Source organism: Melospiza melodia, chromosome 2 (genome assembly GCF_035770615.1).
Source record: "Melospiza melodia melodia isolate bMelMel2 chromosome 2, bMelMel2.pri, whole genome shotgun sequence".
In the NCBI taxonomy this organism is placed as follows: domain Eukaryota; kingdom Metazoa; phylum Chordata; class Aves; order Passeriformes; family Passerellidae; genus Melospiza; species Melospiza melodia.
Window position 1 is genome coordinate 81,159,234 of NC_086195.1, and position 246,598 is coordinate 81,405,831.

General features: G+C 37.6%; 2 protein-coding genes across 6 annotated transcripts; one reads left to right on the forward strand and one right to left on the reverse strand.

The window, feature by feature from the left end:
- Positions 1 to 41,146: 41,146 nt before the first annotated feature.
- SGCG (sarcoglycan gamma) lies at positions 41,147 to 147,188 on the forward strand. Of its 4 annotated transcripts, none has more exons than XM_063149035.1 (9): positions 41,147 to 41,296; positions 71,612 to 71,703; positions 92,921 to 93,118; positions 105,357 to 105,458; positions 109,080 to 109,167; positions 119,404 to 119,523; positions 124,858 to 124,930; positions 141,996 to 142,119; positions 143,639 to 147,188. In XM_063149035.1, the coding sequence occupies exons 3-9, from the start codon at positions 92,924 to 92,926 to the stop codon at positions 143,810 to 143,812; spliced, it is 876 nt and encodes a 291-aa protein (XP_063005105.1). In that variant the 5' UTR covers positions 41,147 to 41,296; positions 71,612 to 71,703; positions 92,921 to 92,923; the 3' UTR covers positions 143,813 to 147,188. The 4 variants fall into 4 exon arrangements, with proteins under 4 accessions (XP_063005105.1, XP_063005106.1, XP_063005104.1 ...); XM_063149036.1 differs by having other exon boundaries at positions 92,924 to 93,118; XM_063149034.1 differs by lacking the exons at positions 41,147 to 41,296; positions 71,612 to 71,703 and adding an exon at positions 73,503 to 73,650.
- On the reverse strand, positions 146,855 to 204,769 carry SACS (sacsin molecular chaperone). 2 transcript variants are annotated; one of them, XM_063149032.1, is made up of 10 exons: positions 204,557 to 204,769; positions 188,376 to 188,914; positions 181,766 to 181,916; positions 178,980 to 179,067; positions 175,951 to 176,036; positions 173,525 to 173,636; positions 172,291 to 172,437; positions 169,542 to 171,024; positions 166,529 to 166,620; positions 146,855 to 162,596 (listed from the first exon to the last, which is right to left on the reverse strand). In XM_063149032.1, the coding sequence occupies exons 2-10, from the start codon at positions 188,396 to 188,398 to the stop codon at positions 151,036 to 151,038; spliced, it is 13,743 nt and encodes a 4,580-aa protein (XP_063005102.1). In that variant the 5' UTR covers positions 188,399 to 188,914; positions 204,557 to 204,769; the 3' UTR covers positions 146,855 to 151,035. The 2 variants fall into 2 exon arrangements, with proteins under 2 accessions (XP_063005102.1, XP_063005103.1); XM_063149033.1 differs by lacking the exon at positions 204,557 to 204,769 and adding an exon at positions 197,237 to 197,314.
- Between the last annotated feature and the right edge of the window lie 41,829 nt (positions 204,770 to 246,598).

The following is a 246,598-nucleotide window of genomic DNA, read 5'->3' on the forward strand; positions in this document are numbered from 1 at the left end:
CCCCGATTTTGGAACCTTAGGCTGATACTTACCTTCAAAGTAGGCTGATGCTGCCACTGAGTGACATAATCAAGCATTCCATAATTATTTTCTCTTAACGTGTTTACAGGCTTCACTACCCCTTTTTTATCCTTTTAGCTGATGTTTCTTAGCACAAAGAAGACTCAAGTGGCATGAAATATTTCCAGAAATTCAGGCTGGCTAAAAAGAACAACACTTCAGGTATTCTGGTCTGAATAGCAAAAAGTGTAATTTTCTCCACATATCAACTTCATATGGAGCAAAACAACATACCTGGGCAGCAGGGGATGAGGCATCATTAGGAAATAATTTCACTACAAGAAGCACAAGACAGTTGCTTTTTTAAACATTGTAATGTACACAGGGTAACTTTGACATTCATCTTTACCAAAGTAGGTCAGGACTAAGAAGAGCACAGGACTATGTTTTTAGTCCTAAATACTTACTAGTATTTTTAAAGAGTATTTCAGAGTGCATCCTAAAAGTGCATTAGACATGTTAAACTGGCCAGCAGAATAACGTGCCTGTGATCACCACAGAAGAAAACACTGTCCAGTAATCCACCTGAAAGAATTGTGTTTGCTTTTGTGTAGTATTCACCTGAGAACTAGATCCATTTATGTGGAGGTCATTCAATGTTGTTACATTTCCCTTCAGTGGTTGGTAGTTATATGGACATTTCTAGTAATTTCTTACAGGCAGAGGCTGCCTTTATTAAGCAGAACAGTAGTCAGCAAGATGCTGGGCTGCAGCCTCAGGAAAAGCAATGTCTCAATGTGTGACCTTGGAGGGTTACTCAATTGCCACCCACTCAGCATCAATCAGTCCCCTTGGAAAATTGATTGAACAGTCTCAGGAAAAATCACATTCTGTAAGCACTGAATTTTCATGGACAAAATTACAGTATTTTTAGGAAGTAGAAAAATATGTAATTTCAATTTTGTTGATTGTCCCTGTGTACAATCAGTATTTTATTTTTGTACATATATAAATATATATAAGTGATGGCTGCTCCCAGAAGAGAGGAATTTAGCTCTAATACCCAGGGTATATCTATGCTAGTACCTAATTTTGCACTTAAGGGGTGGATTAATGAACCACAGGAGGTAGTGCTGAGCCCCCTAATCCCACACAACTCATGGCTCATGGACATTCCCTGGTTAGATACAGTCTAGTCTCCTGGATTGACTATGGTTATGAAACATGCAGCTTGAAGCTGTTTGAAGAGTTTGAAACTTCTTGGTTTCATATGCCTGCATGCATTTGTGATTGCAGTGCATGTGATGTGCCCTGGATAGGAGATTCCTACTGAGGAGATTCCACCAAAAGACATCCAGTTCTCACTCCCAGAACTTCTTTGTAAGTTCTGAGCTGTGGAAAATGAGGATATTCAGGACTTCCCTACAAGCTCACACTGTAGTTCCAACCTGAAGCCCTAATGAAGCCACATCATCTGAGTGGGATGAAGGCCACGGGAAGTATCTCCCTTAGGTTTGAAAATAACAGAGAGACACTTTATTGGGTCATTACTCAGTGTGACAATACTATGTTTTGCATAACTGTAAATCTTGAAAGTGTGAAAGATGCCATAGTCAATAAATATGCTAGCACTACCAGTGAGTCAAAGGTGAAAGGGAAGAGTTAATCCAACCACCAAGAAATATTTCACAGAATGCAATATTTTTGCTGAAGGGCTTTCCAATTTCTTGCATACAGACAGCTACAGAGGAGGAAAGCTGGGCTCTATGGGCAGGGAAGCAAGTTTGGTAAGAAAACATTTCACAGTTAACTCCTACAGTCCTGTTTCTTTCTTGTGACAGCAGACAAGCACATACATGGACCCTTCCAGCCATCCTCTGGTCCTCCATCCTTCCTTCCACCTCTTCTCAGCAAACACAGGAAGGAGCCTAAGGCTGACTTTCTGCTGGGAGAGATATTCAGACCTTCAATTACCACCATAGCTATTCCTCACGCATGGCTTAAAACATGAGAGACAATATTTAAGACTACTCCTTTTGAACTGAGACTGAAAGGTTTGGTAAAAGGAATCAATTATTTTCTGCTTTTTAAGATTGATTTTAAGAGTTATATTCATGTTTACCACTGTTACAGCTCCCACATAAGACTGCCAGGACAGTCATTATAACAAACAGTATGATATAATCTTAATGAAAATAGAGTTGCCAAAGGAAAAGGAGATTGGAGTTGAAGCTTCAGGGGCAGTTTTCTTCATGTGTTTACAGAGCAGGATTGACTGCTTACCTTATTTTTTTTTCCAAAAGTCTACTATGCTTGAGGGAAATTACATATATTTGCATTCTAAATTACTGTTCAGTTAGGTGAGACAGTGTAGCATTTTCCAGTGCTTCATAGTAGTTTTTCAGAGAAAACTACCTGAAGGAATTAAATACTTACTCTATTGCTGGTTTTCGGTCTTTCCATGGTTATTTCACTAAAAAAAGAAGTGATTCTTAAAGAGTAAAAAAAGAAGTGATTCTTAGAGAGTAAAAAAATTAGTCTAGAATTTATATCACAAAATAAAGAATAAGACCAAGTTAAACTGGTACCAAACTTCTTGTTCCTGTGCAGACATAGGAAAAAGAGGGACACTACTTGAATTTAATGGTGTACATGAGGCTACTTCTAGGCGTTGGAATTTAAATTTTCAACCAGGATAAATCATCAGATCTCACTTATTTAGTAATGTTATTTAGAGATAATCTCAAATTTGTCCCTCTAAGTGTTTGAGTATCTTCTTTACAGAGCTTTCTCTTGAACTTAAAAACAGAGGTATTAATTACCATTAAGTACTGCTTTGTTGGCAGAAGAAGATCAGTTACCTCTGAGGAGATTTTTATTCAATCCTGAAGTTCCCCAATGAACTTGTACCATCTTTCTGTACTGTCAGTAGCCGAATGTGATTCAGTGACTGGACAGGAATACTTGCCCAGGTTTGTTGAGCATCCCAGCTACAAGGCCACTGAGACACACGACATCACACCCCACGTGCCTAAGGCAAAGGATCAGGCCACAGAAATAACTTTCCATTTAAAACTGCTTTGCTATCAAGTTTCCCTGTCTAGGTATGCTGTGTCATTTGGAACTGCTGAGTCTAGAATTGTGCTTATTTGTGCAGATGACAAGTTACCAAACTTACCCTGTCTGTCAGACATTGGTGGCTTGGCATGTCTGGGCATTTGAAGGTCGGATGAGCCCAGAGCTGACCTCTCCAATACAGAAGATTTATTGGTCAGTGCTGTATTTTTCTTGCCATCTCCCCTTCCCTGCAATAGTTGCTACAGACTACTGAACTCAGCATAACACTACAATTAGTTTTAAGAGAGAGTTTCGGGTTTGTACTTTGGTTATATTCAAGCAAATGAGAGTTTCCTCATCTTAATAAGAGGAAGTGAACCAATGAGAGTGGCTGTGCAGTGCTGCACCATAGTGGCCTTCCTGACGAAGAAGTGGGGCCTCAGAAGTTTTGATGCTGTTGGGCAGTTGCTGAATATTTGCAGGGATCTGGGAACGGGGCTTCCTTACAGTGAAGAAGGTAAATTTTAATAAGAGGATATGTCCAGTTGCCCTATACCTATGGAACAGTCCCTTGCAACCTTCTGCCAAAGCTTCACATCTGTGTGGGTAAAATGGAGTAGGAACACAGCCATGGCCTTGACTGACATCTGGGACTTTGGGGAGGGTGAAGAGGAGCACACAGGTGGGAGCCCCACACCTTACCTCTGTGAGCAGGATGAGATCCCTGACTCTGGCTTGGGGCAGAAGCACAGTGCCTAGCTCTCCCACTTGCTGTGAGATGCAGAAGGTCCAAACAGCCCTGATCCAAGCAAAGCCAGACCCCAGGACTGCACCTTCAGGTGCAGCTGCAGGCAGAAGGACATCAGTGAGGGATGAGGGACTGATTGTGTCAGGCTCACTCAGCCATGGATGGAGCGTGCCAGTGCCACCACAGAGTGTGACACAGCCCCTCAGGGGAGGGTCTGTCAAAAGGAATCAGAGTTGTCATGGCACGAGCACTACAGGACAGACAAAGCAGAGACACCCACTCCTGTCATGTGTCACAGAAGCAGGCTGTACCTTCACCAAGCAGACTGAGGGTGTCAGAAGTGTACACAGAGAACACACCCAATGGCTTGTGAGTGACAGGGCATCTCCCAAAGGCCGCACAGGGCAGTTTTCCCAAATGTCGTATTTACATAATGCCAAAAAAACACAGAACTACACGTGAAACTTATATCTCTGCTTATGCATAAATTATTTGCTTTTAATAAAATAACCATTTCAGTCCTGAGTTTGAATCCCAGACAAGATGGAAGTTGTTGAGCTAATGTCTTCTTTTCTGTGTTACTCTTATTCTATGCCAGTGGATGGAGGATCAGTAACACAAACTGCAGAGATTTGCTCCTGCCATAAGGGCAATACTTTAGCATCTCCTACATGTGTGTAGGTACTGGCAGAACAGTAATCTGTGCTCTTCATCCCAATGTATGCAGAGACAGTATGTCTTCCCTTTATGTATACGGTCTTGGTAGTTAATCACTTTGTCTTATATAACCTTGAGAGTATGTCAGATTCTCATTTTCTAATTTCTATACAGTTATTGCATTGCAGGAAAAATCTATTTAGTGTTTATCCAGCTGTCAGAACCATCAAGGTATATAACCTCGATGAGAAATACTGAGAAACTTCTTAAAAAGCATTTTAAATATTCAGTTTACTGGCAGTGTTTATATATGAAAAAGAAGTCAAAATATTGCCAGCATTATAAGAGACAGGACATTTGCAGCTGCTTCCCCAGGAATAATCCAGAATGTAGAATCATGAAGCAGTATCTCATTTTACAAGATGCCTCAAAATAGTTTGATGGAATAGTCTTAAAATTGTTAGTACAAACCCCCAAAAGATTAGGTAGACAGCTTTGATCTTTTCATTTCTTGATCCTAAAATATGACCATTTTTACTAATTTTTAATAAAAAAATTAACTAATTTTAGACAAACCAGCATGTGAAAAGGTTACAAGCTGATACATTGTAATTTTTGTATTAACACAAAACAAAAGTGTGAAAATGGTAAATAAGGAACATGTGCAGTGAACTTACACTGATCATAAGTACATATGAAAAGCTGCTTCTGAAAAAAATTGACTTTTCTACACTTGAAAATGCAGAAGGTATAAATTAGTAGTTCTTCATTGTATACAAAATGAGCCAACTACAAAAGATTTGTATTACGTGACTGACACTTTTTATACCCTTGAAAAGAATTTCAAAAATATCTAAATTACTTACATGAAGTCACTGGTAATTAACCTTCATCATTTCTTGCATGCTTTTGAAAATACTTAAGGATTCAGGCTAGAATTTTTATGAGTTTAGAACTCATTCCTGGAGCTAGATTTTCTGAAGAGGTCAACATTCAACTCCCACTGAAATGCTAGAATAAACAACCATATATCAAGAGTTCAAGAGGACAGCAAGTCAAGCTCTGCTAGAGCTTTCAAAGGTTATTTGAAACAGTGGCAAATATTTCTCAAACATTTTAATTAAAATAAAGCAAGGAAAAAGAAATTTGTTGAGAAGGTCAAGATTAAAGATAATCTTGAAAGGTCCGCAAAACTAAATGAACACTTGCTTCACTTGTCAACGCAATTAATTATGTTGAATTTGGGGGCAAAGTAGGACCATAATGGGAATGGAAATTATCTGAATCTAAGTGGAAACAAAACTCCAAGATACAAGTGAATTTTGTCCAAAGATTTGTTAGAGCTGCCATATCAACTTGTAGATTCTGCAGTCAGGCTTTTCTAACATTGTATTGCTCACCTTGTTTAACAAATGTTTACTATGTTTAAAAAAAAAGGAAAACCCAGAAAATTCATAGTTTCATCTGATTTGTTTTGTTGCACTTGAAAAACACTAACTTTTTGCCTTTACTGCAGATCTTAACATTGTTATAGAGAATCCTTCTGAGGAAGGGTGGTACAGATGGCATGGTCACAAATGGACCAACTGTTCTTCACGTCCTTCTGAAATGTGTCCCATGCTACTAACCAAAATTAGAAGTACTGATAGTGTAAACCATGTAGCCCAGTGTTTCATATCCATTGTCTGGAGAGTGATGTCCCAGATGTCTGGAGGGCAGTAAAGGTACTATGTTGCAGTGTGATGCAATGTGATCATATTCCAATAGCACTACCCATACCTAAGACAGAATTGCTTTCTAAACATGCTCCTCCCTGTCTCCTTTTATTGTCTCTGGGCAACAGACTTCCTCGGTAACTGAAGAAAGGTGCCTGAGCTGAAAGTGATAAATACAGATCTGTGTACATGGCACTCAGTTCATTCCCTGTGATCCTTATCACAGTATCACAGAATCAATCAGGTTGGAAAAGATCTCTGAGGTCATTGAATCCAACATGTGGGTGAGCACTGCCCTGTCAACCAGACCATGGCACTGAATGCTACATCCAGCCCTCCCTTAAACACTTCCAGGGATGATGACTTCACCACCTCCCTTGGAAGTCATTCCAGTGTCTAATGACCCTTTGTGTGAAGAAATTCTTCCTGATGTCAAACCTAAACCTCCCCTGGTGCAGCATGAGACTGTGTCCTCTCATCCTGTCGCTTTTTACCTGGCAGAAGAGGCCAACCCCCACCTGGCTACTCTCTCCTTTTAGGCAGCTGGAGAGAGCAGTGAAGTCCTTCCTGAGCCTCCTTTTTTCCAGGATAAATAGTTTGGAGAAACTCTCTCAAGAGGAACTTATGCTATTAGTTAGAAGGTAATTAATGCAAATTATCATGAGGGGATGTAAAAATAGTTATTTTTTATTTGTGAAACAACAAAATACAAGTCTAGAAAGCATTAGCTTCCTAGTACAGGTAGTGAAGCATCATTCCTGTTGTAGAAAGTGCTCATGACACTTCGTCTTTAATACGACACAAAACTTATCACCAATGCTCAATAAGAGTGACTTTTACTTGAAAAAAGTAAAGAGTAGCATCATCCATAGCATGAAAGCCTTTGCTTGCTTGGTTTGACAAAATACAGGCTAATAAAATATATGGCTGCGAATAATACATACTGGGTTAAACGCTAAGAGAAAATAAAACTGCTTATGTTAAAGAATAACACTTGAACGAGAACCACTGGGACATAAAAACTGAACACAAGTATCTTTTAACTCTGACTCTACAGAAATAAACCTACCCACTGACCTGTCTGGAATAACTTTCCAGAAATGGTAACATGGACAAAATATTTTTTCATGTTTAGAATTGAATTAAAGAACTTTATGAAGGCAATTTGTGCATCCTGTTTGCCTGCAAGGGCAGAGAACTTTCTACAATGACTAAGGAGATCATACCTTCGGTGCTAAGCTCTTCTGAATGTCAGTGAACATGGGAAAGAGGGTCGCTGGTTGCTGAAATATCTAGGAAATCTATTCCAGCTGAGTTGCTGAGCTGATTTTAAAAGTCAGCCTGCAATTTAAAAATGAAAGCCTGTATGTCCTTTGATACTGAACTAAGATCAGACAAAAATGACAGTAAAAAGCATAAAACCTCCTGTGCACAAGGCTCAGGATTTCTGTCTGGATTTGCCATTCTAAAGATTGCTTCTCATTCAAACTTGGGAACAGAAACAGTTTATCATGCCATTGGTGCAATGTCACTATCAGATGGTTAACCTGTGATCTGCTTTTGCAGAAGTGCACATCAGGAGAAAACTTCCAATTCTTAGGTCTCTGGGAAATGAATCATATCATCTAGGGATAACAAAAATCTCCATCATTATAGGCAGCCCCTCTCTGCTTCCCATACCTATTGCCCTCCCAAAAATACATGTGTCCTTCATGGCATATGGCTACTGCATGAAGAAATGAGATTAATTTGAATTATTCGATGATAAAATATTTTCCATGTTCAGATTAAAAATTTGTGTTATGGTCTCTCTCTGATGGCCTTTTCTGGTTTTGCTTTTTTTTTTATTCAAAAGCCAGGACAATTTAGGGAAGATAGAATTTAAGGGAGTTGTAAAGCTGGGGATACATCTTGGGGAATAAGTCTGTGCTAGAAGTAGAGAGGTGCAGTCATAAAAAGCCAGAAAAAACTGGGAATGAGTCATAGCGTTAATCACACAGAAATCTGCGTGCTTTAATCCTCTTTGTAGTGTTCTGCCTTTCAGACCATAAACTCTTCAGGGCAGGACTTTGTCTTTCTAGTGCTGCAGTCAGATTTTTTCAGAGTAATTGAATGTATACAAAATGGGGAAAAATAGCAGGAAACTTCATACTTGTCAAATAAATAGCACAGACAACAGTTCTTTTATCATGACTTCATGATGTATGAGATCTCTCAACTATTGGGGGATATACACTAATAACATGTTTCTTCTAACATAACATTGTGTTCTATGAGTTTGACAACAAATTTTATTCCAACATCGATTTCATCTAGTAACTACAGCATCAGACAATTGAGAGCCTTTTTTGCATGAGTGAACAATTTAAAAAGAGTAAACAAAATAATGTCCTGAGATTTCTTTGAAATAAAAGAAAATAAATATCTGTAATTTCTAAATTTGTTAACTTTATAGCTAAAGTTTTGGCATTGAAGACTTTGTATTTATATTATGTTGCTATTTCATATTAGCATCAAAACAAAAGCTCCTGTACTTATCTGGCCTTATGAGAAAACTTTGTGTTCTGCATGTTGATGTTTTTCTGCATGAAATCCTGCCTAGGTCTGGTAGCTGAAGTGCTAAGCTAATCTCCCTTTTTCTGCAGAGATAATAACACGCTAATAGAAACTCCTGACAAGTGACTTGTATTATTTAGCAATTAGCAACTGCCACTGTAATAGAATTGAAACATCAGCAAGGACAAAATGTGAAAACCAGTACTTTTTTTTCTCCCTGGAACCATTGTTTGGTTGGAGTGTTGTGTTCTTGTGAAGTAAAACCTTTGCAGGGTTGATTTAATGAAGACATTTTGAAATATACAAATCCATTCATTTTATCTTTCCTCATCAGTAGCTTCAGATAGTCCAGGGACATGACTGAATTTCTCCAAATTCTGTGCTGGTTAGGAAATAAAACAAAGAAGATCATAAATATAACTTCGTGGCATAGAAAGCACTGTTTAGCTGCAAACTGTCTTTGTTTTGCTCAGCTTGTAAATTCAGCATTTTTCTCCCTTTTGCAGGTATGTTATTTTAAATTAACCAGTACAAATGAATGGAGGAACAAGCACAGCACAAGAACACAATCCAAATAATTAATTTCCCTCAAGTTCATCTCATTTTCCAGAGCATTTTTTTTTTTTGTGCTGAAAGAAACATGGCACACCAGCAGGGACTTGACAAGAAGAACAAGAGACATCGTGGAGAAGGTTTCTACTTTAGCCAGTCACACAGAGAGGAGAAGCTGCTGCCTCCCAGCAGCTTTGTGCTGCTCTGGGACTGGGTGTGAAGCACCAGATGCAAATGGCACAGAGCAGCACCACTGCACCAGAGTGCACCAAGCCCAGCAGGAGCACTAGGTCAGCTCAACATAATGTGATAGAAGCCTTTCATCTCTTCTTTTTAAATTGTCCAGTTAAATACATATGCCTTTTCTCAATTAACAATGCAGAATTTGGTCTCTGTTGCTCATGTCAGCAGGTGGACCAGAACAAATGGGATCTTAGTCCCTATGGTAACTTGAATAATGACAGGTCAGTTCAACACTTCCCTTCAAAAAGATTTAGCCTTCTGATAAAGAAAAGAAAAAATCCTGTTAAACTCTCAATGAGCTTTTACCCTGACCCATCCGATCTACACGTTTTTGCAAACTCTGCCACTATTTATGTATCTATGTATCTTAGACCTTATTTTAAATATTTCATAGTACCAGCAGATTAGTCTTTTGCTGATCAATGTGTTTTAAACTGGCTGCAGACTTTTGCAAATTGAACATCTTTCTTTCTCCTGCCTGGAAGGAGCTCCAGGTGAAAAGCCACAAAATCACCTCCTTGTTCTCCAACCAATCCTCCCTTCAGTGCAATGTTTACACACTGAAAATGCCAGACATGGGTTAGACTGCCAATGCATTTGATCCCTGCTAAGGAATGACTAAGGTCTATGATGAAGCAAGAGAGCCTCAATGTTTCTGAACTATTCTTTTCATTGCACTCATCTGCTGCCTTTCCTTCTATTCTCATAGAAATCTAGGGGTGGAGAAAAGTTGCTTTATTTTAAATTTGTGTTTGTGGAGGGCCTAATATATGCAGGTGTCTGCTTATGGATACAGATACTAAGTGGTACAGAAATTGAAATAATTTATGGGATTAAAAAGAATACTTTATATCAAACCAATTTTTATCATTACTGAAAAATTTCTATCCATAATTGCCAGTTTCACAAGGTAAAAAGGGAGCTCTGCTGTGAGGAAAGTTGATCCTCTGTTCTCTACTACATAATCTAAATGTATTGTCTTCAGAGGCACAGGTTTCCTGGTGCTTTCTGCACTGCCCTGGTTGGGAGCAAACACAGTGGTAACTGCTGAAATGAAGCAGGGCTTGAGTCACAGTGTCTCAAAGGATAGGGCTCATATGTATATATATTTATACACACATAAATAACCCCAAGAAGAGGCATTCTATCAGGTTTCACTAGCACCAGCTGGAATGAGCCTCTCCAAATAAAGCTTGTAAAAAGGAAAGATGATGACAAGACCTACGTGCACTGAGACATCACTGCTGCTTATGGGAATACTTATAAAGAAAACTTCCAAGCAAATGGACACTGGGGAAAACAAATTAAGGCTCTTCTCCTTTTCTTGTCCAAGCAGAGACTTTAAGAAAGGAATCCCTGTGTTCTAGTTTATGAGAAAGATTTTCCTAGTTACCAATAATTTAGTGCTGCCAGAGTAATCGCATAAATGGATATAAATCATGTTATATAAACTGACTCAATATTAAAAACAGTCGATTATAAGTAGGCAAAAAAAAAGGGACTAAAGCGATCTTAAAACAAATAAATGTAATAGTTTGCAAACGGATATAAAAGAGAAACAAATTTAACAGGTTTATTATGTTGGCTCTTTGATTTTAAAAACAGTAAAAATACTTCAATAACTATACCACATTTTGCTGTCGCTCCCTAATAATTTTAATATCAGTGATTTTTCCCAGTGATTGAAATTTTATGATGGTAGGGACATTAAAAATTTTCTTTACTAATAAGATATAAAAAGATAATTGGAAAGGCAACAAGAAAGGGAAATATGTTATGTACAGTGGTATATTTGGAATTTAAATTGCTCAGAATTAACTATGCCATAGACTACTCACTCATAAATATAAAATAAATTTGCTAAGAGGTACAAAACTTCTTCTGGCTTGCAGATAACCAAGGGGGAAATCTCAATTGTTTCTTGAAATATTACATATCTATATGATTTCTATATTAGAAAACTATCAAATTCACAATGAAGCTGCATCTAGAGGATTTGTAGAAGTGACCAAGAAGGAGACAAAACTGTATTGTATATAGAAGTTCTTGGAGAAAAATATGGAGAATCTGTTAATTAGAAAATGCTTAATCTTTCCCAATGAACATAGACTATTTTGATGACTAAGTTGTTTCAAGGGAGAAGGCTGTTAATTCCCATATGACAACTACAAAAAGGGAAGGATTCTGAGGGACTGTGCTGTCATAGTCAGCTCAGAAAGCCTCAGATGTCCAAGTTTGTGGTGAGCAGGCTGGAATTTAATGTAGGTGGGACAGAATGAATGACATTCACATTGCTCAACTTCAAACTAGTAAAACATACACACTTACTTCTGAACTACTTGCTTTCAGATAATTTAAAGTCATGAGGAAGAACTAAGGGCATTTAAATCACCCAGATGAGCCAGGTCCGTGTTTCTTCTTTGACAGTGAAGAAGAAGCTGACCTCTGTGGCCAGCTCAGCTAGAGCCATCTGCATTTTATCACAGGAATCTGTCCTGCTCCGTGTCACTTTTACTTTGTTTTAAATCCATTTAAAACTCTGAGTCGCATCTAAAAGTTCGAGTCACATCCTTTGGCAAGTAAACTTTCTTCAGTTTTGAGAATTCAGCGTAGTGCTCCATAGTTCCTAGGAAATCCATGCAGATGCTGGTGTTAAGATTGCTAGGTCTACAACCAAGAAGAAGAGTCCAAAGTTTTTGTCAGGTCAGATGGATTTATGGATTTCTGCATCAACTGAAAGGGGTCCACTCAAGGGCTAGAAAGAATCTGGAGAAGCCAACTCCCTGTTAGGAGAACAGCTGACTTATACAGCAGGAAAAGATGGAACAGATATCTCCTGGTGTATGAGTTTCCCTGCTAACAAAATTTCTGCCTTCCTCCTAAATGTCCAGTGAGTCAAGCAGAGCCACTGGGATGAATTGACAGTTTAGCTGCTGGTACAGACAGCAACTGCATAACTTTCAAGCAGAGATGTGAAAACAAGCACCAAATTGTGGCATGAAGTCAGAATTCCTTATTTAGAACTCTGAGGCTGCCCCCCATGCAATGAGGTTAAAACCAGCCCTTTTTCTCTGTATCCCATTTTAATATTTCATTATTATGTTTGTATTTGCTTTTTTATTGTGTACATTAGTGTCTTATGAGTAGCATGACACATTGTTATCCTCTGAAAATTTGTTTCTAGATTTCAGTCGTTTTTTGTTATTTTTGAACAGAAATACTGAACAGTCCAGTAAATAAAGGAGATGATTTGTCACTGATCCAATTTCCAGGAGCAGGCAGCAGCCTGCTCACAACTCTTGAGCAACCAGATTAATCATCAAAGCAAATTAATGCAGAGATCACTCCACAGACCATTCCCCCACCCTATGCTGTCCCTGAAAAACTGAATATCAGGGGGAAAACCCACAAAGAAACATCCTTTAGAAGTAGCATCTTGTCCACCAAATAGATCTCAAAACATAAAACTGTCCTCTGCCACAGAGGAAACAGCAAGCCTGGCAGAGTCCCTCTGCTCCTGACTGTAATGTAACGTCCTTTGAAGCTGCAGAGGCATTTTCACAGAATAGACCAGGAAATTAAAATATTGCCTAGGGCTATTCACATTTAACACCTCACTATCTTATTTCCGTACTATAAATAAAGGATGGCAAACACACACCGCAGCAGGTTATCATGTGAACACACTCTCATATGTTTATAAAAATTTTAAACTCTATAAAGATCCTAATTATCTGTTTCAAATTCCAGTCAGTGTCACAGAAAGAGCCCTGAGTCACAGGGCAGAGGACTCTGACACTCAGGTCACTTTCCTCCTCTCAAGAAAATTTACATTGGCTGGCGCAGGGTCTTCATCTCAGTGAGACCAGAAAGAAACCAAGCAATACAAGAGCAGTAGGGACAAATCTCCCCTTGTAGAGGTAGAAATAATGCTGTGTTTACTAGACATTTTGCTTAAATCTTTTCCCTATCAGTGTGAGAATATTATTTAGCAGACATGAGCAATCCATGTTGAATATAATCAGTCCAGCTTGCACAGGTGGTTCTTCTTTTTTGGTCAACTTCTCTGATTCATTTTAGCCCCTCTTTACTCATCTTTGACAATTGCATTGATACTTTTTCCTTTGATTTTCCATTAAAACGGAAATCTGCTTCACTTTTGGACCCCGTTGTAAGACTACAGAAGACACGAGAAACTTTGTGACATGGTAATAAAATAAGATGTTGTTCATTCACTTCAACATCAGAGTCTTTGAAAATAGCAATGATATCAAAGCAGCATAGTGTGGAATTATAATTGGGAACAATTGATGACAATTCCAAACTTTCTTTCTTCTTTCTAGAGGAAGGAGATTAATACAGAGACATTGATACCTTAAAATAGTTCATTGTAAGAAATTTCATTCATAGAAGAATGATTGTGATGATAAGATAGATAAAGTATCTATATTTTGCCATTAAAAAAATATGCAGTTCTTAATTTTATTTCTGATACCTGTAAATTTTTGTTTACTTGCCAATTTTTCTACTTGTAATGGAAAATAATTTTCAGGTCTTCAGCTTTTCTTAATCTCTACATGAAAAAAGAGGGCTTATAATTGAGCTTTTGTGGTGGTTGCTGTTGCCAGTTAAACTGCCTGATAAACTAATTTAGAGACCCATCCTACAATTACTAATGTGTGAACAGACTGGTGCACCCTTACAGAGCTCCACAGATGTCCGCAGGACTTCTTGATGCTTTATCATTCTGCAGCATGCTGTTAGATCAAGACCTTGAAAGGTTAAGCTGGAGCACTACCCATGTTATTTTGATAACATGGACTACTTTAAAAACTGTGTTCAAAACCTGAAAAAGGCTGAGTTTGGGTCAGCTGCTATATTTAATTGTCATTTGAAAGGGATAGCATATCATTTTTGATTTCTTGGGGATTTGGTTTGGTTTAGTTTAATTTGGTTTGGTTTGGTTTGGTTTGGTTTGGTTGGTTTAGTTTGGTGGAGGGGCTGTTGTTCTTGTTTTTTGTTTACTTTAAACATTAGAAGGGGGGAAAAAGCGTAGTATGAATAACACCTTGAATATGAAAAAGACTAAACTAGGAACATAGAATGCTAAATGTTCATACATTCACAAGAAGCTTCCAAAAATGGAAAGGCTGCTACCAGAGCATTACTGTACTGCAAGAGGTAAGGCTAACAGATCATTGAAGGTTACCAAGATTCCCTGGGTTTTGAAGTGGTGGGAAAAGCAACACTGTATGAAAAAAGGAACAGATTTTATTGTTTCACTGAAGTTATTAGTCATTACTGCATTTGAAATCAGCAGCAAACTAGGTTTTTTTGCTAGCAAAATTGACATATCTTTGATTTGTCTATGGTACAGATCTGGAAACTTATTTGATTCTTGTAAAGAGCTGTTAAACTTTCAGTTTTCTTCTGTTTAATTATGACAGTAAGTTTGGTCTCATGCCTGTTGCAAAAGTTAGAAGATGACAGATTTTCTTTAGCGAAGGAAGCAAATTTAAAATTTATGATTAAAGAAATGTGAAGGAAAGGGAGATGAGTCTAGCACTTTCTATTAGTGTATCTTTTATAATTAATTAATCCTATTCTGTTTACAAATATTTTATATTGCTGGCAGTATTTTCCTTGTCCAACTGGCATTCTTCTCTTTATTACTGGGCAACCCACCAGCTCTTTAAAACAACACTTTGTCACTTCATGAAACTCTCATCTGCTAACTGTAAATATAAATTCACATTATATGTAGCTATAATATTACAAGCTGGCATTATTCTCTGGAGACCATTTTCCCATATCTTGAACTTTAGAACACATTTCCAATATCTGTAATCCTACAGAAAGTCAAAATTACCTGAAGTGCAGAGAAAAAAATATAGTTTTGACTTCCTTTGGGTTTTGTTCATCACACATGACCAAAGCTTCAAATACTGACTGCAGACTTGCTTCCTATGTTATCAAACCTGAAGATAATTATCAAGTCTGAATAAGTGTTTTCAGGGGTGGATCTCTGTTACTTGAATTTTGGAGATTGAGGCTGATGATTTCTCTGGAAGGGATCTGTTTCCAAGGAGAAGTTACCGGTTTGAAGCAGAACTTCAGGTACAGCTTCAGAACTGCGGGATGTGGGTTGGGCAGTCAGATGAGTGGAAAACATTGTCTCATTTGCCATTGGAATCTGTGGGGGAAACTCCAGACTTAATTAAAAAACATTCAGAGTTGTACACTATCTACTTAGTTTACTAAATCAGACAATTTAAAACATTTGAAAGTTATCTAATAAACTATTCTTAGATTTCTTACTATTTGCACATCTCTTAATAATATATAAGTTGCTCTGCTTTCAGTATGTGGTATTATCAATATGAGAATGTTTTGTCTGAATGACAAACTTAGACACACTGTTTTGTTGTGCAATGGTACAGAATTAGCATTTTCAGAACTGGTTCTGTGGAAGTCAGTTCTGGCTCAGGTTATTTCATACATCAAGAAATTTAAATCACAACTTCCTGCAAAAAGAATTATCACTTTCTCCTTGAGAACAAGGACATGCAGTGTTTGATTTCTCCTGTCTTTATTCACGCTCTATTTCTTAAGGAGTAGCAAAAGCTATTCATTCTTCTAACCTCTATGTAAGCATCATGATGATTCAAGTGTGGCTTCAGCTCAAGAAAACCAGGGAGAAAGGGAGGTGACAGGCCAGGTTCAGGGAAATATGTTGTTCTCTTGTATTTGTATTCTACTGATCCATCAGCAGACAACAATACCACATCTCTTTGTGTGGACTTGGGACAGTATAGCTGGCATCAATAAATGCTGTACTTCTAATATCAAACAGAGCAGGAGATAAGTTTAGGTGAGAAAACACATTTCATCTGCACAAGCAGAGCCAGAGACCCTCGGGAGATGCTACAGAACACTATTTAAATTTTGGGGATTCAAATAGCTTCATACAACTTTCTCATGCTAAACCTGCAGTTTCTGTTCTGTTCTATTCTGAGCAAGATTCCTGGTCTTGCTCTTGGTACATAGGAAGATACAGGCAGTACAAGGGCCAATCCTTATATTCTAGCCATGACAGCTGCCTTTCTGCTCTACAGAAAGAGGCAGGACAACAATATTAGGGTATAATTGAGGGGCTAAAAAACTGGTCTCAGAACTCCCTGCTCCTAAGCACAGCAACATCTCGGAACGTAACTCTCCAGCTATGATTAATATAAACCTCACAGATGAAACAATAAAGAATCAGTAAGAACTGCAGTGAGAATAATTTAGCTATTTGAAAGCTTTGAAACAGTTTCACTTCATCTTTGAAGTCTAAGGAAGCAAGACTGTGTGAAGTCCAGCTTTTTAATTTAATTTTCCTTTTGTTCAATGAGTCATCTTTTCATAAGCCTTTACCATCATTCTGTAGCAAAAATAATGTATCAGACATCAACATATGAGGTCAAAGATGAGCTCTGATGACATTTGAAATTTGAAAGCAGTCTTCAGTAATTACAGTTTCCATTTGGATTAGCAGTTTATTATATAATGCTTCATATTTCAGAAAAAAAACTACACTTGATCATTATTTATCATATTTAGTGACAGCATATTTCAGAGAACTTTTAGCAAATTTTTCAAGCACATTTGTAACTTTCAAGTTTAAATCCCACAGAATATTTATAGCTCTTATGCTACTAAATTAGAGATACTTAGTTTGAATTCCTCATCTTTATTCCAATAGAAATTGAAAAACTCAGCTGGTTTTTGGTGACCACAGATTTATTCATGTATAGGGTATTTTGGTAATTTATTGTTGGGTTAGATACCCTTTCGAAATGCAAAGGTGTTTTCTGTTGAAGGCCAGCTAAGACCTATGCACCATGTTAAAAAACTCAAATTAGGATTGCTTTGGTAAAAGTATGACTTTCACCCAGAAATATTTTAACATTTATTAGTTAGGATTTGAAATGAATGCAAGCAGCATACAAAAATGCAGTAGGTCTAATCAAAAAGGAAAAAACAATTCCAATTATAATCTATTATTTCTCTACAGTCACATACATTAGGCGGTGTACAGACATAAAGCATGAAAGCAAAAGGCCAGTTCTGTCAGAAATGTGTTGGTAATTTGATAAATTAGACCATAAATGGGAGTAAAAGCAACTTCACTGGGATTATGCTAGAGGTAGCTTTTTTAGGGGATGAAATTTTCATTAGCTAGAACAAAAATCAACACTTAAGCTGCTGAATAGGCTCCTCTAAATAAGTTTTCTAAGTAGACGTGTCAAGGATGATTGTTGGAATAAGACTGGACTGGTTCAGTGACCCACTGACTCAGTTCAGTGGGTCACTCCCACTCAGCAATGTACTACCAAAGATTCTTCCCGTTTTTTCTGTCAGGTCCTCAGAGTATTCCTACTGGCAACACAGCAGATTTTTTAAAATGATACTGTGAAATACTTCTCCTTTGCTGCTTGAGACTACTGCTCAGGCACTCAAACTACCTTTTCTGACATGCCCAGAGGAAAATGCACAATTTTTACATCTGTTTAGTTACACAGTGATATCACAATTACCTTTTCTCCCCCTTAGACCATTGTACCTAAAGCCTCCAAGCAATAGACCTGTTAGAATGAATCAGTTTCTTTTTCATGTGTAGCTAGCACACATATGTAGACATAACATAGAAGTTGTTCTTAAAATTGGACTCAAAATGGAACCAAAGCTGCATAATTGAGTTGATTTTCTCTTCAGAGAGTATTTTCACACAAAGGTCTTCTTTTTCATTTTAAATTATACAGACTACAGTGAAGTCATTATGTACAATTTCAGTGCACTGCACTAAGAAAAATAGTCTTTTTCAGGAAAGAAGAAAAGCCACGACATTGTTTTGATGATTTTGAATATTGCAGAATTTATTTGAATAAAGGCTTTATTTGAATAAAGCCTTTGTATAAAGCTACAGTCAAATAGTTGGAAAATGATTGAATAAAATAATAATAAAACACAAAAACTAATTGGAGTATTTTAAGAAAGTTACTGAGTAGCATATTTACAGGATTATCTTGTTATTTGGAAATATTAGGCGCCTGAAGAACCTGACCAGCACATGTAGACAAGGTCAACAAGAAAAAAGCAGTATTTTTTCCTCATTCAGCTCTTTGTACAGACTTGGGAACTGCTCCTCTGAGAGAAAGAGAATTGCTTACCAATAGTGCTAAAGAGATTTGGATGACTGCCCTATCTGACCTCCTGGCAGTAGAACCATGATTATGGTGGGTATCATCAACAAAGGCAGAAATCATCCCCTGAATTCCCACCACACCTCTGCTCCCATGACACTCAGGAACTACAACAGCCTCTATTTCTATGTGTTTCTTTTCCATTGCCAAATTAGCACTTTGTACTCAAATATTTACATAATATTATGATTACACAATCATTTCTGAAGGGAAAAAGGATTTCTTTTTCTTACCAACTTTTATGGTTTGGACTCTACAGAAAATCTTATTATAAACGAAAAAGCTGTGACTGCTTTCCTTGTGGAATGCTGGCCATTTAATGGCAGTGAACTAAGTTTTAAACAAGATCTACCTTAGCCTTTTCATCTATTAGATAAAAGGGTCATATCCAAAGTCAGTTTCAACACTTTCTTAAAACTGATGACAAACTACACAGTTGTATTGGGTTTGCATGGCCAAGCTTTAATAGTGAGGGTGGGCTTCAAGGGAAGTTTCTGTGAGAAGCTGCCCAAACCTTCCCCCATGTCCAGAAGAGCCAATCCCTGTTAGTTCCAAAGGCAGATCCATTGCTGGTCAAGGCTGGGCTGATTAGAAATCGTGGCAATGCCTCTGAGATAACATATTTAGGAAGAAGAAGAATAATAAAAGTTCCTGCATAGATGTAACAGCAGCCAAAGAAGAGCGCAGTGAGAACGCGTGAGAGCAGCAGCCCTGCAGACACCAGGGCAGAAGGAGGGGCAGGAGGGGCTCCAGGCACTGGAGCTGAGATTCCCCTGCAGCCCTTGGTGCAGAGTGTGGTGAGGCAGCTGCCCCTGCAGCCCATGGAGATCCCCAGGGATGCAGAGATCCACCTGGAGCCCCTGGAGGAGCCCATGCTGGGGCAGGTGATGCCTGAGAGGAGGCTGTGGCCCCGTGGGAGGCCCCTGGGGAGAGGAGCCCATGCTGGAGCAGCCTGGCCTGGAAAGGGCTGCACCCTGGGGAAATGACCCACCCTGCAGCAGTTTGAGGGGAACTGTTGCTTGTGAGATGGACTCACACTGGACAAGTTCATGGAGAACTGTCTCCCATGGGAGGGACCCCATAGTGCAGCAGGGGAACAACAACTCTCCCTGAGCAATGGCAGAAACAACATGTGATGAACTGGCAATAACCCCATTCACTGAGCCACTGGGGGAAGAGACAGGGCTCAGGAAGGATGAAGGGTTTGGGGGAAGGTGTTTTGAAGGCTTTATTTTTCATCTCGTTATACTGCTCTGCTTTTGTTGGCAATAAATTAAATTAATATCTCTAATTCAAGCCTGTTTTGCCCATGACAGAATTTGGTGAGTTACTTCTCCTGATCCTTAGTTCATGAACCCTTTGTTATATCTTCTCCCCACTGTCCAGCTGTGGACAGGAGCGTTAGAAAGGCTTTGGGGGTCAGCCATGGTCAAGCCACTGCAGTAGTTTATAGTTTCCTGTTACATATTCCTAGGACACTTATTACATTGCTTGTGTTTGGACTTCTTACAAAGTTTGAAAATCCCTTCCTCCAAAATGGGCATTCTATATGTTTTTAAAATATTCATTTACCTTTTCACTCTATTTGCCTCTTCCCAGAACCACACCTTTTGTTCTCTTTCAAAATCCAGATGACATACAACCTAAGTTTCATAGAAAGTCTTGCAGGTTTTCCAAGGATATCAAAAAGAAAATTCTTAGCAATAAGATTAAATTTGAATTATCCAAGAAACTTCTGTACTACAATACTTAAATAGTCTATTTAATCCTACTTAGAAGCACATTAATAAAATAAAAACTTATTTGCAAATAGCTTTCCTGAAAAATATTAACCATTTTATATATGTGTCTATATACATACATATATTATCTAAAAAGGCCATGAATTTTTGAAGGGTTTTTTTCTGAACTTTCTGAGTTTTAAATGGAAAACTGTACATTCTATAAGCATGTATTTTGAAGTATGAGGCACTTTTTTTTTCTTCTTGCTAAAAAAATTAAAATTTGAAGCCTTCCTTAAAAAAAATCAAAAGAACAATATTCTAAACAGTCAAGGTATGAATGCAAAGTTTAGGAAAATATTATAAGCTAGTTTATATTTTTCTACCCTGTTCAGATCTGACCTCTTGCAAGAATAATATGAAACTGCATTTTTCACCCAGGGGTGGTCTTCTATGTCTGAACTAATCAGAAGGTTGAAAACCAGGTCATCACACTGATTTCTAACACTTTGATTTCAGACAAAAGGGCACTGTCTATAGGCCATAAATATCATCCTATTTGGAAACAAAGTTTTCCATGACAGATACATACATTCCTAGCTTGTGTACCAGTCAAGTGTGAGTCCATCTGTCAAAAACATAGGCCAAGGCCAAACAGCCGCAGGTAGCTCAGAAACTATATGGAAAACACCATTATAATAATAAAAGAAAGGGTTTTCCAAGTTCATACCTTCTTACCAGTGATTGGCTTTAATTAATTTTCTCCTTTACCTAGATAAAAACTGATGAAGAAAAAATTGTTTCTTTGATTGGAGAGACTAAACAAAATCCATCAGAGACCTTTATTCTGAATTTCAGATTTGAACAAATTATATTTCACCTTCTTTTATACTAAGACAAGAGATTATTATAATTTATGGTTAAAGAAAAGAAGAAAAATAGGAAAATAATTTATTTTCTCTTCCTTAGCCTGCACCACTGATCTCACCCTGAATTGTGTTTCTTAGCCCTCCTCTCAGGTACCTGCAGGGTGGACAGGAGGATAACTAGACAATGCACACCAGCTCTGATGTGGGCAAAACTGACCATGTCGGCATACAAGGAGTATCACACATATTCAGAAAACTGCTGCTTTTTGTATTTGCTTTGCTTTTATGACTCTTCAGCAGTAGTCAAGCTTCATCACTGGGTTGTAAATTACTTTATTACAATATTAACAAAGGCACTAGCATGTGGCAAATCCAGAGGTTTGTTTTCATTGTATGCTGTAATCAAATGAGAACTGCTTGCATACAGTTAACAAAGCAGACAAGAAAATTCTGAGACCTTGAACAACTATGTTAGGTGATTTTTATAATGCAGGTAGCAAACAATTTAAAACTCTTTGACTACAGTAAGGACTTAGGGATGGTTATTATTTCATTGTCTCAAATTGTAAAGATTTAACATCTTATTCTAGAGCAAGATAATGGGAGAGAAAACACTGAAAGGCAAAAAGCTATTTTTATCAATTACTTCTTCTCCTCTGAGTATGTAATCCTCATTTGAAAGAAACTCATAAGTGGAAAATAAATCCTTCAAAACAATTTTTATAGCTACTCTCACTAGAATAATTTAGACTAAATACCTCATTATATTAATGCAAATTAGTTTTTACCATACAATGGATACCTTTAAATAAATCCTTGTCATTTAAATAAATTCAGGAACTATCAGAACACTTCAGGAATGTACAAGTACCCTACACACAGGAAAGGAAAAATGAGCTTCATAAATCATTGGAACTGAGCAAAAATATATACATAAATGTAGTTTAAATTTTGAATGTAGGTTGTGCACAGGTATCAATGCAGATAACAGGGCAATGGCTTTGGAACTTCTGAGATTTTCCTCAGCTCATGATTTAACATGGATGTTTAATATTAATTGCCAGTCTTATTTTTAATTTCTATTTGACCATTAAAATATTCAAGGTCCAGTGTAACCTTAAATATATGTACAGCCCTGTTCTGAAGACTTGCTGTAGAAGAGGTCTTGTTTGTCACACAAGCCTTTTACCTCTAAATGAAATGCATTTGAAATGTTGATTTTTGTTCCAAGGGGTTCTCATTTTTCTTCTGTTAAGGACTGATATCCATAAGAAACAAAATGACCTTCTATGTCTTCCTTGAACCCCTCAGGAATTTTCTTCTTGTATTGCACATGAGGATAATAGGAATAGCTTTAAGCCACGGCAATTATAATGTTTAATTCCAACACCATATCTATTCCCCTAGTTTATTACTTTTTTCAGTATTCCTGCTATATGATATAATCTCAAGTCTTTAATGAATTGCCAAACTACAATATAAGTACTAAGTATACCGTATTTTCTGTCTTCAAGAATAGACATCTAATACAGTTAACATTCTTCCAGTACTTTAAAAATAATTACAGCATAATTGAACTTTAGGAGCCATATAATACTGTTCTGTAAAAACAGACAAATAGGCAACGGAACTTTTTTATTATTGCTTTAAGAGAGAGGATTCCTCCTTAGAAGAGGAAAATAGACAATTTAAAGACCACAGTCCTGGACTTCAGATGAGCAGATTTTAATCTGTTCAAGAATTTGCCTAGAAGGATTCCCATGTGAGACCATCCTGAAGACATGAGGAGTCCTGAAGAGCTGATTGAATTTCAAGAATCACCTCTTCCATGCTCAGAAGTGGTCTATCCACATGCACAAAAACTCACACAACTGTGGCAGGAGCAACTTGATCTCTTTGAAGAAGTTCCTGCTCACAGCAGGGGCATTGGGCTACATGACCTTGAAAGGTTCCTTCCAACCCAAACCATTCTATGGTTCTATGGTTCTATAGTTCTTTGATTGCAAAGCCACTAGTGAGCTTTGAATGGTGCTTAGAGGAGGCTCATGAGGTCTGTAGAAAAGTCTTTCCTGCCATTCCTCCTCTCAAATCCCTAGAAAAGTGATATAATCAAATACTCCTGGCAGCCAGTTCCTGACATATGAGAGTCAAGATCACAACTGGGAGTAGTCAGCAGGGATTTGTGAAGGAAAAAACCTGGCTAACCAATGTAAGAGTATTCTATCATAAAATTCTATCATAAAACATATTGAATGTTTTATACCTTGGCTGTAGCAAGTATTTTGTTGCTGTATGTTATAACATCCTCATGGAAAATGAAGTACAGGATAGGGAAGTAGACCTGAGGTAGACTGAAACCTGGCTCAACTGCCACTCTAAAAGCCTTGTGATCAGTGACAGAAAATCCATCTGGGTGCCAGCCACTTACAGAGTACCCCAGGGGTCAGTGCTGAGCCAATGTTGTTTAAAAATTTCATTAATGAGCTGGAGAACCAGACAGAGTGCACCCTCAGGTATAAAACTGGAAGAAAATATCGATACTCCAAATGGCTGTGCTGTTATTCAGAGGGACCAGAACAGGCAGGAGAAATGGGCCATTGACGCTTCCTTCCATCTGAGCAGATAAGAAGCGTCCTGGCTGCCATTAGGGAGAATGCTGCAAGCAAGGTGATCACTGATGAGGCCACCTCTGGAGTGCTGTGTCCTCCTCTGGGTTCTCCAGTGCAAGGAAGGCATGACCATACTGGAGTGAGTCCCTTGATTCACCATGAAGACAGTTGAAGGGAGTTTTAGAGATTGAAGCATCTAACACACAAGTGACTGAGAAAGGATGCTCAACTTCTAGAAGAGGATGTTCATTGAGAATCTTATCCATGTTTATAAGGACTTGATGGAGAGTAATAAAAAAGGCAGAGCCAGATTCTACTCAATGATAGGACAAGAATCAATGGGTGTAAATGAAATTCAACAAAGTCCATTTGCATTTATGAAGAAGCTTTTTAATTATGAAAGTGGTCAAGTACTGGCACAGGTTGTCCAGAAAGGTTTTGGAGTCTACATCCTTGGAGATACTAAAAACCTGACTGGAGATGGCCTTGCTCTTGCTGACCCCTGTTGGACTAGATGTTCTCCAGAGGTCCCTTGCAACCTCAGCTGTTCTGTGATTTGGTTAAATGTTAATTTACAAACACTGAACCTCCTTTCAAAATCAATCATAAGTGTGAAAGAAAGAGAAACTACATGGTCTATCTGAATATTTCAACAACTAAAACAGAGGGGAGTGAGTATTCTCCTTTGTGAAAAGGAATGAAGTTCATCTGAAGTAAACTTGCAGACAAAAGTTCACAATTTGTTCTATTCTTCTTAGCCTTGTTCTACCATTAAAAGGCAACAAAGCTGCCTGTTCAGATTTAAAAGGTGATGTTCCTTTCGAAGGCTATTAAAGAGCAGCCGTTGGTAAGGATGGTTCAGGGCTCAGTGGACATCAGGCAATATATATCACAGCTGTGAACCCTATTTGATTCAGTAGCCTCTTCTAATTGTTAATGGAGGTATGGATACCCTAACTGACATGACACTAAAGCTAATAGCTCCAGGCACCTGTAGAAACCTCAGAGATTTCCACTTTAACTGTACACTCAAAAATTTTATTACAAGCATGGGAGCAAACCAAATCTGTCATAAAAGTATTTAAAAACAGAAAGTGGCACTTGATTAACATACATATTATTATTTGTGGGACCTGCAGGTGCCTTTGAGAACCCAGAGAGTGCTCTTCTTCAATAACACTTTACACTTTTCCATAATACTTTACAATCATAGACAATGGGGATATTTATGGCTTAAAGAAAAATCAATTAGAAGCTCAGTGCTTGGTTCTCCAGCTTTCCTCCCAAGGTCTCCATGCTACAATGGTTACTATGAGGATTAAAGATCAAGATTTCAAACTAATTTGGTTTGGGTTTCTTTTTGATAGATGATTGATGGAAAACACTAAAATCTGGAGAGTTAATATATTGAGTCAACACTGTAAAGTACCCATGTTAATTGGAATACTAAACCACGATTTTCTCAAAAGAGATTAAAGCCAGATTTGCAAATACATTTAGATAAAGACAGAGGCAGCCATAAGAGATTCATACATCAAATAATAAAGTAGTATTAAATCCTCATATACCATCCATAAATATTTTAGGTAATTATACAACTATTAAAAATATGTTCCTCAGACATTTCGAAACACAGATTTGGTATGATATCCAGTCACATGCAAAGGATTCAAGAGCCTGAACTCCAACAGCAGTCTCCAGGACTATGATTTTAAATCACTAAGTCACCTTGTAAAAATGGGACAGGCTTCAAAGTTACTTACATGCTTTTGAAAAGGCCACCCTTTTAGAAAATGAGTTAACATTTACCCAGCCTGGTCACAATAGCCTGAAGAACATTAGATTTCAGAACCACAAGGGATAGTAGGATCTTATCTTAAAAATCTATTTAGATATAAAAATTAATGATTTTATGTGGGGCTCAATCTGAACTCAATTATGTAATTTAAAAGCAATGCTGAAAAAAATTAAAATATTAAGTCTGCAAAATTAACTATTCGGAGATTAGAAAATGTTAGATTTAAGATTTTGCTGTGTAACTTTATATTTGCTTTCAGGTGCTTGGGTGCCTTATTTAACTGTATGGTCATAAAATACTTTTCTCTGAGGATCTACTTCATTCAGGGAATGACAGTGCCCACAAAACTAATCAAAGTTCTGTACTTAATGAGTCCATAACATGATTGCATGCAAATTTATATGCAAATGGCCAGTTGTGCATCTAAGTGGCTACTTGTATATGTCATTATCTGATTTGCATGCATAATCACTGTAATTAGACACAGATTTAAAATGTGAAACCACAGTGTGTGCTGCTGAAAAATATGACTTAATTCATGTATTAGTCATGTCTATTAATCAATCATTTACTTACAACATGTTTACATTAATCAACTGCTCTTTGCATAACTTTGCCTCCTTGCCTACAAGATTTATCCTGCTCCTTTTACCTAATCACTGTGTCTGTCATTCAGGAGGCAGACACTACAGGCGCCTCTGCCAAATAGCAACCTGCCTCTCTTATGGCTGCAGTCTGTGATCTATGGAATCCTTACTCAGTTACCCCATATTAACTGAGGACAGTTACCCCATATTAAACTAGGACAGATCTATGCATCACAATTAGGTAATATCCCCCTTTCCAATAGTATGAGGTTTTATTACTCCCACTGACATCTAAAGAAATTTTCAAAAACTCTATATCTGTTCTGAATTTTTACTCCTAACTGGCCCTTCCCCAGTGCAATCCAAGATTGAAACCACAAATTCTATAGGCCAGAAGCAGAAGAGTATAAGGAAAGCATGAAGACATGTTACTCTTTATCAAGCAAACATGTTGCATTCAATTTGGATGACCTGCTAACCTCATCTTGTATTTTCCATTCCCTACATACTAAATTCTCAATATAGGCTAATCTATCTTCACTTTTATGTGAAGTATTAATAGGAGGACCGGATGACCTCTATATTCTGCAGGGAACAGGCTGCTACTCTTTTGTGATCCATATGGCAGTCTGTTCTGCTATATTATGCCTGTATAAACCATTACCTGTAAAAACACCCATGGATGAAGGAGAAGCTATCAGAAAAACATACCATGCACGTGATGTTCCTTAAGTCTAGGGAAGAAGATAAAGTCTGTTACATGGAGATCTTTGCCATAAGATAATTATTGCACATGCATTAATCAGAGAAAAACCGAAATGGAATAAAGATGTCAGCAGCAATTGGCACAATTTAAAATCTCTGAAGGCACGGTGAAACAGAAATGTGTTCAGGGCTCCATTAGGAGTCTTACAAAAGAAGAGCTGTGCATTAAAAGGGTTCCCTGAGGCCATGAAGCTCAGTAATCAGTCAGGTACTAGTTTTCATAATAAATTAAAGTTAATTTTTAAATTAATCTAGTCTCATATCAACAGCCAGGTGGCAGCATGCTTCTTTGATGACCTTTGGTGAGACGCATCAGTGATACCACCGGGCTGAAACTAACGCTAAGGGAAAGACAAGGTGGTCTGGGAAAACAGGAGGCAACTGCACTGAGCACCACTGCCGCACAGTTCTCATAATTAAGCTGAGCCAACTCCAAAAAGAAACTATGGAGATGAGAGAGTTACTTTGAGACCATTTGACTGTGACTATGCTTTTAGTGCATGTGTTTAATTAGATTGTTACAATTAATGGCATGCAGCATCTGTCAGCATAATCCTCATGACAAACCTTCTTCAGGATAACTGTATGAAGCTGAAAAAGAGTACTCTCCCTGTTCTTTTTAACCATTGCTCAGAATGCCCAAATTAATGACAATGCACATGAGGAAAAAAATCATCTGACTGAGAGCTTTCCTGTTCAATCATGGGAAAAGAAAATTAGTGGGGTTGCAATGGGTCCCTTGAGCTAATACTGTTATTACTCCTAACATGATAATGCTAGCAATCCTAATCCCCACAAACTTTGTCTTGGTGGAACAAAGTGGGCATGACAGAACAGCACAAAATACTGTAATTTTTTTACATTTTTATGAGATCTATGGAGGCCTCACAACACCAATGTCTCACTGGCAGGAGTGCTGCAAGTAAACATACTGAGGATTTGTCATGGATGTCTTATGGAGCCATATGTAACATACATGCAAACTTCAGCCAGCATAAAAAGGTCTTGCTTTTTCAAATATTACCAGTATAAACATTTTCTAAGAAAGCTTGACATGTTGCTTAAAATCCACATTTCCTTGTTTTATTCCCATTGATTAATCTATCCTTACTAAAAACCTTTATATAATCCAGGTCCTCTCTCTAATCAATGGAGAGAGATATTAATTTACAAAGCAGCAACTAATTCTGCCAGTTTAAGAAAAATTAAATATTTTGTATAATTCTACTTGTGCTGAGTCATAGAAAAATTTCAAACTGAAACCACCGTTAAAACCTGTTATTTCTGAATGATGGCTGTTTACTACTCACCCTGAAATTACTGACTACAATATACACATCTACAGATTCTCTTGTATGCTGCTTTCACCCTTTTTATTGTCATTTCCTTTCATCTAAGTCATAAAGGAAACACAAACATTGCCTTTCTTCTCCACTCAAATTAATTTCCATTATTCTATCAGGAACCTGATAAAAACACTCCTTTAACTTGTGAAAAGATCTATGCAAAGCAGGAAGAAATAATAAATCTATTCAAAATTTAAAGACAAACTGAAATATGCACATGGAAGCCTCCAGGGCTGATTCACAAGCAACTGATGGAGGGACTGTCTCGCTCTTAACATCTATTATGTGAAACTAAATTCATTTTTTTATTCTTTACAAAGATATTCACAAATCCTGTAATGCAGAGAAGCATCATGAACATACAGGTGAGCTGGGAGGCAGACAGATCAAGAATAGCTGTGTGTGTGTGTGTGTGAGATACAGGCCTGCTGCCACCATTGAAAGGAGATGGGAAGCAAGGGGCAAGCATTGAAAGCAAGGTGTCTTTGCCTGTCTGAACACTAAGAAGAAGTGTATTCTTCTAACCATTTTTTCTGTAATCATCTATATTTGGATAAAGGCTTTTAAAAAATTTTTTGCTAAACGTTTCTTGAAAATGAGCATTTCTTTTCCAAATATTACAAATTTCCCAAGGAATTTTGAAAACAAAGTTCTAAAATGATACTGAATCCTGTCTTATATATCTTCCAAAAACAGCCTTCCCCAAAATTATTAATAAATCTAGCTGTTTTATTTTGCAAAGATGTTCTATTAAGTTCGTTATTTTTTTTATCTTGTGAATACCGTGAGGTACCACTTGTATGTTTTACTTCTCCTCCAAACCAGGCACCCTAAGCAGACCCTTCTACAAGAAAGTTTGCATCTTCTATTTGATTATTCTCCTAAAATATTGATCATAAAGCAAAATTAAAGAACCTTTTTCACTCTTTTAGAACATCTTTAAGTATGGTTTGATTCTTGAATATCCTAGTCTTATTGAACACATCGCCAGCTGAATGTTTTTCACTGAATGTTTTATAATTGTATGAATGTTTCCTCATGACAGTAAAAACTGTATTCCTAATTATGAAGACTGAGGTGTGGCAGATTCAACTCCTTGCTGAAATGAGGAAATAAACCTGTAAATGTTATCCACAGGCAATCAAGTTACAGTCAATCAACTAATGAACACTTTTCCTGCGAGCCTATTAAGTGCATCCCTGCATGAATGAGTATGAATAATACTGTATCTGAAGCAGATGACAGGGAGAAAAGTGAAGACAATTTCCCAAAAAAAGTATTTTCAGCTTCACAGTGCATGCTTTTAAAAGAAACCAAGTGTGGTAGACAAACCTTGTTGAATTAAAACACAAGGTTCTTTACTTTTCCACAAATCATGCAACAATGGTAAGAATTTCACTTGGAGACCTTAAAGTGTGTTATGCCAGCTGAAGATTTTTTATTTCAAATGAAGAATCATTGAAGTGCTTGATAGGCATACACGAAAGGAAAGGTTTTCCCTTCTGGTTTAAGGTTCTATGTCTAAAGTCTATGGCTCACATTCTGAGCAGTGTCACCTTCAATAAGAGGAAAAGATCCACGCCAGTTTATGCCAAGTGATGATCCACTTTCTGCTCCTCCTCCCAAAATGGTATTGGATATTCAGAAACACTCACTCCATTTGCTTCTCAAAATAAATGCATTGCACACAATTTCTATGCAATTGTAATGGTTTTAAATATTTCTATGTATATATTTTAAAAAAATTGGTGGAGGTCCAACAAGGAATGTATTAGGTTACACCCCCTTACCTCATTGAAATACTATAAATTTATCTATTACTGTACTGCCTGAAGATTCAGCTTACCTTCCTTTAATAGTTAATATAAGTAACTATATCCTAGAACTCTATGTTCAGTTTGCTAAAATTAATTTTTTCTGTCACCAGGCTTTGATAAGATACTATACTTGCTGTTGTTCACATCACTCTTAGAGGTTTGCACTCTCCCCCCCACAAACAGACCCCAATGAGAGCTGCATAAAATCTTAACGCTCAATTAATAAGTTGTTGCTAGTTGTAAACCACATTCTCAGATCAGGGAAGGGTCAAGAAGAGAGGCCTGCTTGCAGGACAAGCAAGAGACAAATTAAATTAGGCAGCACAAACTACAAGTAGGTAAGATAATCCAAGCTCAACCTTTCAGAAAGAATTAGGTGCCTCTAAGTCAGCTGAAGGAGACTGGATGGGAAACAGCTTCAGACCAGCTCCTCTCTGATTTAAGTCACATATTTTATCCTCGTTCTACCACTAAAGAAAACACCTTATTTATAGTTAAATTATAGGTTAGGATCAAGAGCCATTAATTCTTTGACTAAAAATGCCAGAATTTTTATGTTCTCCTGCCATATGAGATACAGAATTTTTCAGAAACCCTGTGTTGATAACAGCCACAGAAACTACAAAAATTTTAGCTGCCCTTGGGAAATGGAAAACAGGAAGGTTCAATCAAAAATGAAATCCCAATAATGAGCTTAATACAAGATCCCAACCTAGGGAGTAAACCCCATGCAGACAGTACTTGTTTTACTTGTATTCCTCTTCTGCAATTATTCCCTTGCAAATTACTACATTTTGTGTGAAACCTCACATGCTCATTAGCACAGAAGCTGACAGGGAACACCACCAAACTCCAGGCAGTTGTGTGCATGCTGGAAGCACGCTGTGTTCAGACTTCAGCTGGGGCTTTCGCTGCAAACTCAGACAGCGGTGGAGGAAAAAGGATTCTGTTAACACCACTTTTCCCCAAGTGCTTAAGACAGGACTAAGGGCCTTCTTATATATATAGCTTTTGCCTTTGTGGTTTTAACACTGGAAATGCAGATTCAGTAATGGCTGCATTCTCTTGTTCAGCACAGTGGCTGTTTTTCTCACATCACTGAAGGTTGGGTGTGGAGTGCTTGAAGTAAGCAAGCTTAATGTCCCTTCTGCCAACATTTTTTAAAATCCTCTGTATTGTGGTTATTACACACTACATGCAAGTATGTATTGCTGCAAGCAAGTAGTTAGTTTTCATTGTCTCTTACTATGTTTTTATTGTTCATAATTGTCTTGCTAATTCATGATGCTGTCTAATTGTTTTTGTATAACTGGAATGGTTATGTAAAATGTTCCAACATGCATGAAATTTCAGTGTAATAAAAATCTCACATAAAAAGCAAAACCCAGATGTTAATTCAAAACTCAGTGGAGATTTCAGACATTTGCATTGTTTTTCTCCCTAAGCATATGGCCAAAACTTATTTTGATATACTCTGTTTCTCATACAAATTTTAGAAATTGAAAAACAGCTATGATTAATAAAAACTATTTTGAGTGAAATTACGATGCCTGCTGAATGTCTTCTTGGGCATGTAGGCAATGACAAATCAATTTCTAGTATGCTGACAGCTGAAAGTAGCTGTGCAACCCTTAAGCTGAAGCAGTTTAATTAAACCTTGGCATTTTAACAGAATAAAAGAAAATTAGCTATCCTACTTCATTTCCCTATAGTGTAAACAGAATGTATGACAGGCATCTGTGTGATATATAATTAATCCCACCAGTCAAAAAATTCTTTCAAGGATAGTTATGAAGCCTTCAGCTCATGTATACAATAAAGTTTATATCCCAAAGTTGCTCATTATGTATTCCTCCAATTACTTAATGAGATGATTTATTGTTGTACACACTGTGAAAGAGAAAACTATGGTTATATAAAAAAGTAGATGCATTATACATTCATATTTGTAACTCCAAAGAAAGATAAGTAGAAGCAACTGCACCTAACAAAGCCAGAGAAAAAGGTCTGCAAAGTACATTTCATTGCTACAACAACTGTGTATAAGGAAGAAGTACTTTCCATTACTTTTTAATAAAATATTTATTCATTGGTTTGAAATAAGCATCAATGAAGTATGAAAAAAGCATAGCATCTTTACTAATAGCATTGAATGACATCAAAGTATATTGTTGAATAGCAATTTATGTTTAAATTGATTTTAATAAGCATGCAATTCATAATCAAGCCAATTTTCAATTAAGTGATAATTGAACAGTGACAGCAGGGTGACATGCTGCTGCACAGTGGAGCAGAAGCAGCAGAAAGGGTAAAAAATTTTCCACCTATATCCTAACGGGATGAAAGAAATAAGCACATAACAAGTTCTCAGCTAACTAGAAAAGGTTTACTGCAATTTCAGATCCAGCAGGGTGTTTAACTCGATTCCAGCTGCTGCCCCAGGACAGCTGTCTCCAACAAATCCCACCTCACACCGTTTTGATCCCATGGCTGCCTAGGATATGCCAGAGTACAGCATGCCCAGTTGGCTGTGTAAGCAGGTGAGTCAAGTCCCAGGACTCCCCTGACAATAATGGTAGTGTAAACCTTTAGTTTACAGTTACATATAGATGGGCAGTTGTGTGAAGGTTTCTAAATCTCAAACTGAGTCCTATCCTTAGAGCAGGAGCCAAAAAGCACACAATGGGGATAAGCATATATCCACATACAAGTGTCTAACGTCGTTTGAGTTGTCTTACATTGTCCAAGAAACTCATATAGGACAAAGGACAAGGAGGGAAGGTGCACACTGCAGGATGCTGAGTAGGATACCCCAGGGCATATCAAAGAGCACTGGACCCTACAGATGACCAATTGACATGTTTTATAACATTTACATTGCTGTAAGACAAAACTGTGGCTCAGTGGTGCACCTAATCTTACAGGGTTCCTGATTTGATGTAATGCCCTCTATTCACAAGCAGTCCTGCGCCTACACATACTCAGAGCAACTTGGCTTCCACAGCTCAGTGCCACGATCCTACCTGACCTGGAGTGAGACAGATCAAACAGCCCCAAGGACCCAACATGCAAGTTCTGCACAGAGAACTACAAGCGCTTCAATTAGAGACACACAGCAAAAGTGGCAGCTCTGTTTCTCCCAGTAGCCTGTAGAAATAATGGACTTCTGTCTCCCTCATCACTTTGGAATATATCCACTAATGTGGATACATTATAGTGTTCATGCAAGTCAAGTTGAATTCACCAGTAGATATCATAAAGAGGGAGACATGCTTTTCTTGGAGGTGAACTGGGGTGGGAGGAGAGGAAACAGACACAGACTGGAACACAGAAAATTCTGAGCAGATATTAAGGGGATAAAATTACCCTGAGGGTTATCCAAATTTTGAACAGAGAGGTTGTCTACAGACTCTGAGATGTTTAAGGCTCAGCTTGACATGACCCCACACTGACCTGACCTAATTAGACCTGCTTTGAGCAAGGAATTAATGAAGATGACATTCAGAACTCCTGTTAGAACAGAACTACTCTACGAAGTAATAATTAATTAATTTAATTACTTCATTAAAAAATAATGAATGAAGTAATTACTCTGTGAAGGTAATTTTAAGAATATGGCTTCAGATATACACATACTTCATTGGCACTAGAATGCATCAGATTTCATAGCTAAAAGAGACTATATCTTGGTCTGAAATACAGGAACTTGCTTTAGGTTCCACAAGGCACAAGCAATGTGCAATCAAAGATAGGATTCTCATAATGAAATCCAAAATTACACAGAGGTTAAGCAGAGAGCTAAGAAACACTGCCCACAAAAGGATATCTAGCCTTTCATTCCTTCACTCTTCAGAACTTCTATAGAATTAAACCACCATGCTCACAAACTCAGCAGTAGGAATGCTGATCCTAGAAATAAGAAGTTATTCAGGAACTACATTTATGCCTATAATAACACTGAGGACTGAAAAACTGAACCAGAATTGGGAGTAGTGAGAGTTTATAGGAGATTTTAAAACACTTTCCCTACATTATGTCTGTATAAGCAACTCTCACCTCTATTACATTTATCCTAAATGAATTTACATTTTGCAAAGAAAATTTATATCCTGCACTAGTTCCACAGAATCAGGATCTACTAGGTCATCTTTTTCAAAGCCATAACTGTATTTTGTTTGAGAAAAAAAAATATGTTTAATACTAAAATAAAGCACTAAATACTAAAATGATATATTTTTTTCTTTTTTTAACTGAGAAAATACACTAGAGAGTTCTATGACTTCATAGTGCCTTTCTTCATGGCTATTTCATCTCAATTACTGTTCCTGAAATTTTTTGTATTTTCATGGAACTGGGCTTCAATTTTGCAAAGGTAGCCACAACTCTAAAGTAGCTATTTTATTCTGGTTGCCATTTACTATAATTCCTTCATTTTCAATGGGAAATTATCTGTGCCTCTTCATCATGTTTCAGAATGACAGAAACAGAGGACTGAGGGCTCTCAGAAAATCCTTTATTCCTTTAGAAGTCCTATGTGACCTGCTACACTGGAATCTAACTTCAGAATTTTTCTGAACTTCTGTAAGAACATAGATTAGCAATTCTTCTATAAGTAGATAGGGGACAATTTAGGGTGCACTCTGTCACTAACATCTCATAGAAGAATAGAGTTCCAAACAGCATTATAGCCTCAAGACTGAAGGGTGAAAGTTACTTTAAATGGGAACAAGCAATTTTGAAATAATCTAAATTGTTTGGGGATTTCATAACAGTCCAAATTTTTCTTTTTTGAGTTGGGACAGAAGTAGTGGCACAGCAAAAAGGGAACATTACTATTCGATGCATGAGATTGTGGAATAAGACCTGAGCAGTGATTCTCATGGACTATTCTAAACGGTTTTATCTATAGGTACTATTAAAGGACTTCCCAATGCATTACTGTGCACAAAGTAACTGTGCACGTTGTAAATATTTAGCCACATATAAAACTGAATATATCCAGTACAGCAGCTGAAGAGAGTAGTATACATTTCTAACAGCCTACAAATAGGATAGAATTCATGGCCTGTTCATGATAGCACTATTACGTATTCATTTGTCTCTATATGGATGGTTGTAATTAGCAATATTTTAATTCTTTATTGTTATTTACTTTCCTTGTGCTCCCTATTGGGACATGTGTTATCCATATGTTTTAAAGCAAAAAGTGAAATAAAGTTACACATACTAATATAAACTAAACTTAAAATTTTATGATAGATATAAGACATGATGGCTGAGGTAATTCCAGCACAACTACTGCACAGTAAAAGAATGATGTAAAATAACATTTCAGTGTAGTAACACAGCTGAAGCACCAGATTTATTACTACCATTACTTGGTGTGCTTAAAAGACGTACAGTGAGCATGAATTCATCTAGATGAGACAAGAACTAGTGGCTCAACAAAATTTTTCCTCTTCAGGGCCGTATGACATTCTTGCTAGAGTCTGAATAACAGCACAAAAGAAATTTCAAAAGTACTGATTACTATTACAAAGCCTCCAAGGAATTCACATTTCCATAGTGTCATGAAAGGACATTATTCAGCTGACAGTAAAGATTTGAAAATAAAATTGTTATGCCTTATGCATGTTGATAGCAATTTGGCAAGAGATATAGTATAATTTAGATAGAAGAAATAAAATCAGAACCAAAGCAAAACAGAAAACCCCAGTTAACAATATTCTAAACCCTGCTTTTCAGGAGGATATTAAAGAGCTTGTTTATAACCACTGCTAGAATATCTACAACAGAGATCCATCTTCTTTGTATGACTACAGAAAGAGATTCCAATAATTTCAGGAAATAGTCCTACTTAAAAAAAAAAAAAAAAAAAAAAAAAAAAAAGCCTTAGTTGTCATATTTGACCAGCTAAAATATAATACACTATTTTACCATACATCATTGTGAGACAATTATGCTTATGAAACAAAGCTTCATGCTTATGAACCACCTTTACCATGACACTGCCAAAACACTTATCCAGGTACATTGCATCACGGACTGATTTGGTTTAAGCTGGTAGAATTAAAAAATAAATTTTAAAAAATTGTTAAAAGATTTACTTAGGGACAATGCATGGCCGACAAGACATTTTGTGACAAAATGGGTCCTAATAAAAGGTTATTTTTAATGAGTAACACCTTATTTAGAACTGCAATATGGCATTTAAAATCTAATTAGTTTATCCCTTTCTCCACAGACAGAGGGAAAAAAAGATATTAACTAGCAACTGAGAAGAAAATAATACAATATAAATTGGTACAAAACTGGTAGAAATGAGAACTGTGTTCATTCTGCTAACAGTGCATTCATATTGGTCATATCTAAAGGGTACAAAAAGACAAGCAAAATTCTTAGTCTGAACTAATTACAGTAAAATTGCATTGAAGCAAGAAATCTTTGGAAGTGTACATTCAAATATAAGAGGAAAAAAATCTTAACAGGGGTAAGGGGGAAAAAAAGGAGGCACAGAAGGCATGCAAAAAACTGTCTGCCAGGAATGACCAAGGAAGCTATCCTGTCTGTGTTTCCTCTTGGTTGGATCTAGAAGGTTTGCATTGAAAGGAGCCAATACCAACACTCTGGGGCCCTGCAATGAAGAAGGTGCCAGAAAAGGCTTCAGATCCCAGTTTACAAATGAATCCTGATATTATTGCCTAAGTGGCTGTTGAGTTATTAGGAGTAGCCAGAAATCTTCAAAAACAGTCTTCAGAATGTTCAGGATGCTTTTTGTTGACTACACAAAGAGCACCAACAACTCTGAGACACAATCATGGATTCCAGAAGCAGTATAAGGAATAAAATGGGCAACAGAAAAGCTGAAGAGGAACAGGTATGAATTTCTCAGGAGCTCAGGGTTATAAGAGGCACAGCCTTCACAAATGAAGGTTTCCCATGGGCTCCAATCCTCTGGAGCTTATACCCAGGCTGGGCTCTTTTCATGGACACTGAGCCTGAATGTGAAGAAATGCCTTGTCATTCTGTCCTTGGATTTCAAGGAAAGCTGTTACCAATACCTGACCACGGAACTCAGAAAAAGCCCTGGATTTCTTGAAGGGGCTAATATGCTATCAAGGGCTTGCTTTATGTTTTTTATAGGTGCTCACAGAAAAAGCAGGTCATACAACACATATCCACACAAAAGCTGTTGGATCCTTTAGCCCTGAGATAGACCACCTTCTATTTTTCAGACTTGAATTTACACAGTTGGATGGTGTCCAGGGAGATGGCCTCATAAAACAACTTAAGATTTTTCTTCTCAGAAGGAAGCTGATCACTCAGCCATAATCCCTGAAAATATTAGGAACTCTAGGGGTATTTTTTTATTTTGTTGTTAGGGTTTCTTTTTGTTTGGTTTGTGATCTTTTTGGAGCAGAGAAGGATGTCATTGCTCTTTTTTTAAGTGCTTAAACAATGGTATCAGACTTGCAGCACGAGCCACAGAGATTTCCCAGAGACAACTGGGCTATTTCACGGTCCAGTATACAATTTTTGAAGGGTAGGGCTATGCTGGTGGGTTAACATTGACATGGCACATGACTGCACAGTGAGAAGTCACAGTGCAACCCAAAGGCTGCATCTTTGCAGAACAATGGCTAAGCTGCTATGAGCCAGCTGAGTACAGACGGATCCATGCCATCAGTATGAGCTATTCCCAACTCCGACCTTGAGTTTCTTTATTGGGAAAGTTATTTAGCTTCTGTCACAGCTGAGTAGGAATCCAAAAAAAGACATAAGCAACATGGCCAGTGAAGGGTGGATGGGGGTGGGTACAGGTGAGGGAGGAGAAGGTGAACTCAACTGTTTACATGATGGTATAGATGCCACAAACCTGAACTTATCAACATGTTTGCCAGTTTGTTACAAACCCAAATATCTTTACATTTATATCTCACTCACTGCTTATTCTGTACAAGCAATCTGCCTTCAAAAAGAAAATAGACAGTCACTCAAAATAAATGTGTTTTCTTCAGGGAGTTTATAGCTGGTATCCATAATACAATATTTCCTTTTCTACGGAACAGATTTTTATGCAGAAGTTATTAATACCATTTAATCTAGGTGATCAACATATCCAATTCTAATTCTGTCCCAGTGATTAAAGAATCACTGTTAGAATGTTACCCATACCAATAATTTTTAAACAATACTTTGGATTTACAAATCCATGTACATTATGTATTATGTTAGCAAGTATAGAATTTGTTAACAAGTACACACTTTTACGAAAATGACTGAATTTTCCACTGATTTTGATTAAACTTGCTAGTGTATCCAGGACAATAATTTGCAGTACATTATCTCAAATTGAGACACAACTTCTAGTTCAAGGAACTAGAAGAAATTTGTTACACACAATACAAGCTGGTAGCAAACAGCTACCAGTGGTCTTTCACAAAAGATTTCCTGATTAGCTACAGATTTTCATAATGACTACCCAAAAAAAAAAAAAAAAATTAAAAAGCTCAGAAATAACTTGAAAATGCTGATCACCTTGTTTCATATATACTAGATTTTTACCAGTCCTGAGCAGCAGTTCCACAGGTAACTTCCAGAGGACTTTCAACTCTATTGAAAAATCAGCTAAACATTTATTTTTAACCATCGTTATTTTCTCCAATACTACAACAGCACCTGGAAGTCCAGACTGGCATACCATTTTTATGCAAGAGATGGCTACCAAAGTATCATTTGGTAGATCTCTGTTAACCAAACTCCCATAAAAATTTCTACATACACAAAACATGTACAATTAGTTTTAGACATTACTACAGTGGTTGGATTGATAAGCCACAAGAAGAATGAAGATTCTGCACAATAAAGGGCAGGAAGCAAAATGAATACAGAAAACCAAAGGGAAAGATACAGATTACATAGTCCTACACAAAGCAGGCTAGGATACTTTTTTTTTTTTTAAATCCAATCTATACCCTGACTAGCCTGTGCTTACAATATTCTGCTTATAATCATCATACAACACAAGCCTTGTGCCGGACATAAATTTACTGCAGTTCACTACAGTTATCTCACAATAGCTGAGATTCAAGGTGTTAAAATGGACCAGAATAAAATTCGGATTGAAAAAAAAAAACCCAAAGAACTACTTCAGAGTGTTGTACAAAAAGGAAGGAGGTCAATGAAAGAAGGTGTTATTCCAACAATAAATTACCCTCTGAATGAAGAGATTAATTTGATGTTCAACATTTTTTCCTCTCATTTCCAAAGTAAATACTTCAATGATACATTTCAGTGTACACTTAGTAATTTCTACTCCAGTTTCATGTACCCCAGTTTGTATCCCATCATATCTCAAGTCATTTTCAACACAAGAGGCAGTAGACATTCCAGACACTAAAAGCAATGAATTGGCATGCCCATACATTCTTCAGACTGGGCTGGGTAAAAACTAAAGCTCAATTCAGTTCTCCAAGGACTAGAATGATATCAAGTCTGTAGGGAATATTGCTTTTACTGCTAGTCCTGGCTGGTCAGGGTCCACTTTGCTACACTGGTTGTAAAGGTGAGTTTAGTTTGGAGAGTTTGAATCCAACACTCCACTACCCATGTGGGATGGCACGATTTGCCAGAAAATGGTGAGATATACTGCACAATTCTTACAGAAGAAGTTTCTGGACAGGGTGATTTCTATTCCATATAGAAGCAATGCTACCACTCATTTCAAACAAGAACTTCGTGCCTTCTGCTCAGATGCACAAGCTATTTCAGGCTGGGAATTGTTCTTTTGATCTCAGAGTTCCTTCTTACCCTGCAATTCCTGCAGTGCTCATTTCCTACTTTTCCAATGCTTCCACTTGAGAATATTTCCCCTAATTAAAATCCCTTCTAAGGTAAAATCCCTTCCTCAGTGACCTCAGTGACTCATTTTTCTAACCTAGGATAAGGTCACTAACTTCTCTGTACCCATCATCTAAGTTTCACACGTATTTCCTGCCAAGCCAAGTAAAATTCTGGCTTCCTCCAAATCCTTATCTCCTTAGTTTCTTCGCCTTCCCAAAACCTGCCTTTGACGACTTACATTACACATTTTCTCCTTAGTTGCCCGACAATCCTTTGCTACTGCTTTTTACTCTTCTGTTATCCTATTGATATTCACTCCTCCCTGCCTTTCTGAACACCCTTCCTGCAAAATTTATCAGGAAAAGGTGCATTTATCATTCATCTTCCCAATACGCACGCCACCTTTCTTCTCTGTCTCGTTCAGTTTCCCTCCTTTCTTCCCCGATTCCTTTTTCTTCTCCTGAACTGTGCAGACCTTATTCTCACGATCTCCTCCGGCATTCGCCTCCCAGCTCTTTTTGCGCTCTCCACCACATCTGTCCTGCCCCGGCTCCTGCCACACATCCCGAACCCTCCCTAGCCCGTCCGTCCGTCCCACCCTGAGGCCGGCCCCGACCTCCATCGCCGGCAGCGGACGAGGCGCGACGATGCCAGGCCCGGCCCGGCCCGGCCCGGCCCGGCCACCGATCCTGGAGCCGGCTCGCTCCGATAAAGCGCAGAGCTTTGGGGTCGGGGCGCCCTCCAGAGGCACCACCGAGCCCTGCCCTGCCCGCCAGAGCCGGGGACGCCCGGCAGGGACGCGGCGCAGTGAGGGCGAGGGGAGCTCGGGTGCTTCCCGCAGCCGGGGAGCGCGGCCCGTCCGCGGCTGCTCTACCTCCGCTGGTTGGCAGCCGGGGCGGAGAGAGGGAGGGCACAGCTCGTCTCCCGCCCCTGCTCGCCTTCTCCTTCTCCTCCTCCTCCTCCTGGCGCCCGCCCTCTGTTCCTCCTTCCCTCCCTGCAGCGCCGGCGAGACCGCGAGAGCGGCGCCCGCCCCGCCCGGGCAAGGGAAGGAGGCGCAGCCCGCGGGCAGGAAGCTGGATGAGGACGTGTGCGCGGGCGAGGCAGCCCCTCGGGCATGAAGGGGACCGCGGGGACGCTGCCCTGCCCTGCAGCCGAGCGGGGACATCAGGTAAGCCCTGCCGGCCCGGCCCGAGCCGAGACACTTCCAGTGCCGGGAAAGGGCAAGCGTCCCCTGGAAAGTTGTCCTGCCGGCGTCGGCCGGGGGGCGGAGGGCAGGGAGGCGGGGTAGGGTGGCACATCGGGGTGTCCGCAGGACCCGCTGGGTGCTCCGGTAGCCGGCGCGGTGCCCGAGGCTGTGCCGCCCCGCCGGGGCGAGGCGCGCAGCGCTGGCAGGGCGGCCCCGGCGGCTCGGCACCCGTGTCAGCGGCCGTGCCGCGCCCCGCGGAAAGTTTCCAGCGGAGTGAGGGCAGGGAGAAGCGGGAGAGCATCACCGCGGGACGGAGCGAGGCGAGGGAGAAGCAGCCTGTCTGCTTGCCGCGGGCAGTGGGTGCCGCAGCTTTCCCCGGGTGGCAGGAGCCGTGCTGCCAGCAGTTCGCTCAACTTGTTCCGTTGTTTTCACTCTGGTTTGTTGCAGAGTAGGATCAAGTATCCCTGCAAGTGTAATGTCGACATCTTTGATGGCTGCGTCTTACTCTTCTGTGAAATTTACCTACTTGCTTGTGTCAGTTTAGGTATGTTTAGGAGAAACAAACTGCCAAGTCTTGCCGGAAAGGGACGCACAGCAGTACGCCTGAGACTTCAGTAGGTTTGTTATGTTGTGTGACGTAACAGTAAATGCAACTGCTGCTCTTTTTGATTCACATTTCATTGGGGCTTTTTAACTGAACATTTGTGGATTAAGCAGAAACTTTGAGTAAAATGTGTGAATCATCATAACGCTGTTGGAGATCAATTCCCAATTTAAATGTTTTGCAATTATTTTCTTCCCCCTTTGCTCATAATTCAGATAAAGGACAGACTAAAGTAGTTTGCTTGGTTCTTCTGAAGTAACTTGAAGAATCAAAAGTGAGCAGCGTTCCGCACAGAGGTTGTAGGTACCTTTGCTACAAAGCAAAAAATACAACATTGAACCACTTTAAGGAAAAATAACTAATCAAAAAATCTGTACTTTGGGAAGCCTCCTACAAAGATGTGTGCATTGCAAAATGCACTGGGAGTGGAAGGATTCAAGCCATTTCAAATGAGGCAGTTTCCCCTTACAGAGAATTTTCTGCACTGACTCACTTGGTTAATCGGAGACAGTCTGCCTTAACTATGAGCTGCAGTTCTGTGTTTCACTTACACGTTGTAAAATACTGAGGTAATTCCACAATAATTGTTGCAAAATCTAAAAGAAAAACTTAAGTGCAATGAACCTAATTTCATTAGATCAAAGTACAAGTAGCTTTTTGGTTTGGAGGTTTATTTTCTTGGTTTTGAGGGTTTTGTTGGTTGGTTTTTAATAGAACAAGTTTGAAGCCAGATTTAGGGGAGCATTCAAATCTAGCCTAGATTTTACAATGTACATCTGTTGCTGCAGGTAATGCCTGAACATTGATAAGGCACCATACTTAAGGTGATTTTCAGGTTAGGACTTTTCTTAATAGGCTCATGGATATATCTCTTAAGAAGGTCTATCACAGTTAATGACCCAATGCGGCTCTAAGACTTCTTTACATGTGCTCAGGCTTTTATTAATGGACTTTTATATAGCATTAAGCTGAGAGAGGGGTGAGGAAATAGAAGAATAGACATGTAAAAACTTGAAATACTTCCCACTTTTCTGCATTTTGTTCACTGGTTGTGTTTTTTTATTTTTTCTTTTTCATTTGGCAACTTCAAATACAACAACTCTGGGCTTTCATGCAAGCGGCAGGTTTTATTAAAACCTATGATACAGTTTTCTATTGTAGAATGTTCTGTAGTTCTTACTTCCTTGGAAAGATAAGATATGACTAGGGAATTATCATTTTTCTTGACAGCATGACAGTTAAAACTTGGTTTGCATTGGAGTGAGCATGTGTAGTGTATTAAAGGAGATGTCATTCTGAACTGTCTGACAAACTTTTCAATGTTTCTTTTTTTTATATGGAGGTGAATATATTGCTTGTAAAATCACTGCTAGGATGTAACTAAGCTGTAAGGATGAATTGATGTAGTGACATTGGGTCAAACTTAGGATTTTTAGCATAGTTTTAATATTTAGAAGCCTATGGATTTAGTGCTCAGTTCTGTAACCAGATATTTGAATTCATTTTATTCATATCAGCATCTTAGTTAAATTGACTCAGAAGTACTGGTACTTAAGCTGTGCAGAGGTAGAATATGGATGGAATATACCAAAGCAAAATGCTTTGTTTGCTAATAAGATATCTGTTCTGATAACATGTCCAGATTTTATACATACAGGAATTGCTATCAGGAATTGATAGCAATATAGGAATTGCTATCAAAACCTGAGCTCATGTTCTAAGTCAGAAGTTTAAATGTGGCTGGGTGTCCAACAAATGTTCTTTTACAGTGTGCAAAATCTTAAGCAGTGAAAATGGCCAGGTGAAGCAAGGGGGGGGCATAAAAATGCCATTAAGGTATGGAAGTGTGGGAAGCTAGGTAAAGAGGAAAAAAAAGGAATTGAGGGTTTGGGGTTTTATTTGCTGTGATGGTTTTTTGTTTGGTAGAGGGCTTGTCTGTTTGGTTTTTTAGTACTAACATTTGCTCTAAAAAACAAAGTTACCTCTTCTGAAGGTAATACACACCTTGAGGATTTTGGGTAAAGGTATACATGAAGAAACAGGTGAGGTATTTGCTTTTACATGAAAACTGTGGTTGCATATACAGCTTTCTTCCTTATAGTTGTTTGCAGTCCTTGTACTGCTATATATAAAGGCATCTCTTGAGCCATAATAGAAAACTTTTTACTTGGTTGTTAAACCCATCTGGTATGCTTGGAGTAGATAATACCATTGTAAAACTAGTTAACTGTGTTTAATGTTTTTACAGAAGCAAGAAACTGATAAAAAGTGGAAAATACTGGCTAAAGAAAATTGTGTCTTAGTTACAAGTTGAATTCCCAGGTGCTGAGAAGTACATATGATAAACCTGTAAAAAGACAGGACTAGATTTAGGAAAAGGATTTCTTCTGGTCACTACAAACAAGTAATATTCCTGCAGAATGAGCTTTCACTTTGCATGCACATTCTGGGTGTTGGTTTCCTCTCAACTGAAAGACTCCTGATTATTTAATTTTTGCTTTCTTTGCCACCTTTTTTAGACCTCTGGTAGTTAATATTTTCTGTATTTTCTGCTGAATTCCTCTAATTTCTTCCTTTATTCAAAAGGTAGAGAATGTTCTGTACGGAAATTACAGCTGCGGCCTTGCCAACAAATAAACTGTAAAGATTAGCTTCAGTTCAAGGTAGCATGTTGTCTTTTCTGCAGGAATATGGTATTTCTGATCATTTTTACTAATGGTAACTCTAACCATCAAAATACCAGAGTAGCTACACACTGTGGGTCCTCATCCAGTATTTTCTCACTTTGTTATTTTTAGTTAACTATTTACATTCTTTAATTGCATCTTAATTTTCTCCTGGATCATGTCTGCAGTTTAACATCATTATTCTGAGTTTTAGTCCTGTATACCAAGATTTCTAGTCCTGGCTTCTAGATCTCCTTGTCCTAATGTCATGCTCAGATGTAAAAACTATACTTTGTTGCTTCTCTTATTAATAAAGTGATTAATATGTATCAGGAAAGATAGGGGAGCCTTCTCTTAATATGGTAATGTAAACTGTTTCTTAATTAACTAATATAATGGGTTTCAGTCCACAGGTATTGCAACAGTGTATAAATATGGGTATTATTGTCTTTTAGAAACTATTATGAAGTCCAAAGCAGGAGTAGTGTGTATTTGTTTAAGAAAGGTTTTGTTGCAAAACATCACAGCTTTAAAGGAAAGGAAGTGCCTTTTAATTTAGAAATTCTTTTTAATACAATTGTTTTACTGAGCGACCAAATACCTTATCCTGAATGTCAGCTCAGAATACTCCTGGGCAGTGTCCCTTGCAATTGTATCGTGTATCCCATTTGTAATTAAAATGCCATACACAAACCTCATGAAAATTAACAAGGTAACATAAGCGCTAGTTTTACTTTTTAGTTTTTGACAATTATATGTACTAAATAACTTTAGTTACCAAGAAATGGGCAATAATATGTCAAATTATTGAGCTGTTTGATTGACTACTATGCTTTAGATAATTTCTAAGGGTCATTCAAGTTTCACATTTGTATATATTTATGAAAACATTAGAGGAAAACTAAAATAGTGTTATGAAAACTTATTTTCTTTTAGAGGCATATGGCATTGAAAACCTTAACAGTCTTTCATGAAATTGCCATAGTATGAAATTTGTTGTTATATTTTCCTGTTTTCTGCAAATATGTAGAGTCTTAGCTTTAACAGAGTGATTCTGAACATCTAATTATTTTTTTTCTACTTCACTGAATTGACTCACTGTGATGTTCCAAATTAATATATTTATCAATATTGCTGTCAAGTCACATTACATGTATCACCCTCTGAAATTGAAGAATTACTTTTGGAAACTTCAGTATATGTGAGTCATACAGAAGTACCTAAATAAATTCTTGCTTGTGGTTGTGCATTAAGCATTCTGTACTTCTGAGAATGTATTTATTATAAATAATTCTGAAAATTTCATAATATCCTGTCTGTATAAACCTGGAGAGGTAACTTCTATTTGTTTTCTAAGAGTAGCACTCTGGAATTTGGATTTTGTATATTGAACACCCTTGCTGTTATCAAAGATACTGTAAAAACATGGTTTTTTATGTTGCAGAAAAAGTAGATTGCTTTTTGAGTTTTGAGGAAAACTCAAGATTGAAGAAATTACACAATATACACTGAAAACCCTGTTCATTAATCTAAAAATGACATAATAACATATATATATTGATTCTAAGCCAGCAATTTATTTGATTTCTGAAACAAGGAATTTTTGTCTGTAACTATCTGTCAATTTTCACAAATTATTTTTTTGCTAATGAGAAATTGTAAACTAATGTACAACATTATTTGAGAAAAATGTTGTATGTGAAAAATGATTACGTGATACTGGTTCCCTGACTTGATTTTCTTGGATGCAGCACTTTCTCAGGCTGTGAAGATTTTTGCTCAGAAATTTGAAGACAGTAATATTTTTTACATATAGAGGTGCATATGCACATAAATAAAAAGGACTCAGATTTTTTTCTGGTGCTGACTTCAAAACTTGGAAGCACTTAAACAACCAAGGAAGGAGAAACAAAATGGAAAGGTCTGGCTGATTAAATAAATTTCACTGGAATCTCTCCATCCATTCTCAAAAACAAACTTCCCCAGATAATTTGAGAAAAAAAATTGTAACTTGTCTTAAAAAGACTGCAATAGCAGCCATTGTGGAAGTCCAGAGACATCCTGCCTCCTCCTTGTTATCGAAACCAACACTGGGTTCTGAAGCCTTCTGTTATTTAGGAAGAAGGTTCAGCTTTTAGTAAACCATTTACTGTGTCTTGGCAATGGTCAGAGTTACTTTTATGTCTGAAGTGCGAGGTCAAATCACTTCTCTCAGGACGTTTAGTTGTTGGATGAGCTGTGTTCTTCATGGGTCTAGAAGGAAGTCAAGAGGTCTTCTCAGCATCTTTTAAGGAACTTGATGAGCTACCAAGCCTTTAGGCACTGGGATCTTCTTCTTCCCTTAGTTTACTTGCTGGCTAATACAAGATCCCCCAGAAGTAATAGAATTGTAGAATGGCTTGGGTTGGAAGGGACCTTAAAGATAATCCAGTTCCAAATCCCCTGCCACGTGCGGGAACATCTCTTACTCTACCAGATAGTAAAAAGCCCCATCCAAGTGGGTGCTAGAACGTCCCAGAAAACGTTAGGGATCATATAGAAATCTCTGTTATTGGAGGTAATCATACTCGTAGTTAGGGATTGGGATCTGTGTAGAGAAATGTGCAGATTTATGCAGGAATCTGTGTTCCAGCAACTAATGTGGAAATGGCTGTGACTGTGCTGCCAATATAATTACTAGATGCAGCAAGCACAGTGCTGTGGGAAGATGTGTGCACTCTATCTACTTATTGTTGCTGACATAGTTTTAGTGAGTGACACCAGGACAGAGCCTTCAGAGAGCCTTTTACTGTAGTCTAATTAAATCATCTTGTCAATTATGGTGTTTTATTTCCAGAATGTTTAATGCTTTCTTCTTGTTCAGTCTTGTAGAGAAAGTAACAGTATCGCCTGAATCACTTATTACACCTTTGAACTTAAGCCATGTTAAGTTCTGATAGTACTTGGTCTAAATACCACTTTAAAAAGGGAAAAAAAAAATTGTGCTTTGGAGGATAAGTACCCTCACTCAACCTGGCTTTTTCAAGGGTGATATGACTATGAATTTTCAGTCAAGTTTTGCAACAATGGACCCAAGGTATCACTAAGGACTTTCTCTGTTCCAAAGGATTATTTCAGGTTAAGCATTGCAGACAAGTTGTAATTCTTGATGCACCTGGACATAGCTTTGAAAGCTACAGCAATATTACAGTGTTGCACAGGTCTTTATCAATTCTATTGCAAGGGAATACATCAAGAAATTGCAAATGCAACTAAAAATACTGCATTTTAAGGAGTACAGTTGGTTTCATGTTACATCTGAGCATTGCATTTTTAGGATACACTAGACCTGAAGAGGCTGAAACTTTGAATTCTAACTTCTCACTGGAAAGGCAAAGTCAGCTTTACTTAGATCAGCAGAGAAAATGTGTGCCTGTCCTCCAACCAAATTAACAGGGCTTCAAGAAACCTATATGCATTTATGGGAAAAGGTATTTTTTATCTTCTTTAATAAAACCCTTTTGTTAGCATATGCTGTCTTCCTAACATCATATTTGATTGATAGCTTGGAACAATATAGCAGTCTCATCAGGCCTGCCTTTTTAGGGGAACTCATTATGCTACTTCTGAACTGTGTGCAGTAACCCATCAACATGGGCTATTGGGTTCTTAATACTGCATAATTAGGATGTATGTATGATTCTGCTCCTTGGTCCAGCTTGTTGCTTGCCTTCCTAATCCTATTTAGAGATTTGCCAAGAATAGGGATTGCTTGTCTTTTTTTTAAGCACTAGGGTTTGAATAGTAAAGGAAGTAAGGAAGATCGTGAGGAAATTTTCGCTGTCATTGCTTTCTTATTCCCATAAGTGAAGGTTCATCTTAAATCTGAGACAAATATCTGTGCTTTTTAAAGTATGGTGCTGTGTGTCTCTTATCTACTAGTTAAACTTAATGATTGCCAAACTCTTCTCAGTTTTGGGAGTGCTTTATGGTAATCTCTCTGACATGTCTTAATGCTTTTTCTTGGGATTTTTGCTGTCATACAATGTCTCAGACACTACGCATACTGAATTTCTTGTAATATTTAGAAATTACGTGTTAATTATGGGAATTTTTGTCAGGGGCTGTATTCAGAAATTTTTGGGGTTTTTTTGGATTGTTTTATTTTTTTGTTTATTTTTTTGTTTATTTGGTTAGTTTTTTGTTTTGATTTTTTGTTTGTTTGTTTGTTTTGTGTTTAAATGATAGGTTAACTTGAAGCCAGTTGAATCAGTAACCCAAATTAAGCATCCATTGTTTTTGTTTGCTCAGCTGAGTCCAAAAATATGCTAATAACAAATACATTCAGTCCTCCATTCCAACAAAAAATGCAAGTGCACCTAGGCATGCCAGTGAATTCTTGTCTCAGGTTGCTTGTACAGTTGGCACCCGTGTCTGCACATTTGTCTTTGAGCATGGCAGACCTTTATCTGTGGTGAATGCAACACTGATTGAAGACAGTACACTGGCAGATAATAAATTTTGGACATTCATGCTGATTCATATAGTTTCTTTAGTCCTATCATCAAGCTGGTGAGCAAGTGCAAAAACTTTTGCCATTTTTCCAGCCGATACTTGCTGCATCCACTCTTGGCTGACAGGCTTACCTCAAGGTCCATGCCTATCCAGAAATCAGCCCCTCATGCAAATATCCAAGAGTTGAGGCCATCTGTAAAATCTGCTTCTCATCTATGTATCATTAGGGTTTATTGATTGTACTGTCATTTTCAGGTATAATCTCTGATCAGGGTCAGTCTCTTTCCCATGACTACTGCAACTGTCAGCCCACTGTGTAAATGATGAGCATGGAGTCAAGGAGTCTTTTTGCAGAGTGTGCAGAAAATCATAATTAGCAGCAGAAGTGACTAGACTAAAATAATTTTTATGGCTGCATGTAAAATCCTGCTTTTATTTTAATTTCAGCTCCATAAGGTTTTGGAAAATTTAGTTGAGCTATGGGAATACACTTTTGGTTGAGTTCACTGCACACTTACCTAACAGCAATGTCTACAATTCACTTATTTTTCCAGGCAATTTTTCTCCTTTTTCATGTGGCAAAATATTCTTAAGAAGTTAGTATAGATTTACTAGTTAGCACCAAGATTACTTCTTGGCACTTGAATTTGTCTTGGCAGTTTGAACTACTATGTGATTTTTTCCATCTCTTACTGAGTTGTGGCAGCATTCTGCAAATACAATGCCTTCATGAAAGTAGTAAGTTTAAAACCATCCACAATCATACTTTTTCTGCTTTATTGGGAATTGTGAAGAAAGAAGCAAATGCATACCTGACAATAAATAGCTTGACTAAAGTTGGTTGTAGTAACAAACTGTCTCTTCAGTCAGCTGCAACAGACATCATCTAGAAGTAGCCCAATGCTGGTACAAATCTTCTGATAGTTGACTTTGGAAAAGTCTGGAAAGTCTGGAAAGTCTTTCTGTTCATCCTTTTGAATAGCTTATAATTACAGACATTATTCTAAAGGAGATGCTAGTATTTCTTTTCTTCTTGTTAATTTTAGATGTAAACTCATTTGGTATCAAGTACATGAATTACACTTTTTCACAATCTAGGTCTTTGATGGGAAAAAAAAAAGTCATGAGATAAAACTGTCATGCTCCAGGCTTTTGTCGCAAGAAACCAGTTGCTCCTGCATGAGGAACAGGGACAACTGGTGATATCTTCAATTGTCATAATAGACTCTTGAAACAGAGTGATTTGAATGGGAAGAAAATATTATCTCTTTTTTTTCCCCCTGTAAAACAGCCTTACACCAGATCATTATTCTTTAGGGTCAGTTGACAGGAACAAATGAGAATCTTTAACTGAAACTCTATGTTAATGATAGCATGAAAACAAATGTAAAGGTGTCTGAAAGGTACTCAAAGCAAATTCATTTATCTACTTATAATGGGTATTAAAATCATAACAATTTTCTGGTAACAGTTCTGGGAAATGGCATACTCTTGCAGTATGTGAAGTAAGTCTCATGCAACATGGGAGGAGGTCTTTATATCACAGAACGGAATCATGAAATTGTTTGAGTTGGAAGAGATCTTAAAGATCATCCAGTTCCAACCCCCTGCCGCAGGCAGGGACTCCTTCCACTACACTATGCTTCTCAAAGTCCCATCCAGCCTGGCTTTGGACACCAGTACATCCCAAAAAGAGTTAGATCATACAGTAGCCAGTTGGAGATGATCATATTGGTAAGTAGGGATTGCTGTCTCCCTAGGAACATGCAGATATATTCCTGCAGATGCAGGAATCTGAGTTCCAGCATCTAATGTGGAAATGGCTGTGACTGTGCTGCCAATGATTGTTAGATGCAGCAAGCACAGCACTGTGGGAAGATGTGTGCACCCTCTTTCTTTATTGTTACTGAAAGTTTTAGTGGATGACACCAGGGCACTAATACACATGATTTTATTTGAAGAGAAATCTTCAAAGAGTTTATGAAATCACAAGAACTAATTAAACAACTAAGCATATGTATTTGCCAATATAGTTCAAACTTTCATCTGATATGTTCTCTATTCTGATAATTTATATTCAAGAACTTCCTTGGGCTGAGAAATGCATGCATTGTTGTGAGAAGTTTAGTAAGAGGTTCTAAAACTAGATTTTAAATTGTTAATAGAGCAGCTAAAAATGGAAAAGTTTAACTTTCTTTTTCCTGCACTATTTAGTATTTCATTAGAAATAATGTTTAAAAATAATCTATGAGGATCAAGTGTTAATTGAGTTATTATGGTTCTGTATGAAAATTGCATGTACGATACTTATGAACATTACAAAGTTTTTAGATGCTTGTCCAGCAGAAAATGTTGAAATGCTTTTGTGTCCAGGGAATAGCAGGATTCCATTTCCTGTAGGTGGACACAAGTGAATTTGTAGTTTACTGCTACAAACTTAACAAAATAATAACTTTTGTTTCACAGTAGTTGAGTCTTATAATATGCACTGTTTGGTTGAGAAATTAAATAGTTTTGGTGATACTTCTGGTTAATACTTAAGTGCTATCTCTGATTTGTTATAAGCAAGACAGTTTTTACTTACAAGTAATGACTTACAAAGTCATTACTTTCCAGTTTTGAGGTAGCTCTATTAAGTTTTTCTAACCCGTGTTGAAATTTCAGCAATTGTTTCTACTCATTATAGAGTTGTGTAAATGAACTAGCTTCTGTTCCAAACTCCTTCAGTTCTTAAGGAAACTGGAAAATTTCTCTAAGCTTACAACAATTGGTACATTCCATCTATCCAATGAAATAGTGAACACGAGGCTATTTTTTGATGGGACACTCCTGTTGCTCTCTGTTCTATTCTTTACTGCTGCAGATTTTTTGTTGTCTCCACCCTTTCTCAGTCACTTTTATTTGGTTTGCTTCTCTTGTCATATTTCTTGATTTCTTTTTTGCATGTCGTCCCTATGTCTTTATGTCTCTTACCTCCTATAAAGCCATTTTATCACTTCTCTTTAGTACAGATGACTCTTCCTTTCTTCCTGAGCATAAAGCAACTGAATTTTGAAAGTCCAGTGAAAAGCTGTCTGGCCTCATTGCATAGCAAAATTCCAGAGTGAGCTCTGGGAAATGGAAGGAAAAAGAAAAGAGAAAGTTTTGATTAACCTAGTGGAAGATTTGTCTATAAGCAGTTCCAGGAGATCATGACAGATTAGTTTAAAGTGAAATACAGGGGAAATATTATCAATATGAGTTTTCTTGAGCTTCAGCTTCCTGAGGAGTCACTAGTGTTGTTAGTGTACATCGTCTTTCTCATCACTTTTGTCAGATGAAACTAGATTTGTTTTCTCGAGTTTGATAGTTCTAGTTTTATGTGTTCTCCATCATCATTTTTGAATGATTATTTGTCCTTCTAAGACATCTTTGGACTTTTGCCAGTACAGAAGTGTCTGAACAGACAAAGAGAACATTTTACTCACTTGTGCTTCGTCACAGAATTAAACAAATATAATTAAAGCTATGGTACTGGTGACTTACTGTTCTCGAATAGCTCAGTTTTGTCTCTGGAAGTAACAACAGCATTTTGTGCCATTAGGAGTGCCTCAGGATATTTGCCTTACATTTTAAAAGCAAATTTAATACATATTTTATGTAGCTAGAGTAATGTGTTAGTGAGAAGTGGTACTCCACTTATTTGTCTAATTTTATAATAAAATCATAATGTTCTAACTTCTGCAAATAACAGACTAAATAGGGCCCAACTTTCCGAATGAATAAATCTCATCGCTTACTTAGTGACAGGCGACACATCCCATGCCAGGTAACCTTTTGTTCAGTGGCAGAAGGTATAGTCTTACTTAGAGGTGTCAGACTCTAATGCAATCATGTAAGAATCCAATTATCTTTTTTTTAACTATTCCTACTTTTTTTTTATGACCGGCCATGCTGAAATTTTAATGAGAATTCTCAGGCTAACCTTAGCAGATAGATGGCAGAATGAACATTTTTATAACTCAAATAAAAGCTGTTATATTTTATCATGAGGCGCTCCTATTGTCTTGTTTCCATTTTGTAAGATAAGTAAGCATTACCTCAGAAGAAACTTTAAGGAACACCCCTAATTTTGTTACGTGTATACATAAAAATCTATACACATACACTTTTTCAGTATTACATCTGCATATTTACTTCTCAGCTAGACTTGCAGTTACATTCTGATTATGTATATTATGTAATATTCCTGGCTACACAAATCACTTTTTCACATTTTCATTAAGCCTGAGTTTATAGTAACATTGAGGTCATTGTGTTTTTGTAACACAACCATGGGAGCACCTTATCAAATTTCCTTGTTGCTAAAGCAGCTTGACCTTGCATTTAATTTACTAATCAAAAGCAATCCTAGCAGGCAGTTCAAACAAAAATACCATATCTTTGTTTTCCTTTGTAAGTAACAAACAAGGTCACAGTAACTGGACAAGAGGAGAGCATTTACCAAACTTCTTGGGCCTTAATTTCCCCCTTACATTGCTGAGAATAAAATCTTAAAAGTAATATTTAAAAATCCTTTTTTCCCCAAGCTGAAAATATTTGGCTTACTCTATATTCACTGTAGACTTTCTGTGTGCCACTCCAGGTAGTTTGGAGTGAGCTGCTGCTCTCAAAAATAAGTGATTAGCCCTACTCCTGAACTCTTCCCAAAGTTCTTTGTGGGCCCATAGGAAAAGGCTGTCGATCATTCTGTTATGGCTGTCCAGTGCCAGTCAGTATTTTTTTCTGAAGATTTATAGATTCTGCTTTGGCATGAGATTGCATTTGCCACTGTGACGGGAAGTAGGCAGTTTGGTCCTTTGGAAATCCGCTCACGGGAAATGTGCCACCATCAGAAGGGCTTCTCCAGTATAGTCCTCGTTCCTCGGTTTTTGTCCCCAGGATCCTGAAAAATAAAGTACCAGTAGTGGATTATCCTGCTATTGCTGATGAAGTTACTTAATCCAATAGCCTGGTGCTGAAAGTTCTCTGTAAAAGAGGGTAGCTGAGAAGAGGCTAAATCTGAAGTGAATTGTTGTCCTGTGCTGCTAATGCACTCTACAAGAAATTGTAAAAACCGATACGTAACATATGTTGCATAGGCAGAAAGACAAATTTTGTTTTGGGGTTCATTGAAAGTCAGTCTTACCATAAGTCCTATGAATTTGTAAGTATTGGATGTTTGGAACATTGCTATTTTTAAATGTATCCCACCTGTTTAAAGTATGAGTACAGGATACATACATAGGTAATAATGGAGATCATAAATATTAGCAGATGCCAAGCACAAGTTAAATGCTAAATCCGAAGAGGGGAATTTGTGATCTTTTTAAATACCTCACACGCCCAGGATGTCATCCTGAAAAATTACAGGTCACAACCAAATGAATGTAAGTTTCTTCATACTGATGTATTTTGACAGATTGTGTTCAGGATTTTATGTTAAGAGTTTACATTGTATATGTGGGCTGTGTTTCTTAAAGTTCTTGAAAGATTTAAAAAGAATTGCAATTTACCTGCTGCACGCTGAGTAAAAACAAGCTAAATATAATCTAATTCTTGTTAGATTATAAAAAAGGAAATACTGTTTGTAATACTGAGCTTTTTGTATACAAACTTATAAAATGCACAAGACCAAATATAGTCTCATAAAGATGGCTTACCTTTTCACAACAACTAGCAAGGGTACTTCTTGCTGGGAATATTTTGGGAGGCATTTGCATATACTAAATATGACCTACTATGCAATAGGTCTTTAAAATAATTTATGATTTGGTGTATAGTGCCCATACAGTTAATGTAAAATAGTGCAGTGGCTATAAATTTTACAAGTCCAAAATTCTATCTCTGGAGCAGAAGTAAAGGAGTTGTTTTACACAGGACAGTCCTGAATTTTATTTAATGTAACTTAGAAAAAGCTATAGATGACCTAGCCACATTTTTGATTATAGACTAAAAAAATGGACAGGGAAGTGGGAAACCAAATTCAGGAAGTTACTAGCTATGGAAGCATACTACGTCACCTTACAAGAGAATGCCTTAACAGCCAGACTGTAGATTAATATTATATAGGTTCAGTGTCAAGCCAGTCTGTTTCATGTTGGATCATTGTGAAGCAAAGAATAATAGATTTAGATGTAAGAAAGAATAATAACAGGGAATGTTGTAGTAAAATCAGAAAAAGACTTCAGAGAAAAATGTGTCCACGGACTACATCTGTACCATGAGATGATTAGTGGGTACTTGCTCATGTCCATTCTCCCCAAGCCTGAGATTCTTCAGAAAGATAAGTTGCATCCCTGCTGCATGTAAGCAGGAGTGTAGATGGTGTAAGCAGCTACTTCAGAAGGCTTGGGATTTTCACAGCATAGGGTTCCTTGTTCTTGAGCTGCTTTAGCTCTTGAATGTGTTGTGCTATTTATACAAGCCATTGGTAATTGCCTAGATGTGGTGTAGCTGTACCATTGGTGAAGCTGTGATCCCAGGTTATATAGGGTTATCCTGGTTTATGGAATACATCTTGAATGAGTTAACATGAAATGTTGTAATTTGGCATCTGTGATCCTATTATACTACGAAGTTTGAAAGAAACTGCTGTCTTGTGAAGGATAATTCTTTGTGTGTTTGCATTCATCAAGAGTTAGTCCTCACTATACAGAATGTTAGTTGAAAAAATTGAACTCAGTTGTCTTGAGCTGAGATCAGGATTAGGTCTCAAATTTTGCTGTCTAGAGCCTGGAATATCTGACATCTGCTCTTTTGTTTTCTGGGCACTTGTCCTTATTGAGTAGGAGAATGATACTTTTCTTTAAAGTGAGCCAATCCCCAGCTCATACCTGAGGAATGACTTCAGCCTAAGTAAAATCTGAGTCTTTTAATGGTCAGTTGTAGAAAATATAACTGCAAATCATCCATATTGAGAACAACCAGGTTTACAGGGGATATGTTCAAGAGGAGTTCCCATTTATCTTGGGTAGTCGATGGGGTCTGTTTATGTGACTTTGTCTACATAATGTTTATAACTAGCAATTGCCTCACATGGGTGTCTACAGAGATTTGTAGATAACCAGGGAAGATTTGTGGATTCCTTGACTTGTTCTAACAGCTAAATGTACTTTGTGTAGGTCAGATAACACATCATTGTTCTAATGATGTGTATAGCATTCTTAAACTCTCCCAAGATATCCTCTGTATCAGTCTCAGAGTATTGGTCTACATTGTGATGGTGCCACTCAAGCCATGCTCCCCACTCCAAGTGACAACTATTCTTTGAAAATGGAAGCCAGTACAGAGACAACAGCTCAGTCTTGAGCTCTTGCAAGTAGAAATGAATTATGCCTTTGCTCCCCTTAACATAAAAAAGAAGAACTTGAGAGGTGTTTGAGGTGCTGGTATCTCCAGTGCTGTATTTATGATAAATTTTGGAAATACCTCAGCTCCATCTTACCGAAAAGTCTGTCTTTGACAGTAGCTCACAAAAATGCCTCGGAAAGAATATAAGGACAGGAAACATCATCTTTTAGTGATATTTGCCAAAATATTCTCCTACTTTCTTTGAGTATTTCAAGATTTATCAGAGCCTGCTGTCACGCCTTTGTATATGAGTTTTAGACAGATTTCCAGGAATGTATCTACCTTACCTTTTCATTCTGGCAAAGTTCTGAGCATGTGAGCTGTCTAGAGGCGTCATTGCATTTGATCTGTTTATACTTTGCCCTGAAATAATTCTGTACTGTAACATGTTTTCAGTAGTTTCGTATTCTAGGAAGTTCTTATGAAAACTGGGAAGGAAGTCATGCCCAGTCCTTTTCTCCTTCCTTGCTCTGGACCTGGTGTTCAGTCAAAGAATCCTTCTTAGGCCCAGTAAATTTCCTACCATCCCCTGGAAATCAAAGTGTGACTCAGTCTGAAGTCATTGGCCAAATATCTTCCCATTGGATGGACAAGCATATGGACATTGGACACTGGCCAGCCATTGTCTGAAATGTGATTGGAGTCAGTTGAGGCAATAATATAAAGCATTTTGGTAGCTGGACTCTCTTTCCCAGGCTTGACATCTTGAAACACACATAGTGAAAGAAAAATGCTGCAGTTTTCCTTGTGGATATTTAGGCTGGAGTAATTCCATCTCAGATCACACATGTCAGTAAGATAACCTGCATACCAGCTGGTGGTAAATGACAGTCTATATTCCTGATACTGATGGCAGGAGCCATATTTTGGTGGTTATGAGGAGAGGGTTTTTGTTTTCATTGGGGTTTTTTGTTGTTTTTTTTTCTGAAACTCTGCATGTGAAGGAGGAAATGAGACACAAAGAACTGATTTCTGTCTTCTGCCCAAGAGGTACTGGTCTAACAGCTGCCTGTGCTTTTTTAGTTTACTTTGAGTAAATCAAAAAATTGTGTTGCTGTGGATCTAGAAGGTACCTAAAAGAAAGAAATGGAAAGAGCTCCTCTATATGCATGTATTCACTAGACTTTACCTCTCCTGAAGAATTTCTTCATATAGAAGATATGGGTTTAGAAGGAATTGAGAATACAATGAAAATCACTGCCCCTTCCCCCCCCCCCTTTTTTTATTGTGCCTAGATCACTATGATTAGGTTGCGAGAGCAGATTTCAGAATTCCTTGCACTAGTTCATTAAGTAGGTAAATTAACCCTACCTGACTTAAGTAGAATGTTTATTTACATTATAATTCTAATTGCATGGCTTTTTAATTTATGGAATTTTGTTTGTGATGACAGGCTCTTCCTCTCTGTAAGATGCAAGCTGCTTTTTCTTAAGAACTTTTCTCTTTGTAATTTAGTGTGCATCTACCCATGTAAACGTGAACATTTAAGCTGTTAATGTGCTCTTATTTGACTTAAAAATATCTGACTAGTTTCTAACACTTTAAAAGTAATCTTTCTATCAAAAATTGACAGTTTTCAACCTTCATTTTAATACTGCTACCCCTTTGATAGTTGCACTTTAATTTTCAGGAAATTGAATCCTAACTAAAAGCTTCTTTCCATTCTGTCAGTCTTCAGCATTGTCGCTTGTAATTTTGGTTCTTTGATGCATCTGAAAGCTTTAGATACAGTTTTTTGACATTGATTTTGTTGTTCTTGTATCCTGAGAAGTTAAAAAAATTAGATGAATTTTTAAGCTTCTGAAGTATGTGTCATGAAGGCAAAGCAGCTATGAAAAGAACCAGGTAAAGCAGATTACTTTGACTTGGGATGTGGCTAGATATTTTTGCTTTCAAATTTTAGATCAGCCTTTTGAACAATTCCAGTATTAAATTTCATTCTAGCCGTATGACATCATGTGTCCCTGCACATGTAGAATAACATCAGTAAAAATTCTCTTGTTGATTCCTCAGATTTCCTCAGGAAACTTTCAAGATATTCCCTAACCAGAAATTTAGGAAGCTAAGCAGCTGTGGCACAAGTAATAGGGTTATGGAAGGATAAACAGATGGCTAAATCTTGGGAAGCAGGGAGTAAAAATGCATGCTGAATTTTTGCGGCAGAGAAACATTGTCTTTGTAGATATGCAATAGTTTGTGCTGAGACTTGTCCACCTAACACAGATCTTGCACAATGCACGTGACACATCTTCTCTATGATAGCACATATCAGAAGGGTGTGTTGGGGTTTGGAGCTCTGATGTTTGGAAAGAAGTTAGAAATAGGATCAATTGAAAAGCTCCAGAAGAACCTTCTGATTCTGAGTGATGAGACAGGAGAATGGCAAATCCAGGTATGCTAGAATAGACTAGAACAGAATACTTCAGTCAGATGGGACCTTCCATTGGTCATTTATTCCAACTGTCAGGTTGTCCTTTGGAAAGACAGAAAATCCCTCAGTATGCTTCCTTGATGCTTTCCTTGCTGAAAGCATCAAAATACTATTAGTCTGGGGAGAGTCACCCCTTGGTGTTCTTTGTTGGGCTTAAGCTTCTGAAGCTAGCTCTGTATTACATGTTCAAGATATAAAAAAAGGATGTTCTTTCTTTACTTTTGCATGTGTAAGCCTTGCAGAAAGTGTCCCTTACTCTTCATTTTTGCAGTGGGAAGTGGGTTCTGTTGTTTCAGTGTAGGAATTTGTCCTCACATACGTGGTGATGTGTTTGGAACCAGCATATGGTACCAGCCCATGGTGGGATCTAGATGATCTTTAAGATCTTTCCAACCCAAACCAGCCCATTGTAGGATTTTAATGGTACTCAGTACCTGTGTTCTTTAACATCTCACCACAGGCATCTTACTGTAAATCCACTTACCAAGCACAGCACCATTTTCAAAGCCTACAGTTGTGTTTTCAATTCACCATTGTCTAATTAGAGGTTGGGTAGTGCCATGCCATCAGCTGTTGTTACAAAACTTGTGTGAGCCCATCAAAGAAAGTGGGTAGAAAAGGCAAGTTTTTCTGTGTATTCCCTGCATCTCAAGGAACTGATTGAAGTGGTACAAAAATGGCAGTGGGGATGTTCTGTCTTGTGCAATGTTAGTGGAGCAGGGATTAGAGCATTCCTCCCATGGACACTGCAAGGGGAAACTTCATTTTTTGTGATTAGGATAAATTTGCCCTTTGTTAATATGCACTTGAGAATTATCCAAGGAAGGAGCACTGTTACTGGTCAGGATAATTTCCCCTCTTGGGTTTGAAAGCTGCATTCATGAGAAGGGGCTTCAAAATGCAAGAATAACCAAGAATATCAGGATAAGAAGGGGATTGGACCTAACAGCCCTTTCAGTTGAGAAGCTTTGGGAGGTGTTGGATGGCATTAACAAAAGCATCAGAGGCTTTGTTTCTCTTCCTAGCTATGTGTGGTGTTTATGAATGCTGATAGGAGAATTCCCCTATGTAATGCGGAACTAGAGTTTCACAGACAGGAGCTTGATGAAAAGAGAGTTTATTTTTGTGGCTTGAATTAAGTCCTGTGGTAAAAAGCTGTACAGTCATCCACTTTAGTGACAGGTGCAGGGTAGATAGTGAATATTTTGGTTTTTATGCTACAGCTTTTCCATTTTTTTCCCTAAATTAATTGAAGCAGCTGGAAAGTAAATATGATATGAGAAAATTTTATCTCAAATTGAGTTCAATAGCTATTCACAAAATCAAATTCTAACATGGAAAGTAAAGTATTTATAGACAGTGGAAGAAAATTTCTTATTTACAATTAGAGAAATTTCAATAAACTCACTTTTTAAAAAAAGCTTTTCTAGGAAGTTAAATACCTTTCCAAATGGACTGTTTGTTTTCCTGTTGTTAAAAAATTAATGTTATATTGTAACTATGTATGGTCCTGCTGTTTCTTTAATTGTTCTTGTATTGGGACTTAGATTCCAGCCTCATGCTGAGTGGCTATTAAGTCAGTAAGAGAACTGGCAGGGAGATTGATGTGGTACATCAGGATGCCGTTTTTCCCCCCATAAGCTTCTCTATAGATACCTTTTTCTGCTTTATAGGCTGGCTGCAGTTTTTGTCCTGGCACATTCACCGTTTTCTCTCTTTGGGCCCTCTTTAAGTCTGTTGGTGTGAGATTCTGTGATTGTCTTACAGCCATAAAATCCTTTTCTGCTTTCACTTTGATTTCATATTGCTAATAGAGAAAATGGGAAATGCAGCAAATGTTCTATAGCTGCTGAATTCTCTGCATTGTTACAGTTTGAGTAATTTACAAAAAATTTTAGTTTGTGAAAATATTTCAAAGCATCTAATTTGTAAAACTTTCTTTTGGAGATTGTTCTAGTGTACATTTTCAGTGCCTCCATAAACATCCCTCTTTATAAAATCAATAGCCTCCTTTTAACGATTTACTTTATTAGGTGAGATTTTAATGTAGTTTATTCAAAAAAAGGCTATTATTCCTGATCATTAGCCCAGATTAACATAAATGCACCAGGCAGACATTTGTTAATTTCATTCTCAAAATTATACTTTACATTTTCATTACTATTCTTGATAAGAAGTATCTCAACAGTTCTGTAGAAGTCAGGATTTTCTAATGACTGCAAGCATTGTTCTTTAAATTCTGACTTTCCTCTTAAGATTGAATCTTTGTTTCACAGTGCCTAAAAAGATGACAAAAGCAAGATGACAAAAGCATCCATCTTTAATAAAAGTTACAGATACCTCCAAAGGCACATCACTGGGTCTAGCTGAAGTGGACTCAACTCCCCAAAAAAGTTACACTATTCATACTCAGGAAACTGTTAATTTGTGGAATTGTATGTTCTCTCACAAGGATGCTATTTATGGTTCCTTCCTAAAGCAGGTGAAACCAAGAACTGTAATGAATTGCATGGGATTGGCTTAGGAATGAAGAGTGAGAGTTGTTAGTGCTTGACATTTTTAGAGATGCTGCATTGCAATCTACAGGAAATTGGGAAGCATCCTTCAGAGATAGCCAGTTATCAGTAGTGCTCTTTCTGCACCAAGCACATTAAATATGTATCTCAAAGTTTAAAATTGTTGGTGATTCTGAGAAAGTGACACAGAAGCTTCTCTGCATTGCTAATTATAATTACTCTTTCAATAGGACAAAAAATAATAAAACCCCAAAGCTCATTTATCCTTAGTTACCTTTTGGGAATGCAAAATAAGTGTAAGGTCACTTTAGTTCAGAAGAGCTTGACACACTATTAGTTACCATGTGTCCATCTGTTTGTCTTGCTATTTTTTACCTCATCTTGCTAATCAGGGCCTTTGCCCTCCGCTGGGTCTGTTCCCTGGGCTTACACAGAACAAGTTGTTGATTTTATGTGGCATTTGCAGTAAAAAATTTGAAAAAAAGTATTTTAAGGTAGTTATATTTTTCACAGAGGAGTATAAGTAAGCATGTAAATTTTACTGTTTACTAAGCACAGAAGTTGGACTATGAATCTCTTTTCATGTCATATTTAATTCCACAGTTTCTGAATGTGCCATTTAAAATTTTATATAGCCCAAAATATTTTCTGTTATTTATGTTGGTTTTTTTAATTATAAATGAGTGTATATCACTCATATAAATATAAATTAGGTTGATATATTTTCTCAATTTTTTAATCATACCACCATTAACAAATGCAAATTATCTGATTATCTCTACTGCTATAAGAAAAAGATTTTAAGTGGAGCTATTTGACAGTGTATAGACCATGTACAAATCATTGTTTCAAATGTTGATTGCTTGGAAAAAAAGCAAGCTACCTAAGGTATAGACTTACCATAAGAATATGCTGCATTTAGAAATAATGGTATAAAACAAAGCCCAGTCTATTCTTTTGCAGTGAAAGACAAGTGAAGACTTTGCTTGCAGCGAAGACAAGATCCTCGCAATATATGAGGATATAAAATACTACTTGAGCAAAGAGATGCAATTTAACGTAGAAGAAACTCTTTGTCTTTTGACCTCCTTCTGTAGAGGTTACATTGTATGATTCAAAGGGCATACTAATTTCCTGTGTCATCTTGTGGAAGCGGCTGCTGGAGAATGTTCGGTGGGTACAGTTTTTTTGCTCACAGAGGTAGTCTTTGACGTCTTAAAGGCTGTTCTCCTTAACCTGTAACTTGCACATTAAGCATCAAGAGGTGGTATCTTTCTGTTGCAGATTTGGTACTAAACCAGCACCCTCAAAGTGCTCCTTCTTTATTCAGGTTCTGTCTTCTGTGGGATTTCCTCCATTAGTTTCTCTCAGAGTAAGGTCAAACTTTCCTATAGTACTTTACCAGCTGCTCATCCTGGTCTCTCAATGCGTGGCCTTTACATGAAGCATTGTTACAATCTGCTCCAAGGATTAAACAACTTCCCTAGCAACAGTGCAAACACATTTTCATTCAACTCCTTCCAGTTCCTGAATGTGTAACCTGAATGTGAGTCATTGTCTTCACTTTTTCTCAGTCACTTGGGTATCCATATCACTGCAGTAAGATTATTCCTGTGTGCTGTTGGATGCTAAATAACACAAATGCAACACTCAGTGTTTGTCTTCCCTGGCTTTCCAGTCTTCAGCTAACAACATGCCCAGGAAAGCTGTCATGAAAATCAGTATGGCTGGAGGCAACTTCTCTTCTAGCCTCAGGTGTCAGAGTGCCAATCCCTCCTTGATTCAGTCTTAAAAATGCAAGGAGAACACAAATATCCAAAAATATTGCTGCTCTTCTTGTGCCATTCTCAGGAGAAAATCTGAATATAGTTGACCAGACCTTTTTTCTCCAAACTATTTCAGTAGCAAACAAAACTGCTATCCTTTCCATTTGCTCAGTCCTGTGGCAAGCAGTAGAGAATTGTGGGGAAATTTTGAGAGATACTTGAAAGTATTTTCACATGCACCTGTCAATGTATTAGGCTATATATCTGTTTTTAAAATGCATCTTCATTAATTTTTTTATTCTTTTGGGAATATTATATAGAAGGCAGACAAGGAGCAGTAAATTCTATAGAAATAAGAACTGCTAGGTATTGATAGTAAAGCAGGATGCCCTTGACTTGAGGACAAGCTTAAAATCTAAGCACGTCAAGCCAAGTTAATGAGGAAAGAGAAGTACATCAAGTGTCTACTAGAACTTCCTTGAGAATATAAAAATGAAGTGCTCTGGTATTGATGGTTTTGCCAAGCCCAGAATCAGATTCTAAGATTCCTATGAGGCAAGTAAAATCAATTAACTATAAAGTCTAACAATGGCAATTAAAGAGAAAGAGCCCAAATATATGTACACATTCTGAAAATCTGAAAGGCTTCGCACTGATTACTTGTATGTTGCTGGTTATCCTCTAAGACCTCTTCCTATCAGTATTCTAAGAAATATCAAGGTTAGTTTCTTGGAAAGTGCTAGAAAAAGTAGAGATGGTTCTAAGACGTGGTTAGACTGGGTATGCAGCTAGTTATACTGTGCATAATGGGGTCCATTCAGTTTTGTACAAGAGCTGACTAGAACAATGCACTTTCAGACTGGTCTTGGTGCTTATCTGCTGGATTAATACACCATAACAGTAGGTGTGACAGCTCACTCTTAAGGGTGAGCTGTCACACCTACTGTTGTCAGTCATCACAGTAGGTTAGAGATGGTCAGACACTTTATCTTAGGAAATGGACAGGGAATTTCTAGAAGTTGTTTTCTGCTGGAGGGCTGATCTGTGCCTTGGCTTTGTGTTTAGCCATGCAACCGTTTTCTAACAGTGGATGGATTGTGTATTTGACTGCACAGCTGAAAATGAAGCAGGCTGTTTGTGTGGTTATGCAGACAGTAAATGAGATGATCATACCAACTAGGATACAGCTGTTGTCACTTCAGCTGATGCAAAGCCACTGAAGTGTGAGAAGTAAAGATGTGACATTAAATGTTTTGAGTAAATCACAGGGGAAAACCATCCATTCTGATTATGGTTAAAATGAATGTATTCTCTACTAGTCAATTACATTGACTAGTAATTGTGAAACTGTTGTGAACCACAGGTTCACTAGAGGAGAAACTTGGGCATTTGGTAATAATGTTTCTTACGAAAATCAAACAAATTGTCTCCTATTTTGCACAACTAGAGCAGCCGAGTAGAGCCTACTTCATTTTGTTGTCTATTTCCATACTAGTTTGTTCTTTATTATTTATTATTTTTCAAAATAGCCTGTTAGAATGGAATGCCATATTGTAATGAACATTGCTCCAGATAGTACTAATATATTTCTAATTTAAACTGATGCAACACTTTATTTTGCAAGTATATTGAAACTCTGCTCAATAAGTTGGGATGTCATATTCTTAAAGACTGCCAAAATTTATCAGTTTAAATCTGTCAATTTTAAGTCAACATTTCCACTATGGTTACTCTCCTTGCTGTGGTTGCCTACAGCTCAGCCTCAAGGATAACCCTTCAAAATACTAGATAATTACACTATTCCCATAGTTAATTTAAGCATTTCAATCAAACAGGAAATAGCTTATAGTCTGTTCCCTGGTTGATTATAGTTTCTTCATATTAAAAGGGCGCCACTTAACATTTGCTTGCTTATGCCAGATGGCAAGTTCCTAATTAAATTCACTTCTCATGTGCCTAATTTTTCTGCTTGCATTTTGGCAAAGCTAAAATCTCAGTAGGGCAAACAGATAGTTGGGGTATACTAACAACATTATTATTGTTATTTTTACGGTCTTTCTTATGAATGGTAGCTCAAAAAAGATCTTATGGATCAAGAGCTGCAACTTAACCTTTGGTAGTAAGGCTCTACTTCAGTACAAGTTCAGAATGTCAAACCAGAGTCTTAAAAATTATTTTGTCTTCCCTTCTCCTGTTGCTCTTTAAGAGCTGTTCAATTTTTTTTTCCACAGAAAGCAGGAGCAGAAGAAGAATTGATAAGAAGCATTTTCTGCTTCTTTTGCATAGGCTTTCTTTTTGTCTTATCAGAAACATTAGAAGAGGTAAAAATTCCGGAGCTAAGTGCTGAGCTTCCTTTGTCTGCCTGATGAGGACAATTATCTTGATCCAGAAAAGTGACTCTGAATTAAGTACTTTGGTCTTGCATTCTTAAATATGGTTCATTACAGATTCTTCATGAAGTGATCTTGGGAAATCATCAATTAAGTTTTATTTTATAATTTGTAATGGGTTCACTCTGGCTGGATGCCCTGTGCCCAACAAAGCTCCTCTAACTCTTCTCTTCCCAGCTGGATGGGGGGGAGAAAATATAATGAAGGTTTCATGGCTTGAGATAAGGACCAGGAAAGATCAGTCACCAAATACTGTCATGGGGAAAACAGACTTGATTTGGGAATATTACTGAATTTATTACTAATAAAATCAGAGCAGGATAATGAGAAGTAAAAACAAATTTTAAAAACACCTTCCCCTACCTCTCTCCCTCTGTCTCATCTCTACCTCCTCCTTCCTGGCAGTACAGGGAGATAAGGAATGGAGGTTTCAGTTATTTCATCACATGTTGTTCCTGCCACTGCTCAGGGAGAAGAGTCTCCCTTGCTCCAGTGTGGGGTCCCTCCCACCACAGACGACAGTTCTCCCTGAACTTCTCCAACAGGAGTCCATCCCATGGGCAACAGTTCTTCACAGACTGTTGCAGTGTGGGTTACTCTTCCACGGGGTGCAGTCCTTCCAGTCCAGCCTGCTCCAACACGGGTCACAAGTCCTACCAGGAAGCCTTGCTCCAGCATGGACGCCTCTACATGGGTCTGCAGCTCCCTGCCAGGAGCCTGCTCCAACATGGGCTTCGGGCAGCTGCCTCACCACACTCTGCACCAAGGGCTGCAGGGGAATCTCAGCTCCAGTGCCTGGAGCCCCTCCTGCCCCTCCTTCTGCCCTGGTGTCTGCAGGGCTGCTGCTCTCACGTGTTCTCACTACACTACTCTTTGGCCACAGTTACATCTGCCCAATAATTGGTTTTTCCTTCTTAAATATGTTGTGCCGGAGGCATTAGTGTCATTCCTGATTGGCCCAGCCTTGGCCAGCAGCACATCTGTTTTGGAGCCAGCTGGCATTGGCTCTGTCGGACATGGGAGGAGCTTCTGGCAGCTTCTCACAGGAGCCACCCCTGTAGCCCCCCATGCTATCAAAACCTGTCAATGCAAACCCAATGTGTAACTGTGTTTTGTTAACCAGAGATTGCCCAGGCCTTCAAGGTGCGAACTGTTTTGCTGGGTTGACTCTGCATCTCCACAGTGCAGGTGTTAACTATTTCTTGGGATTTTAAAAGTGAGAGACTCAGTTTTGCAATCAAAAATGGAAATGCTATAAAATACTGTATAATTCTAGTTTTCAGATTAATAGAATAACTTCTAGTTTCCAGAATAATAGCCCGAATATATCTGGGGTTAGGATGTTTTACTCTGTAGCACAAAAAATGCTTTTTATTGTGCCTTTTCTCACCCTCTACCCCATTTTTGGCATTTTAGAAGGCTAGGGCTTTTTTTCCCTGGCATTCTTTTAGTGAGTCATAGGGTGTAGCATGATTTTGATTGCAAAATTAATAGTAATCTACTTCAGAACAGCTTTACAATGGGAACTTGTAAAGGAAAAATCATTAATCATTCAGCATTTTATAGCATAGTTTTAAAGGAAAAGTAAAATGCTTTGGGAACATTACTTTTTCTTGGCTACCAAAAAAAAACCACAGGAGATAATCAGTATTGGATAAAAGCTTTTCCTACACTGACTGCAAGACATTAATTCTTGGGTTGTTTTTTTTTTTTTGCTATTACTTTTGATATTTTGTGAGCTGAACTTGTGCAACAAAAGAATGTAAAGACATTCTCTTCAGGTCTCATAACAAATTGTTACGAATGTGTTAATTTATTTATACTAAACAGCCAGTCTTACTTATTCTCTTTCTTTGAGCCTACACACTGGTCTGTAGTATGACCATCCTAAAATAACTTTTCCCTCTTGTTTAACAAGGCAGAAGTGCTGTTTTGATACTGTATTTTTACAGTATTAAATAGATTTCAATCTTTTTATCACTTTTATTGAAGACTGAAGTTTTAAGAAAATTAAACTAATGCAGATTCCTTCCATAATTTAATAGTCAGTTGCTCCAAATATAAAATTAGAATCCGCTAAATTCTGAGCATTGGGTCTGTCAGGGCACGAGTTCTGGGACAATGGTTCCTATTATAGGGTTTCTGGCCAGAGCACTGTAATTTCCATGGTTTCACTTCTCTTCTTCTAAATCTTTTGAAACTGGAGTAATTTTTCTTGTGTGCCTTAACTTTGTTTTTTTTTTTCTTTCTGGGAGGATGCATAGTGGTACTGAATGGGAATACTATTCTAACTAATAAGTAGACACTGAATAACTGTATTTAAACAAAGTTTTACGTCCTTTATATGCTTTTGTTTCAAATGCAAAATAGATAAAAGCTTGCTTTCTCAGAGTTAAATATATGCTATGTTACTGAAATATAACATTTAATAATAAAATGGCAGACTTTATATCTCTTGATTACCAGTACTTCTGCTCTGTCAGTGAGTAGGGAAGGAAGCAAGAAAAATTACAGATAAAAGAAATAGGAAGAAAGCAAAAGAGAGTGTTAAAATCATTCTGTTCTTTAGGGTTTGTATCTGTACAAGCCATTATGTGATATGAGAATATGGGTACAGAGGCAGGGCTTCAAAGGCCTAAAAAACTTGTTCTGCCATGGAGGGACAGTCATTCCATTTTCTGTTTCATCCAGCCAGCTGTACTGAGTGACAGCCATGTGTGCTTCACTTGAATGCCTCAGAATTCAGATATCCCAAGACCATCCTGCTCTGGACATTTAGAGCATTTGGGGTTTTGGTTTTGTTTTTAGTAAAGACCAGGTGATGTAAGAGGAAATGTTATGACCAGAGAACATGAAATGGGGTTCTCTTTTGCTTGTCAGTGCTGTTGACATCTGTTGTAGAAGTGATTTGACATACTGTATGGAACAGAATTGTAAATACACTATTCTGTCTGTCACAGAGTGCTTGCTGATGGTGCTGTGAGTAGGTGCACAATGAATCATATCCTAAAATAAAAAGCCCAGTGCACAAAATAGCACACCTAGTAAAAAGTTCTTTGCTCCACCCTCCTGTCCAGAATATTTGTGAGTTTCATATGAACCAAAGTATATGTTTCTGTATGCTTTGGTAAGTATACCAAAGCAAAAACATTTCTGGTTTCCTTCCTGAGAAAAAACTAACAATTAACTTCCTCAAGCTAACAGTATTTGCACTTCATGCTTAGGAGAATACTTGAATTATACCAAAAACTCACCAGGACAAAATCCCTACAAACCTGCTTGGACATGTAGTGTTTGGTGGGGGTTTTTCCTCCTTGATACTTAGGCTTTCTGCTTTTAAAGTAGTGCTATAGCAAGGTCACTCCATTGTGTCTTCCAGTCTGCATAAGCTGTAGACTCCAAATTAATATTTTCATCTGGCTCTTTGGAAGGGTCTACAAATGTGTGCTTTCTTGTTTGCTCTTAAAAGATAAATTTTTCCCTACTTACCTATATTCCAGGGCAGCTGTCAGGCTCATCTTTGCACATATTACAGTGGTGAGCACAGAGTACGCATACAGCTTTTCACCTGTTGCTTCACTAAGTAAGCTCTTTAAAGGTTCGTAAAGAATTATACTCACAGAAATGAAATCTTTTTTAATCCGAGTAGAAGATACCACTTAACACATCCTTCCCCCAAAAAAAAACATTATCTATCCCTCTGTGACAGTTTGAAAGAGTTCTGTATAAATTAATTTTGTGTCTATGTGAATTTGAAAAGAGATGGCATAGAGCTGGTGAACAATAAGCAAAAAAGCTTCTTCTTCTGGACCCACTGAGTGTACAGGGGAGGAAAGGTGACAGAACACATCAAAAAATGGGATAGAGAAAAGCTGTGTGGCAGCAAGGAACAGAAACCTAATAGCTGAAGCAGCGATTGAGGCACTGTTGGGGTGATCAGGCAATAGACCCACAGCCAGCTGTTCGTGCTCACAGATGAAAAAAACTTCCTAGAAACCAGACCTGCCGTGCACTGACACACGAGGCAGTTGGATACTTACAAGTTCTTTAATTTTTGTATTGTCTTGCATACTACTTTTCAGATTTATCTCTTTTAGTTTATTGTTGTTCATTCTCTAATGAAACATAGATATTCCACGTTTCAAAGCTGTTTTGAGCCTTCTTATAGATATCATGTAATGGAATAGTCTAAGCAGATCTCCCTTAAAGCCTTATATTTTTGGGTTGTATATTTATATTCTAAAAGGTTCCTTTTGGACTGTTTCCACTTTGGAACTCCTTAAAACAATTGCATTTTTGTAGATCTAATTGATGTAAGAATAACTTCCAAGTGTTTCTCTTTGTTTATATGGGAAAAATATAAGGGTCTTTTAGCTCACTCTTTTGCTCAGGTTTAGAAGATTGCATCCCATTTTAAACATTCACCATAGTCCTGTCCTTAGGAGGAGGCAAGGTCTCAATCTATCAGTAAATGAACAGCTGTCTTATCCCTTAAAATTTTAAAAAGCACATTAAACATAGCCAATTCAAAATGCTTTGGAGGGAAACACTAGAAAAATTCTTTCCAACACTTCTTACTTGGTATTACAGTGGAGTCTCTAACGTAGTGGGAAGTCAGGAGAACAGGAAAACATCGTTTTTGAAAAGGTGCTTTTTCTATGAAATCAGTATTCAAGCTCATCAGTAACGAAAATGCCCAAGAACAAGAATAGAGAATACTTGGGCATCTCTCCTCTGTTATTGTCGTCCAGAGATTTCTGGAAAGTAATTACTTTTTAATATTTTCTGGCCATTATTACAGTTATCCCCCACTTTAGTTGTTTTAGAATTTGGTTAATTTTTGGTTTTACATTCATACTTTTTCTCACCAAGGTTTCTGCCATTTTATCTTTAAATTTGCTTTTGCTGTACTACTTGACCTCTCTGAACCTTTACCAAAGTATCTTTTAATATTTCATATCTCAAAACTCCTGTTTCATAGAACCTTTTAGGTTTAAAAAGATCTCTGCTATCATCTGGAGTTAAACATCTGTACAACCTAATTTTAGTCATTTTTGTGTTTTCCACATAATCACAGTATTTCAGATAAATTCCATTTCCTATACAGGCTGGAATAGCTTTGTTTCTTGAATACCCTTTGCTTACCACATCCTTATCACCACTTAAATACCCTTTGCTTTCCACTCCTTATCACAGCCTTTAAACATCTCACAGACTTGAAAAATATCTGGCAGGACCAAATGTCTTCTATGTCCTTTCTAGTTGGATGAATTACTTAAACTGATACCTGATAGTGTCTTCTCCACCACTGTGTTGTTTTGTACTTTGAGAAATAAGCAGATGTTCTTGAAATCTTACAGGCATACATCAAACATTTGTTAAAAAAAAAAAAAAAAAAAAAAAAAGAGGGGAAAAAACGTAGAATCAGTTAAAGTACAATCAGTTAAAGAATATTGAGACCATCATTTCTGTTTGGTTGTTTTCCTGAGATGAGTTTGCAAGTGCTTCTAGTTAGTCAGGTGCTGGTATGGGTGGACTCTGACAATGTGGAAGATAAATATGTTAGTTACCTTTCCAGGACTAAGTCATCAGCCATTGACTTTCAAAATCCAATTGAAAAGGAAGTTTTCAGTTTTGGGGTGAGGAATGGAATATCAGCATTCTTGAGCTGTGCAGAAAATTAGGGGGGAAGAGGAGAAAGGTTTGCATTTGTACAGAAGCAATGTAACCCCAGAACTGAATTTGTTGTTCATTATACTAATGGATTCCAGTTTTATAATTGCAACAAAAATAATTTTTATTATTTTGCACATAGATTTTTGAATAATGTTTATTTTGCATTTACTCTGCTGTCATGAACATTTGTAGTCCAAACAGCTCTTGGGTGTGCAGTGTTTCATTTGTTTGTGTCACATTGTAAGCTGAGTGAATTTTGGCCTATCACTTGTAACATGTTGTCAGTTGAAATAGTGAGAAGGGCAGCTCATGAATATATCTTATTTTTTCTCTATACTCAAGCAAAATTTTGCTTTCTCTTTCCCTTCTGTGCATTTAAATAGGAGGACAGCTGCCTTCAGATGGTACAGAACTCACTGACAGTTGCTCTTGCTTCAGTCCTACTTCATGAGAACTTCAGAAGTTACTAACTGAGGTATTTATTTGTTCTTTTCATTTTTTCAAGTTTTAACTTTGCAGAAATTAGTTATGTGGAAGAGCAGGACAAGGGAGACATATAGACTAATGAAGAGAAATCGTATATGGAAAATAGCACAAAGTTCTGTCATAAAGAGAGCTACTGGGCAATAGGATCTAATCTTTCAATAGCTAGGCTCTGTGTTAGCCAATCTTTTTTATATGTTTAGAAATCAAGTAATTAATCATATGTCAAAAGAAAACATGCTATAAATGCAGTTAAAAGCATTGGGGTTTTGATGGTCATGTACTCACTTCTATCTGATCCTCTGATTTTCTCCAAGAATGGACAAAAGATTTTGCAGAAAATCCCTAGACATGAATACCCAATTACTTAAATAATGAACCTTTCAAAACTCTCCCATCATTTATAGGTTTCTTCCTCTACTACTTAAAAGAAATTTCAATTAAAGAAAAGCTTTGGTATTAACACAACATACAAATGCTTTCCTCACACTTTCTTTCATACCTGCGATTAAATACAAAATCTGAGATTAAATACAAAATCTGTTTTAAAAATATTGATAAATATTTTTATTGGAAATATTTGTCATTTTTGGCAGATACCAATGAATTAATTTCTTTGCAGAGAAAAGAACACCATTTGTATATGTAAGCAGAGTCTGATAAAGGATTTATGGCCACAGAACTCATGAAGGGAAAAAAAGTTTCTTGTAAGCCTGTGGTCAGCTGGATTTGTGTCAGTCCTAAATTTATGATCTGCAGCTGTTAAATGTGTGATAGGAGCTTTGTCTTTTAAAGCATGTTGACAGTGTGAGCACAAGACTGAGAAAAAGAAAACATAGTGCTTTGAGAAGTGAGACTGTCCAAACGTGGGTGAGGATTGCAATGCTTCTCATAGCACAAACCTTTTATTCTGTAAATCTTACATATGTAAATTTTAATGCTTTTTAAGTTGTGGAATGCTACTGGCACAGATTCTAACATATCTGAGATTGAACAAAAAGTCTGCTGGTCAGTGTTTGTGTAGGTAGTGTAATGTAAGCAGTGCCAGACTGGAATTCTTTTTCTGCATTTAAGAGCTCAAAGCTTTAATGATACTGGAAAAAAAAAAGAAAAAAAAAAAAGAAAAAAAGGACTTATAACTCCTACAATGTCTGAAATCTGAAAATATGTAATATAAGCAACTTTTTTTATATAGCTCCTAGTATTTAGGTGTGTGTATATGCATATATATGCATCTGTGTTTTAGATACCAAGATAGGTTTAACTTCTTGGAAAGATTGGTAATTGTTAGTATGGTTCTTGTATAAAATTTATATGTGCTATTATAGCTATATTACAATACCTGTATTTCCTTTTTTAAAGAGACTTTTTATATGCCAGACAGTATATATTATAGCTAGAATAATGTCAACCTTAAAATGAAAAGTTTTCAGAAAATGAACTCTTAAAATTCAGTTGGGATGTTACATACAGTTTCATAAAAGAAAGCAGAAGTCTTTTTTGTTTCTAATTTTGCATTTAGTGCTGTTAGCAGCCGGCACTGATAATGGTTTTTACGTGCAGGTTCTATGGAGTGCTCGCATTCTCAGATTTTAATAAAGTTGGCATTACGTTACAGGTTGAAAGATTTCACTGCACGTTATAGATTGGTTATGTCTTACCATGAGTTCATTTCTGGAGTCAGTACACAACTGTTTTAGCAGGAGAATTAACCGCTTATGTCACAGATTATAATTAGCTATGTCTGTGTGCCAGAGCAACAGGATGGAATGCAAAACGTAGCCAAACATGTGAACGAATTTTCTTCCAGTGATATTTGGCCAGACCTAAAATATCTTCCACTCCAAATCTGAAAGTAGTGGATAAGTTAGACAATTCTCTCTTGGAAAGAGACCGGTTGTAGTTTTTTCACAAGTCCACATTGTTTCAAATCTCCAAGGTAAGTAACAATTTTTAAAAATTATTTTTATATCTGTATTAAAACATTAGAATGTTAAAAAGGAGGGGTTTTGTTAGTTCTTTACTTGTTACATGGTTATAGTGAGCTTCTCCCCTTTCTACGTTTCTGTGCAACATTTCAGACTGATTTTGTCCTTATTTAAGGATCATTTTGATGCTTATGTGATTTATTTTAGGGCCTAAATTATGTGTTAATTTTTAGCTACAGTTATTATTTTTGATTCAGATAGTTTAGTTATACTTGTTCTTGCAATTAAAAGTTACATACTTTAAACCTGCACTTCTGTAATACTAAGAAGCTTAATTAGAAATTTTGAGTTTAGTAACTTCTAAGTCTTTTACAGTATCATGTTACTGTACTTACGTAAATATCTGATTTGCAGTAGTAAACCTCTGACGCTTGTAGCTGTAGATTTCTCTCAGTTTATTTATCACATACCAAAAGTTAAATTTAGTCAAGAATGGATCCATGGTTCTGCTGAACACTTCTTCTTGGCTCGATTGTGTGATAAAAACCTCCCACCTGAGGAATTGTTACCAAAATTATTTCTAACTTCTGTGAAACATACTTAAATTAATATAGGACATATAATTATCCATGTACAGAACTTCTTTTGCAAGTTTGTAATTTCTTTGAATTCAAATACATTTTCCTGTGGATAATTTCTCTTACTGAAAGAAAATTACCAACTGGTTATCAGTGGCTTGCTGACTCATTATCAAATGATTTATTGGATGATACTTGGTGTCTTGCCATCAACAGTTGCTTGCACTGCTTACTTAATCCCGAATCTGATTGAGCACAGAAGTTCCTAAAACGGGATATTGCCCAAGTATAGGAATGTGATTTTAGTGCATCAACACCAGTCAGCTAGGCTTCTTTTACTGAGGTATGAGTGTTTTTACTGAATCTGTCTAAAATCTCCTCTTACTTGAGGAAGACGTGACTCATGTCCTAGAAGTGTCTATCTTATCTCCATTTTCTGTGGAGGGGGCCTATGTAAGTGTGGCTGATCTTGTCTGTGTTTGGGGAGATAAATTTTGGTCTGCATAGCCACTTCCAAGTGAGTAGTCCATTTAAGTGAACTATAGGAACTATGTACCATGAAGTTCTGGAACTTTGCCGTGAGTTAAGATTTTGGAAGTTTTGTTTGTGATAGTCACAAATTATGCCACTTTGGCTGAGATGGATTTCTGTTTATCTTCTAAACAAATGTTCTGTTAGATACACCCCTCCCTTCTACTATGTAATGAAGAAGAACTGCTCCTAGAATACCACCAAAGGATAACAACAAGTGCATGGGGTTAAATTAAAAATAAAAGAGTCTAAATTAAGCCCAGCATAAGAGGGAACCACTTAAAATCTCTTTTCCAAACCTTCGTGCTTTTGCTAACAGCATGCAGCCCTTTCCTGGTTGAAAACTCGGTGGTTTAAAGCATGTTATATTTTGAGTTTTATTCATAATCGTAAGGCAGACAACGTTACGTGTACAAAGATCTTCTTGCTTGAATAGCCTCATGAGATTTTTTTCCTTCCTTTAGAAAGTAATGCCTTCTATATGAAATACAAATCCCAGGTCCTAACCTCTTACTGTTTTTAATTATTTTCATGACTTAGAATTAAGTAAGATGGATTTCCTGTGGACTTATTTCTCAGAGTTGATTGTCTTACATGTTTAAAAAGCAGTGACTGAAGGTTTTTTGTAACAGAGACATTTACAAGGTCTTTTTCTCACATCAGTTTTCTGATATTTTATAAGGTCTTCATGCCCATACCTCAGTAAAGACATAAATGGGGGTTCTTATTTTCTCTGTATCTCATTTTCAGACAGTTTTCAGGAATATAGTTTTTGAGGCATCTGCGTGTCTGTTGAAATTCGTTGAAATTGGCCAAGAAACTCAAAAGCTATTGAAGGAGGTAGGGGAAATGAATGGGAGACAGATGGTTTAGACATTGACATAGGGTTTGGTTGGTTTTTTATTTATTAAACCAGGCTAAAAGAATCATGGCAGTTTGGATAACAGGTTAATTCAATATCCTGGTCAAATTTGCAGCTTGGGTAATAATATTCTCACTATTTAATTCATCTTAGCTTTGGCTACCTGGGCCAGTCTTCTCATTAAACCTTTCTGTATATCTGCCAAAAGCTGTTAAACAGTTGCTGCATTTCATGCCATGGTTGGTTATGTTTCTGTGGTGGATGAAGTCTGTATAAGACTGTGAAGAGAAATATAAACTAAAATACACAAATATTCTTTTAATGGAGTGTGGTATGTACTGAAGTGTTAGATAATCCTGGTGGCAGCCATAAAACACATGCTTTTCAATAAGGTGTATGTTCCTTTGTGGGTATGTATATCCTGAAGGTTGCCTGTAAGAATCAGGTATATAGTATATCTGTATTTTCAATAAAAGGATGTAGGGATGGAAACATCTTGTAGTAATGACTGTTAAAACTCTTCAGTTCCTCCCCGTTTATTTGCTGTGCTGTCTGTGCTCCGAGGAACAGAAATTTTGGTACCTTTGCTTCACATTACCTTTTCCCAGTATTCCAAGTGCCAGATACTAGATTTTATACAGACCTTTTGCATCCTTGCCTTATTAGTTGTGGATACTAGTGGCTTTCAGAAAAGGCTGACTGTGTAAAGTACAACAGCCTGTTTCATGTTAAAGTTTCACATAGGTCCTACCTTGAATTTCCAAGCTGTTAGACCTTTCTGAGAGAAGCATGCCGGCTCCTGATGGAAGTAGACGTGTCTGCAAAGTTCCTCTGCACCCAATTTCCTCAGTTTTGAGGAAAAGGATTTTAAGTGAGAGGCAGTAATAATTAAATAAAAACCATGTTCTGGTGACTCCAGACTGCTGAAAACAGAATAAAATGGAAGAGTTTCTTAAAAAATAAATGCTCTGAAGTGAAGCTTAGTCAGTAGAGCAAAGCTGTGGTAATGAACCCTAACCACAGATCAGGCTATATTAGCAATGCTGTAGATATCAAGCTCCTTCCAAAGGCCTCTTCCAGTCCAGCTTTGAACTGGAATAGATAATCTCCAGAGGTCCATTGCAGCCCAGTTTTTTCTAGGATTCTCAGAATTTGTTCTGATTTTCATGACTATTCACTTTATTGTTGTTATTAATTACCTACTGGTTTTGTTTAGTCACCTGGCTGTATTGCTAGGTGGTCCAATCGACAGTGCTTCAGAGTTCATGGAAGAGGGCATTTAATTTTAATTTAAACAATTTAATAAATATGTGAGATTGGTAGCTAGCAGTATTCTCAGGCCACATAAAGTTGCTGTATGTCAATGAGAATTAACTGTAGTATTTGACTTGTACTTGGAAATACAAGGAAGGAAATAGATGGATTCAGAACTTAAAGCCAAAAATCTAACAGTGAGTATTACTTTAATATAAGCATTCCCTATGAGATGAAAAGCCATGGGAGGATATTTGTACGCCTGGAAGAAAAGGTTGCTGTATTGATTTCCTGAGTGAAAGTTTTCACTGTAGGGATAATAAAAAGATAGGACAGATTTCAGTATGTGCAGGAAGAAGAGGTTGATTTGAGTTTGGCCTGAGTGCTAAACAAGGAAGTGAACATGGTGAACAATCCCAAAAGCCAGTACAGTTGAGGCTGAGAAGGCAGTGTCAGGTTTGTTCCCTCCACTTTCACCTGACAGTGTCCTAATATGCAGTGTGCATTTGCAGTATACTCCAAGATTTCCAGCATATATTCTGGTGCTACAAAAAGTCATATTTGAGGGCTGAAGTGGTCCAAGTTTACCCAGAGGATACTCAGAGCAAAGTGTATGTAGTATGAATGGGTGTGGCATAGAATTTTATGGAGTGGAGCCAAACCCTTTGTCAGGTGGGCAGCATGACCAAGAAAAGACCTGATAGTCCTATGATGCCCATGCTACTTTTCAGGCAATTTTTCTAGTCTCAAATGGTCATACAGACCTGATGTAGCTTGTACACCAAAAAACTTGCCTTATTTTAAGCCCTTCTGTTTAGTATAAGAAAAGATTTTTTTTTTCTAGCCCCAAAACTTTTCTTCCCTGTAACATTCTACTTCTAGTTTCGTTCTGTTATGGTAGGTATTTCCCACTTAATAAGAATACTGATGACGTCTGCTGAAAACTGTTATCTTGCTTAAACATGGAACTGCATTACAAAATAGTTTATTTCATTTTGAATGATTCCATGAGTCATTTGTTAATTGTGTTCAATGCATGTGTGAAGGTACTGCTTCCAAAAACAGAAATGCAGTTCTTATATTGACAAAGTTGTGTAAGACTGTTAATGTATTGTCATGACAGAGAAAAAAGCATTTCTAAGCTATATTTGATAAAAACTGTATTTATTTAAGTACCCTCCATTCTTTCTGAATTGAATATTTTGTTGAAATTCTGTTAGTAACAACTTTCACAATCTGTGAGAGTACTTTTTAAATATATATTCTAATTTTATTGATTTTGCTTTTAGTTAAACTTCCATTGAACTGATAGTATTGTGATTCACACTTGGTGATTTATTTTAACTGATTTTAGTCACATTTCTGGAAGATAAAGCTGTATCCCTTTAGTCATATTGAAAACATCTAAAATACTATTTAAATTGAGAACATTAATATGACTGTCTTCCTGTATCAGAAATCCTAAAGCACCTAATAACAAATGGCTTTAACTCAAGAAAAATTCAAAGCTAGCATTCAAAAAATTATGTAGAAATAAGCTTTGATTTAGGATTGTTTGGTAAGCAAAGCGAATAAATGGCTAGAGTGCAAAATTAGGTAAAGGCAGCGGAAAGCAAAATTAATCTATATTCTTTTACATTGCCAAAAGATTCCATATTTTGGTATCTTTTTCTTCTTTTCTTTTTTTTTTACTTTCTTCAGCATCCCTAGGTACTTCCTTGTTCTCCCCATATTTTACAGTCTCCACTTACGCATCTCATGTTCGTTTCCTGACTGTACTCACTACTTAACCTTTTTCTCTTATCTTCAAGTATCTACTCACAGTGTTTATTTTACTGTAATTAAAATGTGGAGACTTTTTTACATATCTGATCACATATTTTGTTAATTCACAGCTAAAAAGAAATAAAAACATTTGTAAGACAATTTTCCCCCACCAAAAGAGATCTCCACCTTGTGGTAGAATATTTTAAATTTCAACTGAAATTATCCAGCATTTTCTTTAAATTGAAATAATAGATTCTAAAGCTTTGAGGGCACTCTGCTTATGTACACCAGGGCCTGACAAAAATCTCTCAGTTGTCCTTATGTTGAACTAAAGCTTTTCTGAAAAGTGATTACCTTCCAGAAATGTACATGACATTGTTCTCCAGCTGCCAAGTAGGAAATCAAGATCTATCCTAGGCAGAGTTTAGTTACCCAGTTGGTAGAGAACAGTCCAAATCACTGCAAACCTGGACTAGGTGAACCTGAGGCACTAAGATAAAGCATAGTTTATCTTTATCTTGCCATCAGAATCTTGCATATTTTTCCAGAATTTGAGTTTAGGGAAGCCTGATCTGCAGCTCTTGGTTCTCTGATAATATCTCAGGCTACAAAAACTGATGGATGTCCAAATCTGAGGAACAAACAATGTCTAACTGAAGTTTAAAAAGACAAGGTATACTTGTGCTCCGTGGATGTCTTTTCCTATGTATGCCTAAAGAGTAACTTTAGAAACTTCAGACATACTTTCTGGAGAAGGTAATGTGCTTGTTATTTGATCCAAATGGGAATTGTTTTTCAATTACTCAAATTAGAATCTTTAAAATGAAGAAATCTTCAAAATTAAGAAAAATAAATCCTACATTTCAGATTATACTACTTTATTTACATCAGTAAATGTTCTCTCAACTAAAGGATTTTAGTAATGCCTGCTGATTTCTATTTTGGAGTAAATACTTTGTATGGAAAATTCTGCTTTGAAATACAAGGAGTGTATATGTTATGTCAAATAAGAGATCTTTTAGTTTTATCTTGGAATGCCTACATGCTTAACAGGCACTTTGGGTTTTGCTGATGCTTCATTTGTTTTTACAGTTAACTGAAAGATCAGCTATGTCTTTCTTATAGGTTTTAATCCAAGAACTGGTATACTGATCAAAACCAGTATTTATACACTTCTCCATGTTCTTAATTTTCTGTTTCTTGCATTGCATTGTTGCTTTGTCACGGTTGCTTAGAAAGAAACTTGGAGATGGTTGCTGCCTAAACAGTTGGAGTCAACATCACCAAAAAAGGATTCTGCAATACAAGTCTGATGATGTCCTTATGTGTCTAGTACACGTTTAATGGGTTTTCCCCTGTGTAAGTAAAAAGAAGTAATAAAGTTGTTATAAGCAGGACTGCAAAGCAATGGGAACACATCATTTTGTAGTCATTGACATTTAAAATTTCTCAGAAAAGGGCAGAGGTTTAAAGTATGTAATGAGACACGGTATACATAGGAAGGCATTTTGCTTCCCTTGCTACTGAAAAATGAATTTTGAATCTTTAGTTTAGCTACATGTGACTTATCAAAAAAGGTACAGTTGTTATTTTCCAGATGCGGGGACAAATTATTCTATTGTATTTTTAAAATATGTATGCAATGAATCACTTGAACTTGGGAGGGAAGACTTGAGGATTAATTTTCATCTCTAGCCTCTACATCTAGTTTACATCTAGTTCTATTCCTCCTTTTGTCTATTTTTATTTCAATTTTCAAAAAAAAAAAAAAAAAAAAAAAAGCTTCACAGACTCTATTTACTACCTGAAATCATTTACCAAGATTTACCAAAGCTAAATAAACTGCTTTTCTGCTTTTCGAGCTCCACAGCCAACACAGGAAAGCATCACAAAAGGGAGTTATTTTGTAATTGTGTTGAAGTCTATTAAATGAACTGGAAGTATACTTCTCAAGAGGTAACAGCATTCTACTACAGTAGTGCTTTCATAAAAGCAGCAGCAAGACAAGGAAAAAGGAAAAAGTTATGTCAATATGTATGTCTTTATGTACTTAAATGGAGCTATTTGCTTTCACTCTCACCTCTTCCCAGCTCTGACAACATGAAATACTTTTCCTGCAAACAACATTGAGGATAGTGTTAAAGAGCTTTTGCTAAAAGCTCTCTAAAACAGGACTTGCTTTAGGAACATTATTTCTAGAAAATACATTTTGGCCTTGCTGCTGGTAATCATTGTGGTATGATAGGAAAGCTCTTCTATCACACACATTGAAAATAAAACAAAAAATTTTAAACAGAAAAATGCGCAACTGCTTGATTTAAAAGTATCTAAATTTATTCTTTGTCTGGTAAATATGCATACAATATTATGACACCAGAAATTCTTTCATTATTTGCCTCCATCACGGGGATTACTTTAATTTTCTTCACATTTACTTGGAATTTCAGGTCTTTTGATGCGTTTTCAATGACCCCAACAAAGATTATTTTCCCATTACTTCCCAAGTTAGCTTTGCAATTCTGGTCACTGTGTCACACTTCTAAATGCAACAAAAAGCATGACAAATGACAACAATTTTTTTTAAAAAAATTATGCCTACAAGTGTTTTGAGATTTCTGGTGTTGTCTCCAGTGAAGAAAAAATTGAAGGACACAAAACAATTCTTATTTGCATTTAATGGTGCTTAAGAAATGAAATTTTGTACACAGATTTTCCTGGTTTTTGCTGCAACTCAAACTGACTAGCTGCCAGATCCTGTCTGCAAAGTTTAACTTCAGTGTGTGTGAAAGTAAAACTTTGTAGTTCTGTCTTTTCTTATGAGACTGTACACTGATGATAAAGGAGGAATTAAATGTAATTTAGAGCATCCAAGTCTTACGGTAACAATACAGAGCAAACAAACATGATTTAGAGTAACAATTTAAATGGCAATACAAAGAGTATGGGATGTATCCATTTTGTCAGATACTCAAATAAACTTCTCTTAATGTCCATGACACCCAGAAGCATGAAAACCAATCTAAAGTAGCTGGAATTCTGTTTAATCACCTCGGTTAAGAGTAGTACTGTTGACCCGTTATAATACAAGTTTGAATTGATGACTTGAGTTCTTAGATGTTATTTCCAAATAAGTAATATGCCAGATAAATACTCCTATTTATCAAATGTTTCACCCTTGCAAGAAAAGAAATTTTATTTTTAAGTGTAATCTGTTTGTAAAAGCTGTATAAAGTGTTAGTCTACAAATGGTTGCTGTCTATTGATACTTCGTTCTGGTTGAATTTTCTTCTTTGGTTTTTTTGGTTTCTTGTTGTTGTTGTTTAAAACAGAAAGAATTCAATTTACTGTTGGCTGTTGTTTACCTCAAAGATGCTGCCCACCCCACTCCCCCCGCTATCTTCTTTGACTGTGCAGTCAAATTTGAGTATGATAAAATAAAAGCATATAGTTTTTCAAGGTAATTAAGTATTTTTTCAAGTTTACTGAAAGTGTCTTGTGAGATAATAGCCTCATTAGAGGAAAACTCTGCTGTGGTACATTCTGTTGGCATGTGGATAATATCTACTGGGTCAGAATACACAATTGAAGCTACCTAGTACTGATGTGTGTTATGTTTGGCTCAGGAAATTTTTATAAAGCACATGGATAGAGCAAGGATAACAAGATTACTGTGTTGATGTGGGTGCTTGACCAAACATACACATCTGTACAGAATTAGGCCTCATCACTACTTCTGGTTACAGTACAAAGTGTTAATTAAGCTTTCACTCTTTCTTTGCTGCTTTTAAAGGATTTTTTGACACAATTGAAAGCAATAGCAAACACACACAAGTCCTGTACCCTAGTCTCTTTTTATTCCCTCTGTACTTTGCTACTAACTTTAGTTTCATGTTTGTTGCTGATTTAAGTGATGAGCACAAACTGGGCTTTGAGTTTGCCCTTTCTCAGCACTCTCCCAGATGAAACAGTTACCTCCCAACACAAATCCTGAACTTGTTTCAGAATATTATTGCTGTGTTCATAAAAGATGTCCTATATGTTCAAGTACCACGTGTGACCTGCTTCATGATCAGAGATAGTGAAGACCAGTCCCTCATGTCTTGTGTCTTTTTGTAACGTCTAAGAATTCCTGTGTTGGGATGCTCTGAGGTATCACAAGTCAACTTTGGTAGGTGTTAAATTAGTATTTAGACTGTGGAGACAGAAACTCTGCTCTGTGGTACTTCCTGAATGACTTTGTATGTACCTAGACAAACGTGAATCACTGTACTGATAGTGATTTTTTTTTTTCCTCCATGGATTTTAGCAAAACAGCCAGAGAGGTAGACTTGAATATCTTCCTACACAGAAGATGTGCAGAGTTGGATAACTTTTAACAATGATTTACCATTGGTATTAAAAATTATTAAATACAGTAAATAAAATTTTTGGTGATTGATTCTGGATCTGTCTAACCTCATACTTTACAAAGACTGTGTTTGTGCAGTCAGAAGTCTTCATTCAATTCCTTTGTGGGCCAGGGGTTTTTTTTAATTGACTTGTATTTGGTTTTGAATATCAATACTATGTATTTGAGTACTGGGTATACACTGAAGATTTGTATTTTGAGTGGCTGAATAAAGATACCAAAAGAAAATCCTCAAGGAGTTAACATCAATGTTCCCCACTGAGGAGGTCTGGGAAATGTCTCTGTACACCTTTTTATTCTGGACTGGAAGATGGCTCTGAAGAAATGTCCCAGATGATAAAAAAATCATTAGGAGATATTTTGGGACAGATCAATACAATTTCTGTCATCAGGTCCGGATGTTATTCATATTCAGAAGGCAAAAAGTTTTACCTGTCTGGTAAAAGAAGCAAGATAGCACCAGACATGGCTTCATCTTAATTTTCAGCCCCAATAACTTCCAATATATTTAGGTATTGCTAACTGCATGGTTTTAGCCTTACTACTACAATATATCCCCACTGTCCATTTTTCCAAGAGCTTGAGTACAGAGTAGCATTGTGATGAGAAACACACGTAAATCTTCAAATATTATGCAGTTCCTATTAATTTTTATATTTATACAGGAAGAATTTTGTCATTGTCAGAGAATACTCCCAGGCAGATTATCCCTATCTTCGTCGTTTGAATAAACAAAAGAGCAATAATATCAGTTTAAGCCAAAATGCAACCTTTGTTGTGTTTAGAAATGATTATAAAGGGATTGTAAAGGAAGAGTCTCTTATGAATAAGTAAATGAAAAAGTAAGCAAACAGAAACTATCAGATGTTTGCAATCAGTTGGGGAAGAATGTTTTAAGGTGTAGCGATTGAATAGAATCATTTCCAATAAGCTTAGAATTTCCAAAGGTGTTGTGAACATCTCCATAGCCCATTGTAATGCAATGTGAGAAAGAGTTTTTCTTAAAGAACAAAGGCAATGTCTTAAAAACCATGTATTTTCTGTAGCTGTCTCTCGAGTGCTGTGATTTCCTGGACTTTCCAATGATATTGTAAATCTAAGTGAAAGAGTTTTTCTCTGGAGGACAGTAGAGAGTTTAATATACAATTGAGAATACAATTGCATTCTCAATTGTATATTAAACAGAGCAGCCTTGGAAATGAACAGCAGATTCACATGTTATTTTCTGTCCAGCACTTTCTACAGGTCTGAATGTATTGCTTTTGCAGGGACAAGAGCTTGTGGTATAAAAATAGGGTATGAAGAGTAAAAATATGGATTTCATTAAGTGTCTTCATTTGCCAGTCTTCAAATTTCTAATACAAAACAGAAATATATTTCTTACAAGCACAATAGGTTTTATCTTTGCTAGAAATTTCAAATAATTTACCATTTGTAGTTGTTGATGAAAAGGCTATAGCAGGGAATTAAGAAAAATTAATCTGTAACTATCAGTGCACAATCTGGGGGTTTTTTTTCAGTTATAATGACATCTTTTGTGCCCTACATGCAAATCTAAGTTAAAACATACATTTTTTTTATATGGCCGTGTAGAGCAACTTCGTGATGTAAAACAGTTCACTTCCCCTGTACAAGCTGATAAAATATTTTATATTTCAAATGAGGAATTATCCCCTTTTATAAAAGCAATAAGATTTCTCTAAGAAGATGATTTGAAATTGTATAACACATGGCATTCTTGTTATCCACAGAGGGATTTTATAATCATAGTAATTTCCTTAAATATGATTGACTTCCTTGGGTAGGCAGATATACAGCAAAATGTTGCTAAGTCTTGGTCTGAGTGAATATGTGGTTTTAATTGGGATGTTTTAACTTCCTATGTCAACTGATTTTTGTCTTGCCTGACTTCATTTTTTTAGTAATAGTAAAGTATTGGAAATCTGGGATAGATCACGTAAGATAACTTATATACTGTAGTCTGTAGCCATCATGTCCTTGTTTGGTATTAGATTTTGTGTATTTGAAATTTTAAAAAATTCTGTAATTTGATGTTTTATTCAAAATTTTGGTCACCAAGTTACTTGCTAATCACCTTCAGAATTCAATGCCAGACTTTTACAGTAATTAGCTATAACGAGGACTGAATGGAAAAGCTTTATCTGCGTACAGTGTAATGTGCACATCGCTTCTGAATAAGGAAATAATTTAGCTGTCACTGAATGAAAGAACTAAAATGCTAGTGAAGAAAAACTACCTGTGGTAGATTATAGCAAAAGTTCTGTAAATTTGACAGCCACCTTCTCTTCATTTCTCTCCTTGAAGTGTCAGATTATGCGTGGATTGCTTTGTAAACCTTTATTACTTGCAAGGAATGACAACTCTAAGGGAAACCTTCCACTTTCACCTGAAGAAAGGCCCTTTGACACCTGGAAGGATCAAATGATCAGAATAAGAGAGGATGCAGTTTTAAGTAATTTTATAATTCTTTGAAACTATCATTTTATAAATTAGGAAAATTCATTAAATCCCCAAGATGTCCCTATGTGTTTATTTTGTCCTTCTTAGTGAGAAAGCCCTTTATAAGGAGATTAAATGCTCATGGTTCTTATTTTTCATAAAGACAGGATTTTTATTAAACCATAAGGAGACAAAGAAGACTGATTCTCCTAGCCTTTCCATAAGATGGTTCTCAGCATTCCTTGCACATTAATATTTTCCTTTCTTCTACCTGAGCTGGTGCTACAGAGCTCATGGTACTTGTTTAAAGACTGGCCCATACAAACACAGGCAGGTAAAGTTCATACCTAGCCTAGTTAGAAACACTTTCTTAAATGCACAATTAAAGAAAAAGAGGGATCTAGGGGAATTAATCAACTCTGGCTTGTGCTTCAGAAAGAGAAACCTCACAGCCAGAAGACTGCAATGATTTCTGTTCTGATATTCATGGCAGTACATTATGTATCTGGTGTACTTGCAGTCCTTCAAGGAAAAAATAAATTGTGTTGAAGAGCAGCTGCTACAGGGGAAAAGTGTATTGGACTGTAGAGGGCAAAATTTATTTCACAATTAGGTTAATTAAAGCAAATTGTTCACTATCACTTTTTTATCCACTACTCAAGGCCTGTGAGATATCGTCTTCTCAAAGGGGTTGGACAATAAAAACTGTACTAGTAAGAACAGATTAGTTACCTGTTACAAGTTTGATGTTTTAAAATGTCTTTGTGGTAATAAACTCTATTGAAAAACACAGAATGACATTCAAAGGACAAAACAGGGTTTTACACACTGAAACTATGAAAGTTCATTTCACAAAGAATAGTAAGTAAGGAAACAAATGATCTTAACACCATTAATGATTCTCAGTCTTTAATTGTTAAGTGAAAACAATGGCTGTACAGACTGCTCTTTTCTCTCTTCTTCTCTGTGGGTTTTTAATTCTGGTGGGAGTAACATGATTTTATTTTTTTTCTTATTTGAATAATATTTTTTGAATTTTTAAAGGAGGAAAATAAATATAATTGAAAGATAGAAAACAAGGTTTTAAAAAAATTACTGTAAATGAGATTCAACAGTACACATATTAGACAAAATATTTTATATAGCATATTATATTAATATTAATAATATGTTCTAATGGCAATATGCTTATATTTACATAATATTAATGATTATGTCATTAATATTTATATAATCTTGTGCTGTCAGGGACTGCCTTTCAGCTCTACTTTAAAATGTGCAAAGCTGTTAATTGTGACCATGTCATGGTTATTATGCTAATGTGCATTGCAGGGTATGCAACAGTTAACTAGGCCATAGAAGTTTCATCACTGGTTTCCACAAATCACACTGCAGGGATCCAGCTCTTTTCAGCTGATGACACTAGTTTACAATTCAAATTGAAATATGCTAGATAACACAAAAATTTCAACAAAGCAAGATTGGGCAAGATTAAATACAATGTGATGGAAGGGCTGAAAGTAATTATAAAATTTTCACCTAATCATGAGAGTTTGATTTTTCCCTGTATTTCTGTTTTTTTTTTTTTTTTGAAAGCTTTTCTGTATAGATTCCAAAGGTTTCTCATTTTTTTCTCTGAACGACAGGATTGCCTAAACAGTCTTTCATCTTTCAGGAAGATACTCCAACAGCATCTCTTTGCTGTTGGTTAATCATTGGTCTGCTTCTGTGTTCACAAGGACAAAATGTGTATGCCTGAATGCACTAAAGTGTGAAACCTTGGTGTACTTCTGATGTTCATACTATAATAATACCCACTTAGCCCAAAACAACACACACAAAAAATGAGCGTAATATTCCATGAAGATACCATATGCTGATTGTAAAAGTAGTTTTCACTTGCCTTTGCTGACAGGTTGTTTAATTTCAGTTTTCAGTTTGTATACAATGGCACAAGAATTTAAAGATATTGAAATGGTCTTTTCACTGTACTGTTTTTGTTTAGCACTATCATCTTTTTCATGCCCACACCCTTTGTGAATTTTCTTGCATGTGAATGAATATACTTTATGTAAAGTGGTGTCATGGTTTAGGGATGATGGGTGTCCTCCAATTCAGTATTCCTATTAAAACCATGCCGCCATTTGCTCCCCCTTCCCTCCAACTGGAAGCACAAAAGGCAAGGATCATGGGATGAGATAAGAACTGTTTGCTGGAAACAGCAATAAGATAAGAAAAGGAACAGTAAAAGCAACAACATTAACAAGAGAAAATATAGCACAAAGAAATTACTTGCATGGAAAGCCTGCAACAATAAAAAAATACCAATCAGTTCTTCCCAAACATGTGTTTTTCCACTGAAAGGAATGCACTTTTCCTCAGAAGCCAGTCCCTTCTCCCCCACCCCTGGCAATGACCTGCTGGGGTATAGAAAAACATCAGGGTCCTGGACACACCACTTCAATAATATCTCCTTCCAGCTGCTGCAAAAAATTAACCTTGTGCTGGCCAAAACCAGAACAAGAGGAAAGAGTAGATGTACTGATGACTGTTTGTGAAGAAGAACGTGCATAGTACAAGCACCAGTGGTGCAAATTTCATGATGAAACCTCGCCAGTTCTTCTGAACTCCAGTTTGAAAAGAGTTTATTGAATGTTAAGCTTTTTGCTGAAAATATAAATGCTAATAATTACATAACGGTTAATGGAATGACCACTGGTTATGAGTATTTACCAGCTAAGTAGTTCTGAATTTAAATTATTTTCTAATTGCATGTTCTTATCAGTTGCTTTATGACAACATGACAAAGTACTTGAGTAACACAGTCCAGAGCTATATGTAAAGGGGAGTTTTATTTAAATGAAAATAACAGCCATTTTTGAACAAAAACAATGAAAATATGTTTTTACATTTGGAATATACTGAGATTACTTATTTTAATTGAATTTTTTCAATACTGTCTTCAGTATTTCCTACAGATAAGTCATTTCTGAAAATAGTAAAAATATCATGCTTTTATTCCGGCTTGCTTTCCTAAGCAGGCTAAAGGATAAGTTTTCAAATTACTTTTTAAAAACATAGGTGTCTTAAGTGAATATTTCAGAGCTGTCAGAAGAGGTTTTGAACTTGGTGCCCAAACTAACCTCAGTCCAACAGTAACATTTGTGATAGACAGTTTTTCAACGTCTTTCATAATTAATATTAATATAAAAATCTCCTGAACTTCAGAATCACTCAAATGACTGAGAACAGTTTCTAAGTTTTATATCAAAGAAGGTGCATTATAGCCAGGGAAATGTTCTGTCATTATTATATATTTTTAGGGGACACTTAAAAGTGTGAAGAGCATACAGGTCTTTCATGGGCATCTTATATGTATTATTGCAGGCATGAATTTCATGCCTTACATGCAACACATACGATGTCTGAACACATGGGAAATCTCATGAGGTCAAAAATCTGCAGTGTTACTGGTTGTTTACAAGTTTGACCTATCATTAAAAATCTGTGAAAAATCTTTTGGCAGCTAATTAGCATTCAGTATCTGGTTTAAATCAGCGAATAGCCAAGAAGTAATTGGATTTTAATGGAACCCTGTAAAATAGATGTTGACAATTAGAAAATACTTCTAAATAACAAACTATCGTGATAGAACTCAGTCCCATGAATTATGGCCAAATCTACAAAAATCCATAGGGAATGTGCTGATTGTGTTGGTCACTGAATAGAAACACCAAGAAATTCCACTTCCAATTAAGTAGTTTATTTGTAGTAGCTTTTTTATTGTGGTACTGCTGATCTGATGCAAATAAGACATTTTCATGGCCCATTTGAAAGATGTAAGAATTTTCATTCTGAAACTCAATTGCCATTTTATCTGCACTATGGCTTGCCAGTATTTCTTACTCTTACTCAGTGTGTGCTGCTTCCTTGTAAAATAGTTAACAGAGAAAAGATAATATTTACCAAAGTCGTGCATTCTGCAGGTTTCTTGCTTCTCCCTGCACAACTAACTTGTGTACATCCGGTGTCTAAGTCACCACTTCCTTCTTGCTGCCTGTTTAGAATGCTCCTACACGACCAGTTTCATGGTTATTCCACTTACAAATCAAATTTCTCATCATAGAACTAAATACCTGTTGTTCTATGAATCTATCTTGGATCTTGGCTGACTTCACAACACAACTATCAGGTCTGCCTATCTAAGGCTTTCCTTTCAGCCCACTTTTCTAAAACATCCCAGACTTACAAAAAGATTTCTTTCTGACTTCTCCAGACAGGTCGGAGATTATTTTCCTATGTGCATTTAGCTCGTGAACATACAAGTTAGTAATATGGAAAGTTGATTCTCCCAAAATAAACAGTCCAACAGGATCAGTTCTGAAAGAATTTCCACTGTAATTATGTAATAGTAGGACACTAAATCTCTTAAAAATCATGAAAAATTATGTAAGGGAGAAAAACTTAATCCTTCTCAAAGCCTTCAGTTGTCTAGGCAAGCACTGCCTATTTACTATGACCAAAGCAATTTTTGGCAGTATTAATAATGCTCAGAAACAACAGAACTGTTTTCTGTCAGGATAAACTAATCCATGCAGGGAACAATGCTGTGCTGGGAGATGTCCCCTGTGGAATTTCTGAAGGGCTGAAAACAATCACAAAACTCATAGGCTTTTTGCTGAAATACATAATGGATTTTGACCTCACCTCATTAAACAGCAGTACATAATACATTATGTATAAAACACTAAACTCACTAAGTAAACATTTTACAAAAGAGTAAAAATGGAACAGAGAAGAACAGGAATCAGAAAAATCCTATCTTGTTGTGAAATTACATGCTTTGGAAATCATTCTGGTAGAAATGTCTACAACATATAGGCATACACATATGAGAAAGTCATCACAGGCTCTCTTTCTTTCTCTTTTGAAGGAGAGAAGTTAAGCAGTCCATTCAATATCTAAAATTCACATCTAACAGGAGTCAGATAACTAATTCCCAGCAGGGAGACCTATCTCCATTGACCATAAAGGGAGTCCAGGTTGACTGGCTCAGATATTCAGGGCTAAATTGTTCATATCTAACGTTGTGAGATGAATTCCAAGCTCAGAGACCACTGTAATGATGCTGCATAAGACCGTGAAAATGTTACAGTTAATTAACTCTTCTGCAAATCGTCTCTACTGCAAAATTTACCTTGCAGGCGTAGGAACAGCAGCACAAGGAACAGGCAAAGCAGTCTGCCTAGTGAAGGGGGCGTAGAAGAGATGCAAACAAATTCACGTGTGAATGCTCACCACACAGAAACCAGCAGCACCCCAGCCACTCACCCACGCCCAGCAGGACCAGGAGGGATCCCTTCTCCCCTTTCCTTCTTCCCCACCACCCCCTGCACATGGCAGGAAGCTGTGCAGGATAACCTCAGAGTCCTAGCCATGCCTATCCTGCCTACTGCAAATGTTAACCATGTCCCAGCCAGAACAAGGACATAGGTGTACTCCTCATGGGCAAGAACTGCACAGCTTATTTCTCAAAGTTTGTCTCTGGTTGTTACCAGATAAGAGTTACTGCATCCTGTTCTGTAAGTTATGTGTTGAGAAGAAATTTGTGTGGAAGTAAGGGTGAAGGTTTGTCTAATCATCTTATGAAACCCGTTGTATGTATAAATGTCCCAATATCTTATGGCAGCACATGGTAACAGAGATTTCAGATAAGGGGCAACCTCTGTATGATTTACTATACAATAATTAGGTAGAAAACAGAAAAGACATAGTATTAACTTACATTTAAACAGCATTCTATAATGAGTACTATGTGCTTGAGTAATATACAGAACTAAAATACACAATCTGATATTTTTAAACATAGTTCATCTGTTAAATATTAAGAAACATCTTGTAAATCTTGTAAATGTTTTGCACTAAGATTAAGCCAATTTATTTCAGAACCTATAATTCCTCAGTAATAAATTGCTATACTGTTTTCAGCAATGAAAATATTTATATACACAGTGTATGAGCAACTGACACTGATAGCAGAAAAAAAAATATTTTACCATAATGTCTGTAAGCAAAATTACATTATGAACTGCCAGTTATTTGGTCTCATTTTCGAATATAAATAAACAAGAAATTAATTTCTTTTGGTGGAAGTGCAGAAATAAGATGACTGCTGCATATATGCTAGGGGCTAATGCATAGGCTTCTGTTCAATTGTAAACTTATATGGCATTCTCTGTCTTGCTAGGAAGCTAAAGGAACAAAAGATGACATCTTTCTAAAGACAAGGGTTAGAACTGAGAGCCACAAGCATGTTACAGACACAGGGTGGCTCTGCAGGAAACTTAACAGAGGCAGGGGTGTCTTTTGATCATGTTTTGAAAGCTATGTGAGCAGAGCATGGTGATCTCATTGATGGGAGGAAATTCAAAATTGAGAGTAGACCTTGTGTGAAACCTTTCTGAAGGCACTCTCATTTGTGAGCATTATGTTATAGGAAAGTGGAGCAGTTTTTGGATGTAAGATGCCTGTGGACATATCTGGCTCATGGGAAGGGCTTGACTTTGCAATACCTATTTTGTTTCTGACATCCATGATAGGGTTAGAGCTTTTTTGCTTTTTTTGCTCAGTGTAAATGAGACACATATCGCCTACTGTTGTTCTTGATAAGCAGCTTCAGCTGCTGAGTTTTCATTCTTTTGGCCAAAATTGTAAGCTTTAATGAATGGTTCAAATTGTTGCTGGTCTCTGTGCTGTAAATGTGGAAGTTAGTGAATATTCTCATCTTTTAAGGAAATGCAACCTTGTAAGATTCCTTTAAATTCAAACAATGCTTCTTTAAGAACTATAGTATAAAGTGAAACAATGCTTCTTTAAGAGCTATAGTATAAAGTCAAGTTGTTTAAACCCTGTAGGCAGTGTTTTTGATGTTGATATATCTTTAAATATGAGTATCTGATTAATTGAGAAATCATTATTTCCTGTACATCATAAAGAATAATTTAATTTCTTTACATACATACTCTGAAGCCTAATATGTATTGGCATTCCAACTGATACATACTTGTGAGCTGTAGATTATGATATGATGCCATGAAATATTTTATGATGGGAGAATTAGAATATTATGACAAATGGGAGGAAAGTTTTGCCATTCTTTATAGGATGAAATAAATTTAAGACTCCTGAAAATAGCAGTTAATGCAGTTCATATATTAAAACATCACGTTGAGTGTATCAAAAACTAAGATGTAAGTTGAAAAGAGCAGAATAAAAATGCTTTCCAGGTAAAACTTCATAAAGTTTCTAGTTCCTAGCTATTACAATTATATCTTTATATTTTCCTTGGAGTTTTATATAAATATTGTCACTTAAATTAAGCAACTAAGCAGTTCCCTTTCTTTTTTTTTTTCTTTACATAGCAGATGGTACGTGAACAGTACATGACAACGACACCAGGCACAAGCCTAGAGAGGCCGAAGAATGAATATGTCTACAAAATTGGAATTTACGGCTGGAGAAAGCGTTGTCTCTACCTGTTTGTTCTCCTCCTGCTTATCATCCTAGTTGTGAATTTTTCTTTGACAATTTGGATTCTTAAAGTGATGTGGTTTTCCCCAGTAAGTGTCCTCTTTAATTTTCCATTCCTGACTGCTCTTCCCTGCCTCACCCTTCACTTATTTTGTATGTAAACCAGCTTCTCTGTAGGTAATGGATAGTTCTTTTTTCTTTCTTCTCAATTGTGATTTGTACTTTGGCTGAAAGTATGTTAGAAAAATCTATCTTTATACTTCCCCATATATAATTTCTGTATTAGTAATAATTTTTGAAATACTGAGGTTGTTGATGCTTTAGATTGCAGTGAATTCTAACCATTCTATGAGAATGTATTTTGCTTTTGTCTCATAATCTCTGTTTAGTTGATAGTTTATAAATGTGTTTGCTGTAATTTTATCTCATACAGAATTCCTTAGTTAAAATATTGCTGACAGCGGCTGTGGTTTTTTAGCTTATTTCTCCTATTTATCAGCATCTAAAATTTAACAATTTATTTGCCCAATTAATTACAGCTTGGAGGCAATTATCAGTACTTCATGCTTGAGGCCCAGCAGCTACATAATTCAGAAATAAATTTAATAACTTTCCACTGTCATATATATATTTTAATATTTATAATGGAATTTTGCATGTAGTAGATTAAAGGGTATGTTTCAGAAGTCTGCAAGATACGACTTTAGTCAGGATGTAATAAAATGCATCAGTGAATATTGAAGCTAAGCTAATTTGCTCCTAACATGCAGTTGTGATACACAGATGATTTGAATAGACTTGTTACGAGAAAAACCATAATAATAAATTTCTGCAGCTCTGCCCTGGCTACTGAAGAAAGTTTCTGTTATCTATTGTTACTGAACCTCTGTCACTAAGGGAAGACTGCTTTATCTTAACATAAATATTTCTATGCTCACTAAAAAGAAAGTATTTTAGTTTTCAGTACTACTTACTAATACGGTTTTTAGTACTTGGATTCCTGTGAAGGGTCTTCCCCTACATGAATTCTTTACAGCACTGTTACTGCCATACAGATTAGAGTGCAAAACATCTTAGATCACAGATAATTTTTCTCTTACGCAGCTCACATGGAAGATATGCTTTTAGTGCCTGCCTGTCATAAATCACAGAGAACATCAAAAACTTTTGTTTTCTGTGTGGCTCAGGGTTCTATTTTTACAGAGTTTTAAAAAATATTTTTTGTTGATTTGGTTTCTACATATTAGCTTGGGTATTTCTTCTCTGATACCAGTGAGGATTTAAAAAAAATAGAAAGTCTACTTATAGGAATGCCCATCTCCTTGTAGTTCCTGTGTGGAAGATACCAAATGCCTTGATCTGCTGAGGGACAGTGTCCTTATGCTTTTGCAGCAAGAGCAGTGGAGTAACAGCTCTAGCAGTGCAGGTTTACATCCTTCCACAGAGTGAAAGGGCTGTGAATGCCACAATTACAAGGAATTTCCTAATTCTGTGTTAAAGAATCTGTATGCCTGATGTGCCCAATTGGATAGTGACTTAACTGTAATGCCTTCATTAATTCGGGATAATTTTAGGGAAATACTGAAATTCAGATAAATATCAACTGTAAATAAATTCGTGCAAAGTGCACAGGTATGTCACAATCCTCAGCAAAAGTGAATGTGATGTTGTTAAGAAGAGAGAACTTCTTTTACTGGGTGTTGTATTAATAGACTGCATCTCTCAAGACAAGAAGTAACTCTGAGGATACCAGAAATCTCACCCAGAGAATCACAGAGAAGCACTGCTAGCCACTGAGTCTAACAAGGATGTTTAGTGCACGTTCAAAGTCTGGAAGCATATAATTGAAGCATCACAGTTCTTTCCTGTGTCAAAGGAAACACCAATTATGAAGAATTAGTGTAATAGTTATAAGAAATTACCAATACTATCATAAAACCCTTTTCATGATGGAATTAAGTATTTATTTCTCCAAGTGTTTTGTTGCTGTTTGAAAAGAGAAATATCAGTATAGTGTCAGAATTAGATTTTTATGATTCGTGAGTTCCAAGCTTGACAAGTATTTGCTGTTTAGGAAATGAGTTGATTGATGTATATCACACTTACCCAATTAAGAATTCCCATGACTGGGAAGAGTTTAAAAATAATTGCAAAATATTATCCTATATGCAGTCATCAGTTATTTAGCAAATATTAATCTGTCAACTGTGATAACACTTACATTTATTAAATGTATTCTAGGTATACTGTGTAGTATACCTAGAATACATTTAGAGATTATAGGACTATGTTTAATATTCATAGTAGATATTGTATTTATTCAAGAAACAATTTGTATTGTCACTAAGGCTGATAAACGTAATTAGAAAAAATGTTGCCAACATTTTAAAATATATTTTTATAGTAGAGTCTTGAAGAGAGTGTATGCTGAAGGAAAAATTCAAGCATAATATGACTGCAGTATATAATTTTATAAGGAAAACAGATTTTCAATAATAGAGGTATTGGTGCTTTAGCAATTGATTGATGTGATTCTATAGCACAGCCCTTTCACAAGCCCACTCAGAGCTGACAAACTGATTATTTAGACATCAAAGTTTCTTTAGTTGTATAAAAAGCTTTTTCTATAAAGCATCCTTGACTCTTTCATTAAGTAATAACTTGCAGTATACAAAAATCACATGCTATGTCTATTCAGAGATCCAGATTAAGATAATAATGAAATTATGAACAGAGCTTGAAGCATTGAATTAATCCACGCACACATGTCCTGCCTTAACCCCCATAAAACCAGACAGTGTGATAAATACCAGCAAAGAAGCTAAGCTGATAAAGGAGAACATGAACCAGACAGAGATATGCTGCAAGATGAATAGAGTTTGATCTCCTTTTACAAATTTGGAATGATGAAAGGCAGAAACTTTTCTAAGCTCTATTGTTTGAGAAGCCTTTGGCATAAAATGTAGATGACTAAATGGAACAGAATTTCATTGTTTCATTTCATTTCAGTTCATTGCATTTCATAAAAGCTAGACTAAAAGAGAACAACCTGAACAGAGAATATATCCCTTTTCTCATGCTGCCCAATTAAAAAACATATGGGCATCTCCAAATTGTGCACATTAATTCAAAGGTATCCGCTGTGCCTCATTCTTTTTTTTTCCTTTTCTCTCTTGCAGTTCAGAGGGATAGTGTCTCAAGGTTTTTTGTGGGAATAAGCAAAGAAACCTGTGAATTCATTATATTCGGCTGTTTCAGAGAAGACATTCAAATAATTATGCCTTGAGTTTGGTGAATATGGTGAAATAGAGTAATTTAAAAAATACTATTATTTTTGCATGAAAATCAGTTTAAAAAAGGGTTGAGTTTTTTCCCCTGGACAATGTATCACATTTCTCATGTAATGGAAATTTCAGATTCTGTTTTTAACATAATGAGGCTTTCTGAACACTAAAAGGGACTACTAGTTTTAAGAGTTTAGAAAATGAAGAACCTTAAGGGGTTTAAGGCTGCAAGGATGTCAGAAGTCCTGTGGACAATTCTGAAGGATCCATTAGGTCTGAAAGAGAGGACCTTCCATGTCTCTGATATCTGCTGTAAGACAAGTGCGGCAGGATGGAACCAGTGAAGATTTCTAGAGGGTGTCAGCAACAGCTTCTGAAGAGGACAATTAAAGGTGGCACACAGCTGGATCTGCTACTCACAGGATCCCATGGGAGCCAGATCTGAAGGGTAAAGTTACCCAGAAAAGCTTGATCAAGTTTAAGGACTGTATCCTCCAAATGTAGGATGGATCAGTCCTGATAGTTAGATAAATTTCCTGGCTTAGCTGGGCAGTTTACTTGTGATGGAGCTTCAGTGAAAAAGTAGTATAGAAGAGTTGGAAGTAGATAAAGGCTACAAAGAAGAAATTTCTAAACAATGTGTGGGCCAGGAAATGTGTCAGGCTTTCTGTGTCAGAAATGCCAAAGCTCAGCTTCAGTTAAGAATGACAAAGGGCAAATGGCAACAGAGTCTCTTGCAGAGTCACCCTCTACAGTGTTTGAAAGATATTGGAGACTGGGGAGATCCTGGGTGGCTGGAGGAATGCAAGTGTTGCGCTGGTCTTTAGAAAAAGGGGACCATGGGTTTACCAAAAGTGAATGATGCCTGACCAATCTGATTGCCATTTTATGATAAAATGTCCGGGATTGCCATTTTATGATAAAATGTCCGGAATTATAGATGATGGGAGGACACAAAATATTATTTACCTTGACTTCAGCAAGGCTTCTGACTTTTTCCCACAATATTCCTTACCCTAGTTAGGGTATTACAGCCATGAGGAGTGGACAAACAGATACGTATAAAAAGTAAACTGCCTGGGTAGTTGGGTTCTGAAGGTAGGTGCTGATGTGTTGTGGTCTGTATGGAGGGCAGCAATAAGCATTGTAATTGTCTTGTCCTGGCTCTTCTCCTTTGCAAAACCTTAATCAATGACTTGGAGGAGATGACAGAATGCTTGCTCACTGAATTAGCAGGTTATATCAGTGTGGGGGTACCATTCAAAACTTCCAAGGCTTAGGCTGGAGGTCACACTAGCTCCAGGCCAGGATTGTCATGCTAGGTCATGTGTGTTAAAAATGCGCCTGATCAGGTGATTACCATTCCTAATGCTCTAGCAAATCTTTTTTAGATACCCCTCATTAATTCAGTTATTGCATTATTTAGGTTTAGCCACATTATCATAACACCAGGAACAGCTGTATGCCAAAGATTATTTCTGAATTTTTTTGGCCTCTGATGGAGACACCCATGTTTTCCATGGATTTTAGTGGATACTCCAGCTATCGTGGTCTCCTGGAATAAGAAAGGAAATTGCATTGTATTTCATTTTGATAAGGACAGATAGTAATGCAACTACAGTGTTTACCACGATAACTAGTTGCCTTTCTTCAGTGTGGAGGTTTTTTTTAACTCTGACAAAAATTTTAAGCACAGTGTAAGAGAAGTAGACAGGTCTTTATAGCTTTAGATGCACTGCTAATCAAACATAGTTCAAATCTGTGCTCAATCTCAAGTTCTCCTGCCATCCATATCAAACCTTACTTGGGTTTAAGTCTAACAAGAAGAGTCAAGTCCTAATACTAAGCCTTAGAATAACTCCCAGGTCACCTTATCATGACAGGGAGTGACTTGGTCTGTGGAGGGCCAAGTCAATCAGTGTCCAATGTCCAGTCCAACAATGCATATCCTAAGCATGGTACTTCCTAAGAACAGGATAAATGTTTGGCCTGCCCTTGTACCTGCACGTCATCTGGACATAGAGACAAAGGAAATGAGAACTGTGAGGGTTTCTGCACATTTCAGATAGATTGCAGGCTTTTACTTTCTCCGTTACGCACTTAAATTTCTGGCACTGGAATAAATAGGGAAATTGCCACAGTTGCACAAAAACATACAGGGTTTTCTAGATAATGGCAGGTGTCTTCTTCTTTTGGCCTGCTTTTAATTAGGGAGTACTCTATCCGTGTAGCCATTCACAGAAACTTTTATCACAGACATAGCACCCTTCTAAATTTCTGGGGTTCCCATTAAAAATGAATATAGGCAAATCATTAAAAATTCTTTTTTTCCCCCTTATTTTTAAAAGTTTTCTGTAAGGCAATAGTAATTTTTTGATAGTTCATTTAATAAGACATGTTGAAAAGCAAGCTATATATAATCTTACTATATATATATATATATATATATATATATATATATATATATATCTTAGTTGGTGGATAATGGTACTGCTCTAAATCTATAAATAGGATATGTACTTTGAAATAAAAAGTGTTTTTTTAATAAAATACTTCTGTGAACAACTATTCAAGCACTTGATAAACTCAGGCACTGAAGATTGAGGGAATTACTTAAGGAAATATAGAAATATGAAACTAGGAATATAATGAATTAAGAAAGCAAAATTTTAACTGAAAATCAGTTAACACTTTCTGACAGTGGGACTTAATAGACTGTGTAATAGCATACCTTATTAAACTGGAGATGCTCAACCATTTGGAGCACCAAAAACCAGAGCAGACAGCAATGAAAAGGTACAGTAAAGAACACTTAGACCAAGAGATCTCCTTCACCATAGACATACATTAGAGTACTTGTACAGCCTTCCCATGCATTTTGTGATTAACAGTGGGTCCTCCATGGAATTACTTGTCATTTTGAGAATGTTGCATTACCTAAATACTTAAATAAAATAAATTATGAAATATTTCATAAATTTTCATCCAAATTTTCAAGTCAGAATATGAACATGCCATAGTTTCTATTCTGAATAATCCTAAACAGCTGTATTTTGCAACCTTTCTAAATATTTTATGCAGAGAGTAATAATTGAGTAGAAAGATACTGAGATACTTACCGCAGAAAGCTGTTGCCAAAGAACGACTTTTCAGTAGTGATAGATATTTTCATTTAAATATATTTTCTTAAAGCATTTGATTATTCTGAATTATATTATGAATCAAATCATGTGTATTTAAAAGGGTGTTGAGGAACACTTAAGTGTACATTTGGAATAATTTATAATATTAATAAAGAGGTATAAAAATCTGAGTACAGTGAGATTAAAGTGTACATGCAAGTTTAAGACTGGATTAAGAAAACCATTTTGAGAGCCCTTGTAAACCAAAGGAAGATATTTATTTCCATTTCTTCAGCTAAGTTGCATAATTACAAATGTTAATATAATAAAATTAACTACCCAACTTATAAAAACCTAATTCCTGAATAAAGACATGTAACAGTGGGAGTAGAAGTCTATTTCTTCATAGTCAGTTTTTCTAACAAAGCAGATGTAATGCCAGATGTAATAGCATTTTTTAATATCTTTGCGGTACAGAACCAAAGACAGAATATGGTCCTTGCTGAACAAGGAAATGAAGCTAAAACTGAATCTGTTTTGAGAATATATTCTTTCCTCTTGAGTAATACCTGTTTTAATTAATACTTTAAGTAAGGAAATCTGTTATTCTGTATATCAGGACAAAGATAAAAGAGGACCTGAAAATATCTTGAAAATATACATCTTAAGTGTGAATCCTATTTTATGAAAGAAATGTTATAAAAATAAGCAAACATCAGTGGTTTGATAATTTGCATAATTCATAGCTGTTTTCTTACAAATCTGTTGAATTCAAAGTGGTCATCTACTTTTCTAAATCTCGAAATATTATCTACCCACTTTTCACTCTTGTCCACAAATGCTGTTTTGGTTTGTATCCAGCCCTAAGCCAGGTGAGACTAACTTCTATACCAGGAGTGCTTGCTGTTACCAAGGGCTCTGATTTGACCAAAGTCTTTGACTGAAATTACTCCACTGTCATCTAAGCAGATGAGTCAGATAACCTCTGTCTGAGCCCAGCAAATAGAGTCCTTGCAACTGAAAATGAGATGAGGCATCAGAAATGTTATTATACCAAGCACGTACTTAGCTCCAAAATTGATATTGTAAGTCAAACAGAGAGTTTCATCAGATTCATTACCAATCCTGTTTTGCTGATTGCTCTTTAACAATCTCTAACCACAGTCCTATTATCTCAATGAAACAGTACACTCTTGTTTGCAAAGCAAGTTCTCTAAATAGTAATTGCTACAAGAAGTGCTGCAGTGCAAGCTGGATCCATAAAGCCATTAATTTAACTAGCTTTGGGCCACAACAAGTGGTGTCTTGGTCTGAACTTGGCAAGGTCTTTCCCTGATCTGGCCTGGAAGGAGGATGTAAGGATCCTACAAGAAAGAAAAGGATTTAACTGAGTGGAAATGCTGTATCCTTTCTGCTCTGAAGTTAATGTCATTACTGGTTTCATTCAGCCACTACAGTGTGTGTGGACTTACTTTTAATATATGGAAAAGTTGAATATTCAGGAAGCAGAGACTGCAAATCAAACATGTTTTTAACTCCTGAGATGGAAGCTACTTGATTTGAATTGAATATGTGTTCAAACTTATGTTGAAATCAACTTTGAGAATTTTTTTGGTTTAACTATGCTAGCATATGGGTCAGCCTCTTTCCAGTATTTGATCTCTCCCCAAAAGGAGAAAATACACATCTTCCCTTGCAGCTATTAGCTGGTACACAGAGCAGAAGTTCAATTTCATTTACTCAGAGGAGCCTGAGGACTGCATTTGAGTGTAATGCTGAGAAGGTACAGAAACAATGATGATGTGATGTGATATGGTGTGACATATGATACTGAGAGTGGCTGACCAAATTCAGTGAGCCAGTGTGTATCAGTGAGCCAGTTTCAGTGTTGGTAGGAAAATAAAAACTGTTATTCATCAAATTTAGGTGACTAGAAATACTCGTTTTTAAACTGAATGAATGTTCCCCGTGCCTCATGCTCATTTCTAATGGCCGCATGCCTACAGCAGCAGACCTACATTGTCATAATCCTGGGAGATAAATCCCAGATAAATCACCTGATGCTCTTTTGCTTCCATATGCCATAGGCAGCATGAGACTCAGCTACCTGAGAGCAACTCACTGTGAGTGCAAGAGCCCTAGAGCTGCATCTGCTTGTTTTCCACTCCTAATAGTCTGGAGTCTGTTTAGAGTCTAAGAAAATAAGACATCCAAGGTGGTCCTCCCATCAAGATGTTCCACAACACGATGCATCTTACCTAGAATTCTGCAGTGGTGGCTACTCATTTCAGCTGGTTTTGGAGTATCTATATAGATAATTCACTGAAAAGCTAGACGTCAAATGTCTTTTAGACCAGGACTTCTCAATCAAGTAGTCTTGATGAGCTTTTATGAGGATTCAGAGACTGAATGTTTGTGGTAGAAGGCTTTGTCTCTTTTTCTCCAAGCACATACCTGCTTGGGAGCATTTTCAAAGCATGAAAAATGTTTCTACTATAGTTGAAGGCATCCTGTTGCTGCAGTTAGAATAAGTCAAGCAGTTCTGAAATGAATACTGGTCACACCTGTGTGAACACTAATGCTAAGTTGCATCTTTGGTACACAAGAGTTTGGCAGCTGCCAGCAGTTTCCACGCTAGTCAGCTCCTTGCAGCAGTAAAACCTGATTGCTGTCTGCAAGATGCCATTTCATCCTTCCCTGCTGTACAGCTGCGTCCTGCCTCGCTGAGGGCTTTCAGTAATTACAAAATGTGAGTCTCAGCTATATCTGTATGTACAACATTGTGTTACAGCTCAGGGCCAGCAAACTCAAGCAGTCACAGTCACCAGCATCAGGATAACCAGAATTCAGACTTGCCATGCATTTCTTGTCTTTATGGAGCACTTTTTTTACCCCCCACCCTAAGCAATAGCTTGTTGTGCAACTGCATCAAAGTCCACATCTAACTAATAGATATTGGGTCCCTTTCCTCAAATCAGTAGAAATATATTCAAATATTCAAATATTCAGTTATTTGAATAGGAACAGAATCAAATCCTTGAAACAGAAAGCATCACATTTGTTCACTACTGAGGAAGCCGCAATACTCAGTAAAAAGCAATTTGTAATATAAGAAGCAGAGTGGTTGTTGAGAGAACATTATGTGTAAATATTATGCCTTGCCTTTTCATGGAGCTTAGCATTGGATCTCAGTGCATTGGGGTGGTTGTTTATTCTAAATCCCTCTATTTTATATTCTATGTAACTTCAATTTGCCAGTTATAAAAGGGACATAATAGAATTCTCCTATCTCGCTGTACTGCATAACTCAGTACTTTTACAATCTTAAGGTGCTCAAATATTGTAGTACTAAGAACATAATAATTGTTTGCAGTCACAAAGGTAATAGAAATGAGGATCATTATATAAAATCCACAGTTTTATTGTTTGCATGCATGCTACAGAGTTTATGTTAGTCCTCACAGATAGTCAGTTATGCACATAACCCAAATCTAAATTTCCTGGGTTTGCACTTCCCAAGTGGTCAATGAGAATGGATAATGAGGCTGTTAGGCAAATATATGAGAATGTGAGCTTTGTGTCAATGCTTAAATTAAATATCTGATATAAGAAAATACGGCATACTGGAGAACATACTTATACAAAGTAATCCTGAGGGATATGACTGGGTTTACTGAAAAAATAAGAACTTCTAGGTAAGTTGAAAGTGCTGAATTTTGTCATGTGGCATACTATTTTTGTCAGAGACATTTCTTTGTCTATATAGCATTTGCACAATAATCATTGCTGGGAAACCTGAATCCATTAGAAAGAACGTGCTAAGTAAATTGCATCATTTTTGTCCACATAATTTTTTTATTCTTTTTCTACTAAAAATTTCTTCCTGCCAAAGGCAGCACAGAGATTGCCACCTAGGAGTTTAGTTTTCTCCAGTCTGCTTCAGAGCAAGAATTAATCACTAGTTCTTCCTCTGCCTTCTTAAATTTCAGATTTGTCAATGTCATTTTTTTGTACTTATTCTGAAATATGTTACTTATTTCGTTCTTTTTATTTTATTCCATAAAAATATAAAAACTCCATTTAAACCTGATAGCTAACATAAACTACTTTCACCTGATGGGAAAAGGTATGAGCTCAGAGGAAATCATCAGACCCTAAATTTGGTTAATAAAAGAGGAGATACTTGTTAATGGTATTTCTTTAGAATATCCTGATATTTTACATCAGATTTTTCAAGTGTTTTCCTTAAAACCTAAGTGTCTTTATAATGTTTGAGTATTGCAACTTAGAAGAAACTGTCCATAGTCTTTGCTAGAGAAACATATTTTTAAATCAGTCAGTGCTGGCTAGGAATTGTCATTATAAAAGCTCATCATAGGTATTTTAGTTTTGCCTTATGGGATGTATCACTATATACTGGGTACTTTTTAAAAGCTTGGCAGTGGTGTAGAGTTTGGAAACTGAATCTGTTTTCACTGAGAAAAGTCAGTACATTAAATATTTCAAAACAGTAAAGTATTTAACCCTGAAAAACAGATTCCATAAATAGCTTTTCTAAAAGCCTCTTTCCTGAAGCAAATCTTGCTGAGGAAGAATTGTGGTTGTACTCTCCAGTGGAGTGAATGAACATTTCTTACCCTATGGAATTTAAGCAAAACTTGTTTCTCTCTTTGTCTCCTTTCAGGTCTGCTAAAAAATAGCTATGATTTTTTATTGAAGGCTGGTTTGAGATGTTACTTAGCATTTCATATATACATATACAATCTGATTAGTCAGAACATATATTTGAAAGCAATTACCGTCTCTTCAATTATAGCTTTTCTCAGTGGCAAGCATAATTCATTCAATGAACAATTTATTGATGTGTAATTAGTGGCCTCTTATCTCTCTGCTTACATCAAGAACTACCTGAAAACTGTTTAGAGTGAAAATAATTTTTTAGGTTTATTGTTTTTTTCTTTAGCTCTTCCATCTGTTCCTTGTAGTTTGCAGCAGTTGTCTTGAAATATTTTTATGTGATCTAGCTGGAAGGCTGGTGGTTTTTTTTGGTTTCTTGGGTTTTTTTTGGCAAGTTTTGTGTCACTCTTTATGTCAGGGAAATGGGCAAATCCTTTACAAATTAGCTAAATGCCTGTGAAATACCATGCAGCTGAAGCCTGCAAACCCTCAGATGTACCTACTGAAGTAATTCCTCACTCATTTTTCACATTATCAATTCTATGATAATGATGAAAGGAAGTAAAAAGAAAGAACGGAGATATCAGCTGGAAAAATAATTGGGCTGAAAGCAGGAGGGACTGAGGAAGAAAGGATGAAAAAATGACAAGCAGGTGATACAGAACAAGGTATATGGTAATGAGATATAGAGCCTTGACCTACAATTGAAGGAGAAAAAACTAAGCTAATGAATTAAAACTTAATTAAAAAGAAGTTATTGATTAATATGAAAGCAAATAAAAATCCCTCTTTGTCTGTTCTGTAGGCTTATATTATTGATAGAATGAACCCTGAGATGTTAATATAAGTTTTTTTATGTGAGTACTCATTTGTAAAAGTTTATTGTTCATTACATTTTTAGAAGGCAAGTACAAAAGCTGTTTCAGCACAGCCAATACAAATGCACTTTTCAAAAATTTAATGACTATAAAACTGTATTTCCACTCCACACCCTCCTCCCACCATAAAAAAACCCAAAAAACAACAAACCAAGTTTAATAACTTCATGAAACCTGCAATTTCTCACAGAAAATTACTCCTTGGAAAAAATAAGGTATTCTCAAATTTTTAAATGCATTACTATTTGTATATTTATCAGTAGACTTCAGGCAGGCAGTTCTGAAAATGTTTAATTCATGAAAAGAACACAAAATAGATACAGCAACAATAGTAAATTGTGCATAATTCTCACATCTTCTCCTCAGACTGGAATGGGACACCTGCGTGTTACAAAAGAAGGCCTTCGACTGGAAGGGGAATCTGAATTCTTATTCCCTCTTTATGCCAAAGAAATCCATTCGAGAGTGGTAAGTGAGTAATCTTGCAAAAATGCTAAATAAAATGAATGCACTTCTGAATAATTGAACTTTCCATGATTTCTGTCCTGTAAGAAAAAAAAAAACAAACATATATATATATGTATGTTCATGTATATCTGTATATACACATATTTCTGCACGCTTTGCAAGGTCGGTGTTATGATGCTTTGCCAGAATTAACATTTATCTCTTAGGCATGTGATAAGCAGCTCAAACAGGAATTATAATTGTTATTGTATGTAAGTAATGCTAAAACTTGAGGAGTGTATGAAAAGGTTTTCATTATTTTTACTGAGATTATTTTTTAATACAGACTTCCCTAGGAAGCTGCTTGTTCTGTTTATTCATCCACTACAGAATAGTTTCAATATCTCTAAAATTAGTGGATCCCAATGGAAAAGTTACGATTTCTCTAAAATATATAGCTTTTTTCACTTCAAGGACAAAGCCATGAGATGTCTGACATGTTTATATATATATGTGTATAAAATGTACAAGTCCAAATGGAAAGACTTAGTATTTTCTCTAGTTCAGCTAGACATAAAAGTTTGTTGTTGTTATTACTAGCAAGGTAAACTAAGAATACCAAGATTGGTCAAATATTTATCAAAATTATTAACTTTAAAATGCCACGGAGAAAGGGAAAGGTGTGGAAGTTGTAGGTTTAGAAAAAGGAAGAGAGCATCTGATTGGGATTTTAATTATCCAGAGGGGGACTCTGAAACTTATTCCAGTGAATTTTTTGTAGGGAGATGTCTGCTTCTGGCTAATAAAATAGTTTCCAGAACTATTGTCCGTAGCCCAACATCTCATGAAATAAATTTTTATGTTTTGTAAATATTACCATCAACCACTGGGTCATTTCATTGAATAATGTACTATTCAGTGACAATGAAAGCCAAATATGTCTCTTTCATGTCTTCAAACATGTAATTGAGAAGAAATCGGCAGCATGTGAGTTTTCTGAAGCTAGGAAAAAAATTAGTGTATATATATATTGCTATGTCAAGAGAAAATGTAAATAAATTTATCAGAATGAGGTTGTTAACATGCTTGACTACTAAAATTTAAGCAATGCCAACATATTTTACTTATACTGAGCTTTTACTTTTCTCTAAATATTTCTAGTTTCAGGAGCAGCTCTTAATTAAGACAGTGAAATTCCATTACTGTATCTGTTTTTCCATTTACCTTCTTATGCTGTAGTCTTTTCTGCCTCACAGACAGTGAGAGAACTATTTATGTGCTTTGGTGAATTTCCCTTGAGGTTTGGTTTTTTATCCAGTAAGACATGTAACTTTTTAAGACCACCACAGCTAATGTTGAAGAACTCCCTCTAGTCCCAAAGATCGTTATGCAGTATTAAGCTACCATTTGTGCTCTCTTAATATTCCTTTCAGCTCTTAATACATTTAGTACAATATAGGAAAAAGAGGTGTGGCAGCATCTAATACAAGCTTAGCTGTCCAATGATCCGTCATGATCATTAGTAGCGTGCATTAATTAGATCCTTCAGGCTACTGCTTCTCTCTGCCTACTGATAATTCATCAGAGGTTTTTTGTTTGTACCCTTGCTTCTTTTAAATATTTGAACTCTCTAAAGGCTTAATTGCCTGAAGCTTTGTCTCCTGAGTTGCCATTTATGTGTTTATTCACATAACATTACTTATTTGTTAAGCTTTCTTTTTCTAAGTTTGTCTTGGAGAACTGAGCCCCTCTCAGCTTTCAAAGCAGCTTTCTCCCTTGCCTTAATAGTTCTCTCCTTGCAGTCTCCTAACAGATTTTCTCACCTAATGAGGTCTCCAAAGTGCTAAGAAAATATGTAGCAGAAAATCTACTCGCTGTGCATTGTCTCTGGAGCCTATTACAAGTTTATGCCTTTATTATGAGTCCAACGCAGAGCTGTGGGCAAGACCATTGCACCTTTGCTGAAACATCTTCATGGAAAGATAAAAGATGAGCATTTTTAAATACGTTTCTAGATTTTAATTAGTCAAAACCACATGTGTGCAGCAGCAGGTCTGGAGTACAGTTTATTCTCACTTTCATTTGATACCACAAATTACTAAAATATTTTTTAAATCAACCAGTGACAATCAAATAAATGTAATAAAGATGCCCAGCTCCGTGGGTCATTTAGCAGATTTACTTAAATGTGCTATATTTACCCAATCCCCAATCTTTGTTGGCCTTCCTTTTCCACTTGATACTAACTTACTACCATTCATTCTAACATGTGGCTTACTTTTTTCCTAAGACTTTTTATTATTTTCATTATTCATGTTAATTCTGTGAGCTTTTATGTTTTCCCAATATAATTTATAAAGTGTGATTCATTTCTTTTGCTCACTTAATGACTTATTTTGCAAGAGCCTTTCTACCTACTTGTAAAATACTGTTTGTTTTCTTTTTAAAATTGTGTAACTTTTATGAGTCCAAATTGTGTGTTGCTTCTATTTCATTACTTTTTAATAAGGTTTGTGGTTTTGATACTAAAGAAGTGTTTTTAGTAAAATTCATCATGTAAAAAGTGTTTAAAACTCTCAGGTTGTCTCATACTCTAAGCATTAAGTTGAGATGAAAATATGCCTTGGGGTTATTTTCAGGGGTTAGCCCTTCAAGTTACTATGTGGTCTCTGGTGAGTCCAGAAAAATAACTAGAAGCCGTATCTGTGAAAGAGGCTGATCTCTTAATAATATTCCAGTAGTTAGAAACTCATTTATTTAGGACTGGGTATCTCCACTGAGGTCACAAGCAGGCAGATTGCTGATACTCTCTTCATATCATGTATTCCCTGGTGCTTTGGCAACTGAGATCTGCATAGGCACTTCCTATCACTTACTGAGTGCTTGTCCTCCAGAGACAAAGTGTGCTTTAGTATGAAAACACCTGTACTGCAGAAAACTTCCTCCCCTTTTTTTGAAGTCTGCCAGCGTATTTACAGTTTGCTGATCCAAATGAGCGATAAGATTTGTGTACCCAGATAATTTTCTGATACTTAATGTCAAGTAAAGACAGTGGCCACTGTGATTACGCTGAAAATCACCTGTACTGTCATCTGTTAAAGTCAGCACTGATCTAGTCAGCCTGCCACTCTCTCCATCACTCACTGTTAGAGCTTCCTTGCCTGGAGAGCTGATGCCAGGTGCCAAAATTAGGCCACAGACTGCATGGACCATTGAGGAAGCAGAATGCACAGCATGTTTCTCACCACGTTAATGCAATAGTATGAATTCTCAAATTCATACTATTTAGAGTGCTCACACTCAATTAAATGGCTTGAGTTATGTACTGACAGGTACTGAATCTAGTACTAAAGCATTTTTTCCAAAAGATAAAATGTTAGCAGCCATGTTCATTGGTCCAGTAACACAGGTTTTGTTCACCTGGCATATTTCCTTTAATTATTTTTCTTACTTTAAATCTGATGTAGTATTAGTAATCAGAAATATCTGCCCACATTATTTGATGAGATCTTTGGATAGTTTTGTAGCTGCGAAGACCTTTCAGTGACTGAGTTGATACCAACACTAGACTAAATTTTGAAAATGGTTCACAATTCTAATTGTACTATCTAACATACTTTATTTTCTTTCTCCATACTTCAGGACTCATCACTGCTTCTCCAGTCTACTCACAATGTGACTGTGAATGCTCGCAATTCAAATGGGGAAGTCACAGGCAGATTAAATGTGGGTAAGTCTGAGTGATTATTCCTTGTCCATTGCTTTGGAAACATTGTAATGAATATTTGTGTAGAGATTTGAGAATATAAAGCACTAAACACATTATTATTTATTACTATTATGGTCATATTTGAATAGTCCATCTGCCACTTAGTAAAAAGCAGCAGTATATTTTCAGTTTCTCAGTTAGGCAATAATTCTTCAAATATTTTAAGCACTTCTTTATTGCAGAGCTATGCAAGAAAGGTCTCTGCAAAGGTTACCCTTTTTCCTTGTGTAAATATCTATTGATAGTTGCAAATCAATTTCTGAGAAAATACATTTAAGCAGACATCCTAAAAAAATTCAAGTTCAAAACTCAGACATTTATCTTTTACTATCTATGGTAGCAGTAAAATACATCGGTTTACTCGGTGAAATCAATAGATCTAGACAAACATAATTGAGAGATCTTGGCAGAAAAAATAACCTGACCTTACTCTTTAAATCATATTTTTAAGGCAGTAATGGCAGCAATATGTGTAAGCCATGACAAAATTTTTCTAAGCTTTGTTACTATTTTTCAACCTTTATTTGACATTGGAGAAAAATCTAGCAAGTTTTTCACACATTTTTTACAAGGTCCTCAGGCAGCAAAGCATAAATTCCTGCTCATTTAACTGTAGCCTAACTTGATATGTTTAAGTAGTTTACTAAATTGGGATCCAGCAGAGCATTGATGAGCAACTTTTCAGTGCTGTTGAGAATGTGTAACTTCTGTGACAACTCCTGTTTGAAGAATTACCATTTCAATTCATATAATGTTTTTCAAGCCTCACTGTTTTCAAACAAAAGGAAAAAATATATATAAAGGAGCCTGTTATTCCACTTAAAAATGTATAATTATACAATTTATCTCACTTCACTCTTTAAATGCTTTCAGATTCCCTTTTTTAAATTCTGTCAATCATAAAGATCTGCATGACTTGTCTTAAGAAAATACTGCTAAATATTTATCAAAAGGAGTGTGATAAACAGGTGCATGGCATACTCATTTTATAGGCACAAGCCTTTGCTGAAGAGTTAATATCTTCCACAATTGCCAATGTGCTGCAATTACGTCTTAAAACTCTAGTCCTCTTATAAATAAGACTAGTTGCAATTGTGAAGAAGTCATATAGATAAGCTTGGAATTGTTCCAGAGATGACAATATAATATAGCATCTCTCACAAGATTATAACAAAAATACCTTTTAACTCATGGAAATTGTGATTCAAATGATCTTTTAAAAGAATTTAATAAGTTACTAAGAATGATTTAAATACACAGTCTTCAACAAAAGTAATTCACACAAGAGACGTGAAACAAATCTTTACTTGAGTTTCTGTGAAATACCCCCTATGAAGATAACAGGCACATATTATGCATTCCTTCATGAATCACAGATATACAAAAAAGACATAAAATGTGAGCAAATTCCAACATGATTACTCTGGCTTTAAAGCTTCTACATGCCTCTCAGTTCGTCTGCATGCAATACCTCTTGGAGGAGTTGTGTGGACATTGTTTTTTTTAAATCAAAACACTGTGGATGTTGAGTTTTGTACTGCAACCCATAATTACACTGCTTTCAGAAGTCTCACTAAATGCAAATACTTCAAAAAGTGCTTGCCAGGGAAATGATGATTTCAAAATAATAGGGACCATAATTAAAGAAAAAAAGCCCAATTACATTCTTCATTCTTTTTTTTTTACTTCAGTGGCTCCCTGGATGACAAAAACACCCATTTTGTTTTAATTACTTTTTACAAATAAACAAACAGGAACAAAACAAGGCATAAAAGGAAATAAGATTTTATTTAAGGGAAATGATGGCTTTGTTAATATTTCTAGGAGAAATGGGACTCCGAAGAATGTTGGCCCACAGACAGCAAGGAAGGAATCTAAGCAAAGCATAGTTCTGGGAATGTACAGGCTTAATAGTCATAGGGAATTAAGAAAGTTGTGGAGAGAGTTGCTTATATGCAAGGCAACAATGTGTACAAAACAGATAGTGAATATTTTCATTAGAATAGCTCCTCTCCTTAGAATCATTAATACGATTCAAGTGTCATTGTTACGGCTTGCTTATCAACTTTCAAAACTGAAATATCTAGAACTTTCTTCGGTAATCCACAAAGGTGTTAATTATGATTTCCAAGATTTCTGTTCTTAACCACTTCAAAGCCTTATTCAATCTTAGAATAGAAGAGCAATGCAGCACTTTTGATTTAATATCCAGAGCAATAATAAATCAACTTAGTGCAAAAAACTTGTCAAACTTTTTCAATATTGATTGATGATAAATATATTATGTACAAAAGAAACATTTAGACTATATAGTGAATTATGAAATCTTTAAGAGCAACATTGGTATCAAATAGTAAATTATGTTTTACCTAAGTAAACATAAGCGTCTATGTACAGCTTATCAGCAGATGAAAATAATACAGTCAGCTTTTGCAGTTCTGGTTCAGTCATTGATAGTAAGTCAATAAGAGCAGCATGTTTGCAACTGTCTCTGCTGAAAAGTAGGACCAGATTTTTAAGATATCTGTCTTTAAATGATTTTGTAAGGAGGTTTCAACCTACAGAAGATCCTAAATTCTCCTTGTAATATGTCTTTTTCAGGAGAAAATTTAAGAAAAAAAATTAAACTTTTTTAAAAAAAGAAAAAAGGTTTCCAAAGTCATGAAAGTTTTGTGAGAGCAGATTCCAGTAGAATGGGTTGCTGATCCTTGTCCTATTTCAATTTTTTACACTAAGGAATAGTAACATCAGTAGCTTAGGTCAGGGGCTCAGTTTAAAGTGTCTAAAGCTTGTAGGAATTTATTTAGATAGTTGGATTATGAAGCTGTTCTGCATTGTTAAGCATGAAATCAGCTTCACTCAGAAAGCATGGGAATATGGTGAAAGTCAAAATGGCTTATGCAGTGTGAAAACAGAATTACAGTCAAAATTCTGCTTAGAGACTATGTCTCTAACATTAACCTGAACAGCCATTACAATGTGAGTATATGTGCTATCTCTTTTTTCAGACTGGAACAACATTCTGAGGAAACAGATCAGTGTCAGTACCTCATACATTGCTTTAGCACTGATAATTGCCATTTAGAAAACTACTGCTTTCCAAAGTCAAATCATGTAGGGGTTTATCAGCATTTTAATATTTCTTTTCAAGTTATGGTAGTTTTTCATAAGAGGCATAGGAGGAAGAAAACAGTGCTAAGGAAGCATGATGACTCTAAGAAGAGTTTGATCTTGTTTTCACAGGGAAAACCCTGAAGCCAGTTTCATAAACTTAATGACATTGTAAAATCATTTAGCTTTTCCTTCTTTATTTTTCCCAGAAGTCTTTCATTAAAAATCCCATTTTTGTCCAAATAAATTCTTTCTTATCTCTAAGATAAAAGGCAGAACATATTCCTTGAAGATCTTTGTCTGCAAGATGATTATTTGCACAACTTTAATTGGTGTCCAACTGGGCTATAAGAAAGGAAGATACAACATAGGAGCAATTAATAGAAGGATAAATCTGAAAATTCATTGAAGTATTTTTGAGGTGATTAAGAATTTCTATGATCAAGAGTTTAGAGTATTTATTCGAAGAGGATTAAAGTAGGAGTGTTTACTTCCTAAAGTATAAAAATTTTAGGTAGCAGTGAATCTGATCATATAAAGACATACATGCTAGTTTATGTAAAAGTAAAATTTGGTTAGATGGATAAGATTTAGAGAGTTGACAGGTAGCTGCTAAAACATTCTACAGACTTTTTGACCAATTCTCCTTTTTAAGAGAATATGCATTAAATGCACATGCTTTTTAATATGCATTAAATGCAAATGCTTTTAGTCTTTGATGAGACCATTGAGTATTTGAATGTATATAATGTTGAAAATAATTAAATAGCAGAAAACAGTGAGAAATATTCAAGATATGTTTAAATGAGACCTAGTTAAGCAAATCAAGCAGCAGTTTAATACTTAGACTCAAAGGAAAAGTATCCTCTTCTGAATAAAAACACCATTGATGGTCTAAGCACCATGTAGAGTAAGATGCTTACGGTAGCAAGATATGCACACCCTGTCCCCAAATATGATAATCTTTGTGAAGAAATTCACAATGATGTTCACAGACAGACAGAGTGACTTAAGCCAGAATTAAAACATCCTCTAGCAGTTAATCAGATCGTTAATGTGAGGGTAGAGGGGCACTGGAACAGCATGCCCAGAGAAACTGTAGCTGCCCCATCCCTGGAAGTGTTCAAGGCCAGGCTTGGATGGAGCTTTGAGAAACCTGATCTATTGGAAGGTGCCCCTTCCCATTTCAGGGGGTTGAAACTACACATTCATTAAAGTCCCTTCCAACCCAGACCATTCTATGATTCTATGATAACGTGCATTGCCGACTTGTTAAACAGGACAGCATCACATTAAGGGAAAATTTAACCTGGCCCAGAGGACTTGAATCCTATGCTGTCACTTTTCTTCTCAGTCTAGAAAAGGATGTAATTCTACAGAGCTTTGTTCTGAAAAAAAACCACTAGTATTTGGGAAGCCATTTTTTATTTGGAAAATAACCATTTGGGGGATACTTGTCTGTCATCAGAGAGCAATCACTCTTCTGAGTAGCTTCATTGTCTCTTTATTCCAATGGGAGGAAATAATTAAAAATAAGTGAAAAAGGGGGAAATATTAAAGATATTTATAACCTTCTCAATTTTAAAAGTTTCAATGAATTTGCAATCCTAAATATATTTTGGTTTCAGTGGTACAGTAATCATTAACATAAGTAATTGGGTGGTAATTGGAAGGTTATAGTTACTGCTAAAGATGAGAATAGTTTCTGCACCAAAAATAATTGAATTTTTGGCAGTGGTTAATGCTAGATGAATTTGTAAAGTTAGCTGAAAGTGGCTGAAATTTACTGAGATTATAATCTAAGATAGAATTTGGATAATTAAGTACATCTAAAATCCTAGTCACTTCAAATGCAACAGCAGTTTTGAACCCTGATGGCAGCTACTGCCCAAAGGAGGAGCCACACCCCTATCTTTGTGCATCAGGTGTGCAGAACACACCCTTAATCCTGATGGGCAGCTTGAGCATGTACCTGCAGTGTAGCCTTGTGGCAATGAGCACTAGGAGCACACTGGGCTGCACCATCCCTCATCTGGGAGGCAGAGGCTGCAGCTGGAATGCTGTAGACCCTCTCCAGTGGGATGGAGCTGTGAGCCATCCAGGGAGCTGCTCAGATGGCCAGGGAGTGGAAGCAATGAAGTGTAAGAGTCTGAAGAGGTTGTGTTTGTTTAACCTGCAAGAAGAGAAGGCTTAAGGAGAGCTTCTAATGGGCACCAGGTACTAGGAGGGCTAGAGACAAAATAAATCATAGAATCATTAAAGCTGAAAAAGACCTCCAAGGTCAAGTCCAACCTTTGACCAAATACCACCATGCCAACTAAAGCATATCACAAAGCGCCACATCTACTCATTTTTTCAACACTTCTGAACCCACTTCCCTGGGTAGTTTGTTCCAAGGTTTAACTGCTCTTTTAGTGGAGAAACTTTTTCCTAATATCAAACCTGAAGCTCTCTTGGTTGAGGCCATTTCCTGCTGTCCAATCACTAGCGTGAATCCAGACTGGAGGTGCACAGAAAAAGGGCAAAAGGCAATGGTTATGGTTTGCAGAGAGGCAAAATGCAACTGCATAGAAGGGGTGGGTGAGACTCACCACTCTTCCATGGTTAACCATGGGAACAGATTGCTCAGGGAGTCTGATAAATCCCCTTCCTCAGAGGTGTTAAAACTTCATCTGGACAAGACCCTGAGCACCTTTATCTAACTTCCAGCCGAGCTGACCCTGCTGTAGTTAGGAGTCCGGACATAGAGAGGTGACCTCTGGCTTGCATTCTTCTGTGATTCAATCTTGCCCAGTCTTCACCTGACACGCTGGAAGGGTTCACGTTGCTTACAGACCCCATGTCAGACTTTCTGGTCTGATATAGAAATCCTGGACACTCTAGGACATCTGAAATAAGCTGAAGGCCAGGCAGAGAACACAAAAGAATGTATAATGGTACTAGACAGCAGTTGTGAAATGAATGTTGTGAAATGAATCGTGCTCCATCTGTTCAGCTGATCCTCTCACACTGTCCTCTGCCCAGATCCAGTAGGTAGGCTTAGAATACTGCTGAAACACAGTGCATGAGTTGACCTTATGAAAATACACTCGTGGATTTCTTTTTTTTTCAAAAAAAAAAGAAAAGGGGAAGAAGAATATCCATTATACAGACAATAAAGTACTCAGGAATGAGAGATCAGCTATCCTCTCTGGATAGAGGGTTTCATATTATCATGCCTCATCTCCTTTAGTATTTTTCTTTTCACCTTATCTGTCTGAGGACTGTATGTTTCAGCTTTTCCTGTTGAAGTTCTTCATGCAACAAAATTTGGATTCATTAAGCCTGTGAGAAAAGGTGACCAATTTTTTAAGATCTCTAGACCTGTGTTCAATCACAGATCACAACAAAATATAAACAGTGGTGACAGTAAGGCACTTTTAATTTGATCTGAGAGGACATAATTGTTTCATCCATTTCATAAAAGGAGAACTGAGAGAAAAAGGGGAAATAGGATCAGCAAGTGTTCTATTAATGTATTAGAGTTGTTGTTCAAACCTATGAGAGATGTATGTTACAGACATAAAATGTGTATGTGCAATGTGCACATTCCCTGTAGTAATACCTTTGTTCTAATGAAATACCATACCTTTCCATATGAAAATATACCTAACTTTATGTTTCTGAAATTAAGGACTTTACATTTATTGGTATTGTATTCTATCATACATGGAATGAGAACTGAATCTGTAGGAGTATTACATTTTTAATACCCTTTTAATGAGATCTTATTTTAAGTAAGGTGCTTTAGTTTAATAAAAATTAACTGGAAAAGGAAAATGCATAGGAATATCAAAGAGCAGTCTGGACTTTGGTTTATACCCAATACTTCAATGATTCTAGGTGGCAGGAGAAGAGCAAAACATACAGAGTAGCTGACAGCCATAGGTTAATTAGAAATGGCAGATGAAAAAAGAGAGTAAGAAAATAAAAGATATTAAATTACTTAGTGATAGAAGTAAATCCAATGTTGGAAAGCCTTTTCTTCTGAAAGATCTAAAGACACAGTAAAAATGCTTAGTAATTGGCAGAACTATTTGAAGAGTCTGCCTACTGCTAACATGTAGGCAGACTCTTCAAATTTCAGACTCCTCAGATTTCATTGGCATTAAGCATTTGCAGGTATTTATTTTATGGCTGGCCCTGTTTTTGACAGAAGATCCTTTGCTGTCTGGTACATCTATATTTGTATTGGCCTGGAATTCAAAGGTTGTGTAGCAGTAGAAGACAGTTTATTAAAACACTTTTCAACTGAAATGGAGTCACTAAACAAGAGCTTCCTTCCACGGAAAATCTCTAGGGATGTAAAGAGTGAGGACAAATGAAAATGAAGACTGTTTAGCAGTATGTCAGTTTCTTTTTGGTAAAAAAAAAGTTGACCATTTAAAGCAGCATCCTCAGTGTCAAGAGGTATGTGATGTGAAGATCACTTACAAGGTCTGCTTCAGGACTGCACTGAAAGGAGGAAACACACAGAAACAATAGGCAATAATCAGCCTGATATGCAAGAATAACCCATTGACCTGGAAATTCGTGTGACACATCTCACAGCAAGCAGAAGACAAATATTGTCTATAACCTGCATTCAGTCAGGTTGCATTTTTAATCATAGGATTTTATCAGCAAATATGATTATATAGTATTAGTTGACTTATATGTAGTTAATATGCTAGAGTGGTAAACAAAACACATTTAGGCATTAGGAGATTACACTTTCAGATACTGAGTTTGGCTGCTGTTTGTGAGTTGAAAATTAATCTCACTGAGATTATGATACAGTTACTGTTATTGAATATAGCTAGTTTATGTGTATTGTGGAATACCATTAAGAGAAATTACTTGCTCCTTTTCATTACATAAACTTTTTCCCATTTAGGTAAAAATCTATTATTTCTTTTTGAAACCCGAGATATCTTATCTCTAGCATGAATAAAACATATGTTTGAATTTTGTTTACCCTATCATTCCTTCTTAAGATTCAAAATACATCAGTTATTATTCATACCATTCTCTGATATTGAAGATTATCTATAGGACAGTCCTTGTCTCACATTAGTGGGGCACTTGTGTTAAGAAAACTGTGGACTTAAAGATTCTTGTTAAGGATTTATTCAAGTGTGCAAGGTCCAGGATCAAACAGTCTGAATGCAAATGCAGCATGGGCAAGGGCCATGAGTTGGAGTTCCAAAGAGAGACAAGTTGAAGTAGCTTTGGAAAATACAAAATGTTCAGTAAGTGCTCTCACACTGCCTGCAGAGTTTTTCCTTAATTAAGCTAGCTTTTAAAATCATGGAGTTGGATGAATGGGAAGGATGAGGGACCAGCCCCTGCAGCACTGGTAAAGTTGATATTATCCATTTTACTCAGGCCTTTGATTTTTTTGAAAACACAAGGATCTAGCTACACTACATGAAAGGCCAGTTGCATTATTGTTGCTGGGCACAAACGGGAACAATCAATCACTAACCCATAAAATGACTCAGGTTGGAAGGGACCTTAATAAAACCTTAACCAAGATTGTCTAGGAAACCATTGACAGGCATCCATCCCTGCCTCACTTACCCAGAACTGTTTCTTTTGCTGTAAAAAAATTTTTAAAATACTGTTTAAGGCCTTTTCTCTTGACGAAGATATTTTCTGATCTCACTTTTTGCAACATACTTCTCAGAAATAAAGTCTTGGGCTTCAGAACGGCTTTAGAGAAGAGCCATATTGGGGTCCATAAGACTGTGCTTGGGTGCACATGTGCCACAGAGCATAACGTAATGCAGAGCTCAGCCCTCTATCCTCCTTATTCAGGAAGAATCAGTATTGGGTTTTATGCCTTAAAATTGTTGCCCTCATTTAGGACATTATGGCATCTCTAACTCTTTCTTTGTGTTTGGTGGACAGTTAAAATCAATGTTCTACATCTGCTGAGTGAAGCAATAAGCAATATGTATGGGGCCTCATGGTGTGCTTCTGTCATACCAGCTACCAACCAGACTTTGTCAAATGCCTGCATGTATTTAATGCCCCTTTCACATAAGAGCTAAAAAAAAAAATCCCATTTCTTTTGAGAATTACTACCTGAAATATATTTAACATTTTTGGGAGCAGACATGGGAAAACAGGTTCTTAATGGGAAGGAAGCAGTTCAGTGCCTCTCGGTCTTGTGGATAGTCTGTGAAATACATTTATTAAAAATTGCTGAAAAGGAGTCTGAACTGCATTGACCATTCTCTGTAATTTTTAATTCTGAACATAGATTTATGATGACAACTCTATGTAATAGATATTCAGGCTCAATGTGGTGTGAATTTTAATTGATCAGGTTGTTAGAACAGGGAATATTAAGAGTTTGATTTTTATCTGCTTACCAAGCCAATATTGTAGAACAGGATGTTTTAGTGAATTTTGGATCTGGAAGTATGCACAGACTCTCTTGCTCATACTATTTTCATTTTTGGAATACCAGAATCAATTGCAAATATTCTCTTAGTTTCTTGAAACCCTTAAGAAAATGATCAGTAGCATTTGTTAGATAAGTGGAGCCAAACTGGCATCTGTTAGGAAGAGCTGAGGTCCTGCTCTTACATGGGATGTTTGTTATTTTAAAGCATTTGAGCCTCCCTAATGAAAAGGGATGATGCTGCAAAGACTTTGATAATTAGTTTCTGTTTCAAAAAAAAAAAAAAAAAAAAAGAAAGAAAAAAGAAAAAGAAAAGAAAGAAAAGATAGATTCATTTGATCAAAGCAGTTTCAACACCATGGACATGAATGTTAGTCTGGATCAATTTGTGTGGGATTTTCTAGATTCCCTGGAAACCCAACTACAAAGGAAGACTCCAAGACATGGTTTTGAACAACAAATTATATCATGTAAATAGACTTAACAAATTTCAGAACTTATAAGTTCACTATCCTTAGAATATCTGAGTGCTTCATGCCCTTCAGTGTTCTTAAATGAGTCACTACATTGTTAACACACCAATTAAAATTATTAATTTATATATAAAATTGAAGAAAAATGATGAAATTATTCCATTATTCTACTGTCTTTTGCAGGTCCTAAAATGGTAGAATTCCACAGTCAGCAATTTCAGATCAACTCAAAGGATGGAAAGCCACTTTTTACAGTAGATGAAAATGAAGTTGTAATTGGCACAGATAAGCTTCGAGTCACAGGTTTGTAATGGTTTAAAAAATGCTCAGATAACACTCAAATGAAAGGCACAATAAGAATGACATTTTTAAATAAGTTATTATGTGTGAATGCAAGTTCTTGTTTTACCTCATTAGGAAACAGAAATATGAAGATAATCTGACCTATTTCTAATCTAAGACATTTATATATGTGTGTGTATATATATATATATATAAAATGTGTAAATATTCTGTAAAATGTGTAAATATGTGTGTGTTTGATTTTAAAGCCATTAATAGCTGGAACTGTAGTGGTCCATCTTTTTATGAATTATTTAATGTTTCCAGTGCTCACTGTCTGAAACTGAAAAAATTCTAGGTATTCCATTCTGAGTAGTAATGGTCTGATCTGTGAAAACTTTAGGGAGAGAAATATCTCTCTGATATTTTTGTACGGTTTTATCTTTCAAAGTGAAAGCTACTGTATTTCTGTTCTGTGAGTAGCACATATGTCACAGGAAGATATTTGTAGTATATCTTAAATGTCACCTGTCAAGAGAAAAGTTTGTCTTAGGCTGTTTCTTCAAATCACTGAAGTACTCATTTACAAAGTAATATGTCAAAGTTATCACACGAAAAGCTACTTCCTTTCATACAACCTGATAAAGTCAACCTTCATTTTCTAGGTGGCATTAAAATAGATACATCAAGGTGTGATTTCTCTTTTTGAGCAGAAGAATTAATCAAAGGAAATATTGAAATTATTCTGTAATTTCTTTTCAATTAATTTTTTAACATTTTTTACCTGATTGCAACTGCCATGTTTGGCCTTCCCTAATTACTAGTCCTCTGGAATCTTGAGGTCTTCATTTCAATGAATAGATTCATATTATTTCACTGACAAAACTATAAATATGGTAGTAACTGTACAATTAGTGATTCAAAGCCAAAGTTAAGTTATAATAATTGTGTTAATAAATTTTGTTTACGCCTGAGGGTCTTATCTTAAGGTTTTTTACTTTTTAACCTAATTGAAATTACAACTTTGTTTAACCAGGAAACCATATCAAATAATTATTGTTTGCCCAAGGGATGCTAAACTTTAATAGAAAAGCATGTTTAACAAAGATATGAAAAACTGCATAATTGTTAACTGATTTGGAAAAGGTCTGTCTCTGCTCAAAGTAAGTAAAAATCATTCATACACGAGTTGAAATTGTTATGCTAATATTAATGACTCACTCATCCAATATTAATCTTTACAGTGCATTGATAATTATTTACTTCAGCAGATATTGTACTAAGACACATTGCCTGGGTTTTTTTATACTGTAGTAAAATTCAAAAGCAAATACATTAAAGTCAGTGAGGTTATTTCAGTGTAAAATTAATGTAAGTGAGAGGAGATTCATGCCTACTTTGCTTCAAATTAATTTATTAAAATTGTGATTTAAATGATACTATTAGCATGAAGGAGAAATTATTGTGATTTTAATGATACTATTAGCGTGAAGGATAAATTAGTAACACTAATATATACTGAGACTATTTTTAAACATCTTAGATAGAGAATTAAATCAATGTGAAATAAATTTTGAAAAGTTCATACCATAAAAAATAGATAATCCTTGGCTTAAAATACACAAAGAACATTTTGCAGTTTTTTATGTACAGTGTAGTGAACTATTTGATGTTACTTCTCCTTATTTATGTGAATGATGAAAAGCTCAGCAATGATTTTTAGAAAACCTGACAGTTTTCAACTAAAATATAATATAGCAGACAGCAAATGTGTATGATTTGTGATATTTCAAGACAAAGGTAAATGTCTAAGAGTAATAGAATCCAACCCAACACCTACAATTTCCTACAATTAGTATGTTTCAACTCATACTATTTCAGTCAGACATTCTGTGGCCCCTGTGTAGAATAGAACAGTGCAAATCAAGGAAGAGCAAATGCCTGGGGAAAGCCTCAACCAGGAACGTGCCTCCGATACCCTGCAGGGTCGCTGGCAGGTCTGGGTGGTCACACTTCCCTGGAGCACAGAGAGATGCTGGCACCGGCTCCGGGCAGAGCTCTTGTGCCCACCAAATGCTCTTCTCCGCTTTGGGGAGGGCTCCAGGGCTTGTCATCTCCCTTGGAGGAGAGTGGAGAGAGGCTGAGCTCACATGCTCAAACATTAACATCCAGCTGCGTGTGAAACACCCTGGGCTGTGTGAGACACCACCACATGGTATCACTTTATCTCCAGGAGATGCTTCCTGTGATTGTGGCAGCTGGAGGCCAGGCAGGACACACAAGGGTGTCCCAGATGACAGTAAGGACATAGGAGGAGGCAAAGAAGCACTGCCTTTGGCTCATCTGTGACATCTACATCACAGACACATCTCGGTGTATATGAAACTGAAGCTGGGTTTAGCCCTTTGTGAAAATTACTCCTCCTGAAGGAGCATGGACAAAAACTGCATCCTCTTCAATATTATTTCAGTAAGGACCTGTGTTTTGCAGGCATTTATTATGTTGCTGTGGCAGTACTGAACATCCATGTTTTGTTCTGGGAAGGTTTTGTACATTCAGCTGGCACTGGTGACAGTGAAACCACCTTGTAACTGTATTGACTAGTTCTATAATGTCGTCATGGCAGGCTCATAGAAACATAGAATTTTAATGGTTAGAGAAGATCTCTAACATCCTGCCATAAACCTAACACTGCTATATTCACCTCTAAATCACATCCCCAGGTGCCATACCTACGCTTTTTTTCCTTAAAGGAAAGCTGGCAGGGCAGAGAGGATCAGTTTTTTTTATGGAGAAACATATTTCTATCACCCTTTCTCCAGTTTACTACTTGCCCTTCTGCTTGTTTGTCTTTTATAAAAATCCCCTGGAGTATTTGCTCTGTTCTGTGCAAAGGATTTCAGTTTGCGTAGCTAATGCTGAAGTGCAATGTGACAGTGTGTGTTTAATTTAAACACTTCTGCTCAGAAGGTAAGTTAAGTAGGAGGCAATTTGAGGGTATGAGTAAACATTCTGTTAGGCTTTGAGAAGGCAAATGGTCCTCGCTTGATAGGGTGCGTGGGGTGTTAATGAATCTTGCTGGCTTCAAACCTGTCATTGAGAAAATTAGAATCTTGTTCTTGTGTATTTTAGGAATAAATTACAATATCTTTATAAACAGTAGCCTAAAAAATAGTAAATATAGTAACAGTCATATCACAGTTAAACTAGGAAATGAAGACAGAAAATCAATTTAGGACCATTTTCCAAAAAAGGTTGCCCTGAGATTTTTTTCTTTTAGTGGCATACTGTTAAAACTTAATGCTGTTTGGTGAAGAAGCTTTACTCATATTAAAGCCAAGGTTTTATTCGTGCTTAGAGGTGAAGGCTCTAGAATATGGAAATAAGCCTTTTCATTCCATTTTACACCATCTGGCCACCGCCCAGAACATTAAAACTGATGTTTGCTGTTCTCTTTCTTCCATTAGCCTCTACTTCCATGAAACTGATACTATCTCTGTAACCACTTCCTTGCTTTATAGAATCATGGGATCATAGAATCACTTACATTGGAAAAGAACTCTTGAGATCACCAAGCTGAACCATTAGCCCAACACTGCTAAGTCTACCACTAAATCTTGTCCCCAGGTTCCGCATCTGCACTTCTGTTGTATCAGTATATCCCTGCAAAATATCTTAGTTGTATCAAATTAGCATTTTCTGATAAACATTTTTAATTCCTTAAGCTGCAGAATATTCTCAATGTTAATGAACATGAACTGAAATGTTAATGAAGCAGGGTTAATGCTCTGTCTGAATTAATAAATTTTATATTTTCCAGTATTATATTCATGCCAGTTTGTAATTTACAGAAAAAATTAATCTATTTAAATTTATAAGAGTATCAACAGCTAAATAAAATGTAAATTCAAGCTTAGTAAATCAATGATTGCTCAAAGTGGTGAAGTGATTTAATATGGTAATTCTTGTATCTTGTGTTCTTCTCTTCCATCAAGGAGATTTCATTCTAGGAAATCAGGATTTCAGTTAAAACTCTTTTCAAAAAGCAGCACATTTTATGCCTTCTCAGGACGTCCTGAGAATTTTCCTGCAATCCTCATGAAGAGACAGTCTTCCTATCAGTTATCTCAGCAATGTATTAATTTTAATGTTTTTTCTTGATTTCACTTCTTTTCTTTTTACCATGCTCTCTGAGGTTGCCCCAACCAATTTTTAATTCTCTTTTTCCCTTTATACCACATTTAATACACATTTATACAATCTACACCATACCTTTTAATCTTCCATTGCCATTCTCTGTCTAGACAGAGCCCAAATCCCTAACGCAGGGATTTCTACAGCTCAGAATTCTTTCCAGAGGGTAATGGCATAAAGAGCAGCCAGACAAACCACCTGGACTAACATCCTAACTATTAAAACATATTGCCTTGCTACATATTCACCTGGAAAGTGCTCAGGTATATGAATCCTCAAAGCCAGAGAAGATCTCTCAACCTAAGACCTCTCCAGTTTTTGATGAGTACATTCAAAAAGCCAAGGCACAGAAGTTGAGAGGCTCCACCCTTGCTGTAGGTGGTGGTGTTCAGCTGCTTTTCCTGAGCTGCCTCTGCTGCTGAGGGGCTTTTGTCCTACGTCAGCTGATTTCCTGATCCTAGTGGAGCTTAGGTGGAAGGTGGTCACTGGGTTGGTGACACTGAAATAATGCTAATACTCAGGAGAGCAGAAATCGAAGTCCTTGGAAGATTTTCAGGTGCAACAGAGACCTGAGCAGGCTCCTGGTGAGGCTGGGTGCCCACTGTTTCTTCCTCTTTGGAATGAAACTACACATATATCAAGGTGTAAACTCTCTGATCCCATAGTCATTAACATCTTGCTTGCAGAAACACCATTTCATATTCAGCAAGTCTGCCTGTAAATAGGGGAGAATCTTTGATAAAGCTATATGACAGAAATTGTGATATGCATGGAGCAGTCTAAAATGAATATGATTATTTAGGACTGTAGCATTTGCAAAGATTTTGTATGGGTTTAATTATCTCTATTGACTATATTGAAAGTTACATTGTATAAATCTTATTTATTTTATTTCTGTAAGTAGTTTAAAATTTATCTGTCTTCAGACCATTTTAATACTTTAAAGCTGTACATTTACATTACTTCTATATTGTATTTGTCCAACCAATACTGCAATGGTAATAACATAGCTGTATTTTAATTGTCTTTTAATTCTTAACAAGTGTTCTCTTGATGTCCAACATCGAAATGGCCATATTAAAAAAACCACTCTTGCTATTTTTGTGTTATATTTGAGGTATTGCATTATAATGTTTTTTCATCTTTTGCTTTTTTTTGCAGGGCCTGAAGGGGCACTTTTTGAACATTCTGTAGAAACACCACTTGTAAAAGCAGAAGCTTTTAAACAGCTTAGGTAAGAATTTAGACATAAATCTAATAAGTAAATATTATTTTCTATAAATATTCATATTTTTAGAACACATGATTTTCAACACAGAATTACTAATAACTTTTTTTCTGGGTTATGTGACAAGTTATTATTTTGAAGGAAAATTATACATATTGTTCTGCAATTTTGAATTATACTATGAATTGTTTGTTGCTGATGGTGAATATATTTAAAAACCCTGTGGAAAGATTTTCTGTAAACTTCTATTTTGCAGTTTTGAAAGACTTTGAAATATGACTTTTTCTACTTAGTTACAATATAAGTTGCTTATCTGTAGTAGGTCATCAACCTGTAATTAGTCAAGGTTTTTGAAAACTAGTATCTGAGGAAGCAGACTAAGGAGAAAAGTTTGGAAATGCATGAAGCTCTAATGTATGAAGGGAATTAAAAATTGGTTGGGGTAACTTCAGACACGATGGTGAAAAGAAGTGAAATCAAGAAAAAACCATCAAAAATTACTAAAAAGCAGTTTGGGCTGAGATAATCATAATTAAGTACTTTGTATGTTTCAGAGCTCCTTAATTCAAGGATAGGCTTTTTTTTTGCATTAATCTATTTAGTTTTTAGTATCCCAAATTAGTTTATAATATGCTGGTTATGATGAGGTAATAAAGTCAAATTATATTCTCTTCATGAACATGTTATCTTTCATTTATATGCCAGTTCAAAGAAGAGTTTGAAATGAAAGAGGATGTCTTTAACAATTGGATTTCTGTCCTTTCATACCTTGGCAGTTTGCTTCTTTTTTTGTCATAATTTCTCTTTTTAGTTTTCCTCTCCAATAGGGATAACTACTAGAGAGTAGTGGAGGCTGATGAAAGCTTTCAAAAACACTGTCTGTATCTTGTTGATTGAATTTTCAAATTGAGAATAACAAATGAGAGAGAGAGACTGTTAAGATAATTATTTTCATTATCTCATTTGTATTTAAGATTTACTTTACCTTGTGCTTGCATTTGAAGACATTTATGATTTCAAGGCATAATTTTAACATATTGATGTCCACTTTCAAAAATGTGTTTCTTCTGTTATGGTAGAATTTGGAAGTGAGAGACTTTGACCAATATTCTGCATTTTAAGCGTACATTGTCTGGTTTTGTAGGAAGTGGATTCATTATGTTGTAAATTTGACATTTTCTGTGATTATCTCAAGTTCAGTGAAGTAGGAAATCAAATTTCTTAATTGCAAAATCAAGAAGCTCTCTGCAAATTTTGATTGGATACGTATCTATTATTTTCCATGGTTGTTACATTGCTTCAAATTCATAATCAATTAATATTTTAATAGGGTTAATATAGTTATATTCTACATCTGTTATAAACTGTTACATTATAAGTTCTTTTTGCAGTTTTGTTTAACAACAATTGCAATGTTCCTGACTATATACAACTATTGTTAGTATAATTTTTCTGCCTCTTTTTCAAATAGGATAACAGTAGGAAGGAAAACACTGAGCTTAATTCAAAGTGTTCCTAAAGTTCTCCTCCATGAATGAATTTATCTCTTTAGTGTTTGTCAACTATAAACAACTATTTTGATCTGGAATGTTGCTATTTGTTAGCAGAGCTCAAACATAATACATAAAATCCCACTCAGTTCTGTCTTCGATTAACTTAAAATAGGGGGAAGTACAGACTTCTCCAGAATTAACAGAAGTTTGCTAGTAATTATTGTGATGTCTGGGAACTAGTGACATGGCCACTGATGCACTTGTGACTGTATTTGACATGAATCCAGAGCTGCTAAACACCTGTGCTAGAAACTGAGTTAGCTTAACCCTAAGAAAACTGATTTTGTGGGCATGAGGCTGTGCAATGCATGCACCACTCACTTGTGCCAGCATAGAATAGCTTGGGCTGGAAGGGACCTTAAAGATCATCAAGGTCCAACCCTTCCTGCCATGGGCACCTCCCACCAGACCAAGCCGCTCAGAGTCCCACCCAGCCTGGCCTTGGACACCTCCACCATCCACAGCTTCTCTGGGCATCCTGTTCCAGTGACCTACTATCCTCACAGCAATGAAATTTTTCCCAGTATCTAATCTAAATCTTTCCTCCTTGCTCTATCACTTCATGCCCTTGCAAAATATCCCTCTTTTCTCTCCTCTCCTGGTAGGCCTTTACCCAGAGAAGTTCAGGATGCCTCAGTCCTTTAATTTATTTTCTTTTTCTGTCATAATCAGTGTCAAGTTTGAAAGCAGAGATGGCAATAATTTCATATTTTCATGAAGGAATTCTGGGAAGGTTTAAGAAGGAAATGTGCTGGTCTGCAGTGCAGATGGTAAATGAAGATGTAGGCAGAGAAGACCATTTTGTCAAGCTGGAGAAAGGTTACTTTCAAGGGTAACCTTAAATGTCAGCATAAGCAAAATTCATGCATTCTGTTGTGAAGGAGTTCAGACAAATTTACCAAGAAAATTTATATAATGCTTCACAAATAATCTGTTTCATTCCACACGGTTAAATACAGGTACCTACCCACTGAAAAGTACTTCAATAGGAAAATTTAAAAGGCAGTTTTAAGTATGACTTTCCTATTTCAGATTTGAAGATGCTTCCTTTCCAGATTAGTGTAGTGAGCACAGAGTTATAGTTAATATAATATATTTGCTTACCTTTAGCCTTATCTCCACACTTTCACCATCTATTAATCTTCTGCTATTTTTCCTTTATTTTTCCTTCAGTGGTTGTGCTATGCCATGTGAATGTGATATGCTGGATGAATGTGTTATAAGGTGCCATGGTCTGCAGCATTAAATGTGGGGAGCAGTGTTTTGAGAAACCCTATCCAATACAAATGGAGTTGCAGGTTTCAAGGAGATGACTGGAAAGCTGTTAATGCTTGTAATTTTTCAGCTCGTGTCATATGTATGGGGGCCACATTCTTTCTCTGTCATTCAGATTTAGAGTAGGATTTCAAACAAAGCTGATACAAATGGCCTCTGAATTATACATTCTGCTGGCTTTTTTGTCCAAATGCGGAATTTCAAGATAGACTGCTTTTTTGGAAACAAAGAGATGTGTGTGTTAGAACAAACGTGTCTTTTTATAGCTAACTTATTGAGATAGAGCAGTGCAATTATACTGTGGTCAGTGACTGTCTTTTCATTTGCAATTTGAAGGAAAATTATAGAGTCCTTTTCAGTCTAAAAGATACAATTTTTGACTCACTCATAAAGAAAAAGAGATGTGCTCGCACTTACTTCCAACTGGTAGGAAGAATTAAAACAACAAAACCTACATTTCAAGATTGTAGTTTTCCTAAGTCTAAAATAGCATTGCCTACTTTTTAATTCCTTTAATGGGCTTCCTATATCTAAGTAAGATCCATAGTTTTCATTTACAAAATTTGTTAAGACTTTAGGGCCAGGTGGACACCTAAAAACGGGGCCTTGCATGTAAGAAGCATCCAACAGACATCTCAAAGACGTGTTGAGAGTCACCAGGGAGGTTTGGATATATCCAGGAAATGTCCTTCCCTGACAAATACCATTGAGGAGGCACCTGGTTGAAAACAGCAAATTGTCATAGGGAGAACAGAAATATGTCAGTGATTGCTATGATCCAGCTCTTTATTCCTGCCAAGCTATTTTATAGTCTTTTCCATGGCTCTTTGTGAGGGCTTGGACTTTGGTATGTATTTGGCACCTTGAGAACTTGCCTCAGTCAGGTCTCCTGGTGCTTCCTAAGAATTTATTTAGCTGATACCTAGAACTGGATCACAGCAAAGATTTAATGGAAAACAGAGATTTAACATCTTCCTTCCTAGAAAAACCTGAATTTAAACAGAATTAGGAAAGCTCCTGTTCAGACACATGCCTTGTGACCTAAAATGTAGGTCAAAAATCTGCAACAGCAACTACTGGAACTAGAACTAGATGCCGTAGACAGAGACATTTATAACAGTTGCCTATATGCCATCTTTTCCCCAGGTTCCATGTTAAGCACTGGAAATAGCCTCCTCTGATATTATCCCGAATTTCATGTCAGCACACATACCTTTTTATATCCCTTGTTATCAAATAATATTCTCTGTGAAAACTGGTGTCTAATTTTAGACATTTTTCCAGTCTGATGCTAACATACTTTTCTGATAACTTAAAACAGCTTAGAATGTTATTTAGCCTATTCCTGCATTCCTCCTAAATTTTTGTATCCTTGAACAACATGGAGTTCATACATAGTTTTGTCATTTTTTTACCATTTGCTTCTTGTGGTCTACATGGCTTTTGGTTTTCTAAGGGAAAACAGTGGATCAGCAAAATTCTTTAAATCTCAAAACAATGTTTCTGAGCTGAGCATTTGCATTTCCCAAACTTAAAAAAATGTGCTTACAAATGTGGCATTTTTCCATTTATCATCTAACTGTATACTATGAATAATGAATATAACCCTTACAAATTAGTACTATCTTTGTTCTCATATTTGCTGTGTATGGCTGTCTGACTGCCAACAACTGTGCCTTCTGAGCACAAATCTTGTGGGAAATCACTTTTAGTACACTCGGCTTGTGGTATTCAGACTGTCTTTTAACTGAGGGTTTACATCCAAGTTCAGAATGATCCACATCATTCCACTATTCTTGATTTTGGGAAGCTCTATAGCAGGAATGATATCACTGTTCCAGAGAGCCAACTTTTGCAGAGTATGATTATAAATTTATAGAGAGAGATATATGTTACCAGAATATGGGTATATTTAATGGTTTATGGGTATATACGGAAAATATTTCAATATTCCCCAGGGAAACTGATGTATTCTAAACAAATGTTTCATATTGGTATTAAATAAAACTTCAAATGTGTAACTAAGGAAGCATTATTTTATATTTAACTAAAATATCTGTCCAACACTTAAAAGCATAAAAACATATATATACAGGTATGTGACTGACATGTTACAGAATTTTGATAATTTGAATGCCAATTGTATGGTTTCTAGGTATCTGGTTAGGCTAGATTACTGTACTAATGGTAGACTTTTCCCTGTCTATATATTCATAATTGACATACACCCTTTAATTTTACATCTGTTCTGTGGCATCCAATAACTACTGATGTAGTTATGGTTTCTACTTCTCTCAGATTCTTTCTGAAGTCTTATTTTTAACCTTTCCAGTCCCCATTGATATTATTTTTTCCTTTTGCACTTGAAGTATTTGCTATGGTTGAACTATGTAATAAGAGGGAAAGCTGGAAACTGAATTTGTCGAGTTTTATGGCTGTATGAGTAAGAATTATGAAGGAAATGTAGAGAAATGTATAGAAGGCAACCAGGGGAAAAGCATTTGCCAAATAATTGTTTAATCATATTTGTAATACTAATGCTTGCATGCTAATTGCTTAAAAATACATTCTAACCAATTGACGTAAAGTCATTTTGATTTGCATTCATTATGAAAATCAAAAGCCCAGTCAGTCAGAAGAGAATGAATTACATAATAGAAAGTAGGAATAAGGTTATGATTCAGTGTTTGCAAGGCACCTCTGCTCCATGACTAGTGAGATATTTCTACTGCAGTGTGATTTTATGAGCCCTGGCTTTAATTTGATGGATATAAATTTGCATTCATATACTTTTTGTAATCAGGTTAACTAAAAACACCATAAAATATCTATTTTGGAAGCTTTCAAGAATTTATTTCCATTCATCTGATGGACTCAAATGTGTATAAAGGTGTCGTTTAGAAGGATTGGATAGTACAGGGCATCATGTTGATCATCTTTTCAGAAGCATTTCTGACTTGGATATTTTAAAAAAACTCTTTTAGCAAAGTCTTGTGTATTACATCACATCTGGTTGTCTTGTAAGCAGTGATTTTTCCTGTAAATGTTAGTGAAAAGAATTTTGCAAGCACTGTCATAAATAACTTTCACTTCCTCCAGTCCCGGGGCTGATGTCTTTCCTAAAGCCTCAGTTTCTCAGAGATGTCACTCAACACATTAAAACCAATAAAAGTTGTTGCTGCTGTAGAAACAGAAACATGGGGCAGTCATTTAAGTATTTTCCATGGCTGCTTGTGTCAGTAGCACAAAGAGCAAAGCTGTGATGATTAATGCACCTGTTGAACTGGGTCCCTGACAATGTCAGACTGCTCAGTGAGTTTGCTACAGTGAACTTGTCACCGGTGATTATAGCATATCCCACCAGAGCACAAACCACTGTGAAAACTTTGATAGTGATTGTCACAGTTTTAGACACCACCTTGCAGGCGACCACCTGGAGCCCTGTTTGTAAGCCTGATTGTGCTGTCGCTGGTCCAAGCTGTAATACTGAGTTGAGCAGATCATGCCTTACATTATCTTTCACCTACATACATTTCTGCACATATATCAAGAGAACTGAGGAGGAGGCAGGAAGCAGGAGACACCCACCATAAGGAGGTGGGTGTGGGAAACACTGGGAGAAGAAAAGGGAGCGTTTCCTGCTAAGAGAAGCTTTTCCAAGATGCATTGCACATGTACACCATTGCTACTCACTCTTTCCCCTCTCCCTTGGACTGTGTGCAGAGTTGTGATACTTCAGTTGTGAGGAGTCTGATGGCAGTGTGGCACATTCAGCCACTGTACTAACAATCACAAGAAGGAAAGGGCATGACCTGCTTTTCAGCAAAGCCTCTTCACTTGAGTGTTTGTTTTCATGAAGAACATGTGGACATTATAAACAGCATTTACTGAAGAACTCCAGTTACTTGAAATCTTGCTATGTTTCAGCATATTAATAAAAAATTGCTTGAGAATCATATAAAAGAAAGGCATGGCAAATTTCAGCCTGGAAGGTAATTTTATGAAACTACTCATAAGGAAAATGCCAACCCCATTTTTTACAACAATGATGCAAGTGCTGTTATTATATGAGATTAAAATTTTATAATACAAGACATTATTTTATAATATTATTAAAGTAATTTGAAAAAGATAGCTGTGCTGGAAACATCTGTTATGTGCCAGATTTAATCACATTCACTGGGGCCTTGGTCATTTTTAATTACCTGGAGAGTCAGCATATCATAAAATTGAGGTCATCACAGAGACCTCTTTTGAATTAGCTCTTACCACTCTTCATCACAACTGTCAGTCTTGAAAGAGGCTTCTATTTTGATCATGTTTTAGTCTTATCTTTAGTCTTCATTCCTTCAGCGACTCTGCATTGAGTGACAGTAGGCAAACAGGAAAAAACACCTCAATATTTAAAATGGATGGAGAACTAATAAACAAATAAGTACACTGCAATAATCATATCTGATGTGTTTTGGAATACATTATAAATGTTGTTTTAAATTGCTTTTAGAGCCTTTTCAAAGTGCCATTAAAACTGGCAACTGTTTTGTTCTTTATTTAAGAGAACATGTAAATGCATTTGTCCTATAACTTTGAGCACTTCTTTTATGTGGCTTACATTAAAAAAAAGTTCTGTTAACCAAAGCCTTGGGAGCTAGAAACATCTGATATTCAAATCTGGCTTTGTAATTGTGCTTGTGCATAGAGATCCCCCCTAAGCTGTAAACAGTGTTAGTGCCTGCTGTGCTTATGCTGAACAATTCCCTTGAATCCAAAATCTCATAACTGAGCTTTACTGGAATCATCTGGTGCCACGCATTTCAGATTTACAACATAAATACTCAACTAACTTGGAACATGTTTTATTTCAAGAAATAAAACTATGCTAAGAATGTTTATATAAATTAAAGAAAAACATGCTAAAGAAAACGCCAGCTGACACCTTCAAGAGCAGCAGATACTCCCAATATTTAAGAATGGCACCCCAAAAGAATGCAGGGCTTTGAGGTTCTCTCCTTGATCATTATCCTCGATCATTTTTAGCATAAGTCAAAATGAGCTTAAAAAATCCCAGTAGATTTATTTATTTAAAAATCAGTGGTGCTTCCTATGCATATGGAGTAGCGCTAAAAAGTGAGCGCATACAAAAACCCCTTCATCTGCATTTGCCTAACATTTTTGCTGATTCTAAATTGTTTTTTCATTGTTCATGTATGTGATTTAGCTGATGGTTCAGCACACACTCCTGGTTACCATTCATCTCTTACATATTTAGGCTGCATTCATATGAATGAGTCCAAAGCTAGAGGACCTCTGTGTTCCCAGAATAAGCAGACGCATCTCAGATGTCCATCCAGGTTTGGAATACTCCTCTCTCTGCCAGCAAAATCATTCATTCATTCGTTCACTGAAGTGGAAAGGGATCCTCCCACAAGCCACCCGCACAGAAACTAACATTCCTGGAGCATGGCCCCAGGGGTTTACAGCTGTTTGGGTAGATGTTCAGGTGGAGTCGATTAAATTTATTTGGACATCTAGGTGCAGATACCTGTACTGCATCTCATCACTTTTGGTGGAAGGCAACAGGTATTGTGAGGGCATTTTACAGAGATATCTAAAACAGAGCAGATTATTTATGCTCTAGCACTACTTCTTTCCTTCTGTTAATTTTGAAGGAATGGGGGATCAATGGCATTTCTTTAGGAATTGTACACTTGCCAACTACACCATGTTTGGTTAATGTCTGAGGAAATGAAAATTCATCATGAGAAATCAGGCACTGCTCTGGGAAATGTTCAAGTTACAGAATAAAGCTTTCCACTTGGAACCTAGTATTTCATAAATTCATCTAAATTGCTAATCATGGTTTATATAACCATGTGACTAGGATTAGAAATGGCTGCCAGTTATTGGTTCTTGTTTGATATCAGGCATGAGGTAATAAGTCCTTCCAAGCTAATGATTAGCTTGGAATGCTATGACTTTTTCTTTTCAGGAAAGTCATGACAACATCATATTTACCTAAAAGAAATATCCTTTCTTAGTTGGTAAAAATCCATGGTTGTCTTGTACTCACTAAAAACTTGGAGAATTTCAAATAGTATAAGTGTTTTCCTTGCTATCAAGTTTCTGAATATCTTCTTCCTTCAAAACCTTCTCTATATCTTCTGCATCAAATTCAGATTTCTTTTTTACACCAGTCTTGATAACTGTGCATCTCATGTATCTACATTTATATTTATTATCTCCTACAGTTCTTCCCTTGGGTCCTGTAATTCTTGTTTTGAACATTTTCCTGGTTTTCTGTCGTACACTGCACACTCATCTCCAATGTCCTCCTTTAACTGACTTATTTCTTAAAGCTTATGATTATTCAAATATGTATCAGAAAAATAGCACAATCTCTCTTTTCTTCTAATCTGAAGTCATCAGATTGCCCACAGTCTGAAACACAACAGAATAAGACAGCCTTATATTGTTAGTGCTTTTCTGTTATGGAGTCCTTAGCACAGACGTCATTAGAGGAACACAATCCAGGTTGATTTCCTGGGTCCTGCATCTCTGATGTTGGAATATGTAAAAGTTGGACACCCTGATGCAGCACTGGGGCACATAACAGACTTGCCTCCAAATCCAAGATCTTGGAGCTATAAGCTTATATTAAGTCCATGGATAAAATTATTTAAATATAGGCATAAATAAGGATAAATGGATTAATTTATCTACAGAAAATTAAACATACAATAGAATCTGATTAATTATGATTTTATTTTCTCACAATGATTGTCTTAACATAAAAAGCATAAAGAATCTAAGATCCATTACTGCCATTGCTCAATATTCCGAAAGGTCATTACAAGATTGTTTTAGCTTTAGATTGTTTTAGCATTCCCTATAGGTTGCTTATTTGAGCTTAATGAGTATTTGTGATCTGATTTCTTTGTTTCTCCATTCCATGATTTTGTAATTTCACAGTGACTCCCCTTCACCCCAGCCAAGCTCAGTAAGCCCAGCTGTGTTGTGTATGATGAAAACTCCTTCCCAAGAGTTAGAAGAAAGAGAAATATGAAAGTGGTTCAGTGAGGTTTTTTTACCCTCCAGATATGAGAGCTCAGCCCTAAAATGGTTGAGTAATGAATGGTTGAGTAATGCTCCTAGGCCTTACCAAGAGAGGCCTCTGGGAGGGGAGTCTAATAAACATGAAAGAAAGGATCCTGCAGCAGGGTTATACACGCCATACAGAAGGCCTGAACTGCAATTAGTAATGACTTGCTTGTGTTTCATGACTGTCTTTGTGCATGAATGTGATTGTCCGGTGAAAGAAGATTACCAAGAAAAGCAGAGCCTACTACAGCATTTTGTAGTTATTTCAGGGTACTTCTGCTGTTATGAAAGTATTTGGGATGTTTCAGAAAATACACATTTCTGTCTATTTTCAGAGGTCAGAGGTGTTACAAGCTGCCAGTAAAGCACAGCACATTTTGAGCCATCCCCAAATGATTGGAGACAAAATAATGGACCTTCCAAAATGTCATTTTCATTAGTGCATTTAAGCGATAAACAGAAAAACCAAAAAAAAAAAAAAGAGGTTACTTTTAAAATCAAATTAGAACAGATTGCTCTATCATTTTATAGTCTTTAAATTACAACATAGGATCACTGAAAATTTTCTTTATAAAGCTTCGGAATTGCTGGAAAAATTAGGTGTTTTATGAACAGCTGCTTATATTCTAGCCAAATATTTTTTCTCTAATGGAGTTTCTGTGTACATACACTTGCCTCTAAACAGATATTTTCATAGTATGTTTCTCTGAATTCACTTGTACCCTATGTGTTTTCTTACAGTGTTATCAGACATCTTCTCTCTATTTTCACAAGAGACTGGTGATTTTTTTTATTACGGGCACAAAACCTTTATTTGAGCTAATAGTTTTGGCATGGTTAAGTTGAAAGCACAGTTTTAATATTAAGCTGTATCTCATGGTGCTCTTAAGTTTTCCTGTAGGTTTTTCTGCAATGGAAGAGCCAGATTCACTTGATAGAAAATTATTACATGTTCTTTACTTTAAATTTTGAGATAATTGCTGTTAAATTTTGATTCATTAAAAATATACTGGTTTGACTATTACATTTTATTGTGGCATAAATAATAAATTAACTTAGTGTTCAGTATATAGGAGATGCAGATATTGACATTGGTCTTACTAAAACAGAATATGCGTCCTAGTTCAGGCAAGTCCCAGAGGCAATAGTCCTTGGAAAATCATTTTTTTGAACTAAGCTACAAAAATTGGGAGATAGATTATAACCATTGACCAACTAATGGGCTTGACAAGGAAAAATGGATGCAGTTTTTCAGTCAATTTTTCTCATTATGTTTCATTTAGTTTAAGTCAGTGAAGTTCAGCCTTAGAATACCAAAGTGAATGAAGGCAATATGGAAGACAATATCATCCAGGTGGGAAGTGATTATTCCACCTCTTAATGAAGGAATTCAATAGGTGTTATGCAAAATGGGACATTTTAGAAAGAAAAATCAGTCAGCATTTGAAAGATTTATAGAAGTTATGTCCAATCAGAATTTTGTGCTAAAGCTTGACTAAGTAACTGCTATATTTTCATTACGCAGAAACTTACTGGGGAAGAGGATTTAATGAGTCATTAGTATTTTCTATTCTTTGACATTCAGTAAGAGCTATCACATCTTACTGTTGAATACTGATGCTTCCGTGTCCTCAAGATAGACACAGTTGATGGAATATGCTGTGAAACTCATTTTTCCTCTTTGCAAGGAGATGTAATTTTAGGAGCTGTTCCAAAGAAAATGCTTTTACAAAATACAGAAATGAGGCTTATAATGAGACTGAGATCTCAGTCCTGTTGTTTTGTCCTTCTTTGCCTTTGGACCATCTGGCAAGCAGCCAAAACCACAAGGCAGAACACCAAGATGCTCAAGTTTGGGTAATCATGTTCTTGCAGCATCCTGATTTCCATCCCCACTCACCTGACCTCAAAACAGCAAGCTGCTGGGAGATAAGTGAATATGGGTGGGGATTGGCAGTGGGCATTACTCCATGCCTGCTGCTCACTCTCCACCTCTAGAACTCCAGCCCAGTTTTGCTCAGCTTGGGTCAACAGGAATCCAGATTCCTAATAAAGAAAGGATATGGTTTGAAATTGCATGTACTGCACCATAAATAAATGCTGACAATCTCTTTTTGCTGTGTGACTAGTGCATGCTCTGCCTGTGGTTTACTCTCTTACAATGTCTAGCTGCATGGCCGGGGAGTTAGACTGCTTTCAGACTAATCAGAAAGTCAATATACTCCTATTGCCTTTTAAAGGTTAACGTACATTCAAAAAGCAGGGATCAAAGCAGACATCTACAGAGAACCAAGGCCAATTAAGCCCACAGAATCCTCTAGGTTGCTTTTTTTGCCTTTCAAAACAGTAGTTCCTTGACAGGTTAAAGATTTTCCTTTTTCCCCTCTTTACCTCAAGGGTTTATTTTTTTCCTCTTCATTTCTTGCCTTTTCTATTCATCCTTTGCTCCATGACCTCTAGTCATTTTTAATAAAAAATTACTAAAGTTATTTATTGTTTAATCATCATAATTTAATTTCTGTTTCCCTTAAACCTTTACAAAGTCAAGTGAATTCTGGGGTAGGTGTTCATGGCAGGATTTCTTTTTGCACACCAAAGGTATATGAGGGTCTCTTGCTTACCTGATGATGTGAGAAAGATGTTTTGATTATAGAATCATAGAATGGTTTGAGTTACAAGGGTCCTTAAAAGTCATCTATTTCCAGCCCCCTGTCATGAGCAGGTACACCTTCCACTAGACCAGGTTGCTCAAGGCCCTGTGTAACCTGACCTTGGACACTTCCAGGGATGCACAATTGTTGGGTTCACTACAAAATTAGAGCTGGTGTTGATCCTGGACCTGTTCAGTCCAGTTACAGTAATCCTGATCTTCCTCAGACAGGTGCTGGGAAGAATGCCTACAGATGGGCAACTCCTGTCTAAGGTCATACCACTGAATTCTCTTCCCATTGAATTCAGGAGAGATGATGACTCCTGAGCTGGAAAGGTCAAAAAGGGGTCAGAAGGAAAGGATAAACAATTACCCAAGAGCAAGCTGGTTCCTCAGTCCTGCTCTAAGGGTCAAGCAACCCCAAAGTGCAGTAGGAAACTTGTGGTACTCTTTCTTCCGTGTTAGAACTAGCTTTCTTACAGATCTTTTAAGTACCACCTTGTGGTACATAAAAGATCTGTAAGGCATCCTTCTGACTCCTGCTAGACCAAGATAAAAAAAGGATCAATATTCCTGCAGCATGCACAGGCAGTGTCACCTGCTTCTTTACCTGAACTGCTGCAGGCTGTCCCTGCCCTCACATCCTCCCTAACAGCCAACTGAGCAATTTCAGGTGATCTTGTATCTCCACAAGTTAGCAACATGCTTATAGGAAAAGGGAAATCTCCAAGCCTTTTGGTTATTGGGATGGTTTCAGATCCAGAGACTGGATGCTGTCGAGGTTCCCTCAGAATATTTTTTCACACAGGCCTTCATGAATTATTTAGCACAGATCAGCACCAAATTTCTTTGGCTGCCAGACAAGACAGTATAGTTGACTGCTGGAACTCTTACCAACAAGTAAATATTATCTTTGCTGTAATCAATTGCAATGGACTGTGGAGAACCAATATACAGCAAAAGACAGGTCTAAAATATTACCAGGGACCACCTATTCCCTCACCCTTCCCTGGCTTTCAGAAGCTGACGTGGTGCAGTTTCTCAGGCTACAGGGATCAGGGTGAAGGCAAAGTAACTATTCTGCAAGTGGGCCCAGGTGTGGCTTGCTTTGCCTTACAATCTGTGGGTATGTGTACTTGAGTTTCTAAATTCAAATTAGAAACATGCTTGCGAGAGAAATCTCCCAAAGGCCTGTGAGTTCTCCACATCTTGATTTTCATTGTGGAACTGTTTGGGAGACATGGACAGGGTGACATTTGTGTTAAAGTATTCTGAACACATCAGGTGGTCTCGTGGAGAACACCTGATGTGCTCCAACCTTTATGGGCATCCAGTTGGCAACACCTAGTCCAGAGTTCTCCTCAGGACACACATAATGGGCTGTCAGGTCCTTGGCATCAAATATTATGCTGCCCAGATCAATTGCTCTTGCACCGCACCCCTTGCTAATTGACCCTGGCAGCTACTGCAGTACCTAGAAGCTACTCATAAGTACAGAATCCATCTTCCCAAGTGAGATAGAGGCTGTGACAGATGTCACATTTAGGACAGCACATTACATAGATTAATTCCCCTAGATGGAAAAGATCATTCACTTCATCCTCTTAAATGTAATTCATGTGTCTGTAAGTTTAAAAAAAATATAAAGTGACTGGTACCAATATATTCCCTCATCATTCTAATGCACAAATTCAAACATTATAAAGTGACCAAAAACTCTTAAGACAATTAATTTCTTCCCTCTTACTCTCCAAGCAGCCTCCATCATTTGCAAACAAACGGGATTCTTCTTTTGCCAGGACACCTGAGAGACGCACATCAGTGTGGGGACTGAGAAGGGACATTCAAAGTCAAAGTTCGACTTAGGCTGTTTCTGCACTAGGTGCCCATTTCCCTTTGAGTGCATCTGGACTTTAGACACCAAACCTTAGAATACTGTACAAAGAAATGCGTCATTAGTGTTATTGACTCTTGCCTTTGCTAGGATCTCACATATTACAGTTCACATCACTGATTCACAACAGTTTGCATTGCCAGGAATCTTCAATGACGTGCTTAATTAGGCAAATCCAGGCTGAGTTAATCTAGAAATAGGACCTGTATAAACAGCAGAAATTTAGGTTTGTGATTAATATAGCAAATGTAATTCTGCCATGTAATTCAAATTATGTGTATGTCATATCATAAATCTAAGTGCTTCCGAAGTCTGTAGGCTTCGTGCCAGCATTAATTTTTGTAGAAAGTAAGAAATATTTCTCTTGTGTTTGATTGCTTTTTAAAGTCCAGGTCTGATATACTCTCAGAAGTTTGTCCCAGTCTGCTGTCTTGTGATATTTAATGGAGTTTAAAAATAAAAATTTATGCCTACATATAGTTTGCTTATGTAGGTGAAATGCATTACAAAAGAACATGAGGTATTTCAGACTTTAAAGCTTTTTGTTAAGACAAACTATGACAAAGTTATATTTAACTACTTTGACACTAATTTATGAAAATACATTAAATTTTAAAGATTGAAAATAGAAACTTTTTTCATTTTTCAGTATATAATGCATACAAATGTGCCCTGAAAAATATTCTCATGAAGCAGACCACCCACATTAATCACTCAAGGAAGAGCTGATTTTCTATTTCATAGAGATATAAATTTAGAGATCTAAAGCAAAAATTCATATAAAAGTTGTTAAATTCCAAACTCTGCATAATAAAGATTACTAATACTATATTGGTTGTCTGATTCAGAACTTATTCTCATGACCTGGTACACAGCATAATCAGGACTGAAGTTTGTGCTGTCTCAGGTTCATGGGGTGAGGCATTAAATTGTCTTGTGGATATGGTCTCAATATGGGGCCATGATGCATTTACCCATTGTTAGTATTTCATTTATTTATCAGTCTGGAGTTTAAACTAATTGAAGGTGATGCAGCCAGGAGGTGTCAGGGAGAAGCAGATCATAGAAATGTAAAGTCGTGGAATGGTTTGGGTTGGAAGGGACCTTTCAAGATCAGAGAAGATAGAATCTTCTGCTAACTCTGGCCAGCAGTGATAAGGCAATATTGCTTGAGCTATTTTCAGATTTGAGGATAAAAAATGAAGTTTCAGTGACTGTGCTTAGATATCATGGATTTAGGTTTTAAGTTATCAGCTGGATTTAGCTTCTTCAGAACTCAAAAATACAACTGAACTTTCACACAAACACAAACTGTCTTCTTTTACATTCTGGTTTTAATGAAGTAACAGGAAAACAAAAAGAAAATGAAAACTTGAGTCTCAGTAAATTAGACAGCTAATTCCTGCCAATAATTGGCAGTCAGAGTCTGGACTCACTACACAATGCATTCCCAGAAAAGGACCTACTTGGGCACAGCTTCCACTCGCCCGGTCTGGCAGCTGTGGAGCACCTGTGGAGCCAGCACAACATCTGCTGGGAGTGCAAGCACACACACACACAACCCTCTGCATTTCTAGAAAACACAGTGGCTTGGGAACAAGTGTGTCTGTGTTCGGCAGTGTGGATGCAGCCCACACTCTTTGGTATGTGTCCAGAGAATAGGAAAACCAGCACATGTAAACAGGGACCACAGTTGTCTCACTTTCTCTAGCCTTCATATTCACCTGTTTAGTATTGGCTGGTGTCTTCAGGAAGGGTGATTGAATATTCATAAGTAAAACCTAATACGTATCAATTCTGATCCTGCAGTGCCTCCAGATGAAGCAGTTCTAGGTAATGGTCAAAAGAAGCAACATAATCACTAGCTTTTTGCTAGGATTGGGTTTTTTCTTTCCTTCTCATGATTTTTAGTTAGTACTTCTATCCCTTCTACTTAACATGGAAATGTACCAAAATTGTGAAGAAACAAAGCCTTATCTCTTTGAAAAATAAAAATTATTATTCCTGCACAGCTGATCTGACAAAGGGATTACTCAGATAATACAGTGCCTTCCTGCCATCTTGTGGCACTGCAGGGTTTGCAACTCCCTGTTTGTTGTACTGTATAATTTTTATTTCAAATTAACAGTTTTTAAGTTTCAGATGTCATCTAGTTAAACAACACACACACACGAAGAGTGAAATCTTGCTCTAGCTAATTGCAGTGTCCAAAATCTTGTTGATTTTTAAAAGTTACAGACTGTATTAATTGTATTTATTTCAATGTCTTATTATGTCAAAAATGAAAACAAATTGAAACTAATGTAAAACTGGGTTTCAGGTTAGTAGATTAGGTTACTGTTATACTGAAATAATCTGCAGTTATGTATGAAATAATACCTTGCATTTGTATTATGAATTGATCTGTATTTTTCATTTGGGATGCTTTGTTGGTTTTCAATATAGCTGCCTCCTTTTTCAAGTCTGCCTGAAGGAAAGGAAAAATGCATCTTTTGTATGACTTCAGAGCCTGCAAGAGCTTGTTCAATGTTTACTTATTTTTCTAAAATAAAAGAATGTATGAGATTGTGGTACTGTCCAATTTTCTGCTCCTACTTTTAGGCTGGAATCACCAACTCGATCTCTGAGCATGGATGCACCACGAGGAATTAATATTAAAGCACAAGCTGGGAATATTGAAGCGCTTTCCCAGATGGATATCAAACTGCATAGCAGTGATGGCGTGGTGAGTGCAAGCCCTTCTTTTCCATAACTGTGGTTGATCTTCTGTGTGACTGTAACTTCAAGTCTTTTTTTCAAGTTCTGTTAATTTAATTCCTCAGGTTTTAGGTGGCAGGATATTAAAATTAATAGTGCCAATAATAAAACTTTTATTTATGCAAATAATACGACCAACAGACATAATGTTGTATTAGCTTAGAGAGATGCTTTCTAATGAAGCTTGGATACTGCTTAGCTCCCTCCTAGCGCAGTGATTCCCAGGCACCCCAGTGGGGAATTTTGGCTCAGAAGCAGATGCAGCCCTAGAGTGGCAAAATTAAGGAGTGAAGCTCTGCAGACATTAACAGCAGGCAACATGCAGCAGCCTATTTATCCCCTCTGCAAGGCTGTACAGTGCCAGTTCTTCCACAGAGGAACTACAGACCAACCCGTGTCCATCCTTAACCAGCTGGCTCCGTGGTGAGGCCTCAGCACTCAGGCCAGGACAGACCTGGGTCCAGCAGCAGTGCTTGTGTCCCGCTCTTCTGTGCACAGGCAGGAACCCTGTCGCTTACCTTAGAGTCAGAGAGTGAATTGTGCTGGGAGGGACCTTAAACATCATCCAGGTCCAATTTCCCCTGCCATGGCCAGGGACGCCTTCAAATAGACCAGGCTGCTCAGAGCTCAATCCAATCTGGCCTTGAACACTTCCAGGCATGGATCATCCACAATTTCTCTGGGCAATCTGTTCTGTGCCTCACCACTGAAAGAAGTTCTTTTTTATATCTAATCTAAATCTATCTTCTTCCAGTTTAAAACCTGTATGCCTCATAAAGGGTCCCTCCCCAGCTTTCTTGTAGGCCCTCTTTAAGTACTGGAAGGCTGCAATGAGGTCTCCCTAGAGCCTTCTCTTCTCCATGCTGAACAACTCCAATTCTCTCAGCCTTTCCTCACAGGAGAGGTGCTCCATCCCTCTGAGCATCTTCGTGCCCCTCCTCTTAACTCACTTCAAGAGACCCATGTCTTTCTTATTTTGGGGGCCCCAGATCTAATGCAGCACTGCAGGTGGGCTCTCACCAGAACAGAGCAGAGGGGCAGAATTCCCTCCCTTGCCCCTGCCCATGCTGCTCCAGTTGCAGCCCTGGATGTAATTGATTTTCTGGGCTGCAAGCACACATTGCTGGCTCATACATAGGTTTTCATTTGTCAATACCCCTATATCTTTCTTCTCAGGGCTTCTCTTAATCTATTCATCACCCTGCTTGTTTCCATTTTGGGGATTGCCCCAACACAGGTGCAGGACATTGCACTTGGCCTTGTTGAACTTCACAAGTTCTCTGCTGAGAAGAGGATAGGCACCAACTTATTCCTGTCATTTGTTTATGTCTGCCAAGAGCCTAGGGCTCAGAGAAACTTTGTGTATAACAAGTCCTGTGTAAAAGGCCGTTCTTAGGCCTCTGCCTAGCCAAATTGAACTTATCTCATGGCACATGATTGCTTTACCATCTCTAATAACCTTGTTTCTCCTGCTTTTCCCCACACAGCTTTTGCTGGATGCTGAAACCGTGCGACTGCCCAAGCTGCCTGAGGGTACAAGGGGTGGATCTGGGATTTCTCAGGGGCTCTATGAAATCTGTGTGTGTCCAGATGGAAAGCTCTACTTGTCAGTGGCTGGCGTGGGCTCCACTTGCCAGGAATACAGCCGAGTCTGCCAGTGAGGCACCCAAAAGGCCACACACCCCCTTGGGCATCTGGGTTTTGTATTACTCCTAAAGAGCATTACTGAAAGCATATCTTTCAGCATTTTAGAAACAAAGTACTTACAATTTAGGAAACAAATCTGCATCTACAGTTCTGGAATACAGGGTGTAAGGGGAAGAAGAGCACAAATGACATTTCCACTTCAGAAGAACGACTTGAATCAAATTACATGTTTTGTCAGTAACACTTGGAAGACAGCCTTACAGAGAGTATAAAAAATAAAACAAATATGTTTCCTTGCTGAACTGTTATTCAGTCAGATGATTATGTTGTTGTTCGTATTTTGAGATCCATGGGTTTTTCCTCTCACTACATGTAAACACTTACTGTATTAGTGGGTGAAATGAAATAGAGGGAACTACTTGAATTATTTGTAAGACAAAGCATTATTTGGAAAATTCTGAAAGTGCCAGCAAATGGTCTATGCAATTTTGTTCTTGCAATAACACAAGATAGAAAAATGTGGTGTTTGTGTGAGTTCTGTGTAAAAGATGTTAATTTGTTGATAGCTTTCTGTTTTAATTTGGCAACACATATGCTGATTTGCTTCTTACTGAGATTCGTATAAAAATAACTAATGCAAAAAGCTCCAGAAGTCATGAAGGCCTCTCTGTGTCTCAGATCCATTCACTATAAAACAGAGAAGTATGTTAGTATATTTTATAATAGCATTGTTTGTTCTACTGCCTCTGCCATCATATTCAATCAAATCCTTTTTTATTTTAGGGCATGCTAATTCAACAAGGCAATCTGTTGTGCCAGCTGGACTAGTAAACAAAAAAAATGTGTCTTCAGATTGTGTGGCACAAGAAACTCTTTGGGCAGTGGGAAAAAAACCTTTTATGCAGCCCACAGATCTCAACTAAGAGGAATGTTTCATTCCCATCTGCACCTGTTTACTGGTATTTCTGATCCTGTCAGAGTGGGACTCCATCACAAACAGAGAGAGTAAAACTGTTACTATTTTTTACATTAGGATTTTGGATAAAAAATAAATGCTCACCAGAGCTGACAAACCATTTATTGGCCTTGTAAAGAAACACAACTGCAGACCCATTCCCCTGTACAGTGTTGCACTGAACACAAATAAATTGTTTGCACACCTCTGGGTAGCAAGATTTGTATTTTATAGTCTGTTGTTTAAACCTCATGGGTTTTTAATTCCTTTGATGCTGTTTTGTGTGTACTTTATGATCTTATTATCCAGGAAGGAGCTATCACATAGTGCCTTGGTGTCTATTTACAGAAGGATTTTAACCCATAGTGTTAGTAAACCACGAATGTCCACCTTTTGGAAAAAAAAAATTCACCATCCTTAAAACAAAAGAATCAGGACAAAATAACTACTAACAAACTTGCTACTTCAGCTATGGTGAACAAGGGAAGAAATCCAGCACTTGGATGTGATCCCCAGGTACACACAAAAGCCTGAGCTGAGAAAGAGAGTCCTACGTTAATATCTTCCTCTATTATTGTGGTAAAGCCCAGGGCAGTTCCCACTTCAAGGGCTGCCTTTGCAATTTCTCCAAGAGTCTGATGTACAGAACTGAAACTGCCCTTCAGCAGCAGGGTGGAGCTCTCAGCAATTAATGCAAACTCCAAGAACTTCAGTAGAGCAAGTAGGAAACACTTAAGGTGAGCTTAGGCGAGTGAAGCAAGGGTTCACATGTTATCTGGAGAGTGCTCCAACTACTCTTACACTGCCTAAAGGAGAAGTAGGAAGCCACACATCTTCCATATCTGAAATTGTCTTTTCTTGGACTTAGACTCATTCACTTACCCCTGTCTTCAGGAGTGAGTCCAAGGCAGTTTGCCGTAAGGAGAGAAATGTTTATCTCCACAACTGTATCTCTTGACTATATCTGTTTTTAAGGCTAAGCCCTCAGCTGAGGTCCACTTTAACAGAAACCTGTCTTCAGTATTCCTTTAAAGTCAATTTAGATGGTTCCAGCTCCATGCAAAAGCTTTTACAAACCAAAACACAAGCAGACTTCATTGGATAGAAAGTTTTGAGTACTAAAATAAAGGTCAGCAAATGCTCTTGCATGTGCCAGAGATACCTAAAAACTGCTGCTACGAGTAAGTTGGAGAACTGTAATGTCACTGGTCTCTTACAGGTGTAGTATTAACAGCAAAACTGGGACTTGAGTCCTTAGAAATTTCAGCCATTGTTCTGACATCAAGGAACAAATGCCCGTTTCCATGGAGTATCAAACAAATAATTCACTAATCTAACACCAAATGTTAGCCAGATACTGCAAAATAGTTAAAATCTCCTTGTTCTGCTGGCAGTAGAAGCACAGCACTTCAAGTTATACATTTTAAGCTTTTGTTATGGAGGCACATCTTCAAATGTGATTTGCCAATTAATTCACAGCAAGGGACTGAACTGAGGCTTTCCAGGCAAGAATAACCTGACCCCTAAAGAGTTAGGAAAATCAGGGTGCAGTCCCCTGGCTGGTAACACTATTAAGCAGAATGGCACTTCATTTAGACACTGCAATAACTACCACCTTTCATGTGGAGATAAGTGTTCTGGACTTGCTTCATTACACAGGTGGAGTCTAAGTAGTAGCAAAACCTAAAGAGGTCTGCTGTACCCTTAGCACTGCCATCACACAAATCACCAATGTGATCCTTTTCATTGCTTAAATTTGATTCTTCTTTTTATTATGCTAAAACACTGACATCAGAAGTATTGTTCCAGTATAGAAGTTGTGCACATAAAGCATAGCTGGCGACATCTTGTCACAGACTATTTTTTTTCTTTTAGGTGTGGTTAGTAGAGAAACAAAATTTATGCTAACATTACCAGAGTATTATCAGCTGATACTACAATCTGAATTGCTGTTAATCTCAACATAGGTCATACATCACTATTTCTGATAATTCTATGTGGATGTCTATTTCCCCCTCTTTAATACTTCAAAATTACTGTTTCTACTTGAATCAAACTACAGTAATTAGTTAGAGTAACAGAAAATTATGGCACAGGGAAGTGAGAGTATGCAGTTCTCTAGTTTATTTCCAAAAGCATTATCCAAATGCAGAAGAGAAAAAAAATCACTTCTAGCATAGTGAACTGATTTGTTTGCATATTTACTCCCTCAAAAAGAATTATTTACAGCTGTTCTTGCAACTGGTTGCAATTGTTACACAGTGGAAAAATGATAGAAAAACTTCACTGGTGATTGCGCAAACACGAGCTTTTTTTTTTTCCATTTCACAGTCCTTTAGTATTTGCAGTTGTCTATCTTTATATAGCTTTATGCAAAAGGAAATTGTGAGAATTGGAAACCAAGTTCTTGAATAAACTTTATACATTTTGAACAATCTGCTTCTGCTTTTGTATTCAAATGAAACATAGCTGAAATGAATGTTTTCAGTTTTAAAACGAAATTGTTTTTACAAGACTAAGAATGTGAAATGCACTTTATTTAAAAATATAAACACAGTTCTTCATCCCAGCTAAAAATGTACTTAGCAGAATTTAGGAAATGCTTTACAATTAGGTTTCATTGGACATCTAGCATTCATTTGTCTTAATCAGTAGTGGGTGAAAGTAAACAAAGAAATTACTGCAGTGCTACTGAATTAATCATCCAGAAAACAAATCAAAGAAAAGATAAACAGTTTTGATGAAAATTCATTGACAAAACTCTTCATGTGACAAAAAAAAATGTGTGTCTTCTTCAAATGAAAACATTTAATTTGGCTGCCAGGTTTAGTTATTTTTGAGCTATTAGTTCTTCCTTTGTTCCCCAGGGCCAATCCAGCCTTTCTCAAAGAGTTTAGATCCAGCAACAGAAAATCTCAAAGGTGGTACTACATTCCTCTACTTCAACTGGAGAAATTACAATAGATTTAATTATAGCCTTGTTTAAAGCAACCCAAGTATACCAGTTCCAAGTGAATGCAATCCTTATAGTAAATTTTAAACCCTATTTCACAAATCAATACAGTAACTTTACTGATAATGATTTGAGTACAAATATTGTAAAACTATATTTTTTACATAATAAACCATTTATTCTTCATGTAGTCAGCTACACAAAAATCTGTGTCCTTAACAAAAAACAACAACAAAAACAGAACAAACAAACAAGAGGTATTTTTTCTTGTCACTAATTGTTGAGGCAAGTGTCCTGTGCTTTTTAGAATAGCTGTGTAACACTTCATTGTTTGAGAGGAAAGCTTTTAAAGCACAAGATAGTAACAAGCCTATCAAGGCTTATTCCAACTGCAGTTCCTTAGATTTAAGCTTCTCTGTGTATAGTTGAATCAGCTTCCTAGACCACTGATTTTTTGTTAAACTCCTCAACTGTAATTTTGGGAGACAAAAACTGAAACTGCTTTTCCTAGATAAACTGCTGGTACCTGTGGAAGGCAGGAGATAGACCTGAATGAAAATATATTTTCTCCAGTGAGAACTCATTTAATGTGCAGAATTACTTGCTAAATGTATTTTTGTGGAACCTACATGCTAACATTTACTTCTACAGACCCTTACTACAGAATCATCACATCCTAACTGTTCTAAGCCTCCATACCCAACTTAGACACACTGTCAAGTCTCCCAGCTGAGCCAAAAGGAAGAATCAATTAAGCATTTTATTTATTTGTTTTTCTTTTTAATCAGGAATTAAATGGCACTTGCAGAATCATGTTCTGTCAAAATATGGTTTCCTGGTCTCACAAAGCCTCTTTATTTATGTTAGCTGTTACAGTGAGTTAAGCAAATAAGAAACTAAGAGACTTCCTACTGAGACAACTCACTTGCTTGTCCCTTTGCAGACATCTGTAAATTTTATTGTTAGTTTCAATTCAGGAATAACAGAATTAATTCATTTTTCTCTGTCATTCCAGTTTTCTTTCTCAACTTGGCTTAGAGTTTAAAATTATTTCAGACTATTAGCTTCCTAAGAACTAGGACCATTTTCTTTCTCAGTGTCAGCACTCAACAGAATATACAAACTGACCAAAATTAAAGTTAGAATATTTTAGTGATTATGCACAGACATGTTAACAGTTTGTAATACTAATACTGGTAAGGCAACATAAGTTGCTTATAAAACACAGTTATACACTTAGAGGATTTTCTTCCTCAAGAGCTCACGTAAAAACAGGGAAGTGTTCATGGTGCTCCTGTCACACTTCTGCATGCTTCCATGAGACCTTATGTTTTAGCTCCATTTAAAATGAAAAGCATGAGAACTGTTTCCTTTTCAAGTATTTTAGTCTTCAGTCTTACCCTGAAGACTATTCATCTGACTTAATGCACAAAGCAAGAACCACAAAGGAATCTATTTTAAAAACATAGGGAATTAACTAAACTGATTTATTTCATGGCACACCAGGATTTGTGTTTTACTCACATGCTATTTATTGCAAAAAAAAACCCAGCAAATGTACAATTTGGTTGAGAAAACTGCAAACATTTGTCATTGAAAAAAAAAAGACAAGTTTCCTTTTCAACAGTATGTCAATATTTGTACAAATATTTAGAATTAATCAAAAAAAGATTGTGTATTTACCCATATAAAAGCTTCAAATAATAGGTAAAGTTAGCTTACATTATAAAATCAAAACACATCGGACTGAAATATATGTTTGCATTTTTCTTTATTAAATTTATGGCACTTAATTTAATAGCAGAAATGATAATAATAGGGCTCCACAATCAGAAGCAGTATTGTTTTCCAACTGTCACATTTCTTCAAGAACAAAGCCTTTATAATTTACTCAAAACTGAGGCAGACCTCATTGTGATTTTTTTTTTTGTATTACAACACTATCACAGCTATATCAGCTGTATCAGCAAGCTTACTGTTGTTTATTTTCCTTTGTATTCTGTAGGTTAAATTGCAGTTTCACTGTGCTGTCAAGTAGACAAGTGTGACAGCATGCCACTGGAAAATGTTTGACATTTATGTTTAATGTGGCTGATCCAGCAAAAAAAAAAAATCCTTTCATTTAGCATTATCCTTCCATTTTTTATTTTTAAAATTTTTTTACAAAAAGCTAATGTTGAACATACTGCATGACATTACCAAAAGTACTACAAACTATAAAAGAAAGAGTGTGAACTAATAATCAGATTTCTCAAGGGCTGTAGTGAATAACAAAATAAAACCAGCATTACATTGCAGCACCTTTATACATGTAACAAAAAACAGTGCTCTGTGTACACCAAAAATGAGTTTCTGAATTGTACTATTACCAATGTTTGTGGAAAAATATATATTTATGTACACACACAAAGGCACACACAGAGGGGGAAAAAAGGAACTCAAGCATTTAGGCATCTGAAAACTGAGTTTTGGTGTTCCAAAAAAAAAGCATAAAACACCATATAATAATGTTCACAGATTTTATATCATCCACATGTTTTTTCATTAAACAAAAGATGACAGGCTCTAAAAAAAGTAAATTAAATACTTAATTATTTTATAATAAAGTAAATGCAATCAATGCATGACATGATGTGGCATGTTAAATTAAGTATCATTATTCAGCATTAAAATAACTGTACCAATTTACATGTACTAAACTATCCTTTAAATGTTTACAGTGTGATGCTGCAGCAAATTTATAATCAGATCCAGCTGATAAGAGTATTACTATGAGTGACATGAATGTCCACAGAACGCAAAAGAATACAGATATGCTTTGGAGTAATATCTCCAAAATTATTTTAACTTCCACCCCCTTTCCCATTTCATTGTATGTCCAGTCTTAGGATTAGTACATTGAAAACTGACATTATCCTTTCAGAAACATTACATTAAATGAAATAAATCTAATAAGGAGTTATAATTACAGGCTTTATCTAACAGAAAGCTAAGCTTTGGTTATATAAAGTGCAGTTTAATAATATGCCAATTAATCACAATGTTGTGCATACATCTAATTTTTGCAGCTCAATTTCCTTGCAAATTCTAAAAAATATTCAGGTTTTACAGTTTGCTTAACAGCAGGCTCAGTTAGGGAAAAAAATCCCATTTAAGTAAATTTCAGTTCTAGGTACCTCAGTACAATCCACCTTTGTGCATGACACTTCTAAACTGCTTGGCACCGTGCAAGCTCTTGGATGTTCCATAATCTGCACAATTGCATTTGTATGCCACCACTTGAAACAACTAATTCTTGATAAAACAGTTCCATAACCTCTTCAAATAATTTATATTTTTTGTTGTATGAAGTTTTCAAGTTTTATTATGATGCAAGCAGTACATTCCATCACTCTCATAGCAACTTCTGAAGTAAACCTATCATTGGGAATCTGTGGAAAAGGAAGTAAGTCAGGATATCTCGTTTTTAAGCTATCTACTCCATAAGCCTCCAACGTCTGAACGTCATTTGAAAGTCCTTCAAGTTGCTGACTGTACTCCTCTATTTTCTGTGCAAGGGCTGCTGGTTTTATGTCTTTGTCTGACTTGCCCTTCACAGCGTAGTCAGCTGCAATCAAGGCCAGTTTAGTAGAAAGGTAGCACTTAAAGCACACCCATTCATTGGCATTTTTATGCAGGTCGTTTCGTGCGGCTGAGAAGTTGGCTCGGGCCTGCCTAAGCCATCGACGCGCCTCCACAGGATTGCCAACAGACCTGAATGTAGGGGGAACAAAAAAGCGCTGGGAGTAGGAGGGCCCTGTGGAGGAGGGACACTTTTCTTTATACTGCTGCCTTTCAGATTTGTGGCTTGTTGCTTCCTGATTCCAGGAAGTGTAAAATCTCTGAAATGAAAATTTATCTGACTGAAATCGAGAAGCAGAAGATGAAAATGGTCTCCTTGAGGCTCTGTCCATATTTTGATCCATAAAGGCCTGTTTTTCCATCCTGTTAATCTCATTCTGCAAATGTTTGAAAACCTCATTAGCTATATCAAGATTCTCTGCATTTTTATCTGGGTGCCATTTAAGATACAGCCTCCTAATAATCTTTTTTCTTTCTGATTCTGGAAGCTTCCAAGCCTGTTCAATCACAGATGTCACTTCTCTTAATATTTCTGGCAACGAGTTTGACTTTATCTTTTTTGGAGAGTGGTGTTTTGAGGACATTGTTTTGTGGCCCTCTCTACCAGTGAAGATAGGTGGAATTGCCCTCGGTCCATGTGCTGGAAATTCTGTAGGACTGGTTGGGGTAGAAGGTGTGCTATCCCTGCCTTGAGAGCTTTCCTCTGGTCTGGAAAATTTGTACAAGTCAAGAGAGCTCACTATTTTATATTCACTATATCCAATATCAATCTGGTAAATCTTCCCTAGAAAACTGGGGCTTTCATCATCTTCTCTTTCTACTTCTTGCACGATGATTGCATAGGTGTAAGTAGGTTGATATGATCCATATATATCACCACCTTCAGAATCAACAAGGTAACCAACATATTCACCAGGATAAAATACATTCATTGGATCCATTAGAAGTGTATAGTGAATTTCAGCTGGTATAGGAGTGCCAGGTGTTGGTAGTTCAAGTTTTGATGGCTCAGAAGAGTCATACTTCACTCCTAAGCTGTCAAGCTTCTCACTGATCCGATAAATATCGTTACAACCCAGCATGGCAATTAAATATGAGGTATCAGAAATCAGGTTGTCAGTTGCAGATTTTAAGGTCATGGCTAATGCTAAGAGGAAATTTATGTCCTTGCTGTCAGAATGCTGTATGTAAAGCAATATTACTGCATTTCCATATCTCTTCAAGAAAGCAAATGTTTCACTTTTGCTGTGAGGAATAGGAGCAAACCCTTTAACTCTTAATGTTGTTTGCAACTTCTCGAAACAGGAAACTTTCAAACCTTCTCGCAAAGCTTTGCAAAGTCTTACTGCTTTTTCTTCATTAGCCAGGAAAGCATTGTCATTTTCATGCTTCATAATCCTAATGAGTCCTGTGATGAACTGCTCTGAAGACAACAGTAACTGTAACCTTCCCTGCAAAGAACATAACGCTCCAAACTGACAAATTTTGGGAGACTCCTCATCTAACTGTTCTTCAAGTATACTGCTAAGTAAGCGAGGCCTCAGCTTCTGAGGGAACAACATTATCAATTTAGTGTGAAAGCCATGGTCTTTGCCTAAGTAACACTGGCTGAGATCAACAAGCATCTGCACACCAATGTTACCTTGGATTCTACTTTTGTAGTGGGGTGCATCATCAAAAACTAAGATACTAGACTTTACCAACCTACCGTCTTGACTGGGAAGGTAAAGGGCAAAATCTCTCATATTCTCAAGGTCATTCCTCACCTTTACAGAATCATTCTGAAGACTTTTGAACAGGCCTGAAACTACTCTTTTAACTGTGCGCATTTCATTGGGATCCAATTGCTTTCCTTCCGAGCTCTTATATATGCGACCTAGAACTTCAACATACTGCTTTGTTGAAATAATGTCTTCAGTGCCCAAATGTTTAAATAACTGATGGAAAGTACCAAGTTCTAAAGGAAGTTTGTAAAGATAAGGTTTAAAATCAGATTCATACTCAAGGTTTATTACCACTTCCTCCGGCTTAAGGAGCTTCCAACCTTCTTCCACCATTACAAAAGAAACTCCTCGAAGCTGAAAGCGGAATTCCCTCTTCTCTGTGCTGAGAAACTCATAAATGCTTCTTAGGACCTTGGCCCTAGTTTTCACCATGTCCTCATCCAAAGTTGTTATATTGCATATGTTCCTGCAGTTATTGATAACTTTGTCCAGAGGAGGGTCCAAATTAACATTCAGCATGGCTAAAACTTGCTCAAGCTGTTCTTGCGCACCAAGACTACTCCCCTCTTGCTCTTTGATGCTTAAAGGTGTTGCTTTCTCAGGAAGAATAGGACATGATGTCCACAGCAACTGCAACACATCAGTCTGCTTGAATTTAGGGTTCACCTGTGCCCCATTGAATCGTATAAGAGGAAGAGTTCCATTAACTTCTTGATACTGAGGATGAAATCTCACAAATTCTGCTGGAGCTCGCTCAGGGCACAGAAAAGGAATTAAAGACAATTCTTTAAGAAAATTTCCTGAAAAAAGGTCAGCTCTTTCTTGAAATATATGATGGAGGAGAACGTCGACAGTATTCTGTAGTGTTTCTTTAGACCAGTTTTCTGTATTTGCTCGCATGCTGATTTCCTTAGCAAACTGCAGCAACTGCTGCTGTGAAATGATGAATTTCAATCCGATATGTCGCAGAAAAGTTACCCATGATGGAAGGAACGCCGCTTGATTTTTTGGTTTTGTAAGTTGCTCTAGCTTCTTAAAAAAATCTTGAGGTATAAAGAATTTTTCAGGCAGCATAACTTCAAAGACTTTTACAGTCCTGTCATAAAAGAACTTTGCAGGTTTTAACCTATTGCTTGCATCATGAATGATCAAAATGCTTTCAAGCTTTTCAAACAGCTGTTCTTTCATTTCTGAAGTTTCTTCAATGCTAGTTAGCCTATTCTTTAAGTAGATCAAATGTTCTAATTTTGCATCGTAAGACAGACTTTCAATTTTTGGCAAAAGATGTTTCAAGTACACTTCAAGATCATCCACAGAGACACAGCCAAGCATGGTATACAAATCTTTCAAATGAACCTTCTCCTCAAGAAAAGCCGATGAAGTTGACTGTGTCCATCTGTCTACTTCTACTGATGGGATGCTTTTTGTGAGGACATAGCACGTGCCATATTTTGCAATGCTGATGTATCGGCCACTGATTGATTTGTAACACGGAAGAGACTTTAAAATTTTAATGTCATCCTGAGATGTCAAATGACATAGGTTGCAATTGAAGTACATTAGGAGAGCCTCAAAGTCACTTTCTGCTAACTTTTCAGTTTTAAACGTTGATGTTTGTACCATATATTGTATGGCTTTCAGAATGCTGGAGGGATTATCTATGTTTGCTGTACGCCCCGACAACAAAGGCACTAAAGCACTGTCTTTGGAGCAGATTTTGTTCAATGCCAGCTGAATGCAGCCCGTTTTCATTAAAGCATGGAAGACTTTATCACTCTGAGCATTTGGAAAGACAGCTATGTGCATGATGCTGAGTGGCAGCAAGACATCACACTCTGGCACAACCAGATGATTGGCTGAGACAGTAAACTTTATACCTGGCAGCAACGTCCAGTCCTTCAAAGTTTCAATAACACCATCAAATTTTGCTTGTGTATCTTCTTGCTCTTCCTTAATATTCAGAGATTCACTGATAAAATGCCAAGCACTTTTAAGCCAAGATTCACTTGCAAAGTTTTCCTTCCATTTCATACAATTTTTAGTTTTATACTCTCTAGGCAGCACAGATGATAACAATTCAGCAAAACTTTTGATATCAAAGACTTTTGCTACTTCACTGCTGAGCAGAATATTGTTGTATCTCAAATACAATGTGTTCATAAAGAGATCCTTCCGTGATGGAATCAATTCATGGTATGTTGTCAAGAATTTTGGTCGCTTTGAATCAAAAACTTGCAAAACATTGTCCAGAGTAATGAGGAGTGGCAAACCCTCAATTTGGATTTCATTTTCTTCTGCATCTTTGAAACAGTAGTCAACCAGGAGTTTGAGGCTATGGAACAGCTTCAAATTTGTCTGCTGAAGACGACAGGGTAACTTTCCAATGTGGCAGTTAGAGTCTGGAAAAGAAAATGTCATCAAAAACAATCGGACATCAGCAGGTGTCACATAGTTGACAGGAATATCTGCATCTACCAAACAGTGATAGAGATTTGCAGTCTCATCACAGTTGTACACCAAATTAAATCCGATTTCTAAGAGTAAATGCTTTAGTCTGTAAACATTTTCAGCCACTGTCTTCCGTGTTGTGATGTTGTATTCTGTGTTTTTGAGGTGCTGCAATTCATCTTGTAGCAAATTGTCAAAGAATGGTCTGCCTTTGTTCACAGTAGACATGTTAACCCATGTGATGATAACAGCAGAATGCAAATCAGAACCATCAACATTTGGAGCTCTCATAACAGGTAAAAGACGCTTCAAATCTTCATAAATGCAACTGTAAACTGCTTTCACTAAGCAATACCAGTCTGGTTGAATATCAAGTCTATTAACTGGAAAAAAGGATAAAAACTTTTTTAAAGTGTCTTTCACAGCATGAATAGGTGTGTTTTGCAGCACTGATACTGTAGGGTCAGTGCCTGGAAAATACCTCTTCTTCAGCTGAATCAGCAGTTCAACATAGGCTGGTGCTATCAGCGCTGTCATTAGACTACTATTCCAGTCACTTCTTACTCCAACACCGTTATCATCACGCCACAGATTTCTTCTTGCAGAGTCCAGAGCAAAGTGTCCATTCACATGGAAAGGTAATCCAGTTTCTAATGATAAGGGTAGGAAACAGAATGCTCTGTGGGGCTTTTTGTAATTGTGAGTAATGCAAGCCGCTACTCCACCACGAGGGAAAAGAGTAATGTCCTCATTCTTGTGGGCTGAGACCACACTTTTGGATACCTTTTCCATGGCAGAAAAGCCTGACCTGTTACAAATTAACCAAGTGGTGAGATTTCCTTCAGAGTCTTCAGTATCCATTGTGTACGTAATCTGCTGTACAGGTATTTCACTTAGCTGCTTCTTTTTAGTTACACTGTCGATCACAGATGCGTGGAATTGCTTTCGTTTCAGTCTGTCTCCATCAGTGATTTTGCCTTGTACAGAATACAGGACATTCAGTGCTCCTGTTGTTTTTTCTATCTCACAAATAGAAATTTTTTCCATATGGTTCAAAAACATTAGGAGTTCTGCTCCATCTGTACGCAGCTTATCCAAAAGATTTTGGACCATTCTATCTGAGCACGGAACCGACGAAATTTCTGATACTTTCGCCATTTCTCCATTTCGAAGAGGAAACCTAAACATTGTACAATTGTCCAGTTTAAAGTGATTTCCTAAGTAGAGATCCAGTACATCTGAGAACTGTGTTCTGAAATCTGCATCTAGATCTCTAAACATGCGGCCAGGACTTGTTGATGTTGAACCTGGTGCATATCTCGCGTGAGGGTCAAAGATGCAAAGTATATCATTGCCAGACAGGAAAGAAGGGCAATCCGTAATGTGATAAACAGAATTGAAACCTATACCATATTGTCCAGTTTTACAGGGATTCCCTACTTTTGTACCTTTTCCAAGGTTCTGGATTCCCCGAATATCATCTTCTGTAAAAGGCTGATTGTTGTAAACACACAGTGCTGGTCCTTGAAGTGGTGCCCATTTCTCATCAAATATTCTATCGGCTGGATGCTGTCTAGGATCAAACACAAAACAGATCTCTGTAGCTTTTGCATCATCTGCATTCTGAAGGAGCTCTTTCAGCATTTCTTTTTCTGAAGGGTAAGCATTCAGAATGCTTTTAATTCTACTAGTCAATTTTTCTTTTTGGCCAAATTCTGTTCCAAGGGTAGTAAAACAGATATTTGATGCATATCTCTCTAAAGCTTTATGGCGTTTTGGTATTGCTCCAAGCTTCACTGCAACTTCTCTTGGAATATCGCCATGACAATATTTAACAGTTGTGTCTTTAACTTTTATCCACGGACAGTCATTGTAACACAAAGATTTTGCAGGCAGAAGTGCAAGACGAGTATCTGGCAACAATATCTCACCATACTTTTTCTCACAAAATTCCTGTTTCTTCTCTCTAATGAGGCCCCATATTCCTTCACTAATTATTCTCCTGCAGAGCTGAAAGCTGTCTTCTGTTAGTTGTTTGGTCCCTCTCTCCTGATTTATTGATTCCAGAACTGCAGCAAAGTCTTCAACTGTGAAAGCCTGTCTTACACCCACACTTTCAAACAGCTCACGGAAACTATTCTTGTATTTGTTAGGCAATTGATAGAGATAGGGTGCTGCCTCAAAATTCAAATGAAAAGATACTTTTGATGGATCAGCATACACATTCTCAACCAAAATAAAACTACAGTTTGTTAGCTGTTCAATTATCATGGCTTTTGTTGATTCACTCTCTAACATCGCTTCATGCAGGTATTTGTAACAAGCATTAGTGATGTTTTCTTGATACAACGTGATTCCATCAAACGACTTTGCAACTTCTTCTAACTGATTTATGACTAAATTAACAGCTGGTTTCTTAAGTAGACCCAAAAATTCTTTGACAGCTAATGACAAAGTACCACAACCTTTAAAAGAGTGAGAATTTTCATTAAGAATTGGTTGTATGAGGCAAACTATATCTTGATGATCAGCAGTGAAAAGATCATTTGCTGAAAACATCTCTTCAGGCTGAAAATCACTGCCTTTCCAGTGCAGTGAGAAGCCTGCTGGTTTGCTAAGGAAAGGAAGGAAAGGAATGTTTTGACATTTTGCAGCAAATTCTTTAGCTCTGGGATCTCTAGATTTTAATTTTTCATCAATAAGACTCAATATAATGCTGCTCCTAAGACATGCTGAAGCATGATCAGTCTTGTTAATTTCAGCTACTGACTCTGCACGTTCTATCAGATCTTCCCATAAGATATCATCTTTAGCCATTCCCAACTGCACAAGTTTAACCAAAATAACAGGGTTAAGATAATCCTGAGTGGTACCATAAGGAAATCTTCCATCCTCAGCATCATACAACTTTGCAACTCTTCCTTCAGGATGGATCAGTCTTGATGGTGTAACTAATGAATGTCCCTCCAATGAACAGGGAATACATGGAGTAGCACGAAGAATTCCTGAGAACTCCTCAAGTTTTTCATTGAGAACATAACGCATCAGAGGATCACGTAGCTCTGGATCAATCTCCTGAATGTTAGGGAAAAATACCTCAGAAAAGAACTGTTTCTCAGAGAAAGTGTTCTCCAATAATATGTATTTGCATCCCGCTTCTTCAAATCCTGTCTTTACCCAGGATGGAAGATCTACAGCACACAGATTTTTGGAGCCAGTTTTTTTAAGGTACTTCAGAAAGATCTTGAAGGCTGACGGCCCAACGTCTGGCCGTTTCAGTATGGAGTCATCTAAAAACCTGACATTCTTCATGGAAACCCAAGACAAACCATCAGAAAACACTTTGATCCCTTCTTTGCTTTTCATATGAGCTATGTCCTCATAGAACCCTTGACAAATAACAGAAAAATCATCGTGAACTGAATCAGGATCTGGCCACACTGCACAGTAACTGTAGTCAACTAGCTCACCATTGATTGCCATGTCACGTAAAACACAAAGAGCTTCTATGTAGGCTTTTACAATAACATGCCTCATGAATACTGTATTCCATCTTCCTTTTGTGTCCGTTTTCCAGATCTCTTTCCGATTTGAAGTAACTGCAAAGCAGCCATTTATGTGGAGAGGTAAGCCTGTTTTTATTCGCAGAGGTAAATAGCAGAATACTTCGCCGATGTTGTTGCAATTAGGTTTCACAATCCATTTTTGATCCTTGGTTTCAGACAGCAATACTCCTACACCACCACAGGGAACTAGGCCTAGTCTTCGTCCACTTTCATGCAAAGAAAATTTCAAAGCATCTCCAACATCCATGCAAGAACATATAAGCCATGTTGTTGAATCTACTGTTTTCTGTGGCAATTCATCACCTGATCTTTTTGTCTGTCCTGATTTAGCCATTTCAAAGAAAGTAGCTGGATCTTCTTCAGTACCTCTGAAAAGTGGAGACTGTAAATCAGCAATCCGCCTGAACACATGGTGAAATTCCTCTACCACTATCTGCAGGATACATGATGACTTTGGTGTTTCAGTGGGAAGCTTTTTAGTACTGCTGCTGCACACCTTCATGAGTTTAGCTGCTTCCTTTAAAACACTTACATTCGGTGCACTCAAGGCTTTGGAAGCACACAGATTTTTTCTGATAGTAACAACATCTTGTGCCACGCCGGGATCATCTGCTTCAATTTTCAAGTATTTCAAAACCATTGAATTTACACTCTGAGCAAATATTATCAGTCTGTGACCACAAACGCTAAATTCATCCACAAGAGAGTAAATGTCTGCTGTATTGTAGGATGCACTGCTGACTTCACTCACTTTAGCTTCCTGTTGAGTCCTAAAGGACAGCCTGAAAAGTGTTCCTTTGTAGCTATAGGGAGATTCTACTGTCAGTGGTAGCTGGCAACCAAAAACTCCTATAAATGGCTTAAATTGATTTGGAAATTTTCGCAGTCTCTTCTGTTGCTTACTCCAGTTGATTTTGATGCCAGGGTTAGATTTATCTCTGATATGCTTACTTATGTGGTTGACATTTGGATCAAACATAATCATGAATTCCCGGCTCAAAATAATAGGAACATCAGTGATATGATAAACAGAATTGAATCCCAGTCCAAATTTTCCTACTTTGTCAACTTCACTCCTTTTTAGAGACTCTCCTAATCGAGTTATATTTAGGAAATCAGAGTCAGAAAACTCAGAGTTATTAAATGACCACAAAGCTGGACCATGACATGCTGCCATTCCTGGATCCAAAAGGTTCTCTCTTATATCCATATTTCTTCTCATGTCAATCAGGAAATTACATTCCGTTGCATTAGCATCGTCAGCATTTTGAAGAAGCTCCTTAAAGATATCTGAAATGGAAGGGTATTCTTCCAATATGTTTTTAATTCTCACAGTCAGAGGCTCTCTTTGCCCAGATTGCTCAAACCCCATATTTTCTGGATTAATCAGTCTTGTGCTAAGGCATGGGACATTTAACCACTCAGCGGTTTTCATTGGTATGTCTTCGTGCACCAAAATTATGGGTTCAACAGAATCCTCAAGCAGATCGTTTAAGTCATCAACTTTGATGTCACAGTAACAGCACTCATGAATTGGCTTCATTGCAAGTTTGTAAGGAAGTTTGCCACTGTACAGGGGCATGGGCGTATGCAGACTCGCGGGGATCTGATTGCTGTACAGCCATCTTATGATGCTCAACATAATGTGAAGGCTTTGCTTACTCTCTTGTTCCGAGAGAGACTGCTCACTCTTCAGATATATTTTCTGAATGACCATAGAAACATGGTCTGGCGTTAACTCCTCAATTGAACCACAAGATTTAAACAACTGGTGAAACTTTGCCATAGTTTTTGGAACATAATGTAGATAAGGCTGGAGATCAAGATCAGGAACTGATTTTATAACTGCTTGTGTGAGGGAACAAAATGTTTTACCTGTCCAAACCCAGGGAAATTTCAGGGCTTTAAAAGCTTCTTTCCCTTCTTCTAGATGATCATGCATAAATCCATAAATCTCAAGCAAGATATGCTGAAATTGATAGTAGTCCTCATCACTGAAGGTTTTAGAACTATGCCAATCAACTACCACCTTGAAATGTTTCAAGACTGCTTTTATGCTGGGCTTGGTGGGGATGCCAAGTGCTTTCTCTATATCCAACAGTACATTTTCCACAAGAGGAACTGAGGAACCAACTAAAATTGCATGTGATATATCACACATTTCTGGTGGTGAACACAGATTACATTGATCTCCTTTCCAAACCAAGGACCCTGGATAATTTGGAGGCCTTTCTTTACTTGCAGGAATCCATTTTATCTTTCTCATTGCACCTTTTGTTTCAGATGATTGAAGCAGCATATGGTTTTTGTTCAAAATTGTTAAGAGAGTTCTAGCTTTTCTTAACAGCAAATCATGGTTGGTGTTAGAGTCAGCATGCAAACTTTCAATTTTTTTTGCCACTCTCAAGATATCATTTTCATCAAGACTGCCTTCATTTTTTAAGCCTATTTGTCTCAGTGAATGAAGAATATCTGAGGATGTAAAAATAACAGGGGGGAAGCAACTTTCCTCCTCAGCATAAAACAAATGTTGCAGGAGTTCTACCTCAGGATCAAAGAGTTCGTTTGCTGACATTATCTTTTCCGGTGAGATCCGAATAAACTTCAGTGGTGTCAGCCAATCTATCACATCTGTATTCTCATTTTTCAGAAAAGTCAAATTTTCAAGAACCCATTGCATGATCTGTGCTGTTTCATCATATGAATAAAAATCACTCCTTATGTCTTCTATAACAAACTTCAAGCAGTCTGTGCTCTTCAGCTGTTCTGTTTTCAGCAAATTAGCTAAGCGAATAGTTGCTTCATCACTGCTGTCAATTATTGGAACAGAAAACCTTAGACCAGGAGGAATTTTGGCAGTGTGGTGTAAAACCTTACTACCTTTTAGCCCAGTAAAAACAGGGACACTTTCATCAGATGATTTTTCAATTTTTTTAAATATTAGCAATTCCTGAATAATTCTCTTCTCTTTTTCATTTACATCTGTTAAACTAGCTAAGAATGCCCTAAGAGCATCTTTATGGGTCGGTGGGAATGACGCAACCTGATTGCATAGTTTCGGTAAGGAAATTTTTTCCATTATTTGTAAAACAGCACTTGGCAATGGTGGATGCACATACTTCTTTATAAGTGGATGTTGGATAGAAATATCCAGTTTCTTAAGTACAACTCCACCAATTTTCTGAATAATATCAGCTAAATATTCTGGGAGCTGAGTGTCAGATTCGTCTTCCAGAATGATGGGTGATGGATTCCTAAGTCTAACCAGTTCCACCGATGTTTGATTTTCCTCCAGCAGTGTCTTGGGGATAAGTGGCATTTCATCAAACACACTCAAGTCATCAGAAAAATGTATGTATAGATTCTTCCAGACCATCTTCAGCCAGGAAACTGATGGGTGCTTTTTTTCTTCCAAGCCTGGATACCACTGTACAACCACATCTCTCCCAGGCCACACGCTGTTCATAATTTCTTTAATGAGCCGGGCAAACCTTTCTGGGTTCAGGAGCTGCAGCTGAGTGCATGGCCTCCCTGAAATTACAGCAAAAGGGAAAAGCTGTGAAAATCACAGAGCAGAGTTACCTAGCAAATGGCTTCAGGGGACAAAGAAAAAAGAAAACAAGGAAAAAAAGTCCAATCTGTACCCTGTATTTTGTAGGGAAAAAAAAAGTTTGTTAACCAGGACTGCAAATACCAGCTTCCTTTACTTTCAGGAGTTAATTAAAAGAAAATACATTCCATATTAGTATGAAAATATAAACAATTTGAAAATTACCAGTATGTTATTATATTTGTTAGTTTAACACAAACATTCTCAGGCATATGTAGCAACTAGAGATTTAGAATTGAACTACAAACTTTTTTTTTTAGTTAATTCTTTACCCAACTTATTTGCCTAGTGGTGAATAAAAATCTAATCCTTTATTTGTCTATAACTGGAAATGTTAAATAGATTTGAAAAATTATTTATTAGATATAGAAAAGTGGTTCAGGTGCAGCTGCTCTTATAACTAAAACTGACTATAAATTAGACTCAGGTAGGAATTGCTGAAACTTAGTCTATATGTTTTTATTCTTATTACTGATGTTCTGACTAAAAGAAATATGTCTTTACACTCATGTCTTAATTGTCATTAGGAAAGTTTATACGTAAAAACTACAGAACTTCTGGGAGTAAAACAGCACAGAATAAAAAAATATCACTACCTCCTAACACATCAGAAATAATGACAGAAGTGAAATGATGACAGAAGTGAAATAATGACAGAAGTGAAAGCAAGACATCTATCTGAATTTCAGATCTTTCATCATACATCTAGTTAACATTACTATCTTCTTGAAGGCAACAGTCCAAATAAAAATTGAGAGCAGTTATAGACATCCTTCAGAAAAAAAATCTTTTTTCTTTCACTTAATGCCTACAGAGCTACAGAATGATAGCTCTATTGAACACAAAAACAGGTAAACACATCAGCCCTGTAAAAGTGAGGAAAACTTGCGGAAAGGGCCCATGGAAGATAAGAATCTACTTAAAAGCTCAACTTAAGCCCCGTTGTTTTAATTTGAGAAGTTAAAAATACGGGTTTTAAAACTATACAGGTAATCCTCCTCTTTCTAGGAAGACTAGAAATTTTCCTGCATGTAAAATTATTAAATATATATAAATAAACCAACAAAGATATTGATAATTTCCATGTAACATAATCACAAGGTTTTCTTCATCAATATGCATTTTCCCCTCAACTGTATTTAGAAATATTTTTCTAATTATGTTAGGTTGTTATGTCTTGGCAGCAGTATTCGGCAAGTTTTTTTACAAGAAAGCTGGGGCAATGAGAAAAGCTAATCACCAAATTCACACAAATATCAAGCTTCAGTCCAAACCAGTACATCTTCAATTGATAACCATACCTGAAAATCCCCAGAGAAGCTGTTGGGCTAGAATATAATCAAATCCATTTTTAGAAAACATCCTGTGAACTACATATTAAGACACTAAGTATAGAAACAGTTACTAACTAGACAAATACAGTTCACATTTTAGGAGAGTAAAAGTCAGATCTGTTTGCCTTTGAACAACACAATAAAAACAATTGCATCCCATCTCAAAGAAATATTATAAAAAGTTTCTATTTCTACAATTGTAGCAGAAATCTCTCTGATGTAATTTCTACAGCTATATAAATTAAATTTTTGACAGATTAAGATTTCTAAACCTGTCAAAACCCCCTCTAATACTTATTATTTATAGTTACATACAAATTTTATGGTAGTGCAGTTGTACAATTATGCAGAATCGTTGAGTGAATAATAATTTAGGAGGAGGAAGAATGAAAAGTAGGACACCTGAATCTTGTAAAGGATTATCTAATAGTATTTAATAATTCTGAGAACATTTAGAAGAATATTTGCCATATTTATTTACAAAAATATGTTCTTCTAATGAATGGGAGGCATACTACCAAGAACAAGTCCCTAGAAAAATATCATCCAAACTGACAGAATAAAGGAGAGACTTAAATGCAATAAAAAGCAAGACTTAAATGTGACCCAGAATTTCCTCAGTAACTAAAAGGAGTAGAAATACGTGATTGGAGTTCTGAGACCAAGCCTGCAAGGGAAAGAATGTCCTAGAACTCAGCAAGGGACTGGTTTAATAACATACAGGGGTTTTTCTGTTTCTGTCACCTCTGTGTTTTCTGTTTAAGATGTATTCAAACACATACTGTATTTTGTTTTGGTTGTTTTGCTCTGTTTTTTAATTTAAGCCTGCTTTTAAACTGCTTTGTCACATTCACTCAGAGGAAATTGTCTAGGAAAGTACATTTCAAAAATCGGCTCAAGGCTTCATCACATAGAACAGGTATTTTTCAATACTAACATTGCTGTCTTACATGAAACCTTCATCCATCTAACTCACTGTGGTTTTCTGGATCCCTATATATATCCATTCCTTAAAAGGTACTATAAACAGTAGCTCCTTTTGGTTCTATACTAGATCACAAACATTCCCTGTACTTTACATCCTGTTTAAAAATAGCACAAAGGGAAATTAACAGTAGAGAAAAAAAAATTAAGCATATTCTAGTGCATTAACAGACACAGCATCCATCATGTAATATGCTGATAGGAATTGGAAAATTCTGCTTTTTAAAAAAAGGGTTTTCTTTGTAATAATTTCAAACTTGATGTCCTTCATATTCAATTAAAGTCATGGATTTAATATTTTCAATACATTTTACATTAAATATTTACAAGGTTTACTCTATACAAAAAGTTACTAGATTTTTTTTTTCCATAGGTGCTTTGCTATAGTTTAAAAATTTATCATATTGCCTCAGGATTACCTTATTTTTCTTTTGTGTTTGATAATGAAGGAATGATCAAAACATGGAGAAAGAAGGAGCTTTAGAACTCAACAAAAGAATAATAAAGAGGAAAGATTTAAAGGATTGAAGAGGAAAAAAGGTCAAAACATAGAAGAAACAGGGACTAAATGACTAAAGATCATAATAAAGGATATAAAGAAAAACAAATGAAGACTGTGAATAACAATATTCTACATCTAGTTCTAACATCTTCAGACTAAGAAAGAATTCTGATGAATCAAGTAATTTTAAAAAAATACAAGAATTTTTCCTGAAAAGTACATTTTCTAGACATTGAATAGTATTAACATTTAAATAGTATTAACATACGGTGAACTAACAAGTGGCTTGATTTGTGAATTGTGTTTACATGAAAATATTTCTGAGATTTAGGCTTCGAATTTATCAATCAAATGGTAAACACAAGGGTGGAAAGGTAAGTGCAGATAAACTTTGAGAAGAATAGATACCAGAAAAAAAATTAATTGTGAAGACAGTTAAACACAGACATATCTTATCTATAGATAAAACAAACTCCTTCACCAGTCTTTTGATCATGACTGAGAGTATTTCAGTAGGTCCACACTGACATAACCATAAACCATGAATTAAGAATCAGGGAACACATGATGAAATTATTTGATCTACAGCATGCATGAGGCTAGATGCTTAAACTGATTTAACCTGGTTTAAAACAAATGTACTGAAGTGATCACCTGCAATTGTGAATTAAAAGATGATCCACAGTACTATAACCATGACACAGCTATTGCATATGCAAATACTATAAATATAAAAAAGAATTAAGACTGTCTTAGGTGGAAGAATACTATTTGAATAAAAATCTTCATCCTTGAATATATTTTACTAAATTTTATCACTAATTTTATTCCTTTGCCTTTTTGTTCATTTATGGTTTTCATTTGTGCCATTTCAATTCCAAAAAGTCTATCACACCTTAATGGGTATTTTTTTTTAGATTACTGTCTTGTTTATGGGAACTCAACTTCCAGAGACATTACTTTAAACTTGGGGTTAGAGCTAGTCTGTTTGAGCCATTAGAAGTTCTGTAAGAAAATACAAAAGACACATCACCTCGGCTTTTGGCGGCTTCTTTCAAAGCAGCAAGGACCTCAGGCTTCAGGTCATCAGAGAGTAACCTTCCCTCCAGGCCAGGAAAGAGTGATCTAGCACACCATGAAAAAAGAGAAAAAGAATAAAGAAAAGGCCCCCCACACTTAAGCAAAGCCTCATTTATTTGTGTTACTGTATAGACATCATCAGCTTGGTAACCATCATGGTAGAACAGAGTAGCATGCAAAGCAATCGTGCATAGGCAGATTAGGGCTTTCAATGGGTATTTTCTGACAAATAAAAAAGTTATACATTTAGATGCAGAGACTAGTAAGAAAGTACTTTTTCCAACTACTTTTCAAAGCAAGTCTAAGGAAGTTTTCTTTGATAGAAAAACTGGGATTAAAAAACTACTTTTACCTATTCGTAATCTAACAAAAAAAAAAAAATAGCACCTATCATTCTATGTCTCTTAGAATTCTGCTTGAAAAGTTTACATAAACTACAACACATAATTCTAGAATGTCACACAGACCTGTGGATTTGAAAAGATCTGCAGATTTGAAAAGATCTGCAGTCAATACTTAAAATTATTGTGCCAAGATTCAGTCCCATCTTCCCCATCTCTTACTTTGGCACTTTAAATCAGCTTTCAGGGCTTTGGTCTTTGTGAAATCAAAAATAAATATCCAGTTTAATTCTGACTGCAGGTGTGTTCATTAGACATAAACCAACACAGAATCTTGTTCTTCCACAGTTAGCAGAAAGAAAATTTCAAAGAGCTCATTCCAACTTCTTAGCAGGCTCCAAATTTGAATAAGAACCAATCTCCTGAACTGAAAGGGTTTTGAAACATCTAACATACATAATTTATCATACTTAAAACATTAGAATTAAAGATACTTGATGTAGGCAAGAATAAAGGCAAAGAAAGCATTACTATTTGAGACTCCTGTTTCATCACCACTAGCAAGGAGCTTTACGCCTGTTATGCTTTTGTATCAGTTTCACAAGGCTAATCAAACCAGGTCCATTACCAGTGGAGCATGAACTGAATAAGAAATACTGGTATCCTTAAGTTTCAAAAAAATTATCTTATGACTAGTCTGAAGCAGGGCTCTGATTTGTTATTCTCATCATAGGAATGTTTTCTGTATTAATATACTGGCTGAGCTTCTGGAAGGATTAACAAACTGAAAGAACAACAAAAGATAAATAATCTCACAGTAGATGCTAGAAACCTTTTTTTTTTTTAGAAAAAGACACTAGAATCATAGGCCCCAAGTAGCTTTAATCCCTTGATAAATAACCTGAATAGTTTAGAACAAGAAAAGATTATGGGTCTTTGTATATGGGTTTAAATTTATGGTGCTCCTGGAGTGGGTCCTTTGTAGCATAGGGCTACAAAGATGATCAAGGCATTGGAGTCTCTCTCTTATGAGGAAAGGCTGAGGGAGCTGGGCCTCATGAGCCTCAAGAGGAGACAGCTGAGAGAGGACCTCACCCACGTCTGTATGTATCTGAAGGGAGGGTGGGTGTCCTGAGAGTGGAGCAGGCTCTTTTTTGTGGTGCAAGGATTCAGGCAATAGGAAAAGAGGCAATGGGCAGAAATTGATGCACAGGAAGTTCCAGCTGAGTATGAGGAAGAACTTTGCACTGTGCAACAAACTAGTACTGGAATGAGTACTGATTGCCCAGAGAGGCTGTGGAGCCTTCCTCACTGGAGATACTCAGGAACCATCTGGACACAACCCTGTGCCATGTGCTCTGGGACGGCCCTGCTTGAGCTGGGAGGTTGGACCAGATAACCCCCTGAGGTCCCTTCCAACCTGACCCATTCTGTGATTCTGTTTAGAATATAGCAAAAATAGAATAGCAGCAGGCTTGAAGATATGCAAATTTTTTTCAAGAAAGATGAGAAGTTACTTGTATCCAACTACTTTTCTTTAAGATTGGCTGTCTAAATATATAGTCAAAACACAATTTACATAAGGACTTCACTTGAAGCACTTTTTACCTTAATAATACCTATATGGGCACACTCCAACCCACCTCCTCTTCCCTTTTAAACAGTCCATAGAGCAGTAAAAGCAACAAAACACATGCCAAGTGTCACATTCTCTCAAGTTGAGGGTCTGGACATAAATGGAATTCTGAGGCAAAAGAGAAGGAGGGCTCGATGTTATCATGCATAGGGGTAGCACTTTGTAAGAGGAAACATCTGGTGTGTCTGAGTGACTTCAAGGTTATGTCTTTAGACATTGTGTGCAGAATGGTCCAGATTTAACAAGTATTTAATACATAATGCATAATCCAGTACAGACATGAAAAGCAGTAGTCATGCTTTCTCCCCAGTGACCCCAAGCTCGTTCATTCCAGCTAGCCTGCCCTTTGCTATCCCCTCCCCGGTGTCAGTGCAAGCTCCATTGGCTGATGAAATGAGAAACAAACTGGAATGCAGCTGGGAAATAAGCAAGGAAAAAAAAACTAATTGGAGAGGGACTGGAGAGAGCAAAGGGAGAGCAGATGCAAAACACAGCTCATCATAGTATCTGCTTATTTCCTGAAACCAGTTTTTAGTACTACCTCACTGAAATGAAGTGTTGTGATAAAAAATAAAAGCCAGATATAATCTCAAGGCTTAAGTTTAATAAAAGCCCTTAGCATTATCTAATTGAATGAACTTCCTGGTATGCATGTTGCTAATGTCCTCATATTTGTAATTCTAAAAAGAAAATGAACTGGAATTGTACCCTGAGGTATTCTCTTAAAGCGTAGATCACGCAATTCTTTTATAAAGGGTTAATGGCAAATGGATGTCAAACTTTTCAAATGAGGCATATGTACACAGATATATACATATATACAGAAAATTGAGTTCTATCTCTGCCTTATTTCATCACAATACAGGCTGCTGCATACCTTGTTTGTTGACAAGCAAAGGAGTCTGAAGCTCTGTTTTAACATAAAAATTTTAAAAAAAGAAAAAACCTGGCAAAAACCCTCCCCACAGTATTACAAATATTAAGCATACCTGGGATATTCTTCTGAGGTTATGTAAACTATATCCTGTTCTGACACGGATGAGGAAAAAGGAATAAAATTCCCATTCTGTAAAGGCAAAAGCTCCAATCCAATCAGTTCGCTGTAGACTCCATCAGAAAGCACAAATTCTAAAAGATGAAGCTTTTCTTCAGCAGGTCCACTGTGCCCAGATTTCCTTAGCACTTGCCGCACTACAGCAGGAGTCACTTTTTTCACAGCTTTAGCAGCAGAAAGAGTAAGATGCACTGCACTAGCAATATTTGCTGGTACCTTAGCAATCTGCTTCCCTGAATTCTGGAGGTAGTTGAGAACAGACTGCGTGTACTCCAAACTCTCATCCATTTCAGAAAAGTGCACCTGTTCCACCTTTATCCACTGATTACTCACTGAGTAAATAACTGTATGCTGGAGCAGGTCTTTAAAGAGAGGTACTACTATTGGTTTCCAGGGTACCCTGATTTTATTCTCATCGGGCCATAACCTATAAATTCTTTCAGGTGACAATGGAAAATCTGAATTCTTCTCAGTCTCCATTCGTTTGATAGCTTCTAAAATAAGGGTGGTATATGCCTTAGGCACTATATTTACCACAAGAAGGTCATTCCACAAAGCTGCTGGATCTCTCCACTGATCCAGCTCTCGCCATTTGATACTCCTCCTGTTGTCTGTGAGACCAAAGAAACCACTAACATGAACTGGAAGTCCAGTTTTGCTTTCTTCGCCAGGAGGCAAAGGCAGAAAACAAAATGCTCTTCCTGAAAAGTCTGCTACAGCTCCATTTTCCTCCTCGTTAGTTGCTAAAGACATGGCTATTCCAATAGTAGGAACAAATTTCAAGTCATCAGCTAAAGAATCCAGTTCTGTGCACATTCCTCGACCGCCCACACAATTACACACTAACCAAGATGTTTTCTGTGCGTCCTTAACACTCTCATCTTCTACAACTATATTTACATGGTATGTCACACATGTTATGCTATTGCTTGGAACTCCCTTACAATACTGATTTATTGCAGTTCCCAGGATTTTGATAGAATTGGGTCTTTCATGTTTCAAGGCCTTGTTCTCACTGGCAGTTACTCTAAAAACCAGCCTCTCTGTCCCATCAGCTTCCCGCACGTGCAATGAAACATCCTGAACACTTTTCAGGAAAAGCAATACTGTGTCTGCATCTGCTCTGAAGGATTCAAACAGCTCCAAGACCTTCTGTTTGTCATAAACATTGCTGCTCAGTTGGGAAGGCTGCAGACGAAGTGGGAAACGAAAAAATGTACCAGGAAAGTTTCCATTCTTAAAGGTTTCCTTAGTGCTGCCAAATACACCAATGAAAGGTGCAAACTGGTCCGTAAGTTCATTTATTTCCTTGCTATCTTCTTTCAGATTCCAACACTGGCCTGACTCATGAGGTCCAAAGAGGGTTTGATGGGGATCAAGCATTCCAATCTGGTCACCACTGAAGATGCTAGGGACATCTGTAGCCATAAAAACCAACAATTACTAATAAATCTAAAACAATATACTTTAAAAATACAGTGTTGAGGAAAAAATTTTTAAAAGGTAAGAATAAAATATTCTAAAACTGTGATGAATTGAGTACAATCCTCAGGGAATTGGCTAAGTCACCATCCCTGGAGGTACTGACAAGACATGAAGATGTGACCCTTAGGGACACGGCTTAGTGGACTTGGTACCATCAGGCTTACGGTTGGATTCAATGTTCTTAAAGGTCTTTTACAATCTCCATGATTCTGTGATTCTGATAACATAATTCAGTGCTTACTAACAGGGAAGAAACAAGCATACACCTATTCTGCAGCTGAATATATAAATACTCATTCAACCATTTGAATTCTAATCGACAGTGAACAACAGGAAGTTGCTTTCAACTTCCTTCAACTACATACTTTTATGTTTCTACTATTTTCAAGAAAAAAACCCAACTAATTAATTTACTACATGTATGTTCTACTAGATTCATACTTTGCAGATCCTGAAGGCTGGCACACAGTAATGCTATACGTTTAAAAGCAGAAATTCGCAGAATTATCAAACAACAGAATGTATTAATTTTATTCACGCTCAGCTAGGTAAAATATTTTTTGGAAAATATAATGTGTCCTACAAATTCACTTCACAAGGTAAAAATTTTTACCTTTTTTTTTTCCCTGCATTGTTATTAGTGTGGAGACTGTAAGCATTATTTATCCTTCTTCTGTACAACAATAAAACATTCTGGGAGAATAACAGATTTCAAGACTGAATATTAAGAGTTTGCAAAACAGTATGTACTATCTCTTTCAAGTGTAAATGTGCATATACCTCTATTACATATCTTTTGTAGCAATAAATAAAAATCACTACTATCCAAAGAACTTGCAGAATTCTTTTGGTCTAGTGAGTAGAACTTTCACACTTCTACTTGGATACCTATCCTGTATTATGAGCCTCTATAAAATGAACAGCAGTGTATAATTGAAACACTAATGTAAATAAATGTTCATTTCAATGTAAAGGACTAAGTACATGATTATGTTAATAGAAATATCTTCAAAAACCTTCAAAATCAAACAGATACCTTATAGGATTAGAGAAAAACAGGAATGTTTCATAAGAAAATCTAGCCATGAAGTAATTTTAAAACACATTATAGAGAAAATATTAAATGTTTATGAATCCCTAAAGTAATTTAACTATTTAAAACTTCAACATTTTCTTTTTAAAATAACTACTAAGATTACCTGTTATATGATAAACTGAATTAAAGCCAATTCCAAATCTTCCAACTTTCAGGGGATCATCCTTCTTTCTGCTTCTTGCTATTTCCTGTATACCATGCCAGTCCTCAGGGGTGAAAATTGCATCATTATATGCATAAAACGCTGGCCCTATAATAAACAGGCAAGAGTAGAAGAAGAAAACTATTTAATGTTTAAAATTTCTAGGAAAGGAACTCACAGACCTGAGAAAGCACTTCTTTGAAGTATATGCATGTGCAAACTTAATGGGAAAGCTATGACTCTAAGCTGACATCAAATTATGCCTGGTAATGAAAAAAAATGCAAAATGCAAAAGCAATGAGATTAATTTACCTCTGTAAATGGTACTTAGATTTATATTCTGATGTGTTATTTAATTCTTACATCCTCATTTTAAAAGAATGATTCTGAAAAATTGGACAAAAAGCAGAAAACAACAAAACTTCTGAAAGTGTTATGTGGCACAACGCTTAAACTCAATCTGTTCAGACTATCAAAAAGATGTTTGAAAAATGTACTAGTCACAGTCTGAAGATACCTCTACTGGAAGGGAATATAAGGCAAGATAAAACAATAACCTGTGTCTAGAAAGTAAGACAAATTCATATTAGAAGACATAATAAGGCTGATTAACAACTGAAAAAAAGCTGGAAGAAAGAAGTAGTGGATCACTGAAACTTCAAATTACAACTGAATGCCTTTTGGGATGACTATGCAAACTAATTTTAAATGTAATATTAATAATAATTAATTAATCCATAATTGTCCTTTATCTCACAAAGCCATACTAAATGATGTAAAAAACTAAAGTTTCAAGAAGCTGGATTTGCAGTATACAGACAACATGGAGCAAAGCTGGGTATACAGTCAAGGGAAAAATGGGATGGGGAAGAAAACTGAACTTCCTGGAGAGTGCTGAAATGTAAAGGGCACAGGTAATTTTTACTTTAAAAACTGGTGTGCTGGCTTGAGTTTCATGGTAGGTGGGGGCTGTGTTTGGGATTTGTGCTGGAGACAGTGACAATAACACAGGGCTGTTTTAGTTATCACTGAGCAGGGCTTATGCAGAGCCAAGGCCTCTTCTGCTTCTCATGTGGCCCAAACACTGACTAGGCTGGGGCTGCTAAGGATCTCAGAGGGGGCATAGCCAGGACAGCTAACCCCAAACAACATGCATACTGAAAAATAATGGCCAAATTTAATAAAACTTACTTACCCTGATATTGTGCCATGTCCTTTGACCATAACGTTTCTGTTCCATACTGAGTTTCATCATATAGAAACCTAACCTCCGTGGCACCAGCATCTTCTGCATTCTGTATCAGCTCCTGAGGCAGAAAAAATTAAACAAAACAAAGTATAATGCAGTAATACATATTCTAGCAATGGCTTTTGAACTTATACAGTAGAAAATAACAAGTAAATTTCTCAAGTATAACTGTTTTCGTACAATTCAACCAAAATGGTTTTATCCAGTTTATACATGAGAATAGGTTTTCTTATAAACAAATATTCAGACAAATACTATAAAAATGATTTGAATATGGAGCTCAAATATCATAAGAAAGCAGTCATACAAAGTTGAGAAATAAGCTACCAAACTATTACTACTATATTATCCTAAGAATCAGAACTGTAAAAGTCTCAAAACAAGGCAAATGTGAGAAGAAGAAAAAAGAATTTTATATTTATCAAAGTGTGTTAGGTAAGTCCTTTCAAACAGGTGTCCAACAACAGTGAGGCACAAACAGGAAATGCACAGCACTCTTCTTTACATCAACTGAATTAGGCTGAAGTTTACATTTCACAGTATGAACCAACCATTCCTGGGCCGTGGTGCTCATGCTTCTAACACCCCTGCAGCAAAGGGCTGCAAAACAGTTCTGACCAGTGGCTCCCTAAGTCATGAACCAACAGAGCAGCAGCCCTGTTGAATGAAACCCACAGACTGGAAAGAGGCTTATATTAAGACTGAGTATTTGCTAAATAGTAGTATCAGTGGTGAGAGCTACAGAAAACTCAAATGTCAGTAAAGCAGTTCTGTAAACATGACCATTAATAAAATATGCCTATCCAGTCCTGTTTTCATCAACAGCAGACACGTAAGCGTGATTACAAATACCTAGGGGATTACAGCCTCACACAATGGTCTATTTACACTGAATCATCACAGTGTATCAGGGCTCCAGACACATAAACACGTGTGTATGCTTATGTGGGTGTGTGCAAGCTTGGCATAAGCAAGTATTTCAGCTGAATTGAAAAGCAATGTAGATGCATCACATGCAATGTATTCACATACTTTAATTTCATTCAGTTATACATAAAAGATTTCATAGCAAGATGAATTTCTACTTAAAAAATGCATCAACTAGCAATCAGTATTTCAGATTAGGTTGCATTCAAGTATACTGTTGAGACTAAAATAAGCTCACTGTTACCTAATACCTGGTTCCAAAATTATAACTCTTTTATTTTGCAGTTTTTGACAGTATGTTCAGTCTATAATGCATATTATATTGTCACTTCTACATAGTTTTGAAGCATTATGAGATAGCAAGAAATACACCTACAGTTAAGCATAAATAACAGATGTTTAAAGAATCTTTACAACATATTTATATGCAGTTCTTCTTCTAAAAGAACAATCATGACAGTCTTTCATGAAGACAAAGTAAGATAGCCCAAAGTTTCCAGAAATATTAAATACTAAGTAGGGCAATCACCATGAAGTCAGACTTGCATTCATGCTGTGGCACAAGAAGGTAACTACTACATTCAGCAGTAACACCATTGTATCTGAAGATTCAAAACACTGAAATAAATTTTAAGGTATCAGCAAAAGTCCTGGTAGTAATCTCTCTCTAACAATCTGTTAACCCTAAATTGTAAACTACAAAAACAGCATCATTTCTACTTTTAGATTTACCTATCTGATTTCTAAGGACATTTCCTTATTTCTTCATATTGGAATGAAAGTTTGGGTTTAAAATATTGAGGAAATCTGAACCCTTCTTAATTCAAATGCATTTTACAGATGCAACTATTACTGAGAAATAATAAAAATGTAAGCACCCCTCCTACATACAGACACTGCTGAGAACACACCCAGGAGGCAATTTGCCAAAACAGTTGAAGATGTGCTTATCTTGGGCATTCCCACTAAGCATAATCAGCTTCTAGTTCCATGGTTGCAAACAAGACAACAGACATAAGAAACTGTCATCATCTGTCAATATTTGTATTCAGGTGTTTTGGACGTAGGCATGTAGAGGTAGATAAGGTATATCTGCATCAAACCCCATTCGTTACAACCTAGTATTCCCATACACAAATAAAATTAAGTTACTACCACCCATGTGATGAAGTATGCTGTATTAGAAGTTTAACATCCAACTAATCACCCCAGATGCTCTTAAAAAAAAAACCAAAAAACTGCCATCTTCAAAGAAAAAAAAAAACTACTAAAAACCACACAAAGCACACAACTTGTTTTGCCTTGTCCACAGAAATGGACACTTCTATCTTCTGTAGTACAGTGAATCTAAGATAAAACAACCACAAGATTTGCTGGGAAGTGTTAAACTTCAGCATTATGTCATGCACATTAAATAACTGTTAAAAATACTATTTATTGTCTACCTTAAGAATCTGTCCTCCCTCTGGATATCTTCTTAATATATCCTTTAGAAAATCAACAAGTGGTGGAGTTGTTTGCCCAAAACGACCTAAAAGCAAACAAGTAAATAAAAAGATTATTATTATAATTATGCTGTGTATTATGCTGCTGTGCACTTAATTTCAGATTAAAAAAAAATACTAAACAATTACTGAAAACAATAATTTCTTAAAATTAACTCAAGGCCTATTATTGTAAAATCTTGTATTTCCAGAATCATCTGTGGAAATCCTACATTACAAATCTTTAAATTAAAAAAGGTGAAATAGCAGTTTTGATGTTGATGTCAATGAGCTGTTTCATATCTAGATGAAATAAACTTGGGGGGTAAGTCTTTGCAACAGTTATGCCACAAGTCCAATTACTTGATGCTCAAAAGTAGCAATTTCTCAAGGACTACTGCTTTTTAAGTAGCAGGACAGGATTCCAGGGCAGCAGTGGCTGTAACTCTTTTACAGCCAGTCATGATCCCTAATGACAGCTACACACACTGGCACAGAAGTTTTTGGCTCTAGCGTACACTTCCTGTTCTGACATATTCTGGCCATGGACCTGGTGCCAGCCTTGGTGTTGCCAGGGCCTAATGCTGGAGGGAAAAATAGTCCCAGCATCATGAACATCTGCTCCAAGAGAAAAAGTCTATCACAAAATGAAAGTTTCAATACTCTTCATTTCAAACTCCAGTCTGAGACTAAAGGGCCGCTCCCTAAACCAAACCTCTAAAACATACACAGACCCTAATGATGCCCCATTTAAAGCTTTTTTTTTTAATTGTTAAGAAGTAATCACTCTCTCCCTCTCTTCTGCATATACATGTTTATGAAGCACACAGATTCAAACCCGCATATTATGTGTATTCTGGAATAAAACACTAGGATAAAAAAGCAAAGTAGAAAAAAAGGGGACAAATAAGAGTTTTATTTGCTGAGAAAGCATCAAGTAAAAAATCAAGTATTTTGTCTTTAAAATTTTCTTAGGTTACTTTATTTAAGGTAACTTAATAGCATCAATGAAAAAATAAGCAAGACGTAACTGACAGCTGAATATGTGAAGTATTTCATAATTCTATTATATTTGCAGTATAGAGAAGTATATGAAAGTCAGTATGCCATATGCATACCTCCAAAATAAGGCAAACTGATCAACCAACATTACCTAAAATTAAGAAACTGATCTTCTCTAAGTTGGACAGGCAGGTGGAAGTGTTTAAAGACACATTTCATTCACCATGGGAACCACCACAAAAACAGACAAATAACATTTAAGTGATAGGAATGAAGATAGACTTTGTTCTCTTTAAGAGCAGAGCTCTGTGTATGTCACAACAATTACTCTGGCTACAGGTTATTATTTACTGCATCCCCTGAAAGGCTAAACTGATTTTTCTTCAGTATTAAGAGTTGGTCATATTTAACACAAAACTGTTACCACAAATTTAAAGGAGAAACTCATTCTACTATAAGAGCAGTCAAGCACTTAGGAGCCCAGAAATCTGTGCAGTCTCCCTCCTCTTTCCAAGCTCAATCAGATCAACCCTCAAGTGACCCAGACTGACCTCAGAGCTGCCCACACTCTGAGCAGCAGGCTGGAGTAAAAACATCCTCATGTCCCTTCCAACATGAATTATTTTGTGATCATATGAAAAGATCATGCATTATTTGATAGCAGCAATGAATGAACACAAAGGGGACATGGATAATCCTCAGAGTACTTCAGCAATCCATGTGCTTGGTCCTATTGACCATGCACTTCCAAGTTAGAAATTCAGGGCATTTCTTGATTCACCTGCTATAAGGAAAAATCTGTGAACTGGAAGACTCCAGAATGAACACAGAAGACTTCAGATGTTTTAAGTTTACTTACCTCAGAACTGTGGGCCAGGAAAAGATAAGCACTTTATCTAGACATAGATTACTTACAGTGACATCTCTAAGAAAATCTCCAATCCTGGGCACAAAAATACAGTAACAGTTTCTCTTTCCCATGGAAAATTTCTTAGGGCCACTACACTTTAGTCTCTATATAGTTGCATGGTAGAAAATAAGACTCTTTTTATTTAAGCTACCACAGCCTACACACAGCAAAATATTAGAGCAAACAGTCAAGAATGACAGAAAGAAAAATGTTTGATATCAGAACCATGAGGTCATAGAAATGAGGTCCATTTTCATAGGTGTTTTCTAATCACCTCAGGTTCCAGAGAATGTGATCATGAACTTCTGGCTAATATACAAACTTCCCTCTGTCACTAAAAATCCATAATCCAGTACATACATGCCTTGAACAGGCTAAGAAATACAATATTTTATGAGACCAAATAAAATATCTGCATGAAAATAAGGGTTTTCTTCTTCATCATGCCATCTGATTAGCATATATTTCATTGCCTTACAGGAAAGTTATTGTGAGAAGAATATTAATGCTAGCAGTCAAATAAAATAATTATGACAGATTTTAAGAGCATTTCTGAAGATATTCAGTTATCAAGATACTATATGAAAAGACAGACCTTCCATTTTTTAAATAAAAATGTAAATAACAGACAGAATCAAAAGAAAACCAAGTTATCAAAGAAAAAAACTCTAAAAACAAAAGAAGAAATCCAGAAATGTTTACCAGTGTTATAATTTTTTACATGGTGGTTACTGAAAAGATATCCTTTCAGTATCAGAATTGTTTTCAAGTATCCAGCTTATTTTATATGAGACAAGGCAGCTACAACACTACTGAAAGGCAAGTCTTATTGATTCCAAAGGATAGCAACAACCTAAATTCTACACATTGTATCACAGGAAAAAAATTAAAGACCAAGGCACTTAAAAAGAGAAGCTTAATTTTTCTAGAGCAGAATGAAAAGAACAAGTGACAAACCTAGGACTTACATGAAAAATAATTGCTTCCCATTTAAGGAAGATAAAAATTTCAACTCCATATTGCATCAGAAAATGCTTTGAATTTCCAGTTTATAAACAGAGACAAATACTTTCCATACCTCCTCCTTTCAACCCTTTTGACTGAAGCTCCAGAAAAACTTGATTTTGAGACTTCTGAAGATCCACAATCTTGATACCATCAGACAACTGAAGGAGAAAATAAGACAGATCTTGGTCAGAAGTTTCAGTTTCATAATAACTTGAGAAAACAAATCAGGTGGAAAAATGCCTATAGAAGCATACTAAGAGCAAGCCATGGCCTCTTGTTTCTACAATTGAAAAAGTTTTGTATTCAGGGAAGTTCTGGAAGCATAAAAGTAAAACAGTTATTGTTCTAAGGTGCATGCCCACAAAAAAATTAACATATACAGGAAGTACATAGTCTGTATACTCCACAAATACATCTGGGTATGCAATTTCATAGCGGGCTTAAACTAAGCAACAGCAGCTCAAAGCAGCAGGAAAGACACTGTGTGGAGACAAAAGTCTGTCAGAGAAACACCCTTGAAGAATTTGACAACCCCCATTACTTCTACATGCAAACCCATCACAGCATGATCAAGGTTGAAGGGACCACTGAAAGTCACCTAATCCTGCCTCCAGTGCCTCACCAGGAACATCACAGAGAAACTGAGGCAAACTCAGCAACACATTCCTAAGCAGCCATTGGGAAAACTATTATTTATTCATAGCACATAAAGGTTTTGTTGCAATTCTAGTTTCATGTGATGTATGTCTCATTCATATACCAAGTGCTGCTAGAAGATTCATATATCACCCATGTTATCCTGCATGCAACAACAAATGCAGATTTAGAAGGCCACTGTACTAATTAGAAACTAGATTAAAATATTATTATGTGAAATTGTATTATTATATTAGTCTCAGTTTGTAGTAGATTTTGGGACTACTTCCTCACTTTGATGGGTAAAAACAAATCACTAGAAAGCAGTTGGTGTTTACACAGACACAGATGCTTACAATCTAACTACACTTAATAAAAAACAGCCTTAGTCCAGAGTACATAATCATTATTTAACATCATCAGTAAGAAAAAAAACTTATGTTCTTTTTTACTTTTATCAGTTTTAAATAGTGATTAAAACAGCAGTGGGTTTGTAAAACCGCAAAAATATTGTACTTGAGCTGAACTTTCTCAAAATGTAAATTATAACCCAATTGGGTTATAAGTACTCTGAAACCACTAAAATAAAGCAATCCACAGAGCAGTGAAAGCTATCACCAAGGATTAAAGGGATACAGTAACCAAATATTCTAAGGTAGGATTTTTGTATCAAGACACCACTAGAAACTTGCACATTGAATAGATCCAAATGAATAGTTTAATACAGTAAGGAACTATAAGAGAAAAAGATATTGGAGTTTACTTAACATCTATCAATTGCACATAACAGTTCTAATGGAAAAAAATTATTCACAGATTAATATTCTCCTATTCAAAAAGATTTAAAATCATTTGATCCCAATAAACAGGAGTTCAAAAGTTTATAAAGGATTTTCAAATTTGCTACAGTACAGAATAAATATTCTCATATATATTCTAGTGTATTATATTAAAAAAAAAAAAAACAAACAAATAGAACAGCAATTACAGTCTGCTTACTGACTGTTCCCTGCAAAAGATAAGTTTTCTGTGGCAGTCAGATCTTTGCTTCCAGGCAAATTTTAGAAAGTGATACAGAGTTTGTCCTCCAAAAAGGGAAGGCCTGGTGAGAACAAAATCAAGGACACACAAAAAAAGATAAACTACACAGGCAGTTTGCTTCAAACCTGAGCCCTCAAAGCCAGCTTGTGCTGCCCAGGTTCTTAAAATCTTCCTAAGCAATACAACCAACACGTGTATCTTTCCTTGTCTCACTGAATGGTTTGGGTTGGAATGGGACATTTGAAGACCATGTAGTTCAACTTCCCCTCCTACCATTGCCATGAACAGGAACTAGATCAGGTCTCTCAAAGCTCCATCTGATAATCAACATTTCCAGTCATGGGGAATCCACAACTTCTCTCAGCAACTTGTTTTGGTATTTTTATCATCCTCATCCTAAAATATTTCTTCCTCGTCCCAAATCTAAATTTACCTTTTTTGTTTTAAAGCCATTGTCCCTTGTCCTATCACTTCAGGCCTTAGCAGAAAGTAACCTTCCATCTTTCTTATAAGCTCCTATTATATTTAGAAAGGCCACAATAAGGTCTCCCTAGAGCCCTCACTTCTCTACCCCTTTGCAAATCCCCTTGCCCTATTTAAACACCAATTTCCAACCTCCTCTCTCTCCCCTTCTTGTCTCTACTCATCCCATCCCACCAGGTCTCCAGGTTCCCAGTTCCCAAGAGCACAGCTAGAAGCACAGGAAGCAGTACTGAAAGACTGACACCAGGCTGATGCCTGCAACAGAACAAGGTCATTCATTCATTCATTCATTCGACTCTCTCCTGTGCCCAGACCTCAGTCTTCAGCTTGTCACTTTCATCTCACGGTGATGTCAACTCTGCTCTTGAAACTGACCAGAAAGGCAGGAGGGCAGAACAAACAGATCAGCACTCTCCGGTGAATTTCTGCTCTCCCCAACAACCCCGCAAAGAAATTAGGGTAAAACACACGGAGAACTTCAGAGAAAGAAAGAAAAAAAAACCCGCAAGAACTCGGATGATAAAAGCTGGCACTATCAAGAGCGGTATGAGGGTCATCCAAACAACCTCCGTGCTTCCCACAGGAGGACCCTCTAAGGACAGGCACACACCGCGCTGCCCACGCACGGCACAGGAGCATCCGGGTGCGCACTTCCCTCGCCCCCGCGGAGGTTCCGCGGCCCCGCCCGGCCCTCACCTCTCTGCCGCGGTGCCACAGGCGCTGCTCGGCGAGGGGCAGCCCGGCCTCCGCCTCGATCCGCCTCTTCACGTCCCGCACGGCCGCGGACGGCGGCAGCTCGAAGGTCCTGCAGCCCAGGCAGTCATGGAGGACGGTCACCCGGGCCAGCCTGCGGCGACACGACAGACAGCAGATGAGAAAAGGCTCGCCGCGCTGCCGCCCGCCCGCCCGCTTCCCCCTTGGGCACCGCGGAGGCCCGAGACGGGCGCCGGAGCCCGCAGGGAGCAGCGATGGGCGGGCGGGCGGGCGCTTGTCCCGCTCTCCGAGGGGAAGCGGCGCAGCCGATCCCGCAGCCTCCCCTCCCCGCCCCCCCCGGCCCGGCCCGCACTCACATCCCGCCGGTGCCGGTGCCGGCGCACACAAAGGACCGCTATCCGCCCCGCCGGCGGCTCTCCCGCACGGGGAAGGGGTGGGGCCGCGCCGCCCGGAGGCCCGCGCCGCGGAGGAGGCGGAGGAGGAGGCGGGAGCGGGGCAAGTGCCGCCCTCAGAGCGCCCGCCGAGGCTGCGGAGGTGCGGCGGGGCCCGGGCGGCGCCTCAGCCTCGGCGCACGGAGGCGTTTCCCCGCGTCCCGCTGTCCCCAGGGCCCTCGGGAGGGAGAGCCCGGTCGCCCGGGGCGAGGCAGAGGCTGCAGCTTCTCATGTACAGCGTGAGCCGTGCCTGAGGGTGAGATCTAGAGATGGTACCGCAGGCGCAGCCCTCCCTCGGCAGGGAGGCACGCTGGTGTTTCACGTAATTCACAGCATTCAGGCACCACCGTATGGAGCACACATAGTTACTGCTGGTAAACTTCATTCTTTCTCAAAGATGCAAAACACAGAAGGAAACATACCTTTTCTGCTCTCTGTCGGAGAGCCTGCCAAAGGTCAGACGTCCTGCCCTATCTCAAAAGGGTGTATGCTAAGTCCTCATACCGTTCAAGACTTAAGGAAAGTGCTGTCACTCCTGAAAGGTTGAGCCTTAGCCTGCCTGTGATCCCGATGAATTGAGGGGGCACATGGAGAACCTTAAGGAGGGGGCCTGCAGAAAGGTCACTGTTCATCGTGTACAAAGTTCTGCACCTGGGACCATGGGCTGTGCATCAGTGAGGGGCTGGACAGCAGCCCTGCTCCAAAGCAGCTGGGGGATACCAGGCTTTCCATATAAAGGGAAGTCTACTCAGTGCCGATGAAGGTACTGTGATCAGAACATAGTGGTGTTTTGGGCTTGCTTTGTTCCCCAGCAGAGGATTACTGACATGGTCAGGGGCCCAAGGCACACGGCCTACAAGGAGTATATGAGGGGAGTCGGGCTGCTTAGTCTGAGGAGACTATAGGGTGCAGCATGGTAACATCTTACATAGACCTGAAGGGCAGTTTCAAAGGCCGTGGAGCTGAGCTCCTCTTAGTAGTGCAAGACTAACAAGGGGCAATGGCAACAAACCAGTTTGGGAGGTTCGTGCGAAACAGCCGGAAAAATCCTGTCACTAGGAGAGGAGCTGTCTAAAGGTACATGATTGACCTGAACCAATACTGATCCTCCTGCTTTGAGCAAAAATATGGACCACAGACCTCCAGCCAACAGTTCCACTTCATTCCAATAGGTCCTCAATTACAATTTATAACTAAACTAAAAACATTTAAGACCTTACTCAGTGACAGGGAGCTAAAACTGATGCTTGACAGACAAAGGCAACAGAGTTTCTGTGGAAAGGGAAAAAGACACAATGAACCTTTGCAGAAAGTGTATCAAGCTAAGAAAAAAAAAAATAAGCCCACTAAAATTTATAGAAGGCTAAATAACCCATAAAAATCAGGTTGATCAGGATCCAACCTGGTATCTAAGTAGGAAGGTATCAGATTACCAGTGCTACAATCAGATTACCAGTGCTACAACAACTGGTTTTATTCATCAGCAATATTTGTATATTGAATTCTACAGGATTATAAGAAACTGTTGGAAATAATGTGGATCTGATCATGCTTTCACCCGAAATAATACAAAAACTATTTTAACATAAACAAGATGTCTCTGTTGGCTTTGCTTTAGGGCTTTGTTCATTTTCTATCATTTTCTATCATTTTGTCCTCTTTACTTCCCATTTTGTTACATCCCCTTCAGAGTTCTTCATAACAGAATTTTTCCTACTATGTCCAAAAGAATGAGAAGGCTGCTTTCTAATCTCTTAATATTTATCTTGTTCTGTCTTAATACCTGCAGAGGGGACACAAATGAGGGTGACTGGGGAAAATGGAAGGAGTTGAAACCCAAAGCAGTTCCATCCATATTAGCTACTAAAATATCCTCCAGACCTTGGTGAACCACCAAGCCGCATTGGCCAAATCTAATTCTTCTTTTCTAGGGATCACAGGAGTGATTTAGCATCTTACAAAGCGTGCACAAGTGTTTGAACGGGACCCTGGAGAGGAACAAAGCTCTCTCAAGAACAGCCATGTCTCCTTGTGAAACTTCTCAAGTGGTGGGACACAGGCAGGACCATGGACCATCCTGCTATCAGTACCACCCTGAAGTTCCCCACCCTATGCCACATCACATGACAATGCTCGCAAATTAGGTCCTGTGATGATTTAACATTAATATTAGAGGAAAAACACTTTGAATACCACAGACTCTTAGTAACTCTATGTAACCCCTTAGTAGAAGGGAAGAATTGGGAAGAACTGGTAATACAGAAATGGAACCTTTCAAGGTTCTGGACAAAGGAGTTGGTCTCATGAGCTATTGGAATTTAGCCATGCCTGTTCTCAAAAATCTGATCCCCTTACTTTTACTTCATGTCTAAATAAAAATATCCTAGAAAATGATGAGACAGAAATCACAGTGACTGACGAAAAAAAGAAAAAAAAAGTACATGTTCCTACTTGCAGATTTTTGCAACAACAACAAAAATAAATTTTAAAATCTCATCCATTTGAAAAGAGAACTTGGAAGCTGGGTAATCCTAGAAAATTTCAAGGTATCATGTACAAATTTGTTATGCAGAACTATTAAAAATTATTTTACATGACAGTGTTAAAAAAAATATGACTTTAACAGCAAGGAATTTTTTTACTACCCATGGTAATCAAAAAAAAAAAAATGTATGTATATATATAACATATATATAAAAGGCTTTGGTCTGATTTGAGATTTTTAAAATATTATATAGAGAATTTCCTATGCTAACAATTTTATAACCACTTTTCCAAGCAGAACAGCACTAGATTTATAAATATCTATGGAAAATTCTCCTGTGGCTATAAATAAATTCTATTTGGTTCAGAATGAAGTCATATAAGCCATACAAGAAGGGACATGCAATAAAAAATAATTTAAAAAAAATTTAACAGTCTCTGCAACATTAAATTATTTTTATAACATGAAAGCTATTTTCACAGTAACGTTTCCTTGAAGATAGGAAATTCTGCATTGCAGAACCACCTTATATTTCCAATTATTTAAAATAAGACTGCAGTAGCAGAAAAAAGATGGATGCCAAGTCCCTTCCATCCTGTCACTGTGATTAGAAAGATGGAATGGAGTCTACAAAGGGATGTATGGTGTGATAAGAAACAGACATGAGTAGGTCACTCCTGCCAGAGGAAAACCACTGCAGCACAGCAGCTTCCAGCAGAGCAAGTAACATTCTGCAGTGCTGGCAGGCAAGGAGCAGTGACTCAACAACTTCATCTGGGCTTGAGACAGTGCACACCAAACTTACAGCAAAGCTTTCTGTGACACAGCAAGCACTGACCTTCATTCTTAAATCAATGCTTTAAGTGTTACCAACAGACGTTTTAAACATTGCACTGTATGTATTTTATGTATTTCCCAGCAGTCAGAGATTACAGATTGCATTGGTCCATAGTCAGTGCTGGGAGCTTGCTATGCCCTTGCTTTACTAATGCCTTTTCAAGAAGTTTGAAAATAAGCCTACCATTTGTTGATGACACATGTGCTAGTCATTGGCAAGCCACCCCTTACTGTACAGTTTCTGTTTCATTTGAATAGCTCCACTAACAGAAAACATCTGATCTTTCTCTAGCTAGAGTTCTATCTAGTACAAATGGCCAACCCCCCCCCCAACCTACGGCATGTGAAGTGTTTGATTCAAACAAATGTCTCATTTTTCCTCAGATCTGTTACACAAATTGGATATTTTGATGAAATTATTTATTTTAGATCGCTGCAGTGAGTTTACAGAAATACTCCTGCCTTGCACCCTTCATGTGAAACCATTATTAGCAGTTTTTAAGCAAAATATCTACATGATCATAGCTTAGTCAAACATTGAAGAACTGAAGTATTATTCCTTCTTCAAGCTGACATGTTTATAAAAGTCAAATATCAACAGAACAGGATACTTTTGAATAGTACTAAAAATGAGCAAAACCTTTAAGGGCACAGAGACCAGGAACAGATACTTATTTTCATCTAATGATTTTGATCTCTCTGGGATTTGCTTTAATGTACAAGTGAATTCCTTGATGGCACTAAGCAAATTCTAATGGAAAATAGTTTAAAAACCTATAAAAGTTGTTTCAGTTTTTTCTTTGCAAATAAGGAGCAAAGCAAGAAGGCAAAAATAAATTACAAGATTTCAAAATCTTAAATGCTGAAGTAAAATTTCCTCTTTGATCCAACTTTAAGAAAATACTACTTTAAGCTAAGTCCTTGAGGAGACAACTCAACTATAGAGCAGTAACCATTACTCCACAAATTTGAATTGCTGAGAATCGCAGAGTTTTCAATTCCAGATGGTACAAATAACAAAATACCAGTACAAAATGTTTGACATTTCAAATTACGCAAAAGATTATACCAAATTATAAAAATAGACTCCTCAATTACTCTTCAGGGATTGCAAGAGGAGGGAGTACAGTATTGCAAGAGCTGCTGTTGGCATACAATTTTTAATAAGCAATATGTTAAATTACTGGTGGTATTTTCTTTTGGCCTTTGGTGCCAATAAAAGGGCCAGATTTAGAAAATTCACTTTAACCTTGAAACATCAAAAGAACAGAGCCTAAATTTGCAAATTGATTTCAGGACCTAATGTAGGCTCCTAAACACCTTCATTAATACAGGCCTAGGGTTTTTTCCTCCATTTAGGACACAGATTCATCAGGTTATCAAAGCTGGGGTTTTTCCATACTACCTTAAAACATTTTTCCTATTTTAATTTCAGAGTTAATGAAGGCACTATCTTTCCACTAAGAAAAATCAACTCATTAACTAAAATGGTCCAGATTATGCATGCATTAAACATTTTAAGTAGTATTTACTGATCCTTGTTTTTGCTGAATATTACATTGCTTCAAAGTTTCATAACATTTTCTAGGCATCAGTGAACAGAGTCCTTTGTATTTAGAGAAAACTAGAATACAAAATAGAAGGAAATACAAGACAAGTAGTTTTAATAATTGTGAAAAACCACAGCTTTGAGCACTTCTGCAAATGTCTCTTCATCAGATAGTGGATGATGTCCAGCAATATCCTTCCAAATAATCCTAGCTCTTTTCCACCTCTATATCAGTTCTGTCTTGCTCATAACACAATTCCATAGAGAAATACAAGCTACAATTTATGCTTCAGAAAACAGAAGGACAGGTGGCACAGAGGAAGAAACATGAGTCACATGTAAAGCTAGTAAGAGGAAAGGAGGAAAAGGGGAAGAAATCACACAGGTCATCCTCTTCTGGATAAACACAGAGAAGCGAAAAAATCCTCAGAGATGCCCAGATGTATAAGATTTGCATTAGAAGGGCCTAGTTAACTAACCTACAAAAAAAAAGAGAGATTCAAAGCCCCAAATTTTCTATCCCACAGTCACCTGGCAATGGAAATATATAACTTCCATGAGTTTTCACAGAATTACCCAGGGAGCCAGTGGAACAGACCCTGAAAGAGTAGTCAGCTGTTGCTAAAAACCTGTCTAACACAATGCAAAGCCCACCTTCTTAACACACAGGAAAAAGCAGAGGCTGTACATTAAAGAACTGCAATCAAGGGGGATTCTGCAGATTGCAAGGCTGGGGGTGGAAGCTGTCTTCTTCCTGCAGGCCCACTGACAGCAAATAAGAACATTTCTAATTACAACTTTATGTTTTGTAACTTACAGCAAGAACACTTATCCCATTAACTTTGTTTAGACACTGTTGACACAAAGAACTTGCTTTGCATTTTAGCTGTTGGCAAGAATATACATTCATCCCAGTGAAACAATCTGTTGAATTCTGAGTTAGGCAAGCACAGGAAGGAAACTTTCACTTGTTTACAAAAAGCGCTATAGTGAAGGGAGACTGTAAATTGAAAGTTAGACTATGAACTCTTTAAACACAGGAGTTTTTTCAAGCAGTTCTCATTAATTTCATGGAGACGATTCATAAGCAAATGCAGCAGAACCTGGCACCTATAGAATATTTTGTAATTTAAGAAAATAATTTCACCTTTAAAAATAGTAATTTTATACAAACACTAGCCAAGTTTCAGACTTCTTTAAATTACTGGCCATAGATGTTTGAGCAAGAACATGCCAGCCTAACAGTAAATTTTTTCACGAGATTTTTTTGCTTGGTTGGTGTTTTTTTACCTGTTCTTATCCTTGATCTCCATTGTCTGTTTTTCTTTGATATCTTCTTGATAGGAACATGAAGCAGATATTGGATTTATAAATTAGAAAGTTATTTTTTAATCCTTTTTGCTTATCATCTCTTCAGTGGACACCAGAAAGCCCAAGCATATGAAAGTCAATTCAGTATTCACTCCATCCCTTTTCTGCCCAAGATGTCTCTGTGCATCACCATTTGCTACTTCTCCAGTTTTCTTTTAAAGCCACTTGCTTATTTGTTCACAGAAGTTCGCTCTCTTATAATCAAGAACAGATCTCAGAAAGCAAGGAGGTCTTGTTCAGTTTCTTTAATATAGCCTGAATTCAGGCTATATTCTTGTGCAATTGATTTCTATTTCTCTTCTAGAAAAGGCATGGAATTCTGAAAGCTGATGTTTCTGCTGTCTTCTTTTTTTTCTGGAAGCAGGCACAGTTGGAAGGGTATTAGTGAAGCCCAAAGTCTGACATGTCTTCTTCATCACACCTGCTAGAAGATACTTCTTAACATCAGCTCAGGAGTTCTGGAAGAAGGAGCACAAGGGAAAAGGGGAGGGTCATTCATGCAGAACGAGTTGAGCTGAAGGGTATGAAAAAGCCATTTCCTTTGAGGGCATAGTTGCAGTTACCAGTATGGAGTGAGTCATGATACTAATTATAAACTGCCTTGTGCATTGCTTGTAGGCACACGGAGGGAGAGCTGACACAGAGCAGTGAGGTTTCCTGCTTCTCCTCCAGTTTAATACCATACAGTCAGCTCGGTGACAAACACGCAGAGCTGCAAGCATGCTGACTGAATGGGTGTCATGGCTTAATGCCAGCTGGCAACTAAGCACTCAGCAGCTGCTCACTCTCTCCCCAGAGGGATGGGGAGCAGAACCAGGGAAAAAGGTAAAATCTGTAGGTTGAGATAAGAACAGCTTAATAATTGAAAATACTATCATTAATATTAATAAGAGTGAAGTAATGCAATGCAAAGAAATAAAACAAAAAGAGAGCCAGAAATAATATCCAAGAAAGAAAAGTGATGCACAAAACAATTGCTTAGTGCCCACTGATCAATGCCCAGCCCATCCCTGAGCAGAGATCCATCCCTCATGGCCAGTACATCCCAGTTTATATAGTCAGCCTGACATTCTAAGGTCTGGAACACCCCTTCAGCCCCTTTGGGCTTAGCTGTCCTGGCTGTGTTCCCTCCCAGTATCTTGTGCAGCTCCTTGCTGTCAAAGAACAGAAAATTGAAAAACCTTGATTTAGACTAAGCAGCAACAAGCAACATCAGCAAGTTATCAACATTATTCTCATACTAAGTTCAAAACCACAATGCTGTACCAGCTACTAGGAAGAAAATTAACTCTATCCGAGCCAAAACCAGTACAACTGGTAACTGTTCTAACATATATATTCCTCTATGCTAGATATTACAGTCTGGATGTAAAACTATGCCATCAAGGGAAGTAACAGGCTGGGCAGAGCTTCCATGGAGAAGGATTTTGCCCTTCTATTCAAATGGCTTGCAGCTAGGGGAAGAGGTTAACTAGCTTGCACTGACTTTCCACTGGGAGGATTCAAACTCTTCCCAGCTAATGCCCAGTCTCAATCTATATAGGTCAACAGCTACCCTATACTACCTTTGGGAACTATTTCCACTGAATTTCTGTAGCACCAGAACAGTGTACAAGTGAGGCAAGGTGTGTGCTGTCAAGCTGCAGAAAACAACATACTTCACTATTAAGTTATTACACAAGGAAGATGAGTTTTAGAGAGCTGGGAGTCCTGAAAATGGTGTTCAATTATTGTTCTGCATCTGTGCAAATGTAAATCCTTCTCTGAGCCTCTGACAGTGTTGGCAAGTCTTTTCATCATGTGCAGTTCCCTATGTCCCCCTTCAAACAGCAATGCACAGACATTCCTTCCTGACCCAGAAAGAAAAACAACTGTGGCTAAATTGCAAAATATTAATTAGATGCAAGCATGATACTGAAATAGAAATGGTGTGAAAGAAAGCGAAGTAGAATCTGTGGCTTAAATACTGGGGTTTTTTAAATACTTAAGGATTTTACCTACTCAGTAAAATAAATGTTGAAAAGTATGAATCCTGAATGCATATTTACTGTGATAAGCATTATGAAGAATTTAAGTTAACATAATGTTTTTAAGTGGCCTCAATATAAATTTTTCTTTCTGTCGATGCTGAGATGATCTACCTTATAAAGGAAAGTCCACCCTTAAGTTATACTTAAATAATAAAGACAGAAGCAAAGAGCCTTGCAAATCCAGCCCCATTTTCCCAGATGTGAATAATTTCAAAGAGAGCAAAACCATTGCAGCCCAGCTGCATAATGGGTTGCAGTTGGAGGGGAGCACTAAGGGAAGCTTTTTGGCTGCAGTGGAAAGCCAGGCTCAAGAGACCCAGGCACTGTGTATGCACCCATGGCTGGAAGATAAGGGTAGCTTATACCAGTTCCTCAAAAATGTCATTAGAAAAAATCACACATGAAAAGTATTTCAAGTTATTTGAGCAGCTTCAATTGCCTTGAGGAACGATAAAGGAAAAATACATTAAAATAGAAAGTAATAGAAAGCTAATTATGCCTTTAGGAGACAGCCTCTCCATAATTAGTGAGTGACACACTTTCTCAGACTCCATTCTATTTCTAGACTTGGTCTCTCAAAGATTGTCCTTTATTATGTCGCCCCCTTGATATGTTACTTTTCTTGGTACTGACACATGCTAGGAAAACAAAAATATCTTCTAGGATTTTTGACAATGACAACTTGTTCAGAAAATTGAGAGGTCCAAATTACGTAAAAACAGCCTAAAATTATTGATACAATAAATACTTTGCTTAGCATAAAAGCATGTTCTAGCACAGTGTGAACTGACATCTCTACAGCAGCAAATAATTCCAATAGTCCTCGAAGGTGCTTGGTCTTGCCAGCATAGATGTGACCAAAAGTTTGGTACCAGATCACATTGCAATCCTAGAAAGATTTCAACACAGTCATGTAAATGTTGTCTCCCATGGAAAGAAAGAGAGCCAACTTGGCTGCCAGACACCCGATACAGATTTATCCTGGCACACTTAACTGACTGACCTTACACTTCCCCACTGCCTGAGCTGGTCATACAGGTTACCTTATACTTTTATATGATACTGAGCTGCAACATCTGAGAACATTCTCTGATTGAATTTATTGCAATAGCCAACCTATAAATCTCTCCTGGAGGAGAAAAAAGCCAGTTACAATCAATGCCTATGCCAATTTTCTGCTGTGAAATTTATTACCTTTTAGGATAAAACACCCTTGCTGGAGGATTTTATGCTTGTCTTTAATTGAATTTTGGGGGAGGAGGTTTAGCAGTCAAAGTGCAAAAACAATCTTCGACTTTGTGGTTGGCTGTGATTAGTTGTAGGTAGGAACCCCAGGTAGAGCTACACAAATACCAAATTTTGCCTCCAAATCAGGTAGGTGGATATGTGTGTGTGTGTGTGTGTATATATATATATATATATACTGCTACAGAAATTTTTGTTTTTAGAAACATTCATGGTTGTCTGATTATCTTTTTATTCACTCCTCCTCCATCCTAATTAATATTAGGGTCAGTCTAAATGAAATACACTGAGTTTCTTTCCACATTGATAATGCCTAAATCAAAATTGTTAAGTCCATCCAACAGCATAGGAAAAAATACAGAACCATCAGAATTACTGAACATCATCCAAAGTTTTGAGTAGGAAATTTGTGGACAAAGTACTGCAGCAGCTAATGCTTAATTTATGTTTTAGACAGTCTAAAAGCACAGATTGTTCCTGTCAGCACACAACTTTTACTAGCTGAGTTCAAAATGAATTTCTATAAAATTAAATTCAGGACCATCACACAGCTGCAGGTATCAAACAAATGTAAAAACTTGCTTCTCAGAGATACCTGTTCAGCAGAAATTTGAGACAGACCTGATACAGTGAAAAACAATAATGTGTCAGCAAGCTATAAAAGCTGGAAATAAAGTAGATATGCCCTTAGTATGTTAATTGTCCTGACATTTTGGTGTAGCAACTTCTACTGCAATGAGTAGTCCACACCATCAGCAGATAGGAATCAATGCCATCAGCAAAATATATGGCTCTGCATTTATATTGTTGTGAATTACAGGAGCTTTCATGCTTTATCACATACAATTTTAAGATTAAAAATATACTGAAAGCATTCCAAAATGCCAATACTTTAATAATAATTATAGAGTTGATAATATTAATGCTAAAAATTCTATATCATTAATGCTATTCATATTAAAATCTATAAAAATACTATGCCCTTGTGGATTTTTATATAGAGAGGAGAGTGCTTGCATCTGTAACAGTGATTCTTTTTCTAGAGTGTGATGAATTTGATGCGTTTGCACAGTAGGCATTGTTGCTTTTTGATGAGGTACCACAAACATACATAGAAGGATAAAAATATTTAACAGATGAAAATCAGGTCAGATGCTGCAGTCAGTTTTTGAAGCAAGTATTACTTGTACCTACCCTTTCCAAGGCCAGGAAGAGGAAGCAGTTATTCCTCTTAGGACTAGCACCAGTTATTCCTCTTAGGCTGGCCATGAGCTGTCAGTGTGCTCCCACAGCCCAGAGAGCCAAACGTGTCCTGGGCTGCATCCAGTGGTGGGCAGCAGGGCCAGGGAGGGGATTCTGCCCCTCTGCTCTGCTCAGAGCCCACTGCAGGGCTGCATCAGCTCTGGGGCACCAGCACAGGGAGGACAGGGACCTGCTGGAGTTGGTACAGAGGAGACCATCAAGCTAATTAGAGGGATGGTGCACCTCCCTACAAGGAAAGGCTGAGAGAATTGGGATTGTTCAGCCTGAAAGAGGGAAGGCTTCATGGTGTCCTAATCATGGCCTGAAGGAAGCCTACAAGAAAGGTGGAGAGGGGCTTTTATAAGAGCCTGTAGAGTCAGGACAAGAGGGAATAGATTCAACTGAAGAGTAGCTTTAGATAAGAACTTCTGAAGAGATTTCTTTACTGTGAGAGTGGTGAGGCACAGAAACTGTGGATGCTCCATCTCTGGATGCCTTCAAGGCAAAATTGGATGGGGCTCTGAGCAACCTAGTCTAGTGGAAGGTGTCCCTGACCGTGGCCAGAGGTTGGAACTGGATGATCTTAAAGGTCTCTTCCAACCCAGAATATTCTGTGTTTCTATGACCTACAGCAAGGTTTTGTAGTTCCCTCAAGATGAGTGAAGGCCCTGTCCTGCTCTTTGCCAGCATGGCAGTCATCTGACCATCACTGAAATGTATTCTTTGTGAAAACTTCTTTACTATTCAAGGAAAGAAGACAGCCTCCAACAGCAATCAATGAAGGCACAAAGGAAAGTAGTAATTCTGGTGTGGATGCATTTGTAGCACATACTGGAAAAGACTTCAGAGTTGCCTGAGCAAACAGAGCAGCCACTAGCTCCAAAACCAGAAGCAGCCTGGTGCTAGCAATCCAGCACTGCAGCAAGCAGAGCTGACAGCCCTGTTGTTCTCAAGATTAATCCGCTATCTCTTCACAGCTCAATGCTGCATGAATACATCAGCTGACCATTATCTTAAGCCATGGATTTGGGGAAATTTGTCTCAGACATAAAAGAACAAATTCACTGAAACAAAAAATAGGTCTCATACCAACTTTATCTGTTTCTTTCTTAGAGGAACAAAAACAACACAATTCTTAAAACGTAAATGTGCTTAACACAAGACCTGCCATACTTCACCTATGGAAAAGGTGACTCAAGAAGTATGATTACATGCAACATCAGGAAAATTCTAAAAATTACTTGGAATAGTATGAATAAGTTTGATTCTATGCTGTCAAATGACCTCACAGTAACCATCTGGGACTATGTGGTTGAATTATGCATAAAGAATGCTTTCATCAAATCCTGATGAAGTAAACTCAGATACCAAATGACAATATCTCAAAGTGATTTCTCAACAATGCATAGCAGCTGAAGGAAAAGTCTTTAAAAACCCCCAAAACTAGGAGAAAGAGCCACGTGGTTAAGACCTCACTGCTGTTCTCCAGGAATGTGGGGATTTTAAGAACTTTTCTCTGAAATGATTGCCATAAAAAAGGACAAGCAGAAGGAGAACTATTTCTGCTTATTTTGGTTCTGAATCTTTTAATGGGCTTTCCAATGAAATGGGAAACTGACACTGCCCATGAACCATAATACAGAAGCCTAAAGAGCACTGCAGTCACAAAGATATAAACAATGGACTATTAAGCTGAGGAAAAAATAGCATATGAATTATGACTTGACTGCAGAATATGATCCCTTTAGAGATACACAGCTTAATAGATAAGCTTTTCTTGCTCTAAAGACACTAAGTCTGAGCTGAACACTAATTTCTAGTGTCTGAACCAACCATCATAGCAACACACTGTTCTCTCCAGATTGGCCAGTGCAAGACTTTATGAATTTTCCAACAGCAGGGTGTCAGTCTCACAAATCCCTGATGAGAAACCAGATGAAGGACAAGATAAGAACTGAGTCCTTATACAGAAAATACTAAAATTTCAGAATAATTACATAGTTTTTGTTGAACTCAGTCTTTGTAAGTGATACAGAGCTGGAAGCAAAAGTAGTTGGTCAAGTGCTCTGAAGATACAATTTCACAGGAAGAAAGAGAACTGAGTACTTTTGCAGATTTCCTTCTCACTCTCTTTTTTTCTTTAATTTAGGTTTTGTTTGTCTTTAGCTAAAATAAATCTCCTTCAAGCACTTATCTTCAAGAGTAACCTGGAAAATTCGCACCTTAATTATTACTTTGCAACATTACTAGTGGCTGAAATATCAGGAAACCCAAACACCCTTCTTGGTTGCTTAAGGGCACTGTACTGTGCTGTACACAGAAAACCATTATAACAGATACATGAAGTCTCAGAGTGCATCATCTGAAGTACACTTTGCAGATAAGCACTTAAATTGAAACAATAACTGAACTTATCCCAAGGATGAACTTAGAATAGTTATATACTATAAGGTCAGTTATGCCCTAAATGCTGAATACCTCATCTTGGTATCCAAATTCCTTGTGCATTGCCTCCTGCACTGTAAGCTAACAGGCAGTTCAGTCTTGGATATACTGAACTATACCAGATAAGAATACTTGATTTACTTGGTTTAGATGTACACAAATAACTCTTTGTTTACATTCAAGTGTTTAAAGCAGAAAAAAGTATACTTGGGAAATGTTATTAATGTAAATAAATCAAACTCCAAGTAATTATAACACGTAATCCACATATACGGAAAGTTTTCCTTTCACACATTGTGTCTAAAATTATTTTTGTTTTTACTCTTAAGTGAAGGGTTTGACTATGTCCAAACATTGTTACTGATCTAACTTCAACATTTCAATGAAGGGTAGATGGGTTCAGATCTTGAAAAAAATTACCTTCAATGAAGAAAATTAATTGAAGTTTGACTTAGGCATTACTGTTCCCTGAATGCTATCAATATGATAGGAGGCCTCACTGCTTTCCTTGGCCTAGCATCTTCCCCTTTGGTCACTTTACAGTACAGATGGCCAGGAAGTAAATATGCCTGATGATGAGAGTAGTTGTGGTTTTAGTTGGATATTCTGTCTTCTAAGGACAGTTCGGTGTCTGGGGTTTGAGGAGGATTTTTTGTTGGGGTTTCGGTGGGTTTTTTTTCTTTTTGTTTTCACCAAATGAATATCTATTATTATATGGAAGTTCCTCCTTTTGTTTACAGTTATTTGAACTCAGGAAAGATTGATAGCCACAAAGCTACTAAAAAGCCACAAAACCACTAACCTATATCAGATATTCATAAATGTGATTGATTGATTGATTGATTGCATGAATGCGTTTTGCAGTATCTCATTTGTTAAAGTTTGAGTTAGATGGGGATTCTTAGACTACAACTCAGAAATCTGCATTTGACAGACAAAAGCCTTACGAGAGAATTTCAAGTCTACAGTTACACTATATTCCCAATACTTTCATGGAGGGGAAAATGTTAACAATTCTCAAGGGAGCATTTATGAAGGCAAATCTTCTAATACTTCTCCTGGCCTCAATTATCCTTGTGAAGAACCTTTCTTCACATTGGGTTACTGGAAAGCTTGTGTTGAGGTAATCTTGATGATATCATGAACCTGCCAAGTCAGTCTGTCCTTTGGGAGGGATGAGATATGCAGACAGCATATCTCAGCACCAGTTTTACAGATATCCAGGTGAGACAAATGTGTATTGCTGACAGAAATACCTCTGACAAAACTGAGCTCTGATTCATCTTGTCAGGACTGCAGTTTTGGACTGCAGGCTGTGTGCAGCACACTTGATCACTGAACGATGCATCTCCTACCCTGCAATAGCTTCCATATGGTTTCTGGGCACAATTTGAGATATGGCCTTTTTACTTAGAAAGCCTCATTCACAAACTGTTATAGAGCAAGGTAGCAAAGGCAAGTAGCATACCCTGATATTTTTAGCATTCAACATGGCAACCAAGATGATATGGCTAGTAGGAAAAAAAGGTGCAGAAATTGAAATTCCCTAACTGAGGTAGGAATTAAAGTTAATTTACTCTAATTGGAAGTAATTAGATCATTTCTGAAATTGCCATTTTTGTAGGAAATATTTTTAATGAATCAGAGATTACTACTTTATACTGGGAAAAAGAGTTCTGGGCAGTTACAGATCCTCTGTGCATTGTGAATGGTGCACTCATGCATCCCAGATCTGCTAAATGTAGGCTATAAACCAAAAATTAATAGATACATTAAGGACAAAATACCTTAGTGTGCTCTTCTGAAACAGAAACTCACTTGTTCACTCAGCTGGCAGAGAATTTCGGTGTTGATGTTGGTGGTTTTGTTCTGTTTGCTTGCACCAGAGCATACCACAAGACTGTTCAGCTAAAGGTAGAAGAGCAACTCACATCAGTTTTGCCTTGCACCCAGACTTACGGCAGGACTCTCTGACTTAGGCCCAGGAGCAAAATATTTTGTAACAACTGTTTGTTTGATACAGTAGCACTGTAGTACCAAATCTAGCATAAAGGCCCCAAATCCGCAACTATTAGAAGGAATCACATAATTTGGAACCTACAGGTACATCAGAGCAACCTGAACAAACAGATCAGACCTGTGCAGAGAGGAGGGAAAACAAAACATTGCTTTGGATCAACCTGATCCTGACCTGTGGAAAAAGCGTATCAATACTCCCTTTTTTGCCCAGCTGGTGATGCTGTTTGATGCACCTGGGGATGGGGTTTGCCCTCCTGGCTGCCAGGGCTCACTGCTGACCCCACTGAGCTGCTGCCCACCACAAACCCCAGATCCCTCTCTACTGGGCTGCTCTCCAGCCCAGGTTTGTACATGTACATCTCTTGTGGTTTGTACGTGTGCCTGTCCTGGTCCTGGGTGCAGAAACTGGCATATCAGATACACACCATGCCCAAGGTGATAACCAGGCTAGATCTGGGTCATGCATCCAGGGGGTAGCCCTGCTCCCGGGTCTCTGTGCCCCTATGACACACCAGCAATCTTGAGAGATTTGCGGGAACTTTGAAGAAACAGGGATTGTTTTAGGTCAAAAGACCTGAAATAATGATGGTTGCATTGTGTAAAAATGGTACTGCTTTAGCACAAAGCTCCTAGCACAGACTTAACCCTGCATGTCTCCATGACTGGTGTTAAGGAGAGAGCCAGGTCCATGAGTAAGAAGTGAGGAATATTTTGCAGGCTATAGTCTTTCTCCAAAACAATTCCACATGGTAACCAGCCAAACTTCCCTGCAAAGGACAGGGAGCTGTGTCAGAAACAGACAAAAGAATGAGATCAGCTCTGATGAGTTCTGTTCATATACCCAGCAAAGGGTATTCAGACCAACAGAAATACTTCTGAGGCATTTGTTGCATGGCTAATATATATATATATATATATATATATATATATATATATAATTGGGTTTTTTTAGTTACTGATGTTAATTAAAAAAAAAAAAAAACAAAAACTTTTTCTCTTCATTTCCTCCAATTTCTTAATAAAAAAATCAGGAAGATATTTTTATGATCACTATCTACTTGTACAAGTATGGACAGGGTTTGACAGACATGACCAGGAGTGTTTTTTTCTTTATGTCACTTGTCAGCCACAATTGATGACAAATGGCATGGCATTTTCTGTCTATGACTAGTATGCTTTTAAGCAGTGAATCCATCTGTATTAATTTTTACTTGATAAGTGGGGGAAGCTTGTCTCTAAACTGGACACATTATGTTGAAAGCTTTCAGCTAGGAATGCCAAATGTTGCAGAAGCAAGGAGATGAACACAGATCTGGCTTGATACAGCATACCAAGACAACACAGAGGAAATATTTTAAAAGCTAAGACTACCCAAGTCATTTACAGATGCTACCAAATGTGGAAAGCACTGAAATGTCACCTGTTTATGTAGCAGGTGCCACTCATGATAGCAACTGTTGTTGAAAAACATCTTTGAAACTCTGCCAAGATTTGTTGTGCCCATGATTTGACACCACATCCTTCTGTCCCATTGCTTCACAACATACCCAATTCTACATAGGACTTTGTAGAGGGACATTTTAATGCCCTTTTTTCTTCCCCCCACAATCAAAAACGTTAGAAAGGTGGCCTAATACTGAAAGAAAATGACTGAGGGTCTGAGCATGGACGTTTCAACACATCAAACAGCCATAACATTATTCGAAGAGAGCTATATTAAGCATCAGGTGCTGCATAAATAAATAAAGCTGCATTCATGAGTGTATGCAGAGTGTTTTGAACTACTTGATTAAACTGCACCTTATTAGTGAAAATTATGATTAATGATGAGCTTATAACAACAAAGCTCTCTCTGCAAGCACTACAATAAAAAGAAAGAAATGAGAAGCACACTTTAGATTGCAGTTGCTATGCTAAGAATTAATAAATGAAGCCATGCCGAAAGGGTATGTGGAAGATTTTTATATTATAGAGTTTAGGTTGACAAAAAACCAGTGTGATTTGTTCTATTATTTTTGGCATTTTTTAAGAAAACAGTAAGACTTCATTGTTACTTGGATTTTACAACATGATGACAGAGATGCCAAAGATCAGGATAAAGGGTCAAGCAGGAGGCCCTGGGATAAATACACTTAAAGGAGTCTAAGCAATTTTGTTGCTCCATTATGTTCCACAAATTAAGCTGGTGGCTTTTCCATCCAGCTATAACATTAATCCATTAGCTGAAGAGGAGACAGGTTCCTTCTCATTTATTATTTATAAAACAGGGCATGCACAACTTATCTGACATCATCCTTGTCACAGCTAATGAGAAACTGCAATAAATCCATTTTAATGGATCTCTCACACAAGATACAAAAAATCTCATATCCATTTTTCTGTGGTAGGGAAGGGCTTGCTAACCTACACAACTAAATAGATTATTGTATATGATTGTGTATGTCCCAAAGGGATGAGCTTTGCACACCACTACTGCTGTTTGAGGGATGTCTCTGTGTCCATATACGTACATTGCATAAACATCAAACAACAAGCATGAGTCAAAAAGATGTTTTTACCATTTACAGGAGTAACCAAAACAAACCAGAAATCAATTTAAACAATCTAAGTTCTTCAGCTCTTAAATCTACTTCACTGTGGTGGGTCAACAGCATTAGGCTGAGATCCTGACTGGCACAGGGTGGGGAAACACAAGCCAATGCCAAGATCCAGGGAAGCATTTCCAACACCAGTCCAATATGAGCATGAAGGTAGTGAGCTGAAGAGTGCTAGCACCTGGAATGAGGCTCTACATCACTGTATAGTGCAAAAATCTCCTCCAGCGCACATCTTGCTCTCTCTCTTACCCATGGAGAGGCAGAGAGACCAGACAGAGAGCCTGGCTCAGAACATGCAGGCAGGAGCTCGGCTGCACCTCTGAGCACAGAGAGCTAAGGACTTGAGCAGTATTTAGTTTCCCGCCTCTTATTTAACAGTGCATCTGTGGCCTGGAGAGTTGGAGAAATGTAAGGTGCTGCTGCAGGATTGGGGCAGGCTGGGGACGCAGCTGTTACAAAAAAACCTCATGGGAGTTGGTCAGAAGTGGTGGTTTGTGTAGGAATTGTCCTGGTATGAAGACAAACAATAATATGGAGGGAGAAATTTGAGAAGGAAGGGGAAGGTTGACAGGAAGCATTTCACAGGGAAAGTGCAGGTAGCACACACAAGGATTGAGGGCACAATCCTGAAATTCCCCTTCTCTCCCAGCAGGTCTCCAGACATCTGACATTAACAATTTCTTTCATAGTGTGAATAATTTTATGGGACAGGATTTTGCAACAGCTGGTGTTTTCTTGTAAAGAGCATCAGACCACTCTGAAGCAACTATCACATTCCCCAGGATCTCAGTTTACATAATTTAAAATCTAACAATAATTTTGCTATTACCTCTGCAGAGGTCCACATTGCATCATATATGACTAACAAAGAGATAGGTAAATTATCCTCTCCTAAAATGAGAAAAAGTACAGGCTGTTCCTTTTGCTTCACTGAAACTTTAACTAAAATTATGTGGTGGTTTAATCCCAGCTGGCAATTTAGTAGCTCACAGATGCTTTGCTCACCCATCTTCCCCCAGTGGGATGAGGAGGAGAATCAGAAAGAAGGTGAAACCCATGGGTTGAGATGCAAATAGGTTAAAAATGTAATTAAACAACAATAGCAATAACAATAATAATAATGTTCATGCAAAGGAATACAACAAAAAGAGAGACAGAAACAAAACCCAAGTGAAACAAGTGATGTACAACACAGTTGCTGACAATTGCCCAACCCATCCCTGGGCAGCAGCAGCAACCAGCCCCTCCCACCATCTTAAATACTGCACCTGACATTCTATGGTATGGAATATCCTTTTGGCTAGTTTGGCTCAGCTGTCCTTGCTTCGTGCTGCCTCCCAGCTTCCAGTGCACCTCCTTGCTGGCAGAGCAAGGGAAACTGAAATGTCCTTGATTCAGAGCAGGCACTACTTAGCAACAACAGCTTCAGTGTGTTATCAACATCATTCTCATACTAAATCCAAAACACAGCGCTGTGCCAGCTACCAGGAAGAAAATTAACTCTATCTCAGACAAAACAGCAATTTAAACACTAACATTGTTGTTTCCTTCCTCATGGGACCCCAGAGTGCTAAAGCTCTGACCTTTGCTATTTTCCACCAGCTGTCATATCTGAAATAGGTGGTGATTGGTATATGCAGCCAGCTGTAACATTCTCCTGTAAGAAAAGGGAAACCAAACCTCACCACTGAGAGGGGCCTGAGGCACATTCATGCCCTCCTGTGAGGTCACCAGAGGAGACCAAAACACCTGCCCCATCCTCTCATGAGAGTAATCATCACCCATCAGAAACAATGCCTTATTTTGGGTTCACCTGAGTGGAGAAAGGTTCTACAGGTAATTTTATGGAAGACAATTAAACCTCATTTATTTCTAATCTGAACTTTATTTTGCACATTTTTTTGCACATGAACACATGAAGGTCTTCACAAACAATGTGAAACCTTCCTTTCTCACAGCTCTGGTGCACCTCCATGTCAACCAACAACTTGCTAAAAGTTTCAAACAATGATCATCTTCTGCTAAGCTGATCAAAAAGAAGAAAAAAAATGCTAATGAACTAGATCATCCCATTAAAAAATTTAGCTCAAGACTGCTAAAGTGCAAATATATCCATTAAATACACATTTAGAAGAAAAATGCCAACCTACTGTACCAAATAATTGTATGAGATCTTATATTTCTTATCTGAGGCAGAAATAATTGCTGAATAATTGTGTGTATAACAAAGAATATTGCTGAGTGAACTAACACTTTTTTCAAAAAAGACTAAGTCATCCAAAAGATCAAATATGTAAAAAACTGACATGCATATTTTCAAATCTGTGTGTTATTCCAAGGGTTGATATGTACTGAGCAACTATACACTGTTTAAACTCTTCAATAAAATGCTCTTTTGCCTTACAAAGCCTACACTTTTGTATATTTTAACATTAAAATGATATGGTATTTTAGGAACTCCGCTTTTGAGAGTAGGATCCAAGGGCCCCCCAAAATCTGAAGTCAGTGACCATGGGCTTAGTTTTAGATATGTGATATATCAGTTTTTTCTGGAAGTGCTCTTTGCTTCCATTAATAGAAAGAAAATACAGTCCAAACCTGAGCATCTAGGTCCTCTGCATTACACTTTATAAATCTGTGCCTGTTGCCTTGGAGGTCATAAAAAATTACATCTGAAACAGGAAAACAAGCAAGAAAGAAGGACAGAGAAACAGAAGGTTTTTGAGTTGGCCCCAGAAACACCAAATTCCCCCCAGTGTAATTCTGCTGGAAACAATGGAAGTACAAAGGAGCTGAATTTTTCCCACTGTCTTTACATAACTGTAGGCAGCCTGTAAAACTATTTTATCCAATAGTCCTGCACATTTTCAGTAGGTGAACAGAACTTTTCTATGTAGGACTGAGGGTTTTTTTCAATATTTTTGTATTCCTGCAAATGACTACTTTTTTAATCTTTGGAAATCCTGTTTCCAACCAGAAATTCTGCTTGGCGTTGAGAGGGTGACCATCCTGACACTGGGGAGGAAGGGACAAGGATGAACACGGACAATACCAAGCCTCAGCATTCACAATCACTGCCAGAGCACTCCCTAGGTAACAGTAATTTGCTATAAGCTCATTAAGGGATGAGTTTGGCTTCTTATAATTCAGTTTCTGATAGCAAGCAATAAGAAGTTGTTTTGCAAATAGACAGCTGATGGAGCTCTTATACCTCTGGGAATTCAAGGTGAGGGCAACTTCCAAAGCAATGGTGGCAAAACTTCCCTGTGGGTTCCTTGGTGTGGGGGAAGCTCTGCCTTACATCCCCACTGAGCTGATCAGTGTGGTGGGGCAGAAGTGCATTACCTTGCAGCCCTCAGCATCAGGAGCTGCAGCTCTGCCAGGTCCCACAAGAGATGCACAAAAGAAGGCTCCTCCTTGCAACATCTGCCCACCCTCCTTAGCAGCTGCTCGTCACCATCACCCTGCTGTCACCTCCCTGACACCGGAGGGAGAGCTCCCGGCGTTCCTGCAGGAGCTGCATTAAGCACCAAGGTGCAGCCACAGAGGACATCAAACAGATGGATGATGTTCTCTGGCTTACAGCAAATCACCACAGCATGATGCAGTACTTAGATGAAAGCAAAATTAGTATTCTCATGAAATAACAAGGAAATACTCACTACTCGCATTTCTTTCACTCTGCTGATATGTGTAGTTTTAGCTACAATGAAAAATTTTGTCTGATTACCAAAAAAAAAATGCTGAGAAATGCAGCGCTGTAAACTTACCCTAGCTCTGCTTTTTCTCTTGTTTTTAAAGCAGGATCATTACTAGATCATTAGGGCATATGCAAAATAAAAAGCAGCAAATCATTTGGCAAAGAGAAAGACATTGGATTTCTGTAAGAAAAAGGCTTATATTTAAAAATTTCAGCCAGCAACAGTACAAAGATAGGAAAGTGTACATTCCTTCGAGTAACAAATCATACTTGGCAGTCTCTTTGGGAGAGCTATGTTAAGAACTAGTCTCCTGATAGTAACACACAGAGCCATTGAAATTTCATAAACTTTCTAACAACTGCATACATGAGAAAAAAAATTAAAATAAAGCACTTAGCATGAAGTAAGTTTGTATAGCAAATAATTCTAGGGAGTGTGAAAAAATGCATTGTGCATCCCTGTGCTTGAAGGCAGAGCTGAAATTCAGCAAGAGGCCTCTGCACAGGGGGGGTGGTGCTGCAGCAATCCGCCAGCACATCTATAGAGCAGAGCCCAGATAAGCCATCAGGAAAGGAGAATAAGCTCATGTGCACAGTCCTGCTCTTCACCCACCCTACCAACACTCTGCAGCCTGTGAGTCACTCAAAAATCCTGTAGAGACAGAGACAATACAGAGACAATATTTGCTTAAATACACTATGAACCGAGTCACAGTTAATGCTTTCTCCAGCTGTAAGTGCTGAAAGCATCAGGATACCCATAAAACATCTCCCGCAAACAACTGCAGTGACCACGGGATCCGCTGTCGAGCTCGTACTTACATCGCGGCATCAGCCGGGACAAAGCTCGGCATTTAACTATTTCTTCGTAAGCTGCTTCCACATGCTTGTCTGCTCATCGTGCCGTTCCTTCCATTGATTGCTTGTGTTTGGCAGCATCTGGGCTGCAAAATGATCCTTTTCCCCTCTTTTGCAAAATCAGCAGGCTGCGGAGGGATGCGTGACCGCTGCTGCAGCCGATGTATCCAAACAGCCCAATGCAGCAGAGGCTTTAGCTCCCCCTTCCCAGCCTGGGTTTTTTCTTTCTTTGTCTGTGTGGGGCTTTTTTTAAAGAGATATGGTCCTGACTAACCTCAGGTTTCAGGAGCACAATACAAGCTCCAGGCACAAGGCAGTCAAACAGAAGTGGAAGGATACCAAGACAGAAGACCAAAATAGTACAATTTTAAGAGATGTTACTCAAGGTGTAACATGTATTTAAACTATTTCAAATTTTGTGATTGGTTCTGTTTAATTCAAATTTTTCTTGACATTTTGGTTCTTTATTTTTTCACTTTTTTCATTTTTTTCAGCTTATAAAATAGGTTTTCTGCCTATTTATTTCCTTCTTAACTCTCCTTCTGTGTCAAAGAATGTTTACATTTAAATGTTCACAATTTGAAGAAGTCCTCTGTTAAAACTTCTGTATGTATAGCAGTTTTAGCAAATATCTTTACTGTTTCGCCTCTGTTTTGCTAACATGGTAAGCTCACACTCTTTGGGACTTCCTTAAATTAATTTTGTCAGTGCTGGTTACATCAAAAGTCAGAAATCTGTGGGCTACCAGTAGCATCCCAAGCTTGGTTTCATTTTTTAAGCTGGCACAGGTAGCTGTTAGTACTTCCACATTTTTAAACTCATGTCTTTATTAATTTTACATTCATATTCCTATTCATGTTATCAACTGCATAAAGCAGATCTCAGCATTTGAGGCATTTCTAAGATTTTTCATTCTCTCCCCTTGGTCACTCGTCTTAACTTATCAGGTGTTCTCCAGGAAAACCAAGAAACATTCCCTTTGAGAGCCCTTCTAATCTCACCAGTTGTGTTTCTTTGAATTCCACATGCAAGTGTAGAATGTTGTCCCTCCCCTTGATCCAATAGCCTACTGCCAGAAACACATCATTCCAACCTGTCAGTCTTACTTTTAAAATGCTGGACTAAAACAGCACTTCACAAGAGCTTCAGGAGTGGCTGAAAGGATGAGATTAGGGATTTTCCCTGAGTCTGGAGCTCTCTTTTTCCCTCTGCAGTCCTGAGCTGCACAAGCGATGGACTAGAAATTGCTGCTCTACAGGATAATGTCAGCAGAGGCAGAAAGAACAAACACAAAGCGCTAATTCAACTTTGTACAGACAGAGGACTCTTTCTTAGACAACTCCCGGACTTTACTACACCTCTGCTGCTTTTGATTAGAAAAAGCCTGTTTTCCTGCCAAGGAGCCGAGGCTGGCTTCTGTCATGTTGAAGGTTAAAATAACATTGCAAATACTAAGAGGCTACTGCTGTGTTGTATAAAAGAAAATATTACTCCTCCAAGGAAAAGAAGTCTATTCCATATTAAAGTACACCTAGATAGTAAGTGAAGTTGTGTTATCAGAAGCAATTTACCAGAAGAGGACAACATCTTTATATTTGGAATCCTGATCATGAAAGGTCAAGAGGAACTGAGCATAAGTAAGCAAAAACACTGTCCCTACAATATTGCTTTTTGTTGCATAGAGATCAAGGAAAACACATTTTTCTGGTCATCACATCTCAGCTTTAACCACAGAAACAGTAAGAAATCCCGTCTGAGTTCAAGTAAACAAAAGGACTTTGTAACCGGGCAGAGCAGACTGTTTAGCCAGGAAAACATGTAGTGCCAGTCTCCAAAACATTGCCCCACTGGATAAGCTCCTGCAGCACAATGATCTCACACAGCTGTCGTGTTGCTCCTAAGTTTCAGTGCCAGAAGGACTGGCCCCAAAGCAGTGGCACTCAGAACGACCTTCCTGAGCAGGGCACGCGTGTCAGCTGCAACTGCCCATGGCCATGCTGGCCACAGGGGCCAGTAGCAAGGCACCAGCCCTGATTATCAATGTCACATTCTGAATGCAGGAAAAAATCCATATAGGGGGGTGGGAATGAAGCCACAGATGACACAGGAAGCATTGCAAGGATAGGAGGCAATGGGGGAGAAGACGTCGAAATAAAAATGCTTTAAAAGTATTCTCTCCCAAAGTGCTCAAATCCTTTTTAAGCAGCAGGCATAAAGAGCACTCCTTTGAAATTCCATTCCTAGAGTGAAAATAGATTATGAACTACTAGCATTATTAGCAATCTTCTTACAGAAGAATGTCAGCTGAGGCCAGCCCTGTGTCTAAAAAGTGAGCCTGAAAAAGCAGCTGGGCTTCCCACGTGGGAAGCAGGTGAAGGGCAAATTTTCCCTCCAGGGACAATTTAAAACAAAGGCAAAAATAAGTATTTGATTGATGCATTCAGCATCCCAGCTGTGAAAATCAAGCAAAATTAGAAGGTTCATTTCTGCTGCTGCTGAGTTTGGTTGGTGCTGACATGGGTGAAGTGCAGCCAGCCAGCTACTCAAATTGGTGACCTGCGAAGCTGATACCTCGTAAAGTTCACTTGACTCCTCTTTCAGTCAGAAACATTTTTCTTATTTCTCTTCCTCTTTAATTTCCCTTCCCTCCTCCTCAAATGGGACACTTCCTTTCATGCAGCACCCTCAGCATCAGCAGCTTCTCTATGTTGTCCATGAAGGGAGAGGCACAAAGTCACATCCCCTGGTGCCTCTTGGCATCCACTGTGGCAGTGGCAGAATGGGGAGAGCTGGGTTCCTACTGGGCAGCACTGGGCTGGAGGCAGCCAAGGCCACCTCACTCACCCTGCCACATACAGGGCCACTGTCACATTCCAGTACAAGCAAATGGTTTCATCATCCAGGTGCATCCCACAGCCACCCCTGTAATGAGAGAAGCTGAAATCTTCCTCAAGTGGCATCTAGGTGACAGACCCAGTTCAGAAGGTACAAGATTGCTTTAACTGTGGAAAATCTCACAAGAGCTGACCCAACCACTCTGAGAAATAAAAAACAAAATGAAAAATCTTAACCAAGATTAATTTTTATAGTGAGCTCTATTTCCTCCACAATTTTATTGAATTTTCCCAGGCATCGCAAGATCACACTCCTCAGCTGTAGGAGAAGGACTGGCAATTTTCTGTTTAATTCTTCTCCCCAGCCCCCAGCATAGCCAGCCTCCAATTAAAGGGAATGAAAGGGAAATTTAGCCATAAAACCTGCCTACAAAGTCCATGTATAAGAGACCTGCACAATGTAACAGCAAAGATTAAGTGGAGTCTTTGAAGCTGGTGAATGCATAACAAATATCTAATCAGTGACATTTGAAGATAATCTGAATTGTTGACAATCTGAAATAATTTTTTTAAATGTCAACAATAGTGACAGGGTTTTAATCATCTAAGGTTAAATATATGGAACTGCATTAGATGGATCTTGTAGTAAGATCACTGTAATATTTGGAACAGCAACTCTTCAGCACAACCTGCTTCAGCTGTTTTGACTCACATGTGGTTTAAAGCTGCTGCGAGGAAAAAGTTTTAAAAAAAGACAAAATACGAGGAAGAGATAACCTAACTGAAAATTCTGGTGTATGGTAGTGCCAAGACGCCTGATTTTCTTCTGTTTGAGGTTGAAATTGTGATTTCTGCTTTTTGTAACTGATCATATCTGTGGTAGACCTCTTGTTAACCTAGATAAAAAGGCAAAAATGTTATAAATTAACATTTCTAGGCTGTGATCCAGGATGATTAAAATACCGTCTTGCCCAGGCTATTAGTGCCATAACAATTTTAATGCCAGCAAGGCCAGGCAATTAGCATTTGTGTGATTAAAATACCAGCCTGGTCTTCTAGAGCCAAAGTGATTAGTATGTTGCCAGTCCTAGCTATTAGTGTTAGCACCACCAATGGTGAGGAATTTTATAGTCCTTTGAGAATTAACTTAGGCTCATATTAGCTTGACATGATGCTTTTTCTTTACCTGGACTTTACCTCATTGAAATATACATATTTCAAATATTTATGTAATCATAAGGAAAAAACTATTTTTGTTTGTTTGTACCACCGTGATAATGGAACATTTAACATATTGTCTGTGTAGAAGGAGTCATGAAAAGACTGGATTATCAAGCAGGAATTCCAAGCAGGGAAATTTAAACAACGATGAAATTTGTTCACCCTCTGACTAAAACTTAAATGCCAGCTCACTCAGTCAGTCCATGGCATGCAGCCAGAGACGTGCAGCCTGACTGACCCCATTTGCCCAGGGCAGTGGATGCATTAACCACTGCAGTGCAGCCTTGTCTGCATCCCAAGGTAGGTGCAGAACATGTGGATGGGTTAATGGAGAAAGTTGTCTCTGACAACAAATGTTCAAATTCAGGAGATTCTTCTATGATAAATAAAAGGAACACCAATGAGGGGCAAAATTCAACCTTAGGGGCAAAAGTGTCATGGCAGAGACCTTGGCTTAGGCTGTCCAGGAAAAGTGGGGCCAGAAAAAATCACCTTTGTAGAAGCAGATACCTACAGAGGGCTGAAGCCATGTCACAGCAGATTGTTGGGCTGTAGCACTCAGGCCATCAGAGTTCAACTCAGAATTGCACCTACGCGGCATCTTGGGACCTGTGCAGCATTTGTATAGATGTATATCTATAAACACTCTCTGTACTCTCTATAATCATACATCCATATTGACCATTTACTGCAACTCTGAATTTTCTATTATTTAATCAACTCCCCAGATAGCCATGCAGTCTTATTCTGTGGCCACTTTGAATTCCTAAAAAACCTTCAGCAGTGGACTGACATGTCTTTGGAATTCTAGGTAGACAGGATTTCCTGTATCCATTTATGCTGCTCCTCTCAGTTGAAGCAGGTATATGAGGTGTGATTTGCCGTCACAAAAGTCATGCCTTCTCACAGTGTCATAGTTGTTCAAGTGTTCTCTAATTTTATTCTTTATTATAAATCTTGTGGAAGTATCCTGCTGACATAATGAACATACCAGTCTGTAGTTCCTCAGATCCCTATTGGAACCCTTTTTGAAAAATGGTCCCATCAGCTGCTTTCCGGCACTGTGAGAAGCAAAGGGTTTTGAAGGAGAAGTTGCAAGCATGGACAGTTATTCAGGTATTTCCTTTGCAAGTTGTTAAATGAACTGGTTTTTGAAAATGTCTAGACCCTGGCAATTTGTTTTTCTTCATTTTCCCTAGTGTTCTTCATGTATTTCACTACAAGGCACCAACTCTGTGTAGTTTCCATCTGGAAGGATGCCAGCATGGAGATTTTCCTGCACTTTATTGTGGTGAGCAAAGATACAAATAACTGAATCAGTTTTTCCTGTGATGGGCTTATGTGTTTTGTTTACCATAGAAGAGTTTGAAAAAATAGGGAGAATTTGTTTTGCACTTTTGCAGGTTGCTCATCAGCAATGAGCTCAGAGTTGTGTCACTTCCGGTCTCTGTTTATTTATTAATTAATCTCTCTAAATGAGATGTTTCACATAAGCACTGGTAGCTAATACCTTCTTCAACATGATATCACAGGGAATGTAAGGTAGGCCTGAGCTAGCATAAGCCACTGCGTTCAGCCATGCTTAACACATTATTTTCTACAATTTAAATACCAAAGAAACTTACTCAGGAGGGAAAGATGAAGACCCATACATAACCATTTGCTGACCCCAATGGATATCAGTAAAGCTTTTGGAAAACATTTTAGGGATCTCTCATCTTTCTCTCTTGTACTGTTCCCTGGACATCATGACAGGACAGAAGAGCAGGCTGTGTGCAATGACGGGTAGCATGAGTCAAACTGCAATGTCAACACTGCACCCTGACTCCATCCAACAGTCAGAGAAAATATTATTAATTATTGTGGTAAGTAATAGTAAAAATACTATACAAAATACAGATATGTTATATTTTATGTGTTTATTCAGTAGGTAAATAAATACAAAGGATTTTTTGGTGATTATTTATAAATATGTTTCTTTCCAAAAACTACAAACCAATCTGATAATCTTAATAATTATTATAAAACTTGTCATAACCATTATCTTCTGGCATAGTGCACCCATGAAGAAGGCAAGTGTGATCTACAGGGGACAGAAAATGGTTAGTTACTAATGAGTGAGAGCTAATTACAAGATTCTCTCCAATTCTGATTTAGTCCCAGTTAAGCAGGATGCCAAAAAGACATGGAGAACAGATTCAGAGAAGCCCTGGCAATACAGTTAGAGAAACAAGATTCACCCTAAAAGAGATTAAAGAGATTAATCCTGCTTAATTTGTTTATCAAAAGAAGGTGAAAAAAATATGACTAGTCAGGAAGCAGAATGTGTTTTTAACCTTCTGGACAGTACTAATTTCTTATTCACAAACACTCTTCTCATTTTTTCATGGACTTTTTTTTCTTTTTTTTTTGTTTCTGTTCCACATTTCACAAATTTTTAAGCAAAACTTATCCTTGAGTGCAAAGTTAAGAAGTATTTCTCTCCCAAACAACCTTCCTAAATCAGTTTTCACAAACTTGTTGATAACTGGTTCTGCCTTTTACCTTCCAAGGGCATGTAGTGACAGAACAAGGGCTGGTGACTTTAAACTGAAAGAGGGCAGGTTTAGGTTAGATATTGGGGAGAATCTCTGCCATGGCAGTGGTGAGACAGTGGGACAGGCTGCCCAGAGAAGTTGTGGATGCCCTGTGCTCAGAAGTGTTCTTCAAGACCAGGCTGGATAGGGGCTTGTGAGCAAGCTGGTCTAGTGGAAGGTGTCCCTGCCCACAATAGGTGTCAGAACTGAATGATCTTTAAGGCCCCTTCCAACCCAAACCGTTCTGTGATTCTGTGAGAATTGTCCCAGGGAGTCATGCCAAGCTCATGAGCACAAGATCAGCACTGTCAGTGCAGGGCTTTTGGTCAGAGCTCCAGGTTGCACACCTGGCTCTCTCAGGGGCAGTTTCTGAAGGCCTTGGCACCTCTGTGATGAGCCTGGAGAAAACAGATCATCTCCACCAGTCAGGGGTATTGGCACCAAATGTCTGCTGGCAAGAGAAACTGAACTGCTTTAACAGTGCTGATACTCACAAGGCTTTTAGTCACCTGCAAGAGGAATGGGGCCCCTCTCTGAACCACCTTGAATCTGGGAACTCAGGAAACCTGTCTGCAGTGGTAACACAAGAGTTCATGTATTTTTTCCTGGTATCTTTGTCAAAACAAATTTTGTTTGCTTTTTTGTGCACTCTGTGGGAATTGTTTGGCAATATCAGCTGGCTAGCAAGACTTTAAATGGCGTGTAGAATCTTAGGGGGCAAAACTGGAGATTACTGCAAATGAACCACATCACTGCATCCATCAATTCAGAGCCTTCACAGTAGAGTTATAGCTTCTGAGAATCCAGGACACTAAAACAGAGCAAATACTGACTATTTAGCTGTGATTAGAATAATCTTGATCCCAATCAATTAAACTCTCCTGAGAGGCAATGTATATTAGGTTAGGCAGGATGCCACATAAACACTTGGAGCAGGAAAGGAGTGAGCAGATGCTGGTCTACAAAAAATCATGTAGCCATATCATTTGCCTACATGCATGGATCTACTTCTAATCAAATTTTGCAGATGACACTAATTTGGGGGGAAATTGGCGAATACACTTGAGTTCAAGCCATGTAGACAGAATGGAAGAATGGTCCAGCCTTGTGAAATCCAAAGGCAAATGCAAAGCCTCGCTCCTGGAAAGGAAGAGCCTCTGACACCTCTGCAGGCTGATCCTGCCTGACTAGCGGCAGTTCTGTGGAGAAGCAGGATGAGCATGAGCCATCAGTGCCCTGGCACCAAAGAAGGCCAACAGATACTGTGCTGGGGCAGAGCCAGAGACCAAAGGATGAGATTATTCCCCTCTACTCTGCACTTACTGCCAGGCCCTGAATACAGGAGAAGCATTGACTGTAACTGGATCAAGTTCAGCAGAGGCACCCCTTTGGTGGGGGATGGAGCACTGGCCCTATAGGGAAATGCTGGAGGAGTGGGATTGCTCACCTGAGCCAAGACAGCTTGAGGAGACCTATCAGCTCCTGGTGCCAATAGGGAGGTCACTGAGGGGGAGCCAGGTTCTTCACAGCAATGAAGAACAGGAAGATGGGAACCAGCAGCCATATTTTGAAAGAATAAAAGTTTAAAATGGAGTGCTGGCTTGGGCTGGAATAGAGTTAATTTTCTTCACAGTAGCTGGTAGGAGCTGTGTTTTGGACTTGTGCTGGAAAGAGTGTTGATACCACAGAGATGCTTTCCTTACTGCTGAGCAGGGCTTGCACAGGGTCAAGGCCTTTTCTTCCCCTCATCCCATGCCACCATCAAGGAGGCTGAGGACGCACAAGGAGTTAGGAAGGGACACAGCCAGGCTAACTGACTTCAACTAGCCAAAGGAATATTCCAGACCGTATGGTGTCACGCTCAGCAATAAAGAGGTGAATGGAGGCTGGCAGGGAGGCAGCTGCTCAGGGACTTGACTGTGCATTGATCGGTGGATGATGAGCAACTCCTCATCTTCATACATAATTTTTTTGTTTATGGGTTTTATTTTGCTTTCTCTTTGATGTTTGGTGTCCAAAAAGGTGATGCACTCTCCATCTTTGAGGGTTTTCAAGCCCTGACTGAATGAAGCCCATTTCAGCCTGGTCTGACCTCACAGCTGACTCTGCTGGGAGAGAAAGTCGGACCAGAGGCCTCCTGTTGTCCTCCCTGTTTATATTAAAGTCCTGTGATTTCATGATCCTTCACATCCATCCTCTTGAAAATGCATCCTTCCAGTCCATTAAAAATTCTGGGCAGACATCAGAGCACCAACTCCACTTCTATCCTGGAAGCACGTGCAGAGCCACTTCATGCTGTACCTTACCATGTACTTACCTGAGATCCAATCTCAGCACTCCAGCTGCCCTTCACCAAGTTGGCTGAATCAGATTTCTTGGGCTGCTGAGTGGGAGAAGCTTATTCATACCTCCTCATGGTAGTTCTTCGTTAAAAAAATCATGAACAAATAAAGAAATAAACAAAACACTGCACCTTTATCTTAGTTTCATACATGCAAACAGGTAAAAAATTATTGATGCGAGCCCCTTTATCACTCCGTTAAGAAGCTTAAATGAGAATCTGGGCTATCTGCCTTGAAGACACACATGTAGGTACATTTGTATTAGATACTCCAGAAGGTAATAAAAATCCCACTGGTGAGCAGTACGTAAGTTTACATTTGTATCTAGTTCTGTTCTCAGTTTATCTCATGCACAGGTCAGGTCATAGCTAAAGAGTTTTATTCCCTGACCAAATGCATTGTTCATCATTTTTTATGAAACTAGAATCTTCAATTTTATTCAAACTTATAATTTAGGAATTTTTGATTGAAAAAAATCCAGAATGCATGAAAAAAAGAAGAAATATTGAATTATATAAGTGTACACTGATATTTCTTTTATTCCACAAAAATGATGCTACAGGAATACATAAAAACTTGCAACATTACTGCTGAAGGAAGGATGAAAGCATGTCCCTCAAACTGGGATGATAAAACTGTCATGTTGGGACTGTGTGTCACTGAAAGGACTGAAAATTAGATCTGCACAATTAATATAGGCACTATTTATAAAACTATGAACTTTCATGATATATGTTTTTAAAATGTAGGCAGGTGCTCATGTTTGCATGAGCACTGGCATTGAGTAATAGTCATAGAATCATAGATATAGACTCATAGTCAAAGAAAGCCAATCATTGCCTGGGCTGCACAGCAGAAGTGTGGCCAGCAGTTCAAGGCAGATTATTCTGCCCCTCTGCTCCTCTCTCATAAGATCCCAGTTTAGGTGCTGTGTCCAGGTCTGTGGCTCCCAATATGAGAAGGACGTGGACCTGTTGGAGCAAGTCCAGAGGAGGGCCATGGAGATGATTAAAGGGCTGGAGCACCTCTCCTGTGAAGACAGGCGGAGAGAGCTGGGGTTGTTCAGTCTAGAGAAGAGAGCCCTCTGGGTAGGCCTTAGAGCAACCTCCCAGTACCTAAAGGGAGCCTACAGGAAAGACAGGGAGGAACTGTTTATCAAGGAGTGTAGTGATAAAACAAGAGCAAATGGTTTTAAACCAAAACAGTGTTGTTCTACATTAGAGTTAAGGAAAAATTCTTCCACTGCTGAGGCAGTGGAACAGGTTTCACAGAGAAGCTGTTGCCCATCCCTGGATATATTCAAGGTCAGGCTGGATGAGGCTTTTACCAGCTCATGACAGAGGATTTGGAATGACATGACCATTAAGGTACCTTCAACCCAAACCATTCTATGGTTCTATGACAATCATAGAATCATGAAATTGTTATATTGGAAAGGATAATCATATCCAAGCTCTGGCCAAGCACTGCCAAGTCCACCAAAGCAAGGTGTGCCTAATGCCACATCGACAAATTTGAACACTTCTAGAGGACGTGATTTCACCACATCTCTGGCCAGTCTCTTACAATGCACAACCACCCTTCCAGTGAAGAAATTTTTCCTAATATCCAGACTAAATCTCCCTGATGCAACTTGAGGCCATTTCCTCTCACCCTGTCACTTGTTACTTCGGAGATCAACTCCCACCTGGCTAGAACCTCCTTTCAGGCAGCTGTAGAGAGGGACAAGGCTCCCCCACGAGCCTTCCTTTCTGCAGGCTAAGGTACCCAGTTCCCTCAGCTGCTTTTCACGGGAACTATGTCCCAGACACTGCCCCACTTTTGCTGCTGTGCTTTGGACACGCTCCAGCACCTCGACGTCTTGCGGTCACAGCGTTAATTTCTTCTCATTAATTTCCGCTTGCATTCCCTTATTCACTTCCAGTCGGCTTCCCTGGCGAGGGCAGCTTTGCTGTGGGTGTCCGGGAGCGCAGGAGCCGAGGGCTGCTCCCTCCTTTGGCGCCACGAGAGGTCCCCCCAGCCCCGCCAGCCGGGAATGCCGGCCGGGATGCGCTGGAGCCGGGCGCGCATCACTCACAGCAGCTTTGACAAAGCCACTTCGTCATCTTGCCCGCATAAAATGAAGCACCTGGCCACGAAATTTATTTTTATTTTTTTTCCCCACACAATGGATGCATCTGTATTGGGAATAAGAACAGGACTAGTAAGATCCAGCAGAGAGCTGAGTCTGCTTGTAACTTATCCACCCAAACGTATAATGATAGATTTATGGTTCTTTTACCTATGAAGGTGTTTAAAATAATGGTATTCACAAATTCCTGCCTCGTAGTCTCATCTTTGCATTTATATGTGCCTGTGTTTGAAAGACTGGAGTTACATGTGTTGGTATTTTAATAGAGTAAGTTAGGAAAAAAGAACAAAACAAAATAATAAAACTAGAACTAGGACGGGGGAAAAGACATTGACTAAATATTCAGAATAATTTAGAAAAATATTCTATCTCTGGTAAGCCCTCAAATAAACCCAGTTATTGTCTCTTCTCTCCAAAGCTACTTTTAAAATTGTAATGGGTGTGCAAACATTTTGTTGCCAAGTGTGGGCCCCTGGCAAAATGATGTGTATTAAACTTTTTCACACAGCACCTGCCATTGAATCATATTTGGAGTCGCATTTTGGTAGGCATTGAGATGACTTCAGGCAGGGGTGTGGTCCAGCTGAATTGTGAATATGAATAAAGCTCTGTGGTAGTGAAAGTGACACATCTGCAATACTCATCAACATGAAAGGCAGGTGCAGGCAGCAGCAAATTAGCCATCCTGTTAGGTTTGGTCAATGCTGCATCTCAATGATTGTCACTCATTTTTTAAAAATTCATTTAAAATAATGTGAGAGACCAGCTCATTGCAAATTAGTTGCTATTGCAAAAGGTAATGGGACAGGGACAGATTGGCCTAGTTGTACAACTAGAAAGAACCAGGGGCTAAATTGGGTGAGATTGTGCCCTAGCCTTAATCCAACAAAGCATGCATTTAATTTTAAGTTTGTAAGCAATTCATTGACATCAGTATGATTATTCTCATGTTTGGAATTATGCACCTGTAAAAATGCCATACAGGATTGGACCTCTCCCTTCAATACCCTGAGAGTGTTCACACAATAATGCTCTTTGTAGTGTCTGAAAATCTGGTTCTTCAGCTTCCTTTGCCTGCAGTGATACAGCCTCATATGAGAAACAGGCCATTTTGGGCCCAGTCCTGCCATGAGCTCCCCTTAGGCAGATGTCAGAGCCATGAAGAGTTTCGGTAGCTCAAACATCTTAGTCTGTTTGCACTAACTGCAGTGATGAATCCATGTGCCTGTTGCACTCTTTCCCCATCAAACTGACTTTGGAAATATTGCAAAACAACTTCAGGCAATTCAAAATCATCACTGCATCAGGGGAACAGCTTTAAAATTGCATAAAAATTAGGCAGTGCCTCCTGACAAAATGCCCTGTTCACTTACAGCCTCAAAATTCTGTGACTTGTGATTAGGACACTATAAGAATACAGTCCAGTGGACTTAAATGTTTGTTTACCTAAGCTCCCTAAAACTCTTGCTTAAGTCCCAGATAAAAAATGTTCAGTAAGTGCACAGCACTGTTAGCAAGTGAAACTGGGGAGTGAGGCTGTGCTGGAATGCACAGAACACCTCAGGTGCCTCAGGAGCAAACCTCAGAGAGACTCTGGAACACACAGAGCACAGGGTGTGTGTTTGCATGCACTGGTCATAAATGCTTCAGCTTTAGCACTGGATGACCCAGGGGGAATGAAATAACCTGGTAAGTGACTGATTAGAAGGGGAAAATGTTATCCTGTCATTAAAGAGTGACTGAAGAGAGGAATAAATTTCCAGTTCGAAGACACGACCTGAAAGAATTTGAATTCCTTTCTGATGCTAAGTATATCAGGCATTTGGACAGTGGCCACTGCTGCAAAGCTCCTGTGGTGAGCCAGGAGTCAAGTTCACCACAGAATTGCCACCAGGGAGGAGTGGGTGAGGACTGTCCTTCCCAAAAGGCACTGGCACACTGGTGGCACGAACTTGTGTTGGAGCTCAGTCATGCAGTGAGTTAGAAGCTTTACGAAGTGCCAGGTTGATGCCTTACTGTAGTGCCTTCAGCCACAGCACCAGCTTTCTATTTGGATATATCAAAGAGACAGGAAAAATGTTTGTGTGCACGTGTATTCCTGCAGGTATTATATTCCATTCAGAGAAAATAGAATCTGACCCTTAAAAGGGGCTGCTGCAGAGATTAGAGCACAAGTTTCAGAAGCAGCTGCCTTCAGTCTGCCAGCTTTGTGCTTAAACAATTTAAAGTTCTGAAATTTGTGTTTAGTGGATATTCCTGACATTAATGGAAAGTGCAAGAGAGGGCTTATGATCCCTTAAGTTTAACTTTTGTATTTTTCAGATTCTGTGCTGCAGTGTGTAACTCTGAGCTTCATATTAATTGCTAGCAAGGTCTCTTCACAGGAAAGGTAGACAAAACAGTGCATTTCCAACTTGAGACCAAGAACAAATATTACAAGCTCCAGGCCAAAAAAGTACAAATGGTGAATTGAAGAGACAAAAACAAAGAGGATGGAACTTCATAACCTAAATCTGTAATTGGACAATTAATTAACTGCAATATGCAAATGGACCAAAACTTATAAAAGTGAAGCCTTTTGACTGGTCGTCCATTTTGTGACCATTTTGGGTTCATCTTGGTGTAGCCCTGGCCAGACTCTTTTACTGCCCAAGGTGTATCTATTAAGGTCTTTTAAGAAATACCTACTTTATTCCTTAAATCTGTCTAGACTGTTCCTTAAATCTGTTCGAGGTCAGCCTTCTCAAGGCATCAACTTATATACAAACATATAAACACAGACTGGAGTTTTGAAGCCAGGTGTCTTCTAAAAGTCTTACCAGTTGTATAGAAAGAACTTGAATAAACCCATATGGTTGCATCAGCTTTGAAGAAAGAAAACATATGAGAAGTTTCTTCTTAGGGCACACATTTCTGTGTGTTATTAAACTATTTATGATCCCACATATTTGTATAGAAGGGCTTTTAAATTTTTTTCCATATTGCAGTGTCTTAGTTTACAATGGTTGGCATCCTAATTACTATATATCATATAAAGTGTATATATCAGCAAAATTTATGCATGGAAGCACATGGAACATGAAAATAGATAGAGAGGGAATGAGTAAAGTCTCATGTAGCAGAGTGTGTGCTACACAGCGCTGCTCTTGGGCGTCATGTTTTTCCCCTATCACTTCCTTTCCTCTTTTTTTCTTGTCTTCTCTTCCATGACATGGAAGCAGTGGTTCCAAGATGCTGTTGCTGCCATGGGGTGCAGAAGGTGCCTTCTGTCCTTTCTCTTCACCTTCTGCACAACTTTGACTTCATATTAGGGAGTGACCCTCCTGCTGCTTTATGAAGTGTAGGACTGACTTCTCCAAAACAGACGTTTCTAGAAACGCCCCATTATCTGCATAAAACCCCCAGGCCCCTGAATGCTTTTTTCATGTCATTGATATTAATTCGAATCCCATCACTGCAGTACAAATTACAGCTGAATTTGGCCTTTGCTGGCTTTGAAGCAGTAAGGGAAAACATGTGTGTAATCATTAACATCTGCGAATTTGCACATTTTGAGGCACATTTTTAAATTAAACAAATGTGCTCTCTGAAGATCTTATTAGTTGAGCAGGAATAAATCCTACAGCTATATTGAAGTCTGAGGTGCAAATAACAGTAAAGCTCTGTCTTCAGATGCTCACTAGGTTTTTCATAAAATATTCTACATAAAATATTCTATCATAAAAACTTTCAGAAAAGCCTGCAGACCATTGTGCTGAGAGTAGGGCAAATCAGAAAAAAATACATAAAGACAGTGTTTTTAGGAAGAGGTAATAAAGACCATATCTGGATAATACAGACCATATTACCTCTATTCATATACTTCATCTTGCTTATGTCCTTAAATGGTGACTGCTACTGTAGCACTAGACACTGCCCAAAGGCAGGAGTCTCAGTTTGAAATGCCTCTTCGTTTTTCCCTTTAATACATTCAAGAAGTTTTGACACATCTAGGAGTTCACCAGTAAACCACCTGTGACATAGCAGACATTTTATTTTTTAAAAAATCATCACACATTTGAAATGCCTAATCAATCTGCTCTACGCTTCTGCTTATTGAAAAGTGGTGCTGCCCAGAAGTGTTGTTCCCAGAATCCAGCAAACGGTTCCCAACAATAGTGGAAATATTTCAACCATTTCCCCATCACCCTATTTAAAACTGTATCCACACACTGAGAAACATTTAAGCATTTTAATCCTGTTAAATGTTTGGACCCATAGAGGACAAATTTATGCCAAAGCACTACAGTTACCTTTGTAAAGTTTAGAGTGTTTTATTTTTATTTTTTGTGGCTCTGCCTGAAGCACAACTCGTTGCCAGGGTGCTTCATTATCTGCATCCAGCTCCCTGACTGGCCAGGCCAGGCATCTCTTGGAGTTCACTGTAGATTTCGCCTGGCTCACATCCCCAGTTGTCCTTCCTACGAAATCCAGGTATCCGAGGCGAGGTGACTGGCGTGCACATGGGTTCACCCCAAAATGTGATCCAGACATGGCCTTTGTGCACATTCTGAGTCAGAAACTCAGATGTTTCCCAGGTTATGGTGTCTAGACATAGGCTTAGTGCTTCTGGGACAATAATTTACGTTTTCCTGCAAATAGGTTTCTCATCTCCATAGTGGAGGTAAAATGGTGCTGTCCATGTTGCTTGCTGTTGGGGGTAGGAATGGTCTCCTGAGTTCTTGTTGAGAGTTGAGACATGCACACCCTCATTTCTGTCTAGATCTTTAGCCAGTATTATAATTACCGCATGCACAATAATTTGTTGCAAAGTGTTAGGGCACCTATAAAGAGCATATCATACTGCATACTGTGAGAAACCAAAAGGGCCAATTAAACTGAAGTTTGATCTCTCAAGAATATGTAATGTGTGCTTCTCTGCTACAGCCTGACTGTGGTGATGACTGTGGTGATGCCACATACCACATAAATGCAGAATGCTTATAAAAATAAAAGTATGTCATACCACCTGTTCTCATCCAGCTTTTCTTTTTTTAACTAAAGCAACTGCGAGTGAAGCGCAGACTTTCAAGCCAAAGAAACACTTCAGCCAGCATCCAATTTCAAAGGGTTCATATTAAAATTGTATGAAGAGAAATCCAACAGGAATAACTCTGGGAATTCCAAAAGACAAAACCTGGTAGTTTCAAATTCCATTCTGGAAGATGACCTATTTTTACAGGCAAATGAAAAGTTCTGCTTCACTTTAAAACTGTTCTATTTCTGGAGCTCCAGAAGCTGCCTTCTCAATAAAAATGAGTAATAATAATAATAACTACAACATGTGAACACTGGCCTTCTCACAAGGGCTTGAAACTTTTAAAAAAACATTGCTGACAGTCATTGCAGATATTGCATCCATAAGTGAAGGTAACTAAAGTGACATTAAGTGAAGGTAACTTAAACTTTTGTTTAAGTGAATGTAACTTCAACTTTTGGCAGCAAATTTTGTCAGGAATTATGCTAGGTAAATAAATTCAATTCAAGCTGTCAGGAAAAGTGTGTGTCTGGACACCTGTTTTTCATTTATAACATTGGATTAAGTTCCTCTCATCCTGAAGGCAGGAAAAGCATCATTGGAATCCATCTGAGAAAAACTGACTAAGTGATAGCTTATGCAAGAATGCAAAAATTCCCTTTCAACTAGAAGTAAACAAAATGGGTCACTGGTAATTAAATTATTGATTAACTTGGCCTGCCACCCATTCTACAATGCTAACTGATGTTTATACATTTAGACAACACATAACAGCACACATTTTAATAAAGGAGCCCTGACCATCTGAACAGGTAGTTACCTCCCAGTTAATATATGAATATTGTTTTTAAAGATCAGCGCTTTCTAGGCCAGAAGGAGAAAGAACAAAATATGTTGAGTTTTAGTTCTGTAAACAGGAGAACTCTGTGACTATCTAAAGTCTTTTCTACCAGCAAATTTTCGAACCAAACTCCTTTGGCTCCCCATTCAGAAGGGCTTTATTACTCTGAATCAATGATACACATATAAAACAAGATGCTAGTGCAGGGGCTAGGCTGCCACACTCACCTGTGCATCACACACTCAAAACTGTCACACACAAAGCTGTGTGACAATTTTTCATCCTTCTCTGTATGAACAAGCCATAGCTATTGCCTTCAGCTAGCATGCATCTATTATGCAGATGTTTGCATGATTAATGTGCCTTCAACCAGTAAGTTTGGCAAAATAAGTAAATACACATATAAATAGTTCCAAATTAGTATCAGTATTTTGCCCAGAAGTTAATAAATTACATTCTTATACAGTGAAAAAATAACATATCACATTTTCTACATCACTCAAATGATTTTTTCAACAAAGGGTTACAACTCTCAAGTAAAAAGTCGTTGTGAAAGATGACACAATTGTCTCAAAAAAATTAAGGCAAATCCATCTTTATGCAATTAAATATGTATTTCCTTAAACAGTTGCACTTGTGAAGAAGACATTACTTCTGTTTGTGGACAGAACAATCTCAAATATACAAAAAGGATTGAATCTGAAATTATTTCAGCCAAAATCAGGACAGCCTCTGTTTCACTGTGTTTGCTCCTAAACTAGTCCTTTTTCTCCTCACTAGTTCCTGCATTGTTAGTTGCCAGTACAGCAACTCATTTTCATTACAGAAATCTAAATTGTGAAACAAGTGCAATATAATAGTTAATCAAATACTATACAAATAGAAGCATTTGTATTATGGCCTTAAGGCCATTGGCTGATTTTAGATTGGAGTTTTATCTTGCACATCATATCATCTAGTCTAAAATTTGAATATAAATATGTGTGAAGACATTTAGATAAGCAATACCAAAGCAACTTCAGCACTGCCTTGGTTTTGCAAAACAGCTGCATATAAGGCCAGATTTATTCTTTCTTTCTTTATTCGTTATACCCTGATGTTACATGGACATACCCATTTTGAGGTGTTTGTTCCAATTCCTTTTTTGGGAATAGGTCAAGGTGAGAAGCCAAGTACAGCTTCTGACAAGAATAATTCAGCAAGACTGTTCTCAGAGAGAGACCCTTAGATGGGTTCATTATTTCATCCTAAGCAAAATTTGCAGCTGTTAGGTGCTGACTGAAGACCTTCCAAATTTTTCCTTTTTGTTGTGGATCTTTAGATATCATTAGTTTTGCATATGTCTGCCCAACATGTCTTGACAGCTACTTCATCTCATATTATCTGATAAGAAAATGTAGAATAATTTACTGTTATTAATTATAAACTTTCTTAAGTGCTACTTTGCAAACACAGAAGAAGCAAAGTGTATTCACATAAAATGAGCAACGTGTGAGTATGCCCTGACAAGTTTTGCCTTTATTCCCAACAAAACCTCTTTTCCTTATGACTTCACTCCAGCTGGTTCTGGGGAAGGAAAGATAAAAGGGTGCTGGGCTCTGCTGCACATGCTCTGCTTAGCCAAAGGCACCTCTCTGAGCTCCCTCAAACCATGCAGGCAGCCCAGCTGTGGAGAAGCTGAAGGCACTCTCTGCCTCCTGCTGTCATGCTTCCCAGCACCCACAGGGCTGGGAGCATCCTGGTCTAGGAATACAGCTGTAATAATAAAAGGGGTGGAATAAAATTTAAAATAAAAGTAGCTAGGTAAAAAATCAAAAGAAAGCCAAGTTTGCCACTCATTCTACAGCTGCACAGAGGCTTGTGGGCATGTCTCTGTGCTTTGCTACCAGTGGTTGCACGTCTGCCAAACCCGTCTCCCAAGCCTGGCAGACCTTCAAGGCATCTGTATAAACAGAGTCCTGAGTTTAAGGGAAAAAAAATTTCTGAGAAGAATTAAGTATCAAGTATCTCATGCTATACTAGCATGTTTGCATGGATGTCAGTCCTAAGCTGACCCTTGTCTGGCCAGTTCAAAATGCAAGTGGCCATGCCTGCCCATACAGACACGGCACAAAGCTCTGTATTTTTCTGCTTCCCATATATTTTTTTTTCTGCTCTCCATATGTACATATATATGCAGACGCATTCCTTCCCAGTCCCTCAGAACTATTTTTCCAATTAATTTAACATCACTAGCTGTAAGATAAAGCCTTCACTTTTTTCTTTTTCATTAAACCAAATTCTCTCATGATGAGTATGGATATAAACCTGCAAACCATTATTTCCTTTTCTAGTCTTTGCAGGAGAAATTCATCTCTGGCACAGATGGCTGTATATATCATCTTGTCCTAGATGAAAAGATTGCAGAAAAAGGGACTGCAGGATTATCCAAAGTAGCTCAAACTCTTAGGAGAAAACACTCAGTTCCACAGCTTGGTTGCTGCATAGTGCTACAGCCTCCAGCAGAGAGTTTTGGGAGTGTGTTGCTGTGAAGTCAGGGATTCTTACAGCCATGCAGTGTGCCTGGCAACAGGACATGAAGGTCTAAGTCTGCAAATGCTAAACTACAGGCTGCTCTCTCCTAAACTCTCTGTGCTGCACCTCTAATACTGCTGCAGGAATATTGTGATCCATCTGCTCCTGGCACATTGATCCTTAGAGTTCAGAAACAGAACTCACAAGAGCCTGTGAGCCCACAAAACAAAACAAAAAAAACCCTCCAATTATCAAGATCTTTCATGATCTGATATTTCAATCTCTTCATGGATTAAGCTAACTAAATGGAAGTAAAAAGTTTTTTTGCTGCAATGCCAGTTCAGCTATGAGGTTCCTGCAATTCAGCATAAAGGAGGTTTATCAAATCCTCTGTTAATACACTACAGTACTGAGTCCCAAGCTAAGACTGATGGAATGAGATAGCTTTTGATTATGGAGCAGACTTTCAAATGAAGCCATAAGTGCCTAATTCTTTGCCTTGAGATTATATCTGAACATTTTTTTACAGATCTCAATCCCTCTGGACTTTAAAACTTTACAATAGCATAATTGATTTTAATATTTCCTAAGCACTTATCTGATATATGAAACTAGATACTTTATATTGTGATTCAGCCCTCAGGCCTTAAAATTTGTAGATACAGTTACTGTGAAAAATGAAATGTAAAATCAAAAACTTTATCTCTAATGACAGTGTTAGATTTCTCAGTTTATTTTTTTAATATAGTGATTAACATACATCCCCTGTGCTTGATGTAAAAGGAACCCACAGTAGTGAGAATTTTGCCCAGTGTATTGCCCAAACCAATATTAATAATTGACTTCACTGAAACATATTGTCAAAAAAACTAACTCAGCTGTGCAGCAATGTTTATAACAGAATTTACAAGATAATGTTTAGGATCTTTAGCACTTCTGCCATGACTATGTCATTTTAATGTCCAGCAATGTCAAACTGCACAGATGAGTTAAATGCTTGGAGCACTGCTGTGGAGTGAGGCCACATGAACCTCTAGGTGATGGGGTAAAAAATCAAATTCATAACCAAAATTAGATATTGAAGTGTTCACACTACCTGCTGGAGTATGAAGCATCTACAAATAGGATATTTACAGGAGAGCACGCTGACTCTGTAGTCAAATACGTGAACCAGTAAGAAATGGGGAGAGAAGGGTAAATCCCAGTGTCAGCACCCTGCTGCCAGCTCCAACCAAAAACGTGTATGTTTGCCTTTTGATTAAAACATGGTTGTTCAAATTGCATAAGAATTTTGGATTAGATTATCCTATCTTTCAAGCAAATGGATTGAAAGGTGAATTGGTTGTATTCAGCCAGACTCACTGTTTCATGTACCATCAGTGAAGCAGAGCAGAACACTTTGGGAAAGTGTTTGCAGCTTTTGGATTGCCTACCTAAATTTAGACTTGCCCTCACCAGAAAACAATCATTGCTCATGAGATCCTCTACAACATCAAGACTGGCTATGACAAGAGCAGAAGTGGAGTGGCTGGGAAGCAAAGCTGGAAAGAAAGAAGCATAGCCCTTTCATCAGTCTTTATGCAATGAAGGAATATTAAGGAGCTTTCACCAAATACAGCTGCTCCACTCATCCAGAAGTTGTGAAGGCAGTTGAGGCAGTCAGGTGAATCCCCCCAGGGCTCACTTGGCCAATGCTGACACCAGTAGCTGTAATTTCAATATCACAGGTCAGCAGAGGTGAAGTGGTGAATGGATGTCTCTCCTGCTTTTAGGGCAAGAAAATCATAAATTATAAACTGAATGTAGCATCTACAAACAGCTAGTTCAGGGATTTTTGCATGAGTTATATGTTGCTGACCTTAAAATTGTGCCTTAATACTGATTGAAAATGGGGGCAATGCATGCTTCATAAGAAAGCAATGGGAGCCAAACCTAGAAAATACACCAAAACATTTATTTGTTTGTTTTCTCTGTGCTTTTTTTTTCCTAAATTACTCACTTTATGGCTACACCACCAGGTGCCAGTCAAGAGTGGGATGAAAGGATACAAAAATAAAACTTCAGTTTGTGCATTTGAGGACCCAGGTGCCACTTCAACATGAGATGTTGTACTCTGATTACAAAGCATCTCACAGGGTTTAGGACACAGAAAATAAACAGGACCAAGTGCAAACACTCTGAGGACTAATTTTAGCCCTTAGTCTCTTATTTCACTGTCTTGAACTGGAACAGAAACTGCAGAAAAAAAAATTCCTGTAAGATTAATCTCTGTCTTGGATACATGGATATTTCTCTATGTTATATGACACTCTCCAACCTGTCATGTTCTGCTATCACTCAAAACTCTTTATAACTTGTTAACAAGGTGGCGAAGGGGAGCTGAATATTTTCCCAGAATGGTATTTACACATTTTAATAAAGATAAATATCTTAATCATTTTAAGGCCACATAAAATAGTGCAGAAAAATAGCCTTCTTTGACAACTGGGAACAAGATCATTTGCTAGAAGGTGCTAGAATTTCACACAGAAATGACTTTAATGAAAATTAGTCTGACCATTGACAGGAACAAAACACATGCTACAGATTTCTTGATAATTTCATAGCTATTATTAATATAGAAGAAATAATATTGTAGGAAAAACTCTGTGAAAGCTAGAGAAAACTCAGGCTGGGAAAGAATAAACTACCGTGGCCTTGATGTAGATTTCTCTGAGAAACAGGCATTGCTTAAATTCTGAAGGGAAATCAATTTATGATTTTTACAATACTCACATATTTTCATCATGCTTTTGGGAAACTGTCCCAAATTATGCATTCAATTATTAGATATATATAATGTGAATGAGTGAAGAAGGTAAATTTGGTATGTCTTGGTGAATTAATGCAGATCTAAGTCCTGTCACCGTGTGTAGAAACTTAAGAAAGATGTAATTAATAAAAACCTGTGAAATAAAGTGAGAAAAATACAAGATTTAATGAAAAATAAAATGACTGTTAACTTCATCTCTGCAGTCCAGGTATGAAAATAAAATCCTCCTTAAGAGCTTAACAATGCATCTGTAACAGACTAAGTCCTGAAGCCCTGAATTAGAAGAAACTTTGCATCTGTGCCAGCATCTGCTGAATCAAAGTTCACATTGAAATGAGGTTTCTTTCTTTCAAATGTTCAGTTTTCTTTGTTTATTTCAGCCCTCCTTTCCCCTGCACCCACCACCACACAGCCTCTTTTTTCCCTGTTTGTTGCCAGAACACAGAAAAGTACTTTAAGCATTTTTCCCAGCCCCATCTGAGGAAAAACATCAAACTAAGTGAGATGCAAATAAAAATGCCATCCGTTTTCACATCTTTTAGAGTGTCTGACTTTTTTGTTTACAATTTTAAAAATTACTTAATTTTAAAACCTCAGATTTTAAATTATATCTTCATTATGCCATGAAAACTAGGAAAAGAACAAAGAATTAAGAAAACAGGTTTCAAATGAATATTTTCTCTTTTCCTGACATGCTTTAACAGAATCAGCTGCAAGAGTGAAATAGTTAGTTAACTGTATGATATTTAACTCTTTGGATGCCAACTTTGATCTACATTTTTAAAAGGAGTCAACATGTTTTGTATGCTTGTCCTACTTACCTCCCAAGTTAAGCTTGTGAGATAAGTGCATTCTCCTCTCCTCAGCTGACCACCAAAATGAGAGCTCCATGCTCCACTTTTACATGTGTTTTGCTACTAGTTACACTGCTGTCCCAGAATAATAACTGAGAGAAGTTAATACCACTGGGTCACTGCCATTCCTGTGCCCAAAAATGCAATCTTTGTGAGAAAATAGATTGCCGAGATACTACCTGTGGGCACAACTGGGCACTATGAGAAATAAATAAAGAAAAAAAATGACAAAGAAACAAACTAAAAAAATCCCCAGGTTTTGTGGGTTGTGTCTGTAGCATTCCCTAAGTCCAGTCTTGAGAGGATGTGTATCTGTAAGTGTGTTCAATGATTACATTTGGTGGAGAGGAGATACGGGTAGAAAATGAGTATCCACCACTTTTCCAGTTCCTTTGTCCCAGGCTTCTTGATGGCCAAATTAATCACCAGTACCACATATGAGTAAGTCTAATTCTACAGAATTAGAGCCAAACCACAATGGGAGGTACCACTCAGGCTGTCCCATGTCCTTGGGATCCCTGTCCCAATGGACACATGTTTCTTCATGCTATGGATGCCCCCAGACAGTTTTGTTTTTGTTTTTGTTTTTTTTGTTTTTGTGGTTTTTTTGAGCACCTCATGCAGCCTGCAAACACACAAAGGCTGAAGTAAAGACCAAAGGAATTGACCTGAGTTGGGTGAACATCACTCAGGCTCCCATCTGACTTCTTTAGGAGAAGGAAACTGCGGGTGCCTTGAGGCAGAGCAGGGCTGGGGCACAAAGAAGAAAGTGGCAGTGACAAGCAGCCACAGGACTCCCCAGGTGCCACCTCCTTGCAGAGATGCCCCAGCTGCAGGAGCCACAGGCTGCTCTCAGAGCTCCAGCCACTGCTGCTGCATGGGACTCTCATGGCACAAAAGAAAGCTGCCCACCCTTAGTTAAGAGGAATCCTGGTGATCTCCTGGGGCTATGCTTCCTGCTGCAGTGCAGTGCAACCTGCAGGGCTGCCTGTCATGTGAGACATAATTTGCTCTTCTTTGCAAAGCAGAAGTGCCTTTGATCCACAGCCTGAATTAAAATTCAACTTTGAAGGTTTTCTAAGTGGTGCTACATTTAAAACTTTCCTATAGATTAATTTCAAGACCCAACAATTATCTTACAGAAAGCACTTACAAGCTCCACCACTGTGTTGCTGTGACCTTCTTCCACAGAAGCTCGGGTTGGAGTAGGATATCCTTTCCAAATATAGCATCCCCAATCCACATTTTACCTTGGGAACCTCAGGTAGGCCCCAAGATATAAGCTGAAAATTATTTCCCCAAGTTAATCCACTCCCCTCAGAAGAAGTGGGATCAGATGGAAATATGGATGGCATCCGTGAGTTCCAGCACACGAGCCTAATGCCAGTGAGATGGGCTAATCTCACTTCTCCATGAGCATCAAATATTGCCCAGGGTCCTACTCAGCTCTTTTATAGAACAAGGAATTAGCCAGTTTTATAAGAAATTTGATCCTTCGCACTACTTTGTAGTACAATTTTTTTTGGCTGGTTTTGGCAGTCTGTTTGGTTAAAGACACTAAAAACAGGTTAGGCTGCCTGATTTCATTGCTGTGCTAGCACTGTACATCCTTGTTGGCTGAAAACTTACATTAATGGCAATCACTGGGAAGCAACCTGCCAAATTAGAATAAGGTCATTACAATTTACACCCAATAAAAAAGAAAATGTATTAAAATACATTCCCAGGAAAACACATCATTAAATAGATGGCACACAAGATAATTCAAGGATTGCATAACCTTACAATCTAGCCAAGTAAATATCCACCAAAAAAAATTTGCTGATCATCTAAGAAAACATTCAGGAAATTTTAGCAGCTTTTAAAAGCATGTTACTATTATCTGTTAGTCCTCAGTAAACAACGTTTGCAACACTTTATACACATCAGCAACTTGTGCCAACCAAAAGATCACTGCTGCTCCAATATGTATCATTTAATACTTCATGTGTTTCAACACCAGTGCAACTAATTTTCACTTCATTCTGACAGGAACTGTGACTCAGATTAATATGCTGATTTCTTCCCCATTGCCATATAACACAAACGATCTCTGACCATGCTATCTTTCTGTGTCTTCTACTTATCCTCTTCCTTCCACTCATTTCATGTAAGCATGTGGGAAAACATGTTGGGTGTTTTGGGGGATATTGTTTGTCTGCTAGGGGGGATCTTGGGTTTCTTGTTTGCTTGGGGGGGGGGGGGGTTGGGGGTTTTTTGTTTGTTGGTCAGTTGGGTTTTGGTTTTTGTTTGTTTGTTTATTTTTGTTTTGTTGTTGTTGTTTGCTTTTTTCAGGAAGATAAATGCTTTTTATTGTTTTCCATTTTCATTTGGCTTTTTTTACTGCCCTGTTTCCTTTTACATCTTTAAGTGTTTGTCTTCCAAGATCCCTATCCACCTGCCCAGCTTGTGCTCCATCTCTGAGGCTACCTTTTTTCTGAAATAGTTTGTGATGTTCTATTTATTTCAGATTATAGCTAATTCTCCTCATTCTATGTAGACAAAGTGGGGTTTGTTAGATTAATATTTAACCAGGCCAGTAATGACTGGGATCATCTAAGCTAAGTCTCTGAATAATACTGGCCACAGGACTGCCTTGAATTAACTTCCCTCTCAACTGGAAGAGACCTCTAGAAACACATGAACTTGATTTAAATGATTCCAGTGATGGTAAATCCACCACAATCCATGATAAACTCTTCCAGGGTTTAATTAACATCTCTATTAAAAATGTGTGCTTTATTTGCAGTTTGCATTTATCTGCTTCATCTTGCACCAACTGGAGGCTATTAAAGCCTAGTTCATTTTAGAGTTCAAAAAGCCTTTTCATAGCGAGTTTCTGGTTTTGATATAGGTACTTAAGCATTCATTGAGTCTCACCCCGAGGCAAGTTTTTGAGGACTCCGGTCATTACTACAGCCCTTCACCTTCTTGACATGTAGACATGAGACCCTGGGACTCTTTTTTTCTCTAAGGTATTTTTTTCTAAGTTCTGTGACCATCTAAAGCCACAAACAATATTTCAGGTTGAGTTTTCGGTCTATACTCCACTGCTTGCACATCGAAGGATAGAAAGTTTCATTTTCAACAAAGCACCATGTTCTGATGACAATTGTCTTGAAAATTTCCTGCACGGGAGACTGAGACAGGGTGAGAAATATCACAGCCAACACCTATCAGGACACCATTTATGAATTGAAGTGTTACTACTGGTAGCATCAAGCTGTTCTTACTAATGGCAGGTAATGGTACACTCAAGTACTGAGACACAGATGATCCTGCATTTACAATCTGCCTTTTTCATAATTTACTTCTTCCCCAAGCATCTCAATATCAGAACAAAGTTTCATATAGGAGCGCTGAGAATCATTTTGCATTATCTTTCACACAGATCATTCCAACAGGCTTATTAAAATATGTACGTATATTTCAGTATTTAAAGAGAATTTTTTGATTTTAAATGTCCTTCCTCCCCCTAAAAGAACTTGAAGTGAGCTTTACATATTCTGAGTTCCTTACAGGTATTTAATCACCATATATCTTCATCTACTATGATAATCATGGGTGGAAAATAAATCACATTTTTCTACAGCTCCTAGAAACTTCTAGAAACTTTGACATTTGAAATAAATCAAAAGTGTCTTTAAATGGTATATCATGGGTTTCTGAACTGAAAAATGTCACTCACTCATAATGTGCTCTGTAGAATATTTTCAATTTTATTCTTTCATAGCTGTGCATCAAAGCAAAATTGAATTTAGAAACAAGAACATAAATATCCCAAGCAGTAACTTCCTTCTACTTCCATGACTTGTAAACATATTAGACAGGAACAAGTTAAGACAAACCAGTTGCAGATCCTCAAAGTCTGCTGAAATCAGCAATAGAACTACCCCCAACTTCAGTGTCTGTGAGCCAGTCCCTTAACACTAGTATTGGAATGCTTTACTCACAGGTTTTGAAAAAAAAAAATTGAAAAAAAAATTCACTGTTGAACAAAACAGCTACTTTCCCTGATGATCAGAAGTAGTTCATTTTAAAAAATAAACAAGTAAACCAAAACAAAACCCAAACAGAACAGCTGAGCTTGGGAAATAAAGATTATGGATACTTTTCTTAGAGAGTGCAGACTCCCCAACCCACAGATCAGAATTGACTCTACCAGTAAACCTCTACTGCCCACCTCAATACACCAAACTTTTCTTATATAACTTCTCCCATATGCTCACGTTTGAAATCAAACTATTTACTTCACTGAGGTGGAAGAGAATTTAATAATATCTCTGGAGTTTAGTGATGCCAATATAATATAAATTCTACATCCTGCGGCACTCAAATTGAACAATGTTTCTTCTGGTTGCCCCTGTAGGACTGAGTCACCTTTACCAAGAGATGTTTACCTGGCAGTGTGTGGAGGGCATAAGGTTCTTATACAGAGCTGCAGCATTTTGGGTTTGAGAGGGTGTGGAGTTTTACCTAGTCGGACAATCTTCCTAGCAAGGCCTCAAGCATGATGTGCAGCTTCTTTTGGAGTCTTAGTGTGCTCTGCAGAAAGCTGGGTATTATTCCTTTTTTCAGGAAAAATCTCAAATTCTGCAGCACGAGGGAAAATTGCCGGAAATCCGTGACTCCAAGGAGCTTTCAATTTTTTTAAATTTTCAAGAATTTTGAAGTTTTAGTCTGATGATGAAGCATCCGTTCTATAATCCTGCCTCTGTGCTATCTGATGGTAAGTTGTTTTTATTTGATCTTTCTGTCTACATTTCATCTTTACTATGCTGTGGACTTGCCTTTTTAAGTTTAAACAAGCCTGGTACAAGGCAGATCCCATCTCTCCACTGTATTATTTCTGTCTTCCTCTGTGACCTCAGGAAGGCAATTCTATTTTCTTACAACCATACAAATAAATTCACATAGTTTCTCAAACTTCAGGGCCAGAAATATTTTAAAACTAGGGCTGGGAGTTTCTCTGGAAATTTACCAACTTATTCTGGAATAATTACTTCAATAAATTCCAGTAGCTTCACAAGTGTGGGCACACCCTCGGAATGGAGACAACAATTCTGCAGTAAGGGGCAAATTCCACAACAAATCCTCTCCATAAATTACTGCCTCAGCAAGGATATAACAATTCCACTACATCTACACATCTGGTCTTGTTTTTAATATCTGCCAAAAGATTTCAAATGGATATTTTTGATATGAGCTGATTTTGTCCTCTTTTGTTGTTGTTCTGGTAATAATTCTGACCTATTCCTTTTTAAAACTATTTGAGAGTTGTCACATTGAAGGGTTCCCCAATTCATGCTCACCTATCATAGCATTCATTTCTGGACTCCTTTTTGATGGTTTTCTAAGCTTTTTAGCAGATCAATAATATTAAAATATATACCATTTTTTTCTTCCTGAAATTTTCATAAGCATATTTAAACATAACTATGTGACAAGTATGCAGTGAAATAAATGATAGCAAAATTTTGCCACATGATATTTGTCCACGAGCATGCACATATTTGTAAGTGCACATGTATTTGCCAGTGTAAACACAGGTAATTATGAGCTTATCATCCCAAATGTTAGTTTAAAGGCAATTGCACACAGAATGTCTCAAGAACATTTTCCTTTGATCAAAGTTGATATTTCAGTCAACCATTGAACCAAATGAAAATCATTTACACAAGGGATGACTTAGAGCAGTGGAAAAAAGTGCAAGGTGTTGTTATTAAAATATAATCAAAAGTGAGAAGCGTTGGTTGTGCATTTAAAGACAAGGTGAGATACCTTTTAATTTCTTTACCTAAAAGTGCTTTAGAGACTTGCTATTAGGGTGCCCATTGTTCTCCTGCAAGCACTCAGAATCTTCACAGGAGCAAGGGCCAAATGTCACATACTATATACTCTGAGATCTGAAGGACACAGGAAACTCCAGGCATATTTCAGAGGATGAGAGTGGTATTACTGCAGTGGGAATTCATCTATCCTGCAGTACTTTGGGGAAGTGCAGAGCACAGAGCTTGGTGTTACATTTCCTGCTGATGCTGGGTCCCCCCACCTCCTGCTTGCTCTCCTCCTCCTGCAGCCAGAAGCCACAAGCACTGCTGGCAGCCTTGTGCTGAGCTCTTATCATGAGAACTGCATCTGAAGCACATGCAAGGCACAGCTGAAAGGCTACAAGCTTCCTCACCCCAGGCTATGAGATGTATGGAAGTGTTTAAACAAAGCTGATTTCAAAGGCCAGAGTAATTTTTGGTCCTGATCCTTTTGGCCTTAGTGCAACTCCAGAGAGCTGAGTAGTCATAAAGCACAAGCAGCATAATGCATTTTGTTTATCTTATCCAGTTTTACCACTTGAAGCAGTAGAATTAAAAAGCAATCAACCAAAAAGTAGTTCGTAATCACTACTCCTTGGTAGGGTGGGAAAGGGCAAGAGGAATGAAACCACTATGAATATCAAACTAGCCAAGATCTCATTAAGTGAATATGATCTTCCACCATGCTTAAACTGCTGGCCCACCCCAGTGCCTCCAGGGAGCTCCTCAGATGTAGCTCCTGTCACTCCACCCCCAAATCTGCCTGCTCTGGAAAAAGAGACATCCGAGGGTTTGTCTGCCACTAACCCCTCTCTCAGGGCACCCCAAGAGAACCTGTGACAAGTGGCAGAAGACAGGGCTTGCACAGAAAACGTCAGGACTAAGAATCACACAGGGCTTCCTCCACAGGCCATGAAGCATTCCCCAAAAAAGAAGTGGTACAGATGCAGGTTGTTCTTTGCACAGAGTTGGGATGTCGTCAGAGAGCAGTGCACCACCAGGCCGCAGACTGACATGTTAAAAGGAGATAACCTCTTTTGCTTACAGAGAACTTCTTTGGACCCCCAACAGCAACTTAGCACAGGGCTTAGTCCAGGATAATTTGTTCTTCACCATGCTGTTCATGCAAACTGCTTCTCACCCTTGGCTGAGTCACACATTTCTGCAGCTGCCTTAGGATGAGCACTTGGCTGGACCCTGGAATAAACAGAAGTCGTAGGGACTGACAGAATTCCCAATGAACCAGGGAGGATATGGGATATCTGCCCAGCTTGAGAGGGAGTCTCTGGGCTTACAGAATGGTAAAAAAAGTATTATTTCCCTTAAAAGACCTTTACAGGAGATTTTCACACACATTTCCTCACCAAGAGGATATCACATAAATTTTACCATGGGAAGGGGAAAGCTGGGGAATTCTGATAACCCAGAAAAACCTGTTTAAAACTTCTGAGCTTAGGGCATCTGCATAAAAAATATTCTTAAGAGGTGGGTGTATGCATGGAACAACTACATCAGATTATACACACTTCCACCTCCTACAAAATTACACATGCAAAAGAGGGAGGCTATATTTAAAAGAGAGAACTACAATTGTCTGCATCAAGATAGACACAAGATTCAGGAAATTACTTTGGCACGAGACTTGGAATACTAAATTGAAATATAATGATAAAGCATGGAACCATGACACACCTTCAGTTTAGATAAGGCTGCGCAGCGTAAAACTGTAGAAAGCTGTTTTTATGCCATAGCAGGTGGTTACAGATTCCTGCCAGACAAATGACAGCTAAGACAGCAGCACTTAGAGAACATAAATCACACTAACCAATTGTAATATTCAGAAATTCTAACTAGTAAGAGCTCAAGTTTCTCTATGGGTGGGCAGAATGAAAAAGACTTTGAAATCCATCAGGAAGTACAGGACTTAAAATATGGGAACAGGGCTGATTTTTCATACTAATTGAAGGGCCCTCTAATTCTGCTCATGGTATCTCCTATCTTGCCCTCCTACTGAAAGGAGCAGCTACTTATTGGGAAACATGTGAAAAAGTGGTTCAGCACCCTGTACACATGATACTTTGAAGTTAAAATTTACATTAGGAAGTCTTCAATTTAAAGTAGATAAATAAAAACTTTCTTTCTAGTAAAGTGAATAGTTCTATTTAGTTCAACCAGCAGATACGGCAAGCAAAAAAATAAAACAAAAAATTCCCTGTGCTATCCTTTTGCAACTTAAATACTTTCAAATGTCCTAAGTAATTAAATTTAAAACACTTATGTATTTTATTTTCCAGCATCTGTGTTGTTTGTTCCGTGATAACATTTTGTCACCCATCATAAACATAAGAATCTTCATTTTGTTTTACTGTCAGTCTGTGTCCCTCATGCATAAAGAGAAGCTTATAAGCCAAATAAGAATTTAAGGCATTTATAATAATTTTAATATGTTTTCTGGAGAAAGAAAAAGGAAAGACTAAATTAAACCGAGGGATCACAATTTACTCAGAATTTACAGCATACTGTATCTTTTGTTTGAGCAAGCACATTTCTACAGAAGAAGCCCCAGACATAATCCCTACATTTAATAAAAATATGTAGAGATTCTACCTTAGACAGAACCCACTTCTTTATCTAAGAGCTATGAAACTGTTAGGATGTCAAGCACAAGTCAGCTTGTGGCTTTCAGGAATATTTGTGAGGATTTTATATGTTGGGATTTTTCCCTATGATCTGTTACAGGAATTTGTGTTTTCTTTTGAAGCTTCTTTTGAGGCTTTGGGCTCTGCCACCTTGGCAGGATTTGTATACCATCAGGGCATGTGAAGAGCAATTCAATGAGAAAGGAAGTGTCAGATTACTAAAACTTTGGGCTTGCTCTAGTTATCACACATTTATACTCCCAGAGTAGTAAAAAGTCAGAGAAAGAACCTCTTTGAAGAAAACTTAGCAGTCCTAAGGACATTGGGAGACTTCACAGTGTGATTTATAGAAAATGTAGAAAAATAAGTCCTCCAGCAAAACCAAATAAGTACAGATTTGTCAAAACTTGTATTTATTTTTGCAAGAAATGGAGTTCTCAAATATTAGATTTTTTCCCAAGTAAAAAGGTCAAAAATTATAGTACGGCAAATATAAGAACTATTTTTTGAAATTAGTTATCCTTTATGCCTCCACTTTCTATGCTATTTGTAAAAATACCAAAATCATTATCATGCAAGGAGACTCCTTTGTTCCCTTTCTCCCTACTGTACTGAGAATGATTTCCAGATATCAAAAAAGGAATATACTTCATATTAGTATCAACATAAAATTCTTACATATTTCCATTCCTACTAGCTAGTTTTGACAGCTGTCCATTTTTGGGGGCTAAAGAATTTATGAAGTAGAACTGAGAATTTCTTTGATACAAAAACTGGGCAGGGTATCAGAACCCTGGCACAGCATGATTCAATCAATGGGAACTAGAGCAGAAATTCTGCACCAGTTAGCCCTTTACCTGAAAGCTTTTTCACCACATCTTTTTCTGCAGTGCTCGACCACAGTAGCCTTTATTCTGTTCTGCCTTTTGTTGGTTTAGTTTCTTCAGTATTTCTATTGTAGTGGTCATCAAAAAATACATCCTCCTGTACATCCCCAGTGCTCTTCATGCTGAAAAACATTTGTAAGATGCTTCTGATTCTTTCAGACAGCCAAGTCAAATAAGTTTGTTTTTCTCTTCTATTTACCTTAAAAGAAGGATGCCATTGCACTAGGAGCTGAGAAAGGAGCGAAGTTGCTGTGTCTCAACTAAGCAACAGCTGTAAACTCATTCTTTACGGCTGAGTTAGGGACCTTCTTTTCTTTCATTCTTCTGTTGTCTCCCACATATATCAGCATACTTCACATGCAAAATTAACTCCTTTGAGATGGATTAACTCCCACATGAGATTATTAGTAATATATACTCATATGAAAGAGATGAAATAGCAGCAAACTAAAAAATATCAGTTCAGATTTATCCTCCTCTAACTAGATAGGGAAGGAAAGTCATCCCCCATAAACTGTTTTATGGTCTGGAATTTAAAACCTTCAGAGGTACATAAAGTAAGTATATTGCTGAGCAGTCATGGTTTGAAACAATAGGAATGGCCAAGGCAAATTATTCATTTATATGGTAGGAAGATATATTGAATTTTCAAATAGTCATAGCTGTGAAAGTGTGGCGTTGACTCTCACTATTTCTTCCCTTTTAAAAAGACACAATTAGCACAGATGCAGGAAAATATCGTTATGCCTGAATATCAGATATAAAACAATATTTTCAAGAAATATTCAGACTTGACAAGGCACAAAATAATTTCACATATACATATTTGTCTATAGCAGATATATTTCTAATTATGAGGATGCAAAGATGTCATTGACCAGTGCTCCATTCTGCTTAAGAGTGCTGACACAGCATTTCCAGTGCACATTGCTGTGGTGGCTTAGCAAAACTAGGAGCTCCAACTGTCTGTTCTACTTCTTTGGAAGAAGATTCCTTCAAGGAGGAATCTAAAACAAAGTCTCTGTCACTTTTGTGACAAGTCTAGCATTTTGATAACCTCTTTTTACACACAGCTTAAATCAACTGAAAGGAACTGTGTCTTTCAGTTGAGACATTTAGGCTGGATATTAAAACAAGGTTCTTCACCCAGAGGGTGGTTGTGCACTGGCACAGGCTCCCCAGGGAGGTGGTCCCAGCAGCAGCCTGACAGAGCTCAAGAAGTGCTTGCACAATGTGCTCAAGCACATGGTGTAGTTCTTGGGCTGTCCTGTGCAGGGCCAGGAGTTGGACAGTGATCCCTGTGTGTCCCATCCAACTCAGGATGTTCTGTGATTCTGTGCTTCTAAGAGGTAGGTCTGGACAGAAGCCCCTGATGTGCTGTTCCTGCTGTCTCTGCTGGGAGAGCACAAGCAGTCAGCTGGGAATGGTGTGGTGACCACTTGGAGGTGAGTCTCAAGATCTGTGTGAGCTCCTCTATGTGGTTTTCAGTATTACCTCTCTTCTCCTGCATCCAGTGAGTCTTCATCTTTCACCAACTTGCTGCATTTTGTTTACTTATCAAATTTCCTGGGGGGTGTTATCTTTGTTCTCCGTGCCAGAAGAGAGAGAGTGGAAAAAAGAACCTTCAGCTATTTTTGCTGGCCTCCTTTCTAGAACTCCTTGGTCATGAAATATTTAAACTTTTCCCCACAAGATATCAAACAACATTATCATTATCTTTAATTACAAACTAACCTGGTGTATTTTTATAATTAAAGGGAAGTAAATAACATTTAGATTTTAACTGTGAGCTTCTGTGGAAGGCAGTGGTTAAGTTAAATCACTTATTGGAAATACAAAATACTATTCACAAAAGATGAAGGTGAAATGGACAGAATGACAGACAAATTGAATCATATCCACAGTACCTTCTATTTCAACATAAGTTTCTGTATGTTTTCAGCACAATGAGAAAGAGCCTAACTCTAAAAAGTAGTTGGGGCAACCATACCATGACACTAAAATACAGCTTTGAACAGAACTACGTTTCTTGTGAAATAGGGATGAAAATTACTATTGGCACATCCTTAATTAAAAGGTAGCTATCAAAGCCTTTTAAACCAGAGAGATTACCAGTTCCCAAAATGTAAAGCTTATACATTCTTCCTTCTATACAGTCTTCCAACACACGTCTCTTTTCAAAGTGTGTATGCTGAGGAAGAGGAACATGAACGCCGTGGATATCAAAATGGCAAGACACATATTAACATGATTTTCAAAGGATTAAAGATCCAGTAAGTAATAGAATTATTTATACTGATTCTGTCCATTGCAGAGTGGTGTGAAATGCTGCCAGGCAGAAGGAATCAAGGAGCACATGATGTGCTTCACACTGCCTTTCCCAAAGGATGGCAGGCAGCATCTGCTCCCCGGCCCCGAGGGGATCCCTGCCCCACCAGACAGCCCACGCTCGCTGACCATCCACGCAGGGCAGCATCTGTCCCTGCAGGCAGGGCCCCAGGGAGCCTGCACAGGCTGTGCCTGGGACAGGAGGGTGAAGGGCTTTTTGCTGAGCAGGATGTGCAGGCAAGCTGCTTTTCAGCAAAGGAGTCAACACCCCCACAAAACCTTTGTGTGACAAGTGAGCTTTGGCCAGGCTGAACCAGCAGGGCTGAAGGAAGAGCAGATGTGCAGAGCTGACCTACGCAGGGTGTTGGTACTGCCCCAAACTGCTGGCAATTCAGTCACTCTCCCATAGATGGCTGAAAGATAAGCTTCTAACAGTAGGAAAATTTGTAGTACATCATAGTGCCAATAACATACACAAACATGTTTACAGCACTGCGGATCCTTAAAGGTTCTTACATCAGAACCTTTCATTTTATGTTGCTAAAGATAGGGTCTTTATTATAGCACTTGCTATTTGTAATTCTGTCTTTGAGTTACTGTAACATTATGCAAGGTCCCATGCCTTTCAAGATTGCTGTGCCGTAAGTCTTGCCTGAAAATGTAGCACTAATCTGTAAATCTCTGTGCGTTTTCATAAATGCCACAGCAAACCTCTTAATTGCAGATTATCGTCTTAATGCAAATTTCAACACATCTTCCTCTGTGTTCACCTGCCACTCTGCCCACTGACTTACTCTGTGCTAGAGATGTTTTCCAGTGATTTAGCATCTTCCACTGCTTTTCATTCCTTAAGTGATGTGTGGGCCATCATCAGGAGAAGACAGCTTTCATGAAGTTAAACTCTCCATGTAATGGGATTTGGCCTGTGTCTGCACGCTCCTATCAACACAATGAGCGTAGGAAATAATTGTATTTGAAATCACACCACAATGCCTCAAATGGCTGGTATTTGATACATCCGGTTAGTAGTGGTGTTCAGAGGGTTCCTGAAGCCACACCTGTCATCTAGTATTCCTGAACCCACTGCTGGATGAAGTTTTTTCCTATTCATAAATAGCATGAACAGTACTGAGCACGTCACTATTCAGACAGGTTTACAGAACAAAAGCCTCTTGTTTTCAAACAGCCAGAATTCTACCAGGCACCAGGCACCAAGTCTTTGAGTAATGAGATCTTCCACCAGGTACACGTACAGCTTTGTGATGCAGGGCACTGGAAACAGGTTGGGCTCTCTGAGTGAACAATGAGCAGTTGTCCTGTACATTTATTGGGAGGTAGTAAGATCCCCCCTCATCCCTTAGATATATGAGTCTCAGAGATATCAGATGTTCCATTACTGCCTCATTATCAGTGTTTGTTCATTCTTTTTTCTGTGGCTGATGAAGAGGTACAAAATGAAATAATACTTATTCTTTATTTTTTAATTATTTATGTATATTTACCCAGTGGAATACGAAGTGAAATAAAGAGCACGCATAAAAAATGGATTGTTCTAGCTGTTCTCTTATCCCAGTAAGGTGCTTGTTCATCAACCCTGCTCACTCAGGTTGGATAAATCACAGGAATAATTGTCTCACAAATGCCCAGCAAGACAATTTTTTTTTCTCCAACCAGAATATCTCCAGGTAGCACTTGACAGAAGTGCTTGCTGCTCAGCATGACAGAGCCAATGGTAGCCTGCATGTAGCCTGACAACATGTAGTATCAGCCAACCACTGTTTATCTCAGAGGATGACACTGCTAATTAAAATCAGCACCTGGTGTCGATATAATGCCAAGTTCATAGGCAAATCTGCACTTTGTCCCACCAGCCCCTCACTGAATCCTCCAGAGGGAAAGCCAAAGCTCTTACAAGTTACTATTGCTCTTGAAATTAGTTACTAAAAGTTACTAAAGCTCTTGAAATTGATGGCCTTTCTGCCTCCTACAGAAGGAGACCCTGCAATAAAGCACTGCTCTTTGGCTATGGCTGTAACTCAGGTCATAGAGTAAAGTGACTGGGCATTGCATTATGTGTTTTATTGAATTTAAATTGATGGCATGCTACAAACAATTTTCAGCATGTGAAAGGGAAGGCCAGACAGGTTCTTTCATTAGACTCTCAGTAAAGAAATTTGAATACTGGCATGCTTTTGTTTAGCACAAAAGATATCTCTGTAGGAAGCCCAGTGCCTAACTAAGGCTAGAGAAGTCAGTGCAGCTGCAGTTTACCAGAATGCGACCACAGCATAGCTGCACAGAACAGCTACTTACAGCTGCTTTGAATTATTTATTTTTCCTTATCTGAAAGAATAAAATACTGGGGACAGACATACAGAAGCTGATGAAATAACAAGTTTTATTCACTTTAAGCGAATACAGCAAAGATCATCAAAGGTCAGGAAATAAGAGCAAACAATTCTCAGAAATCCCTTCATACATGTTTTTTTTTCTGTAGTTTCATGATTTTTTCTGTTGCTGCCATTCCAGAACTCACTTTTGTACCATTGAGGATACAGGACGTCTTCATCTAAAATACTGCGCTCAGTTTTGATCCCCACTACATGACAAAAAATGTTGGAGACAGGTTGGAGAAAGGCCACACAGATGAAGGAAACCTGCTATTTGAGGAAAGACTGAGACAACAGGCCTTGTTCAGCCTTGAGAAAAGAAGGCTTGGGGGAGACATTATCGTCATGTTCCAGTATTTAAAGTGTGGCTAAAAAGAAAATGGAGACTGCTCTTTTACAAGGAGTCACATGGAAAAGATAGGAGGTAATGGGTACAAGCTTCTCCTGGGGACATTCCAATTAGACACAAGAGGAACATTTTCCTCAATGAGAAAAGTTAATCACTGGAATTACATCTCCAGGGAAGTGGTGGATTACCCAACATTGGACAATTTTATGATTTGGCCGAACAAGGTGCTGGGCCATCTTTTCTAGGCCATGCTTTTGCCGGGAAAGGTTTGACAAGAAGATCCTTCAGGTCCCTTCTCAGGTGGTATTTTATGATTGACTCTATGATTGAGAATAACTTCTGACAGTGGGTGCCACAAAGCAGACTGATTCTCAGAGGCCTGAGGTCTCCTCTGTGTTCACCTCTCCTGTCTCACAGGACCCACTTTGTCATCCTCTTCTTCTTTTAGGACATAAGAATTCTCTACTGAAATCTCCAGTCTGCTCTGAGGCAGGTGTTTCAAAAGACAGAGAAAAGGATGTGAAAACACAGGGAGTTTCAAGGCTCTTCTTCTTTTCCGAACAAAGGAGCTTCTGCAAGTAACATCTGTTCTGGCTTGCAAGAGAAAGGCAGGGGAATTGTAGGGCCAGACGCTGCAGGTTCAGGAGGAACAGAATAAAAAATCCCTGTAAGCTGTTACCCTGACATAGCTGCAGCACCCAAAATTTCTGAAAACACTTGCTACTGATGATGGTGAGTATATACCCCAGAATTACCCTGTAGATCTACTCCCATTCTGCAGCTTCTTGTAGACTGCATCTTCACACAGTTCCTGCTTACAAAAGGAATCCAATGAGACAGAGGGCTTAGTCTGGACGTTTGCTTTGATCTTGTGGAACATATAGGAATCCAATATCTCATTGATCATGGCACCCTTCAATTGCTATTTATAACTACTAAAAACAAAATCCCAAGTGTTGGCATGGAACAAATTTTCCCTGTTTATTTCAGTATGAGAATTTTTGGGTATCAAATAAAACAAGTCACGAGGTCCAGAATAAACAAAAGAAGAAATTTCTTCATCCAGCATGATGTGAAGTTGCAGAACAATGGAGGCATTTTCATTTTACTGATGGTTTTGGCTATGCTATGAAGTTAAGTTCATTCCTTGATGAAAATGTATGTTTAATAAACAAGTGCATAGAATAGGTCAGAAGCTGGGATATATCACATAAATAATGGATCCATGTTTCTAATGTTTTCAGAGCAAACAAGTACATCACTCAAAAATAAATCAAGAAATAAAACACTTTTTCATGCAAGGGCATGGTCCACAGAATAAACAGGCTTCTAAGAAATTACTTTTCTGTGAAAATTCAGTAAGGAATTTTAAAAACTTTCCCTCTCATCACTTATAATATTACTTTGAAGATACTATTAGAACTTATGATTACTTTTCCTGAGTCATCTTCACTTCAAGTTTATAGTCTCTTGTTTTTTTCATCATTTTCAACTATCTTTTCATAACTCATTGTTTTTTAGAAGAGCACACAGAGCTTTAAGGTGAGGAAGAGTGCAAAAATATGTCTAGGGAAAATAAACTGAAACTTTGCAAATCATGAGCTAGGAAATGTGTTAAAGTAGATACAGAACTCCAGACTGAAAACAGATGAATGTCAGAAGAAGAACATCTGCTTTGAAAAAAGTTGGCAGTAGATCAGCTGAACATGATGTCTTTCATAACCTCTGCTCTTTTGTTTATATTTTTCCTTATTCATTTGGTACTTTTATGGCTGTAGCTAATATGGAAGATTTCTTAAGGACAGTAGGATAAAGCTGTGAATACTTCACACAGGAAAAGTATAGTTTATCATCTATAACCAGGAAACAGGGGAAAAAAAATTAGCAAATCTATCAACTCCTTCAAAGTAGAATATGTGAAACAAATGATGTATTGCAACTGGAACTGCAGACAATTGCTTAGGGATTAGATCTAGTTACTATTTCTTCTGAGACATTGATTCTGTTCAGATGTCTTCTTAATGATAGTGCTATTTATCAAAGCTGGCTATTTAAGAGTGGTGACAATCTGTATATCTTCTTGTCTTTAATTTCTTCAAATAAACCTACTCTTCTCTGGGAGGTGAAACTCGGCCAAAAATTACACTAATGTTGCTCTATGAGTCAGTTACTATATATCATCATCTGAGGACAGGTTCTTTATGTCTGAATATCCAAAAATAACACACAGGCAAGGCCTCAGTTCAGAAATATGCATTTATTTATGTATTATTGACTGTCTCCTTCTTAAAGATATGGACATATAAGTGCTTTGCTGTATGGATATATGGATGGAATTAAAGAAATCTCAAGTCTCTCCCCCTTTTGACTTTTGAATATGATTATAAGGTTTTGACTGACTAAGATTAGGCTCTTGACTGCAGAGGGAGTGAGTGCCCAGAATTTGCAGTCGTTCCATAAGGAACTTGAATTGCTCAGCAGAGAAACTTGGATTTTTGTTTGCAGTATGTATACTTTGGAATATAACATTTAGGCAGTACAGGATTTTTCCTTTGAACTACTGAAGTGAACTCCCAGATGTCAGAGCAATGACAAACAAGGGAAACTAGAATTGTCTTGTTAAGGTCTGTACTAATATAATTCACAGAAAACTATAAGTATTTGAACATCTTGACTACTGCATTCCTATAGGTTCATGCATCAACCAAATGGGTACTGAATCAAAGCCCTGGTATAAAAGAACATTTTAGAAAACAATTTCAAATAAAGCACCCACAAAAAAACAATTTCAAATAAAACACTGACCAAAAAGAAGTCAGTAAACTTGTTCTCAGTTTGTTCTTGAGTATTTGTGGGGAAAATAAAGATTGGGACAGAAGGCCAATTCTGCTTAAGATTGGCATAAAAAAGGGAAGAGGAAGGGAAAAGTAGTATGAGACCTGTGAAGTAGACTGAGAGTGTTTTATTTCAATGGGGAAAATTCTGAAGTATGAAATGAGAATAAAGGGCAAAACTGAACAAATGCTTGAAGATAGAAGCATGGTGATGTATTTGCAGTGTCTCTATGATCAGACATAAGTATTTATAAACAACATTTTGTCTAAAATAAGAACATTCTTTCTAGCTGCAACTAACTTCATGATCTTTTAGAAATCATTTTGCTGGAGTTTCCTTAAGGGAATGCTTCTGAAACTCTGTGTTTTGATAACAACTAGGCAGGTGGCCAACTAGGATCTCTACTCTGGATCACTGAATTGCACATGGATTTGTTTCTCCATTCCCTTTCTTTCCACATTGCATCTTCTATAGAGAAGTTAGAATTGGATTTGGAGTTTTGGGGGATTTGTATTGTTTTCTGCAAAACATAACATCTCATGGTGAAACCTCAGAATGTTTTAAGAGTAAAGGTTGGGTAATTAAGTGCTTTGAAGAAAAGGGTGTGCTACAAGGTATGTAATTTTTCTTTAAAGTAGGATGAGAATACAGTGTTTCAAAAATATTTGCTGACTTCTGAAATACAAATTAGAAAATCATTGAATCTCCCATTGCAGCTACATGAGCAATACTTCTAATCAAGCTTCAGCAGCCTTAGGGAAGTCCATTCACTGACACAACTCCACCAGCACCTGTGGAAAGAGTCCTAGGTTATTAAAGTTTGCAGGCTGGTGCAGAACTTCACCCACCCTAAGAGGCAGAAAATCACAGTGGATCATTTCAGTACAAGTGAAAAGAGGGAAGAAACTTTGTGTTTTCATTTAGTGAAACAGTAAAGAATGAAGACATGGCAGAAGCTTCTTTCTTCACTTCTTGGATGTGTGTGAGGACAGGTAAGGGCTGTGAAACTTGATTTCACAGTAAGGTGAAAAGCACACTATTGCCCTAGGGATGCTTGTTTTTATTAATCTTCAAGAACACTTTCAATAGAGAAACTTTTGAAGTTTCAGAACCAGATTATTTTGGGTTGGAATTCATGCAGAATTGCTTTGCATTATTTCAGGTATAGTATTACAAAGAACTATTTTTACATTATTCTAAAGAGATAGGGAAACATACTGAGGGAAACCGAGGGAAACTGGATGGCCATACAGCATAAACCAACACTATTCCTTTGATTTCATTTTACCTAAAACTGACACAACTGAAGAGCTAACACAGTGAGAAAAAGTAACTTGCCTGCAGTCATAGCCATGTAATAGAACCAGGAATAAAACCACAATTTCTGACTCCCAATCACAGGTAAATTAGCTATTACTTCCTACAGCATGCATCTACATTATCCTTGAGGACAACCTCAAAGCCAAATTCAAAACTCTCCATGTTATCTAGATGTAGCAATGCCTGTGAGGCTTCCCTCAGAGTGATCCACCTGGTGTGCCAAGAACTAAAAATCTCCATTTTGCTTAGATCTCAGGGTACTCATAA

Coding starts and splice junctions, on each gene's coding strand:
- SGCG (XM_063149035.1), top strand. CDS start 92,924: ATGGTACGTGAACAGTACATGACAACGACACCAGGCACAAGCCTAGAG. Junction 119,524..124,857: donor AGATAAGCTTCGAGTCACAG/GTTTGTAATGGT, acceptor TTTTTTTTGCAG/GGCCTGAAGGGGCACTTTTT. Junction 142,120..143,638: donor TGCATAGCAGTGATGGCGTG/GTGAGTGCAAGC, acceptor TTCCCCACACAG/CTTTTGCTGGATGCTGAAAC.
- SACS (XM_063149032.1), bottom strand. CDS start 188,398: ATGGAGATCAAGGATAAGAACAG. Junction 181,917..188,375: donor GAGATCAAGGATAAGAACAG/GTAAAAAAACAC, acceptor GTGTCGCCGCAG/GCTGGCCCGGGTGACCGTCC. Junction 179,068..181,765: donor TGTGGCACCGCGGCAGAGAG/GTGAGGGCCGGG, acceptor TTTCTCCTTCAG/TTGTCTGATGGTATCAAGAT.